Raw genomic sequence first — 288,358 nt, forward strand, 5'->3', positions numbered from 1 at the left:
CACCTACAAAACCACCTTACAATCACTAAGCACACTACAAAAAAGAGCTATTCGTACAGTAAACAATGTAGGATATCATGAACACACCAATATACTGTATTTAAAATTACACACCTTAAAGATTGAGGATCTGGTAGAATTTAAGACTGCACAAATAATTTATAAAGCAAAAAATAAACTGCTACCTGTAAACATACAAAAACTGTTCAAGGACAGAGAGGGGGGTTATAACTTTAGAGGGAAACTAAACTTGAAACAGCATTATGCTCGGACCAATTTAAAAAGTATGTGTATTTCCATTTGTGGGGTGGTTTTGTGGAATGGCCTTGACGAAACGATTAAACAAAGTATGAATTTAATGCAATTTAAAAAAATGTACAAAAGATATATCTTTGAAAAGTACAGTAATGAGGAAGGAGAATGTAAATCTCACAGATGTTAATGGTGCTTGTTCTTTTTGTTCTTTTCTTTTTTTGTTCTTTTTTTCTTAATAGCTTGATTGGAGTAGTTTTATTTGAAGTGTCTGTTTAGTTTATTTTATTGAATTTTGCATTTGTTAATGGTGAAAAATGGGGGTAGGACTTGACAAGCATAGGCTTCTTCCTATCCCTTTTCGAACGAGTCTAATGTGTATTATGTTGAAATTGGCTTTTGATTTTTTAATTTATGTATGTACATATATGGTATGTGTGTATATGTATATATGTACATGTATATGTATGTATGTGTGTATGTATTTATGTATATATGTATGTATATATATAATTTTCCTTTTATTTTTTCATTTTCATCTTTTTTTTTTTTTTAATCGTTCGAAATAAAGATATCATTCATATCATTCATATCAGTCATTCATTCATTCATTCATTCATTCATTCATTCATTCATTCAAAGATAAAGATATCATTCATATTGAATGGTCTACTCCTACACCTATTTTCTATGTTTCTATGCACCTGAATTTGGTGGCCTTGCACCCTGCTTGAAGTGGCATGAAACTGTGCTTGATTGTGGTGGCATTGCACCCTGCTTGAAGTGGTATGAAACTGCACTTGAATTTGGTGGCCTTGCACCCTGCTTGAAATGGAATTTCAAGGAATAGCCGTGAGTCAACTGCCAGCCCACCAGCCGTGAGTGAGTGAGCTGACAGCACAACAGGCTTGAGTGACTGAGCCGCCAGCCCAAAGCCGCTCCCGTGCGAACTTGGGACCCAACGGGTCCCACTTGGTCTAGTAGCAGATATTTTTTGTAGTCCTCTTTCTTTCAGAAATTTGACATGTATTTTTTGTATACAGTAAACCCATGTTATTGCAGACCACTTTATAACGGATATTGGTTATAGCAGACGGATTTACCAATGGCTGATGACACCATCCCTGGCTTGCACCACCTGCCCAGCCGCTTCAGACCCAGCTGCCCAAGCCATCCGCGGCTAGCACAGGATCTCTGGCTGCCAACAGCCTTGGCTGCCTATGCCATCCCTGGCTTGCACCACCTACCCGGTCATTTCTAAGGCCGGCTGCTGATGCCACCCCTGGCTCTCACCACCTCCCTAGCTGCTTTCAGGACCAGCTGCCCATGCCACCCCTAGCTCATACCACTTCCCCGCCACTTAAAGTCCTGGCTGCTCATGCCACCTCTGGTTAATGCTACCTCCCCAGCCACATTAGGGGCGGCACAGTGGCACAGCGGTAGAGTTGCTGCCATACAGAGCCTAACGCCAGAGACCTGGGTTCGATTCCGATTACGGGTGATGTCTGTACATTTTCCCCATGACTAGATGGGTTTTCTCCGAGATCTTTGGTTTCCTCTCACACTCCAGAGACGTACAGGATTATGGGTTAATTAGCTTGGTATAAATATAACATTGTCCTAGTGTGTGTAGGATAGTGTTAATATGCGGGGACTATTGGTCAGTGCGGACCTGTTTCCACGCTGTATCTCTAAACTAAAGTAAATTTAAAAATCTAGACCGGGCTGCTGACGGCGTCCTGTCGCTTCCAGGACAGACCTACTGCTGCCACGGCCGGCCCACACAGCTTCCTCGACCACTTCCAGTGCGTGCCCATCACCAACACTGCCAACCCTTACTTGCACTCTGCTCGCCCGCAGGCCACAACCATTGACTTTGTCGATCCTCACCTCACCCCTGGCCACCAGCAGGCCAATGCTGTCATCTTATCTGGAACTTAGCCACTTCCGGAATGAGAGCAGGATGGCTGGATGGCAAAGAGTGGCAATAAAGGGGGCTTTTTCCGGTTGGCTGCCAGTGACTAGTGGAGTTCCACAAGGGTCAGTGGTGAGGCCACTACTCTTCACGTCGTATATTAATGATTTGGACAAGGGGATTGAAGTCTTGTGGCAAAGTTTGCAGATGATACAAAAATAGATTGAGGGGCAGGTAGCCTAGAGTAAGCAGGGACTCTGCAGGAGGATGAGACAGGTTGGGAGAGTGGGCAGAGAAGTGGCAGATGGAGTATAATGTAGCAAAGTGTGGAGTCACGCATTTTGGTAGTAGGAACAAAGGCATAGACTATTTTCTAAATGGGATGATAATCCAGAAATCTGAAGTGCAAAGGGATTTGGGATTGCTGGTGCAGGATTCCCAAAATATTAATCTGCAAGTCGAATCAGTAGTAAAGAAAGTAAACTCAATGCTAGCATTTATTTCAAGAGGGCTTGTATACAAAACAGGGATGTAATGCTGAGGCTCTATAAGGTGCTGGTATTGTGCCATTTGGAATATTGTGAGCAATTTAGGGCACCATATCTGAGAAAGGATGTGCTGGCTCTGGAGAGGGTCAAGAGGGGGTTTACAAGAATGATCCCAGGAATGAATAGGTTAACCTATGATGAGCATTTGTTGACACTGGGCCTATACTCGCTTGAGTTTAGAAGAATGAGGGGGGGACCTCATTGAAACATACAGAATAGTGAAAGGCTTGGATAGAATTGATGAGGAGAGGATGTTTCCACTAGTGGGAGAGTCTAGGACTAGAGGTCATAGCCTTAGAATTAAAGGATGTTGTTTAAGGAAGGTGATTACGAGAAATGTCTTCAGTCAGAGGGTGGGAGCAGGGTGGGGAAACCTAAGAACGGCGTCCCTCAGGGCTCAGTGCTGGCACCAATGCTGTTCAACATCTACATCCATGACCTGCCTCCAATCCAGTCAAAGAAGTATGGCTATGTTGATGACTTGGCCATCCTACTCAGTAAGCCATCCTGGGAAGCAGCAGAAGAGGGCCTCTCTGAAGACATGAACATCCTGTCTTCATACCTGAGGAACTGGCGCCTCAAGCTCAGCATGGGTAAGACAACATCTTCAATGTTCCACCTCAACAACATGGAAGTGACCCGCGAGATGAACGTCATGGTGGATACCGCCTGGTTACGGTCCCAGCCCGTCCCCACGTACCTCGGTGTGAAGCTCGACAGAACGTTGTCAATCAAACAACACCTGGAAGGTGCCAAGGCAAAGACAAGCGCCCGTGCCGCACTGATACACCGCCTAGCCGGCATCACATGGGGAGCCACGACGAGGACACTACGCATGTCCACAGTGGCTCTAGTGTTCTCAGCCGCTGAGTACTGCGCCCCGGTCTGGTGCCGTAGCCCTCACACCAAGAAGCTGCCCTCAACAGCGCCCTGCGGACTGTCTCCGGATGCCTACGAGCCACCCCAGTGAACCAACTGCCCGTCCTCGCTGCAATCGCCCCAGCCAACATCAGACGAGAAGCAGCCACGCTGGCCCTCTCTCGAAAGGTGCAGACTTCCTCCATCAGATCATCACAGAGAAACCACAACGAGTGCGCCTCAAATCACGGCAACCCTTTGCCACGCAAGCCTAAGAGCTGCTCTGCACAACACCGGCTGACGCTTCCAAGGCCGCCTGGGTCAAGACGAGATGGAGAGACCAGTGGAAGTCAGAACCATCTAGGCTACACCATTACATTGATGACCCCATGGACGTCCCTGGCCAGGACCTGCCCCAAAAGCAGTGGACAATCCTCAACTGCTTGAGGACAGGTGTCAGATGCTATGGAGTAGCGATGAAGAGGTGGGGCCTCGTGGACAGTGCCTCCTGCGAGTGTGGGGACCCAACACAGACAGTGGAGCACATCATCACCTGTTGCCCCAAACACCGGCCACCGAATGGTGAATGAGGTCTGATTGACCTGGACGATGACACGTTGGCCTGGCTCGCCTCAACCGAGCTGCAGGTCCAAAAGACATACGACAGAAGAAGTCAGAGGGTGGTGAATCGTTGGAATTATTTCCACAGAAGACTGTGGAGGCCGTCAGTGAATATTTTTAAGGCAGAGATAAATAGATTCTGGATTAGTACAGTTGTCAGAGTTTATGGGAGAAGACAGGAGAATGGGCTTAGGAGGTAGATCAGCCATGATTGATTGGCGGAGTAGACTTGATGGGCCGAATGGCTTAATTCTACTATTCCTGATGACCTTGTGTCCTTATGAGAGTCTGAAGAAGGGTCTTGACCCGAAATGTCATCTATCCATGTTCTCCAGAGCTGCTGCCTGACCTTCTGAGTACTCCAGCACTTTGTGTCCTTTTGTGTATTAACTACTAACTGCAGTTGTTTGTTTCGACTAGCAATGATAATACCTTACTCAGTTATAGTGGACAATTGGCAATAATGGACACCGTTCAGTGGTTCATTGGCACTTTATTGTCATGTGTACCGAGGTGCAGTGAAATTTGATTTGCCGTACAGTCAGACAAAAAGAGCAACAAGATACCTAACTACATTAAGATTAAACACAGACTTCAACAGCTCCACAGCGGCATGTTAGAATCCCCAGGGCACACAGCATAAGCAGAGACCCACAGCCATCAGTTCAATGTCCGGTCCACACACACACACACACTCCTTCACCGTGATGTGACCAGAGTTGTACCGACCGCTGTCACTCTCTCCGCAGTTCCAGTCCGCCGGAACAGTTAGAAAGCAGTCCACGCTCGCAGTAGACTCCAGGATGTCCTCAAGGAGCGATGTCCCCACAAACACTGAGATCACTGCACTCACGGCACTCCCTCCGAGTCCTCACCAGTGTAGGCAGCACGTCCACCTTGTTTCTTCGGCGACCTCACATTCCCCACTGTGATGGAAGGCAAATAACTTATACCTTCTTTCCTCCTTTTCTCCTGCGGTCGTGGCAATCGAAACGTCCACAGTCGGGGCGATCGAAGCTCCCGAAGTCGGCGATCGAAGTTCCCCGCATCGGGGTGATCGAGGCTTCCCGCGATCGGGGCGGTCAAAGCTCCTGTGGTTGAAGCTCCTGAAGTCGAAGCCTAACAAAGGGACCGCCAGCACCACGATGTTAAGGCTACAGTGCGACTAGAGATACGATACGGAAAAAGTTGCATCTCCGTCGAGGGAAGACATTAAAAAAGTTTCCCCCACCCCCACATAATACAAAAACTAAAGATGCATTAAAACATCCAAGTAAAAACAGACTAAAAACAACAAAAGAAGAAAGGGACGAGATGGGCTGTTGGCAAGGCAGCCATGTACGGCACCACCGGTATTCTTTATTTATGGTCCGTTATAATGAGGGTTTACTGTAATTAATGTATAACTTATTTTTTTGTGTGTTTATCTGAGTTTATATGCCTGTGATGCTCCCTTTTTCATTGTACATGTACCTCACTATACCATAAACTCGACTCGAGTTGACTTGTTTTTGTGACCAGGAGATAACTGGGCAATTTCAGATATGGTTGGAAAGATGGTATTGTTGTATCCATTCTGAAACTACTTGGCTGCCTGCTGGCCCAGTTAGTCTGGGCTGCAAGCCATCAGTACTAAGAAGGAATATTGCATGTCTGCCTGTACACTATCCAGCCCTCCCAGCTATTTCTTAATATTTTCCAGCTGTTATCAGACTTTACAGACTTTATCTTGGACTAAAAGTCAACTTTATTGTCAACATAATACAAGATGTGCAGTGAAATGAAAGTGGCAATGCCTGCGGATTGTGCAAAAACAACAGAACGGAATAGAACAGAATCAGTATTTACATGTTAGAAAAAAGAAACTCTGTCTCATCCTCTCTGTTTTCACAGCATGACAGCGGAGGTGTTTGCCTGACCGTAGCAACTGGAACAGTAGGGGTCCCCCATAACGTTGCTGGCTCTGGATCTGCACCTCCTGGTCTGTGTAGTTCCCATACTGCGTTCGGCCGAACGCACTACTCAGCAGAGCCTTCCTGTCCTGGGCAGAGCTGTTCCCAAACCAGATTGTGATGTTGCCGGACAAGATGCTTTCTACAGCCCCAGAGTAGAAGCACTGAATGATCCTCAGAGAAACTCTGAATTTCCTCAGCTGCCTGAGGTGGTAAAGGTGCTGCCTTGCCTTACTCACCAGTGTGTTGTCCATGTCAGATCCTCTGTGATGTGGGCTCCCAGGTATTTAAAGCAGCTCACCCTATCCATAGTAGTCCCATTTATCTCCAGTGGCGTGTCCGTCCTCGGATGTTGTGCCCTTCTAAAGTCCACAATCAGCTCCTTAGTTTTAGTGACATTCAAGAGGAGGCTGTTTTTCTGACGCCAGAGTGCCAGGGAATTCCATAAATTCACAACTCTCTGGGTGAAAAAGTTTTTTCTCACCTCAGTCTTAAATGGCCTCCCCTTTATTCTAAGACTGTGGCCCCTGGTTCTGGACTCGCCCAACATTGGGAACATTTTGTTTGGTTGTTTTTGTTGTTTTTTGCTGCTTGTGCAACAGGCCTTGAATATTTTCTTCTCTCCTCCTGGTAATCTCTTCCCGTGACTGAGAGTATAGTAAGACTAGTTTCACTGTCCTCCTGATTAATTCTACTATTTCTATGCCTCGTTGTTACCTTCTCCTCAGCCAACAATGAACCAGTCTACATTTCCTTATCAACTTGTGCTTTGATCTATCGTTTAAAACAGTTCACCCATGCCACAGTAGTCCCATTTATCTCCAGTGGCGTGTCCGTCCTCAGATGTTGTGCCCTTCTAAAGTCCACAATCAGCTCCTTAGTTTTAGTGACATTCAAGAGGAGGCTGTTGTTCTGACGCCAGAGTGCCAGATCAGCCACCTCCTCCCAGTAGGTCTTCTCATCGTTATCGGAGATCAGGCCCACCACCACAGTGACATCAACAAACCTGATTATGGAGTTTGAGCTGAACCTTGCCACACAGTCATGTGTGTTACGGGAGTACAGTAGAGGGCTAAGGATGCAACCCTGGGGGGATCCTGTGTTCAGGGTGAGGGGTTTGGATGTCTCCCCATCTTGACCACCTGGGCCTGGCGGTGAGAAAATCCAGGACCCAGGCACACAGGGGAGTGTTCAGCCCCAGTTTCAGCAGCTTCTCAGCAAGTCTGGTGGGGACTATGGTATTGAAGGCTGAACTGAAGTCAATGAACAGCAGCCTCACATAGCTCCCCTTCTTGCTGTCAAGGTGAAAGAGAACAGTGTGCAGAACCGGGGAGACCGCCTCATCCGTGGATCTGTTCGGACGGTATGCGAACTGCAGCGGGTCCATGTTGCGAGGGAGGAAGGCACAGATGTGGTTCTTAATCAGCCTCTCGGGGTGAGGGCCACTGGTCGGTAGTCATTCAAGCAAGCTGGAGAGGCATTCTTTGGCACTACAATAGTGGATCTTTTGAAGCAGGCAGGGACCACGGACTTGGCCAGGGAGAGGTTGAATATTGTGGTGAGCACTGGAGCAAGTTGAGTAGCACCAGACCTTAGTACTCGCCCAGATATACAATCTGGGCCTACAGCTTTCCTCATGTTCACAAGCGTCAGAGCCCTCCTCACGTCGTGCCTGGATACCGAAATTGTGTGCACATCCCCAGCGGTGGACCTCCCTCCAGCCTCGCTAGCTAGCGTGATGGCGGTTGTTTTTAGACGGTGAGCTAGGGGTGATGCTGCCTGTCTCGAATCGTGCGTAGAAAGAGATCAGGTCATCAGCTAGGGAGGTGCCGGCAGTTAGTTATGGTCCGTAGCCCCTGCCATAGGTGTCTTGGGTCCTGCTGCTCCATCTGTGACTCCATCCTATCTCTGTACCTCCTTTTTGGTCCTTCACCGCCCTTCGCAGTCTGTAGGACTCTGCCTTGTAGTCAGCCATATTGCCGGATGCCAGGCCGGAGTTGTAAGTAGCGGTGTGAGCATTCAAGGCAACGTGAATGGAATTGTCCACCCAGGGTTTTTGATTAGGAAAGATGCTAACCCTTACTGTGGGGACAATGTTATCGGCTATTGTTGCAATGAAGTCCGTGATCGCTTCCATGAACTTACTGACGTCTCCGGAACTTACTTGGAACATATTCCAGTTGACATCACTCAGTGCATCTTGCAGCATGGCCTCTGAATGGTCAGACCACCGCTTTATGTCCCTCGACACTGCCGCTTCCCGTACTATCAGGGTGCAGGGCCACCAAACTCAAGTGCAGTTTCCTGTCATTTCAATGTCCATACTAACCCGTCCCTTCAGCCCACAGTACCCATACTAGTGCTCCAGAAAGCTGCCGCCCCCAACTGGCCACCAATATCGGAATTGGTGGAGAGGTGGAATATTGCGTTGGGGGACCAGCCCTCCCGTGTGAACATGGGACCCAACGGGTTCCACAGTCTAGTTTATGCTATAATTGGACAGAAATATCTTGGGACTGTTTCAGTTTATGGTCAATGCAAAATCAGTGCTTGATATTAGTTTTAAAGGCAAGAGCATTTTGTTAATATGTCGGATATAAGCATTGTCTTAACTTCTTAACTGCCTCCAAGTCCAAAACCGTCATTTTCCATTCTCCCCAGTGCATTTCTACACTTCAACAGGAAGGGGAGACATAAAAGGAACATGGCTAGGAGGTTAAAAAAACAGAAACGTTACAGCTGACATCAGGCTGGTCATTTGGTATGAAGCCAATTAAATTAATCATAGATTTACAGTGGCTAATGTTTACCTAAAGAGGGAGAGCTTTGGTTCCTATTTTTGATCTTTTCTGCATTTCCTGGATTATTTTGATTCCTGCATTTTAGAGAAAAAACCCAACTATAGTAGCGACAGATTTGTTTATAAAGTGTGTAGGAAAGAACTGCTGATTTTGGTTTAAATCAACGATAGACTCAAAATGCTGTAGTAACTCAGTGGGACAGGCAGCATCTCTGGAGGGAAGGAAAGGGTGACGTTTGGGTGAAGACCCTTCTTCAGACTGATCTCAATGTTTAGAAAGTATATTGAAATCTTATTGAAGACATTTGGCACAGCACTGGGAAAATAAGCAAGAGATCTGTCGTAATTATGTTTAGCTGCTGCACATCTTTCCCTTTGGGCTCTATTTAGGATTTAGTGCCTTAGATAAGAAACAAATGTTGGAAAACCATAGACCGACTGGCTACTGGCTGTTGGATAATCAGCATTTTGTGTGTGACTGTTATTCTTTGCAATGTGATTACATTGTGGAACATGACCAAACAGTTGAATTGAACCTAATTATATTCAGAAGAAATTAGGTGATCTATGAATTAAAGAGGTACTGTATGTTCATCGAGTGCGATAAAGAGAGAGATGGCTTGAGAGGTGCATAGGTACTGTTGTGGTCCAGGCTGTATGAATTACATGCCAATGTGCTGTAAATTTTACATACAGGCAATCCCCAGGCACATAGTTCAGTTCCTGAGAAAGCAAGTTGTGGGAGAAGATCACACAAACTACTGTGATGAGAAAAGGAAAAGTGGTCACGCCAGCCTCAGTGACTCAATGAGCAGTTGTATCCACTCAGTGCTCCCAGTACTGCACAACTTGACATAGCCCCTGACTCTTATGGGCCTTAGGAGGGAAAGCATGCTGAAGTGCTCCCATCCCACCAAGCAGAAGACGCCTCCACCTCCACAGTAGCCAGCAATCCATTCCATCCATTTTACTGGTCTCCCAAACATTCATTTGCATGTAAGCATTGTTTTGGATGTTCATAACCTGTGTAAGCATCTATGTTAATACTAGACTAAGTGGGACCCGTTGGGTCCCATGTTCACACGGGAGGGCTGGTCCCCCGACGCAATATTCCACCTCTCCACCAATTCCAATATTGGTGGCCAGTGGGGGGGCTTTCTGGAGTGCTGGTATGGGTTCTTGGGGTGGCAGCTCAGTCCCTCAAGCCTGATCTGCTGGCAGCTCACTCACGGCTGGTGAGCTGGCAGTTGACTCATGACTATTCCTTGAAATTCCTTTTCAAGCAGGGTGCAAGGCCACCAAATTCAAATCCATGTTCCTACCATTTCAAGCAGGGTGCAAGGCCACCAAATTCATGTGAAGTTTCTTACCACTTCAAGCAGGATACAATGCCGCCAAATTCAAGTGCAGTTTAATTCCACTTCAAGCACGGTGCAAGGCCACCAAATTCAAGGGCAGTTTTATTCCATTTCAAGCAAGGTGCAAGGCCACCAAATTCAAATGCAGCTTCATACCATTTCATGCTGGGTGTAACCACCATAAAACCACACAAAACACCAAACTCACAGTTCAGTAGACATTCAGTGTGTTCAGTTGATTCACAGATCAGACAGAGTCGTGACCTCTCCCTCACCCATCATGCAGAGACTGAGCCACACCCACAATTCCGGGTTTTATAACCCCTCCCCCCACCGGAAAAGGTGTGGCTTTCATGACGTGATTGACAGGAGAGAGATTCTCAACATTTTTTTAATAACTAATAACACTTCTATTTTTCATTGATGGGAAGAATTCTTTTCACCTGCTCAGCGGAGGGGGATGAGTAAGATGGCCAAAAATCACAGCCGTAAGTGGTAGCGTTTTATCTAAAATCAATATACAGTGCAAACAAGAAGATAGTGCATTTGCAGTAGTGCCTTTTAACTTCAAGCCAAAGCACCCAAGCCACCATTTGCAGTAAGTAGTGCCTTTCAACTTCAAGCCAAAGCACCCAAGCCACCATTTGCAGTAATAGTGCCTTCAACTACATGCCACCATTTGCAGTAAATAGTGCCTTTCAACCTCAAGCCACACCCAAGCCTCCATTTGCAGTAAGAATTGCCTTTCAACTTCAAGCCAAAGCACCCAAGCCACCATTTGCAGTAGGTACTGCCTTTCAACGTCAAACCAAAGCTCTCAAGCCAACATTTGCAGTAAGTAGCGGCTTTCAATTTCACGTCAAAGCTCCCAAGCTACCATTTGCAGTTAGTGCCTTTTCTACTTCAAGCCAAAGCTCCCAAGCCACCATTTGCAGTAAGTAGTGCCTTTCAACTTCAAACCAAAGCTCTCAAGCCACCATTTGCAGTAGGTAGTGGCTTTCAATTTCACGTCAAAGTCCCAAGCCACCATTTGCAGTAAGTAGTGCCTTTCAACTTCAAGCCAAAGCACCCAAGCCACCATTTGCAGTAAGTAGTGCCTTTCAACTTCAAGCCAAAGCACCCAAGCCACCATTTGCAATAAGTAGTGCCATTCAACTTCAAGCTAAAGCTCCAAAGCCACCATTTGCAGTAAGTAGTGCCTTTCAACTTCAAGCCAAAGCTCCCAAGCCACCATTTGCTGTAAGTAGTGCCTTTGAACTTCATGCCACCTTTTGCAGTAAGTAGCGCCTTTCAACGTCAAGCCAAAGCACCCAAGCCACCATTTGCAGTAATAGTGCCTTCAACTACATGCCACCATTTGCAGTAAATAGTGCCTTTCAACCTCAAGCCACACCCAAGCCTCCATTTGCAGTAAGAAGTGCCTTTCAACTTCAAGCCAAAGCACCCAAGCCACCATTTGCAGTAGGTACTGCCTTTCACGTCATGCCAAATCGCCCAAGCCACCATTTGCAGTAAGTAGGGCCTTTCAGCTTCAAGCCAAAGCACCCAAGCCACCATTTGCAGTTAGTAGTACCTTTTCTACTTCAAGCCAAAGCTCCCAAGCCACCATTTGCAGTAAGTAGTGCCTTTCAACTTCAAACCAAAGCTCTCAAGCCAACATTTGCAGAAAGTAGCGCCTTTCAACTTCAAGCCACACCCAAGCCACCATTTGGAGTAATTAGTGCCTTTCAACTTAATGCCAAAGCACCCATGCCACAATTTGCAGTAAGTAATGCCTTTTAACTTCAAGCCATTGCACCCAAGACACCATTTGCATTAAGTAGTGCCTTTCAACTTCAAGCCACACCCAAGCTATCATTTGCAGTAAGTAGTGCCTTTCAACTTCAAGGCCAAGCAACCAAGCCATCATTTGCAGTAATAGTGCCTTTCAACTTCATGCCACCATTTGCAGTAAGTAGTGCCTTTCAACTTCAAGCCACACCCAAGCTACCATTTGCAGTAAGTAGTGCCTTTTAATTTCATGCCACCATTTGCAGTAAGTAGTGCCTTTCAACTTAATGCCATAGCACCCAAGCCACAATTTGCAGTAAGTAGTGCCTTTCAACTTAAAGCCAAAGCACCCAAGCCACCATTTGCAGTAAGTATTGCCTTTCAACTTCAAACCAAAGCACCCAAGCCACCATTTGCGGTAAGTTGTGCCTTTCAACTTCAAGCCAAAGCACCCAAGCCACCATTTGCAGTAAGTAGTGCCTTTCAACTTCAAGCCAAAGCTCCCAAGCCACCATTTGCAGTAAGTAGTGCCTTTCAACTTCAAACCAAAGCACCCAATCCACCATTTGCAATAAGTAGTGCCATTCAACTTAAAGCCATTGCACCCAAGACACCATTTGCATTAAGTAGTGCCTTTCAACTTCAAGCCACACCCAAGCTATCATTTGCAGTAAGTAGTGCCTTTCAACTTCAAGGCCAAGCAACCAAGCCATCATTTGCAGTAATAGTGCCTTTCAACTTCATGCCACCATTTCAGTAAGTAGCGCCTTTCAACGTCAAGCCAACGCACCCAAGCCACCATTTGCAGTAAGTAATGCCTTTCAACTTAATGCCAAAGCACCCAAGCCACCGTTTACAGTAAGTAGTGCCTTTCAACTTCAAGCCAAAGCACCCAAGCCACCATTTGCAGTAAGTAATGCCTTTCATCCACATGCCACCATTTGCAGTAAGTAGTGCATTTCAACTTCAAGCCACACCCAAGCCACCATTTGCAGTAAGATGTGCCTTTCAACTGCAAGCCAAATCACCCAAGCCACAATTTGCATTAAGTAGTGCCTTTCAACCACAAGCCAAACACCCAAGCCACCATTTGCAGTAAGTGGTGCCTTTTCTACTTCAATCCAAAGCTCCCAAGCCACCATTTGCAGTAAGTAGTGCCTTTCAACTTCAAACCAAAGCTCTCAAGCCACCACTTGCAGTATGTAGTGCCTTTCAACTTCAAGCCAAAGCACCCAAGCCACCATTTGCTGTAAGTAGTGCCCTTCAACCTCATGCCACCATTTGCAGTAAGTAGTGCCTTTCAACTTCATGCCACCATTTGCAGTAAGTAGTGCCTTTCAACTTCAAACCAAAGCTCTCAAGCCACCATTTGCAGTAAGCAGTGCCTTTCAATTTCACGTCAAAGCTCCCAAGCCACCATTTGCAGTAAGTAGTGCCTTTCAACTTCAAGCCACCCCCAAGCCACCATTTGCCGTAATTAGTGCTTCAATTTCAAGCCAAAGCCCCCAAGCCACCATTTGCAGTAAGTATGGCCTTTCAACTTCAAGCCAAAGCTCCTAAGCCACCATTTACAGTAAGTAGTGCCTTTCAACTTCATGCCACCATTTGTAATAAGTAGCGCCTTTCAATTTCAAGCCAATGCACTCATGCCACCATTTGCTGCAAGTCATGCCTTTCAACTTCAAACCATTACACCCAAGCCACCATTTGCAGTAATAGTGTCTTTCAACTTCGTCAAAGCAATCAAACCACCATTTGCAGTAATTAGTGCCTTTCAACTTCAAGCCAAAGTTCCCAAGCCACCATTTGCAGTAAGTAGTGCCTTTCAACTTCAAAACAAAGCTCCCAAGCCACCACTTGCAATAAGTAGTGCCTTTCAACTTCATGCCACCATTTGCCACACCCAGGCCACACCCAAACCACCATTTGCAGTAATTGGTGCCTTTCAACTTCAAGTCAAAGCTCCCAAGCCACCATTTGCAGTAAGTAGCGCCTTTCAACTTCAAGCCACAGCAACCACGCCACCATTTGCAGTAAGTAGTGCCTTCAACTTCAAGCAAAGCAACCAAGCCACCATTTGCAGTAATAGTGCCTTTCAACTTCATGCCACCATTTGCAGTGTCGTGCCTTTCAACTTCAAAGCAAAGCTCCCAAGCCACCATTTGCAGTAAGTAGTGCCTTTCAACTTCAAAGCAAAGCTCCCAAGCTACCATTTGCAGTAAGTAGTGCCTTTCAACTTCAAACCAAAGCTCCCAAGCCACCATTTGCAGTAAGTAGTGCCTTCAACTTCATGCCAATGCACCCACGCCACCATTTGCAGTAAGTAAATGTCTTTCAATTTCAAGCCATAGCACCCAAGCCACCATTTGCAGTAAGTAGCGCCTTTCAACTTCAAGCCAAAGCACGCAAGCCACCATTTGCAGTAAGTAGTGCCTTTCAACTTCAAGCCAAAGCACCCAAGCCACCATTTGCAGTAAGTACTGCCTTTCAACTTCAAGCCAAAGCACCCAAGCCACCATTTACAGTAAGTAGTGCCTTTCAACTTCAAGCCAAAGCACCCAAGCCACCTTTCAACTTCAAGCCAAAGCACCCAAGCCACCATTTACAGTAAGTAGTGCCTTTCAACTTCAAGCCAAAGCACCCAAGCCACCTTTCAACTTCAAGCCAAAGCACGCAAGCCACCATTTGCAGTAAGTAGTGCCTTTCAACTTCAAGCCAAAGCACCCAAGCCACCATTTGCAGTAAGTACTGCCTTTCAACTTCAAGCCAAAGCTCCCAAGCCACCATTTGCAGTAAGTAGTGCCTTTCAACTTCAAGCCAAAGCACCCAAGCCACCATTTGCAGTAAGTAGTGCCTTTCAACTTCAAGCCAAAGCACCCAAACAACCATTTGCATGCAGTGCCTTTTTACTTCAAACAAACCATATTTTCATTTTCAAACCACATTAATGCGGCTTTTTCACGGGGCGACTTGACGCAAGATGTAACCAGAGTGAAGTGGTCGTGGTCTAGCACGATATCACACGATATAACGGGGGGTAGATAAAGAGTTCCCACGGTACTCGGCATTTCTGTTATTTGTGCGAGTGACTTGTCCGTCTCCCGAGCTTTCCTGTTAAATCTTGAATGAACATTGTGAAGTGTTGTCAAATCATCACGTGGCACAAATGATGTCACTTTTTTTTCACACACTATAAATATCCTCCCTTGGTTGAATTGGCTCATTTGGAGACATGTTTTACTGTGTATGTGGGAGACACAGATGGACTGAGCACAGTACCTCGGTCTTACTGTGTGTGGGAGAGGGGGAGAAAGAGACGTACACTCACAGAGGCAGAGTCTCTCAGCCTGTGTAAGAGGGATGGAGGGAGAGAGAGAGGCACACACAAGGTGGATGTGAAATCTCACCTGCCTGTTTCAGTGACAGACACCCGCCGCCAGTAAATGAAGAAACCCCCATCTGTCTCCCCCTCCTCTCCCTCGACTCCCCCACCTTTCCCTCCCAACTCCAGTCCCGTCCCGACCCCCTGGGAAACTGAATAGAGCAACAATCAACTGCTGCCTGTGCGCTGATATGACAATAAAGGCTACTTTACTTTACTTTACTGAGTTAAAGAGTTCCCACGGTAGACTGTAAAACTGGGACCCTGGTTCTGGACTCCCCCAACATCGGGAACATTCTTCCTGCATCTAGCCTGTCCAATCCCGTAGATACTGATTAGACCGGTATCTATTTATTTACTTTATTAATGATTTCAATTAAATATTGGGAACATCAGGCCGCAAACTTTATTTCTTGAGTGTTAGTGCTGGACTTTGACTCGACCTTCCTAGTTAGCCGGTGCCTGAGACTGAGCCAAGCAATGTCCAGACCTGACTTCAATACAAAGTGATGGAGGAACTCAAAGGGTCAGGCTCGTCCAACGCTCTGTGTTTTGCTCGTGATTCCTGCATCTGCAGTTCCTCGTGTCTACAGACCAGAGTTGCAACTTGACTCCGAGATGACCATCACAGAGCATACGGAAGATAGACACAAAATGCTGGAGTAATACAGCGGGACGGGCAGCATCTCTGGAGAGAAGGAAAGTGTGACGTTTCGGTTCGAGACCCTTCTTCAGAGTCTCGTCCCGAAACGTCACCCATTCCTTTTATCCAGATGCTGCCCGTCCAGTATTTTATGTCTGTCTCCAGTATTACTGTGTCTATCATCGGCGCAAACCAACATCTACAGTTCTTTCCGACACATTAGAGGATACCGTCTCGCCATCACTCGGATTACCCGCTTCATTTCCATAACGTTGCCACCTCTCTTTACTTTGCTTACTGAAGCCTGATCCTTGTCACACCCAGTGCTCTATCGCCCAGCCTCTCATCTTTCAATCGGGTTCGGCCAGGAAGGAACTGCAGATGCTGGATTAAAACGAAGATAGACACAACATGTAGCTCAGCGGGACAGGCAGCATATCAGAAGGGTCTCGACCCGAAATGTCACCCATTCCTTCTCCCCAGAGATGCTGCCTGTTGCGCTGAGTTCCTCCATTTTGTGGCTACCTTGGGTTTATCCAGGATCTCCCCGTTGATGTCCTAACTCGCTTAGGTTTGTTATTATTGTCTCATATCGAGAACCAGCAGATACAGGTTTAGGTTCGGGGGGAATGATTTAATGAGAGCTTAAGGGGTAACTATTTTACGCAAAGGGTGGTGGGTGTATGGAATGAGCTATCCGTTAAGGTAGTTGAGGCAGGTACTGTCGCAATGTTTAAGACACATTAGACTGAAGCATGGATAGGATAGGTTTAGATGGTTATGGGCCAAACGCGGGCAAGTGGGACTAGTGTAGATGGGACATATTGGTCGGTGTGGGCAAGTTGGGTCGAAAGGCCTGTTTCTACGCTGTATGATTCTATGCAGGGAATAAACTTTTGTTTGCGTGCTATACAATCATATCAGATAATGCTATACATGAATATAACCAAGCCACGTACAGTCTGAAGAAGGGCCTCGACCCGAAACGTCACCCGTTCCTTCTCTTTAGAGATGCTGCATGTCCCGTTGAGTTACTCCAGCATTTTGAACCGTCGAGTTACTCCAGCATTCTCTTTAAACCGGCATCTGCTGTTCCCTCCGACACATGCACAAGAACACCAGGTAGAGCGAAGAGGAAAATACCAGAGTTCCGAATATATGTTTTCAGGACAGTTCCAGGGGGAAAAAGTCCAATGTCCGCATTGAGGTAGGTTGGTAGGTCGGGTCAGTGCCCAAACGAATGGAAGGAAGAACCGTTCTGAAGCCGGATAAGAATAGGTGGTCGGCGCGGACTCGGTGGGCCGAAGGGCCTGTTTCCGCGCTGTATCTCTAAAATCTGAAGTTAGGTAATGTCTAAAGGAACTGCAGATGCTGGTTAATACGCACCAAAGGACACAAAATGTTGGTGTAACTCAGCAGGTAAGTCTGGGAATCTGGGAAGAAAAACAAAAAGCTGGAGTAAGTCAGCGGGTCAGGCAGCATCTCTGGAGAAAAAGAATAGGTGGGGATTCGAATCGGAACCCTTCTTCAGACATCCTAATCGGAATTGAGTCTGAAGATGTGTCTCGTCCCGAAACATCAGCTATTTTTCTCCAGAGATGCTGCTTGACTCGCTGAGTTACTCCAGCTTTTTGTGTCTGTCTTCGGTTTAAACCAGCATGTGCAGTTCACTCCTTACACGGGTCTCTGGAAAACATTGATTGGTAGCGTTCCAGACCCTGCTTTGGAAAGGCATCGATCGCTAGTCGGCGAGGACTCCGAGCTGTATCTCTCAAAGAAGTACATGTGAAAAATTCCTCACGGACCATAAAAATGCGGGACCTTTCAGTAAAGTCCCTTTTAAAGTCCCTTTTAAAGATTATAGTTATTTTCTTGAATCTCATTAACATAACTCATGAATAAGTTGATGTCCATATGCGGATGCAAATCTTTATTTTTTAAATTTAATCCCACAGAAGACAATTTTTACTCACCTTCTGTCTCCTCTGTCCAGCTTCTGGGTTCACCGTTCGCAGGAGTTCCCACAGTAACCGCTAGAGTTATTACGGATATCGCACGGATATCGCACTGGCCACTACGTTCATATAATGTTGCAATGCTCAACCACAAGTGTACAAGTCACTCTTGGAAAAATTCAAACTTGCTTGAATTTTCTCCCGAGTCACCAAATTACACGATTACCTGCCGTTAGCGCCACGGTGGTCCACGGTGGTCCACGAATGCCGTACTGTTATCGCACGAGGTTCCCACGATGTTAAACTCTGGTTAACTCTTGCATCAAGTCGCCCCGTGAAAAAGCCGCTTAAGGGTACTCACAGTTGTGTAGACATTTGTTTAGTGTTATTCAGAGCTCAGAGACGTGACCCTTTGCTTCATCCAGCTTGCAGAGACTGAGTGAGGCACACCACTTCCTGGTTTTATAGTCACTCCCCCTCTCTCCAGCAGGGGCAGCAGAGAGAATGGTGAATTAAAAAAAAACATTAATATCTCTCTGATTTTTCATAGATGGGAAAAATCCTCCGCTCCCTTAAGGCGGAGGGGGGCTCTGAGCGAGGTGGCCAAAAATGACGGTCGTAGGTGGCGGCGTTCTGTCGGAAATCACAGCACAGTGGGCCAAAAGCGGTCAAGATTAGAGTTTTAGTAATATAGATAGAAGATACAATCACAGTCAAACAACATTGAACTTGTGCCAACCATCAAACACCCATTTTACTCAGTCCTACACTGATCCCATTTTACTCTCTGTGTTTCTTCATCTAAGTTTCTGTCTCTCATCTACTTAATAGGGGCAATTTAAAATGACCAATTCAGTGGCTAACCCGCTATCCCTTTTGGGATCTGGGAGAGACGAGAGCATTGCAGTCACAAGGAGAATGTGCAAACTCCACACAGATTATGTGCTCTAATATTGGAGTCCCTGACCTTTGGTGAATTAATGGCCATACTGCAGCTGCAGAAGTGTAATGACACTACGAATTTCCATCTCTGCCGCCGTACATGGCAGCCGCGCCAACAGCCTGTCTTGTCTTTTTCCTCTTTTGCTGTTTTGGTCTGTGTTTACGTGTATGTTTTTAGTGTACCTTTAGTTTTGTACTATGTGGAGGTGGAGTGGGGTGGGGAGAGGGGGTTTTTGGGGAAACCTTTTTTTATCTCTTTCCTCGATGGAGATGTGGTTTTTTTCATCGTATATCCGTCTGCAGTGCGCCGTTAACATCGTGGAGTTTGCGGTCCCTTTATTAGGGATTGACTGCGGGAGCTCCAACCGCAGGAGCTTCTATCGCCCCGATGCGGGGACTTTGATCGCCGACTGCGAGAGCTTAGATCGCCCCGACTGCGGAAGTTTTGATTTCCTCGACCGCGGGGGAAAAGAAGGAAAGAAGGTATGTTATTTGCCTTCCAACACAGTGGGGAACGTGAGGTCGCTGAAAAAACAAGGTGGACGTGCTGTCTGCACTGGTGAGGACTCGGAGGGAGTGCTGTGAGTGCAGTGATCTCAGTGTTTTAGAAACATAGAAAATAGGTGCAGGAGTAGGCCATTCGGCCCTTCGAGCCTGCACCGCCATTCAATATGATCATGGATGATCATCCAACTCAGTATTCTGTACCTGCCTTCTCTCCATACCCCCTGATCCCTTTAGCCACAAGGGCCACATCTAACTCCCTCTTAAATATAGCCAATGAACTGGCCTCAACTATGTTCTGTGGCAGAGAGTTCCAGAGATTCACCACTCTCTGTGTGAAAAATGTTTTTCTCATCTCGGTCCTAAAGGATTTCCCCTCTATCCTCAAACTGTGACCCCTTGTCCTGGACTTCCCCAACATTGGGAACAATCTTCCTGCATCTAGCCTGTCCAACCCCTTAAGAATTTTGTAATTTTCTATAAGATCCCAAGGAGATGGTCACAACACAGTGAAGGGGCGTGTGTGTGGCCCGGACATTGAACTGATTTTTATTTTATTTAGCGAATGCAAAGTCCTTTAGCCAAGCAGTTGCCTCTTGATCTGCTGTATGAAGGGTGACAAGTCCTCATTTGAGTCTTTGTTGAGGGCATGCTTCAATGATGTGTTGCATTGTTTGCTGCTCTCCGCAAGCACACCGTGGGGTTGGGCTTCTGCCCCATTTGTGAAGGCTGGCCAAGCAGGGGCCATGTCCAGTCCTGAATAGCAAAGAAGATCAAAGCCATTGATGGTGTAACGGCCCGCTTCCTCTGTGCCCAACGTGAGTCTCTTGGAGACAGATGACGTCAATGGAGTGTTGGTGGGCGAGGACTTCGATGAGGCGTCGCTTGGCTGCAGAGAGGCCTTCGACATTCAGTTGTAGTATTCGGAGAGCAGGTCCAACTGCTAGGTGCTCTTGAGGCTGGTCGTTGTTGCTGCTTTCGGCTTTGGGATAATGACTAGGATTCTTTGACTTGGCTCTCAGGCGTCGTCTTGTAGAATTTAGTCTGCTGGGAGGATCATTGGCTTCCCCAGGCGAGCCTGGGTACTGACGGGGGGCGCGACGAGAACGCTGATCCATTGCCCCCCTGATCCATTGAACTGATGGCAGTGTGTCTCCGCTTATGCCCAGGGGATTCTCACACCGTTGTGGTGACTCTTTAATTTATGTTTAATTTTGATGTGGTTATGTATCGTGTTGCTTTTTTGTATGACTTGTATGTTTACATACTTGGCTAATAAATTACAATTACAATTGTAGCCTTAATATTCACTATTCTTGGAATCCTGAGGTCATGAACCCTTCTGCAGCTGGGTCCGCTCCTGCTTATTCCAGACCACCATCTAAGTCTCCAATGCAAACAATTTGTTCTAAGCGATCAGTCCAACTTTTATGCTATCAAGATGTTAATTGTACATCAAACAAAAAAATGAATTTGTTCAATACAAGAGCTGTTCATTTGCAGAAGAATACACAGTATCTCTCTGTTGCAACAGTCGCAAAATTGTTTTTACCATGAAGAGCAATTGCTTCTGAATTATATTAGTGGTATTAAAGAGCTTTAGCAATAGCTCATTGATACTCAATGGATATTTTTAAGGTGGAGATTGATAGGTTCTTGCTTAGTATGGGTATGAAGTGTTATGGGGCAAAGGCAGGAGAATAGGGTTGAGAGGGAAAGATAGATCAGCCATGATTGAATGGCGGAATAATGGTGGGCCGAATGGCCTAATTCTGCTCGTATAACTATGAGTTTATGAACCTGCAATAGCTCCTCAGCACCTGCTGACATTTTAGTTTGGGATGCATGCTAGTGCTTTGAAGTTTCATTTTTAGCTAAAAGGACATCAGAATAGTGATATGGAGAGATGTTGAACTGAATTCAGGTGATGTTGTCAACAAATCATGATGCAGATTTCACCAGGTTCGAGCAAAAGGTAGATACAAAATGTTGGAGTAACACAGCGGGACAAGCAGCATCTCTTGAGAGAAGGAATGGGTGACGTTTCGGGTCGAGACACTTCTTCAGACTCAGGTCTCGACCCAAAATGTCACCCATTCTTTCTCTCTAAGAGATGCTGCCTGTCCCGCTGAGTTACTCCAGCATTTTATTTTGTCTAAACATAGACATAGACGTAGAACATAGAAAATAGGTGCAGGAGGAGGCCATTCGGCCCTTCGAGCCAGCACCGCCATTCATTGTGATCATGGCTGATCGTCCCCAATCAATAACCCGTGCCTGCCTTCTCCCCATATCCCTTGACTCCACTAGCCCCTGGAGCTCTATCTAACTCTCTCTTAAATCCATCCAGTGATTTGGCCTCCACTGACCTCTGTGGCAGGGAATTCCACAAATTCACAACTCTCTGGGTGAAAAAGTTTTTTCTCACCTCAGTCTTAAATGGCCTCTCCTTTATTCTAAGTGTGGCCCCTGGTTCTGGACTCGCCCAACCCTCGATTTAAACCAGCATTTGCAGTTCTTTCAAACACAAATTCGAGCAAAACATTACTTCCTCAATTGATGTGGTTTAACTTATTGTGGACAATTTAGGATCTGTTTTGGCCCATGCATCAGTGTTCTTTGCACATTCAATGTAGTCTGGGGCTAACAGAAACAAATTTCCTGCCTCTTCAAATTTCCAAGAATGATCATGTTTCCAATTGTCATGTGTTGAGGTGGTCACCTGTTTCGGATGGCAAAGTGGAAGCCAGCATTAATAATTTATCCCTCTCTGTTGAGTCTAATAGAAACCATCCCTTGTCCATTTTTATTGTGCTAAAATATCCCACTGGAAAAGATGAGAGCAGGATTTTCCATTGAAGTGAAGCACCAGAAATTGCTTAAGAACTGCAGCATCAGCTTGTTTTTGGTTACATAAGGATTTCCTGCTGAAACTGATGGTAACGCCAATGTTCAAATATGCATGGGATTACAAAAGTACTACGCAAAATGCAATATTGAATGGTTAATGAAAAACAAAAGACTACAGTTACTGGAAATCTATAATTATCGAATACTTGGTAGGTAAGGGATCAGTTGTCTTTGAAGTTTTTCAAAGAGGTTGTTGTTGAACCTATGTGGGAAGGAACTGCGAATGCTGGTTTAATCCGAAGATTTGTTGTTGAAAATGGCAGTCACAATTTTCAAGATCCTTTACCTTCTTCAAACCAACCTCCCTTCTATGGACTCCATCTATACTTCACGTGTCTCGGCATGGCCTAGCATCATCAAGGACTAATCTCACCCTGCTCACAAGCTCTTCTCCCCTCTCTCTTCAGGCAAGAGGCAAGAGTTTGAAAACTCCACACCCAGGGACAGTTTCTTCCCAGTTGTAGCCAGACGGTCCTCTCTTCAGCTAGAGTGCAGTCCCGACCTTCCATCTACCTCATTAGAGACCTCTGAATTATTTTTAATTGGACTTCATCAGACTTTATCTTGCACTAAATGTTGTATCCTTTATCCTTTATATGTACACCGTGGATGGCTTGATTGAAATCATGTATAGTATTTTCTTTGACTAGATAGCATGCAAACAAAAGCTTTTTGCTGTACCTGGGTACATGCAACACAAAAAATGGAACTAAACTTAACTAAAAGCATTATTTTGTCTGAAATTTGTTAGAGTCTTAACTTGACCATAGACGCCCAATGTCCTAGACTTAAAACCACCTCCATCGTGCCGGTGCCAAAACACTCCACTGCGGCAAGCCTCAACGACTTCCGCCCAGTTGCACTTACTCCCATCATCACCAAGTGCTTCGAGAGGCTGGTCCTGGCACACCTCAAAGGCTGCCTACCCCCCACACTGGATCCCTATCAGTTTGCCTACCGCAAGAACAGGAGTACGGAGGATGCCATCTCAATGGCACTTCACTCCGTCCTCTCCCACCTCGACAACAGAGACACTTACGTAAGAATGCTGATCATTGATTACAGCTCAGCATTCAACACCATTATACCCTCTAAACTGATCACCAAACTCGGTGACCTGGGCATCGACCCCTCCTTCTGCAACTGGATACTGGACTTTCTAACCAACAGACCCCAGTCTGTTAGGTTAGACAAGCACACCTCTTCAACCCTCACCCTGAACACCGGCGTTCCACAGGGCCGTGTGCTGAGCCCCCTCCTCTACTCCCTCTTCACCTACGACTGCACACCTGTACATGGTACTAACACCAAGTATGCAGATGATACAACGGTGATTGGCCTCATCAGCAACAATGATGAGTCGGCCTATAGGGAGGAGGTCCAGCTCCTAACAGCATGGTGCGCTGACAACAACCTGGCCCTTAACTCCCCGAAGGCCAAGGAGCTCATTGTAGACTTCAGGGAGTCTAGGGGCGGCACGCACACCCCCATCCACATTAACGGGATGGAGGTGGAACGTGTTTCCAGCTTCATGTTCCTGGGGGTCAACATCTCCGATGACCTCTCTTGGACTCACAATACCTCAACTCTGGTCAAGAAGGCTCACCAGCGTGTCTTCTTCCTGAGGAGACTGAAGAAGGTCCATCTGTCTCCCCAGATTCTGGTGAACTTCTACCGCTGCACCATCGAGAGTATCCTTACCAACTGTATCACAGTATGGTATGGCAACTGCTCTGTCTCCGACCGGAAAGCACTGCAGAGGGTGGTGAAAATTGCCCAACGCATCACCGGTTCCTCACTCCCCTCCATTGAGTCTGTCCAAAGCAAGTGTCTGCGAAGGGAGCTCAGCATCGCCAAGGACTGCTCTCACCCCAACCATAGACTGTTTACCCTCCTACCATCCGGGAGGTGCTACAGGTCTCTCCGTTGCCGGACCAGCAGGTCCAGGAACAGCTTCTTCTCTGCGGCTGTCACACTACTCAACAATGTACCTCGGTGATTGCAGTTAGCATCTTCCAGGGAGATGCTAACTGCATTTCGTTGTCTCTGTATTGTACACTGACAATGACAATTCTAGTTGAATCTGAATCTGAATCTGAATCTGAATTGAATCTGATCTAGTGGCAGCACTGGATTGGAGTTTCATGGGTTGTCCTGGGCAGATGATGTTCCAATGTTCTCAACCGCTCCTGCACCACTCTGTGCAGTTGCAGGGTGTATCTGTTCCACCTGCTTGGCCATCTTGTGCTTGTTCTAGTTTAGGTGTAATCTGGAGATACAGCTTAGAAACAGGCCCTTCAGCCCACCAAGTCTGCACCTACCTGCGATCCCCATTAAACTACCACTATAGTACACACTATGGACAAGTTACGATCACGACTATAGATGTTTGTCAGTACAGAGTTTGTATGTTCTACCCGTGACTGCGTGGGTATTATCTGCGATCTTCAGTTTCCTCCCACAATCCAAAGACGTACAGGTTTGTAGGTTAATTGGCTTGGTATAAATGTAAATTGTCCCATGGCTTATAATGTCACCTCACATTGTAAAATCATTATCTGAAGAAATAGAAACATGGAAAATCGGTGCAGGAGGAGGCCATTCGGCCCTTCGAGCCAGCACCACCATTCATTGTGATCATGGCTAATCGTCCCATATCAATAACCCTTGCCTGCCTTCTCCCCATATCCCTTGACTCCACTAGCCGCTGGAGCTCTATCTAACTCTCTCTTAAATCCATCCAGTGATTTGGCCTTCACTACTCTCTGTGGCAGGGAATTCCATAAATTCACAACTCTCTGGGTGAAAAGGTTTTTTCTCACCTCAGTCTTAAATGGCCTCTCCTTTATTCTAAGTGTGGCCCCTGGTTCTGGACTCGCCCAACCCTCGATTTAAACCAGCATTTGCAGTTCTTTCCAACACAAATTCGAGCAAAACATTACTCACTCAACCTGTTCAGGACACCCTGCAACCTCCTAACATCCTCTTCACAGTTCACACTGCCACCCGGCTTTGTGTCATTGGCAAACTTGCTAGTGTTGCTCCTAATTCCCTCTTCCAAATCATTAATATATATGGTAAACAGTTGCGGCCCCAACACCGAGCCTTGCGGCACTCCACTCGACACTGCCTGCCAATCTGAAAAGGACCCGTTCACTCCTACTCTTTGCTTCCGGTCTGTCAACCAATTTTCTATCCATGTCAACACCCTACCCCCAATACCATGTGCTCTAATTTTAGTCACCAGTCTCTCATGCAGGACCTTATCAAAGGCTTTCTGAAAGTCTAGATACACTACATCCACTGGCACCCCTTCAACTATTTTACTTGTCAAATCCTCAAAAAATTCCAGAAGATTAGTCAAGCATGATTTACCTTTCATAAATCCATGTCGACTTGGACTAATCCTTTTACTGCTATCCAAATGCCCCATTATTACCTCTTTAATAATTGACTCCAGCATCTTTCCCACCACCGGTCAGGCTAACTGGTCTGTAATTCCCCGTTTTCTCTGTCGCTCCTTTCTTGAAAAGTGGGATAACACTAGCTATCCTCCAATCCACAGGAACTGATTCTGAATCTAGTGAACATTGGAAAATGATCACCAATCAGTCAGAAACAGGTGGATTGATCATGGGGAACAAGGACATGGCAGATCGATTGAATAACTACTTTGGTTCTGTCTTCACTAGGAAGACATAAATAATCTGCCGGAAATAGCAGGGGACCGGGGGTCAAATGAGATGGAGGAACTGAGTGAAATCCAGGTTAGCCGGGAAGTAGTGTTAGGTAAATTGAATGGATTAAAGGCCGATAAATCCCCAGGGCCAGATAGGCTGCATCCCAGAGTACTTAAGGAAGTAGCCCCAGAAATAGTGGATGCATTAGTGATAATTTTTCAAAACTCTTTAGATTCTGGAGTAGTTCCTGAGGATTGGAGGGTAGCTAATGTAACCCCACTTTTAAAAAAAGGAGGGAGAGAGAAAGGGAATTACAGACCAGTTAGTCTAACATCGGTAGTGGGGTAACTGCTAGAGTCAGTTATTAAAGATGGGATAGCAGCACATTTGGAAAGTGGTGAAATCATAGGGCAAAGTCAGCATGGATTTATGAAAGGTAAATCGTGTCTGACGAATCTTATAGAATTTTTCGAGGATGTAACTAGTAGAGTGGATAAGGGAGAACCAGTGGATGTGTTATATCTGGACTTTCAGAAGGCTTTCGACAAGGTCCCACATAAGAGATTAGTATACAAACTTAAAGCACACGGGATTGGGGGTTCAGTATTGATGTGGATAGAGAACTGGCTAGCAGACAGGAAGCAAAGAGTAGGAGTAAACGGGTCCTTTTCAGAATGGCAGGCAGTGACTAGTGGGGTACCGCAAGGCTCAGTGCTGGGACCCCAGCTATTTACAATATATATTAATGATTTGGACGAGGGAATTGAATGCAACATCTCCAAGTTTGCGGATGACACGAAGCTGGGGGGCAGTGTTAGCTGTGAGGAGGATGCTAGGAGGCTGCAAGGTGACTTGGATAGGCTGGGTGAGTGGGAAAATGCATGGCAGATGCAGTATAATGTGGATAAATATGAGGTTATCCACTTTGGTGGCAAAAACAGGAAAGTAGACTATTATCTGAATGTTGGCCGATTAGGAAAAGGGGATATAGATAGATAGATAGATAGATAAATACTTTATTAATCCCCTTATTCAGGGGAAATTCTGATGTCCTTGCAGCACACTAATAAAAATACAACACAGTATTCATAAAGAAATTCAACACCAAAACATCCCCCCACAGTGATTCCCACTGTGGGGGAAGGCACAAAGTCCAGTCCCCATCCTCTTGTCCACCCATAGATGGCCTATTGAGGCCTCCACAGTCGCCGCCACGGCGCCCGATGTTCTCGCCGGGTGATGGTACTCCGGCGTCGGGAGAACAACAAGACCTGTCATGGTACACCAGTCATTGAAAGTAGGCATGCAGGTGCAGCGGGCAGTGAAGAAAGTGAATGGTATGTTAGCATTCATAGCAAAAGGATTTGAGTATAGGAGCAGGGAGGTTCTACTGCAGTTGTACAGGGTCTTGGTGAGATCAAACCTGGAGTATTGCGTACAGTTTTGGTCTCCTAATCTGACAAAAGACATTCTTGGGATGTCAGGACTTTCATATGAAGAAAGACTGGACAGACTCGACTTGTACTCGCTAGAATTTAGAAGATTGAGGGGGGATCTTATAGAAATGTACATAAGACAGTCCTGACATCCCAGGAATCAGTCAGGTGAACCTTCTCTGCACTCCCTCTATGGCAATAATGTCCTTCCTCAGATTTGGAGACCAAAACTGTACGCAATACTCCAGGTGTGGTCTCACCAAGACCCTGTACAACTGCAGTAGAACCTCCCTGCTCCTATACTCAAATCCTTTTGCTATGAAAGCCAACATACCATTCGCTTTCTTCACTGCCTGCTGCACCTGCATGCCTACTTTCAATGCCTTCAATTCCATCATCCAGATCATTAATATATATTGTAAATAGCTGGGGTCCCAGCACTGAGCCTTGCGGTACCCCACTAGTCACTGCCCGCCATTGTGAAAAGGACCCGTTTACTCCTACTCTTTGCTTCCTGTTTGCCAGCCAGTTCTCTATCCACATCAATACTGAACCCCCAATGCCGTGTGCTTTAAGTTTGTATACTAATCTCTTATGTGGGACCTTGTCGATAGCCTTCTGGAAGTCCAGATACACCACATCCACTGGTTCTCCCCCATCCACGCTACTAGTTACATCCTCGAAAAATTCTATAAGATTCTTCAGACATGATTTACCTTTCGTAAATCCATGCTGACTTTGTCCAATGATTTCACCACTTTCCAAATGTGCTGCTATCCCATCTTTAATGACTGACTAGCAGTTTCCCCACTACCGATGTTAGACAAACTGGTCTGTAATTCCCCGTTTTCTCTCTCCCTCCCTTCTTAAAAAGTGGGGTTACGTTTGCTACCCGCCAATCCTCAGGAACTACTCCAGAATCTAAAGAGTTTTGAAAGATTATTACAAATGCATCCACTATTTCTGGAGCTACTTCCTTAAGTACTCTGGGATGCAGCCTATCTGGTCCTGGGGATTTATCGGCCTTTAGTCCATTCAATTTACCCAACACCACTTCCCGACTAACCTGGATTTCACTCAATTCCTCCAACTTCTTTGACCCGCGGTCCCCTGCTATTTCCGGCAGATTATTTATGTCTTCCTTAGTGAAGACGGAACCAAAGTAGTTATTCAATTTGTCCGCCATATCCTTGTTCCCCATGATCAACTCACCTGTTTCTGACTGCAAGGGACCTACATTTGTTTTAACTAATCTCTTTCTTTTCACATATCTATAAAAACTTTTGCAGTCAGTTTTTATGCTCCCTGCCAGTTTTCTTTCATAATCTATTTTTCCTTTCCTAATTAAGCCCGTTGTCCTCCTCTGCTGGTCTCTGAATTTCTCCCAGTCCTCTGGTATGCTGCTTTTTCTGGCTAATTTGTACGCATCATCCTTCGCTTTCAAGTTCAAGTTCAAGTGAGTTTATTGTCATGTGTCCCTGTATAGGACAATGAAATTCTTGCTTTGCTTAAGCACACAGAAAATAGTAGGCATTTACTACAAAACAGATAAATGTGTCCATATACCATGATATAAATATATACACACATGAATAAATAAACTGGTAAAGTGCAAATAACAGAAAGTGGTTGCTAATAATCAGAGTTTTGTCCGAGCCAGGTTTAATAGCCTGATGGCTGAGGGGAAGTAGCTATTCCTGAACCTGGTTCTTGCAGTCTTCAGGCTCCTGTACCTTCTACCTGAAGGTAGCAGGGAGATGAGTGTGTGGCCAGGATGGTGTGGGTCTTTGATGATACTGCCAGCCTTTTTGAGGCAGCGACTGTGATAAATCCCCTCGATGGAAGGAAGGTCAGAGCCGATGATGGACTGGACAGTGTTTACTACTTTTTGTAGTCTTTTCCTCTCCAGGGCGCTCAAATTGTCGAACCAAGCCACGATGCAACCGGTCAGCATGCTCTCGACTGTGCACCTGTAGCGGATGCACTACCTTCCCTGATTTATTATTTTGCCAAACTGGGATGAACAATTTTTGTAGTTCATCCATGCAGTCTTTAAATGTCTTCCATTGCATATCCACCGTCAACCCTTTTAGAATTAATTGCCAGTCAATCTTGGCCAATTCACGTCTCATACCCTCAAAGTTACCTTTCTTTAAGTTCAGAACCATTGTTTCTGAATTAACAATGTCACTCTCCATCCTAATGAAGAACTCAACCATATTATGGTCACTCTTGCCCAAGGAGGCACGTACAACAAGACTGCTAACTAACCCTTCCTCATTATTCAATACCCAGTCTAAAATAGCCTGCTCTCTCGTTGGTTCCTCTACATGTTGATTTAGATAACTATCCCGCATACATTCCAAGAAATCCTCTTCCTCAGCACCCCTGCCAATTTAATTCACCCAATCTAAATGTAGATTGAAGTCACCCATTATAACTGTTTTGCCTTTGTCGCACGCATTTCTAATTTCCTGTTTGATACCATCTCCAACTTCACTACTACTGTTAGGTGGCCTGTACACAACACCCACCAACGTTTTCTGCCCCTTAGTGTTTCGCAGCTCTACCCATACCGATTCCACATCCTCCAAACTAATGTCCTTCCTTTCCATTGCGTTAATCTCCTCTCTAACCAGCAATGCTACCCCACCTCCTTTTCCTTTCTCTCTATCCCTCCTGAATATTGAATATCCCTGGATGTTCAGCTCCCAGCCTTGGTCACCCTGGAGCCATGTCTCCGTTATCCCAACTATATCATAATCATTAATGGCTATCTGCACGTTCAACTCATCCACCTTATTACGAATACTCCTTGCATTGAGACACATAGCCTTCAGGCTTGTTTTTACAACGCTCTTACCCCTTATACAATTATGTTGAAATGTGGCCCTTTTTGATTTTTGCCCTGGTTTTGTCTGCCTGCCACTTTTACTTTTCACCTTGCTACCTATTGCTTCTACCCTCATTTTACACCCCCTGCCTCTCTGCTCTTGTACCCATCCCCCTGCCACATTAGTTTAAATCCTCCCCGACAGCACTAGCAAACACTCCCCCAAGGACATTGGTTCCATTCCAGCCCAGGTGCAGACCGTCCTGTTTGTACTGGTCCCACCTCCCCCAGAACTGGTTCCAATGCCCTTAAAATTTGAATCCCTCCCCCTTGCACCATTTTTCAAGCCACGTATTAATCTGCAATATCCTCCTATTTCTACTCTGACTGGCCCATGGTACTGGTAGTAATCCAGAGATTATTACCTTTGAGGTCCTACTTTTAAGTTTATCTCCTAGCTCCCTAAATTCTTGTAGGACCTCATCCCTTTTTTAATCTATATCGTTGGTGCTAATATGCACCACGACAACTGGCTGTTCACCCTCCCCCTCCAGAATGTTTTGCAGCCGTTCAGTGACATCCCTGACCCTTGCACCAGGGAGGCAACATACCATCCTGGAGTCTCGTTTGCGGCGGCAGAAACGCCTATCTATTCCCCTGACAATTGAATCCCCTATTGCTATTGCCCTTCCACTCTTTTCCCCCCCCCCTCGTGTGCCGCAGAGCCACCCATGGTGCCATGAACTTGGCTGCTGCTGCATTCCCCTGATGAGCCATCTCCCTCAACAGTATCCAAAATGGTATACCTGTTTAGGAGGGAGATGACCGCAGGGGACTCCTGCACTACCTGCCTACTGCTTTGCTGGCTATTGGCCACCCGTTCCCTTTCTGTCCTCTTACCTTTTACCTGCGGTGTGACCAACTCGCTGTACGTGCTATCCACGACTTTCTCAGCATCGTGGATGCTCCAGTATGAATCCAGCCGCAGTTCCAATCGTTCAATGCGGTCTGCCAGGAGCTGCAGCTGTACACACTTCCTGCAAACGTAGTCACCAGGGACACCGACCATATCCCTGATCTCCCACATGTTGCAGGCTGAGCAAACCACGGGGCCAATCTCCACTGACATATCTTACTCCCAAATTAACTATATTAAATATTAAAAAACACAAAACTTTATCCTTTAAACTTTACTAATAAATACTGTACACTTAACTCCCAGAATCCTTAACTCCCAGAATCCTTAACCTGAAGGCAGAAATGTAAAAATGTAAACCCGGTCCTCTTCCACCAATCAGAGGCTTCCACCAGACTCCTTCTCTGGAACGTTGCCGATTTTGGTGTCAGGTACTCCTCCCCTCGCACCAGCGGCTCCCTGGGCCTCTGTGAAAGCAAGCCCCGCTAAACTAATCATATTATGATCACTACCTCCAAGCAGTTCCTTTACCTCGAGTTCTCTTATCATATCTGGTTCATTGGACAACACTAAATCCAGAATTGCCTTTGCCATTACAAGCTGCTCTAAGAATCCATCTCGGAGGCATTCTACAAACTCTCTTTCTTGGAGTCCTGAACCAACCTGATCTTCCCAGTCTACCTGCATATTGAAATCCACCATCACCACAGTGGCATTACCTTTGTTACATGCCAGTTTTAACTCCTGCTGCAACTTACACCTTACATCCGGGCTACTATTTGGGGGTCTGTAGATAACACCAATTAGTGTCTTCTTGCCTTTACAATTCCTCAACTCAATCCACTGTGACTCTACCTCGTCAGTCCCTATGTCTTCCCTCTCAAGGGACTGAATTCCATCCCTCACCAGCAGAGCTACACCCCCCCCCCCTCCTCTTCCCACCTGCCTGTCCTTTCTATAGGATGTATAACCCTGAATATTAAGTTCCCAGGCCCGATCCTCCTGTAGCCACGTCTCAGTAATCCCCACAATGTCATATCTACCAACCTCTAACTGAGCCTCAAGCTCATTTACTTTACTTCTTATACTTTGTGCATTAATATACAACACTTTTAATTCCTTATGCATCTCACCTTTCACATCGATCCCTATTACACTTGGCCATACTCTCCTATCCCTTTGTGAGCTTCCTTTCCCGTTAATTCTGGGGTCATCCCTTTACTCTCTTTCCCTTTAACTCCATCCTCGACTATCCCATTTGACACCCCACCCCCGTTATTCAGTTGAAAACCACCCGTGTAGCAGTGGCAAACCTGCCTGCCAGAATGCTGGTCCCCCACCTGTTAAGATGCAATCTGTCCCTTTTGTACAGTTCCCCCTTACTCCAAAACAGATCCCAGTGGTCTAAGAATAGAAATCCCTGCCCCCTGCACCAGTTCCTCAGCCACACATTCAGGTCCCGTATCTCCCTGTTCCTGCTCTCGCCAGCACGAGGAACTGGAAGCAAACCGGAGATAACAACCCTGGAGGTCCTGCTTTTCAGCATTTATCCGAGTTATCTAAAGTCACGCTGCAGAATATTCATCCTGAATATTCAAATGTCTTCTCGCTGGCTCAAACATAATCTATGTAGAACTCACGTTTCTCTCTGCTTCATATACGTGGGAATTCCCTCAGTATGGTCACTTTTCACGCGTCCCGCCCGGTGTTAACCCTTCCCATCAATGTTTGAGCCCCCATCTTCGCTCTGTACCTTCTGCTTCATCGGCGGCTCTCTCCCATTGAAAGTATCCAAGTTAATTTCTGACCCCTATCCATCCATCCATTCATTCATTTTCCATTAAGATCTGACTAATCTTCAACATTTCACTTCTGGCACTCAGGCCAAACCCAAGGTAGACTCAAGAGTCACTACGTTAAACTCACGGGCCACTACGTTCTTACAACGAGTTTAAATGTTTCAAATTTTAACAAGAGTAAATTTGACTCGTGGAAATTGTTAAACAAGTTTACATTTTTTCAAGAGTTAACAAGTTTCCCGGGTACCTGCCGTTAGCGCCACGAGTCGCTAAGTTGCGTCCACGAGTTCCGACATTCCCGCTACGTTAATTGTACGTGATTACCACGAGTTTAATTTGTTTTAAACTCGGGGTCACTCGTGGGTCAACTCGCACCGTGAGACAGGGGTTTGAGTGGGAATGTTACACAGCATTAAATTAATCCTCATCGCTTCTTGTTTCCAAATAATGTAAATCTATTATTTTGTTTAACAATTTTTGTTACAGTGGAAGCTTTGAAAATGACTGCAACGTTGCCAAGGATTCAATATTTAATGCTGTTTTGGAAGTGGCAGGATGCTCACTTGGTGGCTGTGTGGTCCTTAAGAGCTGAGTCGTCATGCACGTGAAACAAACACATGAAAACAGTAAAGCCAGCCCTCATCCGTCCCAAGTCAATATTTGTTAACATGTACTGAGGAAGATACATAAACTCCTATGCCATGTGGCCAGAACCCCCACAGCTCACACCAGCCGTGGTGCTCACTGCCTTGTGCAGGGCGAAGAAGAGAGAGAATGCTGGGAGACTCTGCTTTTAAGCTTCGGACGAGTCACATGATGCAGCTTGGCCAATCGGGTATAGGAGCCTTTAACCCCGTGATTCCTGACTCACAGCCACGAGGCCTGCACTCGGGAGAAAACAGAGAAACAGGTGAGTACCATATAACACCAGCAGAGGGAGCGCATAACACTGGGGTACACAAAATTGCTGGGGAAACTCAGCGGGTGCAGCAGCATCTATGGAGCGAAGGAAATAGGCGACGTTTCGGGCCGAAACCCTTCTTCAGACTGATGGGGGGTGGGGGGGGGAGAAAGAAGGAAAAGGGGAGGAGGAGGAGGAGCTGGAGGGCGGGCGGATGGGAGGGTGGGAGGAGACAGCTAGAGGGTTAAGGAAGGGGAGGAGACAGCACGGGCTAGCAAAATTGGGAGAATTCAATGTTAATGCCATACGGACGCAAGGTCCCCAGACGGAATATGAGGTGCTGTTCCTCCAATTTCCGCTGTTGCTCACTCTGGCCAGGACAGAGAGGTCGGATTGGGAATGGGAGGGGGAGTTGAAGTGCTGAGCCACCGGGAGTTCAGGTAGGTTATTGCGGACTGAGCGGAGGTGTTCGGCGAAACGATCGCCCAACCTACGCTTGGTCTCCCCGATGTAAATCAGCTGACATCTAGAGCAGCGGATGCAGTAGATGAGGTTGGAGGAGATACAGGTGAACCTTTGTCGTACCTGGAACGACTGCTTGGGACCTTGAATGGAGTCGAGGGGGGAGGTGAAGGGACAGGCGTTGCATTTCTTGCGGTTGCAACGGAAAGTGCCCGGTGGTGCGGGAGGGAAGGGAAGAATTGACGAGGGAGTTGCGGAGGGAGCGGTCTTTGCGGAAGGCAGACATGGGGGGAGATGGGAAGATGTGGCGAGTGGTGGGGTCACGTTGGAGGTGGCGGAAATGGCGGAGGATTATGTGTTGTATTTGCCGGCTGGTGGGGTGAAAGGTGAGGACCAGAGGGACTCTGCCCTTGTTGCGAGTGCGGGGATGGGGAGAGAGAGCAGTGTTACGGGGTATGGATGAGACCCTGGTGTGAGCCTCATCTATGGTGGCGGAGGGGAATCCCCGTTCCCTGAAGAACGAGGACATTTCCGATGCCCTGGTATGGAATGTCTCATCCTGGGAACAGATGCGGCGTAGGCGGAGGAATTGGGAGTAGGGGATGGAGTCTTTACAGGGGGCAGGGTGGGAAGACGTGTAGTCCAGATAGCCATGTGAGTCAGTGGGTTTGTAATGTATGTCGGTCAGGAGTCTGTCCCCTGCGATGGAGATGGTGAGGTCAAGGAAATGGTAGGGAAGTGTCGGAAATCGTCCAGGTGTATTGGAGTGCCGGATGGAAGTTGGTGGTGAAGTGGATGAAGTCAGTCAGTTGTGTGTAGGTGCAGGAGGTGGCCCCAAAGCAGTCGTCAATGTAACGGAGATAGAGGTCGGGGATGGGGCCCTGGTACGTCTCGAACAAGGATTGTTCAACGTACCCGACAAAGAGGCAGGTGTAGCTGGGGCCCATGTGTGTGCCCATAGCTACGCCTTGTGTTTGGAGGAAATGGGAGGAGTCAAATGTAAAGTTGTTGAGGGTGAGGACCAACTCCGCTAAGCGGAGGAGAGTGTCAGTGGCTGGGTATAGGTTGCTCCTCTGGTCGAGGAAGAACCGGAGGGCTCCGAGGCGCATAACACTGTTGCTTTCAGAAGATCACTATTCATTCCAGTACCAAAGAAAAGCAAGATTGCATGCCAGAATGACTACTGTCCAGTGGCTCAGATATACATCATCATGAAATGCTTCAAGAGCATTAACTCCAGCCTCCCATTCAGCATTAATTCACTGACCATGCAGGTGCCGTCTTCCTACACACTCATTTCTAGAACCTATGGACAATAAGGACACCTCCTATTTATTGACTGGAACTCTGCCTTCAACACTATAATTCCAATCAAATTAATTTCCAAACGCCTAGACCTAGGATTGTTAAGGGCTTGGACACACTAGAGGCAGGAAACATGTTCCCGATGTTGGGGGAGTCCAGAACCAGGGGCCACAATTTAAGAATAAGGAGTAAGCCATTTAGAACGAAGACGAGGAAACACTTTTTCTCACAGAGAGTGGTGAGTCTGTGGAATTCTCTGCCTCAGAGGGCGGTGGAGGCAGGTTCTCGGGATACTTTCAAGAGAGAAGGTTCTAGATCAATAAGTGTGTCAAAGTTTACAGGGCAAAGACAGGAGTACGGAGTTGAGAAGGAAAAATAGATTGGCTATGATTGAATGGTGGAGTAGATCCGATGGGCTGAATGGCCTAATTCTGCTCTTATGTCTCATGGTCTCTGCAGGTATAATGCAAGGGATCATTGAAGGCAAGTGAAAAGTGGAAAAATATCAAATGTTCTATTTGATTAAGGTTAATCTACATTTAAGGGATAAATATAGGAAAGCATCTCACACCGTCGATGTTTTATGTCCAGCTGAGAGAGCAGATGAGGAATTCAGTAACATTTCTCACTTAAAATAAAGGGACCCCTGACGATGTTGTGCTCTTGACTATGTTGTAGAGTACAGCAATTTCCTGCCCCACTCCTTCCCCTCACCTCCTTCTATCAGCTATTGTCCTCTCCACTCCATCAGTCTAATGAAGGGCTCTTATCTGAAATGTCATCTCCCCTCCACAAATGCTGCCTGGCATGCTGAGTTTTCAAGATGGCGGTGGTGTCAAAGGGAAGGGGAAAGTCTCCAGCTGTGAACAGTACACAAAGTCACCCCCCGCACACTCAGAAAGTGCCCTAAAGTACTGTGATCACCTCAGGAAGCAGGACATGTCAATCTCGTCGCATGGAAGAAGTGTCTGCTGGAGATGATGGCAGTCTTGAGTTAGGTCTGGATAGAGTAAATGCGATGTTTCCACTTGTGGGAGAGTCTAGGACCGGAGGCTATGACGTCAGAATAAAAGGACGTATCTTTAGAAAGGAAATGTGGAGGAATTTCTTTAGTCAGAGGGTGGTGAATCTGTGAAATTTATTGCCACAGGTGGGTGTGGAGGCTAAAGGGCCTGTCACACGAGCATGCGACTCCATGCGGCAAGTGCTACCTAAAGGGCCGGTCCCACCAGCATGTGCCTGCATGTGGCAAGCACGACCAAACCAGAAGCAGGGCCACGCGGAGGTCGAGTGAGTGACATGAAGTTCGAGCGAAGTCCGCGAGTGATGTACGGCGTCGAGGTGGCTGCGGGCCGGCAGGCCGTTGCCGCGCAGAATTTTTGAACAAGGTCAGTTTTTCGGAGCCCCGTGCGATGTCGGGACCAGCTCCGCATAACTCCATACGGCTCCGACGATCGAAGTGGGACCGGCCCCGCGAGGCCGTACGGCTCAAGCGACCACGTTAGGTCGCGCTTTACGCATGCAGGCGCATGCTGGTGGGACCGGCCCTTTAGGTCGCGCTTGCCACATGGAGTCGCATGCTCGTGGCCATTAAGTCAATGAATGTTTTTAAGGTGGTGATAGACAGATTCTTGATTAGTAAGGGTGTTGGGGTTGTGGGGAGAAGGCCGGAGAATGGGGTTGTGAGGGAAAGACAGAGATCAGCCATAATTGAATGGTGGAGTGAACTTGATGGGCCGAATGGCCTAATTCTTCTCCTAGAACTTATGAACATGAGTTCTGATGCTGGCAGAGGTGGCCATGGGAGGACCTACATCAGCCAGGTGAGCAGGCCAATTCACACACAGCCTGCGACAACCGCATGGACTGCAACTGTGGAAGGTGCTGACGGTCTCTCGCTGGATCAAGCCTTCTCTATTTTATTTCTGCAGTTTGTTTTTTACTCAAGATTCCAGCATCTGCAACCTCATATCTCCTATGGCTGTTAGTCTGGGCTATGAGCAAACATCTAGAGTGAGAAGGAAATCTTTGTTTTATCCCAAACATCCAGTGGGATTCTACTTTGTGTTCGTGCATGTAACCCTGTGGGCAAAGTGGGGAGAGGTAAGGGAGGGTGTGAAGGAATCTACTTTCTGAAGAAGGGCCTCGACCCGAAACGTCACCTATTTCCTTCGCTCCATAGATGCTGCCTCACCCACGGAGTTTCTCCAGCATTTTTGTCTACCTTCGATTTTCCAGCATCTGCAGTTCCTTCTTAAAAAATGTATTGATTGTTCTGGAATTTTTTGAAGATGTAACTAGGAAAATGGGCAAGAGAGAGCCAGTGGATGTAGTGTACCTGGACTTTCAGAAAGCATTTGATAAGGTCCCACATAGGAGATTAGTGGGCAAAATTAGGGCACATGGTATTGGGGGTAGAGTGCTGACATGGATAGAGAAGTGGTTGGCAGACAGGAAACAAAGAGTAGGGATTAATGGGTCCCTTTCAGAATGGCAGGCAGTGACTAGTGGGGTACCGCAAGGCACGGTGCTGGGACCGCAGCTATTTACAATATACATCAATGATTTGGATGAAGGGATTCAAAGTACATTAGCAAATTTGCAGATGACACAAAGCTGGGTGTCAGTGTGAACTGTGAGGAGGATGCGATAAGAATGCTGGATGACTTGGACAGGTTGGGGGTGTGGGCAGATGCATGGCAGATGACGTTTAATGCAGATAAATGTGAGGTTATCCACTTTGAAAGCAAAAACAGGAAGGCAGATTACTATCTAAATGGTGTCAAGTTGGGAAAAGGGGAAGTACAACGGGATCTGGGGGTCCTTGTACATCAGTCTATGAAAGTAAGCATGCAGGTACAGCAGGCAATGAAGAAAACGAAGTGGCATGTTGGCCTTTATAAGAAGAGAAATCGAATATAGAAGCAAAGAGGTCCTTCTGCAGTTGTACAGAGCCCTAGTGAGACCACACCTGGAGTATTGTGTGCAGTTTTGGTCCCCTAATTTGAGGAAGGACATTCTTGCTATTGAGGGAGTGCAGCGTAGGTTTACAAGCTTAATTCCCGGGATGGCGGGACTGCCATATTCTGAGAGAATGGAGCAGCTGGGCTTGTACACTCTGGAGTTTAGAAGGATGAGAGGGCATCTCATTGAAACATATAAGATTGTTGAGGTTTGGACACGCTAGAGGCAGGAAACATGATCCCGATTTTGGTGGAGTCCAGAACCAGGGGCCACAGTTTAAGAATAAGGAGTAAGCCATTTAGAACGGAGACGAGGAAACACTTTTTCTCACAGAGAGTAGTGAGTCTGTGGAATTCTCTGCCTCAGAGGGTGTTGGAGGCAGGTTCTTTGGATACTTTCAAGAGAGAGCTAGATAGGGCTTAAAAATAGCTGAGTCGGGGGATATGGGGACAAGGCAGAAACGGGGTACTGATTGGGGATGATCAGCCATGATCACATTGAATGGAGGTGCTGGCTCGAAGGGCCGAATGGCCTACTCCTGCACCTATTGTCTATTGTCACTCTCAGTACCTCTTCAGTTATTGTATCGCTACAATTGTCATTCGGCATGAGTTTGGTGAGATCATGAGAGTGCTCTGCGAATGGCTCCGATGCTCAATATGATAGATTTAAATAATACTAGACCAAGTGCAGACCAGTTGGGTCTGTTCTCCCAACGTGCGGTTGTGGGGGGGGGGAGGCGGCATGCAGCGTCACACACACTAACTATCCCCCCCGCACTCATGCTAATTACCCCCCTTGATATTATATTAATATTATTAATTTGCTCTTTTTACCCCATAGCCACCCTATCAACTGACGCATAACCCCCAACTTGCAGTCACATCTAGAGAGGGGGGGGGGGTAGAGAGTGAGGGCAGAGAGAGAAGGGGCAGAGACAGAGAGAGAGACACAGAGAGAGGGGCAAGAGGGATAGGGGGTGGAGAGGAGGAGAAGAGGGTGGGTGAGGGGGGAAAGGTGGGGGAGGAGGGGAGGAGAGAGTGAGGGGGAGAGAGAGGGGATGCTGGGAGGGGGGTGAGGGGAAGAGGTGGGGAGCAGGGAGGGGGGGTGGAGGGAAGAGGGTGGGGGGTGTGGAGGGGAGGGGGTTTAGGGGAGGGGGTGGAGGGGAGGAGGGGAGAGTGAGAGAGGGGGGAGAGGGGGAGGAGAGAGGGGAGGGGGGAGGGGGGAGAGGAGAGGGGGGGGAGAGGAGAGGGGGTTGGGAGGAGTGGGGGGCAGGAGAGAGGAGAGGGGGAGAGGAGAGCGGGAGAGGGGAGAGGAGAGGGGGGAGAGGAGAGGGGGGGAGAGAGGAGAGGGGGGTTGGGAGAGAGGAGAGGGGGTGGGAGAGATGGAAGGGGGAGAGGAGAGGGGGTGGGAGAGATGGAAGGGGGAGAGGAGAGGGGAGAGGAGAGGGGGGGAGAGAGAGAGAGAGAGAGGAGAGATAGAGGGGGAAAGAGAGGGAGAGAGAGGGGGGGAGAGAGGGGGGAGAGAGGGAGGGAGAGAGGGAGAGTGGGGGAGAGTGGGGGAGGGGGTGAGAGGAGAGGGGGGGGCGAGGAGAGGGGGGAAAGGAGGTGGGGGAGAGAGGAGGGGAGAGTGAGAGAGAAAGGGAGAGAGACGGGGGAGAGAGAGAAAGAGAGAGGGATAGGGAGAGAGAGAGGTGGGGAAAGAGAGGAGGGGAGAGAGAGAGAGAGAGAGAGAGAGAGAGAGAGAGAGAGAGAGAGAGAGAGAGAGAGAGAGAGAGAGAGAGAGAGAGAGAGAGAGAGAGAGAGAGAGAGAGAGAGCCTTTTTACTTCAACCCAAACCCAAACAACCATTTGCAGGCAGTGATTTTTTACTTCAAACTAACCATATATTCATTTTCAAACCACATTAAGGGTTCTCACAGTGATGTAGACATTTGTTCAGTGTCATTCGGAGCTCAGAGTGACAGAGACTAATTGACAGAGCTCCATCTTGCAGAGACTAATTGAGGCACACCACTTCCTGGTTTTATAGTCCCTCCCCCTCCCTCCAGCAGGGGCAGCAGAGAGAATGGTGAATTTTCTAAAAACATTAATGTCTCTGTCATTTTTCATCAACGGGAAAAATCCTCGGCACACATGTGGCAGAGTGGGGCTCTGAGCGAGGTGGCCAAAAATGACGGCCGTAGGTGGCGGCGTTCTCTCGGAAATCGCAGCACAGACGGCCAAAAGCGGTCAAGAACAGAGATTTAGTAATATAGATAGACAAGTGATGGTTCTTTTGGTTCATATCTAAATGTGACCGCACAATTATTTCTTGGGATGTGACTGAATTGAACAGATGAAAACAAAATGCTTTCAACCACAACAGAAGCGCAGGTGCTATATTTGGGACTTATGGGCAACCTACAGTAGTTTGAGGTGTTCTTTCATTCAAGGCATTTTTGCTTACAGTGGAAATAATTTGACTGCTTTTTAATTTTATTTTTATTGAATACTTTAAAAGATTAGGGTGTTTTGAAGTTTCTGCGAGTTTTCAAAAAATGCAAGGGTGTTATTTTGTCAACAGAACTTGAGTAATTTCCCAAATGCTGGAGTAAGTCAGCGGGACAGGCAGCTTCTCTGGGAAGAAGAAATGGATGACGTTTCGTGTCGAGACCCTTCTTCAGACTGAGTAATTTGCCAATGTCCTGTCTGAGATCTTTAAGGAAGGTGTGGTTTTCATTCAGCTGTTATTTGTCATATAAAAGGGTTTCAAAGCTTGTCGCCATATCCCCGTTTCTATTAAAGGGGAATGGACTGAGAAATACCACTCGTCTCACATACTCATGCCAGCAAATCCAAAGGGAAGGTAAGAGAAGTGAAAGCTCATATGTTTATGAAATTTAATTTTTTGCAATTTACAGAAAGCTTTGTCTGAGGAAAACATTGTATGATATTTAAATAAATACATTGTAAGTACCCTAATCCCAATGTGCAATGAGACAACGAAACGTAATATATCGTCTGTGTAAATGTATAATCAAATGTTTTGAAACAATCTGATAAGGTGATTGAGATAAATCATACAAGTGAAATGTTTATCTATGCTGTTTCTTTATACACAGTGGGTGATCTGAGTAACTAAAAATCCACATTGCTATGGCCGTGATTATGAATTAAAAATTAAAGTGTTTTTATTTGCATTTCCAACTGACAACATTTGTGGTGATTGGATGGTTGAATGATAGAGCCAGACAGGTACGGAAAAGCAACACCTCTGGTTTGTAGCTTGGGATAGTTCATGCAGCCTTGCATTAGTTTACCTCTGTTTGTAAGTATTCTTGATTTTAAGGCCCTGTCCCACTGTACGAGGTAATTCAAGAGTTCTCCCGAGTTTTCCCCTGATTCAAACACGGAGAATGTACGTAGTGGGTATGTAGCGGGTACGTAGGAGCTCGTGGATGTCTCGTAGTGAATCGTAGCGCTAACAGCAGGTACTCGGGAAATGCGATAACTCGTGAAGTTTTTTCATTTACATCTGGCAGATTGTTTGTGCCTTCCTTAGTGAAGACAGATCCGAAGTACCTGTTCAACTCTTCTGCCATTTCCTTGTTTCCCATAATAATTTCACTCGTGTCTGCCTTCAAGGGACCCACATTTGACTTTGCTACTCTTTTTCCCTTAACATATCTAAAGAAGCTTTTACTGTCCTTCTTTATATTCCTGGCCAGCTTCCCTTTGTACTTCATCTTTTCAGCCCGTATTGCCCGTTTTGTTTCCTTCTGTTGTCCTATGAAAGTTTCCCAATCCTCTGGCTTCCGGCTGCTCTTTGCTGTGTTATACATCTTTTCTTTTAGTTTTATTCTATCCCTAACTTCTCTTGTCAGCCACGGTTGCCTCCTACTCCTCTTAGAATCTTTCTTCCTTTTTGGAATGAAATGATCCTGTGTCTTCCGGATTATGCCCAGAAATTCCTGCCATTGCTGTTCCACCATCATTCCTGCTAGTATCCCTTTCCAGTCTACCTTGGCCAGCTCCTCTCTCATGCCTTCATAATCCCCTTTGTTCAGCTGCATCACTGCCACGTTCGATTTAACATTCTCCTTCTCAAAAAGAATCTAAAACCAAATCTAAAACTAAATATTACAGATGAATAACTTAACAGTTTTGTTACAGGCAGAAAATATGAGTTATTTGGAATGATTGAATTTATATTAAATCTAGAAGATGAAAGATTGGGTGCTATTTCTTAAGTCTACACTGGCTGTCATTGGAACAATGTAAGGCAGGTAGGTCTCAGTGGAAGCGGGGTGTAGAATTTGTAGAAGTCGATCTGGATTCTAAGAAGCGTTGTTAGAAAGTCCCATTTTTTACAGTTAAAAGCAAAGCATTAACTAAATCCAGTATGAAGAGATACTGAAGAGATACTTGAATGTTCATGATTGTGCAGCACAGCTTTGCAAAAGGTGTGAGACCTGTCTTGTGGATAGTTTGCTGGTATTTTAATTGGGGATAAGAAGTGCTTTTGCTGTTATGGGAATGTTGAGTTTGAGTTTAGTTCATCGTCATGTGTACCGACGTACAGTGAAAAGGTCATAAATGATAGGAGCAGAAATAGGCCATTCGGCCCATCAAGTCTACTCTGCCAATCAATTATGGCTGATCTGTCTCCCTCTTAACCCATTCATCTGCCTTCTTCCCATAACCCCTGACACCATACCAATAAAGAATCTATCTATCTCTGCCTTAACAATATCCATTGACTTGGCCTCCACAGCCTCCAGTGGCAAATAATTCCACAAACTCACCATCCTCTGACTAAAGAAATTCCTTCACATCTCCTTCCTAAAGGAACATCCTATAATTCTGAGGCTATGACCTCTAGTTGTTGCGTGCTAACCAGTCAGTGGAAAGGCAATATATGATTACAATTGAGCCACCCACAGTTTACAGATACGTGATAGATAGATAGAAAATAGATGCAGGAGGAGGCCATTCAGCCCTCCGAGCCAGCACCTCCATTCATTGTGATCATAGCTGATCGTCCCCAATCAATAACCCGTGCCTGCCTTCTCCTCATATCCCTTGATTCCACTAGCCCCTAGAGCTCTATCTAACTCTCTCTTAAATCCATCCAGTGATTTGGCCTCCACTGCCCTCTGTGGCAGGGAATTCCACAAATTCACAACTCTCTGGGTGAAAAAGTTTTTTCTCACCTCAGTCTTAAATGGCCTCCCCTTTATTCTAAGACTGTGGCCCCTGGTTCTGGACTCGCCCAACAATGGGAACATTTTTCCTGCATCTAGCTTGTCCAGTCCTTTTATAATTTTATATGTTTCTATAAGATCTCCCCTCATCCTTCTAAACGCCAGTGAATACAAGCCTAGTCTTTTCAATCTTTCCTCATATGACAGTCCCGCCATCCCTGGGATCAATCTCGTGAACCTATGCTGCACTGCCTCAATCACAAGGATGCCCTTCCTCAAATTAGGAGACCAAAACTGTACACAATACTCCAGATGTGGTCTCACCAGAGCCCTGTACAACTGCAGAAGAACCTCTCTACTCCTATACTGAAATCCTCTTGTTATGAAGGCCAACATTCCATTAGCTTTCTTCACTGCCTGCTGTATCTGCACACCAACTTTCAGTGACTGGTGTACAAGGACACCCAGGTTTCGCTGCACCTAACCTAACCCCATTGAGATAATAATCTGCCCCCTTGTTTTTGCCACCAAGGGAATAACATGAGTAACTGCTCTGAAGAATGTTGTGAGACGTCATTGGGATAGATTGCTGGTGTTTTAATTGGAGATATGAAGTGCTTTTTTTGTTACTTATTGGGATGCAACTGCCTGAAGATTTGCAAAGGAGCTTTAGCTATGAGCTTTGCAAGGTATTCAGATTGTGCTCAACAAAACAAGCCCTCCTGATATTAATATCAGAGGTTTTGTTATTTAACTTATTTAGTTAAGCTAGATATAGACCATTTGGGATCGTGTTGGCCTGTGCATTAATGTGGTTAATATTTATTATAGCTTGGGGTCAACTCAAATTAATTTCCTGCTTCTCCAAATTTTCCAAGTCTAAACAAACGTCAATTCGCATGATCCAGATGGCTCCATTTATATTTAATCACTTTCATGCCATGACAGTTCCAAATCCAAACCACTATTTAATTTATTATTGCTCTAAATTCTCGGAAGCCCCATTGAAGTGATGCTAAGGCAATGGTCCAGAAAGTTATTTGACTAGTGCTAGTTCTGGTCCTTGACCACATTAGTGATTTCCTGCTGGAAGTGAAGGTTCAATGATGAGTGTAGTTTATACAATACCATGCAAATAAGATGAGTCCTGTGGGCGGCGCGACTCACGTCGCAGCGGCCTCTGCAGTCCGTCTGTCTTTTTATTATTTTCTGTCTCGTTTCAATGTAGTATTTATTTTATTTGTTTTGACGGGGTATGTGTGAGGGGGGCAGGGAAACTTTAAAATCTTTCCCCTGCACGGGAGACCGACCTTTTCTTTGTCGGGTCTCCGTTGTCGTTGGGGCTGCAACGTGGAGCGGCCTCCAGCAGGAACGACCTGGGGCTCCAGTCGCGGAGCTGCGGACTTACGTACCATCACGAAGCTGGCCGAGTCCGGAGCGGGTGGAGCGGTGGTGGCGCGCTGCTGTGACCCGACCCCCGGAGATTCGGAGGCTCCAACCGCAGGTCTGGCAGACAGGAACATCGGGAGCCCGCGGGTCCCTGCTGGGAGACCGCTTTTCAGGGCTTCCGCAACGGCGACTTCTCCCGCCCGAGTTGCTGGGTTGAAAATTACCTGGAGCGGGGCCTTACATCACCGCCCCGCGTGGCTTGGAATGGCTGTGGGATTTTGCTAGCGCCCGCCAGGGGCTCCAACAACAAGACCTGGAGTGCGGCCTTGCATCACCCGGCGTGGCTTTAATGGCCGCGGGACAATTACCATCGCCCGCCGGGGGCTTTGACTCTGACATCGGGGGAGAGGGGAGTGCAGGGGAGAGATACGTTTTTTGCCTTCCATCACAGCAAGGAGGAGATGCGCTGTGATGGATGTCTGTGTAAATTGTGTTGTGTCTTGGGTCTTTTTCTTTTTGTATGTATGACTGCAGAAACAACATTTCATTTGGACCTCAACGAGGTTCAAATGACAAATAAAATTGTATTGTATTGTATTGTATTGTATTGTATTGTATTGTAAATCACTATATGGTGTTATTAATCAAAAACTATAGACTGCAATCTGAAATAAAAGGTCATGCGACATCTGCAGGGAGAGAAGCAGAGATGTTAGAGCTGGATCCTTCATTGTTTTTTGGTTATTGTCATTTACACTTGAAAGCACTGACCAAGTGAATCGCCAATGAAGATCCAACAATCTAAAGCTGACAGGGGCAGCAAACAGAGCCCAGGAAAAGCAAGGTTGGTTTTCATGGAAAAGGGGAGGATGATGTGTAATAGAATAGAAATTTTCCACACTGTGAAGATGCTTGATATTATCAGAAGGCGATTTTGATGTTATTAAGAAGACAAAGCATTTCCTTCTCTGAGAAAGTCCATAACTAGGGGAATAAATGCAGGTAGTTCTGCTAGACCACCTGCTTCCATCACACAAATTGGATAGAAGATGAGTGAAGATTTAGGGAACACTGTTTTCATTAAGCGGGCCAAATCGGTTATAATGTAATTTTGATTGTGAATTAAGGGGCTGTCCCACTTGGGCGACCTAACTGGCGAGTTTAGAAAAGTTTGAAAAAATGACGTTGAAGACCTCCTTCGACTATGTAGAAGACCTCCTTCGACCTCCTTCGACTATGTTGAAGACCAGCTTCGACTAGCTATGACTAGCTCCGACTAACTTCGGGAAAATTGAACACAGAACAGGGCTCTCGCTTAACTTTTTTTCCATGTTGCCAGCCGGGCAACCTTGGCAGCTTTTTAGGTTGCCAAATGACAGTTTAGGTGGTCATTTAAGATGGCTTGCATGACGCTTGCTCAGACGAAGTGCATAGTTACCAGTCGGAATTATGCTCAATGAAGCATTCACATATTATTTCTGCTTCAAATAAAGTCACAAACTAACATATTCAATCAAGACATGATATATACCACAATGACATGCAGCAACATTATAATACGGTATCTCAACTCTTTTTACACATTGCAATTAATGCAATTTTTCTTATTTCTTTCCACTTCCAAACAAAAAATGTGGTTGGATTATTCAGTGTATGATCAACCTGTGTCAATAAATCCTGGATCTTGATAACATATATGCTTAACCATACACACTACAGATTGATGCAAGCATGTTTTCTGTGAAGGACCGAAAATTATCATGACATGGCCATAGCATGGGTCGTTATTGCTATTGGTACAGAAACACTCTCGCTTCCCACATAATTTATCCACAACAAAATATACAGGTTGCAAGGAATTTTCTAAAGGCATTTTATGATAATAGCTGTTAAAACTGACTATACCAATCTGACATGTTAAACATTACACTAACTAGCAAGAGATGGCCAAAGGACATAAATGCAGCAAATGTTCTTTTGGTAATATATTTAAAGGTGTCAAGACGCCACATTACCAGACATTCAGATTAGATGTATGTGGCAATGAAGATACCCAGTTTTTAAGCAACAATTTAAAAAAAATTGTTGATAAACGCTTTTCCCATCATTCCCACTTCAGAATTAATGTTAAAATTTCAACTGAAATATCTCCTGACCAAATTTGTGATGCATATGACTGACTAGAAGTAAAAACTGGATAAATCCAACATATGGTTGTGAATGTTGCTCATTAAATAACTATAGTACTGATACTCCATATACAGTGGCTTGCAAAAGTTTTCATACCCCTTGAACATTTCCACATTTTGTCACGTTACAACCACAAACGTAAATGTATTTTATTGGGATTTTATGTGATAGACCAACACAAAGTGGCGCATAATAGTGAAGTGGAAGGAAAATGATACATGGTTTTCAAATTTTTTTACAAATAAAAAAGTGAAAAGTGTGGCGTGCAAAAGTATTCAGCCCCCTTTACTCTGATACCCCTAAATAAAATCCAGTGCAACCAATTGCCTTCAGAAGTCACCTAATTAGTAAATAGAGTCCACTTGTGTGTAATCTAATCTCAGTATAAATACAGCTGTTCTGTGAAGGCCTCAGAGGTTTGTTAGAGAACATTAGTAAACAAACAGCATCATGAAGCCCAAGGAACACACCAGACAGGTCAGGGATAAAGTTGTGGAGAAGTTTAAAGCAGGGTTAGGTTATAAAAAAATATCCCAAGCTTTGAACATCTCACGGAGCACTGTTCAATCCATCATCTGAAAATGGAAAGAGTATGGCACAACTGCAAACCTACCAAGACATGGCCGTCCACCTAAACTGACAGGCCGGGCAAGGAGAGCATTGATCAGAGAAGCAGCCATGGTAACTCTGGAGGAGCTGCAGAGATCCACAGCTCAGGTGGGAGAATCTGTCCACAGGACAACTAATAGTCGTGCACGCCACAAATCGGGCCTTTATGGAAGAGTGGCAAGAAGAAAGCCATTGTTGAAAAAAAGCCATAAGAAGTCCTGTTTGCAGTTTGCCACAAGCCATGTGGGGGACACAGCAAACATGTGGAGGAAGGTGCTCTGGTCAGATGAGACCATAATTGACGTTTTTGGCCTAAATGCAAAACGCTATGTGTGGCGGAAAACTAACACTGCACATCACCCTGAACACACCATCCCCACTGTGAAACATGGTAGTGGCAGCATCATGCTGTGGGGATGCTTTTCTTCAGCAGGGACAGGGAAGCTCGTCAGAGTTCATGGGAAGATGGATGGAGACAAATCTTGGAAGAAAACCTGTTAGAGTCTGCAAAAGACTTGAGACTGGGGCGGAGGTTCACCTTCCAGCAGTACAACGACCCTAAACATACAGCCAGAGCTACAATGGAATGGTTTAGATCAAAGCATATTCATGTGTTAGAATGGCCCAGTCAAAGTCCAGACCTAAATCCAATTGAGAATCTCTGGCAAGACTTGAAAATTGCTGTTCACAGACGTTCTCCATCCAATCTACTGAGCTTGAGCTATTTTGCAAAGAAGAATGGGCAAAAATTTCAATCTCTAGATGTGCAAAGCTGGTAGAGACATGCCCCAAAAGACTTGCAGCTGTAATTGCAGCGAAAGGTGGTTCTACAAAGTATTGACTCAGGGGGGCTGAATACTTTTGCAATCCACACTTTTCAGTTTTTTATTTGTAAAAAAATTTGAAAATCATGTAACATTTTCCTTCCACTTCACAATTATGCACCACTTTGTGTTGGTCTATCACATAAAATCCCAATAAAATACATTTACGTTTGTGGTTGTAACGTGACAAAATGTGGAAAAGTTCTAGGGGTATGAATACTTTTGCAAGACACTGTATAGAGCATTGATTTGCCATTAAAATGAATTCTGTAATAACGTGTCAGTGACAATCGAACACTGCGGTTTCAATGTTTCACGTGCTCACAATTTAATTAATCCATCTTTATGGATTAAAACAAATAATAACATTGGGAATTAAAACATATTTGATTGCATTCCATTATCAAACATAGTCAATGTTAATGTTAGCTCTGAAGACATTTCCAGCACAATAGGGTCAGGAGGGGGAGGGGGGGGGGGGGGGGGTGGTGTATGAATCAGTGCAGGATGGATAGATGGTGGTGGGGGGGGGGGGGCTTGAGAAGGCAATTGGTGCGGATGGGATGGATTGAGGCAGGGGAATTAGTGCGTGTTGGTTGGAATATGTAAAATTGTGAGGGGAGAGCGCTGGGGATGTCATTGGGGTTGAATGGGGGTATCTGCAGGATGGATGGGGGGAGCAGTGCAGGATGGATGGGAAGGGGGGTCAGTACAGGATGAATTGGGGGATCAGTGTAGGATTGATGGGGAGTGGCAGGAGAATCAATGCGAGGTGGATAGGGAGATCAGTACAGGATGAATAGATGGGTGGGGCTGGGGAGTAGATGAGATGGAGAGGGGATAAGGGGAGTGGAGGGGGGTGTACAAGAGACAGAGAGAGAGAGAGAGAGAGAGGAAGGGGCAGAGGAGGTGGTAAGGAAGGCCAGCACTCCTCGGACAACACCTGTCAGGCACGGAAATCGCAATCAAAATATGGAGGGGACCGCGGACAGAATATCTTGCATGTGCACACTCGCACGAGACTTCGGAGGCGCAATCCAGCGCTAAATGGATGGGAAAGGAATGGAGGGTTATGGTCTGAGCGCAGGTATATGGGACTAGGGGAGACTATGTGTTCGGCACGGACTAGAGGGGTCGAGATGGCCTGTTTCCGTGCTGTAATTGTTATATGTTATATGTTATATATGTTATAAATGCAGCTCAACTGCCTGTCTCGCCCAAAGATACTAGAGGAGCTCCTCTATAACCTCTGGTCTCGCCGACAGCCCTGTCTCAATCCAGACAGGGACAGGCAGAGTTGAGCAGCGCTGCTTTACTGCGCTGGCTGTGGGCCTGGGGGCACTGCGCCCGTCTGACTCTCGACGCCTCTAGCCACCCCCCGGGGGGGGGCTCTCAGGTGGGGACGGGGATGGTTCAGTGGCGGTTCGGCAGCGATTGCAGCGCCGGAGAGCCGGGATCGATCCTGGCTGCGGTGCAGGGCTGCCGAGAGTGTTTTGGCACGTCTCCCTCCTCCAATCACCCCCCCCCCCACTCTACTTCCGCCTCTGACCGACACCTCCCTCCTCCAAGGGTTTGTTTTGAAAGCGCCATTCGCGGAGTGGCAGCAGCAGTTGTTATCGGGCGGGGCGGGGTGCGGGAGGAGGAGGAGATGGAGCTGCCACCGCTGCTGCTGTGTGGGGCCCGTCATTCACTCCGACCCTCCATCACGCCACACTTAGCATCTTTCCCACAGCCGTCGCCGACACAAAACGTCACGTTCCTTTTCTCCAGAGATGCTGCCGGATCCGCGGAGTTACTCCAGTTTTTTGTGTCTATGTTCGGTACAAACCAGTATCTGGTTGCCAAGCCGGGGAAAATGACTCGGTGTTTAGTTTGCCCGGCGGCACTTTGAGTGGTCAGTGGCACCCGGGCAACCGTTAATTTCGAGCCCTACCGAATAGTGGAGAGTGAAGACGACCTCCTTCGATCTCCTTCGACCTCCCTTCGACCTCCCTTCGAATATGATGAAGACTATGTATGACTACCTTTGACTATCCTCGATTACCTATGACTAACATGCCGACCTACTACGACTAAACCTACGAGTAAAAAAAGTATCGATTTTTTTCCATGTCGACCTTTTTTTACTCGTAGGCATTTTTTAACATATTGATAAAAAACGCGGCGACTTAGCTGGGGCCTCAAGTACGCGGAGACCACTCTCGAGCATGAAGGAGAACCAATTATAGCTCTGAACAAGGGTCCTGCCCAAAACATCCCCTATCCTTTCCCTCAACAGATGCTACCTGATCCACCAGCACTTTGTGTTTTGCACCAGCAGTTAAAGTTACTTTGGACATGGACAAGTGATAAAAAAACCGTCTTAGATGAAAAACAATCACGGGAAAAAAAATACCTGTGTTCATGTAACCTCGCTCCAGTAATCAGATACCATTATTTCTTAAAAGCACTGGTGCTATTTTAACTGCAAGTAGCTATTGAAGTTGATAAATGATTGCTTCTATTGACACGTGTGCAATGATACTCTGTTGAACAATCTAATATACAGTATATAGTATTTTAAGCTTTCAGTAGTGAAAATAAGCTATTGAAAAGAACTTTAGTTTTGAAAATCTTGAAGGAAAATTAATGTTGTTATTCCAAATCTGAAACTCTTTTTCCCCCCAATCCTTTTTCCCCCAAACCTTCTTTCGCCCATTTACATAATTGTTTGTATAACGTGATTTTCTGCCACACGGGATTTCTTAGGAATACAACTATCACATGAGAGCAAAAATACCTGTATGCATTACTATTAAACCCACCAAGGAAATCAGGAGAAACTTCATTTCACAGGGTGAAGTCACAAAATGAAATTTACTACAAGAAGAAGTTGAGGCAAATAATATTTAAACTTGGTGAGCTCATAGCAGGTGTCAGGGGTTATGGGGAGAAGGCAGGAGAATAGAGTTGGGAAGGAAAGACAGATCAGCCATGATTGAACAGTGGAGTAGACTTGATGGGCCGAATGGCTTAATTCTACTCCTGTTACCGATATGACCACACAAACCAAGAAGCAAAAAGATTCAGTATTGGATCTATTGTGTGGAATTGGTGTTTATGCTGTAGCTTCTATGCATTCATAGTGATTTTTATTTAAGTTGTTCATAAGGAAGGTTGGCCGCAAATTAAAGATCTTGCAACTGATTATAATGAACTTTGAATGTGACCAAGTTTCTTTCTTTTTCGAGTTGTACCTACTCAATGGGTTGCTGACCCAACTGTACATCAGTCTGATTGTATAGTCATTTCCTCTCCCTCTTTCCTCCATGCCACCTTTCCTCATGCCACATTCCTCATAATGTGGACGTCATCAATAAACTAAAACCAGCTATTGCCATTGATCCAATTTCCCATTGCCCTGTTTACTGGTAAACTGATAATCCCATTCAAATATCTGTACCAATAGTTGAGGAGCAAAGACAACAGGTATTCTGTAACACTTTGCTTTGCTAAAGAGTTTCTGGCTAGACTTTAACGTAAAGGAATCCTTTGGATGTTGGCAGTGGCCTTGCGAAGATTTCCTCTCAAGTCCTGAGAATCTTCAAATGGATTGTTGGCAATCTTCACAGAAGAAAGGGGCTGGGGTTGCTTTGTGTACACAACATGCATTGTTACGAACAGGTCATGTGTTCAATGCAAAGGGTTTAGCTAATGTCAGAAATCAATGAGCAGTGTTATATTTAATGGACTTCACTACTCAGAGCTAGATAGGGGTCTTAAAGATAGCAGAGTCATGGGGATATGGGGAGAAGGCAGGAAAGGGGTACTGATTGTGGATGATCAGCCATGATCACATTGAATGGCGCTGCTGGCTCGAAGGGTCGAATGGCCTACTCCTGCACCTATTGTCTATTGTCGATTGTCTATTCCCATTTTTTCACACAAGACCCAAGGCACTTATGAATGAATGAATGAATGAATGAATGAATACGTTTATTGTCATTGCACAATACTGTGCAACGAAATTCCATTACATCTTCTCCGGTTAAAAAGAAATACAAACACGACAACCATTAACCATTAACAGTTGACCTATTAGCTCTATATGCAAACTGATGCTGATCCAGGGTGGATGGGAGTGAGGACTTAATGTGGGCCAGGACCAGCCGTTCAAAACATTTCATCACGGTCGAAGTGAGAGCAACAGGTCTATAGTCATTCAAGCTCGTAATTAATGTTTTTTTGGGTACAGGCACGATGGTAGCAGTCTTAAAGCATTTAGGGACAGTGCACGTTGACAGAGAGAGGTTAAAGATGTTGCTAAAAACCTCCGCTAACTGGTCTGCACAGTCCCGCAATACTCTCCCTGGGATGCCATCTGGGCCAGCAGCCTTCCTGGGGTTGACCCTGCGGAGTGTTCTTCTGACGTCCTCCGTACTCACAGCGAGTGGCGGGTCGTCAGTGCTGGGTGCGGCTGCAGGTGCATGCTCCGCCTCATTCAGCTTAAACCGGGCGAAAAAATGGTTGAGCTCCTCAGCTAGCGAGTTGTTACTGCTGCAGATGATCGGCCCCTTTTTGCCCTTGTAGTTTGTGAGTTGCTGAATGCCCTGCCAGACACGCCGAGGGTCCCTCTCATTGAAATACCCCTCTAACCTTCTTCCATAGGCTGTCTTTGCCTCTTTGATGGCTCTCTTTAGTTTAGATCTGGCAGTGCTGTACAATTCATCACTGCCAGATCTAAAGGCTGAGTTGCGTTCCCTCAGCAGGTTCCTGACATCCCTGGTCATCCATGGTATGTTGTTTGGATAGCACCTGACCTCCCTGTCGACAGTGACGTTGTTGATACAGTTCTGTATATAGAACATGACTGTGGATGTATATTCTTGTATGTCCTGGTTTGCAAACAAGTCCCACTCGGTGCGCTCAAAACAGTCCTGAAGTTGGGCGGCAGCGCCCTCGGGCCAAGTCTTTATGCTTCTCACACTGGGCTTGGTTCTCATAATGAGAGGTCTGTATGCCGGGGTGAGGAAGAGTGATAGATGGTCAGACTGGCCGAGGTGAGGGAGAGAGGAGGCTTTGTATCCATCCCTAATGTTGCTGTACATGTGATCCAGTGTATTTTGACCTCTCGTCGGACACGTGACATGCTGGTGGAATTTAGGGAGGACAGTTTTTAGATTAGCCTGATTGAAATCTCCAGCCACGATGAAAATCCCATCAGGATGCGCAGTCTGTAATTTGTTGATTGATGCTAGCAGGGTGTTCAGTGCTAGCTTGATGTTGGCACGGTGGAATATAAACAGCCAGAATAACGACAGCTGTGAACTCCCGCGGCAGGTAGAAGGGTCGACATTTCAATGTAATAAACTCCATGTCTGGTGAACAATGTCTCTCGACAACGTTTACATTCGTACACCATTTGTCATAGGAGTAAATACATACCCCCCTCCTCTGCTCTTACCGGAGTCACTGCTCCTGTCGGCCCGGTGTACTGTGCGACCTACCAGACTGATGGCCTCGTCCGGGATCCCAGCGTGAAGCCAGGTCTCAGTTACCACCATAATCGAGCAGGTTTGTACAGGTTTGTTTTCTTCAGTGATCGGTGTTTTCTTCAGTGCTCCAGCTCGTCCATCTTGTTGCTGAGCGATCGGGCGTTCGTCAGAAAGATGCTTGGTAGGGCTGGTCTGTAAGGATCTTCCTTTAGCCTAGCGTGAATGCCGGCTCGACAACCGCGCTTCTGCCGCCTCCGTCTGCGCCGCCTCCCGCACCGTCCTTTCGGTAAGGTAATCCACTCGGACTCCGCTGGGCGGGTGATTTCTGGCGGGATATCATCGTTGTGGGAGCTCCTTGCGAACTCTAGTTCGCTACACAGCGTCCCAATCCTTAGAAGGTCCTGCCGGTTGTATTTTGAGTCGCAGGTCCACAGACAAACGGACAAAACAGGAGTTATATTCCTGACTCCAGCAAACCGCCAGGGTTAATTTAGTCTTTAGGCTCATCAGGCCTGGCTGGAATAAGTATGTAGCTGAGTATCATACTGAAGCCCGTGAAGCCACCAAATCATGGGCTATGGCAGGTAAACCCAGACAGGGGCCTGTGTTTGAGTACAAGAAGCTCACTAATGCAAGGTATAAGTATGCTGTTCGCTTCATCTGTAAAAATGAGCAAGCTATGAGGGCTGATTCCATGGCTAAGAAGCTGCTAAGTAACAATGCTACAGATTTTTGGAAAGAAGTGAGAGCTCTTAACAGTTGCAAAACCATCTCTACCATGCACTGTAGTTGGAATCTCCGGAACAGCTAATATCGCGGAGTTATGACGACAATATTATAGTACTTTATTTAACTGTGTCCAAGGTGACTTGTATAGGGTGGACAATATTGAGAGTAATGACTCAATGGTGATTATGTCACATGAGGTGTATCATGCCATGAACAAGCTGTCCAACAACAAAGCAAGTGGCTTGGATCATATTTCTGCTGAACATCTTAAGTATGCGAGTATGAGGATAGCTCCTCTCCTTGCTATTTGTTTTACTGGCTTTATGATTCATGGCTTGTTACCAGACTAAATGTTGTCTCTTCTGTTAGTGCCGGTCATTAAGGACAACGCTGGTAAAGTAGGCAGCCTAAATAATGACAGGCCCATAGCTTTAGCCAGCATATTATCAAAAGTTTTAGAGAGTTCTGCTGGATAGAATAAATGAGTTATATATAAAGAGTGCTGTTATGATCTGTAGAACTAAAGAGGATAAATGTCTAAAATTTCCTGATTTTAAATTATCTGACAATAATCTTAGTGTCTGTAATAAGGTAAAATATCAAGGGAATTTTATTACAGAACAAGTGGCAGATGATGAGGATATTTATAGGCAACGACACATGCTGTATGTACAGGCGAATATTCTGTTGTGTAAATTTGGTGCGTGTGCAGTTGTGGTGAAGATGTCGCTCTTTAGAGCATACTGCACACCACTGTGAGATATATGGCTTGTGCTCACAATCACTACTCAGAGACTAAATCGTGGAAACAAGAAATGCTTTATTTGCGAGTCTGCAGAATCGGGTGCCTCTCCAAGTTGAGACACACCGAGCAAAGGAAAAACGTCTATTTTTATACAATTCAGTATACAGCCTTTATTGATCGGACGCCTCCCCTTCTGACCCCTTCCAATCGGGGTACCGAGGTTCACAATCTTCCAACCCTCTCCTCCGTGCGTCATCAATCATTCCCTCTCCTCCCACATCATACATCGCATGTACATTTAAATTAGGTTCTTTGTCATGAGGGGCGTAAAGTTAATATTCATTTAACTTATTAAGCATGCGCAGTATCTGTGCCCTAACCTAATTAATTGCCTTTGACCTAAAGAATAGCTTCTGTGTTGTCAGCTACATTCCTTACCTCATCTTGTTATTCTACAATGTTATCAACATCTCTGAAGGTCTGACTGTTTGTTCGAATCACAAGGTTGGTGTTTCCAGTTACTCGGCCCATCACAAGTTCGGTGACTACAATCATTCGGCCCCTCACAATGGTGGTGGTTTAATCATCTTATCCCTCACAATCCTCCCTTTTTCTTTTGCTACGCATCCTGTATTAAACCCCATTCCTAGACTTCCTGCTGTTCCAAAGCTAATAACATTCTTTTTATCTCTCTTTCCTCTGGGTCCTCTCTCGGCCTCATTATCATTATCTTCTGGACGCCCCCTTTCTCCCCCATGGGGACTACAACTGCCTGCATTTGGCTTATACTTCTGGTTATAAGAACCCTGAGACATGGTGTACAACAGGGGATAATGATCAATGCAGCTAATGCCCATAAAATCACCAGTCCCACCACTTTCCACCAAGCTCCTCCTAAAATGTAATCCCACCATCCTGCTCCCATGATTGTGTTCCATCTCTGTACCGGGACATGTGCTATTTTTCTGATTCCTTCTGATATATCCATTACTGCTTGCCCGTTGTCATTTATGTTTAGGCAGCAATTAGAGAGGTTGAATTTTCCGCATACTCCTCCCTCTTCGGCTAGTAAGTAGTCTAAGGCCAAACGGTTTTGGTATATCGCTGTTCTCATCTGTGTCTGCTGCTTCGCCAACATCTCTAGTGCAGATGCAGTCTGGTTAGTAATTACTTCCAGCACTGCCTGTAGTCTTATGATCAGATTTAACATATACACTGGGGTCCGGTAGCCCCAGGATCCGTCCTGTGCCCAAGTGGCTGGTCCATAATATGAGATGATTCTTGCAGGTGGCCACTCATAATTTTCCCATTTTCCGATGTCCATTCCTCTCTTCGTTCGGTGTAGATCGTCAAAGATGGGTGTTCCTAGTGACCGCCCCTCCTCAGTGGTCAACAAAAAAAAACCCTGGTTGTACCAGTCCAATTAAACAAGTCCCACTCCATTTTTCTGGCAATACCGAGTATGCCTTGTGTCCGCATATCCATAGCAGTCCTTCAGGGACAGGTCCACTAGAGGTAACATTGTCCCATATGTCCTGCAACACTGGGATTCCCTGGTAAGGGTTGTTCCCGGTGCAATTCCATAATCCAGTCGATTCGCTTCCATCAGTCTTCATCCAGATAGTACAGTTTCCTTCATCCTTTACAGTGGGATACCATTGAGGTTCCTCTGGCCACCACACTCGGGATTGATTTGGCCACTGGGTGATGATGCGCTGGCAGGGGCTGCTGCCTACTAGGATGGCATCCTTTGCCCAGGGCCTGGCGATACACTCAGTTCCAACTGGGGTGTGTGTCAGGACCCATTCCTGGGGACTTCGATCTCTTCCCACCGTCAAATTCCACTTTATCAGGTCCCATACCTCAATGATAGATCCTCTCCATGGCCAGCGTGAGCTCATCAGCGGTCCTCCACAAACCCAACAGTTAGTCACATTCAGGGTTCTGGCTATCCGGAGGGCCAAGTCCACAAACAGGTTTCTCCCCACTTCGGGGATCTCAATCTGCTGCTTTATTTCATCATACATAGTCTGGTGCAGTTGAGGCTGGGAAGGTGGGGGAGGTTTGTTGACTACTGCTTCTGCTAACTTCCCTATCACTACCTCCTTAATTCTGTCTAATGTTTCCTCCCTGGCTCGGGAATGGATGCCTAACTGTCCTCTCTTGGTCATGCAGACCCATTTCTCCCCTTTTGGGCAGGTAATGTGCCCAAAACCTCCTACATGTCCCTTATTTTCTACTACATAATACCCCCTCCCTCCGTCCTGACAAACAGCTCTAGTCCTTAGGTCGTAGCAATCATCACTTACATGGGAATGATAGGTAAATTATTTGGTTGTTCGCCCTCCATATCTGATAGGATGGTAGCACTTATCACAGTTATTAACACTTCTTATAATGGTTACATACATAGTTAGTAATACTACAACTGCTCCTTTCATGCTGTTAGTTTCATACACGTATTTCTTACTGAAAGTTAATGCCAGGGGCTTATTCTCTGGTTTTACCGTCCAATGCTCGTCTTTCTCGGGAACTGACGGCGGGTCAACGGGTCCTTTAACCCGGGTCGCATGTGTCCACCCTTGTTCTTTTGTTCGTACTGCTGTCTCCGTTGTCAGCAATGCCAGGTATGGGCCAGTCCACCGGGGCTGCAGTTTCTCCTCCTTCCAACTTTTAATCAGTACCCAGTCACCAGCCTTTATAGCGTGTATTGGAAAGTCGAGTGGTGGACTTTGTGCCAACAGTCCTTTTATTTTTAATTCTGCAAGGGAACGAGACACTGCCAGTAAATAGTTCCTCAGGAACACATCGCTGCCTTCGAAGGTCGGCGTGCCCTCTACCTTTCCAAGATAGGGCAGCCCAAACAACATTTCGTAGGGAGACACCGCAATATCTTTACGGGGTGCCGTTCGTATTCTTAATAATGCAATTGGTAAACACTTAGTCCAGGGTAGTCTGGTTTCCTCCATTAACTTAGTTATCTGTTTTAAGGGTTGCATTCATCCTTTCCACTCGCCCAGAACTCTGGGGGTGCCAGGGTGTATGCAATTTCCAATTTATTCCCAAGGTACTGCAAACCAACAGGTGAACCTTCGAGGCAAAATGTGTTCCTCGGTCGGAATCTATGGATTCGATGACCCCGTATCGGGGAATGATTTGTTCTAATAATATCCGGGTTACTGCCTGAGCGGTGGCATTTATCGTGGGAAATGCTTCCACCCACCTGGTGAAATGGTCTACAACTACTAGGAGGTACTTCCACCTTTGTATTCTTGGAAGTTCTGTAAAATCTACCTGTATTCTCTGGAAGGGTCTTATAGCCAATTGTTGTCCTCCACCAAGGACAGCTCTCATTACCTTCTTGTTAACCCTCTGACATAACACACAACCGGAGACTGTCTGCTTAGCCAAAGTATAGATACCTCGGCAAACGTAGGTCCGTAGTAGTGTGTCACACAGTGCCTGCGCTCCCCAATGTGACTGGGTGTGCAGTTGTGTCATCAAATCCCGAGTTAATCCTTTGGTTAACATTTGTTTCCCATCCGGCGTCCACCACCTCCCGTCAGTGGAACGCCGAGCCCCTAACTCATTCATTTTATCCTCCTCCTCCTGTGAGAATACAGGTATCTTTCCTACTCCTTCCCTTAATGGTATTAAAGACAACATCCTCACTGTTCCTTCTGTCGCTGCCTTTTTGGCGGCTCCGTCTGCCGCTTCATTTCCCCTTGCTTCTAATGAGTTCCCCTTTTGGTGTCCCGCCACATGGACCACCGCTATCCTTTCTGGCAAATGTAATGCTTCCAGCAGCTTCTCAATTAATTGCTCATGTGCCAACTCCTTTCCTCTTGCTGTAATCATCCCCCTTTCTTTCCATATTCTCCCAAACATGTGCACTACTCCAAATGCATATTTGGAGTCGGTGTACACCGTTCCTTCCTTCCCCTCCAACAATTCTAACGCCCGTATTAAGGCATACAATTCACATGACTGAGCCGACCAACTACCTGGCAACCTGCCCGCCTCCACTCCTTCAAATCCTTCTCCTCCTATTATGGCATACCCACTATATCTTTTTCCATTTATACATCAGGAAGAACCGTCTATAAACCACCTTTCTCCCTCTACCAGAGGCTGCTCCTCCAAATCCTCCCTGCTCTTGGTCTGTAGTTCTATAACTTCGCTACAGTAGTGTTCTGGTCTCTGCCCTTCCTGCTCGTCGTCCGCCGAGTATAAAAACTGGGAAGGGTTTAAATTCTTATCGGTCAGAATGGCTTGTCGGGTGTAATTGTCTATCCATAATCTACAGTATCCAATTAACCCGAGAAACTTCCTGATTTCTTTCTTGTTCCTTGGCATCGGCAGCCCGGTGATCCCAGCTATTCTTTCGGGGTTTATTCTCCTTTTCCCTTCACTAATCAGGTGTCCTAGATATTTAACCTCCTGTTCTACAAATTGTAGTTTATTTTTGGACACTCTCAATCCCTTTTCCCCTAAAAAGTTTAAGAGGGTTATGGTTGCATCCCTTACTGGCTCTTCTTCTCCGCCTGAGAGTAACAAATCATCTGCGTACTGCAATAATTGTGTCCCATAGGTCCTGGGAACATCCTCTAATACTTGTTCTAATATTTGCCCGAACAGGTTCGGGGATTCAGTAAATCCCTGAGGGAGCACAGTCCATCGATACTGTTGCTTCCTCAGTGTGTCTGGGTTTTCCCACTGGAATGCAAAGAGGTCTCTACTTTCCTCAGCCAGGGGGCAGCTCCAAAAGGCGTCTTTCAGATGTACCACACTGAACCACCTATGGTTAGGGGGTATACGTCCCATTATGGTATAAGGATTTGGGACTACCGGGTGTCGAGCCCTAACTACCCTATTCAATTCTCTTAGGTCCTGGACCAGTCGGAACATTCCGTCAGTCTTTCTTACAGGGAGTATTGGCGTGTTGTAGGGGGACATACAACTTTCCAATACTCTATCCTTCAATAAGTTTTCTATAATTGGCTGCAGCCCTTTCCTTCCTTCCATTGAAATCGGATACTGTCTTACCTGTACTACTTCACTTCCTTCTCGCAAGGCTATCCTCAGAGGTGGTATTCTTAGCCCTCCCCTATTTCCCTCTCTTGCCCACACCTGTGAGACTATTCTTTCTTCATCTTCGGTCGTCAATTTATATAGTTGTACTATAATCTGTCCACCTACGGGAGCTGTGCCCATTCCTAATTGAACTTGTAAGTCCCTTCCCATCAGATATATTCCTGCCTGGGGCACCAGGATTAAGTCTTCCATGGCCTCTCGATTTTCATATCTTACCATTACTCCTTCTATCTCGGGAGCTGTCATTACCTTACCCCCTACTCCAGAGATTTTGACTTGCTTTTCCCCTAATTCCATTCCCTCCGGTATCTTGGTTACACTTGATCTTTCCGCCCCTGAGTCCACCATAAATACCGTGTCTTCTCCTTGGGGACCTAATTTTAAGTTTACCAAGGGTTCCCGTGTGCGTCCTACACACCCCAAGGAGGGGAACCCCTGACCCCCCTATTCCTCCATCAGTGTGTACGATTGTACTTCATGCCTTATCTTTGGACATTCTCTTTTAAAGTGTCCTTCTTTGTGACAATGATAACACCGGGATGGCCCGGTGCGCCTTCCCCCTGATCCTTGTTCTTTATTTCCCGGGGGACCCCAACCTTGGTCCCTCCATTCACCCCTTCCTCTTTCTCTTCTTTGAAAGTTTGGGGTCCCTGGTTCTCGCCCCCCCCCCTCACGGGAGGAGCAGATGCCCTGACCACGGGGGTTCTTTGGGTTGGGTTCCAACGCCACTTATTTCTCAATCCGACAACTCTTCGGATGTCTCAATAAGCCAGACGCACACCTCACCCCCCCCCCCCCCTCACCCCATCCGTGCAACATCCGCACCAATGGACTATCAGGCGGAATGTGCGGCTCTTCACCAGTTTGAGCCTTTTTCCCCCGGGCCCTTACTTTGCCCGTTCCGGTTATCCATCCCTGTCAGACCTTTTCCCGTCCAACAGAACCCAATCGCCCGAGTAATACTTAATAGTCAATATTCTTACCCGAGTCCTGTGCACAGAAATTGCTCGATTGATTGATCCCTTTCACCGGATTCCCTCTTGTTTCCAGAGTCTCTTGTCCGAATATCACTCGCTCAAACCGCTGACGGCAAGCAAGGAGATCAGAGACTGCTGAAATCAGCAGGGTGCACCTTCCCTTCCTTTCGTGCCTCCGTCAAGCGGCCGGAGTGGCGATCCCGGACGAGCCCCCAACTTGTGAGATATATGGCTTGTGCTCACAATCACTACTCAGAGACTAAATTGTGGAAACAAGAAATGCTTTATTTGCGAGTCTGCAGAATCGGGTGCCTCTCCAAGTTGAGACACACCGAGCAAAGGAAAAACGTCTATTTTTATACAATTCAGTATACAGCCTTTATTGATCGGACGCCTCCCCTTCTGACCCCTTCCAATCGGGGTACCGAGGTTCACAATCTTCCAACCCTCTCCTCCGTGCGTCATCAATCATTCCCTCTCCTCCCACATCATACATCGCATGTACATTTAAATTAGGTTCTTTGTCATGAGGGGCGTAAAGTTAATATTCATTTAACTTATTAAGCATGCGCAGTATCTGTGCCATAACCTAATTAATTGCCTTTGACCTAAAGAATAGCTTCTGTGTTGTCAGCTACATTCCTTACCTCATCTTGTTATTCTACAATGTTATCAACATCTCTGAAGGTCTGACTGTTTGTTCGAATCACAAGGTTGGTGTTTCCAGTTACTCGGCCCATCACAAGTTCGGTGACTACAACCATTCGGCCCCTCACAATGGTGGTGGTTTAATCATCTTATCCCTCACACCACTCTACACTGCGCACCTGTGGTCGAACTATGGAAAGACAAGTTTGCAGAGACTAAAGGTGGCATATAACGATGCCATGAGAACACTGCTAAGGAAACATAGATGGTGTAGTGCTAGAAACATGTTTGTGGCTGCAGGAGGCAGTACTTTACAAGCTATCCTAAGAAATCACATGTATAAATTCATTTCCAGGATGAATCACTAAAAATTTAATTATTGTGGCCTTGTCAAACATAAGGGTGAGCACTAGAACGCTACAAATCCCAGCTGTGGAGACACTGGTATCGTTGTCTTGTTGTAGGACATTGATCATTCTTTTAATCTGGATTTTTAACTCATGTATTGTGTTTATTTTAAATATAATTTATGATGCTTTTATAAGTGATATACTAAGATTTTATATGTACTTTATGATATTTTTAAAATATGCAATGCATTCTTTTTATGTAATGTTGCCCCTTGTCTGGACCTTGAGTGTAATAAAGTTTATTATTATTATAATAATAATTATTATTATTATTATTATTATTATTATTATTATTATTATTATTATTATTATTATTATTATTATTATTATTATTATTATTATTATTATTATGTGGAAAAGTGAATAAGACCAAAGATTTTATTCCTAAATCCAAGTTCACTTGCTACTGGATTAAACTTTGATGTATTGAAATAAGCAGGTCAACTGGTAGCTCTTGTCTCTTGGAACCAAACAAAATGAGACATGATTTAACCAGATCAACAAGGAGTTGGCATCAGATGAACAATGATAAATCTATTTCTATTGAAAAGTTTAATCACTTTTAAATATTAAACCTAAAGAGGGTGAATGTTGATGAGTTACAGAATGAGGAATGAAGAAATGTGTAGGAAAGAACATCAGATACTGGTTTAAGTCGAAGATAGATGCAAAAGGCTGGATTATTCAGCAGGACAGGCTGATGAACAGACAGTCTGAGGAAGGGTCTCGACCCGAAATGTCACCCATTCCTTCTCTCCAGAGATGCTGCATGTCCCGCTGAGTTACTCCTGCATTTTGTGTCTACCTTCAAGGAATGAAGAAATACTTCTCTCTTCTAGTATTTATTGTGAAGATTAATAATCATGATTAACTTTTTGACTTTTCATAGGTATTTCAGTAGATTAAAATTTTACTTTTCTTCCAAATTTTGACTACAGCCATAACTGATTTGGGATCGGCTGTAATATTTGAATATGTTTATGATTCATCGAATCTTCAGTTATTCCTAATATGCTTATTTGCATCTCTACATACTGATTGTCTGATGAGGACTCTTCTTCAAACAATGCTTTCCTGTATAATGGTTACTATCCTGCCATTTCAGATATTATCAGAGGAAATTGTTGACAAATTGACATTTCTTTTCTCTTTTGGTAATTAAGTAAGTAAATTTATTGGCCAAGTATTCACATACAAGGAATTTGCCTTGGTGCTCCGCCCACAAGTAACAACATGATATACAGTGACAGTTATGAATGACTCAGAAAACACTAAACATTAATAATAATAAAACATTAATGATAAAACACCATTGAGCAAGCATGTGAACCAACACAATACCAGATCAAAGGGAGGCTACAGATTTTTGGCTGTTGAGTAGAGCAACTACTCGTGGATAAAAACAGTTTTTATATCTGGCTGTGGCAGCTATGACAATCCGGAGTCGCCTTCCAGAGTGAAGTGATTCAAAGAGTTTGTGGCCAGGGTGAGAGAGGTCAGAGATGATTTTGCCTGGTCGCTTCCTGGCCCTTGCAGTGTACAGTTCATCAATGGAGGGAAGGTTGCAACCAATAATCTTCTCTGCTGATCGGACGATTCGCTGCAGTCTCCAGGTGTTGTGCTTGGTGGCTGAGCCAAAGCAGACCATAATGGATAAGGTGAGAACTCACTCTACGGTGGCCGTGTAGAATTGGACCATCATTGCCTGTGGCAGATTGTGCTTCCTCAGCTGCCGTAGTCGATAGAAGCCCCCCACTTAAGGTCCTTGGAGATGATGGTTCCCAGGAACTTATTGGGTGAAAATTAAATCTGATAAAAATTTGGAGATGAAATGGTGAATAGATTTAATAAAATCTAGTATGAACTGGAATAAAACACTAACTATGATCTGGAATTTTTCAATTTAGGTTGGAAAAGTTACATCCAAATGCGTGCGAGGTCTGTATTTTATCCTTGTACTCAGGATGACGAGTGTGGCTCCAATAACTGAGAAAGGAACATAGAGGCAGAAAGAAAGGACATGGTTCTTTTGCCATAAAGTGACATTTAAATGCATGTAACTCTTTCCAGGTATAATATGTGGTGTCAGGGGCAAGGGTGTGATTTTCTGTCCATCCCTAAGAACCCTTGAGAAAAGGTTAACAATGTTTTTAAACAGCAATGCTCCGTTGTGAAATGTTCTTGCAATGCTGTGGAGTAAAATATTAATTTAGTGCATAGTGTGCAATATTTCACAGTGAATCAGGTAAAGGACTGGTGGCTGAGCCAAACCAGACCATGATGGACCATGAATCCTTGTGAATCAGGTAAAGCATAAGGATTTATTTTTCATTAAATATCCCAACAATTAAGTGAATTCAGCACAAGAAGTTACAAAGACAGTAGTAAGCCCATGCACTAACATATCTTACTAACTCATAAACAAATTGGGGGTACCAATCCTGCTGTAAAATGTGAACTATTATTCAAGACTTTCTCTTGAATGCAATATTATAAATAAAAGCACAAGTTCATCAAGTTGGGATGATACATTGTGCATGTCTCAAAGACCTGATAGAGAAAACATATGTAGCAGAAACAATATATAAATGTGGTAAATAACCTTTTCTTGGTGTACATGTTTCTTACATAGCGTTTATCTTCTGAGGCTTTTGCACAATCACTATAGTATATTACAAAAGTGAATCTGTTGGCCAAATAATGTTGAGATATTTATATTAATAAGATATTATGTAACAGCTGAAAGATGCACAAACATTCTGTACATTGTGCTATTTAACAGGATGCTATATAAGATGATTATGTGCTATATAAGATGATTACTTTGAAGAGGCATGGGTGGAAATAAGGGTTTTAAAAGTTGAGTTTAAAGAAACATTTCTAATATAAGATTCTATTTTAGGAATAGACAGGTAAAACTGTCCTGAAAAATAGTAAGATTAAACGAGCTTACCAGTTTGAAGTTTGATCTGTATTTTATGAGGAGTTACGATGAGGGATTACGTGAAGAACCCGCTCAGCACGCATGCGCGGCATACTTCAAAGCAGTGGTGTGGAATCACAGATAGACACAGTTATTGAAGTAAACATAGTAAAGATAAGGAGACATCAGTTTATGAATTTGACCCATATTATTGAGGGTGGGAGCGAAGGGAACGTAATCCCTCATCGTAACTCCTCATAAAATACAGATCAAACTTCAAACTGGTAAGTTCTCGTTTAATCTTACTATTTTACTTCGGAGTCATGTGAGTGATTCCGTGAAGATTTCAAAGCTCTGTGATTTCAAACCGTGTAACAGTTATTACTACATCACTGCCGAAGTCTTTGAGGGAGGACGTGTGTTATCGTAACCAACCAATGTATCTGTTTGTAGAAAACACAATGGTATTTTTTAACAATAACAACAAAGAATTTAAATTTCTCCCCTGGGCTTAAATTAAATATTTGCAGTCTGTAAAATCTTTCCTGCAAATAAAACAGGTTTTGCCAACGGCTTATTATAACATTTCTGAACGGTCTTTCCCCCCACCATCCTGCTGTAGCCAGGATGTGGTTTATAGGCACGTCCATTCTTTTAGCCGTCGACGTGGATGCTGCCCTGGTGGAATGAAATTTGTACATGTTAGTTTTTATCCCAGCAGCTTTTAGCACCTGCTTGAGCCATCTCGAAATGGCTCGTCACCCGACCATAAGGTTTTTTATGACTGACCCACAAGGCTTTTCATCTCCCTCGAATATTTTAGTTGTGTCTATGTAGGATAATAGGGTCATGGCACATAACCGTGTTTCTGGCGGGTAAGCCCGGAATTCCACGACTGGATTAGGTGTTCCTGGTCTGCTCTGTTTGATCATCCCGTGGATAACGACAAAGATCTGGTCTGAAGCTGTGAGCATGGTGTCCAGTCGCAATAGGTGTAGTGACTGGACCCTCTGTGGAGCTACAAGTGCCATCAACATGAGTGTTTTGAGCATAGATTGTTCCAGGTTGAGGGATCTGGCTGGTGGCCATCCCCTGAGGTATGTCAGGACCACACTGACATCTCATATATGGGTGTACCGTGGTCTAGGGGGTTAGAGTTGTAAATACCCTTCATTAGTTTGACCACCAGCTGGTGGGACCCCATGGCCTGTTGTCCTGGAGCTGGTTTTAAATAGACAGGCAGGGCAATTCTAGCTGTGTTGATGGCTCTGTAGCTGAGTCCTTCATCGTGGTGAAGGTTCGCCAGGAATTCCAGTACGTTGGTAACTGTAGCGTTTGAGTAGGTGGTCCCTCTATCCAAGCAGTACTTCTCCCATTTTTTGATGCTGGACAAGTGCTGTTTTTTAGTGGATGTTCGGAGGGATGCTGACATGTTGTCGATGGTTTGTTATGATAATCCCAGTCCCAGAAGTGATTTGTGCAGAATCTGCAACCCAGGAGTTTGATTTTTTCATGGCACGGGTGGCCCGTGCCCGACACTGGGTGTTAACAACTCTGGGTCACTGGGGAATACCATCGGAGTTTCAACAACCATGTCATGGAGTATTGGGAACCATGGCTGTGTAGGCCAGTCGGGTACTATCAAAATACCTGAAGCAGAGTCCATTTGTACTGTGCGTAGTCCCCGACTGATGAGGCAGAAGGGAGGAAATGCATAGAAGAAGAATTTCCCCAATCCAGCGCGAACGCATCTACCGCTGCTGCCTCAGGGTCTGGTTCCCAAGCGACTTACATAGGTACCTGGTGATTTAGCCTTGATACAAATAAATCGATATCTGGCGTGCCATATTGGTTGATAACTTTTGTCATTAAATTTACGTGACCTGGTGTCTGCCACTGTATTAGCTTACCTGGCAGATAGCCAAATATGTCTTTGGACACACCATTGCCAAATTGTGTTGACCAACTTGTCGCATGATACCGATTTTATGCCGCCCATATGGTTAATGGAGGCCACCACCGTAGTATTATCTATTTATAACCGTACATGCAAGTGATGCATATTTATGCATATGCTTTTAAACCATAAAAGTGACCCAAACATCTCTAGATAATTGATGCCCAGTGTAAGTGGTAACGATGATTCTGGGTTAGTCCATCTACTACTTGTGCTGGATATAGAGTTAGTTGCTCCCCAGTCTTGAGCACTGACATCTGTTTGGATAACTGACGTAAGGTTAGTGATGATAATAGGCTGAAACTATGTCAAACGTTTTTTGCCCACCACTGTAGTTCTGATATTACTTCAGTGGGTAACGATCATAATGACCTGTATGTCGTTTTTGGTACAAAGGTCCGAATTATGTAACCGGAAATGCTGCTGCCATTTTCCCAATTACTCTGTTACTTCTCGAGTGGTTGGTAGTTTGTTGACCATTAAATTGTTGCATGATTGTGCCAATTCAACTATGTTGTCTCTTGGCAATGTTACAGTCACGTAGACTGAATTAATTGTGAAGCCCAAGTAGTCCATGATAGAGGATGGCTTCAACTTAGATTTATCTGGATGTAAGACAACCCCAGGGTTTCGAATAACTGTTTGGTAGCTGAACAGCTAACATAGTCAAATTCATGGTCTTGCCTACCATTTAGGATATCATCAAGATATGCCATGACAATATGTTTTTGTCTTCTGAATATTGCCAGAGCTGGTTTTAGTGTCTTGGTGACACTCTTGGGCTGATGTGAACCCATTGGGTAATGCTTTAAATTGCTATAGCTGCCCCATCCAGGTAAATTTCAGGTATCTGCGATGATCCTTGTGAATGGTACTAAATAGTAAACATCTTTAAGATGAATGCTTGCCATGAAGTATCCTTTGGAAATTAGTTGTTTGGCAGTAACAACCGGTTCCATTTTGAAATGTATATACTTAACAAACATATTTAATGAAGTTAAGTCAATGATGATGCAACATCCACCATCTTTTTTGGGTTTAGTGAATATATTTGATATGAATTGCAAGGGTTCAGGTTTTCCCATGATACCCTTTGTAATTATTCTCACCAGTTCAGCTTGTCCCTCTTGTTTCTTTAACGGAGAGGGGAAAAATACCCTCTGGGGTGAATGTTGACCTGGTGGCAATTTTCCTAGTATGAATTGTATTTGTATTCACTAATGCCATTGAGTATATACTGATCACTCGTGATAGACTCCCATGTGTTAGTATTACTCTATATACTGGTAGGAACCAGACCCACCTACCTCCATGGTTATGGGTATTCTTCTGTTTCCTGCCGGTCCAACGAGTGTTGCACGTCGTCTGACATGGCGGTAACGTTGGGGGGTGGCGCATTTTCCATGGGGTTCGCTCTGGGCCCTGGTCTAAAGAAGACTTTCGGTGATAGAATGCGGACCCCGAGCTTTCAACAGTCCGATATGGTAGACGTTGACTGATGGACGCGATGGGGTGCTGCTGCGTAGGAATTACTGTTTTTGGTTACTCATCCCGGCCCTGCCCTCATGAGCCGAAAGTTTTGTAAAACCTCTTGCATGTCCTTCATATGCTTTGTGAGGTTTTTGCCAAAGAGCAGTGGGTCTGGCTCAGTGGCTGGGGTATGCACAACCCCGCAATGTAGGATTTTATGGCAGGTCTTATGACATGTTTACGAAGGTTGTGGTCATCTCCGTATTTGTCCATGGAACGAGGAAAAAACAATGTGATGGCTGTCGTCAGGCTTTTAACGGCCTCCTGCACGTGGGGTTTCCATGTAGCTGTCCACCACACCTAGCAGCTCTTCCTGTTCCTGCACCCCTTGCATACTCCTGAGATCTTCAGCCATTGCCCCTGTTCTTGACCAGCCCAGTCCTGGTCACCAAAGCTATCCTCTGGAAAGGACGAAGCAATGGACAATGTATTATAGACCGCCAAATGGGGGGCGAGAATTGGAAGAGCAAATATGTAAGGAGATTGCAGATATTAGTAGTAAGCACAAGGTAGTGATTGTGGGAGATTTCAATTTTCCACACATAGACTGGGAAACACATTCTGTAAATGGGCTGGATGGGTTGGAGTTTGTAAAATGTGTGCAGGATAGTTTTTTGCAGCAATACATAGAAGTACCTACTAGAGAAGGGGCGGTGCTGGACCTCCTGTTAGGAAATGAGACGGGTCAGGTGGCAGAGGTATGCGTTGGGGAACAGTTCGGGACCAGTGATCACAATACCATTAGTTTCAATATAATTATGGAGAGGGTCAGAACTGGACCTAGGGTTGAGATTTTTGATTGGAGAAAGGCTAACTTTGAGGAGATGCGAAAGGATTTAAAAGGAGTAAATTGGGACAGTTTGTTTGATGGGAAAGATGTGGAAGAGAAATGGAAGACATTTAAAGTTGAAATTTTAAGAGTACAGAATCTTTATGTCCCTGTTCGGTTGAAAGGAAATAGTAAAAATTGGAAAGAGCCATGGTTTTCAAGGGAAATTGGACACTTGGTTCGGAAAAAGAGAGAGATCTACAATAATCATAGGCTGCATGGAGTAAATGAGGTGCTTTAGGAGTATAAACAATGTAAAAAGAATCTTAAGAAAGAAATTAGAAAAGCTAAAAGAAGATATGAGGTTGCTTTGGCAAGTAAGGTGAAAGTAAATCCAAAGGGTTTCTACAGCTATATTAATAGCAAAAGGATAACGAGGGATAAAATTGGTCCATTAGAGAGTCAGAGTGGACAGCTATCTGCAGAGCCAAAAGAGATGGGGGAGATATTGAACAATTTCTTTTCTTCGGTATTCACCAAGGAGAAGGATATTGAATTATGTGAGGTAAGGGAAACAAGTAGAGTAGCTATGGAAACTATGAGATTCAAAGAAGAGGAAGTACTGACACTTTTGAGAAATATAAATGTGGATAAGTCTCCAGGTCCGGACAGGATATTCCCAAGGACATTGAGGGAAGTTAGTGTAGAAATAGCAGGGGCTATGACAGAACTATTTCAAATGTCATTAGAAATGGGAATAGTGCCGGAGGATTGGTGTACTGTGCATGTTGTTCCATTGTTTAAAAAGGGGGCTAAGAGTAAACCTAGCAATTATAGACCTGTTAGTTTGACGTCAGTGGTGAGCAAATTAATGGAAAGGATACTTAGAGATAATATATATGAGCATCTGGATAAACAGGGTCTGATTAGGAACAGTCAACATGGATTTGTGCCTGGAAGGTCATGTTTGACTAATCTTGAATTTTTTGAAGAGGTTACTCGGGAAATTGATGAGGGTAAAGCAGTGGATGTTGTATATATGGACTTCAGTAAGGCCTTTGACAAGGTTCCTCACGGAAGGTTGGTTAAGAAGGTTCAATTGTTGGGTATTAATGATGGAGTAGCAAGATGGATTCAACAGTGGCTGAATGGGAGATGCCAGAGAGTAATGGTGGATGGCTGTTTGTCAGGTTGGAGGCCAGTGACTAGTGGGGTGCCACAGGGATCTGTGTTGGGTCCACTGTTGTTTGTCATGTACATCAATGATCTGGATGATGGTGTGGTAAATTGGATTAGTAAGTATGGAGATGATACTAAGATAGGTGGGGTTGTGGATAATGAAGTAGATATTCAAAGTCTAAAGAGAGATTTATGCCAGTTGGAAGAGTGGGCTGAAAGATGGCAGATGGAGTTTAATGCTGATAAGTGTGAGGTGCTACATCTTGGTAGGACAAATCAAAATAGGACGTACATGGTAAATGGTAGGGAATTGAAGAATGCAGGTGAACAGAGGGATCTGGGAATAACTGTGCACAGTTCCCTGAAAGTGGAATCTCATGTAGATAGGGTGGTAAAGAAAGCTTTTGGTGTGCTGGCCTTTATAAATCAGAGCATTGAATATAGAAGTTGGGATGTAATGTTAAAATTGTACAAGGCATTGGTGAGGCCAATTCTGGAGTATGGGGTACAATTTTGGTCGCCAAATTATAGGAAGGATGTCAACAAAATAGAGAGAGTACAGAGGAGATTTACTAGAATGTTGCCTGGGTTTCAGCAACTAAGTTACAGAGAAAGGTTGAACAAGTTAGGGCTTTATTCTTTGGAGCGCAGAAGGTTAAGGGGGGACTTGATAGAGGTCTTTAAAATGATGAGAGGGATAGACAGAGTTGACGTGGATAAGCTTTTCCCACTGAGAGTAGGGAAGATTCAAACAAGGGGACATGACTTGAGAATTAAGGGACAGAAGTTTAGAGGTAACATGAGGGGGAACTTCTTTACTCAGAGAGTGGTGGCTGTGTGGAATGAGCTTCCAGTGAAGGTGGTGGAGGCAGGTTCGTTTTTATCATTTAAAAATAAATTGGATAGTTATATGGACGGGAAAGGAATGGAGGGGTATGGTCTGAGCGCAGGTATATGGGACTAGGGGAGAATACGTGTTCGGCACGGACTAGAAGGGTCGAGATGGCCTGTTTCCATGCTGTAATTGTTATATGGTTATATGGTTATATGGACAGTGCACAAGGCACTGTGGAGGGAGTGCCTGACTCCACTCTGCGAGAGCACCCCTCCTGGGGCCCCTCCTGGTGTGCACCTCGCTGGAGCTCCTGCTCCAAGAGCCGCTCCATGCGGCTCATGCGGCTGTCTCTCCCCCGCCTGGGTGGAGAGACGTCCCCGTCTGATAAGTCGGAGCCACCGGCCGGACGCCTCTTCCTAGCTGCTCAGGCGCTAGCGGGCTGGGCTCAGCGCGGTGTCGGGGTATAGCGGACCGCCCGGTAAGCGGTCCTACCGCCTTGTTGCTGCCCCTGCGAGATGGAACGCTCCTCCGTGGAGTCGAGCGGGGGCAGGTCTTTTCAGGCGGCTGTCTTTTCCCCCCCGGGCGGGTGGAAAGACGTCCTGTCCGATAAGTCGGAGCCACTGGCCGGACGCCTCCGTGGCGTTACTTCCAGCCCGCTGCTCAGGCGCTAGCGGGGCTGGGCTCGGCACGGTGTCGGGATAGCGGAGCACCGGGTAAGCGATCCTGCCGCCTTGATGCTGCCCCCCCCCCCCAGAAGGAACGCTCCTCCCTGGAGTCGAGCGGGGGACAGGTCTGTTCTGTTGCTGCCCCCCCCAGATGGACAATCCTCCGTGGAGTCGAGCAGGGGACAGGTTTGTTGTAGAGCCTTTCTTCTCTGCCGGACAGCAGAAGGCTCCCTGTGAAAGAAAAAGCCGACGTCAGCTTACCTCCATAGCGGGAGCGCCTGACTCCCACTGTGCTGCTGTTGCTCTGCTGGACGTAATGCCATGCATGCGTGCTGAACGGGTTCTTCACGGAATCACTCACGTGACTCCGAAGAACAATTAATAAATTTCAGGATGCATGATTGGAGTACAGAGTGACCAGGGCTATGGGAGGTGCATAGAATTACGGGGCAATCAATGGGTTAATTTGCAATGCCGAGAAAGAGCTTTGTTTCGCACCTAGGGAAAAGTACCACAATTGAGTGAAAGATTGTAATTCTGTATTTTTTTTTGTTCTGCAGGGAGATAATGAGAAGTTCAGTCAAAATGGCTCATTTGGAGGCTGCACTGATCGTCCTCCTCATCGCAATGAGTTTACCTTCTACTGACTCTCAAAAGACCGGTACCAGGCTCTTGTATTCTATAACTGAATTTGTTTATTTATGCAATATTATGAGATAATTACAACATATGAACTGAGGAAAAATTCCCTCAATTGAGCTAATTGTTCAAAGAGTGGAATTTGAATTAATATTGCTTAATTTTATGATTTTCCTTTTCTTGGGTCATTTTTAGATTAAAAGGATGTGGGAATGGGATCTGATAGCAGTCATTTGGATGAGCGGGCCATAAATGTCATATTCAGGTTTTTTGTGAACTGCCTCACCGCAGTTGACACCATTTCACGCCTCCGTGGCCGTGGGCTCCACCGCCCGCTCTGCCGCCCTGGACTCTGACTTGTGAGTCCCCGACCGGGCCCTGACCCAGCTTCTACGCAGTGATCCGGGAGGCATCGAGACCGCGGCGCCTCGATAAACGCCTCCAGCCGCGTTCCCAGTCCACAGCCACGGGACCTGTGAAAGCTGTCACACCTAAAAAATCACCGATCCACATTTAGTTTAAGTTGGTGTCAAGTTTGACACAGACATTGGGAGCCAAAGAGCCTTTTCCTGTGCTGTACTGCTCTGCGTTCCATACACACAATTGTATCCCAATCACATACAGACAGTAACAATTCAATTAAGGTAGACACAAAAAGCTGGAGTAACTCAGCAGGCTAGGAGAAAAGGAATGGGTAACATTTCAGTTTGAGTCCCTTCTTCAGGCTCTGAATGTTACCCAATCCTTTTCTCCAGAGATTATTACGTTCCATGTTCAAAATCTTTTAATAATATAATTAGATTTTTTGCATTGTATTTTCAAGTTATTTATGTATTTTTGCTAGCGGTTTATCGATGACAGTTTATATATTTACTAAAAGTCCATGCTGGTGCCTCACTTTGTGCTCGGGATGCATTCTCAGGTATGAGAGCATGTACAGAGAGCATTAGAAGGAACCCTTGTATCACTACCTAAAGAAATACACAATTGATGTCAGAAAATATGGTACAAAACTCTTCCCCCCCCCACTACTGTGTGTTGTCATGCCAGGGCTGTGGAGAACCTCTGAATGATGCTGCTTGGTGCTGTGTGAGGAACCTGATGTGAAGCCTAACCCTCACCACAATTGACTTGGCACAAACCCCTACTCTGTGGGACTGCTGTGCCAGGAACATGGATGCTGGGAATCTTGAGCAAACACAGCAATGAACCAATCATCCATGGTGGTGGCTATATAGAATGAGCTGTCGGAGGAAGTTGAAGCATGTACAAAAACATTCCAAAAGCATTTGGACATGTATGTGGATAGAACAGGTTTATAATCCTAAGGGCCAAATGTGGACAGTTGGGACTAACATAGATGGGGCATCTTGGTCGGCAAGTTGAGCCCAATGGCCTGTTTCCATACTGTGACACTTGATTAGTACAGGTGTCAGAGGTTATGGGGAGAAGTTAGGGAAATGGGGTCAGGAGAGAGAGATAGATCAGCCATGATTGAATGGTGGAGCAGACTTGATAGACAGACAATTGACAATAGGTGCAGGAGTAGGCCATTCGTCCCTTCGAGCCAGCACATGCAGCAGGAGGTAATGAGGGAGACTGAGCAGTCTGTTAACACATGGAGAGGATGCTACTGGTCTCCACCAAAATCAGTACTGGGCAGGATGCAGCCCCGAGGCCCCAAATCTCAGTGCTGAGTGAGTGTACCATCCACCTTGACCTGCCCAATACCAGCCCCCACAGGCAGCCTCTCTACATTGAGCTGTGAGGAGATTCATTGCTGCAATGAATCGGTGGGTGGGGGAGGGATGAGGGCAGGGGCTCACAACACTCAGGTTATCAACAGCAGCAAGGGCGGAAAATCCAGGTTTAACACAAAGCTCACAGCATTGCAGTGCACAGCCTCAACAGGTGTCTTTACCAAAGTACAGGAGGGTATGAATCTGTATGAAATTGGGGACCAAGCGCCCTGTAATGAGTTGGTACTCTCTCGTCAACACAAAGAAATGTACCAGGGCATGGCCTCTTGAGAATGTTATCAACACAATTAAAAATTCATAGCATGGAGAATTTGAGTCTGATGAGCTATTGGAGTTAATTTTTAATTCGTAATATTCCTGCAATTAGAGCTAAATTTCACTTGTAATAACCTCTCTCAGGTAATTCTGCCTTAATTTTGCTGGATTTTATTGCCATCTGAGGATGTTATGATGACCTGACTGGAGCTTAAATGGCTGTTTATACCGCAGAAGCTCTCTTGAGAAAATGCAAATTTAACCCGATTGTAAATCCACATTATTACTGAAATTGTGGGTGTCAACTAATGTGGGAAAAGTTATTATCACGGATTATTGCTTTTTCTGTTTTAGCCTGCACAGAGTCCTCCACGGCAGACATTGTTTTCCTAGTTGACGGATCCTGGAGTATAGGAACTCAAAACTTTGCAAAGATTCAAGAGTTTCTCTATACATTGGTGGATGGATTCGATGTTGGAGAAGACAAAGTCCGGATAGGCCTCATTCAGTACAGCGAAAATCCTCACACAGAGTTTTTCTTGAATACTTTTCGTGATAAAAATGAAATCCTACAGAAGATCCAGCAGCTGCCTTACAAGGGAGGAGGCACGAGAACTGGACTGGGCCTGAAGTTCATGCTGAACATGCTTTTTGTGGCATCAGCAGGAAGCAGGGCGTTGATGGGTGTGCCGCAGGTGGCCATTGTTATTACAGATGGCCAGTCCCAAGATAATGTGGAGCTGCCTGCAAAGGCACTGAAAGAGCAGGGCATCATTGTGTATGCTATTGGTATCCGGGAAGCCAAGGAGGAGGAGCTAAAGGAAATTGCCAGCCAGCCGGCTTCAGATTACGTGTACAATGTCGCCGACTTTAATGCCTTGAGTGAAATTTCACAGGCTGTCATCCGGGTTGTATGTACTAGGGTGGAAGAGGTATCCCGTGAAGTTTCTAAGGTCACAAAGTCATCCATAGGTATTGTATCCAGGAAGCCAAGAAGGTTGGAACTCAAAGATAGACCATTCTGTTTTAGTTCGGGCTTTTGAGTTTTTACCTTTTGTTTAAATGTGTGTTATCTGGAATATCCTAATATGTTCTGCCCCTCTTGTAGATATGTTTCCTTTATCACCTTTGCTCTTAGCTGTGCTATAATCCTGCCATCATCCCTGTTCCTCCCACATCTACATTCACACATTAATGGGTGCATGGTTCTTTCCCATTATCTCTTGAATGTGGTTGTGTTTCAAAGGTTGTTTAATTTCCTTGTCTTCCATCCTGGTGTAAAATTCATGGAAGAAAGACATTTAGACTCTCAAATCATTGAGACTGAATAACAGTCCATCTTCACATGTGGCCCATCTCTGTTCAATGGCCATTGCAATCAAGGCAGAAGATACAAAAGAGGAGGATTAACATTTTTCTGTTATATAGCAACTGACCCTGGCATCAGGAAGATGCAAGTCACGCCTGATCATTACTTGTTCTGCATGCAGAAACGGCAAGGTTTCTGTGTACTTAAAGTAGCTGCCAATGAATTACATCTTCCATTCTATTGTTACAGTTTTCAGGAGTAGTGTTCATTACAGTCATTCCAAGGTAGGGGGTGCAGGACATGGAACAGTAGTAAGTGACTTCTTGTCACTTTGACAAACCTCCTCTAATAAATGTCGAATAAAGCATGACAATAGACAATAGGTGCAGGAGTAGGCCATTCGGCCCTTCGAGCCAGCACTGCCATTCACTGTGATCATGGCTGATCATCCACAATCAGTAGCCTGTTCCTGCCTTCTTCCATTATTCGTTGACTCCGCTTTCTTTAAGAGCTCTATCCAACTCTCTTGAAAGCATCCAGAGAATTGACCTACACTGCCCCGAGGCAGAGAATTCCACAGATTCACAAACCTGATGAAAAGGTTTTTCCTCATCTCCATTCTAAATGGCTTACCCCTTATTCTTAAACGCTGGCTCCTGGTTCTGGACCTCCCCAACATCGGGAACATGCTTCCTGCCTCTAGCATGTCCAAACCATTAATAATCTTACATGTTTCAATAAGATCCCGTCTCATCCTTCTAAATTCCAGAGTATACAAGCCCAGCCACTCCATTCTATCCACATATGACAGTCCCGCCATCTCGGGAATTAAACTTGTGACATGCTGAGAGGTTATAAAAATCTTCCCACCTGAATAGATGACAGACATTAACATCCCAGGTTAAATAACAGGGAATGTGCCACGGATTAAATCCAAAACCATGTGTTTAGAAGTTGGCCCAAGAGCAGTACTCACATTAATTGAACCTTGGTGTCCCATCCTTGGTGTCCATTCATTTGGTGAAATCCTGAGCAGGATGGGGGTGAATGATAATGGTTGTATAATGCAGACCAGGGAGTATTCCTAAGGCTTTTGAAACACAATGATAATGAAAGTCAAGAGGAAGAACTGCTTTGATATTGAATATCAGCCACATGATCTCAAATAGATGTTATGCTGCTCATCTGCACACTAGGAGCACCATATCATATTTAAGAAGCCTCAGAAATTCCAACTGATGTTTTCAACCATTTGGATGCAGGGCATTGGGTCCCAGATTTACTCTTCATCAGTTTCTTTTGTGCCCTTATGTGGGATCAACAAAGTCCAGTTCTACTACAGCACAATTGCTGCCACCTTAGAGAGAAATTGTGTGTTGAGCAAAGTTCTGGAGTAATTCAGTGGATCAGGCAGCATAAGTGGAGAGAATTGAGAGGGAACGCTTCAGGTCGATCCAAAACTTCCCCTAAAGCCCTTGTCCCACTTTCACAACCTAATTCACGACCTCTGCTGAGTTTGCCCTTGACTCAAACTCGTAGCATGGTCGCCACGAGGTCGTAGGAGGTTGTAGGTAGGCATCAACTAGGTCGCGCTGTTCTTTCAAGTCAAATAAAAAATGTCCACGAGTAAAAAAAAAGGTCGGCATGGAAAAAATCGAAATCTTTGTACTCGTAGGTAGGTCGTAGGTAGGTCGCAGATATTCGTAGGTAGTTGTAGGTAGTTGTAGGTGGTCGGAGGCAGAAGAAGGGTTAAAAAAGGTCAGTAGAAAAAAAAGGTAATTTAAACAGCAGAATGTCACCTCTCTCACTCCAAGGCATGTTAGAAACATAGAAACATAGAAATTAGGTGCAGCAATAGGCCATTCAGCCCTTCGAGCCTGCACCGCCATTCAATATGATCATGGCTGATCATCTAACTCAGTATCCTGTATCTGCCTTCTCTCCATACCCCCTGATCCCTTTAGCCACAAGGGCCACATGTAACTCCCTCTTAAATATAGGCAATGAACTGGCCTCAACTACCTTCTGTGGCAGAGAATTCCAGAGATTCACCACTGTCTGTGTGAAAAAGGTTTTTCTCATCTCGGTCCTAAAAGATTTCCCCCTTATCCTTAAACTGTGACCCCTTGTTCTGGACTTCCCCAACATCGGGAACTTCCTGCATCTAGCCTGTCCAACCCCTTAAGAATTTTGTACGTTTCTATAAGATCCCCCCTCATTCATCTAAATTCCAACAAGTACAAGCCGAGTCTATCCAGTCTTTCTTCATATGAAAGTCCTGACACCCCAGGAATCAGTCTGATGAACCTTCTCTGTACTCCCTCTATGGCAAGAATGTCTTTCCTCAGATTAGGAGACCAAAACTGTACGCAATACTCCTGGTGTGGTCTCACCAAGACCCTGTACAACTGCAGTAGAACCTCCCTGCTCCTATACTCAAATCCTTTTGCTATGTATGCTAACATACCATTCGCTTTCTTCACTGACTGCTGCACCTGTATGCCTACTTTCAATGACTGGTGAACCATGTCACCCAGGTCTCGTTGCATCTCCCTTTTCCTAATCGGCCACCATTCAGATAATAGTCTACTTTCCTGTTTTTGCCACCAAAGTGGATAACCTCACATTTATCCACATTATACTGCATCTGCCATGCATTTGCCCACTCACCCAGCCTATCCAAGTCACCTTGCAGACTCCTAGCATCCTCCTCACAGCTAACACTGCCCCCCCCCAGCTTTGTGTCATGTGCAAACTTGGAGATATTGCATTCAATTCCCTCGTCCAAATCATTAATATATATTGTAAATAGCTGGGGTCCCAGCACTGAGCCTTGCGGTACCCCACTAGTCACTGCCAGCCATTCTGAAAAGGATCAGTTTATTCCTACTCTTTGCTTCCTGTCTGCCAGCCAGTTCTCTACCTGCATCAATACTGAACCCCCAATACCATGTGCTTTAAGTTTGTATACTAATCTCTTCTGTGGGACCGTGTCGAAAGCCTTCTGAAAGTCCAGATCTAACACATCCACTGGTTCTCCCTTATCCACTCTACTAGTTACATCCTCGAAAAATTCTATAAGATTTGTCAGACATGATTTCATCTGCTGGACTCTGAATTTCACCCAGTCCTCTTTTAACTAATCTTTTTTACTTCACATATCTATAAAAACTTTTGCAGTCAGTTTTTATGTTCCCTGCCAGTTTTCTTTCATAATCTTTTTACCCTTTCCTAATTAAGCCCTTTGTTCTCCCCTACTGGTCTCTGAATTTCTCCCAGTCCTCTGGTAGGCTGCTTTTTCTGGCTAATTTGTACGCTTCATCTTTTGCTTTGATACTATCCCTGATTTCCCTTGTTATCCATGGATGCACTACCTTCCCTGATTTATTCTTTTGCCAAACTGGGATGAACAATTGTTGTAGTTCATCCATGCAGTCTTTAAATACCTTCCTCCCAATGCACCATCAACCCTTTAAGAATTAATTGCCAGTCAATCTTGGCCAATTCATGTCTCATACCCTCAAAGTTACCTTTCTTTAAGTTCAGAACCATTGTTTCTGAATTAACAATGTCACTCTCCATCCTAATGAAGAACGCAACCATATTATGGTCACTCTTGCCCCAAGGGGTCATGCACAACAAGACTGCTAACTAACCCTTCCTCATTACTCAATACCCAGTCTAGAATAGCCTGCTCTCTCGTTGGTTCCTCTATATGTTGGTTTAGAAAACTATCCCGCATACATTCCAAGAAATCCTCTTCCTCAGCACCCCTGCCAATTTGATTCACCCAATCTATATGTAGATTGAAGTCACCCATTATAACGGTTTTACCTTTGTTGCATGCATTTCTAATTTCCTGTTTGATGCCATCCCCAACTCCACTACTACTGTTAGGTGGCCTGTACACAACTCCCACTACCGTTTTCTGCCCCTTAATGTTTCGCAGCTCTACCTATATTGATTCCACATCCTCCAAGTTAATGTCCTTTCTTTCTATTGCGTTAATCTCCTCTCTAACCAGCAATGCTGCCCCACCTCATTTTCCTTTCTGTCTATCCATCCTGAATATTGAATATCCCTGGATGTTCAGCTCCCAGCCTTGGTCACCCTGGAGCCATGGCTCCATGATCCCAACTATATCATAGTCATTAATAGCTATCTGCACATTCAACGCATCCACCTATGTTCATTCATAGCTGGAGAGTTTTTTGGAGAGGAGACTTGTGTTTTAGAGATGACACCAAAAAGGCAGCAGCGCAGGGGATTGCACAACCCTTAAAAAAAACAGCCATGCAGGTGTTTCCCACCCAGGAGGAGGAGTGGCAGGAGGTGATGCCACAGGAGGTGATAGTGCAGGGGGAGGTAGCCCTGCATGAGAGACCCCTGGAGGAGGAGACCAGGGTGGTTGTATATGTCCCCACCACCACCCCATCCTTCACTGCCTCATTTGAAGGCAGCAAAGCAGCCCTTTCTCCTGTGTCTGACACAGCATCAGAGGCAGATGTCCCATTAGTGGTGAGGGAGGGCTGGAGGAAGGTTGTGCCCTACACCTTCAGCAGGCAGCAGGAGGGGGACCTTGAGGAAGGGTTCCAGCAGAATGCCAGCCATCCTGAATGAAAAGGAAAATGAGGGATACATGGACAGGGACAAGAATGGCATGCTTGCCATCCACTGCCCCACATGTGTGCTTAAAGCTCCATCTTTTGTCAAAGCCCAGCGCCACTCTCTTCCAGTCATCTGGTGTACTGGGACAGTCCATCACATCATCTCCATTCACCCATTGAGACCTCTTCTTGTGCTTCCTCTTCACCCTTGACTTCCACTTCTGCCTTTAAAAAAAATATATATATTTTTTTTAATTTATTAGAAGTACAGTAAGTTACAGTAGTACAAGCTCTTATATCTTATTACATTTATTGTACCCCTTCATCTTTTAAGCTTTAAGGAAAGATAGACATAAAGAAAGTTATGAAAGAGAGATAGTCGTGTTAGTGTAAAAGAGTGATCAAAAAGAAAAACCCCTTAAACAAAGAATTAGAGAAGAAAGTTAAGAAATAGGCCATAGAAAAAAAGAAAAAGAAAAAGAAACACAAGCTCTATTATAAATACCGCGCAAAAAGGGATATACCAATTTCATATTTTTCAATCCCCCTTACCAGAACCTGATACCATTTCTTTTTTAAAGTATTGTTGCACCTTATACTTGTAGTAAGTCGACAAATGCAGACCACGTCTCTTGGAAATGGTCTGATTTACCTGCAAGGAGGAGTCTCATATTTTCCAGGTGTAATGTTTCAAACATGAAATTTATCTCTTTTATCTCAATTAAGAAATGTATCTGTTTTATCTCCAATAGTTAATAACCCGTCGTTTAAACCCTGTATTATAGACAAATCATTCACACAATGGGAAAGAATAGGAATTAAAATGCTCGGAGACTTGTATGAAACTGGAAAATTATTATCATTCCAACAATTACAATTAAAATATAATTTGAGAAATAATCACTATTTTAAATATTTTGAAATATGTGATTATCTGAAAAAATATACACAAGATTATTATAATATGTCACCAGACTTACTGGAAGAAGCAATGAAGACAAAGGCCGAATCAGCAAATTTAATCTCATACTTGTATAACATCATTCTAAATATAGAAATACCATCAACCGACGGTATTAGAAGAGACTGAGAACAAGAACTAGCTATAAAAATTTCAAATTGGTAGAGGTGGGATAAACATTTACTACATGTGCATAAAGGGTCGATTAACGTAAAACACCTTCTAATCCAATTTAAAATCTTACATAAATTATACTATTCAAAAAACAAAAATAAATAAACTTTTTCCTAACGTCTCACCTATTTGTGATAAATGCCGATCTCAAGAAGCTACAATAGCGCACTCATTTGTTTTTTGTATAAAAATTCAATAATTCCTTCTGCTTTTCTTAAAAGGCTGTTGAAGCAAAAGGGCAGCTGCAAACAGCAGTAAAACATACATGATCTAAGCCAGTCTTCAACATAGTCGAAGGATGTTGAAGGAGGTATTAAACAATAGACAATAGGTGCAGGAGTAGGCTATTTGGCCCTTCGAGCCAGCACCGCCATTCAATGTGATCATGGCTGATCATCCCCAATCAGTACCCCATTCCTGCCTTCTCCCCATATTCCCTGACTCTGCTATTTTTAAGAGCCCTCTCTAGCTTTCTCTTGAAAGCTTCCAGAGAACCAGCCTCCACCGCCCTCTGAGGCAGCGAATTCCACAGACTCACCACTCTCTGTGAGAAAAAGTGTTTTCTCGTCTCTGTTCTAAATGGCTTACTCCTTATTCCTAAACTGTGGCCCCTGGTTCTGGACTTCCCCAACATCGGGAACATGTTACCTACCTCTAGTGTGTCGAAGCCCTTAACAATCATATATGTTTCATTGAGATGCCCTCTCATCCTTCTAAACTCCAGAGTGTACAAGCCTCCTTCTAAACTCCAGAGCATACAGAGTATCTTCGTCATAGTCGTGTGACGTCTTCAACATAGTCGTGGGAGGTCTTCAACATAGTCGTAGGAGGTTGTAGACATAGTCGTGAAAGGTCTTAGGAGGCCGTAGTTTACCGCGACCTTGTTTTTTTAGGTTGTTTAAGGTCATCAGAGATCGTGATTTAGGTCATGCAGGTGGGACAGGGGCTTAACTATTACTTCCACAGACATTGGCTGACCAGCTGAGTTACTCCAGAACTTTGTATTTTGCTTGAAACAAAAATACCATATCAGTGATATATTTGAAAATTTCTCTTGCCCTAATAAGTTTTTGAGATTATTCCCTTGTTCCACAACTGGAAATAATTTCTTAAAACACATTGTATTAAATACTTCAATGAAGCAAAACATTTAAAATCTACTACTCCCTTATTCCTAACACTCAGGAAAACTAGAGCTCTATTTATTCATCGTGTACTAACAGGGATAGAATCATGGTTACTTTATTGGATGAGAGCCTAGCATTTGGGAGCAGAATGAGCCCTAATATTGCCACATGATTTAAAGAAACTGAAAATCAAAACGTCCACAGATGATGGATATCTGAAACAAAAACAGAAAGTGCAGGCTAGGGAAGGAGAGAGAGAGTCAGAGAGAGGGAGATAGAGTCAGAGAGAGGGAAAGATAATATTTAAGTTAATAACCCTTATCAGAACTGGAAAAGTGAGAGAATAATAGTTTTTTTTTCATTGTAGAGAGGGGGTTAAGAGCAGAATTAGGCCATTCGGCCCATCATGTCTATTCAACCATTCAATCATGGCTGATCTATCTTTCCCCCTCAACCCCATTCTCCTGCCTTCTCCCCAAAACCGACACCCTCATTAATCAATCTCCGCCTTCAAACTATCCATTGATGGACTCCACAGCCTTCTGTGGCAATTAATTCCACAGATTCACCACCCTCTCACTAAAGAAATTCCTCCTCAAATCCTTTCTAAATGAATGTCCTTTTATTATGAGGCTATGGCCTCTGGTCCAAGACTCTCCCACTAATGGATACATCCTCTCCACATCCACTCTATCCAGGCCTTTCACTACTTGGTAAGTTTCAATGAGATCTCCCCCTGATCCTTCTATACCCCAGCAAGTACAGGCCCACTGCCTTCAAACGTTCATCATATGTTAATTGATTGTTGGAAGTGGAAGCTGTCTAATATGAGGATGTGAGATTGATACGGTGAAGTAGGGTTCTTTTGGACTGTTACAAATTTAGGAACTATGTCTTTCAATAATCCAAACATTAACCTTACACCACTTTATTCTAAGGCAGTATGATTCATACAGTGGAGCAGAATGAATAAAGGCATGTTGGTAGATCTGTTGTCCAATTACATTTGGTAAAGACCAATTTAACAGAAAATGTCATTCATGTGTTCTCAGATTGCAGGGATGCCAAAGTCGCCGATATTGTCCTTCTGGTGGATGGTTCATCGAGCATAAACAGCAAGAATTTTGAAAAAGTGAAGGACTTTCTTTACACATTTGTTAATGGCCTGCACATTGCAAGAGACGGAGTGAGGATTGGGTTAGTTCAGTACAGCAGCGGCCCAAGAACCGAGTTTTTCCTGAATCATTATTCGTCAAAGGACAGCATATTGAACTATCTAGAGAATATGTCCCAGAAGAAGGGTGGAACAAATTTGACGAATGCTCTGGAATTCCTGCAGAGTCAACATTTTGTTCCGACAGCTGGGAGTAGAGCAGAAGAAGGTGTGAAACAAATTGCCATTGTGATTACCGACGGAGGATCTGTCAGCAAGGCAAGCGAGGTAGCTGCTCAGCTGAGAAGCAAAAGTGTTACAATTTATGTTGTCGGAGTTGAAGTCAAATCACCAAGGAAACTTTATGATGTATCCAGCAGACCACCTCAGAAATACGCCCACAAAGTTGAAAGCTTTAACACGCTATCAGAATTTTCAAAAACATTATTGGAGTCAGTGTGTGGGACAGTTGTAGACCATATCAAAGGTTGGTTCAACTGAAATGTCATAGTGTTATGCAAAACATGCCTTTGGTCCACTGCCTCTGTTCCAGCTATCAAGGACCTATCTATACAATCCCATTCCTCAACACTTGCCCTGTAGCCTTTGTTTCTTTTTTCATTTTTAGCTTAGCCCTTGTCATGATTTTCCGTAATGACCACACTGAACCCACTTCATCCACACTCACCCTTCCCAGTTTATTTTACATCTTCACACCTTTAACTTTGATAAACTGACCTATACTATTTAATTATTTTTACTTCTATATCCCCAAGCCCTCATGAAGCTCATCTCAATTATTAGACCCACATATCACACCCTGGACTCAATCTCGATCTATTATTGTCCTAGAATGATCTCTCTTTGGCCAAGTACTTTTCTCATAGTTCCCTCTTTAACAAAGCTACCATTATCTAATTCGGAGGCCCATCTAAAGTCTTCAATTCTCTCTGATTCCTGCCCCATCTCAAACAAACCTTTAATATTCTAATGTAATAGTCTTTATCTTTGGTACACATTTTCCCTTTTTTTTCTCATGTGATGCAACACTCCCCAAATGAACACTTTCAAATTGATCTATAATATGGAATCTGACAGAAATATTCCTTTGGGATTCCAGTATGCTCTCCTCCTTCTTGCTATTCTCATTCAACTTCTCATCTCCTCCACCTTTCCATCATCCAAACTCCTTCACTAACCAATCACCCCGCACTTTCTTCCATTTTCCCAGCAAAGGTTTATTTCCATCATTTTGCTGTCTAATCACTTCCACCATCTCTCTATTCACTTGCTTCCACAATTCCATCATTTATTTCTCCCCTGCCATTCACTTGTACACCTTTCTTTATCCTGCTCCTACCCACATCAAAATAGCTATCATTTTTGCCATGAAGTATTGCCTTTAAAAGGGGAGCTAATGTAAGGGTTAGGATTTCAGAGCTCGCCAGATTTGATCCTTGAACTAATCCATCATATTATTTATTTTACAGCCTTTGCTATGCAATATGCCGATGTTGTTTTCCTAGTTGATGGTTCTCAGCATATGGGATTCTCTGGATTCAATCAGATCCGAAACTTCATCTTAAAAACTGTTTCTCAACTTGAGATCGGGGTGGACAAGTTCCAAGTTGGTCTCGCCCAATATGGTATGTCCACCCATTCTGACTTCGTACTGAATACCTTCCAAACAAATGCAAAAGTGAGAAACTACATAAGGAATATTCGTAGGCCTACATTTCGGGGGAGTCGTGGGCTCAGAACAGGCAATGCCATTGACTTCCTGAGGAAGACATTTTTCAATGAGTCCACTGGAAGTCGACAGGCTCAAGGATTTCCTCAGATTGCTGTAATAATTACTTCGGAATCTTCAAGGGATAATGTTATCCCGGCTGCCAGAGAGATAAGAAGCAAAGGGGTGAAGGTTATCTCCATTGGTGTGAAGAATTCTTCTCTTGATGAGCTGAAGGATATAGCCTTTCCCAGTAAGCAATTTTATTTCCAGGTTGATGCTGGTGATGCACTTGTTGGGTTATCCAATAAAATATCCAGCACCATCGTGAGGACAGCACAAGAGGAATTTCAGTTCCGAGAGTCAAGTAGCCAAACAGGTATTGTTGATTCGTCTGACACTATATATCCACATTGTGTGTTTATCCAGTTCTGGTATTAATATCTTTCCATATTACTCTAACATTAAGATGTGCATTGTAAGTGCTCCCTCACTCCAACTGCCCGATAATAACAGAATGTGCACATGAAAATGGTGCTCTGCTACTTGCCACCCATTATCATCCATTCCTCCTTCCAACACCATCTTAGTGGTGGCAATCAGGTGGCTTCTACTTACTGAACTTTTAATTTACTCCACTGCTCTTCTCCGTTACCCTCTACAATTGTAGATTTAGAAAATTGATGGTTGCCATCTCCTCGGCTCTCTCCGAGGGCTCCTTAAAGACTGAATATAGGAAATACAGTTATCAAAGAGCACAAACTCAACTCTGTGTTGTAACAACCACTATCACTTTGAATGGGTTCCAAGATACACAGCTAAAACTGTTGGTTATCTTGGAGGACGAGAATCCTATGACATAGTTATATAATGCTGCCAATTGCCTGTTCAGTGCCTCAAATAAAAATTGGCCCCATTTTGTCTAATTATTACATCATGTCAGATGTTGTATATAGAGAAGAAGAATAGTATATTGGCCTTTCATGGGTTGGTATTTACTCCCTCCTTGTTGAGTTTACCAGGTCCAGATACCTCTGTGGGAATGTAGATTGGGACCATTTGCAATCTGCGATGTGCTGCTTGGCAACTGGTCAGGTTCCCAGCTTCTGCATTTTATTTAAATATTGAGGCCCAATGCCAAAGTCGAATGATTGCTCAGGAGATGGCAAGAAACAGCTTTTAAAAGTTATGAGGCCGACACGGAGTCTCGAACCAGAAATGTTAACTCTGTTCCTTTCCACAGATGCAGCCTGATCTGTTATTTCCAAAAAAATCCTGTTTTTCTTTTTGATTTGCGGGTTTTAGGGCTCGGAATGGTTTAGAGAGATATGGGTCAATCGTGGCAAATCGGGCAAGCTTAGATGGGGTATCTTGGTCAGCATGGGCTTGGCCAAAGGGCCTGTTTCCATGCTGTACAACACTATTAGTTTTTGAAAGAGAAAGGCAAAATCGGGGAAGGTTTATGTGCCCCGTCAAAGAGTAATTCTCAACCAGAGACATCACATTGAGCTAGATTCTCAGCAGAACTTAAAGAATGGGAAGGCATCCTGTGTGTTTGTCCTTTCCAAGTAGACAGTAACATATAGCAATGTATCCCCCCCCCCCCCCCCCACCCCCTTAACTTCAACAGGGGAATTGTGAAGGAAACAGGAGGTGATTCACAATCATTAAATTGACAACGTCAGCTCTTGTATATAACCTTATTTGAGGCTGACTGTAGGATGATAATGTCTTCATAAACTTAATTAAAGACTAAATGCTTGAATATTATAGTTAGAGTGAAGTTGATACGATGCTGCTCTAATTTGCATAATGTGTTATGATGAGGAATTGGAACATTGGAATGTTAAACACAGATGCCATTCAGATAAATGAGCTCACTCTTCTATTCAGTTATATCGTGCCTGATCTACACCTTTTTTCCTTTCACACAACTTAATCTCATAGTTAACAAAAATATTATATAACACAAAGCTTTCAATCAATTATTTTATTTTCATTTTCAATTAACCTAATATTAACATCTTAGCATGGAAGGTGCATTTCAGATGTTGGAAGAAATGCTTTGAATTCACCTGTGAAAATGTTCCTTGTTGCTACACTCCAGTAGGCAAGGAAAAGGTTTCTACCAATTCAACAATTCCTTTAATCATTTTAAGTGTCCACTGGAACAATCTTCTGAAGTTGAGGGAATATTTCCATAAAGTCTGCAACCTGTCTCGTATTTTAATATTTTGTTTGAAGAAAAGAACATCAATGTGTAAAGCTCTATCTAAAGAGAGAGCTAGATATAGCTCAGGGCTAACGGAAACAAGGGATATGGGGAGCAAGCAGGAATGGGGTACTGATTTTGGATGGTCAGCCATGATTATATTGAATGACAGTGTTGGTATGAAGGGCCCAATGGCCTACTCCTCCACCTATTGTCTATGTTTCTATGTTATTCACAATGTCACGATATCTCAGAGCCAATGAAGTGTGGCAGCTCGTGTGCAAAGCATAAAACAATTTTCTCATAACAAATTTCCCACAAAAAAACAAGATGAGCTCATGGTCAGATTGTAGAAAAGTCACATTGCTTGAGAGATAAATATTGACTATGGGGCCAGACGGAATATCTCCTTCCTCTAATGTGACCCATGAGTCGCCTCTGAAAGCATGTGCAGTAACTAATTGACAACTAACTAGTTGTCTCTAAATAAATGTTGACATAGAACACAGGACAGTACAGGACAGGAATAGCTCTTTGGCCCACAATGTCTGTGTCGAACATGATGCCAAGAGCGACCATTCCATTCAAAGTCATGTGCCTTTCCAAAAGTCTCTTAAATATCGCTATCGTATTTGACTCTACCACTATCTCCAGCAGCACATTCCAGGCACACACCATCATCTGTGTAAAAAAAAACTTGCCCCACACATCTCCTTTAAACTTTGTCACTCTCCCCTTGAAGCTATATCCTTTAGCATTTGATATATCCATCCTCGGAAATAGTTTCTGTGCTATTAATTTACTTCAACTCTTGACCTGAAGAATCATTTGTTTCCTCGCAGCTCCATGCCAGTCTGATTCAATCGCTGACATTATCTTCTTGGTAGACGGATCTGATAACATTGGGCCAATCAACTTTCAATTACTCAGAATTTTCCTCCAAAATGTAATCTTTGGCCTGGACGTCAAAGCCGATAAAGTTCGCATTGGTTTGGTCCAGTACAACAAAGTACCGACAGAAGAGTTTTATTTAGGAACTTATCACCAGAAGAGTGAAATCCTGGAGCATGTCAGATCATTACCCTACTGGGGAGGAGGCAGAATGACGGGCAATGCCATCAACTTTGTATGGAGAAACTGCTTTACACCACTGTCTGGCAGTCGCGCCACAAAAGGGATCCCCCAAATGATGATTTTGATCACAAGTGGTGAATCCCAGGATCAGGTGGAGGAGCAAGCAGAATCTCTGCGCCGTAAGGGTGTTATAGTTTTTGCCTTGGGAATTGGAAATGTCAACGTAACTGAGTTGAAGAAAATCGCTTCATATCCTTCAGAGACATATGTTTCCAGAGTGAAAGACTTCATTCAGTTGTCACCTACTACAGAGATACTGCAGAAGAAGATTTGCTCTGAGATCAACAGACAAATCTCAGTGGTAGCGGGCCAAGAAGATGACCTTAAACAAGGTTTGTACAGATATTCCATAAATTTCAGCTCATAACTCAATATTGTTATTCACATTCTGCAGTGTGACTTCAGAGAACTCGCAAGAAGGCTGAAAAGCAGGACCTCCAGGGTGGTTATCTCCGGTTGGTTTCCAGTTCCTTGTGCTGGTGAGGGCAGGAACAGGGAGATAGAGGATCTGATGGTGTGGCTAAGGAACTGGTGTGGGAAGTTGGGATTTAGATTCTTAGACCACTGGGATCTGTTTTGAGGGAAGGGTGAATTGTACTAAAAGGATGGGTTGCGCCTTAACAGGAGGGGGATCAGCATTCTGGCAGGCAGGTTTGCCACTGCTACATGGGTGGGTTTAAACTGAAGGTATAGGGATGGAGTTAAAAGGAAAGATAATATTTTAAAAAGTTAATAAATACACCAGAATTAATGGGGCAGAAAGCTCTGGAAGGGATAGGAGAGTATTGCCAAGTGAAATAGGAATCGATGTGAAAGGTGAGGGAAGCAATGGATTAAAGGTATTATATATGAATGTAAGGTATAAGAAATAAAGTGGATAAGCTTGAGGCTCGGTTAGAAATTGGCAAGTATGATGTTGTGGGAATTACAGAGACATGGCTGCAAGAGGACCAGGGCTGGGAACTGAATATTCAAGGATATACATTCTATCAAAAAGACAGACAGGTGGGTGGAGGGGGTGGGGTAGCTCGGGGGATCCAGTGGATGTAGGGTCCCTGGATTTTCAGAAAACATTTGATAAGGTCCCACATAGGAGATTAATGGGCACAATTGGTATTGGTGGTAGGGTAGTGACATTAATAGAAAATTGGTTGGCAGACAGGAAACAAAGAGTAGGGATTAACGGGTCCCGTTCAGAATGGCAGGCAGTGACTAGTATGGTACCGCAAGGGTCAGTGCTGGGACTGCAGCTATTTACAATATATATTAATGATTTAGATGACGGGATTAAGACTAACATGAGTAAATCTGCAGATGACACAAAGCTGGGTGGCAGTATGAACTGTGAGGAGGATGCTATGAGGATGCAGGTTGACTTGGACAGGTTGGGTGGGTGAGTGGGCAGATGCATGGCAGATGCAGGTTAATGTGGATAAATTTGAGGTTATCCACTTTGGTTGCAAAAACAGGAAGGCAGACTTTTATCTGAATGGTGTCAAATTGGGTACAACGAGATCTGGTCCTTGTTCATCAGTCAATGAAAGTAAGCATGCAGGTACAGCAGGCAGTGAAGACAGCTAATGACATGTTGGCATTCATAACAAGAGGAGTTGAGTATTGGAGCAAAGAGGTCCTTCTGCAGTTGTACAGGGCCCTATTGAGATCACACCTGGAGTATTGTGTGCAGTTTTGGTCTACAAATTTGAGGAAGAACGTTCTTGCTATTCAGGGAGTGCAGCGTAGGTTCACAAGGTTAATTGCCGGGGTGGCGTGACTCTCATATGTGGATAGAATGGAGCGGCTAAGGTTGTATACTCTGGAATTTAGAAGGATGAGAGGGATTCTTATTGAAGCATATAAGATTATTAAGGGTTTGGACATGCTAGAGGCAGGAAACAGTCCCAATGTTGGGGGAGTCCAGAACCAGGCCAGTTCATTGGCTATATTTAAGAGGGAGTTAGATGTGGCCCTTGTGGCTAAAGGGATCAGGGGGTATGGAGAGAAGGCAGGTACAGGATACTGTGTTGGATGATCAGCCATGATCATGATCATAGATTGGCGGATGTGCGGGAGTGGGCACCGTCTGTGTATGGCAGCCTGCCCGCAGTCCGTCTCTTCACCTTTTTTTTATTTTAAGTCCTGTCCAAAATGTTAGTGGAGGTCTTTTATGTGGTGGGTGGGGGGGGGGGGGGGGGGGGGAAGGGGGAAACTTTAATTCTTAGTCCCCTACCTGGTCGGAGAGGCAGCATCCCTCTAAGCTGCTTCTTCGCCCCGTCCTCGCGGCCTACCATCGAGAATGGAGCGGCGTTTCCTGTCGGGACCGGCCGGGACTACAGCTTCGGCAGCGGCGCAGCGCAAGGACACCATCACGGAGCGGAACCACGGAGCGGGCGATGCCTTGCCGGGTCGCAGTGCGGTAAGCTCCGGAGCGCTGTGGCCGTCAACCCAAACATCGTGGAGCTGGTGCTGCGGGCGTCCGGCCGCGGGCGGCGCTGGATTTGGAGCGCCGCGGAGCCAGGGATCGAGTTCGCCGGGGTCGGAGCTCCAGCCGGCACGGCCTGAAGTCTACGAGTGCCCCGGTCTCCGGTCTCCGGGGAGGAGGCAGCCGCTCCAGTCTTTCCAAGCCGCTGAGGAATTGTTTCACCCGACGCCAGTGTTCCATCTTCACGGCAAGAGGGCCCTGAAAATCATCGGACTGGCTGCAAGGCCACAAATGGGCCCCGACCTCGGGTGTTTCAGAGGAAGAGGACTTAACTTTCTGCTGCCTTTCCCCACAGTGGACATTTTTGATTCTGTTGTGGGGGGATGATTGTGTTGAACTCTATAATGTGTTGTGCCCATTTTCTTTCTTTATTTATTTTTAACCTTTTTCTATGGTTTGTATGTAAATTTATTATTTAATTAATGTAAAGCACTTTGGTGTCAATGCAAGTTGACTTAAAATGTGCTATATAAATAAAGCAATAATAATAATAATATTGAATGGCGGTGCAGGCTCGAAGGGCCGAATGGCCTACTCCTGCACCTATTTTCTATGTTTCTATGTAACCAGGGGCCACAGTTTAAGAATAGGGAGTAGGCCATTTAGAATGGAGATGAGGAAAAACTTTTTTACCAGAGAGTTGTGAATCTGGGGAATTCTCTGCCTCAGAAGGCAGTGGAGGCCAATTCTCTGGATGCTTTCATGAGAGAGTTAGATGGAGCTCTTAAAGATAGCAGGAAGAAGGCAGGAATGGGGTACTGAATGTGGATGATCAACCATGATCACAGTGCATGGCGGTGCTGGCTCAAAGGGCTGAATGGCCTACTCCTGCTCCTATTGTCTATTGTCTATGTCCTGTATATGGGAATAACGGTAGCATAGATAAATATTCCAATAAATCTAAAATTGTGACGCAGTTTCTTGTGATGCAGCATCTAGGATTTGACTAATGTTCCAGAGGCATGAGTTCAAATCCCTGCAACCCCAACCCAGAGCCACCACCAGGACAATGGGCCTTTATCGCCAACTTGAGACTCTGACATTTTTAACAACTCTAAACATGGAGGGTACAAAAAGGTGGTGACTCTGATGTATTGCCTCAGTGTAATCTGCTATTTTACACTAGAAATTGTATTGAATCCAGCATCAAGGAGAAAAGGTGCAAATAAGATTTACAAGAATGTTACCCGATCTGGAAGGTTTGCGTTATAATGAGAGGCCGAATAGCCTGGGTGTTTATTTCATTGGAGCAGAGGAGGCTTCAGGGTGACTTTATAGAGGTACAGAAAATAATTTGGGGCTTAAATAGGTTGAACAACCATGGCCTTTTGCCTAGCATAAGTGAGTCAAAAACTAGAGAGCATCAGTTTAAAGTGAGAGGAGAAAGATTTAAAGGGACCAGAGGGGCAACTTTTTCAAGTGAGACCTATTAGAGAAGTGGTCGAGGTGGGTACAATAATGACGTTAAAGACAGACAGGCACACGGATAGGAAAGGTTTGGAGGGATATGGACCATGTGTAGCCAAGTAAGACTAGGTCAGTTAAGCAACATGTTCAACATGGACGTTGGGCAGATCGGCCTGTTTCCATGTTGTATAACACTCTATGAGAAGGGTACAATTACCAAAGGGATCTTACCTCTTAGTGCTGTGGAGTGACCAACCAAGAGATCAGATGCATCAATATTTGATGTTAAGCATGTTCTTGACTTGTGCGTTCCAGTGCATGTCATACGTCAGGAATGTGCTGACTGGTGGTTATTTCTCAAACTACCAGAACAAAGTATGTTATGTTCCCTTGATCTTCTTCAGTTTCCAGCTGGGTAAGTTGGGTTGTATTTGCCCTTTATTGGGTCAGTTAGTTCTATTTAGTTTTAGTATTTATTCATGCACCATATGATAAAGATAATGATGCAGTGCATGGTTAGAGTTTGAAACGAACAGGCCTAATAAGATGGTAAATTGAGATTCAATGGTTGCCCAAAAGGTAACCAGATAAATAGGACAAAAAAATTGCAAGGATCTGGGAAAAGTATATAGTTGTAAGACTGAGTGAAATGTCCTTTGAAAGACAAGACATGGATATGAAGGCCCAAGCTCATGTGTGAAACAAGTACCGTATTTCCCGGCAATGAAGATGCACCTGCATCGAAGACGCACCCCCATTTTGAGTTGCTACATTTTTAAAAAAAGGCTGGTGGGACAGGATCAAGGGTTTGGTTTAGTCCAGGGGTCGGCAACCTTTTTTTACATAGGGGCACGTGTTTTTCAATTAATTTTCTGCAGTTTCCAGATCGCCTGCATGCCCCGGGACTGGCTGCAGTCCATAAATCCCTTGCGTCCCCGGGACCAGCTGCAGCATCCAGGTTGCCTGCCCCGGGACCGGCTGTAGCGCCCAGGTCGCCTGCAAGCCCCAGGACTTTCTGCAGTTCCCAGGTTGCCTGCGAGCCCCGGGACTGGCTGTAGCGCCCAGGTCACCTGCGAGCCCCGGGTCTAGCTGCAGTTCCGCTGTCTGGTTCCGGCGGCCGCTCGCAGCCACCCGAGCTACTGAGTGAGTTGCTGGGATGATCCCCGACCCCCTCCTTCTCAACGCTCCTGCTCTTCCCGTAACTTTACCCCATTTGGCCCAGACCCCCACACGCTGTGGATGGAACTCTCCCCCCCCCCCCCCCCCCCCCCCGAGCGGTGCTGCCATTTTACAGCCGCTGTACTGAGGGATAGCCAAGTCTATCTTTCTTGGCTAACAATCTAACCTTTGGTTTCCAAGACGCAGGTAATGTTTGGGCATTATTTTAAGGTAAAAAATATTGTCTTCATTGCCGGGAAATATGGTATTATCTTAACATTCATCTGATGCATCTGATCTCTTGGTTGGTCACTCCACAGCACTAAGAGGTAAGATCCCTTTGGTAATTGTACCCTTCTCATAGAGTGCTATACAACATGGAAACAGGTAAGCATCCAAATCCTGCTGTGTGCCCTCATTGTTCTTCAGTACCTGATCCAATTCTTCTATTCCAGGCTGCATTCAGACTGAAGAAGCTGATATTTTTTTTCTCATTGATGGGTCAACCAGCATTGAGCTTCGACACTTCAAGGACGTTCGACGTTTCCTGATCGAGGTTGTTAATGTATTCAACATTGGTGCAGATCAAGTACGTGTTGGGGTTGTCCAGTATGCAACAAACTCAAGAATTGAATTTGGAGTCACTCAATATATCAATAAAACAAGTTTGGAGGCTGCAATTAAACAAATCTCTCAAATTGGCGGAAATACTGGAACAGGTCTTGCGTTAAGCCACATGAAAGGTCACTTCAGGGAAGCCGCGAGAAGCCGCAGAAGTACTGTGCCACGCTATCTGATCACCATCACCGATGGACAATCACATGATGATGTAAAAATTCCTGCTGGAGAGTTAATGCAACAAGGAATAACTACTTATGCTGTAGGGGTAGGTCAGGCAAATAAAACTCAACTTCAATTGATTGGTGGAACCAAAGAAAGGGTTTATTACGTCGATAACTTTGATGCATTAAAATATCTGAAGAATCGCATAGTCCAGCAAATATGCTCACTGGAAGGTAAATTTTGCAATGGATTTCAAAACGCTGCTAACTGGTTTAGAAAATGTATCTGTCATTGTTCATTGCTGGTATCTCTTTTATTTTCCCGGTGAGAAATGTGCAATATAGAGCAATTCATGGCTGTTAAATTTCATTAGGAGGGCGCAATGTAAAATGGGTTTGTAAAGATTGAGTATTTATAATTGACCGTTAGTTGTTGCAAAAAATATAAACTGAGCACTCGTCTTGAAACACATTAGTATGCATGGATCTAGATCTTCACTTTGACCAAATAATTAATAATCACATTCTATTTTTTATTTTATGCATTCGTAAAAGTAATAAAATCAGAATAAAGAGGGTTAATGTTGGCACCCTGGAAAAGTTTTGATTTTAATCAATTGTATTAAGTGGGTGGATGGAGTAAAGTGTCCCAAATAATCCACCCACCTACATAGTTCATTACATGTGCCTGGTCCCTCACTGACCTTATCAGACACCTCACAACCCACAGAATTGTAGAGAAAACAAGTCATCCCTGACACTGAGAGATTGTATAAGAAGACAATGAACAATAACAAATTGGCACTGGCATTATGTCTTTTTGTTGCTATTTCTATTGAGATCATTGGAAGGGATGTCTTACCATAGTTATTTTATTTTAACATCAATGTTTATTGAATGGTTTTTATTTTGCTGAGAAAAGTTGAGAGGTGGAAGGGTGAATTGTTGGTTTCAGGATGGAGTTTCATAGTCTTCCTTAGTTCATAAGTTCATAAATGATAGGAGAAGATTTAGGCCATTCGGCCCATCAAGTCTACTCTGCCATTCAATCATGGCTGATGCATCTTTCCCTCTCAACCCCATATTCCTGTTTTCTCCCCGTGAACCCTGACACCCATACCAATCAAGAATTTATCAAGCTCTTCCTTAAAAATATCCATTGACTTGTCTGTGGCAATCCCTTCTGTGGCAATGAATTGTATATAAACTCTAACCCTTCTCCCAACTGTCGTGAAACAGCTTATGCATGCAATAGTCTACTTTGCAACACTGCCCACTTCAAGTTCAAGGATTGTAAACTATTAAAATAAATCAAATCATAAGGTAGGATCATATGATATCTGATTTATCATATATAGGAATTGCAGAAATTAACGTAAAGAACTCGTGATTCTCAAAGGTCTGTCCAACTGGAAGTTTCTTTGTGCCCGAATCTGGTCTAGATATTTTGATTAGCAACGTTGCATTGTTGTTGTACCAGTCATGTATTAGGATGGTAGAACATGAGCATAATAAAGTCACCAAATTTTAATTGTTTCTCTCTCCCAGCCTGCAGTAAATTGGGCCACACTGACATCGTCTTCCTAATTGATGGATCGGGAAGCATAGGCGTGAATGAATTTGTAGAAATGAAAGAGTTTATGATTAACATTGTCGACAAGATGACTACTGGATCTGACCGTGTGCGCATAGGTCTAATACAATATTCCGCAGATCCTGAAGAAGAGTTTCCTCTTAATGAATATCCATCGGAAGAATTACATGAGCTGATTCATAAAATGAAACAGTTGGCCGGACGCACTGAGACTGGCAAAGCCCTGAACTTTGCAGCAGACTACTTTGATAAATTAACAGTGAGTCAGACTGGTGCCTCCCAGTTTCTCATCGTGGTCACTGATGGAGAGTCACAGGATGGAGTCCTGATACCAGCGAAAAACATCAGGGATAAACAAGTCACAGTGTTAGCTGTGGGTATTCGTGACGCCAACATTACTCAACTTCTGGAAATTGGAGGAGCTCCTGATAAGATTAACTACATTGAAAAGTTTGACCTGCTGAAAGATCTGGTAGAAAAAATATCCTGGCAGATCTGTATTGCTCCTGATGGGAAGTTTGGTAAGCTGGTTTAAATTATTCTTAGAGAAAGGCAAACAAAAAGCTAACTATAAGATTTCCTTAATCAAAGAAATATCGACAAATTCATTCATTTGTGGTCAAAATCCAATTACACGCATTCACGATAAAATGGATAGAAAGGGATGGGTAATTGGTAGAGTCTTCAATTCACACTGTTGTTGGAAATGTGTTTGGAGCAATATTCTTGAGTGGATGATTTGGGAGTGTGGGCAAAATCCCAGCCTTGTATTCTCATCATTCCCTGCTGTCAGAGGGCAAGTGTTTCTAACATTGCCTCATGGTGCTGACCACGTAGTTCAAACCATTGCAAAGAGCCTAGCAACTTTTCAGTTTCAAAATGTGGATATTCTTTATGATGTGAAGGTTGAACAACTGTTCCGTTACTGTTCTTTCTCCCCTCCAGTCTGCCTGAAAACGGATGCAATGGATATTGTTTTTGTGATTGACGGATCAAGTGACACACAACCAGATGCGTTTGAGCGTATGAAAAGTTTCATGATGACAATGGTGAACATTTCAGTTGTCGTCTCCAACCATGTGCAGTTTGCTGCCATACTGTTCAATGAGAAAGCTAATGTCAAATTCCTACTGAACCAATTCCGGAACAAAATGGAGATCCACAAAGCCATAAACCAAATGCAGCCATTAGGAGGAACCGCAGCCATTACACATGCTCTTAATCAGGCAAAACAGGTTTTAGCCACAGACAAAGGGGGCCGACAAGCACAAGGTGCCTCACAGTTCATTATAGTGATGACTAATGTAGAAGCGAGAGATTTAATCCAACAACAATTGGTGGATGACTTTAGAAAGAGTGAAATTACTGTTATCACCGCGAGAACGCCCAGCTTTCAACGTTCTGATGCCATGAGTCAAATAATGAACAGCATTCTGCAGCAGATTTGTGAAAAAACAAAGCCAGGTAAAGGGATATTTGTGTCTCTGGGTTGAACCACAACTAACAGTATGAGTTAATTATAACATAGTTATTGACCTGAGAAAACTTTGCATTTTATATTGAGTTTGGTGCAATGGGGCTGGAGAGGTGAGGGTTAGAAATTGGGTAGTAATGTTAGCCAAACACAATCTTGGTTATCGCCTTGGCCAACACTGAGTTGGAGGTGATCTTGAAAAACTTAAGGGCCTGTCCCTCTTGCCGATTTTTTCGGCGACTACCGGAGTCATATCAGGCTCGCCAAAAGATTTTGAACATTTCAAAATCCAGCGGCGACAATAAAAATGTTGCGTCACTTGAAAAAACACCGCGCGTCAATACGTTATCACGCCGTGTCACGGGCCTTAAAGGGCCTGTCCCACTTACACGACTTTTTTGGAGACTACCAGCAACGGTCATAGGTCGCCGAAAATTTTCAACATGTTGAAAATTCAGCGGCGATCAGAAAGATGCTATGACTAGGAGACTACTCGCGACCATACAGGCGACATCCTGGCGACATGTCGCGGGGTGAAGCCTGTATGGTCGTGAGTAGTCGCCCAAAGAGTTGTATCTTGTTCGAGTCGCTGCTGGATTTTCAACATGTTGAAAATTTTTGCCGACCTGTAACGACCTATGATGGGTGCCGGCAGTCGCAGGGACAGGCCCCTGAGTGGTCCTTGATTGCATGGGCTTCTTGCAAACATGGGCAGAGTAATAGCCTTGCCAAGCTGTGATGCAGTCCAAGGTGCAAATTGAGAAAGGAACGCAACTGGATGCTGGAAATTTAAGATAAAAGATTGGAAGGCTGACATTGTTGAGTCACCTTGCAGCCTCCGAGCATCCTCCTCACAGCTAACACTGCCTCCCAGCCTCGTGTCATCCGCAAACTTGGAGATGTTGCATTCAATTCCCTCATCCAGATCATTAATATATATTGTAAATAGCTGGGGTCCCAGCATTGAGCCTTGTGGTACCCCACTAGTCACTGCCTGCCATTGTGAAAAGGACCCGTTTACTCCTACTCTTTGTTTCCTGTCTACCAGCTAATTCTCTATCCACGTCAATAATGAACCCCCAATACCATGTGCTTTAAGTTTGCATACTAATCTCTTATGTGGGACCTTGTCGAAAGCCTTCTGAAAGTCCAGATATAACACATCCACTGGTTCTCCCTTATCCACTCTACTAGTTACATCCTCGAAAAATTCTATAAGATTCGTCAGACATGATTTACCTTTCATAAATCCATGCTGACTTTATCCAATGATTTCACCACTTTCCAAATGTGCTGCTATCCCATCTTTAATAACTGACTCTAGCAGTTTCCCCACTACCGATGTTAGGCTAACTGGTCTGTAATTCCCTGTTTTCTCTCTCTCTCCCTTTTTTAAAAGTGGGGTTACATTAGCTACCCTCCAATCCTCAGGAACAACTCCAGAATCTAAAGAGTATTGAAAAATTATCACTAATGCATCCACTATTTCTGGGGCTACTTCCTTAAGTACTCTGGGATGCAGCCTATCTGGCCCTGGGGATTTATCGGCCTTTAATCCATTCAATTTACCTAACACCACTTCCCAGCTAACCTGGATTTCACCCAGTTCCTCCATCTCATTTGACCCCCGGTCCCCTGCTATTTCCGGCAGATTATTTATAGAAACATAGAAAATAGGTGCAGGAGTAAGCCATTCGGCCCTTCGAGACTGCACCGCCATTCAATATGATCATGGCTGATCATCCAACTCAGTATCCTGTATTTCCTTAGTGAAGACAGAACGAAAGTAGTTATTCAATTGGTCTGACATGTCCTTGTTCCCCATGATCAATTCACCTGTTTCTGACTGCAAGGAACCTACATTTGTTTTAACTAATCTTCACATATCTATAAAAACTTTTGCAGTCAGTTTTTATGTTCCCTGCCAGTTTTCATTCATAATCTATTTTCCCTTTCCTAATTAAGCCCTTTGTCCTCCTCTGCTGGACTCTGAATTTCTCCCAGTCCTCTGGTAGGCTGCTTTTTCTGGCTAATTTGTATGCTTTGCAAAACAAAAGATGTTTTGTTTTGATACTATCCCTGATTTCCCTTGTTATCCATGGATGCACAGCTTCCCTGATTTATTCTTTTGCCAAACTAGAATGAACATTTTTTGTAGTTCATCCATGCAGTCTTTAAATGCCTTCCATTGCATATCCACCATCAACCCTTTAAGAATCAATTGCCAGTCAATCTTGGCGATTCACATCTCATACCCTCAAAGTTACCTTTCTTTAAGTTCAGAACCCTTGTTTCTGAATTAACAATGTCACTCTCCATCCTAATGAAGAACTCAACCATATTATGGTCACTCTTGCCCAAGGGGCCACGCACAACAAGACTGCTAACTACCCCTTCCTCATTACTCAATACCCAGTCTAGATTAGCCTGTTCTCTCATTGGTTCCTCTACATGTTGGTTTAAAAAACTATCCCGCATACATTCCCAGTTTTGGTCTCCAAATCTGAGGAAGGACATTATTGCCATAGAGGGAGTGCAGAGAAGGTTCACCAGACTGATTCCTGGGATGTCAGGACTGTCTTATGAAGAAAGACTGGATAGACTTGGTTTATACTCTCTAGAATTTAGGAGATTGAGAGGGGATCTTATAGAAACTTACAAAATTCTTAAGGGGTTGGACAGGCTAGATGCAGGAAGATTGTTCCCAATGTTGGGGAAGTCCAGGACAAGTGGTCACAGCTTAAGGATAAGGGGGAAATCCTTTAAAACCGAGATGAGAAAAACTTTTTTCACACAGAGAGTGGTGAATCTCTGGAACTCTCTGCCACAGAGGGTAGTTGAGGCCAGTTCATTGGCTATATTTAAGAGGGAGTTAGATGTGGCCCTTGTGGCTAAGGGGATCAGGGGGTATGGAGAGAAGGCAGGTACGGGATACTGAGTTGGATGATCAGCCATGATCATATTGAATGGCGGTGCAGGCTCGAAGGGCCGAATGGCCTACTCCTGCACCTAATTTCTATGTTTCTATGTTTCTAAATCCTCTTCCTCAGCACCCCTGCCAATTTGATTCACCCAATCTATATGTAGATTGAAGTCACCCATTATAACTGTTTTACCTTTGTTGCACGCATTTCTAATTTCCTGTTTGATGCCATCCCCAACTCCAATACTACTACTGTTAGGTGGCCTGTACACAACTCCCACTAGTGTTTTCTGCCCCTTAGTGTTTCGCAGCTCTACCCATATCGACTCCACATCCTCCAAGCTAATGTCCTTCCTTTCTATTCTGCTAATCTCCTCTCTAACCAGCAACGCTACCCCACCTCCTTTTCCTTTCTGTCTATCCCTCCTGAATATTGAATATCCCTGGATGTTCAGCTCCCAGCCTTGGTCACCCTGGAGCCATGTCTCTGTGATCCCAACTATATCATATCCATTAATAACTATCTGCACATTCAACTCATCCACCTTAATACGAATGCTCCTTGCATTGAGACACAAAGGCTTCATGCTTGTTTTTACAACATTCTTACCCCTTATACAATTATGTTGAAAAGTCGCCCTTTTTGATTTTTGCCCTGGATTTGTCTGCCTGCCACTTTTACTTTTCACCTTGCTACCTATTGCTTCCACCCTCATTTTACACCCATCTGTCTCTCTGCTCACACATTTAAGAAAGCCACCACCTCTTATTCTCTGTTTATTATCTTTTTCTTCTTTCCCCCCTACATGTTGGGTCTGAGTGCTTCCCTTCTCTGCCTCCTGCCTTACACACTGTCTACTAGCTTTATCTATTTGAGTCCCTCCCCCCAACCATTCTAGTTTAAAGTCTCCCCAGTAGCTTTTGCAAATCTCCCCGCCAGGATATTGGTCCCCCTCGGGTTCAAGTGCAACCCGTCCTTATTGTACAGGTCACACCTTCCCCAAAAGAGGTCACAATGATCCAGAAACTTGAATCCCTGCCCTCTGCACCAGTCCTTCAGCCACGCATTTATCCTTCACCTCGCGCCATTCCTACTCTCACTGTCGCGTGGCACAGGCAGTAATCCTGAGATTGTTACCTTTGCGGTCCTTCTCCTTAACTCTCCTCCTAACTCCCTAAATTCTCCTTTCAGGACCTCTTCTACCTATATCATTGGTACCTATATGTACCACGACCTCAGGCTCCTCTCCCTCCCATTTCAGGATATCTTGGACATGTTCAGACACATCCCAGACCCTAGCACCAGGGAGGCAAACTATCATCCGGCTCTCTTGACTGCGTCCACAAAATTGCCTATCTGACCCCCTAACTATAGAGACCCCTATTACTATTGCCCTCCTCTTCTTTTCCCTACCCTTCTGAGCAACAGGGCCGGTCTCTGTACCGGAGGCCTGGCTGCTGTTGCTAACCCCAGGGAGGCTGTCCCCCCCAACAGTACTCAAACCGGAGTACTTATTGCCAAGGTGTACAGCCACCGGGGTACTCTCTAGTCCCTGCCCTCTGCCCCTTTCCCCTCCTAACCGTGACCCACTTGTCTGCCTCCCGTGGTCTTGGAGTGACCATCTCTCTATAACTCCTCTCTATGACCTCCTCACTCTCCCTGACCAGACAGAGGTCCTCGAGCTGCTGCTCCATGTTCCAAATACGGTCCCTTAGGAGCCCCATCTCGACGCAACTGACGCAGATGTGGACGTCTGGAAGGCTATGAGACTCCATGACTTCTCATGCAGAAGTTTGATTCTGCCCATGCAGAAATCACTGTATTTGTCAGTAACAAATGCTATGCGCTAGATTACTTTGTTTGTGAAGAGTGTTTAGGGTGGGATGGGTCACAACTTCATTCGTCACATTCATTCTCTCCTCTCCGTTTGACCAGAAGGAACAAATATTTGAAAATACATACCACCAGCTTGAAGCACAGTTTTTTCTCTGCTGTTATCACCCTCTTGAACAGACCTCTCATATGTCAGGGATGTATTCATTTTTTCTTCATCTATCTTAGAAACATAGAAACATAGAAAATAGGTGCAGGAGTAGGCCATTCGGCCCTTCGAGTCTGCACCGCCATTCAATATGATCATGGCTGATCATCCAACTCAGTATCCCGTATCTGCGTTCTCTCCATACCCCCTGATCCCTTTAGCCACAAGGACCACATCTAACTCCCTCTTAAATATAGCCAATGAACTGGCCTCAACTACCTTCTGTGGCAGAGAATTCCAGAGATTCACCACTCTCTGTGTGAAAAATGTTTTCCTCATCTCGGTCCTAAAAGATTTCCCCCTTATCCTTAAACTGTGACCCCTTGTTCTGGACTTCCCCAACATCAGGAACAATCTTCCTGCATCTAGCCTCTCCAACCCCTTAAGTTTCTATAAGTTCCCCCCTCAATCTTCTAAATTCTAGCAAGTACAAGCTGGGTCTATCCAGTCTTTCATCATATGAAAGTCCTGACATCCCAGGAATCAGTCTGGTGAACCTTCTCTGTACTCTCTCTATGGCAAGAATGTCTTTCCTCAGATTAGGAGACCAAAACTGTACGCAATACTCCAGGTGTGGTCTCACCAAGACCCTGTACAACTGCAGCAGAACCTCCCTGCTCCTATGCTCAAATTCTTTTGCTATGAATGCTAACATACCATTTGCTTTCTTCACTGCCTGCTGCACCTGAGTGCCTACTTTTAATGACTGGTGTACTATGACACCCAGGACTCGTTGCATCTCCCCTTTTCCTAAACGCCCACCATTCAGATGGTCTACTTTCCTGTTTTTGCCACCAAAGTGGATAACCTCACATGTATCCACATTATACTGCATCTGCCATGCATTTGCCCACTCACCCAGCCTATCCAAGTCACCTTGCAGCCTCCTAGCATCCTCCTCACAGCTAACACTGCCCCCGAGCTTCGTGTCATCCACAAACTTGGAGATGTTGCATTCAATTCCCTCGTCCAAATCATTAATATATATTGTAAATAGCTGGGATCCTAGCACTGAGCCTTGCGGTACCCCACTAGTCACTGCCATAGTCACGGCCTGCCATTGTGAAAAGGACCCGTTTACTCCTACTCTTTGCTTCCTGTCTGCCAGCCAGTTCTCTATCCACATCAATACTGAACCCCCAATACCGTGTGCTTTAAGTTTGCATACTAATCTCTTATGTGGGACCTTGTCGAAAGCCTTCCGAAAGTCCAGATATAACACATCCACTGGTTCTCGCTTATCCGCTCTACTAGATACATCCTCGAAAAATTCTATGAGATTCGTCAGACATGATTTACCTTTCATAAATCCATGCTGACTTTGCCCAATGATTTCACCACTTTCTAAATGTGCTGCTATCCCATCTTTAATAACTGATTCTAGCAGTTTCCCCTATCTTGTTGTAGCCCTTGCACTTGTTTCTAACAGTTTCCCCAATCTTGTAGCCCTTGCACTTTAAAAAAACTGTGATTTATTTGTAGCTGTAACACTTTACTCTTCATTTTATTTCCTTTCACTTTTTTTGTACTGCAACATGTACATTTCTGCTATATTGCAGTTGCCATGAGAAGCTATCAACCTGAAGCATTATTTCTATTTCTCTCTTCATAAATGCTGCCTGACCTGCTAATTAAAAGTGGGATGAGGACATTGGCAGAGTAGGAAATGGGAGATAAAGGTTGAAAATTCTGCATTCAGAATGTTTTCTTGATTTCACCATGCATTGTGCAAAGCGGGCAGATTGTATTGAAACTGGCTGCAGTGATTGATAGAGACTATTTTCCAAAGGGTGGGAGAAACCATGAAATAATTTGTGGAACACGTCAGAAACTTGCATGAGGGTTGTAGTCGGGGAAGGGTGGAAGTGTATTGCAGTCTGCCATAAATCTAAAAATAGTTTTTCTTTTCTTTGATAGATTGTAAACTTCAGGAAGCAGATATTGTTTTTCTCGTAGATGGATCAACGAGTATTTATCCTAAAGACTTTGGATTGATGAAATTCTTTCTGAAAAGCTTGACTAATGTTTTTCCTGTCGACCCGAATAAATTCCAGTTTGGTCTGGCGCAGTTCAGTACAAATTACCAAAAGGTCGTTGAATTAAATGATTTTGCAACGAAAATTCCTTTGCTGAGGAAAATTGAAGAAATGGACCAACTGACAGGAGACACATATATTGGAATGGCTCTAAGAAAGACGGCTGACTTGTTCACAAAGAAAGCAGGTAGTCGTAAATCATCTGGAGTTCCCCAATACCTGTTAGTGGTCACGGATGGGGAGTCAACAGATCCTGTGGTTGCCTCAGCTGAACAAATTAGACAAGATAATATAAACATATTTGCTGTTGGCATAAAGAACGCAAGTAAGCCCCAACTTTTACAAATCTCAGGGTTGAGAGAAAACATATTTTTTGTTGAAGAATTTGAAGATCTGGACACGATTAAAAGAAGGGTCATCCGCAGGGTGTGTACATCAAAAGCAGGTGAGTGAAGGGTTCTTTTTCTTCCTTTTAATTTAGTTGGTTAAGATTTATCACAGACTGTATATCAATTGTCAGAATTACTTAAATATCATTTCTTTAGTTTTTCAACACTATGTTTTCTAAATTGAAACCTACGATGTAATTATAGTTGTAAACCAGAAGTTGGGCAGGCTAGGACTTTATTCCTTGGAGTGCAGGAGATGGAGGGGTGATCGTTTAGAGATATATAAAATCATGAGGGGAGTAGGAGCTGGGGTGAATGCACAGAATCTTTTTCCCAGGTTAGGGGAATCAAGAACTAGAGGATGTAGGTTTAAGGTGAGAGTGGAAGGATTTAATCGGATCCTGAAGGGCAACGTTTTCACACAAAGGATGGTGGAGCTGCCAGAGGAAGTCGTTGAGGCAGGTACAATTACAACATCTAGACGTGGGCAACTAGATGGATAGAAAAGGTTTAGAGCGATATTGTAGCAATGTTACAAAATTTTGAGATTTTAAAAATCAAGTCTGCAATTTATCCCATCAGATAAAGCATAAAAAGAAGTTTAATTTGACACCTAATTAACTTTCATTTCTTCAGTATTAAAAAAGGTATGGCCATTTTCATGCTCAGAAATTAGCATCTTGTTCCCTATTGCTTTTCCATTGACTTAACACAAAAGCTGTGATCGAGGACAGTCAAAAGCCCATAACATTCTTAAAAATTAAGAGAACTGAATGAAATTTTCAGTTATTATAGATTGAAGCATTTTGAAAAATATAAAACATCTTACTTGGATGATCTGAAATTAAAGCATATAATTAGTTAACCTAATTGTAGCTAATTACAAAATTGACCGTTGTGACGGAAATAGTAATAAACACCCAGACTGCCTTGAAAATTAAAAAATGTGATATTCTCAAGATCAGAACTTTAATATTATTGTATTATATGCTGTAATTCCATAACAGATAGGTAAATAAATTACAATTTCTAGCAATAGACCAAGTGGAGAAGATCAGTTGCTAGCTGGTACATTGGCATATCATATTCAGTAGCATCATCATACTCTGTACACCCGCTGAGTTTCCCCAGCAATTTTGTGTACCTATCATACTCTGTACACCTTGTTTTTCTTCTTTTCAAATTTGGCATTGTAAACTACAGGTTTTTGCTCTTCATACCACGCATGACATGCCTTTCTGCCCACTACTTTCCCATTAAGAATGTCCTGTAGATTCCATTTCTTAAGAAAAGGATAACTTTTTTAAATAGCCTAAGTATCCAAATAACAAACTAATCCCATTCACACAGGAATTCACAATATAACAAGATTTTTAAATCTCACTGTCATGAATTTATATGCCAGATGGAAAGAATTTAATGTTTAATTCCCATAAAAATTAATCCAGAAACATCCACTCAAAATGTAATCAAAATTATTGTTTTTTGCATAATACATATGACTCAAACTGTTGTGAATATTCAGTTTAAAAATAATAATCATGGAGAGAGAATAACACAAAATATAGACAATTTGGATGGTTTATGACATGATTGTGCAAAAAAAAAAGAGGATTTAAATCATCTAGCTTCTGGAACGTTGCATTTGTGGTGAGTTTGAACTCCATATCGGCAGGAAAAACACTGCCGGTTCGTATTGGGCCCAAATAACATTTTCGCAACGTAAAATTAGATTAAAGCCATCCCAAGAAGCAAGATTATATGTAAAATGAACGATGTACCCTTTGTTTTGTTCCGTTCTTGCGATCCGCCACGTTGTAGGCATTGAGGGCATTTTTTAAATTTTAGTTGCTTTTTATTTTAATCCAAATATTAAATTGTCCAGCGAATTTTTTAAAAAAAATACCGCGAACGGAAGTCCGATCGATATTTCATCAGCAGCTAGCAGCCCGAGGAAGTCCACCTCCGACAGGTAGTACAAAATGGCATTTTAATCCCGGCCCCTCCCCAAATACGCCAAAGTCGAGCACACGGCCGGTGGCAGAACTGTGGCGGCGCCGCTGAAGGTAAGTATTGTAATTGGCCAAAAGTGGAGAAATTGGCTTATTTGGGGCATCTTGTTCGGCATGGACAAGTTGGGCTGAAGGGCCTGTTTCTATGCTGTATAATAAATACCCAGCAACTTCCAGAAGTGATGAATAAATAGGTATTTGAAACAGTGAATAACTTACGCAGAAAGAGCAGGAACGACAAGCCCGTCAAAGACATTATGAAGTTGGTTCTGCCTCTCAACCTTTAATGGATATTTCATCCACGAGGCTTCATATTAATTTGTGTCAGTCTAAAGAGTTTAATAACTTAGTTGGGTGTCTGATCTCCCTGCTTTTTCAAAATGATTGAGAGATGGATATATTTTCAAGTAAAACCTGGAGTAAAATAAAACAATATTGCAAATAAATTGCTTAAATCCTCAAATCATAATATACTCTTTTGATATTAGACACATTTGGGACTATTGCAAGAGTAAAAACAATGCCGACTGTGCTGGTACATGTGTGTGAGCAGTTTCTTCTTTCTTCCAGATTGCATCATTGATGTTGCCATTGGAATAGATGTCAGTAGTCTGAAACAATTGCAGACGACACCTGGCAGTCAGCTGAAAATGCAGATGCATCTGAATAGCATCATTGACAGAATGTTGGATCTTCACAACATCAGCTGCAAGGGAGGTCACAGTCTCAACATGAGGGTTGACTTTCACAAGTCCAAAATGGAAACAACCGACTTTACAAGCATTGATTCCAGAAGTGAATTACCATTGCAGGGAGCTAATTTGACTGCTGATTATCTGCTTTCATTTTTAAACAAATTTAAGATTCACTTGGAAAAGCATTGGAAGGTAACATTTGTTAAGTCTGGAGATATGACTGTGCCATAATTTATGAGGATTACTCTTTTAAAAAAAGTTGTTCAGAATCCATAGTCTTACAGCGTGGAAACAAACCCTTCAGCCCAACTTGCCCACACCAGCCAACATGTCCCGTCTATACTAGTCCTGTCTACCTGCGTTTGGCCCATATCTCTCTAAACCTGTCCTATCGATATACCTGTCTAAACGTTTCTTAAACGTTGCAAGAGTACCTGCCTCAACTACTTCCTCTGGCATCTTACACCATACACCTACCAAACTTTACCTGAAAAAATTGCCCCTCAAATTCTTATTAAATCTTTCTCCCCTCACTTTAAACCTATGTCCTCTGGTTCTTGATTCCCCTACACTGGGCAAGAGATTCTGTGTGTCTACCTGATCTATTCCTCTCATGATTTTATACACCTCTATAAGATCACCCCTCATCGTCTTGTGCAGCAAGGAATAGAGTCCCAGCCTACTCAACCTCCCCCTGTAGCTCAGTCCCTCAAGTCCTGGCAAGATCCTCGTAAATCTTCTCGGCACTCTTTCCAGCATGATAACATCTTTCTTCTAACATGGTGCCCACAACTGAACCCAATCCTCTCAATGTGGTCTCACCAATGCCTTATAAACTGGAACATGACCTCCCAACTTCGATACTCAATGCTCAGACTGATGAATGTCAATGTGCCAAAAGCCTTTTTGACCACCCTATCTACCTGTGATGCCACCTTCAATGAACTATGCTCCTGTACTCCGAGATGCCTCTGCTCTACAACACTCCCAGAGGCCTACCATTCACTGTGTGGGTTCTGCCCATTTAATGCTCCCAAAATGCAACATCTCACATTTCTCTGCATTAAATTCCATCAACCATTCCTCAGCCCACCTGCCTAACCGATCAAGATCCCGCTGCAATTTTTGACAAACACCTTCACTATCTACAATACCACCCACTTTAGTGTCATCTGCAATCTTGCTAACCATGCCATGCACGGTCTTATCCAAATCATTTATATTGATGACAAACAGCAATGGGCTTGGCGCCAAACCCTGAGGCACAGATCATGTCAAAGGCCTCAAGTCCAAAAAGCAGCCGTCCACCTTCACCTCCTGCTTCCTTCGATGAAACCAATTTTCTATCCATTCAGCTATCGCTTTTTGAATCTCGTGGGATCTAACCTTCCAGAGCAGCCTACCATGCAGAACCTTGTCAAATGCCTTGTCAAACTAAAATCCATATATACAACGTCAACAACTCTGGCTTTGTCGATCTTTTTGGTCACATCAACAAAAAACTCAATCAGGTTTGTGAGACATGGCCTCCCATGTACAAAACCTTGTTGACTATCCCTAATCAGCCCTTGTCCATCTAAGTGCACGGATATTCCATCCCTCAGAATACTCTCCAATAACTTTCCGATCACAGATGTTAAGCTCATTGGCCTATAGTTCCCAACCTTTTCCCAATAGGCCTTCCTGAATAGAGGCACAATACTTGCCTCCCTCCAGTCTTCTGGCACATTGCCTGTATTTAATGACGATGCATAAATCTCAGCAAGAGCTCCTGCAATTTCCTCTCGAGCTTCCCATAGTATCCTCGGATATATCTGATCAAGCCCGGGAGATTTGTCTATCTTCATACACATCAGGACCTTCAGCATTTCTGTGACTGTAATACTGATTGCTCTCAGGACACTTCCAGTGACTACCCCAAGATACCCCATCCTCCAGTCTTTCTCCATGGTAAAAACAGGGGAGAAATATTCATTGAGGACCTTGCCCATTTCATGTGACTCCACACAGAGTTGACTGCTTTGATTCCTGAGGGGTCCCACTCTCTCTCTTGTTATCCTTTTTCCATTTAAGTGTTTATAGAATTGCTTGGGATTACCCTTAATGCTATCTGCCAGAGCTGTCTACTGTCCCCTTTTTACCATTCAGAATTCCTTTTTTAGCTTACTCCTTAGTTCCGGAAACCACTCCAGTAAAACACTTGATCCCTGTTGCGTACAGCTGTCCCATTCTCCCTCTTACTCTTGATCAAAGCCTCAATTTCCCTCCTCATCCAGGCTTCCTTACACTGGCCTGCCTTGCCCTTCACTCTAATATGGATGTGCTTGTCCTTATCTCTTGTCAGCACACATTTGAAAATCCCACTTTCTTGATGATCCTTTTCCATCAAAATACCTAATCCAATCTACTTTAGTGTTTTCCTGTTTCATACCATCAAAGTTGGCCCTGCCCCAATTTAGCATTTTATCTCGTGGGCCTGATCTGCCCTTATCCATAATTATCTTACCAACCACCAAAGTCAGGCTAACCGGTCTATAGAAACATAGAAACATAGAAATTAGGTGCAGGAGTAGGCCATTCGGCCCTTCGAGCCTGCACCGCCATTCAATATGATCATGGCTGATCATCCAACTCAGTATCCCGTACCTGCCTTCTCTCCATACCCTCTGATCCCTTTAGCCACAAGGGCCACATCTAACTCCCTCTTAAATATAGCCAATGAACTGGCCTCGACTACCCTCTGTGTCAGAGAATTCCAGAGATTCACCACTCTCTGTGTGAAAAAAGTTCTTCTCATCTCGGTTTTAAAGGATTTCCCCCTTATCCTTAAGCTGTGACCCCTTGTCCTGGACTTCCCCAACATCGGGAGCAATCTTCCTGCATCTAGCCTGTCCAACCCCTTAAGAATTTTATAAGTTTCTATAAGATCCCCTCTCAATCTCCTAAATTCTAGAGAGTATAAACCAAGTCTATCCAGTCTTTCTTCATAAGACAGTCCTGACATCCCAGGAATCATTCTGGTGAACCTTCTCTGCACTCCCTCTATGGCAATAATGTCCTTCCTCAGATTTGGAGACCAAAACTGTACGCAATACTCCAGGTGTGGTCTCACCAAGACCCTGTACAACTGCAGTAGAACCTCCCTGCTCCTATACTCAAATCCTTTTGCTATGAAAGCTAACATACCATTCGCTTTCTTCACTGCCTGCAGCACCTGCATGCCTACTTTCAATGACTGGTGTACCATGACACCCAGGTCTCGCTGCATCTCCCCTTTTCCTAGTCGGCCACCATTTAGATAATAGTCTGCTTTCCTGTTTTTGCCACCAAAATGGATAACCTCACATTTATCCACATTATACTGCATCTGCCAAACATTTGCCCACTCACCCAGCCTATCCAAGTCACCTTGTAGTCTCCTAGCATCCTCCTCACAGCTAACACTGCCCCCCAGCTTAGTGTCATCCGCAAACTTGGAGATATTGCCTTCAATTCCCTCATCCAGATCATTAATATATATTGTAAATAGCTGGGGTCCCAGCACTGAGCCTTGCGGTACCCCACTAGTCACTGCCTGCCATTGTGAAAAGGACCCGTTTACTCCTACTCTTTGCTTCCTGTTTGCCAGCCAGTTCTCTATCCACATCAATACTGAACCCCCAATGCCGTGTGCTTTAAGTTTGTATACTAATCTCTTATGTGGGACCTTGTCGAAAGCCTTCTGGAAGTCCAGATACACCACATCCACTGGTTCTCCCCTATCCACGCTACTAGTTACATCCTCGAAAAATTCTATAAGATTCGTCAGACTATAGTTTCCACTCTTCTGCTTTGGTCCCTTCTTGTACAGCACGGTGATATTTGCATTTTTCCAATCTTTAGGAACAACTCCTAACTCTAGTGATTCTTGAAATATCACAACTAATGCCTCCACAATCTCTGAGGCCACCTCCTTCACCCAGGGGTGCAGTCCATCCGATCCAGGTGATTTATCCACCATCGGGCCTTTCAGTTTTCCTAGCATCTTCTCCTTAATAGCTAGGGGCCACAGTTTTAGAATAAGGAGTAAGCCATTTAGAACGGAGACCAGGAAACACTTTTTCTCACAGAGAGTGGTGAGTCTGCGGAATTCCCGGCCTCAGAGGGCGGCGGAGGCAGGTTCTCTGGATACTTTCAAGAGAGAACTAGATAGGGCTCTTAAAAAAAGCCGAATGGCCGACTCCTGCATCTATTCTCTATTGTCTATTAACAATCACCATTCCACCTACTTCCACCCCCTGACTCTGCTGGTTTCTTCCACTGTGAAGGCTGATGCAAAAAAGTTATTCCATTCCTCTGCCATTTCTTGATTTCCCGCTATCACGTCTCCTGCAACATTCTCCAGTGGCCCAAGGTCCACTCTTGCCTCTTTTTTACTCTTTATATATCCATAGAATATTGCTATCTTCTTTTATATTATTGCCAAGCTTACATTCGTACTTTATCTTTTCTCTCCACATTGTCCTTTGAGTTACCTTTTGTTGTTCTTTAAAAACTTCCAAGTCCTCTGACTTCCCACTAATCTTTGCAATGTTATATGCCCTCTCTTTTGCTTTTATGTTGTCCTTGACTGCCATAGTCATCTTCCCCCCCCCCCCCCCCCCCCCCCCGGAATCTTCCTCTTTGGAATGAAATGATCCTGCACCTTGTGAAAGACTATCAATCTTTGATCAAAATCATTATTTTTTGCACAATACATCTGACTAAAACTGTACTCTGTATATTTAGTGTGAAAATATTGATCATGGATAACACAAAATATAGATGATTTTGATGCTCTTATGACATGATTGTCCAAAAAAAAAAATGAATTGAATTATCTTGAGAGTGGGTGTTTCTGGAATGTGATCGATTGGAATGTTGCCGTTAATTTAAGTCCATATCTGTAGGCAAGACATGGCCGATTCGTATGTGGGCTGAAATAACATTTTTCGCATCATAAGATTAAAATAAAGGCACACCATAAAGCAAAATAATACGTTAAATAAACGACATACCTTTTGTTTTGTCTTGATATTGCGATCCATGATGTTGAAGGCGTTTTTAGTCACGAGATGGCCTGTTTCCATGCTGTAATTGTTATATGTTAATTCACTTCATATATTTTTGTGTGGGTAAAAAAAATATTGGAATTGGGCAGTGTAGGCCCAAAATAATAAATTAATTGTCTATCTGCTCATTGCTAATTCAATATAAAACCAGTCCAGTACTTCACAACACTAGTTACTGCCCAGAGAGTTAACTCGAATTCCTCAATATGGTTTCGAAAACTGCTATATTGGTAAAATTTGCTTTATTCAAATATAGCTGGAATCTCTACTATCTATATGTCACTGCAACTCTCCCGATCTACACATCATTTTGATCTCTACCATCTGAAATCTCCACAATATAATCTGCAATCCATTGTGTCCCAATGATACACATGGATGCATTTGTATATGATCTTTCTTATCTGTGATTTCCTTTATCTGTGCCTCTTTTTCTCTCCCCCCCCCCCCCCCACCCCCCTCCCCCCCTTTTACCTAGAGTTAGTATATCCCCCTACTCTAGGTAAAATATATTGTAATTGGGCAGTTTGGGCTCAAAATAATACATTCATTATCTATCTGCTCATTTCAGTAAAATAGTGCATTTACCCCATCTATTCCTCTCATGATCTTATACTGTACATCTCGAAATATTTATACCTACAAGAAGGTACAGGAGCCTGAAAACTATGATGTTCAAGTTCAGGAACAGCTTCTCCCCTGCAGCCATCAGGCTACTAAATGCTCCAACCTCCAAATAAACTCCCAACTAAGATTTAGGAGCATTGTTTTTGTCTTTATTTATTTTATATATATTTTTCCTATTCAGGATAAAAGACAATAACACACTCTTGACTCTTAGCTCCCTTGACTCATGAAGATCACCTCTCATCTACCTGCACTCCACAGATTAAAGTCATAGACTGCTCAATCTCTCCATAGCTCAGGCTCTCAAGTCCTGGCAACAGACTCATATATCTTCTTTGCATCCTTTCCAGCTTAACAACATCTTTCCTACAACTGGGTGACCAAAACTGAACAAAATAATGTAAATGTGGCCTCATCAATGTCTTCTGTAACATGACCTTACAACTTCTATACTCAATGAACTCTATGACTGATGAAGGCCAATGTGCCGAAAGCCTTCTTGACCACCCTATCTGCCCGTCCCGCAACTTTCAAGGAACTACAGTATGTACATGCACTCCTAAATACTTCTGCTTTACGACACTCCCCAGAGCTCTGTCATTCACTGTGTTGGCCCTGCCCTGGTTAGACTTCTCAAAATGCAATACCTCACCCTTCTCCATATTAAACTCTATCAACAATTCCTGAGCATATGTGCCCAACAGATCAAGACCCTGCTGCAATTTTGTATCGCCATCTTCTCTATCTATAATATCACCCACTTTAGTGTCACCTGCAAAATCTATTAATTGAAATAAATGAAAAACGGCAATGGGCCCAGCACCGAATCCTGAGGCACACCACTAGTCGCAGGCCTTCAGTCCAAAAAACCACCTTCCACCATCACTCGCTGATTCCTTCCATGAAGTCAATTTTCTATTCATTCAGCCAGCCTTGGATCCCATGCAATCTAACCTTCCAGAGCAGTCTACCATGCAGAACCTTATCAATTGCTTTGCTGAAATCCATGTATACAATGTCTTCAGCTCTGCCCTCATCAACCTTTTTGGTCACATCCTCAATAAACACAATCAATTTTGTGAGACATGATCTCTTATGTACAAAACCGTAGATAGACACAAAATGCTGGATTAACTCAGCGGATCATCTTTGAAGAAAAGGAATAGGAGATGTGGAAGAGGTGATAATTAAGGGATACAAACAGGGAAATTAGCAAGACTAGGGTGGGAGAGGGATGGAGAGAGAGTGAATGCAAGGGTCACTTGAAATTAGAGAAATCAATATTCATACCACTGGGTTACAAGCTACCCAAGCGAAATATGAGGTGCTGTTCCTCCAATCTGCGTGTGACTCACTCTGACAGTGGAGGAAGAAACAGGACAGACGGTCAGGATAGGAATGGGAAGAGGAGTTGAATTGTTTGGTAACTTGGAGATGACATAGGCAAGGTGGACTGTACGTAGGTGTTCAGCGAAACAATCGTAGAGTCTGTGTTTGGTCTCGCCGATATATAGGAGGGGTAGGCCATTTAGGACTAAGATGAAGAAAAATAAAAACGCCCAGTTGTGATTCTGTGGAATTCCCTGCCACATAAGGCAGTGGAGACCAATTCACTGGATGTTTTCAAGAGAGAGTTAGATTTAGTTCTTGGGGAAAAATGAATCAAGGGATAAAGGGAAAAAGCAGGGACGGGGTGATCAGCTGGGAATGGCAGTGCTGGCTCAAAGGGCCAAATGGCCTACTCCTGCATCTATTTTTCTATGTTCTATGAGTCCATGCTGACTATCTCTATTCAGTTCCTGTGTGGTTAAATATATGTACTGCATATCTTATTCCTCAGAGTACTCTCTAGTAATTTTCCAACCACAGATGTTGGATTCACTGGCCTGTAGTTCCCAGGCTTTTCCCTGCAGCCCCTCTTAAATAGAGGCACAACTTTTGTCACCCTTCAGTCTTCCGGCACTTCACCCTTATTTAATGATGACTCATCAATCTCAGCCAGTGCACCTGCAGTTTCTGCTTCCCACAGTGTCCTTAGATATGTCTGATCAGTCCCGGAAAATTGTCTACCTTCATATGCATTAGGACCTTTGGTCTAAAATAATTGTAAGGGGAATTGCAGAGGATAGAATTGGCTCTTAAATGAGGTGAATGGTTGGAGCATGTATTGCAATTATTTCCTTGAGTTGAGCTGCATATTCTGATTGTACTTTTTAAACTCTCTCTTCACAGATAATAGTAATATTTACAGATGGAATAGATGACCATATGGAAAGCCTAAAGGAAGCATCACATACACTCCGCCATGATGGTAACTTACGAACAATGCAGTTTTTAAAATATTATTAGCACTAAATGTGGGCAAAGAGTGGTGGTATTTAATGAAACATTCAGACATTTCAAAATTATTTTGTCTGATTTTGATTGTTCTGTTTATTTTAGATATGGAGATCTTATCTGTTCTTAATCATTAGAATATTTTCAGATATTAGGAAGAAGGGGATTCCACTGTAGAAATAGAAACAGAAGAAAATATAAACCATCTGCATTTCTGCTTGAGTCTTGAGTCTATGATAGTACTTTTTCTGGATTGACTATATCCCTTTCATCTATATCCCAATCATCTGCATTTCTGCATCTGCATGTGATTTGCAAAACAAATAGTAAATGTGCCCCTTGGTGCATGTAATGATGTTTCAGACTGCAGGGGATAAGTACATGAAGTGAAGGAAAACGAAAGAGAGAGAGGGGGGTTGCCTGATCATCAGTGCAATTAGCTGAAACAATGGAAAGTATTACCCATGTAATTTCTGTAAATGACCAAAATGAAAAAGGATAACCTGTGAGCAATATGCAATGCAGTAAGGTATAAATGTTGCAGAGAAACACTCCGATAAATGACAGAAATCATGAAAGTTAAAAAATGTATATAATAGAAACATAGAAACGTAGAAAATAGGTGCAGGAGTAAGCCATTCGGCCCTTTGAGCCTGGCTGATCATCCAACTCAGTATCCCATTCCCGCCTTCTCTCCATACCCCCTGATCCCTTTAGCCACAAGGGCCACCTCTAACTCCCTCTTAAATATAGCCAATGAACTGGCCTCAATTAACATCTGTGGCAGAGAATTCAACAGATTCACCACTCCCTGTGTAAAAAATGATTTTCTCATCTCGGTTCTAAAAGACTTCCCTCTTATCCTTAAACTGTGACCCCTAGTTCTGGACTTCCCCAACATCGGGAATAATCTTCCTGCATCTAGTCTGTCCAACCCCTTAAGAATTTTGTAAGTTTCTATAAGATCCCCCTCAACCTTCTGAATTCTAGCATGTACAAGCCGAGTCTATCCAGTCTTTCTTCATATGAAAGTCCTGCCATCCCAGGAATCAGTCTGGTGAACCTTCTCTGTACTCCCTCTATGGCAAGAATGTCTTTCCTCAGATTAGGAGACCAAAAATACGCAATACTCCAGGTGTGGTCTCACCAAGACCCTGTACAACTGCAGTAGAACCTCCCTGCTCTTATACTCAAATACTTTTGCTATGAATGCTAACATACCATTTGCTTTCTTCACTGCCTGCTGCACCTGCATTCCTACTTTCAATGACTGGTGTACCATGACACCCAGGTCTCGTTGCATCTCCCCTTTTCCTAATCGGCCACCATTCAGATAATAGTCTACTTTCCTGTTTTTGCCACCAAAGTGGATAACCTCACATTTATCCACATTATACTGCATCTGCCATACATATGCCCACTCACCCAACCTATCCAAATCACCTTGAAGCCTCCTAGCATCCTTCTCACAGCTAACACTGCCCCCCCAGCTTTGTGTCATCCGCAAACTTGGAGATGTTGCATTCAATTCCCTCATCCAGATCATTAATATATATTGTAAATAGCTGGGGTCCCAGCACTGAGCCTTGCGGTACCCCACTAGTCACTGCCTGCCATTCTGAAAAGGACCCGTTTACTCCTACTCTTTGCTTCCTGTCTGCTAGCCAGTTCTCTATCCACATCAATACTGAACCCCCAATACCGTGTGCTTTAAGTTTGTATACTAATCTCTTATGTGGGACCTTGTCGAAAGCCTTCTGAAAGTCCAGATATAACACATCCACTGGTTCTCCCTTATCCACTCTACTAGTTATATCCTCGAACAATTCTATGAGATTCGTCAGACATGATTTACCTTTCATAAATCCATGCTGACTTTGTCCAATGAATTCACCACTTTCAAAATGTGTTGCTATCCCATCTGTAATAACTGACTCCAGAATTTTCCCTACAACCGATGTTAGACTAACTGGTCTGTAATTCCCCGTTTTCTTTCTCCCTCCCTTTTTAAAAAGTGGGGTTACATTAGCTACCCTCCAGTCCTCAGGAACTACTCCAGAAATTAAAGAGTTTTGAAAAATTATCAGTAATGCATCCACTATTTCTGCGGCTACTTCCTTAAGTACTCTGGGGTGCAACTTATCTGGCCCTGGGGATTTATCGGCCTTTAATCCATTCAATTTACCTAACACCACTTCCCAGCTAACCTGGATTTCACTCAGTTCCTCCATCTCATTTAACACCCGGTCCCTTGCTATTTCCGGCAGATTATTTATGTCTTCCTTAGTGAAGACAGAACCAAAGTAGTTATTCAATTGGTCTGCCATGTCCTTGTTCCCCATGATCAATTCGCCGGTTACTGACTGCAAGGGACCTACATTTGTTTTAACTAATCTTTTCCTCTTCACATATTTATAAAAACTTTTGCAGTCAGTTTTTATGTTCCCTGACAGTTTTCTTTCATAATCTATTTTCCCTTTCCTAATTAAGCCTTTTGTCCTCCTCTGCTGGACTCTGAATTTCTCCCAGTCCTCTGGTAGGCTGCTTGTTCTGGCTAATTTGTACGATAATAGTGGACAATCATTTTATTTTCGAAACAGGTGTGAATGCATTGATTGTGGTTCCTCTGGAAACAAAAAGTACTGACAACTTTGCTGAACTAGAGTTTGGACGAGGGTTTGGTTACAGAAACAAACTGAGGATCGATATGCCCGATATTGGAAATGCTTTGATGTCAGAAATTGTAAGTTATTTTGTAAGATAAGTTAGCAGAAGTATTGGAAAATAGCTGTAATAAATAATTTTTATTTTGACAAAACTTACTCTGGGCCCATTATGTAAATGACATGCATCCGCAGACAAAGATGTGTAGTGGTGTACTGTAAAGTACATGCCATGCATGTTTTGACACCACATGAGCCTAATTCAGTTTTGCATCTGAAATTTGCAAATGTCATGGGACACTAGTACCAAAGAAGAACTGAAAACAGCTTTGGATTTGTTCAAGAACATTCTGTATGGTGGAGAGCCTCCCAGCATCAATGTTTAGTTGTACTCTTGAGTACTCTGCACTCATTTAAGTCTCGACTCTTTACCATCGCTCACTAATTTGCGAACAGTTGTCCTGAATTCCCACTTTACACTTCTTACTTCACCATCCATATAACCATATAACCATATAACAATTACAGCACGGAAACAGGCCATCTCGGCCCTACAAGTCCGTGCCGAACAACTTTTTCCCTTAGTCCCACCTGCCTGCACTCATACCATAACCCTCCATTCCCTTCTCATCCATATGCCTATCCAATTTATTTTTAAATGATACCAACGAACCTACCGCTACCACTTCCACTGGAAGCTCATTCCACACCGCTACCACTCTCTGAGTAAAGAAGTTCCCCCTCATGTTACCCCTAAACTTCTGTCCCTTAATTCTGAAGTCATGTCCTCTTGTTTGAATCTTCCCTATTCTCAAAGGGAAAAGCTTGATCACATCAACTCTGTCTAACCCTCTCATCATTTTAAAGACCTCTATCAAGTCCCCCCTTAACCTTCTGTGCTCCAGAGAATAAAGACCTAACTTATTCAACCTATCTCTGTAACTTAGTTGTTGAAACCCAGGCAACATTCTAGTAAATCTCCTCTGCACTCTCTCTATTTTGTTGACATCCTTCCTATAATTGGGCGACCAAAATTGTACACCATGCTCCAGATTTGGTCTCACCAATGCCTTGTACAATTTTAACATTACATCCCAGCTTCTATACTCAATGCTCTGATTTATAAAGGCTAGCATACCAAAAGCTTTCTTTACCACCCTACCTATATGAGATTCCACCTTCAAGGAACTATGCACGGTTATTCCCAGATCCCTCTGTTCAACTGTATTCTTCAATTCCCTACCATTTATCATGTACGTCCTATTTTGATTTGTCCTGCCAAGGTGTAACACCTCACATTTATCAGCATTAAACTCCATCTGCCATCTTTCAGCCCATTTTTCCAAATGGCCTAAATCACTCTGTAGACTTTGGAAATCCTCTTCATTATCCACAACACCCCCTATCTTGGTATCATCTGCATACTTACTAATCCAATTTACCACCCCTTCATCCAGATCATTGATGTACATGACAAACAACAAAGGACCCAACACAGATCCCTGAGGCACCCCACTAGTCACCTGCCTCCAACCCGACAAACAGCCATCCACCATTACACTCTGGCTTCTCCCATTCAGCCACTGCTGAATCCATCTTGCTATTCCTGCATTTATACCCAACAGTTTAACCTTCTTAACCAACCTTCCATGAGGAACCTTGTCAAAGGCCTTACTAAAGTCCATCTTTAACCAATCAGTTATCGATGCATTATGAGTGATAATTATGCTTGGTCTTTTATTTTGTTCAGTTGGCTCCCATCTAAAGAAAAACAACTGGAATTTGACTACAACTTGTTTTTATGTTTATTGTTAAATCTCTTTAATGTTATGTCTAATCTTTATCTGTGTGCTGCATGGCAAGACAAATTTCACTACACCATTTGGTGTATGTGACAATAAATGTCATTTCTCCTTTGTCAACCTCTTCACTGCTATACTTATGGAGTTTAATTGTTCCTCACCGACTACTATTTAAAGCAAAATAGAAAACAAATAAACTTAACAATGCCGGTAACAAATGGTTAATCTTTCTTAACATTTTATTATGTTTCAGGAAACAGTTGCAGAGAGACAATGCTGTCAAGTGTGTTGCAAGTGCTCAGGGCAGCTTGGAGCAAGAGGACCTCAAGGAAAAAAAGGACCTCGTGTAAGCCAAATTTTAGATTTCACTGAATGACACATGATTTCTAAATTTCTAAAAAAACTGGTGATTATGTTGTTGGACCAGAATTCTGGAGCCGAAATCTCATTATTTGAAAGTAGGTTTTATGGAGAAGTACATAAAAATGAATAAAAAATAACCATGACTGTTTAGAGTTTTGCCATGTCTTTAATACATTTGTAAGAAGGGAACTTGGTGGCAGCTTAGGTCTATATGTGACTCCAGACCCATAACAATGTGTTGTTCAATGATAATGGGAATATAACAATAAATGCTGTCATAGTCAATGAATAGATTTTCAAAGCAAATGGCAAAGAGATACTTTCATTAAAAGGCATGGTGTACACTTTTATGTTCCAATATTTGGAGCACATATTAGGGAAATAAATACTTGCAGTGAATTTCTGCAGTTGTATGTTTTGTGAATTTGTATAAGTTATGTATTAAAACAAGTTGAGCAGTAATGTCCGTTATTTTTCTGCTGTAACCCATCAGAATCAGATAGAAGTGCTTGCTACTGGCAGAAAATGGTCTGTGGTTTCTATTTAATATGGGGAAAATTGCTGTGATAGATAGATTCCCTCTGTTTTTTTTGTGGAATCATTTAAATGAACTCTCAACAATATATCTGGCAGGAATATTTTGACGAATACTTGAAGACTGTACTTCAAGTCTTGAATACTTGAAGAGTGGGAAGTGGGAAGAATTTTCAGCTGTTACCTTTTGTTGCCTTTTGTGAAAATCTGAGCTTTCTCTTTGGGTCTGCTGGGAATTTTCTGATTTACACTTACCATAGTTCTGCTGATAAAATGAAAATAGACACATTGTAAAAAGACAAATCTTCTGGAGTAACTCAGCGGGTCAGGTAGCATCTCTGGAAAACAGAGATTGAAGGATGCCATTGAAGGATTGAATGAAAGATACAACATGGATTAGCCTTTGTCCACCCATCTGCCAATCAACCCCCCCTCGCCTATTATCCATCTATCATTTGCCAAGCTTTGTCCTACCCCACCCCTTTTCCTGCATTCTTCCCCCTCTTCACATCACCCCCCACCAACTACAATTAGTCTGAAGAAAGGACCCGACCCAGAACATTGTCTATCCATGTTCTCCAGAGATGCTACCTGACCAACTGAGTTATTCCAGCACTTTTTTGGTGGGTTTTTAGTAAACCAGCATCTGCAGTTCCTCTTGTCTCCAGGGTGCCAGCATCTCCAATTCCTCACGACTCCATGTGAGAATGTTCTGATCGGCTACGCTAGGATTCATCTATTGCAGTTATTCAACCTAACAATAAGCCCAGTTCCAAAGATTCCAGGTCTGAGCTTACGATGATTTTGCTGCAGATTTTGTAGTATGTACAGCCTCATAACCAAGGACCTTCAGCAGTGATCACGGTCTCAGCCTGGGTCTTCCTCTGCTTTTGGACTAAAATGTATGGATGATTGTTGGGCGAAGATCTGAAGTTTCACCTAATATCATGGAATGACCATCTGAATATAAAACAATATCAGATCCTTTGCACAATGGAAATTGTAATGGGGGAATGCCATCGAATTCCATCTATGTCAAAGTCCAAAATCTCATTTAATAGTATATTCCATTTTCCATCTAAATGAAGGATCCTCCTCTCTGATCAAAATAACTTGATTAGAGTCAACACCAGAAGCATCTTCGGGTGCTAAATCTGGACGGGATCTCAATTTATTATTTCCAAAATAATTTGGAAATCTTTCCATGACAATCTTGAGACTCTTACAAATGAGTATTCATGTCAGAATTTTGAGCCACATTCTGGGACAACCAAACCAGTGGTATATCACTAAGAGAGACAAAATGCAGGTCGCCTGTCTCAGTAGCAATTCTACTGTGAAAGATAATGCTTCTTTTCTTTAATTTGACAATGTAGAAGTCTCTGACCAATTGTGAAGGTTCCATCGGTTAACGTGCTAGGAAAAGGTGGTTCAGATCAGGATTTGAACTTGGGATTTTCCTGATCTTTGGGCTCAGAACCATGCCAGCTAATTCACAGCCTTATTGAAATATTATTGGAGCTAATGCTGAAATCTCCAATGTCCAAATTGAACATGTTTGATAACTGTGAATGCAACTATATTATTTCAGGGGAACGCAGGTCAAGAGGGAAGTAGAGGATATGCAGGAGAAGACGGAACTATGGTAAGTTTGTTACGGTGAAACATTTTTTTTTCAAAACGATTTTTAAATGTTTAAGGTAAGATGGAAATATTGTTGATTGGAAAACTATTGAAATTATGTAAAATGTATAGAAACAGGCAGGTAGGCAGGTCCTGCATTGCCAAGGGATATGTTGGAAAGGAGTGTGGAAACTGAAGAGAGAATCTGAAATATAAGGGAGATTTCAGAAAGGGACAAACAGAGTATTTTAAGTGGCAATCAAGTTAAGGTGTTTAGGGTGATTAACTTCAGTTTAGTTTATTGTCCCATGTGCTGAGGTCCAGTGAAAAGCTTTTGTCGTGTGCTATCCTGTCAGCAGAAAGACAATACATGATTACTATTGAGCCATACAGTGTATTTCCAGTGTATTCAAAATGTACTACAATACATTTACAGCACAAGGGAATAACGTTTCGTGACAAAATGTTCCTGTAGAAATAGAGATTTAAGAGTGTGGCGCGATTGTAATATGTGTTTGTGGATCTGCTTCTGTGGCTAGCATGCAAATGGTCGCAAATTGGTTGGGTGCCATCTTGGAAACAAAAGAACAGTGGGAGATAACCTCTGATTTAGGGGTGAAAGATGCATAAAATGCATGGTAGGTTGTTCAGCACTGATCATGGAATCACAGAACTGTTGCAGATGATGCGAGGAATCATTCGTGAGGCAAAGGGAAGTGGAAAGTAGAAAGATGTGGACTATTTTCTAAATGAGGAAAGAATTCATAAAATGGAGATGCAAAGGGACTTGGGAGTGCTGGTGCGGGATTCCCAAAAAGTCCATTTGCAAGTCGAATCGGTAGTAAGGAGGGCAAATGCAATGCTAGCATGGGCTGGAACACAATAAAACAGGGATGTAAGGCTGCGGCTTTATAAGACAGTGGTCAGACTGCATTAGGAAGATTTTGAGCAGTTTTGGACCCCATATCTGAGGAAGGTTGTGTTGGCTTTGGAGAGGGTCCATAGGAATGATTGGGTTTACATATGATGCGCATTGAAAGGCACTGGGCCTGTACTCACTGGAGTTTAGAAGGATGAGGGGAGCCTCATTGAAATGTACAGAATAGTGAAAGGCCTGGATAGAGTGAATGTGTAGAGGATGTTTCCACTAGTGGGAGTCTAGGACCAGAGGCCATAGCCTCAGAATATAGGGCATACCTTATGAAAGGAGATGAGGAGGAATTTTTTTTAGTCAGGTGGTGAATCTGTGGAAATTTATGCCACAGGCGGCTGTGGAGGCTAAGTCAATGGATGCTTTTAAGGTGGCGATTGACAGATTCTTGATTAATAATGGTGTCGTGGGTTATATGGAGAAGGCAGGAGAATGGGGTTGAGAGGGAAATATAGATCAGCCATGATTGAATGGCAGAGTAAACTTGATAGGATGAATGGCCTAATTCTGCTCCTATAACTGATGAACATTTGAATCAGAAACTACATCCAACAATACAGACCTGAAGTTTGATGCTGTGGATAATCCAACATTGAAATTAAAGATTTTTTTTTGGCAAGTGTGGCAAGGGTTGAGAAATCAATGTGGAGACAGAATGGCCCAATCTCAGCAAGAGGGGGGACAGGCTCAGGAGGCTGAATAAATGCCTTACGTTACTTTATCTCCAGGAGCTATGACACTTTTGAGACCATTTTCTCTTTATCTATTATGGGGTGAACATCAAGTGTAGTGTAACAAGAGAGAGGCCATATTACTGGTCAGGGGGTGAACATTTCCTTTAATCTTTGCCCCTCTCATCATAAACCTATGCCGTTTAGTATATGAATTATCCATCCTGAGAAAAAGGTTCTGACAATCTATTCAATCTATGCCTCTCATAATTTTATATACATCTATCAGATCACCAGGCAACCTCCAGCATCCCGGAGAAAACAATCCCGGTCTATCCAACCTCTCTATGTAGCTAATACCCCTGATCCAGGCATCATTCTGGTACACCACCTCTGCAACCTTTCCAAAGCCTCCACATCCTTCCTGTACTGGGGTGACCAGAACTATGCACAATACTCCAAATGTAGTGTAGCCAAAGTCCTATAAAGCAGCATCATGACTTCCACTCTCTTTTCCTCAATGCCATGACCAATGAAGGTAAGTATATCATCTATTTTCTTTACCATTTTATCCACATGCTGCCACTTTCAGGGAGTTATGGACTTGGGCTCCAAGATTCCTCTCAACATCAATGCTGTTAAGGATCATGCAATTAATTATATATATTTCCCCTTTACATTTGTCCTTTCAAAGTGCAACACCTCTAACTTACTCGGATCAAACTTCATCTGCCATTTCTTTTCCCATTTCAATAGCTGATCTATATCTCATTATATACTTTTGATAATTGCTCGTTTCTGAGCTTCCCCCCAGTATATTAGATAGATTTGAAAAGGTCAGCCGAATACGAGCCGACCAGTCTGTCTAGTTTCAGTAAAAACACTGAATCAAGTTTATTCTACCAAAATTATAAGCGCGTCACAGATTATACACTGTACCTACTATCCCCACCGTGGATTTGATCCCTGCTTCTTCCAGTCAAGCACTCTAGGCCTTGCGCAGACAGAGACATTCCTGAAGTTCTCCTGAGGATCAACCACGAACCTCGTGATCACCGTCTTTTATATGCCCGCGAACACGAGGGCCGAACCACACAGGGGATTGTCTTACAATTACTCAATAACAGATATCGATTAACCCCATACATAACAGACATTTCCCTAACGCAACAATACATCAGCTCAATACATTGTATTTCCAACCAACTCCAGGTTTTAGTCAACTATTGAAACATGTACCCCGATTTACAGAGTTTCCAGACAAGGCTTTAAGGCCCTGTCCCACGATGCGAGTTTACCCAAGAGCTCTTCCGCGTTTAAAAAAATATCTAACTGGTGGTAAGTACGTAGCGGGTACGTCGGAGCTCGTGGATGTCTCGTAGCGGCTCGTAATGCTATCGGCAGCTACTCGGGAAATGCGGTAAACTCGTGAGGTTTTTCCACAGTGTGAATAATTTCCAAACGTCTAAAAATAATCGTGATGAAGTACTACGAGTTTGATTTTTTAAAACTCGGGAGAGCTCTTGTGTGAACTCGCATCGTGGCACAGGGGCTCAACACTTCATCCAATAAACAACCAGCAGAGTTAGATTCTGCAATATTATATACAACTTATTTACAAATGTATATCGAGTTTGCAATCACACAATCCATCCTATGCATTTGGTATCAGATTGACAAGGCTTGCAGGTTCCCAACACTTTTGCATATGAATTGTATCTAAACTCCAGACTATCTGACACCTCTCGCAGCCGGTCCCAGCTCTGCAGAGATCATTCCCAATCTGACCAAATCTCCTAACAAGCCCTGTAATTTAGCCCCATTTTAGAAATCCTGACTGGTCCAATGGAGACAGGATTAGCACATTGAGACCTTTTCCCACTGTCCCTGTCCCCAGCAATCTTGGTGTCATCTGCTAATTTACTAACAAACCCGTCTACGTTTACATCTAAGTCATCTATTTGTCCCAGCACAGATTTCTGCATAACTGGTCACGGACCACCAGCCTGAATATTGTCCTTCCACCATAACTCTCTGTCATCTAAAAGTAAAGCCAGTTCTGAATCCATACAACCAAATCACTGTTAATCCGGGGATCATGACAGAAGCCTCTCCATGGAAACGACAACACGATGCACTCTGTGATGTGTCGGGCGACCAATTCTGTCAACATGTTGGACGATGACGGAAGCAAACAGCGAGCTGTGCGTCGTCAGACAACGAGCGAACGAACTGTTAATCCCCAAATTTTCCTTGTGTTTTCACGCAGGAGCGGCAAATGTAAATGGTTGAGTTAAAATACAAGAAAGAAACGTCAAGGTTTGAAAACTGAATGTGTCAGGGAGAACTATGATGTTTATGTCACACAATTATGTATTTCGCTGTCACCAAGAAATCATGTTCTGTCATTCTTAGGGCAGCAGGGGACCTGTAGGTGTTACTGGAGCACAAGGAGCAGATGGATGCCAAGGTCCCAGAGGCCTCAAGGTCTGTGTTTCAACTTTGTGAACTTACATTCCAGCTCAGTTTAAATTTCCAGTATTAACTCAATACAACCCAAAAACCATTGTTTTTCAGGGATCAAGAGGGTATCGAGGAGCGAAGGTGAATATACTTTCAAGCTTAACTAATTCTCCATCAATTTTTTTTTGCTTTTACTATGGAGAATGCCTTGTAACTGCTGATCATTTGGTCAACGGTTCACCAATGGTCTAATGTTCTCTTGATAGGGTGACAGTGGTCTCAATGGTGTGGATGGAATAAATGGAAAAGAGGTAAGTCAGGAGTCATGCTCAGTTTGTAACTTGTGCTCCCAACATCTCTTCACTGCTGAGTTAGATGCATCACATGTGCTTGTAGAGTTGGTGTTTCCCTGTGAATATAAAGACTAAATTGAAACAGGACTGCCTATCCTGTCTACATATTTTTAGACCTTGCAGATATCGGAACATTTTAACATAATTATATCAAATAGCACATTTTGCATTTTAGGCTTAACGCATGTGATTTATTATTTTCATTTGACTCGGTGCAAAGACCATTTTGGGCAATTTTTCTGCTTGTCCCACACTGAAGGGATAGAAACATAGAAACATAGAAATTAGGTGCAGGAGTAGGCCATTCGGCCCTTCGAGCCTGCACCGCCATTCAATATGATCATGGCTGATCATCCAACTCAGTATCCCGTACCTGCCTTCTCTCCATACCCTCTGATCCCCTTAGCCACAAGGGCCACATCTAACTCCCTCTTAAATATAGCCAATGAACTGGCCTCGACTACCCTCTGTGGCAGGGAGTTCCAGAGATTCACCACTCTCTGTGTGAAAAAAGTTCTTCTCATCTCGGTTTTAAAGGATTTCCCCCTTATCCTTAAGCTGTGACCCCTTGTCCTGGACTTCCCCAACATCGGGAGCAATCTTCCTGCATCTAGCCTGTCCAACCCCTTAAGAATTTTGTAAGTTTCTATAAGATCCCCTCTCAATCTCCTAAATTCGAGAGAGTATAAACCAAGTCTATCCAGTCTTTCTTCATAAGACAGTCCTGACATCCCAGGAATCAGTCTGGTGAACCTTCTCTGCACTCCCTCTATGGCAATAATGTCCTTCCTCAGATTTGGAGACCAAAACTGTACGCAATACTCCAGGTGTGGTCTCACCAAGACCCTGTACAACTGCAGTAGAACCTCCCTGCTCCTATACTCAAATCCTTTTGCTATGAAAGCTAACATACCATTCGCTTTCTTCACTGCCTGCTGCACCTGCATGCCCACTTTCAATGACTGGTGTACCATGACACCCAGGTCTCGCTGCATCTCCCCTTTTCCTAATCGGCCACCATTTAGATAATAGTCTGCTTTCCTGTTTTTGCCACCAAAGTGGATAACCTCACATTTATCCACATTATACTGCATCTGCCAAACATTTGCCCACTCACCCAGCCTATCCAAGTCACCTTGCAGTCTCCTAGCATCCTCCTCACAGCTAACACTGCCCCCCAGCTTAGTGTCATCCGCAAACTTGGAGATATTGCCTTCAATTCCCTCATCCAGATCATTAATATATATTGTAAATAGCTGGGGTCCCAGCACTGAGCCTTGCGGTACCCCACTAGTCACTGCCTGCCATTGTGAAAAGGACCCGTTTACTCCTACTCTTTGGATCTAGGCAAAAAACTTGATTTCAATTGTCCTCTGGGTTCTTACTTCAAATGAGTGTTCGAAGACTAGACTTAAGTAGGAAATGATGGAATCTAGTGCTCCTGCAGAGGGACTTTAGAGGATATGTCAATGTTTTCTTCATACAGGGTTTTTACACACACACACACGCGCACACACACACGCACACACACGCGCGCACACACGCGCGCACGCACAAACAGACAGACAGACACTACATTTTCTGGTTCTTTTTCACCTCTTCTTATGTATTAAATGTATTCGATGACTGAATCATAAATATTATCTTGCAGGGAGATCCTGGAACTCCTGGACTCGGTGGAGAAAAAGGGGCTGATGGAAACACTGTAAAAAAAAATTTGTTTTATCTCATATTTTTAGAATTTACAATATATAGACAAAAAAAAAACAGTCCATAATGAAACAATTTAAAGTAATTAATTTAATTATTATTTTATCCTCTATCATTATAAACATATAAAGCAATCAAAATCCCTTTGATTTTCAGTTTTCTATTCTGTTATTCCTAATTCAAAGTTATGCCTATTTTGGAATTATCATTCCTATTTCTTGAAACATAGAAACATAGAAAATAGGTGCAGGAGTAGGCCATTCGGCCCTTCGAGCCTGCACCGCCATTCAATATGATCATGGCTGATCATCCAACTCAGTATCCTGTACCTGCCTTCTCTCCATACCCCCTGATTCCTTTAGCCACAAGGACCACATCTAACTCCCTCTTAAATATAGTCAATGAACTGGCCTCAACTACCTTCTGCGGGAGAGAATTCCAGAGATTCACCACTCTCTGTGTGAAAAATGTTTTCCTCATCTCGGTCTTAAAAGATTTCCCCCTTATCCTTAAACTGTGACCCCTTGTTCTGGACTTTCCCAACATCGGGAACAATCTTCCTTTGTGATGTTGAGATGATGATAACAGTGCAGAATAATAAGATGAACGATCCCTTCATGAATCATAGTATCAAACAGCTGGGAATGAGGATCTGCTGTTCATTATGTCTGTGGTGAATCTTTGGGAGAACTACTTAGTGTTTCTCTGCATGCTCAGCGTAGTCTGTTTTTTTTTAATATCCAGTTTATTTATGAGGCAGTGCATTCCAAATCATAACAGCTAGAGGCATAAAGCATACTTTGAATCTGACCCTCTTTTATTTGTCTCTTCAGTTATCTAAAAATCTGTGTTCTTTGGACCATGCCCTCATAATTTGAGTGCATTTAAAAAGCTGATGATTCCCCTGTTTGTAACAACCTTATCAGCTGTTCTGTACCCTACAAATGTATTTGCAACATTCTAATCTCTGTCTCTGCTGTATTGATAATTGATATAATTGATATAATTTAATTGCCACACAACCAAGGTCGGTGGTATTTGGGTTGCCAGCAGCGGTACAATAATAAAGAACACAACCACAATAAAATTTTTACACAAACATCCACCACAGCATTCATCACTGTGGTGGAAGGCACAGAGCTTGGCCAGTCCTCCTCCATTTTCCCCCGTGGCCGGGACCACCACCCTCCACAGCCGTTGCTGCGGGCGTCCAGATGGTAAGGGACAAAGTCAAATTCAAGGTGAGTCCAGGATCGGCTCTTCCCAACCAGAGACCGCGGCTTCAGGCTGGTGAAGGCCGCAGGCCGGCGGTCAAAGTTTTAAAGTACCTGCCGTGCCGCAGCCGGAAACACCGCAGTCTGCAGGGCCGGCGGTCGAAGCTCCCCTCCTGGGGTAATGTTAAGTCCATGCCGCACCCGCGGTAGAAGACGGCCGCGGGCCGGCGGTGGAAGCTTCTTCTTCCCCGGGTCCTCCACGAGGGATCCCGGGCTGTAGACGCTGCACCAGCTGGAGTTCTGCAGACTGCGGCTTCAGGCTGCCGGCTGCCGCGAGCCAGCGTAAGGGAGCGCTCCCCTCCAGCGAGGTCTCACCCGCTCCACAAGTCCGCGTCGATCCTTGCTGTTAGGCCACGGGGGAGGCGACCTGAAAAAGTCGACTCTCCATGGAGGAGGCGGCCAAAACGGTTTCCCCCTTACCCCCCCACACCACCCCCCACACATAACACACAAAGAAACATTAAAAACAGACTTTTAAACATACTAAAAAAATAAAAAAATGTTGGAAAAAAACGGACACGCTGCCGACAGGCTGCTGCCAGTGCAGCGCCCCCTTTCTGTATCAGTCAAGTTATATATTTATGTTCAATAATTAAAAATAATATTAACAGTACATTCAGAAACCCATGGAAAGATCTGCAGCCAGTAACTTTCAGAAAATATCATCTGATATTTGGCAATTTACCTGTCACATTAACTTTTCAGGGAAGTAAAGGTGTTCAAGGATTCAAGGGTGAACGAGGAGATCCTGGTCTACCAGGGGACACTGTAAGTAGACAAAGCAATATGTTACATTACACTGAACATGATTTTAAACTAATATCGCTATAGTTTTATATATATATACTAGACTAAGTGGGACCCGTTGGGTCCCATGTTCACACGGGAGGGCTGGTCCCCTGACGCAATATTCCACCTCTTCACCAATTCCAATATTGGTGCCCAGTGGGGGGGGGGGGGGGGCTTTCTGGAGAGCTGGTATGGATGTTGTTGGCTGCAAGGACTACTGGTCTCCAGAGGGCTAGTATGGACATTGTGGGCCAAATGGATTCTTGGGGTGGCAGCTCAGTCCCTCAAGCTTGATGTGCTGGCAGCTCACTCACGGCTGGTGGGCTGGCAGTTGACTCACGGCTATTCCTTGAAATTCCATTTCAAGCAGAGTGCAAGGCCACTAAATTCAAATCCATTTTCCTACCATTTCAAGCAGGGTGCAAGGCCACCAAATTCAAATGCAGTTTCCAACCACTTCAAGCAGGGTGCAAGACTACAAATTCAAGTGCAGTTTCATACCACTTCAAGCAGGGTGCAAGGCAGCCAGATTCAAGTGCAGTTTCATACCATTCAAGGAGGGTGCAAGGCCACCATATTCAAATGTAGTTTCATACCATTTCAAGCAAGGTGAAACCACCATAAAACCACTATATGTTCAGTAGACATTCAGTGTGTTCAGTTGATTCACAGCTCAGACAGAGTTGTGAACTCTCCCTCTCCCATCATACAGAGACTGAGTCACACCCACATTTCCGGGTTTTATAATCCCTCCCCCTTCCACCAGAAAAGGTGTGGCCTTCATGGTGTGATTGACAGGTGAGAGATTCTCAACATTTTGTAAACACTAACAACCATTAGCAGTGCATTTTTACTTCAACCCAAACAATCATTAGCAGTGCATTTTTACTTCATTAGCAGTGCATTTTTACTTCAACCCAAACACCCATTTGCAGGGCATTTTGACTTCAAACCAACCATATTTTCATTTTCAAACCACATGAAGGGTACTCACAGGTGAGTAGACATGTGTTCAATGTTATTCAGAGCTCAGATAGACGTGGCCCTCTGGCTTCCTTCATCTTGCAGAGACTGAGTGAGGCACACCACTTACAGGTTTTATAGTCCCTCCTCCTCCCACCAGCAGAGAGAATGGCAATTTTCAAAAAAACATTAATTTCTCTCTGATTTTTCATTGATGGGAAAAATCCTCTGGTCCCGGAATGCGGAGGGGGGAGGCTCTGAGCGACGTGGCCAAAAATGACGGCCGTAGGTGGCGGCGTTTTCTCGGAAATCACGCCACAGCAAGTCAAAAACGGTCAAGATAAGACTTTCAGTAATATAGATGATCATATCAAAAAATCATTTTGGAGCCCTATTTTAATCAGGACTTGGTATACCTAGTGAATTTTGTATTGAGGTGCAAATTGAATATTCAGTTTGACTTGACCAATGACTGCTTCTTCACATCAGATCATGACCCAAGCATCATGGTCACATTTAGTTGCTATTTCCCATGACCCACTTAAATGTGTTTCTGTGATGGATTAATTTGATCTTTCTCTTAATAATTTTTTTAATTGCAAGCAGAAATGCACGTTCCCAATGTGATGTCTTATTCCATCAGTATCTCAATATTGCCTGATCAACAGTGAGATACACTGCGACCATAAGCTCTTTCTTCCCAGCCTGACAAAAGGAAACTGTAAATCAAAGTAACTCTAAGTGTTATAACTCGAGTAACCAGAGTGCAATCCTGAGCTTGAATGCTAACTTTAGGGATTTTGCACATTCTTTGTGCGGTGCAAGGATTTTCCCTGTGTGTACAGCTGACAAGAGCCCAGGACCTGCATATTCCTGATAGAGTGAAGGGCAAAGCAGATGGGAGTGATGAAGCTTGAAAGACGAGTGAAATTGATGCCCTGATCAAGAATAAGAAGAAGGCATAGGGCAGGCTTAGGCAGCTGGGATCAAGCGTATCCCTGGAGCAGTTTCAGTAACGGACGGTCAAACTGATAAAGGAAATCAGGAGGACAAAAAAGGGGACAGGAGATAGCTCTGGCAAATAATATTACGGATAATCCTAAGAGATTTTATAAATACATTAAAGGAAAAAGGGCAACCAGAGAGAGAACGAGACCCCTCAGGAATCAAAGAGGTAAACTCTGTGGAGTCACAGGCAATGAGCAAGCTCCTTAATGAGTATTTCTTCTCTGTTTTTACCATGGAGAAATACATATGGATGGGGAACGTGGGGCAGGCAATGGAAGTGTCTTGAGGGTAGTCAGTATTATGGTCGAGGTGGTGCTGAAGTTCCTGACGCATATGAAGGTAGATATATCTCCCGAGCCTGGTCAGATATATCCGAGGACACAGTGGGAAGCACGAGAAGATATTGCAGGTGCCATGGCTGTGATTTATGAATCATCATTAAACACGGGTGAGGTGGCATAAGACTGGAGGGTAACAAATGTTGTATCCCTAATTAAGAAAGGTTGTAGGGAAAATCCAGAGAACTACAGGCTAATGAGATTAATATCTGTGGTAGGAATACTAAAGAGTATTCTGAGGGATAATACAATATATACATGGATTTAGATGGGCTGATGGTTTTGTATGTGAAATATCATGCCTCACAAATCACACAAAGGGCCAGCTGGTGCAGCCACACATTAAACTTGCTGGTGAAACATTGTGGATTCTTTGAAACATGAAATAACTTAAACATGAGCAAAACCAAATATGATAAATCATAAATGGCTGTGCTATCAAACTTGAGGTGGGGGCATTATATGAGGGAATTGCTTGGGTTTAACACAGCTATGGCTAGAACAAGAGAAATTGGATAACTCTATCTGTTTTGCACTGGTTGATTAAGTTTTCTATTGATTGAATTATAGAAAGCACGGACCTTCACTGTTTTATGTACTTCCTGAATTTTTTAACTTATTTTTGTGTTATTAGCTAAAAATAATCAAAAAGTTTCCCAGACAATAGATGCTGTGTTCTGATATACACAAGTAACAGATACATGGATTCAGATATAAATTAAAATACATGAGAAAAGGTATCCTGGTTTGGGGTCAATATTTTCTTCAGTCCAGTTTTCACACTTTCATTGACACTTGAAGCTTCCAATCACTCTGGGAGGACACCTGTATGTAAACTGATGTCATCATAATGGGCACAATTCTGGTTGTGTCCAGAAAACAAAACTCAATTACACTTGTGAAAGAAAGAACTGCAAATGCTGGTTTAAATCGAAGGTAGACACAAAATGCTGGAGTAACCCAGCGGGACAGGCAGCATCTCTGGAGGGAGGGAATGGGTGACAATTTGGGAGGGTCTCGAGCCAAAACGTCACCCATTGCTTCTCTCCAGAGATGCTGCCAGTCCCGCTGAGTTACTCCAGCATTTTGTGTCTACACTCAATTATACTTTCCATTGGAAGAGGAGAGCAATGAACGATGAGGATGTTGGTGGGCAAATCAACTGTAAAAAACCTGAGCATCGTCCCAGAGCCGAGGGTTATTGCCAGACATTGAATTAACAAATTTCAGCTCAAGTCCAAGGCACTACTAGGATGCACAATGTAAGATCCATAAAGGGAAAGGTGTGAAGCAGATACTTATCTTCTTAAATATGAGTCTGTTGAATGGGCAACAGAATGGATGGGGAGTTCAGGTTTAAGTTTATTCTGTCATGTGTACCAAGGTGACAATAGATACATCAGACAGAAGAAAGTTCAAGACATAAAGTACGGAATATAGTTCTCAACATTGTTCCACATCAGTTCCATAGACAAAGACCAATGTCTGCAATGAGGTCAAGGTGAATTGGATAGTATCCCATCCTATGAAGCCTGAAAACAGAGAGGATGAAACTATTCCTGAGTCTGGTTGTGTGTGTTTTCAATCTTCTGTGTCTTCTGCAGGTTAGAAACAGGTTAAAGAAGGAATGACTGGGTGGGTCTTGTCTTTCTTTATGTTGGCTGTCTTTCCGAGGCAGCAAAAAGTATAGATGGAGTCAAAGGTAGAGAGTCTAGTCTCTGTGAAGGACTGGGCTACATCCACAACTCTCTCAAATTTCTTGTGGTCTTGGGCAGAGCTGTTCCCAAACCAAGATGTGACTCAACCTGACCGCATGGTGCATCTGCAGAATGATTGTATGAGTCATTGGTTGCTTTTTATTGGTATGACTGTATGGCAAATGAAATTCCTCGTATGTTACAAAACATACTTGGCTAATAAAATATGATTATGATTATGATAACTGAAGAATAAAACAGAAAATAATGGAAGCAGTCAGCAGACCACGCAGCATCTGTGAAAAGAGAAAAAAATTAGGTTGGAGACTTTCTCTGAACTGGACATGTCTTCAATAGATTTTTAATACGTTTCAACCATGTAATGGATGGAGACAAGAGCAAAACAAGCTTCTCCACGGAAGGAGCATGGTGAAGGCGTGGCTTCTGACTCCAGTACCTGAGAAGCAATATCGAAAATGAACGGAGAAATGAACACAAGATTCTGTGGTTTGGAAGAAATTATGAAAGGAATTTCGAGCAAATTGAAGGAAGTTCAAGACAAGCTGATTATGTTACAAGATGAATCTTGTGAACAGAAGGAACAAATTGATAACTTGCGAATCTTGGGTCATAAAGAGATTTGCAGATTGAAACACTGGAACGGAAAATAACCGAAAATACTTGGGCACTCGAGCAATACAAGACTAATAGCATGGATCTGGAAAACAGAAGCCGTTTGCAGATGAAGGAGCATATCCTTCAAGCAGCAAAACAGTTGGGCATGGTTGAATTTGAAGGATGCAAGTTTTGGTTTGTTCCTGATTACAGCCGTAAGCTTATGGGACTGAGATGCCTTTCCATAATGTAATGTCTGATTTGTTTAAGAAACAGTTACACCCTGCATTGCTCTACCCAGCTAGACTGTGTATACAACTCCCTAATGGTAACAGCCGATTTTTTAGCAACCCGCTTCCAGCTTTCTGGAGGGTTATCGGGGTGGATACTTTAGCCGCCACGGGGAGTTACTGATAACCGACTGAGTTTAAATCAGAGATTTATTGTTCCTATTTTGACAATATAATGCTCTGTAAATGATTAAGAATCTAATCAGATGAGTTATTTTCTAATTACTTTTTAGAATTTTAGTATGATGGTATCAAACCATAACTTTTAAGTTCTCTAAGATACTGTTAATTTAATGTAATGGTATTATACATTAACTTTTAAAATCTTCTTTGTTAGCTCTTCCACTTTTAAAATGTCCTCCGAAGGATTTTTCCTTGTTTTTAGACAAACAATGTGAAGCAGTTCTTGTTTTTCACTGTTTGCACTTACTTTTTAAATATAATATTAATTTGTTTTGGCTATTGAGTGGTAAATATCCCTTTTTTTAAAACGTTTGCAGCTGTCATTAGAAGAGACGGGGGTAGGGAAGGGGTTAGGTAGCGTACTGACTGCCTACTGGTCAGTTTCGGGCTTTGCATGGGTGGGGAGGGGGGACTTTTGATTTTAGTTTCGTTTTTTCTATCTGGGCAAAATTTGAACTACAAAAATGTCTTAAATGTCCTCATTTCCGGCTCCGCCTTAGATTTTTCTCCTTCCAGTATCATGAACTGCTACGGTCTACGAAATTAACCCTTTACATTCCACATGATTTGTACAAACAATATGGATAAAGTTATTAACTACCTCTCATGGAATGTTAATGGTCTGAATTAAAAAAAAAAAGTTCTTCGTAGACTAAATGCTCAGATTATCTTTGTTCAGGAAACTCATGTAAGGAAAGATGACAATCATTGATTATTTAAGTTTTGGAGAGGACAGCAGTTTCATTCAAATTCACAGGCGAAAGTGAAAGGAGTCTCTATTTTTATTGACCCCTCAATCTCGTTTGTTCATTATGAAACATTTTCTGATCCATATGGTAGATTTTTGATGATCACTGGTGTTCTTCATAATCAAAAAGTTGTTATGGTGAATGTTTATGCACCTAATATTGATCACCCTGAGTTTTTTAAACAGTTAATCACATCCTTTCCTAATTTAAATGAACATCTTTTGATAATGGGTGGAGATTTTAACTGTTGTTTAAACCCCTCGATGGACAGATCTGCATATGATCATGCGCTTCCAAATAAATCCGCTATCTTTATCAATTCTTTTTTACTTGACTCTGGAATGTTAGAAGTCTGGAGATTCCTGCACCCAAATGACAAATAATTTTCTTTTTTCTCTCATGTATATCATAGTTACTCTAGGATTGACTACTTTATAATAGATTCTCGGCTAGTTTGATCGGTCACTGCGTGTGAGTATGATGCAATTGCTATTTCTGATCATGCACCCTTGAAACTATCAATCAAACTGCCTGATTCCAAGTTTAGTGTTAAACAATGGTGATTTAATACCACTTTTCAAGATCTAAATTTTGTTAATTTTATTAAAGATCAGATTGTCTTCTTCTTACCAAACTCTATTGAAGAAATATCCAATGGCGTAGTCTGGGATGCTTTTAAGGCATATTTTCGTGGACAAATTATTTCATGCTCCGCGGGATTAAAAAAACAAACTAAAAATGAATTACGTTTATTGGCTGATGAGATTAAAGAAATTGATAAAAAATATTCAAAAGCTCCTTGTTTAGAGCTCTATAAGAATAGAGTTGAACTTCAAATGTGACATGATTTGTTATTAGCAAAGATCTTACAGCGAAGCAAGATGGGTTACTCTCACGCAAAAGTGTAGTACGCTCATGGGCGGATTCATGGGCGATTATATGACTCATTTTAGCAACCAGCCCCCGCCATCTTGTTCCGCCATCTTGCTCCGCCATCTTGCTTCCGGCCAAAGATTGGATCCGCAGCGGGGAGAAGGAGTGTGGGGTCCGGGGCAGCGGGGAGAGGGAGTGTGGGGTCCGGGGCAGCGAGGAGAGGGAGTGTGGGGCCCGGGGCAGCGAGGAGAGGGAGTGTGGGGCCCGGGGCAGCGGGGAGAGGGAGTGTGGGGCCCGGGGCAGCGAGGAGAGGGAGTGTGGGGCCCGGGGCAGCGAGGAGAGGGGCATAGGAGGGGGGGGGGGGAGACATTGTAGTGAGGGGGCAGGCGAGGGAGTGCCGGGGGGGGGGGGATAATGCCTAGTGTGTGTGAAGTTGCGGTGAGTTTTACAATGTTTCTTATTTAAAATGTTTCTTATTTAATGTCCCTTGTCTAGTCTGAAATAAAGTTCATTATTACATTAGAAGAAATATAATTGTGTGTGTTATATGATTATATACACTTATATAATTTTCATGTATGTGTGTTTATAAACATTTTATTCTTTAACAAGAATTAACAGAATTATGAACTAACAGAATTATGAATCTAACCCTATATCACGCACAAAAAGTTCCCCCGCAATGTCAATTACCCTGCGAGTCGGGTCGGTTCCGGTTACTACAAAATCAACTCAAACACTGCTTGTGAGCCATTTAAAAATAAATGATTTAAAAAACATTAAAAAAGACAATTACCAGAATCAAATTATTTTCTTGACAAGAAGTATGAACTGACAGATTTATGAATCTAACCCACACAAACTGTTGCCCCGCAACATTGATTACACTGCGAGTCGGGTCGGGTCAGGTAGGCTCAGGTTACTAAAATGGGCGTGGAAAAATGCCCAGGATCCCCTCCATAGCGTACTACACGTCAGCCCATTGCATTTCGCAGGAGTAGCCTATCTTGCTCCGCTATAAGATCTTTGGTTATTAGTATCACCGATTGAGAATCATTTACTTAAAACCAAAAGTCAATTTTATATACATGGTGATAAATCTGGCAAATTATGTGCCAATCAGTTGAAAGCTATGTCAGCCAAACGTCAGATTATTAAAGTGAATAAATGGGATGGTACATTGACAGTAGATCAGGATGAAATTTATAAATAATTTCAGGAATTTTATACCTCCCTATACCAATCAGAATTTCCTACTGAGTTTTTAAAGAAATTGAACTTGCCAAATTTACCACATGAAGAGTCTCTGTTGTTAGATGAACCATCACGGAGGAAGAAATACAGAAAGCAATTATTTCGATGAATTCTGGTAAAGCTCCCAGTTTGAATGGGTTGACAGTGGAATTTTAAAGTGTTTTTCAGGTTTACTGTCCCCCTGGCTGTGCAAGGTTTTTAAGGAAGCCTTTTTAATGAATATATTATCACAATCCTTTTATGAAGCATCTATTTCTTTAATTCTTAAAAAAGATAAAGACCCTACTGAAGTGACATCATATAGACCTATATCACTGTTAAATGTAAATTCCAAAATTCTTTCAAAAATATTAGCTATGAGATTGGAAAATATTTTACAGCAAATTATTTCTGAAGATCAGACAGGTTTTTATTAAAAATCGTTACTCATACTTTAACGTTAGGAGATTAATGAATATTGTATATACAGCATCAAATAAAACTCCAGAATGTGTCATTTCATTTGATGCTGAGAAGGCATTTGATGGAGTAATATGGGAATACTTATTCAATAGACTTGAAAAATTTAAGGTTCGTCTAAAATTTATCCTACCTAAATTTTTGTATTTATTTCAGACGATACCAATTTTTATTGCTAAATCTTTCTTTGATATTATAGACTCAAATATTTCTTCATATATATATGGCAGAATAAAGATCCCAGACTAAGTAAAAAATACTTACAGAAATCAAAAAAAGACGGTGGTTTGGCATTGCCGAACCTTAGATTTTACTATTGGGCAGTTAATACTCGCTATTTAATGTTTTGGACAAAAGATTTTGAAGATACCCAATGCCCAGGATGGATAAATCTTGAACGTGATTCTAAGCAAAGGTTATCATTGGCTTGTATCCTAGGGGCCTCGTTACCTTTCACAATTACGAGATTGAATAAATAAATTAACCCAATAATAAGTCATACATTCCGATTATGGTTTCAATTTCATAAGTTTTTTGGATTAAATGATTTTATCTTATCGAGTCCTATCATATCTATTTTTTTTCTTCCAACCTTCTGGTACTGAGCAAGCCTTCTGTTATGGAAGAGGAAGGGATTAGCAGCTTTTCGCGATTTGTTTTTGGATGGTTGTTTTATGTCTTTTAAACAACTCTCCAATAAATATATAAACATTTCTTTAGATATTTACAGATTAGACATTTTTTGAAGGCTACTCTACCCTCTTTTCCGTTACCACATCAAACCGAAATATTGAAAATTTTGAACCCTTATCAGAAAGGTTTAATAACGAGCTCATATGTCAAAAGATAAGTTAGCTCATTTTTATGGTCATATAAATCCTACCTGTGACAGATGTAATTCTGAAGTGGCCTCACTGACTCATATGTTTTGGCCTTGCCCATTTTTGGAAAAATATTGGAAAGACATTTTTGATACAATTTCTGTAGTTTTAGGTATTGATTTACAATCTCATCCTATTACTGCAATTTTTGGGCTACCAATGTTAGATTCTACTCATCTGTCCCGTTCCGCTCTCTTTTTCTCTCTTTTTCTTTTCTTTTTCTTTTTATCTTTTTGTTTTTATATAGAAGTTCTCTTTTAAACACTTAACTATATTTACATGGAGACCAGGAGGTTTATACTCAATGTGTATTTTGATGCTTGTTATTAATGTAATCCTGATCCATCATGTATCAATGTCACTGTTATGTTTATCAATATTTTTTTAAATTTTTGTTTATAGCTTTTGAAAACATTAATAAAAATATTTTAAAAGAAAGAATTTTTGTGTAACTTGCATGTACTTTTTATTGCAGGGTACACGTGGTTCAGATAATCTCTTTCGAGGAAGGAAGGGTGATAAAGGACAACGTGGTATACAGGTGGAGTCTTTATTCTTTACTTGGGTGGGACTCTCTGGTTCTGTGCTGGACTGGTTCAAATCTTACTTGAAAGATCGGGATTATTTTGTTTCCCTTGGTAATTTTGAATCAGAACGTACAAAACTCACATGCGGGGTTCCTCAGGGCTCCATTCTTGGACCCATTTTGTTCAACATTTATATGCTCCCCCTAGCTCAGATCATAGAGCATTTTAACATATCCTACCACACTTATGCCGATGACACACAACTATATATCGCAGTGTCACCACATGACCATAGTCCCCTACACTCACTGAGCCAGTGTGTCAAACATATCAATGAGTGGATGAACCAGAACTTCCTCCAGCTCAATGCTAATAAGACAGAAATTATTGTCTTTGGTCCCAAAAAAACAAGGCTAGAGGTGAGTGCTCAACTCGACTCAATTGCACTGAAAACCACAGACAAAGCCAGAAACCTTGGTGTAGTTATGGACTCGGATTTGAATTTTAACAGCCATATAAAGATCATTACCAGATCTGCCTATTACCATCTAAAAAATATTGCAAGAATCAAGGGATTTCTGTCCAAAGAAGACACTGAAAAACTTGTTCATGCATATATTTTTAGTAGGTTAGATTATTGTAATGGCATCTTTACAGGTCTCAATAAAAAATCAATTAAACAACTGCAGCTTATCCAAAATGCCGCTGCCAGACTTTAAATCTTTGCACTGGCTCCCTGTGTGTAAGAGGATAGATTTTAAAATTCTGTTACTGACCTACAAGGCACTGAATGGTCTAGGTCCAAAATACATCTCTGACCTACTTGTTGTATATGAGGCGCCTAGACTCCTCAGGTCTTCAGGGACAGGTTTACTCTGTGTTCCCAGGGTCAGAACTAAAAAGGCTGAAGCAGCATTCGGTTTTTATGCTCCACACCTGTGGAACAAGCTCCCTGAACACCTGAGGTGTGCACAGACTGTAAGCGCATTTAAATCAGGCCTAATAACACTGTTGTTTACTATAGCTTTCCCATAACCCGACATGCAGGTAATCTTAACCGTCTAATTTTAACCCTTTTATGTGCTTTTTAAAATCGTTTTATTGTTTCATTGACGTTGTTTTATTATTCATACATTTGTCGTATTGCTTATTTTGCAATTTATAATTATTGACTATTTTATTTTTTCTTTCCTGTAAAGCACCTTGAATTGCTGTTTGCACGAATGGTGCTATACAAATACATTTGCCTTGCCTTGCCTTGCCTTTACTTAATCAGAATGGATTTCAGAGCGAGTGTACAATGCACCACCGTTAATATGCAGTGTGTTCAGCACAGTTGACAGAGGATGAATGGAAATTCAGAGCTCTTATTAATCCATTCATTTATTGAGGCTGAAGCTTTTTGGAACATGGTGATAGTAGCAGACTCAAGCTTGCTCGACCAATCATTTGGCTAATGGCTGATCAATGTCTAAACTCCATTTCCCTGCAATATCCCTGTTTTCTTTAACACCCTCACCCAACAGAAGTATAATGATCTCAGTTTCAAACTTTTCAACTGAGCTAGCTGAAGATCAAGAGAATGTTATTGCATTAAGTCCCAGACAGAACAATGAAATTCTTATTTGCCGCTGCACAACAGAATATGTCAGCATAGTACTCTGCAAACAATATTAGAAACGAGAAAAAAAGTTATATATATAGATGTGTGTGTGTGTGTGTGTGTGTGTGTGTGTGTGTGTGTCGGTAGACACAAAATGCTAGAGTAACTCAGCGGGACAGGCAGCAGCTCGGGAGAGAAGGATTGGGTGACGTTTTGGGTTGATACCCTTCTTATATATGTGTTATTCTGTGTAGTGTGTCTCTTAACACGACAAACAAACAATAATAGTGCAAAATGACAAAACCAATGCCCCCATATCCATGTAGTACAGAGCTTATTTGGAGCGGCTTTTTTTCAAGTTGAAGTTGTGGATTTTCTCTGCCTTGATGAGATGCAGTGCTTCTTTATATCATTGTGAGCAGCCTCACTCAAATTTCAAGACTTGTTCTAATCTCCTTGAACAAAGGAAATAATTTATTTCTGTGTATCCTTCATCTTCATTACTCACAGGATTGCAAGATCAATCTAAATATTACCATTCAGCTTCAAACTGCTAATAAAAGCAGCTAACGTGTTTGTTTATCTTTCCCAGCTGCAAGGGTAAACTTCAAACTAGAAGGAGTTGGTAAGAAGAAAATTATTGATAATATAATTTAAGGAAAGTCCCAGACTCATCAACAGAGAAAATTTCATCTTACAAATATTGGGAGTTTAAAAAAAAATGTACTCCGCTGAAAGCATGAGCTTTCTTATTATACTCATTCCATGTGTGGAACAGTTGAGAATTACAGATGGAATTACATTGATGTTTGTTTCTCTCATTGTGATTTGTAGGGTGAAGTTGGATTAGACGGTGCACCAGGCCAGGCTGGCAATGAAGGAAATCGCGTAAGATATATCCTGATCCCAATTAGCTACACAGACCATGCATGATTACTTCATATTATTTACACTGATCTATTGGCAAATCCATCTTGTCGGTCTCCCAAATGCTCATTCACATGTACAGGCTGTGCCAAAGTTGAGAGTTTACAATCTGGGAGAACCAATACTTAGTAGAAACAAGATACTGCAGATGCTGGTGTTACCAAAATATAGACACCAACGTATGAAGATACCAAGGGTACCGAAGTCTGAAGAAGGGTCCCAACTTGAAATATCATCCATCCTTTTTCTCCAAAGGTTGTATCCAGTATATCTGTGCACTAGAGGCAGTGACCAGTGGGGTGCCACGAGGCTTGGTGCTGGTACCCCAGTTACTTACAATATATACTAGACTAAGTGGGACCCGTTGGTCCCAGCATCACACGGGAGGGCTGGTCTCCCGGCGCAATATTCCACCTCTTCACCAATTCCAATATTGGTGGCCAGTGGGGGGGGGGGGGGGGGGGGGGACATTCTGGAGCGCTGGTATGAGTGTTGTGGGCTGAAGGGACTGATTTCCAGAGGGCTAGTGTGGACATTGTGGGCCGAATGGATTCTTGCTCTGGTGGCTCAGTCACTCAAGCCCGTTGTGCTGGCAGCTCACTCACTCATGGCTGGCAGTTGACTCACGGCAATTCCTTGAAATTCCATTTCAAGCAGGGTGCAAGGCCAGTTTCATACCATTTCAAGCAGGGTGCAAGGCCACTAAAGACAGCGAGTCGTAACGTCTCCCTCCTCCATCTTGCAGAGACTGAGCCATGCCCACACTTCTGTGTTTTATAGTCCCTCCCCCCTCCCACCAGAAGGGGCGTGACCTTCATGGCGTGATTGACAGGAGAGAGAATCTCAACATTTTTTAAACACTAATAACTTTTATTTTCCATCAATGGAAAAAAATCCTTGGTACCTGATGAGCGGAGGGGGACTGAGGAAGATGGCCAAAAATCACAGCCGTACGTGGTAGCCTTTTAAAAAAAAATAAATGTGGAGGTCTATGCGTGTCTTTATCTTTCTTGAGCACTCCATTTTCTCTCACCACCCTATGGCCTCCCTATGATTGCTAAACTTGTGAGAATAAGAATGCAAACTGCAAATGACAGATATATGGTTTTAAGATGTGCTGGCCACAAATTATGTAACTGATCCCTTTGGCCCTTGTGGCTAAAGGGATCAGGCGGTATGGAGAGAAAGCAGGTACAGGATACTGAGTTGGATGATCAGCCATGATCACATTGCAGGCTCAAAGGGCCGAATGGCCTACTCCTGCACCTATTTTCTATGTTTCTATGAATTGAACTGAACAGTCTGTTTCTAATTATCCACCTAAGCACTCAGGCAGCCAAATTACTAAATCTATATCAGGAGTAGAAACATAGAAAAATATGTGCAGGAGTAGGCCATTCAGCCCTTTGAGCCATTCAATATGATCATCTAAAGTCAGTATCCCGTTCCTGCTATTCCCCCATATCCCTTGTTTTTTTAGCCCTAAGAACTAAATCGAACTCTCTCTTGAAGACCTCCCCATTCCCATAATGTACTTATGCTTGAATACGTATCACTATCCATAAGCACTTAGTCAGGCAACATCTGTGGAGGACTTGGGTTGGCAGTATATCGGGTAAGTATTTGATTGCCAACAAATAATTAGATGTGTTGTGTAGATGAATTATTATTCTTCCTTAACATCAACTTTAATGTTGTTAACCTTACATTGTCTTTACGATTGATATAATGTAAACCATTGGACTTTAATCACCAGCCTAAAACAAATTTAATTTTCCATCTTTAAAGGGGCGACCTGGTCGGAGAGGAGTTGTAGGTAGTAAGGTGAGTATTGATTTGTGTCAAAATGTTATTTTAGTACCAATAAAAATAATCGAAGTATTTTATCTGGGTCCAGATCTTTAAATCACTAGCATTAGTTTTTATCTATTTCAAACCAGTTGAACATCATTGTGCCTGATATGGGTCCACAATAGTGCAGGTAGAATAACTTGGATCACTGCTCACTTGGAAAGACCTCTGTACTTTTATTTGTTCTAATTGCAAAAAGTTTGGGAAAGAAAGTACCTCTTGGCCCTGTTTATAATATAACAGATAATAATATTAATCAGTTAACAAAAGCCCAGGCAATGGGCAGAAGTGCATGTCAGATCCTCACCTTGATCCGAATATAATAATCACACTCATCAACATGGTGTACATGTTGATAGTATCCACCTCTCTGCCCTCTTCTTCCTCCAATTCTGTGTGTGTTTATTATATTTGGATCAAGGTAGGGATCTGACTGTGCATATTCTCTGCCAGTACATTGACCAAAAATGGAGAAATATATTCCAACACTATTATATTATAAATGTTATCTCTTATTAGGATATGCTAGTACCTTTGTAGCTAGATATAGACTGGAGACAGTATCTGTGAAGTCAAGTTAAAAAGGTGGCATGCAGCAGGCTAATTATTTTTTTCATTTGTGGTGTTCTGCTGCAGAATAATGTAATAGTGGGGCCACACAAAATCATACAATACAGAACTGGCTTTATCTTCTTTAAAAGCCTTTCTGCTGTGAGGTTTACCACTGTGTGTAAAATGAGCCCTTGATCTGATCAGTTGAATTAGTCCACTCATCCCCAAGTGAGTGGTGTGTCGCAAAGAATGGATTAGGACAGTAACATTTAGTTACAACTACTTTCAAGAGGAACCTGTAATGCCATGACTGAGGTGCATCTTTGTGCTGGAACTTTTCACAAAGATGCTGTAATTTTGCAGTTAAGGCTAACAGGACATAACTGGGTACCTAGGGGGCAGTTATAGCACTTAATTTTCATTCAGAACATGCCAATGGGACAAAACAACTAAAGAACAACAAATTCAGATGCTGGTAATCATATATAAATACTAGACTAAGTGGGACCCTTTGGGTCCCATGTTCACACGGGAGGGCTGGTCCCCCGACGCAATATTCCACCTCACCACCAATTCCAATATTAGTGGCCAGTGGGGGGACTTTCGGGAGTGCTGGTATGGGTTCTTGGGGTGGCAGCTCAGTCCCTCAAGCCTGATCTGCTGGCAGCTCACTCACGGTTGGTGGGCTGGCAGTTGACTCATGACTATTCCTTGAAATTCCATTTCAAGCAGGGTGCAAGGCCAACAAATTCAAATCCATGTTCCTACCATTTCAAGCAGGGTGCAAGACCATCAAATTCAAGTGCAGTTTCTTACCACTATGAGCAGGGTGCAAGGCCACCGAATTCAAGTGCAGTTTCCAACCACTTCAAGCAGGGTGCAAGGCCACCGAATTCAAGTGCAGTTTCATACCACTTCAAGCTGGATCCAAGGCCACCAAATTCAAGTGCAGTTTCATACCACTTTCAGCAAGCTGCAAGGCCACCATATTCAGTGCAGTTTCATACCACTTCAAGCAGGATGCAAGGCCACCAAATTCAAATGCAGCTTCATAACATTTCATGCAGGGTGAAACCACCATAAAACCACACAAAACACCAAACTCAGTTCAGTAGACATTCAGTGTGTTCAGTTGATTCACAGCTCAGACAGAGTCATGACCTCTCCCTCCCCCATCATGCAGAGACTGAGCCACACCCAACTTCTGGGTTTTATAACCCCTCCTCCTCCCACCGGAAAAGGTGTGGCTTTCAGGGCGTGATTGACAGGAGAGAGATTCTCAACATTTTTAAAACACTAATAACACTTTTATTTTTCATTGATGGGAAGAATTCTCTGCACCTGCTCAGGGGAGGGGGACTGAGTAAGATGGCCAAAAATCACACCCGTAAGTGGTAGCGTTTTATCTAAAATCAATAGAGAGTGCAAACAGGAAGTAAGTGCATTTGCAGTAGTGCCTTTCAACTTCAAGCCAAAGCACCCAAGCCACCATTTGCAGTAAGTAGTGCCTTTCAACTTCAAACCAAAGCTCCCAAGCAACCATTTGCAGTACGTAGTGCCTTTCAACTTCAAGCCAAAGCACCCAGGCCACCATTTGCAGTAAGTAGTGCCTTTCAACTTCAAGCCAAAGCACCCAAGCCACCAGCTGCAGTAAGTAGTGCCTTTCAACTTCAAGCCAAAACACCCAAGCCACCATTTGCCGTAAGTAATGCCTTTCAACTTCAAGCCAAAGCACCCAAGCCACCAATTGCAGTAAGTAATGCCTTTCAACTTCAAGCCAAAGAACCCAAGCCATCATTTGCAATAAGTAGTGCCTTTCAACTTCAAGCCTAAGCACCCAAGCCACCATTTGCAGTAAGTAGTGCCTTTCAACTTCATTGCACCATTTGCAGTAAGTAGTGCCTTTCAACTTAAAGCCAAAGCATCCCAGCCACCATTTGCAGTAAATAGTGCATTTCAACTTCAAGCCAAAGCACCCAAGCAACCCTTTGCAGTAGGTAGTGCCTTTCAATTACATGCCACCATTTGCAGTAAGAAGTGCCTTTCAACTTCAAGCAAAGCACCCAAGCCACCATTTACAGTAAGTAGTGCCTTTCAACTTCAAGCAAAGCACCCAAGTCACCATTTGCAGTAGGTAGTGCACTTCAACTTCAAGCCAAAGCATCCAAGCCACCATGTGCAGTAAGTAGTGCCTTTCAAATTTAAACCAAATCTCCCAAGCCAGAATTTGCAGTAAGTAGTGCCTTTCAACTTCAAGTCAAAGCTCCCAAGCCACCATTTGCAGTAAGTAGTGCCTTTCAACTTTAAACCAAAGCTCCCAGACCACCATTTGCAGTAAGTAGTGCCTTTGAACTTCAAGCCAAAGCACCCAAACAACCGTTTGTAGGCAGTGCCTTTTTACTTCAAACAAACCATATTTTCATTTTCAAACCACATTAAGGGTACTCACAGTTGTGTCGACATTTGTTCAGTGTTATTCAGAGCTCAGAGAGACGTGACCCTTTGCTTCATCCATCTTGGAGAGACTGTGAGGCACACCACTTCCTGGTTTTATAGTCTCTACCCCTCCCTCCAACTTCGAGCCAAAGCTCCCAAGCCACCATTTGCAGTAAGTAGTGCCTTTCAACTTCATGCACCATTTGCAGTAAGTAGTGCCTTTCAACTTAAAGCCAAAGCACCCAATCCACCATTTGCAGTAAGAAGTGCCTTTCAACTTCAAGCAAAGCACTCGCCACCATTTACAGTAAGTAATGACTTTTAACTTCAAGCCAAAGCTCACGCCATGATTTGCAGTAAGTAGTGCCTTTCAACTTCAAGCCAAAGCACCCAAGCCACCATTTGCAGTAAGTAGTGTCTTTCAACTTCCAGCCAAAGCACCCAAGCTATCATTTGCAGTAGGTAGTGCCTTTCAACTTCAAGCAAAGCACCCGCCACCATTTACAGTGTAGTGACTTTCAACTTCAAGTGAAAGCACCCAAGCCACCATTTGCAGTAAGTAGTGCCTTTTAACTTCAAGCCAAAGCAACCAAGCCACCATTTGCAGTAGGTAGTGCATTTCAACTACAAGCCAAAGCATCCAAGCCACCATGTGCAGTAAGTATTGCCTTTCAACTTCATGCAACCGTTTGCAGTAAGTAGTTTCTTTCAACTTAAAGCCAAAGCACCCAAGCCACCATTTGCAGTAAGAAGTGCCTTTCAACTTCAAGCAAACACCCGCCACAATTTACAGTAAGTAGTGCCTTTCAACTTCAAGCCAAAGCTCCCAAGCCACCATTTGCAGTAAGTAGTGCCTTTCAACTTTAAACCAAAGCTCCCAAGCCAACATTTGCAGTAAGTAGTGCCTTTCAACTTCAAGCAAAGCACCCAAGCCACCATTTGCAGTAGGTAGTGCCTTTCAACTTCAAGCCAAAGCACCCAAGCCACCATTTGCAGTAAGTAGTGCCTTTAAACTTCAAGCCAAAGCACCCGAGTCACCATTTGCAGTAGGTAGTGCATTTCAACTTCAAGCCAAAGCATCCAAGCCACCATGTGCAGTAAGTAGTGCCTTTCAACTTCAAGCAAAACACCCAAGCCACCATTTGCAGTAAGTAGTGCCTTTCAACTTCAAGCCAAAGCTCTCAAGCCACCATTTGCAGTTATTAGTGCCTTTCAACTTCAAGCCAAAACACCCAAGCCACCATTTGCAGTAAGTAGTGCCTTTCAACTTCAAGCCAAAGCTCCCAAGCCACCATTTGCAGTAAGTAGTGCCTTTCAACTTTAAACCAAAGCTCCCAAGCCACCATTTGCAGTAAGTAGTGCCTTTCAACTTCAAGTCAAAGCACCCAAGCCACCATTTGCAGTAAGTAGTGCCTTTCAACTTCAAGTCAAAGCACCCAAACAACCATTTGCAGGCAGTACCTTTTTACTTCAAACAAACCATGTTATCATTTTCAAACCACATTAAGGGTACTCACGGGTTTGTCGACATTTGTTCAGTGTTATTCAGAGCTCAGAGAGGCGTGACCCTTGGCTTCATCCATCTTGCAGAGACTGAGTGAGGCGCACCACTTCCTGGTTATATAGTCACTCCACCTCCCTCCAGCAAGGGCAGCAGAGAGAATGGTGAATTAAAAAAAAACATTAATATCTCGCTGATTTGTCATCGATGGGAAAAATCCTCCGCACCCATAAGGTGGAGAGGGGCTCTGAGCGAGGTGGCCAAAATGACGGCCGTAGGTGGCGGCGTTCTGTCAGAAATTGCAGCACAGTGGGCCAAAAGCGGTCAAGATCAGAGATTTAGTAATATAGATTGAAATGCTGGACACACTAAACAGATCAGGTTAAAGAATCGTCATTATAAATTTTCCATTCCGGTTCCTTGTTGGGAGATGATACAAAATATCCAGGCTAGAAGGAGCATGGATTTAACTATCTTGTGGCAATTGCATGTTAAATTCAAACTTCAGAAGTCGCCCAAATCAAGCAATAATATATAGAAGCAAAATCTTGTGCTGTAATGTTTTGCAATTTTTTGGATAATTTTCTTCAATCCTCTCAATAACATACAAACTTTCCTCCTACAGAATCGCCAGGGACGATTTGGGGTCACTGGACCAATGGGCCCCCCTGGATATGAAGGCACGCAGGTGAATCCAAATATTTTATGTCATTTCATCTGAAAACTCAGTATTTATTTTTTGAACAGATTGAGTAAATGCCCTACAATTATAAATCTATTTAAGGGACATAGTTAGCTATGTAAATTAACTATCGATCTCCCTACTATAATGCTATTTGCTAATAAATGAAGCCCCTAAAAGGGACATAGCTGTGGAACGTTTAAATTAAAATATTTAAACAATTTTAAGTTTCTGTTATTATTGAAATTGACATTTGTCCCATTAACTTGATTAATTTTCTTGAAGAGGTGACAAAGGAGATTGATGAAGGTAGGGTGGTGGTTGTTGTATACATGATTTTTAGTAAGGCTTTTGATAAGGTCCCTCATGGTAGGCTGATCACGAAGATTCACGATGTTGGTTATATGGATTCAGAACTGGCTTATTCATGGAGGACAGAGGGTTGTGGTAGAAGGTAGATATTCTGGCTGGAGGACTTTGACCAATTCCGGAAGTGGCGGCGCTGTGATACAGCTGCGGCTCGCCTGCAGTCTGTCTGTTTTTACTTTTTATGTCGGTTTTTTTTGTCTAGTTTAGTAATTTTTTTGGTTATTAGGTGGTGTTATGTGTGTGGGGGGAGGGTGAAACAGAGCTTTCTGTCTCTCCCTTCGGGGGAATGCGACTTTTTGTCGTATTCCCCTTCTCTTCCCCCGTCTGCGCTGAGGCCTAATGGCGGAGCTGGCGGCCTCCAACCTGCGACCGACCTCGAGGGTCCGGAGGTAGAGCCAGCCAGGACTCACCAACGCGAGGCTGGCCGTCTTCGAGCTGTGGCGACGTCCGGGTGGCGGCACGACTCGGCGCTCCGGTGAGGGCGAACGGTGCGGGGCTGAGACACTCCTGTGCGGCCGGCGCGGCTACTGGCTGGAAGGCGCTCCCGAGCGAGCAGCCTGGTGCGGAGCTGAGACACTGCTGTGCGGCCGGCACGGCTACCGGCTGGAAGGTGCTTCCGTGGGGGCAGCCTGGTGCGGGGCTGAGACGCTGCCTTGTGGGCGGCCCGGTGCGGAGCGGAGACGGTGCTACGGCGGCTGAGGCGGCGGCGACCTTGATCCTGGGCTCGGCCGCGGGCCGGTGGAGGACAATGTCGGGAGCTCGCAGGTCACTGGCTGGTGCCTGTTTTCCGGAGCACCCGTTGCAACAGCTGCGGGCAGCTGCGACCACCCGGCCCATCGCCCGGTGGGGTATCGCCTCGGCGCAGAGGGAGAAGAGGAGGGAAGAGACAGCAACTCTAAGACTTTTGCCTCCATCACAGTGAGGAGGTGTTTGGTGAACTCACTGTGGTGGATGTTAATTTGTGTTTATTGTGTTTTGTTATTATTACATGTATGGCTGCAGGCAACAGCATTTCGTTCAGACCGAAAGGTCTGAATGACAAACAAATAAAGGTATTCAGTTCTGCAAGGGATCTGTGCTGATATCTCTGCTGTTTGTGATATATATTGATGACCTAGACATAAATGTAATTGGGTTGGTGAGTAGGTTTGCTAACAACACCAAAATTGAAGGAGTTGTCGACAGTGAGGAATGCTGTCAGAAGATACAGCGGGATATACATCAGCTGCAGAAATGGGCAGAGAATTGGCAGATGGAGTTTAACCTGAGCAAGTGTAAGGCACAGCACTTTGGGTTTGAATGTAAGGAAAGTATACAGTTAATTGTTGTTTGGAGTAAGTAGAGATGGGAACAAATTAAATACACACCAAAACTCATTCTTCAATTATGGGTTAATAATAGCAAAAAAACTCATACTTAAATTTTGGAAAAATGCTAATATACCAACATTTAAAATGTGGATCAGTAATATGCTGGACACAGCACATTTGGAAGCAATGAGTCTCCTCCTAGTAGGCAAACAAGACCAATTCTTAATGAGTAGGTCCCCATTTATTGCTATCTTGGATTCATGTGGTGCCACCGTATCGTGAAAATTAAAAGTTTCAGGTATGGGTGAAAGACGATCTAGAATATAAAAAATTAATCTCCTTGTGGCGATTGAATAAACTCCCTCCTGCTTTCCCTCTTCACTTATTTCTTTTCTTCACTATTTTCTTTATCTGCCTTTCACCCATGCTCACTAGCCTATCCTTCACTTTCTACAACCTCTTTTCCCTTTTTCTCTTCTTATAAAAAAAATTTTTTTAAATAAATAAATTAAAAAATTAAAACATTTCAGGACCCTTAACAGCATTGATGTGCAGAGGGATCCTGGTGTCTGAGTTCATGGCTCACTGAATGTAGCAGCACAAACAAATTGGGTGGATAGGAAGTTTATGGTATGTTTGTCTTCATTGCTAGGGGCAATGAATATCAGAGCCAGGAAGTCAAGATGCAGCTGTATAGGATGTGGTTAAGCTGCATTTGTAGTATTGTGGTCGCTTGTGCAGAGGAGGTTTATCAGAATGCTGTCTGGAGTAGATGGTTTCAGCAATAGGAAGAGATTGGATAGACTTGGATTGCTTTCTCAGGAATGTCAGAGGTTCAGAGGAGACTTGATAGATGTATATAAAGCTACTAGACTAAGTGGGACCCGTTGGGTCCCATGTTCACACGGGAGGGCTGGTCCCCCGACGCAATATTCCACCTCTCCACCAATTCCAATATTGGTGGCTAGTGGGGGGCCTTTCTATAGTGCTGGTATGGGTTCTTGGGGTGGCAGATCAGTCCCTCAAGCCTGATCTGCTGGCAGCTCACTCATGGCTGGTGGGCGGGCGGTTGACTCATGACTATTCCTTGAAATTCCATTTCAAGCAGGGTGCAAGGCCACCAAATTCAAATCCATGTTCCTACCATTTCAAGCAGGGTGCAAGGTCACCAAATTCAAGTGCAGTTTCTTACCACTATGAGCAGGGTGCAAGGCCACCAAATTCAAGTGCAGTTTGATACCACTTCAAGCTGGATCCAAGGCCACCAAATTCAGTGCAGTTTCATACCACTTCAAGCAGGATGCAAGGCCACCAAATTCAAATGCAGCTTCATACCATTTCATGCAGGGTGAAACCACCATAAAACCACACAAAACATCAAACTCACAGTTCAATAGACATTCAGTGTGTTCAGTTGACTCACAGCTCAGACAGAGTCATGACCTCTCCCCCCCCCATCATGCAGAGACTGAGCCACACCCACATTTCTGGGTTTTATAACTCCTCCCCCTCCCACCAGAAAAGGTGTGGCTTTCAGGACGTGATAGACAGGAGAGAGATTCTCAACATTTTTTAAACACTAATAACACTTTTATTTTTCTTGGATGGGAAGAATTCTCTGCACCTGCTCAGGGGAGGGGGGATTGAGTAAGATGGCCAAAAATCACAGCCATAAGAGGCAGCATTTTATCTAAAATCAATATACAGTGGAAACAGGAAGTAAGTACATTTGCGGTAGTGCCTTTTAACTTCAAGCCAAAGCACCCAAGCCGCCATTTGCAGCAAGTAGTGCCTTTCAACTTCAAGCCAAAGCACCCAAACAACCATTTGCAGGCGGTAGTGCCTTTCAACCAAGCCAAAGCTCCCAAGCCACCATTTGCAGTAAGTAGTGCCTTTCAACTTCAAGCAAAACACCCAAGCCACCATTTGCAGTAAGTAGTGCCTTTCAACTTCAAGCCAAAGCACCCAAACAACAATTTGCAGGCAGTGCCTTTTTACTTCAAACAAACCTTATTTTCATTTTCAAACCACATTAAGGGTACTCACAGTTGTGTAGACATTTGTTCAGTGTTATTCAGGGCTCAGAGAGACGTGAACTTTGGCTTCATTCATCTTGCAGAGACTGATTGAGGCACACCACTTCCTGGTTTTATAGTCCCTCCCCCTCTCGCCAGCAGGGGCAGCAGAGAGAATGGTGATTTTTTTAAAACTTCAAGCCAAAGCTCCCAAGCCACAATTTGCAGTAATTAGTGCCTTTCAACTTTAAACCAAAGCTCCCAAGCCACCATTTGCAGTAAATAGTGCATTTCAATTTCAAGCCAAAGCACCCAAGCCACCATTTGCAGTAAGTAGTGCCTTTCAACTTCATGCCACCATTTGCAGTAAGTAGTGCCTTTCAACTTCAAGCCAAAGCACCCAAGCCACCATTTGCAGTAAGTAGTGCCTTTCAACTTTAAGCCAAAGCACCCAAGCCACCATGTGCAGTAAGTAGTGCCTTTCAACTTCAAGCAAAACCCCCAAGCCACCATTTGCAGTAAGTAGTGCTTTTCAACTTCAAGCCAAAGCATCCGAGTCACCATTTGCAGTAAGTATGCATTTCAACTTCAAGCCAAAGCTCCCAAGCCACCATTTGCAGTAAGTAGTGCCTTTCAACTTCAAGCCAAAGCTCCCTAGCCACCATTTGCAGTAAGTAGTGCCTTTCAACTTCAAGCCAAAGCTCCCAAGCCACCATTTGCAGTAAGTATGCATTTCAACTTCAAGCCAAAGCTCCCAAGCCACCATTTGCAGTAAGTAGAGCCTTTCAACTTCAAGCCAAAGCACTCAAGCCACCATTTGCAGTAAGTAGTGCCTTTCAACTTCAAGCCAAAGCACCCAAACAACCATTTGCATGTAGTGCCTTTTTACTTCAAACAAACCATATTTTCATTTTCAAACCACATTAAGGGTAATCACAGTTGTGTGGACATTTGTTAAGTGTAATTCACAGCTCAGAGAGACGTGACCCTTGGCTTCATCCATCTTGCGGAGACTGAGTGAGGCACTCCACTTCCTGGTTTTATAGTCCCTCCCCCTCCCTCCAGCAGGGGCAGCAGAGAGAATGGTGATTTTTTTTAAACTTCAAGCCAAAGCTCCCAAGCCACCATTTGCAATAAGTAGTTCCTTTCAACTTTAAACCAAAGCACCCAAGCCACCATTTGCAGTAAGTAGTGCCTTTCAACGCCATGCCACCATTTGCAGTAAGTAGTGCCTTTCAACTTCAAGCCAAAGCACCCAAGCCACCATGTGCAGTAAGTAGTGCCTTTCAACTTCAAGCAACACACCCAAGCCACCATTTGCAGTAAGTAGTGCCTTTGAACTTCAAGCCAAAGCTCCCAAGCCACCATTTGCAGTAAGTAGTGCCTTTCAACTTCAAGCCAAAACAGCTAAGCCACCATTTGCAGTAAGTAGTGCCTTTCAACTTCAAGCCAAAGCTCCCAAGCCACCATTTGAAGTAAGTAGTGCCTTTCAACTTCAAGCCAAAGCACCCAAACAACCTTTTGCAGGCAGTGCCTTTTTACTTCAAACAAACAATATTTTCATTTTCACACCACATTAAGGGTACTCACAGTTGTGTAGACATTTGTTCAGTGTTATTCAGAGCTCAGAGAGACGTGACTCTTGGCTTCATCCATCTTGCAGAGACTGAGTGAGGCACACCACTTCCTGGTTGTATAGTCCCTCCACCTCCCTCCAGCAGAGGCGGCAGAGAGAATGGTGATTTTAATATTGGTGACATTAATATCTCTCTGATTTGTCATCGATGGGAAAAATCCTCCGCATCTGTAAGGCGGACGGGGGCTCTGAGCGAGGTGGCCAAAAATGACAGCCGTAGGTGGCGGCGTTCTGTCGGAGATCGCAGCACAGTGGGCCAAAAGCGGTCAAGATCAGAGATTTAGTAATATAGATGAAAGGCTTAGACAATCATAATATTTTTCCCAGGGTGAAAACATCCAATACTAGAGGGCATAACTAAAAGGTAAAGTTTAATAGAATTATGTGGGACAAGTTTTTTTACGGAGAATGTTGGAGGTCTGGAATGCACTCCGTGCGGTATTGGTGGAGGCAGGTACGATAGTGGCATTTAAGAGACTTTTGGATAATTGCATGGTAGTGCAAGGATAGAGGAATATAGATCATCTACAAGCAGATGAGATCAATTTAACTGTATCATGTTCAGCACAAACATTGTGGGCCGAAGGGCCCGTTTCCTCTGCTGTATTATTCTACATTCTATGAAATGGTTCCAAGTTCAATTCTTGCCCTGCATTTTCTGATTGAATACAGCAAATTAGTACTTACATAAAAAATGCTAATGAAAAACTGATATGAATGTTGATCACTTTATATCCATATTGTTTGGGGTCAGGATAAAATTGTTCTTGCTCCTTAAGATGAATTCCTGCTCATCTTTTGGTGTTTGAGTAAACAGAAAATCACACCTTTACAAAAATGTAAGCAGTCAGACATTAATTTTACTACTATTTTGCCATATCTTTCTTCAAAAGCCCTCATAATTGTAAGCACCTCCATAACTTCCATGAATCCTCAATATTTAAACTGAGTAACATCAATTTCTCTAGTCTTTGCATCTAATAGAGACTCTTAAATCTTGTGTGTACACCAAAAAGCTGGAGAAACTCAGCGGGTGTAGTAGCATCTATGGAGCGAAGGAAATAGGCAATGTTTCGGGCCAAAACCCTTCTTCAGACTGATGGGGGGTGGGGGGGCGGGCAGAAGAAAGGAAAAAGGAGGAGCCCGAAGGCTGGGGGATGGGAGGAGACAGGAGGAGGGCTGAGTAAGGGGAGGAGACAGCAAGGACTAACAAAATTGGGAGAATTCAATGTTCATGCCCCCAGGATGCAGACTCCCCAAGCGGAATATGAGGTGCTGTTCCTCTAATTTCCGGTGTTGCTCGCTCTGGCCATGGAGGAGACCCAGGACAGAGAGGGCGGATACGGATTGGGAGGAGGAGTTGAAGTGCAGAGCCACCGGGAGGTCAGCTTGGTTATTGTGGACCAAGCGGAGGTGTTCGGCGAAACGATCGCCCAACCTCCGTTTGGTCTCACCAATATAGATCTGCTCACATCTAGAGCAGCTGATGCAATAGATGAGGTTGGAGGAGATGCAGGTAAACCTCTGTCGCACCTGGAATGACTGCTTGGGTCCTTGAATGGAGTCGAGGGGGGAGGTAAAGAGACAAGTGTTGCATCTCTTGTGGTTGCAAGGGAAAGTGCCCAGGGAGGGGGTGGTACGGGAGGGAAGGGAAGAATTGACAAGGGAGTTATGGAGGGAGCGGTCTTTGCGGAAGGCAGACATGGGGGGAGATGGGAAGATGTGGCGAGTGGTGGGGTCACGTTGGAGGTGGCGAAACTGACGGAGGATTACTTGTTATATGTGACAGCTGGTGGGGTGAAAGGTGAGGACAAGGGGAACTCTGCCCTTGTTGCGAGTGGGCGGCGTAGAAGGAGGAATTGGGAGTAGGGGATGGAGTCCTTACAGGAAGCAGGGTGGGAAGAAGTACCTTCGATTTTCCAGCATCTGCAGTTCCTTCTTAAATCTTGTGTACTCTCTCTCATGCCTTGACATGTTTACAAAAGTAACTCGAAGAGGACACAATAGTTTACTGAGCCCAAAGCACTAATTTCTAAAGGTTTAGCATAATTTCCATGCTTTTTTATCTTTATATTTCACTTATAAGTTCATAGATCCTGCATTTATATTTTTTAACAATGTCATAAGCCTGTCTGTCATGTTCAAATATCCCAGTTCCTATTTCTTCATCCCTATTAGGAATTGCAGAGTTTTGTTTAAAATTCTTTAATTTAAATTGTGATTAATTTTCTTGACATTATCTGTAAACTGAAGACCTGAGGAGTCAAAATAACGATTGTGCATGTTAATTCTATGTAGGAATGTTTGCTGGACAAGATTGGATACCAGCAAAATCAGGAAAGGTGTACGACCCATTTTCTGATTACAATATTTTAAATTGTCCCACCCGAACCACAACATGTGTATTATTTTGCAGGGATCTAATGGAGCTTTTGGTTCTCCTGGAATAAGAGGAGAGAAAGGATTAACAGGGGTTCAGGTGAGTCAGTTGCATCAATAACTTACTGAACCAAGTAAAAAATATGGACTTCCAAAAGTCCTTTGCAAAGAAGTTGACTCTTCAAGTTGTGGAGAGCAAGTGGAAGTGCAGCTGAGAATCAAGTGACAGGTAAGTTACTAAGCTTGCTTGACTTTGAAAGTCAGAGCTAAATTTCATGAACTTTTAATGTTGGATATTTTTCCGGTTTTCTTTTCCATTTCCCAAAGGGATGACATCAGTTAGAATATGAATTCACAACTGCATTCTATTGAGTAGGGTAGACTAGACTGACAAAATCATTCTCATCAGACCGATCTAGATAGGAAGGGACAGATGGCAGGGGCAGGTTGGCATTTGTAGCAACTCTTTCACAATCCCAGAACATCCTAAAACATGTTGTTGCCCATAAGCTACAAGAAATGTAGATTTGGTATTAAGTTTGCAGACTGCAAGGTTCTATAAATGAAAATGGAATGAATAGTCTCAACCTGCCCCACTCCTCAGGTACCTTCAGTTTAGTGTATTGTGATGTGTACAGTGAAAAGCCTTACCTTGCAACTGCAGGAGATGTAACACCTGTTCCTACACCTCCTATCTCACTTCCATTGGCAAGACCAAGCATAGACTCGGCAACCATTTCACCAAATATGTACACTCTGCCTGCCAAAGCTTGCTGGATCTCCAGGTTGCTAATCATTTAAATTCCCCTTCCCACCCCTTACTGTCCTTTCTGTCCTTGGCCTCCTCCATTGCCAGAGTGAGGCCACATACATACTGGAGGAATAGCAGTTCATATTCTGGGTAGATGGTATGAAGATTGAATTCTCCAACTTCAAGTAACAAACCCCCCTACCACATATTTCCTTCACCGCCACTTTAGTACACTCTCATTTCTCCCACCATTACCCAAACTGCCTATCCCTCCATCACCCTGCACCTTTCCCATCCTTTGTATCCACCCCAAAAGTTCAGCATTTCCCTTTTATCCTTTCTTTATCCTCTCATAGTCATAGAGAGTCATAGAGTGATACAGCGTGGAAACAGGCCTTTCAGCTTGCCCACGCCGGCTAACATGACCCAGCTACACTGGTCCCACCTGCCTGCACTTGGTCCATATCCCTCCAAACATGTCCTATCCATTTACCCGTCTAACTGTTTCTTAAATGCTGGGATAGACCCAGCCTCAACTACCTCCTCTGGAAGCTTGTTCCATACACCCACCACCCTTTGTGTGAAAAAGATCCCCCTCAGATTCCTATTAAATCTTTTCCCCTTCACCTTGAACCTGTCATCTGGTCGTCGATTCCCCTACTCTGGGCAAGACAAGCTTGACAATAGCTTTCCTATAAAATGGTGCCCAGAACTGAGCACAATACACTAAATGTGGTCTCACCAACGTGTTATACAACTGCAACATGACCTCCCAACTTCTACACTCAATACTCTGACTCCAATGTGCCAAAAGCCTTTTTGACCACCTTGCGACTCGACCTTCAAGGAACCATGCACCTGCACTCCTAATCCCTCTGCTCTACAACACTCCCCACAGGCTACCATTCACTGTGAAGGTACTGCCCTTGTTAGACGTCCTAAAATGCAACACCTCACACTTCTCCGTATTAAATTCCATCAACCATTTCTCAGCCCGCCTGGCCAATCGATCAAGATCCTGCTGCAATCTTTCACAACCGTCTTTGCTATCTGCAAAACCACCAACTTTTGTATCATCAGCAAACTTGCTAATCTTGCCCTGTATGTTCTCATGCAAATCATTATGTAGATGACAAACAGTAACAGGCCCAGCACAGAACCCTGAGGCCTCAAGTCCGAGAATCAACCTTCCACCATCACCCTCTGCTTCCTTCCATGGAGCCAATTTGCTATCCATTCAGTTATCTCTCCTTGGATCCCATGCGATCTAACCTTCTAGAGCAGCCTACCATGCGGAACCTTGTCGAATGCATTACTGAAATCCATGTAGACAACATCTACAGCTCTACCCTATTATCTTCCTCCCACATTCCTCCCTGCTGCTTTACATTTCACGCTGAAGAAGGGTTTCGGCCCGAAACGTTGCCTGTTTCCTTCGCTCCATAGATGCTGCTGCACCCGCTGAGTTTCACTAGCATTTTTGTCTACCTTACATTTCACTCGTTCTCTCCTCTTCTTATCTGACATCCTATCATCTCCTTTTCACCTCTAACCTTTGTTACCTACTCCACCCATCTTTCAAATACCCCTCCCCCCCCACCTGTATTCACCCAACACTTGCCATGCTTTGCCCTGTCCTTACCTCTCTCTTTCCCAGCTACTCCCCCTTCCTGAAGAACAGTACCGACTCGAAACAGCACATGTCCATTCCATGCCTGCCCAGATGCTGTCTGACCTAATAATTTCCTCCAGCACTTTGTGTTTCGCATCAAATGCCAGTATCTGCAGTTTCTTCAGTCTCCAAGACACCTCTGAATGTTCAAACACCTTTGCTGGAATAAAGTTATGCACATGGATGGTCTAAAAACTTGAAGAAGTGCTCAGTTTCACCTTGAAGGGCTGCTGGGGGTCTGTGGATGGACGTAAGAGAGGTGTAAGGACACCTATTAGATCTTCTGCAGTTGCAGGGGAAAGTATTGGGGAGGGTCTATCTCAAAAGCTCTGTCCTTAATAGGACAAAGACCCCCGACACCTAAAATTCGTGATGTGAAAGCTGACTCTCCATATCACAATGGATCAAAATAACTTGTCCCGAACATCTCCTTCAAATTTTGATCCTCAACCATAAAGCATAGTCTTTAATAATACCACTGCGGGAGAAAGGTTCTGACAGTCTAACCTATCAATGCTTCTCATAATTTTATATCCCTCTATCATGTCTCCCCTCAGCATCTTCCGTTCCAGAGAAAACAATCCACATTTGTCCATGTTTTCCTTGTAACTAATACCTACTAATCCAGGCAGCATTTTGTAAGTCACTTCTACCCCCTCTCCAAAGCCTCCATATCCTTCTTCCAAAGGGGCAACCAGAGCTGCACCCAATATTCCAAATGAAGTCTACCCAAAGACCCATAAATCATCATCATGGCTTCCTAATTCCTATTCTCAATGCCCCAGCCAATACAGGCAAGTATACCATATACACCTTCTTTACCCCTCTATCTACTGGTGCTGCCACATTCAGGGACCTAGATCCCAAGATCCCTCTGCACATCACTGCTGTTCAGGGTTTTGCTATCAAATATTTCCTTATATTTGGGACTTCCGGTGGCGCTATGGAGGCTTGAGTCCAGCGCCAACTAGCTCCGTGCCGAAGAAATTTAAAACGGGAGAAAATCGGGTCTTACCTGCAGCGATCGCGATCTGAACGGCTGCCTGCGTGACGTCATCAGGCGCGCGACTTTAAGATATGTCGTCGGTACAACATACCCCCCCCCGTGGGACAAAAAAAGCCGGTAAAGGGAGACCGCAGAAGGAAGAGGAAGGCCTTACAGAGGCCTCGACCTCAGTTACAACAACGGCCCAGGAAGACCCTTCGAAGAAAGCGAAACCGAAAAAGTCTGAAATGGAGGAGCTTAAAATTTTTCTCTCTGCAGAAATGAAAACTTTTGGAGAGAAGTTTGGAGAGAAGTTTAAAGAGGAACTTGACTCTTTTAAGGTAGATTTTAAAGCAGAAATGCTTTCTACCGTTAAACAAATGCTGGAAATCTGGAAGAAGACGAGGGAGGAAGAGATCAAGGATCAGATGGAAGTGCTGGAAACCAGGCTTGTTTCGGTGGAAACGAAGGTGGACCCCATTTATCACATACTTGATCAGCATAGAACAGTGATAACCGAACTTGAGAATTCGGTGACGACAAGTGTGGAAACAGTAAGTCGACTCCTTATTGAAAATCAACGCCTCTCCGATATGGTGATCAAATTAAATGATAAGTGTATTGATTTGGAGGGGCGTCAAAGACGTAAGAATCTAAGAATTGTAGGGGTGAAAGAAGGAAGTGAGAAGGAAATGGGTACGCGGGATTTTGTGGCAGACCTACTACAAAAAGCCTTAAAATTGGATCACAAACCTTCACTCGGTCGAGCTCATAGAGCGCAGGGACGTCGTATACAAGATGATGGCCGTCCAAGACAAATTATCGTAAAGGTACAATTGGATCATGAATTTGATGATTTAATGAAGAAAATTGTTCGAGGTGGACAGCTCCTTTTTGAAGGTGCGAGATTCAGTATTTATCGAGATTATCCGGCAGAAGTCTTCAAGAAAAGAGCGCTGTTCACTGAGACAAAGAGAATACTGAAGGAGGTACCTGATCTGAAATACAGTTTGTTTTACCCCGCAAGACTAAGAATCTTCTACAAGTCCAAGGAGCACTTTTTTACAGACCATGAAAAAGCACTGGAATATGCCAAAAAAGTCAATAACACGACCATAGACGGAAGAATTTACATTACCCCTTAGGAGTCAAGCCAGATCTAAAAGGACCTTTAAAGTTCTTTTAAGAGCTTTAAGGACATTCGGAAACCGAAATGGACGGAGGACATTGGATAAAACCGTGATCTTTGTATTTTTGTTTATTAATCAATATTATTATCTGTATATTCATGCCTAACTATATATGTAACAACTAATACTTATTAAATATCTATATTACCACTAAAATTATTAACATTAACATTTCTCATAAAAATTTAATACTGTATATGATTGATAACAATGATTAATAATTAATAGTCTTTGATTAACGTAGAAATGAATTACATACTTATATTATATAGGAAGATATGCAAGAGGTAAATTAGATTACGTCATTAAAAAAGTTTAACGGTTTTTCTCTTTATTTTTCGATTTAAAATTAAAATTATAGATTTAGCGAAAAAATTAATATGATATGTGAGAATAATAACGTTGGGAATTTTTGCTATTTTTGAACTTTTCTGCAGGGTCACGTGTTTGTGTATGTATGCATATGGGTATATATGTATATATATGTATATGTATATATATATATATATGTGTGCATATTGTGTGTGTGTGTATATGGATATGTAAATAAGTTTGTAACTCCCAAAGAAGTTATTTGAATGTTAGAAATAATCTTTTTTTTCTTCGGGCACGGAGCTGGAAATTTTTTTTTTACAAAGGCTACGGAAGTCTTTAGAATTCTAGCCACGTTAGTGTGGCTATCACTAACTACACTAATTGTAGATGTAGTTCTTTCTCTTTCACCCTATACTAACCAACTCTATCACTTTTTTCACTTTAAATATTTTTATAATTTAATGTTAGAATGGAAAAATAAGACTAATACAAGGAGATGTGTTCGGAAGAGCGATGTATATGATTTCAAATTCATCTATTTGAGGTTCGGGAGCAGGGTCAGGTTCTATGTGTTGTACCTTCTGCTCGGTTATAGACCACCTTAGAAACAATATGCAAGATGTTAATATGATAAGAGGGGGTCAGGGAATAACATTTTGTAGTTGGAATGTCAAGGGAATTAATGAACCAATTAAGAGAGGTAAAGTTTTGGCGCATCTAAATTTAATCAAAACAGATATAATATTTCTACAAGAAACACACCTTAAAAAGGAATCCCAACATAGACTTAAAGCTAAGTGGATCGCTGAATCATATCATTCCTCCTTTTCCCATAAGTCCAGAGGAGTTGCAATACTAATTCGTAAAGGAATACCTTTTAAGAACTCTTCAACAATAGTGGATATTGATGGTAGATATATTATATTAGTTGGAGAGTTAAATGGAGAAAAAGTGATTCTTCTTAATGTTTATGGGCCTAATTTTGATAACCCCAAGTTTTTTAATAAAACATTTAATAAAATTCCTGAATTTACACAATATAAATTAATAATTGGAGGAGACTTCAATTGTACACTAGATCCATACTTAGACAGATCATCAAGGCAAAAAAAAGTAAAATCTCAATCAAGTGTATTTCTAAATTCATTTATTAATACCACTAATATTAAGGATATCTGGAGAATAGAAAACCCAACGGGACGGGAATATTCATTTTACTCACCAGTACACAAAACATACTCAAGAATAGATTATTTTTTAGTTGACTCTACGTTTATCCCATTTATTTATAATTCAAAATACCATAACATTATAATCTCAGATCACGCACCTGTAACATTCATGATTAAATTAAATGGAATGTCCGAGAAACAAGCATATTGGAGATTTAACCCACAAATTTTGAACGAAAGATCATGCCAGGAATATATTATTAAACAGATTCAAATATTTTTTGAGGTAAATGACAACCCTGAAACACCTACTTCTCTTATGTGGGAAACGTTTAAAGCGTATGTTCGAGGTACATTAATTTCTGCTCAAGCATTTTATAATAAAGAGAACAGGATTAAGCAACAAACATTAGAAATTGAAATCAAGCAACTAGATATAGAAAATGCGAGAATGCCATCTACTTTAAAACATAATAAAATTGCTGTATTGAAATATAAATTAAATAAAATGTATTCAGAACAAGTAATAAAACTTTATCAAAAAACCAAACAACTACATTTTGAATTTGGAGACAAACCACAAAAATTATTAGCACGTCAGTTACGAAAAATGGAAGGGGAAAAAACAATTCATAAAATTAGAACAGAGACAGGAGAATTATTAAAAATGCCCAAGGATATAAATGATAGATTTCTCCAATACTATCATAACCTTTATTCAACTAAAACCGTAGCACAATCAGAAGGAATAGCAGATTTTTTAATAAAATGTAATTTAAAAGGTTTAGATTCAAACGATAGAGAATTATTAGAAAGGGAGATTACGATAAAGGATATTGAGGAGTCTATTGGCTCTTTAAAAAATGGTAAAGCAGTAGGACCAGATGGTTTAGGTTCCGAATTTTATAAAAAATTTTATGGTTTGCTTAGCCCACGTTTACAAAGACTGTATGAGGATATCTATACTCAACAGAAACTTCCAGACACGTTAAATGAATCAATAATAACACTTATTCCTAAAGCTGATAAAGATCTGGAAGACCCGGGATCATACAGAGCAATTGCACTTTTAAATACAGATCAGAAAATTTTAACTAAAATACTAGCGCATAGATTAGGTACAGTGATGAATAAATTAATACACCCTGACCAAACAGGCTTTATTCAGAAACGATACTCATATTATAATCTAAGAAGATTATTTAATATTATATATTCTAAGAGAATTATTAATGAAGATCTAGCAATAATTTCACTTGACGCTGAAAAAGCATTTGATCAGGTCGAATGGCCTTATTTATTTTCGGTGATGGAAAATATGCAGCTAGGGGAGAAATTCTGTACATGGATAAAACTGTTATATACAAATCCCACGGCTAGAATATTTACAAACCAAAGGTTGTCACCTAAATTTAGCCTATCTAGAGGTTGTAGACAAGGATGCCCATTATCTCCATTATTATTTGCGCTTGCTATTGAGCCACTGGCAGAAAGAGTTAGGGGGCATCCGGAAATACATGGGTATAACACAAAGGACACAGTGAATAAAATTTCTCTATACGCAGATGATGTATTAATTTACATTACAAAACCAGAAATTAGTATTCCAAACTTATTAAAGCTAATAACCCAATTTGGTTCACTTTCAGGATACAGAATAAATTGGAATAAAAGTGAAATTATGCCAATAAGGGAACATAACAAACAGACAATACAACAATTTCCATTTAAAATAGTAAATGAAAAATTTAAATATCTAGGTATTTATGTAACTAAGATATATACATCATTATTTAAAGCAAATTTCCCCCCATTACTGAACAAACTACATAAGAATATTCAATACTGGAAAACACTTCCTATCTCAATGGTAGGCAAAATCAATGCCATAAAAATGATTTTTTTACCGCAAATACTATATCTTTTTCAGACAATTCCGATATATCTGGCAAAAAACTTTTTAAAAAAATTGGACTCTATTGTTAATGATTTTATCTGGGATTATAAGAATCATAGGATAAACAAAAGACACTTGTGTAAATCAAAAATAAATGGAGGCTTGGTTTTACCCAATTTTTTGTTTTATTTCTGGGCAGTTAACATTAAAAATATGAATTTCTGGTTGGAAGAAATAGATCATCAACCAGACTGGTTAAAAATGGAAAAGGAAGATTGTTTACCTTTTGATATCGGTTCGATATTATTTGCTACGTCTAAATTAAACAAAAAAATTTATAGGGAAAACCCTATAATATTTAGTGCTATACGAATCTGGAAACAATTAAAAAAGACATTAAAATTAGATAATTTATCACTTTTTCTTCCAATTGTGAATAATCCTTTGTTTAAGCCTTCATGGTTGGACGGGGGTTTTACACAATGGAAGAATTATGGAATTAAAAATATGGGACAACTTTACAAGGAAGGTACTTTTCTGACATTTCAGGAATTGCAACAGACTTATGGACTTCGAGGAAATGATTATTTCAGATATCTTCAACTTAGAGATTATGTAAAATCGAACTCCCAAAATTTTCGAATTAGAAATTCAGAAATTCTTGATGAATGTTGGAACAAACATCCTAATACAGAAAAATTAATATCTTATATATACAATATTTTATTAGACAGTGACATTCCCTCGACGGACTTACACAGACAAACATGGGAAAAATAATTAAATCAAGTAATAACGAAAGATACTTGGGAAGAAAGTTTGCAACACATACATCAGTGTTCATTAAACGTCAGACATTCTCTAATACAATTTAAAGTAATACATAGGTTACATTATTCAAAAACAAAACTACATAAAATTTTTCAACATATCTCACCTATATGTGATAAATGTCAACATTTAGAAGCTACATTATCTCATATGTTTGCAAACTGTATAAAAATAAAAAAATTCTGGGTAAATATTTTTAGTATAATATCTAAAGTAACCAGCATACAATTGGACCCAGATCCAAAATTAATAATACTCGGAATATTAGAATTAAATCAAACACTTAGAACAACACAAAGAAACTTTATTGATTATAGTTTAATAACAGGAAAAAAATTAATTCTAAAATTTTGGAAAGGCCCTACGGCCCCCACAATCAAAATGTGGATTATAGAAATGACGGAGACCTTAAACGTGGAAAGAATCAGATTTTCCCTGTTGGATAAACAGGAATCATTCGTTGGAACATGGTCTCCTTTTATTGATTACTTAAAGGGTCAGAATGGTTCAGCACAGGAACCTGACTAGCACGCGGGCTAAAGAATGGATGAAATATTATACTCTGAAATGTACGAATATATCTCGAATGAAGTCTTTTTTATTTTAACAAATTTTTCCATTCTTCTTTAACTACCTTTTTTTTTTTTTTTTTGTTTTTTTTTTTGTTTGTTGTTTTTGTTTTTTGTTTTTCTTCTCTTTCTTTTCTTTCTTTACTTCAACTATCTCTTTAGTTCTATCTAGTTTAAAAAAAAAAAAGGTAAAAAGTATTGGAGACAATGTAATAATAATTGACATGTAATGATGTATTTTGGTTATGTACCTATCTCCAATAAAAAATATTTTCAAAAAAAAAAAAATATTTCCTTATATTTGACCTCCCATAGTGAAACACCTCACACTTGCTTGGATTAAACTCTATCTGCTATTTCTCCGTCCATTTATGTAGAAACATAGAAAATAGGTGCAGGAGTAGGCCATTCGGCCCTTCGAGCCTGCACCGCCATTCAATATGATCATGGCTAATCATCCAACTCAGTATCCTGTACCTGCCTTCTCTCCATATCCCCTGATCCCTTTAGCCACAAGGGCCACAACATTCCCCACAGGCTACCATTCACTGTGAAGGTACTGCCCTTGTTAGACGTCCTAAAATGCAACACCTCACACTTCTCTGTATTAAATTCCATCAACCATTCCTCAGCCTTTTTTAACTCCCTCTTAAATATAGCCAATGAACTGGCCTCAACTACCTTCTGTGGCAGAGAATTCCAGAGATTCACCACTCTCTGTGTGAAAAATGTTTTTCTCATCTCGGTCCTAAAAGATTTCCCCCTTATCCTTAAACTGTGACCCCTTGTTCTGGACTTCCCCAACATCGGGAACAATCTTCCTGCATCTAGCCTGTCCAACACCTTAAGAATTTTGTAAGTTTCCATAAGATCCCCCCTCAATCTTCTAAATTCTAGCGAGTACAAGCCGAGTCTATCCAGTCTTTCTTCATATGAAAGTCCTGTCATCCCAGTAATCAGTCTGGTGAACCTTCTCTGTACTCTCTCTATGGCAAGAATGTCTTTCCTCAGATTAGGAGACCAAAACTGTACGCAATACTCCAGGTGTGGTCTCACCAAGACCCTGTACAACTGCAGTAGAACCTCCCTGCTTCTATACTCAAATCCTTTTGCTATGAACGCTAACATACCACTCGCTTTCTTCACTGCCTGCTGCACCTGCATGCCTACTTTCAATGACTGGTGTAGCTGATCTATATGCCGTTCTGTATTCTGACAACTTTCCTCACTGTCTGCAACCCCAACAATATTGGTGTCATTTGCAAACTTACTAACTAACATATCTAAGTCCAAGTTGTGTATACATACAGTATACACAAACAACAGAGGTCCCAGCACAGATCTCTGTGGAACTCCTCTGGTCACAGAATTCCAAACAGATTGAATACCCTTCCACCACAAACCTCTGTATTCCATCAGCAATCCAGTTGTGAATCCTTACGACCAACCCATCATGAATCCCATGTATGTTAATCTTTTGGATCAGCCTACCATGGGGTTTTGAATTAATGCCAATAATTCTACAGCAATTCCTGTAATCTCCACACCTGCAACCTTGGCCTCTTCGTCAATCGCACATTTAATTGCTGCAGGGAGGTGAATCTGTGGAATTCTTTGCCACTGAAAGCTGTGGAGGCCATCAATGGATATTTTTAAAGGCAGAGATAGATAGATTCATGATTAGTCAGGATGTCAGGGGTTATGGGGAGAAAGTAGGAGAATGGGGTTAGGAGGGAGAAATAGATCAGCCATGATTGAATGGTGGAGTAGACTTGATGGGCTGAATGGCCTAATTCTGCTCCTATCACTTATGATTTTAGGACCTTATGAGAATTTACCATTGTGCCTTCTGTTGTTAATCCCCATAAACAGTATTTCCTACTTGACCCCTCTGCAATCGTCTTTCTCCTTCCTTCTTTCAGACTCATCAGGAAGTCTGCTGTTGGACTGAGTTTTTTGGCTATCTGCTCTAAAATCTCCTGAAATGGCTAGGTCTCAAATGGTCATTTGATAATGTTTTTGTAAAGTATGGCTGTTTGCCACGTCAATATCAAAGTTGTCTACTTTAGTTGTAGATTTGTAATTTTTCGTAGAACCTAACATTATCTGAAAAGGTTTCAAATGATGTGTTTCTGTTTCCTAACTGAGTGAAGTCCACATAAAGTCACAGCACAAATGAATAATTTCCAGTTCTATCCCCGGTTAATCCCAATCTTCGGAATAGTTATCCTTAATTAGCCATGAGAAGTACGCTGGAGACAGAAAAGATTGCAGTTGCTTGAGCAAAAAATAACTATTTTATTTTATATTTTTGAGGGGAAAAAAACCCAAGTAAATAAATAAATAATTACAAATAAAAATCTTGAGCAAAAAATATATTTTTAAAATTTAATTTTTAAATTTAAATTAAAAATGTATTATTTTATTTTGTTTTTTAACCCCGCAGCATCTGTGGAGAGAAACGTACAGGCGATGTTTGAGTTGGGACCATGCTTCAGACTGGTGGAGTAGAGGGGGGGAAACCTGGTAAAGAGAGATGAGGGGTAGAGGTGGCTAAAATTGGTAGGTGACAGGTGAATTCAGATGAGGAGGTGGTGATAGGAAGGAACTGCAGATGCCGGTTTAGACTGAAGATAGGAACAAAATGCTGGACTAACAGCGGGACAGGCAGCATCTCAGGAGAGAAGGAATGGATGAAGTTTTGGGTCGAGACTCTTCTTCAGGAGGGGTTATAGGCAGATGGGTGGTGATATTAACAAAGGATGGAGGTGAGATGGAGACAGAAGTGTGCAGAGAAGCTGATTGGCGTGACCATCTAACCTGCAATGATAGCCCGTACTTGAAGTATTTTTAACATCAATTCTTTGTGTTTCAGGGCCCAATGGGAAGAGAAGGTGACATCGGTGCCAAAGGGAATGAAGGATTCAATGGGCGAAAGGTTGTGAACAATATCTTATTATGTGTTTCATCTCTTAATAGTTGCTCAATAAAATAGAACTTGCTAAAATGGAAAATGAAAATCTGAGGACAGGCAATTGCCCACTTTTGCTTTGTTCGCATCACTGTTCTCTGATCGAGATGGTGGTAGATTCACAAATGAGTACATTTTCAGTGCAAGTCCACAGAGGGCAAGAAGTGAAATTCATATCCAATACCATTATTTGATGAAGAGCAAGCTTTTCTATTGACATTCCTTTCTCAAGGGATGATATCAGCTACATCTTGTTCCTATTTCTGGAATTGTACATAATATGTGCAGACATTATTAGGTAAAATAATATATAGGCATTTTAAAATCTTGCAGAGATTGTATATTTTGGCCAGTCGTGGATCTTCCCAAGATCCTTGACACCCACTTACTACTTTATCTCCCCTTATCCCAGGATAATATTATTATTATCACTAGACTAAGTGGGACCCGTTAGGTCCCATGTTCACACGGGAGGCTGGTCCCCCGATGCAATATTACACCTCTCCACCAATTCCAATATTGGTGGCCAGTGGGAGGGGGGGTGTGGGGGGGAGCTTTCTGGAGAGCTGGTATGGGTGTTGTTGGCTGCAGGGACTACTGGTCTCTAGAGGGCTAGTATGGAACTTGTGGGCCAAATGGAATCTTGGGGAGGCAGCTCAGACCCTCAAGCCTGATGTGCTGGCAACTCACTCACGGCTGGTGGGCTGGTAGTTGACTCACGGCTATTCCTTGTAATTCCATTTCAACCAGAGTGCAAGCCCACCAAATTCAAGTGCAGTTTCCAACCACTTCAAACAGGGTGCAAGGCCACCAAATTCAAGTGCAGTTTCATACCATTCAAGGAGTGTGCAAGGCCACCAAATTCAAATGCAGTTTCATACCATTCAAGGAGGGTGCAAGGCCACCAAATTCAAATGCAGTTTCATACCATTTCATGCAGGGTGCAACAACACCATATTCAAATGCAGTTTCATACCATTTCAAGCAAGGTAAAACCACCATAAAACCACACAAAACACCACACACAGTTCAGTAGACATTCAGTGTGTTCAGTTGATTCACAGCTCAGACAGAGTTGTGACCTCTCCCTCCCCCATCATAGAGAGACTGAGCCACACCTACACTTCCGGGTTTGATAATCCCTCCGCCTTCCACCAGAAAAGGTGTGGATTTCATGGTGTGACTGACAGGAGAGAGATTCTCAACATTTTTTAAACACTAACAACCAATAGCAGTGCATTTTTACTTCAACCCAAACAACAATTAGCAGTGCATTATTAATTTAACCCAAACAACCATTTGCAGTGCATTTTTACTTCAACCCAAACAACCATTTGCAGTGCATTTTTACTTCAACCCAAACAACCATTAGCAGTGCATTTTTACTTAATTAGCAGTGCATTTTTACTTCATTAGCAGTGCATTTTTACTTCATTAGCAGTGCATTTTACTTCATTAGCAGTGCATTTTAACTACATTAGCAGTGCATTTTTACTTCATTAGCAATGCATTTTTACTTCAATAGCAGTGCATTTTTACTTCATTAGCAGTGCATTTTTACTTCATTAGCAGTGCATTTTTACTTCAACCCAAACAAGCATTAGCAGTGAATTTTTACTTAATTGGCAGTGCATTTTTACTTCATTAGCAGTGCATTTTTACTTCATTAGCAGTGCATTTTTACTTCATTAGCAGTGCATTTTTACTTCATTAGCAGTGCATTTTTACTTCAACCCAAAGAAGCATTAGCAGTGAATTTTTACTTAATTGGCAGTGCATTTTTATTTCATTAGCAGTGCATTTTTACTTCATTAGCAGTGCATTTTTACTTCATTAGCAGTACATTTTTACTTCATTAGCAGTGCATGTTTACTTCAGTGGCAGTGCATTTTTACTCCATTGGCAGTGCATTTTTCATTGGCAGTGCATTTTTAGTTCATTGGTAGTGCATTTTTACTCCATTGGCAGTGCATTTTTACTTCATTAGCAGTGCATATTTACTTCAATCTAAACAACCATTAGCAGTGCATTTTTACTTCATTAGCAGTGTATTTTAATTCATTAGCAGTGTATTTTAATTCATTAGCAGTGCATTTTTACTTCATTAGCAGTGCATTTTTACTTCATTAGCAGTGTATTTTAATTCATTAGCAGTTCATTTTTACTTCATTAGCAGTGCATTTTTACTTCAACCCAAATATCCATTAGCAGTGCATTTTTACTTCATTAGCAGTGAATTTTTACTTCATTAGCAGTGCATTTTTACTTCATTAGCAGTGCATTTTTACTTCAAACCAACCATATTTTCATTTTCAAACCACATTAAGGGCACTCACAGTTGAGTAGACATGTGTTCAGTGTTATTTAGAGCTCAGAGAGACGTGACCCTCTGGCTTCCTCCATCTTGCAGAGACTGAGTGAGGCACACCTCTTCGGGGTTTTAGAGTTCCTACCCATTCCCACCAGCAGGGGCAGCAGAGAGAATGGCAATTAAAAAAAGAACATTAATATCTCTCTGATTTTTCATCGCTGGGAAAAATCCCCCAGTCCCGGAAGGCGGAGGGGGACTCCGAGCGAGGTGGCCAAAAATGACCATAGGTGACGGCGTTTTACCTGGAAAACACGCTACAGCGAGCCAAAAGCGGTCAAGATCAGACTTTTAGTAATATATAGGTATCATTTCAAGCTAAATTCATGGAGTTTGAAATGATCTATCCCATGAATCAAAGAGGGCTGCAAAGGATAATAAGGTGCAGTTATGGAAGAGGGCAAACACAGTTCAGTTCATGATGGCTTTTGTTTGTCATCTTCAACAACTGAGTTGTAAAATTGACTGAAGAGAATTTGAACACTAACAATTGCTAGTTCTTGCCCTCAAACAGAAAAGGCTTCATTAATTTAGTGACCATGAATTTTATAGCTAAGTGGTACAAACTAGATCGTAATAATGTGTAGAATGAAATCATGATAAATATAATCATATATAGAAATTGTGTTTAGGGTGAAGCTGGATCCCTGGGTCCTAAAGGAGAATCTGGAAGAGCTGGACCTCGTGGGCTGCAGGTTAGTTTGGTATTACTTTGCTAATGTTACATTGGGTGGTTCTGAGATATTGTTTTGTTTTCAATAAAAAGGAGAATTGATGCATGGAAAAAGGATAAAGTTACAGCCAGAGGATGGTCTGCACATCTTAGGTCTGATAGTGTTCCAAAGAAGTTAACTAGCCTCTCGCTGACATGAGAGTAGAAAAGTGCTTCCCTGCAGCCCTAATTTGTGGCACTTAGAGTCAGAGTGTCACAGAGTCATACAGCGTGGAAACAGGTCCTTCGGCCCAACTTGCCCACACCGATCAACATGTCTCATCTACATGAGTCCCACCTGCCTGCATTTGGCCCATAGCCCTCTAAACCTGTCCTATCCATGTCTAAATGTTCTTAAACATTGCAATAGAACCTTCCTCAGCTACCTCCACTCTTTGCGTGAAGATGTTACCTCTCAGGTTCTGATTAAATCTTTCCGCTCTCACCTTAAACGTATGTCCTCTAGTTTTTGATTCCCCTACTCTGGGCAAGAGTCTCTGTGCGTCTATCTTATCAATCCATCTCATGATTTTGTACACCTCTATAAGATCACCCCTCATTCTCCTGCGGTCCAAGAAGTAAAGTCCTAGCCTGCTCAACATCTTCCTTTTTTTAAAATAATGTTTATTGTTAAATTCTTTAATGTTGTGTCTTATCATTATTCGTGTGCTGCATTGGCAAGTCAAATTTCACTACACCATTTGGTGTATGTGATAATAAATGTCCTTTGTATCCTTGTATCCTTGTATCCTTGAGCTTAGGGCCTCAAGTCCTGGCAACAGAAGGCTTAGGAAGTTGGGCATGTCCCCTGCAACTCTCACCAACTTCTACAGAGGCACCCATTTGCAAACTTGCTAACCATGCCATGTACGTTCTCATCCAAATCATTGATTCTTGATGACAAACAGCAATAGGCCCTCCACTGAATCCTGAGCCACACCACTAGTCACAAGCTGAAAATGTATTTTCGGTAAAACGTAGATACAAAAGAACTGCAGACTCTGATTTACCAAAAAAAGACAGAGTGCTGTAGTCTGTGTAACCGATGGTAAGTAGTGCTAGACTGCAAAGACTTAGTACGCAGATCAGTCTTATGATAATTTTCCATCCCGTAGTCTGAATGCTGAGAGTTGCTGTTGCTTCCTGTACTGTGTTAGTTTTCTGCAATGCACATGACCAAAAATATATTTTTCATTTTGTTCAGATTCTGATGAAACAGTGTACTCAGGAGTTTAGAGATGACTCACTTGTATTCTCTTTGGTAATACACAGGGCATGGATGGATCTGATGAAATTGGAACCCCTGGACCTAAAGGGCGAGAGGTGAGGAGATGCAGAGTAACCCAACTGTTTGTTTTTGCCTTCTGTGCACAGTGCATAGACTGAAGCAAAACTCAGTGATATGTGCACAGTGCATAGACTGAAGCAAAACTCAGTGATATGTGCACAGTGCATACCCATCTATCTTCCCAAAATGTTATTCTTGCACCATATGTTTGGTCTTCACTCTTGGTGTTGTGTATGCCCGTTCCTATAAAGAACTTTGGGTTATTTAAGTACACTATATGGGTTGTATGAATGCAAGTTGTTGCTAATAATCTATCCAATTCATTTTAGTGAGCAGCGAATCATTCATTTGCCCTATATTATTCACTCTGACTATCCCTCAATTTTGTTTAAGGGCCGTAATACTTTGTGCAAGTATATTCTGAAGAAGAGTCAGTCTGCCTGAAGATGGGTGTCAACCCAAAACATCACCTATTCCTTCTCTCCATAGATGCTGCCTCACCTGCCGAATTTCTCCAGCATTTTTGTCTACCTTAGTATATTTTAGATGTCAGTCAAAATAAACCATTGATCTGCAATGTGTTTGAAGATCAGATGTGGACCTGTTGTAATGGTGGTTGAATTGCAGTGGGTCAAGGTTGCTTGGTCAACTCGATTTAATATGTTCCATAACCAGCCTCTCAAACCACTTCATGATGGTGGATGTGTATGAAAGAACTGCAGACGCTGGTTTAAATCGAAGGTAGACACAAAATGCTGGAGTAACTCAATGGGTGAGGCAGCATCTCTGGAGAAAAGGAATGGGCGACATTTCGGGTCGACACCCTTCTTCAGACTGATGTCAGGGGAGGGGGCGGGACAAAGACAGAGACAGTAAGATTAGTGGGAGATCTGGGAAGCGGAAGGGGATGACTATGACCCTTGCTTTCTCTCTCCATCCCCTTCCTCTTCCCCTTCCCAGTTCTCCTAGTGGTCTTACTGTCTCCGCCTATCTTCTGTCTTTGTACCGTCCCCTCCTCATGATGGTGGATGTCAAGGCCACAAACAGTTGAACAGTGCAACCTAATTTCATCTCTTTTCTTATCGTTTAAGGGACCACGAGGATACCCTGGTTTTCCTGGTCAGCTGGTACGAATTGAAAACATTTATGTTTGTAAAAGGATATACAATTTTTTTTTTAATAGGATGTGAGCCAGTTATTCATGTATGTTGCATTCTGAATTTTCAGGGACCAAATGGTATCACTGGAACCTCTGGTGTTGGGGGACGTAATGGTTCAAGAGGGCGCAGGGTATGTTATTTAATCTGTTCAAATCATGTTTTAACCCTTGTAATTTTCTCTCTCAAATGGACACATTTAAGAGAGCTGGCCAATCAGGCAAAATAAATATTTTTGGAAACTCCTTGAAATGTTAGACAGTGCATGAAATTACCATTATCAATAGCAATTCCTAACATCGCAATCTCTCTTTAAGCAAACTTTGTCCACATGACCATCTGATTCTCCGTTAACTGTTGTCCACCAATGTACAACATGATATACCTTCCATCCATACTTTTCAAATCCAACAAACCATGCTCATGTAGAGATAGCTGAGCCGTTGACGTATCTTGTAAAACATCATCCTCGTTGGTGTACATTGAGGCAAAATATGTATAATTTACCATTGACATTCCAGCTGCTTTGCATCAATGTGTTGTGCTTTATGAGAAAAGCAAAATTAATATTTGAATTGATACAGATTTGAAATAGGTAAATATTACAATTCATTCTGACTGACACCAGCCACTGCCAATATGATTACTTGGAGTAGGCAGTCCTATGAGTTTAAATGCTATGAAAGTCATCCAAACACCAAATTAATATGTGAAATGTTGAGTATTGTTCTGAGAAGAACAACAATTCAATGTAAGGTACACAAAAATGCGGGAGAAACTCAGCGGGTGCAGCAGCATCTATGGAGCGAAGGAAATAGGTAACGTTTCGGGCCGAAACCCTTCTTCAGACTGATAGGGGGTGGCGGGGAGAAGGAAGGAAAAAGGAGGAGGAGGAGCCCGAGGGCTGGGAAATGGGAGGAGACAGCCCGAGGGCTGAGCAAGGGGAGGAGACAGCAAGGGCTAACAAAATTGGGAGAATTCAACGATTCAATGTATCTCATTTGGAATCTGGTCAAACCGGAGATAGTTTATTACAGGTAGGAGTCCTTTTTTTTGGTTTTAACTGAATAAAATGTTCTCTTTCTATTTGAGGGGGACTCGGGCCAACCTGGTGTGCTGGGAAGTCCAGGTGAAGTGGGATATCCAGGAACAAGGGTGAGGTGCACGCTTATTTGGGAGCAAACTGAAAGCTTTGTTGTTAAATTATATCCTGTGATTCCTTGTGCCAAGTTTCCACATATTTTACTTGGCTGCCTAATAATACTTGGAGTAAAAGAATGACAAAACTCTAAAGCCATATCAGATATCCACAAAATCCTGTTTCATAATGTAAAGACAAGATGTTCCAAGAAATTCATTTTGGCAGTACAGTACAGTATTATTTGTTATCCCTTATTTTAAGGGTAATGAAAGTGCTTTGAATTGTAGTGTGCAAACTCATGTAAATTAATAATAATAATAATAATAATATTAAACATTATTATACTCGAGGTCCAGACAAGGGGCAACATTACATAAAAATGCATTGCATATTAAAAAATATATCATAAAGTACATATAAAATCTTAGTATATCACTTATAAAAGCATCATAAATTATATTAAAAAAAACACAATACATGAGTTAAAAATCCAGATTAAAAGAATGATCAATGTCCTGCAACGACACAACGATACCAGTGTCTCCACAGCTGGGATTTGTAGCGTGTAGTGCTAACCCTTATGTTTGACAAGGCCACAATAATTACATCTTTAGAGTCATTTATCCTGCAAATGAATTTATACATGTGATTTCTTAGGATAGCTTCTAAAGTACTGACTCCTGCAGCCACAAACATATTACTGGCACTACACCATCTGGGTTTCCTTAGCAGTGTTCTCATGGCATCATTATATGCCACCTTTAGTCTCTGCATACTTGTCTTTAAATAGTTCGACCACAGGTGTGCAGTGTAGAGTGGTGTGCAGTATGCTCTAAATAGCGACATCTTCACCATATCTGCACACGCACCAAATTTACGCAGGAGAATATTCGCCTATAAATACAGCATGCGTCGTTGCCTATAAATATCCTCATCATCTGTCATTTGTTCTGTAATAAAATGCCCTAAATATTTTACCTTATTACTGACACTAAGATTATCGTCAGACAATTTAAAATCAGGAATTTTTTGCCATTTATCCTCTGTGGTTCTACAGATCATAACAGCACTCTTACTAGCATTTTGAATCGGTGGGCGGCGCGACTTTCGTCAGCAGCGGCCTCTGCAGTCCGTCTGCGTTTTTATTATTTTATGTCTATGTTTTTATGTAGTTTTTGTAATTTTTTGTTGGGGTATGTGTGTGGGGGGGTGGGGGTGGTGTGGGGCGGAGGGGGTAACTTTTAAATCTCTCCCTGCACGGGAGACCCGACCTTTTCTTTGTCGGGTCTCCGTTGTCGTTGGGGCTGCAACGAGGAGCGGCCTCCAACAGGAAGACCGGGGGCTGTGGTGCCGACTACTCACCTCACCGTCGCGGAGCTGGCTGAGTCCAGAGCGGGTGGAGCGGTGGTGGACGCTGCTGCGGCCCGACCTCCGGAGTTTCGGAGGCTGCAACTGCGGGTTTGGCGGACAGTGACACCGGGAGCCCGCGGGTCCCTGGAGGGAGACCGCTTTTCGGGGCTTCCGCAACGGCGACTTCTCCCGCCCGAGTTGCGGGGTTGAAGAGCTCCTGGAGCGGGGCCTTACATCATCGCCCCACGCGGCTTGGAATGGCCGCGGGATTGCGAGCGCACGCCGGGGGCTCTAACACCAAGACCCGGTGTGCGACCTTGCATCACCCGGCGTGGCTTTAATGGCCACGGGACAATCGCCATCGCCCGCCGGGGGCTTTGACTTTGACTCTGACATCGGGGGGGGGGGGGGGGGGGCGGTGGAGAGATAAGTTTTTTTGGCCTTCCATCACAGCAATGTGATGGATGTTTATGTAAATTATGTTGTGTCTTGGGTCTATTTGTTTGTAATGTATGGCTGCAGAAACGACATTTCGTTTGGACCTCAAGGGGTCCAAATGACAATAAATTGAATTGTATTGTACCAGTAGGTCAGAATTCTCACAATGTATTTAGGTACCCCTCTTTGACTCATTTTACCAAACAGCTTTCTGTGATTAACACAGTCAAAGGCTTTGGAAGCATCAATAAAGCACATAAGGATTGAAGAGTTTTTGCCTCTATATTTGTTTACAAACTCCTTTAGGGCATATATGCATAAGTCAGTGCCATGTTTAGCTTTAAAGCCAAACTGGTTATCTGTGGAGTTAACAAACTCATTTATTCTATCCAGCAAAACTCTTTCTAAGACTTTTGACAATATGCTGGCTAAAGCTATGGGCCTGTCATTATTTAGGCTGCCTACTTTACCAGCTTTGTCCTTAATGACCAGCACTAACAGGACAGACAACATTGAGTCTGGTAACAAGCCATGAATCATAAAGCCAGTAAAACAAATAGCAAGGAGAGGAGCGATCCTCATACTCGCATACTTAAGATGTTCAGCAGAAATATGATCCAAGCCACTTGCTTTGTTGTTGGACAGCTTGTTCATGGCATGATACACCTCATGTGACATAATCACCATCGAGTCATTACTCTCAATATTGTCCACCCTATACGTCACCTTGGACACAGTTAAATAAAGTACTATAATGTTGTCGTCATAACTCATTAGCTGTTCCGGAGTTCCATCTACATTGCGTGGTAGAGATTTTTTTGCAACTGTTAAGAGCTCTCACTTCCTTCCAAAAATCTGTAGCATTGTTACTTAGCAGCTTCCTAGCCATGGAATCAGCCCTCATAGCTTGCTCATTTTTACAGATGAAGCGAACAGCATACTTATACCTTGCATTAGTGAGCTTCTTGTGCTCAAACACAGGCCCCTGTCTGGGTCTACCTGCCATAGCCCATGATTTGGTGGCTTCAATGGAACCACATTTCTGAAGTGGTCCGATGTATATTTGTTACTATTTTTACATAATTTAGGGTTACAAAATAAAGATTTTTCTTTCTACTTTCAAAACTTGAAGACTGTGGGAGAGCAGCCATCTTGCTGAAAGCAAGAATCAACTTTAAAGGCTTTGAAATATCGGCAGGAAAAGGTGAAGAGTGTTTTTTCAGTGTTGCTGATTTGTGGGGATTGGACATTAGATTGAGGCAGGTGTTGATTGGCTCGGCTAGAGTGAGAGTAGCAAATGAAAAGAAGGTTAATGGCCACCCTCTTACGCAATCTTTTCGGAGACTGCCGGCACCCGTCATAGGTCGCCGAAAATTTTCAACATGTTGAAAATTCAGCGGCGACCAGAAAGACGCTACGACTCTTTGGGTGACTAGGAGACCTTTCACGACCATACAGGCGACCCCCGGCAACCTCTCACGACCATACAGGCGACCCCTGGAGCCATGTCGTGGGTTGTCACCAGGGCCTTGTGATAATCTTAAATGGACTAGATTGAAGATGAAGCCGAGTAAGTCACTGAATATTTATTTGGCTAGAGAGAAGGAAATGGAGAAAAGGTTCTATGTAGATGAGGATGAAATCCCATCTATAATGGAGAAGCCTATTGAAAGCTCAGGCATGTGGTATAACAGGAAGTTGGATGACACTGAACAGGTACAGTAACTTAGAAGAGATGTTATTGATTGATTAGAAAGGATAGAGGTCAGGGCTTCGAAGGAAGTTGAAGTTGTGGTGTTTACAGTTTAGGTTATTCTCTAGGTTGATATGACCATTAGAAAGCAAAGAGTGGCAATAAAGGGGACTTTTTCTGGTTGGTGCCAGTGACTAGTAGTGTTCCGCAGGGGTCAGTGCTGGGGTCGCTACTCATCACGTCGTATATCAATGATTTGGATGAGGGAATTGTAGGCTTTGTGGTCCAGTTTGCAGATGATACGAAGATAGATGTAGGGGCAGGGAGTGTAGAGAAAGCAGGAACTCTGCAGAAGGACTTTGACAGGTTGGGAAAGTGGACAGAGAAGTGGTAGATGGAATGCAGTATAGCAAAGCGTGGTCATGCATTATGGTAGTAGGAATAAAGGCATAGACTCTTTTCTTAATGGGGAGATAATTCAGAAATCAGAGGGACGTGGGAGTGCTGGTGCAGAATTCCCCAAAAAGAGTTCATTTGCAAGTCGAATCGGTAGTAAGGAAGGCGAATGCAAAGCTAGCACTTATTTCAAGAGTAGACAAAAATGCTGGAGAAACTCAGCGGGTGAGACAGCATCTATGGAGCGAAGTAAATAGGCAATGTTTCGGGCCGAAACCCTTCTTCTGTTTGCCTATTTCCTTCGCTCCATAGATGCTGCCTCACCCGCTGAGTTTCTCCAGCATTTTTGTCTACCTTCGATTTTCCAGCATCTGCAGTTCCATCTTAAACATTTATTTCAAGCGGGCTAGACTACAAATACAGGGATGTAATGCTGAGGTTTTAAGGCACTGGTCAGACCACATTTGGAGTATTGTGAGCAGTTTTGGGCACAATATCTGAGGAAGGATATGCTGGTGTTGGAAGTGTCCAGAAGAGGTTTACGAGAATGATCCAGGGAATGATTGGATTAACATATGATGAGTGTTTGACAGCACTGGGCCTGTAGTCGCTGGAGTTTAGAAGGATGCAGAGGGACCTCGATGAAACCTACCAAATAGTGAAACACCTGGATAGAATGAATATGGAAAGGATGTTTCCACTGGTGGGAGGGGTGGGAGATTGCAACCTTCACGTGGTTTGACGAATGCAATCAACCTAGTGTGCACAATCAAATAAGATCAAACAGAACAAGTTGTCCTACAACTTTAGGCTGTGCACGCCATACGCAAGAAGAAGAAGAAGACTAGTGGGTGAATCTAGGACCAGAGGTCATAGCCTTAGAATAAAAGTATCGAAGACGCACCCCCAATTTAAGTTGCTAAATTTTGAAAAAAGGATGGCGGGACGGGATCAAGGGTTTGGTTTAGTCCAGGGGTCGGCAACATCGCCTGCTGCAGTTCCCAGATCCCTCACGTCCCCGGGATTAGCTGCAGTTCCCAGGTTGCCTGCGAGTCCCAGGTCTAGCTGCAGTTCCCAGGTTGTCTGCTCCGGGACTAGTGGAGAGAGAGAGAGAGAGAAAGAGAGAGAGAGAGAGAGAGAGAGAGAGAGAGAGAGAGAGCGCGGGAGAGCGAGCCCGGGACGGAGCAGCCAGCCAGCCGCCCAGTAGCTACCCGCCAACCACCATCTCCACCGGTAGCGACTGTGCCAAAGGACACCATGACTGGCTGGTGGGCAGAAGGTGCTGGCAGCCCAGCCAATTTGTGCAGCCCAGGCCGTGCTGACCCGGGCCAGACTACCCACACGCTGTGAAAGGAACTTTCCCCCCCAGAGGCGCTGTCCTTTTACAGCCACTTCCCACTTTACAGCCGCTTCCCATCAGCTGCCAGCAATGAGGGATAGACTTGGCTATCCCTCAATACAGCAACAACATTCTTGAGTACGATGTTGCTGTACTGAGGGAAAGCCAAGTCTATCTTTCTTGGCTAACAACCTAACCTTTGACCTCCAAGATGCAGGCACATTTGCGTGCCTTATTTTTGGGTAAATAATTGTGTCTTCATTGCAGGAAAATATGGTATGTACCTTGAGAAAGGTGACGAGGAGTAATTTATTTAGTCAGAAGGTGGTGAATCTGTGGACTTCGTTGCCAAAGAAGATTGTGGAGGCCAAATCAATGGATATTTTCAAGGCGGGAATTGACAGATTATTGATTAGTATGGATGTCAGAGGATATGGGTAGAAGGCAGGAGATTAGGGTTGAGAGGGCGATAGATCAGCCATAATTGAATGGCAGAGTCGACTTGATGGGCCAAAATGGCTTAATTTTGCTCCTTTCACATGAAAGGTGGACAAAGTCCAAACCCAGTATCTGTGCTTTATTAAGTTGGTTTAAACATGTGTTTGGATAACTTTATATACTGTAGTTATTCTTTCAATAATCTTATTTTACTGAACCCTTAAGCCAAGGGAAAATCTACTGGACCAAGAAATATGTTGTATTTAGAAATTATTTGTTAAAATCTTTGCTGGTTATGCCTGTTTTACAGTGTGGTACAATCAGCCACATCAGAATAGCAGACACTGTAGATGAGCAAAATTTTCTTAAATAAGAACAGTAAAACATTCGCTTGTCAGTTCTTCCCTACGATGGTTGGTTCAGAATTTAGCTCAATTTGCCTGACGTTACTGAAATATCCTTGCCTGGCAAAAATCTTATACATATCACATGAAACCTTCCTATAGGAAATGCAATGGGAGACCTGGAGCTCAATGCTCATAAGACAGTGGAATTGATTGTAGACCTTAGGAGAGCTCCCCCTCCCCTCATGCCACTCACCATCAACAACACCACAGTCACATCTGTGGAGTCTTTTTAAGTTCCTGAAAACCATCATCTCCAAGGACTTTGAATGGGGGGCCACCATCGACTCCACAGTCAAAAAGGCACAACAGAAGATGTACTTCCTGCGGCAGCTGAGGAAGCACAATCTGCCACAGGCAATGATGGTCCAATTCTATACGGTCATCATAGAGTCTGTCCTCACCTTCTCCATCATGGTCTGGTTTGGCTCAGCCACCAAGCACGACACCCGGAGGCTGCAGTGAATTGTCTGATCAGCTGAGAAGGTTATTGGCTGTAACCTTCCCTCCATTGATGAACTGTACACTGCAAGGCCGAGGAAGCGAGTGGGTAAGATCATCTCTGACCCCTCTCACCCTGGCCACAAACTCTTTGAATCACTTCCCTCTGGAAGGCGACTCCAGACTGTCAAAGCAGCCACAGCCAGACTTAAAAACAGCTTTTTTCCATGAGTAGTGGCTCGACTCAATAACCAAAAATCTGTAGCCTCCTTTTGCTCTGGTATTTTATTTAATCCACATGTTTAAACTACAATAGAAAGATTAAACGAGAACTTACCGTTTGAAGTTTGATCTTTATTTTATGAGAAGTTGAAGACTTCTACTTGAAGAGCCGCCAGCCCGCGTGTGCGTCAAACTTCAGAGCAACTGTATGAAACCACAGACCACTTGCATAAACTTAAACTATAGAAAGACTAATAACCCTCGACTTACCGAATGATCTTTATGAGATTCAGGGTTGGGAATGGAGGGCACATAGTCCCTCACTTCAACCTCATAAAATAAAGATCAAACTTCAAACGGTAAGTTCTCGTTTAATCTTTCTATTTTATATCGAAGTCATGTGAGTGACTACGTGAAGCCTTCGAAGCTCTATAACCATATAACATATAACAATTACAGCACAGAAACAGGCCATCTCGACCCTTCTAGTCCGTGCCGAACACGTATTCTCCCCTAGTCCCATATACCTGCGCTCAGACCATAACCCTCCATTCCTTTCCCATCCATATAACTATCCAATTTATTTTTAAATGATAAAAACGAACCAGCCTCCACCACCTTCACTGGAAGCTCATTCCACCCAGCCACCACTCTCTGAGTAAAGAAGTTCCCCCTCATGTTACCCCTAAACTTCTGTCCCTTAATTCTCAAGTCATGTCCCCTTATTTGAATCTTCCCTACTCTCAGTGGGAAAAGCTTATCCACGTCAACTCTGTCTATCCCTCTCATCATTTTAAAGACCTCTATCAAGTCCCCCCTTAACCTTCTGCGCTCCAAAGAATAAAGCCCTAACTTGTTCAACCTTTCTCTGTAACTTAGTTGCTGAAACCCAGGCAACATTCTAGTAAAACTCTATGGTTTCATGCAGTAAACAAATCTGTGTGTGAAACACTTAAACAGATAAACCATAAATGGTAGAAAAGACATGGGTTATTATCAACATGATGCTATCTTACATACATGTCCCTTGCCCTTAATCGGACCACAGTCCCAATTGGCTTTGAATTAGACAATAAATCATGCAACACTGTTCAGAATTCTATCTGCAGTCATCCAGATATATTCAACCAAATTTTATAACTTCTGAAAGTGCACTATGTAAGCCTCCTGCTGTTGCAAGAAGATTATCAAATGGGAATATCCATTCTATTGGCTGCTAATGAGCCAGCCCCCTTGGAAGAGTGAGACTTTAAATTATTTGAATTCACACCCGCTATTAGCTGTTTACACTCTATTCATGTTGAGATAGCCTGCACCAGAAATCTCAATGAAGAAACTATCCTTCATCTCATAGGTACTAGTAAGCTCAGTGTACCTGTATATACAATAACACCCCCAATCTCTTGGTTCTTGATTCTTGGTTTCTTGGTCCTCCAAAATATTCCAAATGGAATTTAAACTCTGATCTGGTGGGTATGCTGTCAACTCCAAATTGTACCCAACCGTGCCCGTTTTGCTTCATGAGATCATTCCCATAACAAGCTACCCTCATGTTAGTTATGACCCAGAGACCGAGCTGGAAATTGAGTAAATACTGTGTTCTTTGTGCTGAAATCAGTTGTTAAAAGCCTAATTAACTTAAAAGATACTGCTCCCATTAGGAATACAGTAGATGAATATCTGTATAATAATTTTTACTGATACACATTCAACACTACTATGAGTCTAGGCTTTAGAGTGTTCATATAAAAAACATCTTGTATAACGTTAGGCAACAGTGGGTGAATAACCAATCATTTATTGTCCCATTTATGGTATTTGAGAGGACAAAGCAGCACGAGCAGTGTCAATTGTGCTATAACATAATCGCTTCTCTAAGCCCAAACTGAAAGAACCACAAACCTCTGCTACTTCTGTTTAAAAGTGGCTCACATGTGTCTTCTTCACAAACTTTGACAAAACTCTGATTATTAGCAACCACTTTCTGTTATTTGCACTACCAGTTTATTTATTCATGTGTGTATATATTTATATCATGGTATATGGACACATTTATCTGTTTTAATAATAATGTCTTTATTTATATAGCACATTTTTAGTCAACTTGCATTGACCCCAAAGTGCTTCACACAATTACTTCCATACAGACAGGCAAAGGTGGGTGAAGTGTCTTGCCCAAGGACACACACAGGCAAAGGTGGGTGAAGTGTCTTGCCCAAGGACACAACGACAGTATGCACTCCAAGCATACTGTCTACTATTTTCTGTGTGCTTAAGCAAAGCAAGAATTTCATTGTCCTATACAGGGACACATGACAATAAACTCACTTGAACTTGAACTTGCCATACAACCGTGCAGAGCTAGCTACACGAGAAATAGGCTGAACTAGCCATCACTCATAACTTTGAGTAAGTCGGAGCTTCTTTCAGCCACGTTTTACAATGGACACCCTGAATGAGTAGGCCAAATTGGCACTATTAAAATTCATGTCGCCTCGTCATTAATATCGTAAGAGGCATCTACTGATAAAACCCCTGAGTCTTATCAGCAACAAAAGCATGTTGTCTATAAACTGAATGACACAATGCCCTTTTGATCTGAGTAGGGCAGAATTAGCTTTGGAATCTTTGTAAATAGCCTAGGCCCGAAGACAACCCCGAGGTAGAGCCTAAAATTTCCACCACCGGCTTGTTATCAAAAACATCAGATATATCTGTGCCTCTCGTGTATAGATATGGAAAAGTATGCATCTTCAAGATCGATTGAGGCCCTAAATCCTCTGAATCAGCTAAATTGCTGAAAGACTTAAATCCATCTTAAACTGGTTAACCAAACACATGATCAGACTAGACAAATCCTAACCTGATTTGGCATGCACCACTTTTTTTCAACCCTGAAATAATATTAGAACTATACCCCTCTTGTTCTTGGGCAGACGACTCATCCTTTGTGAGATGTCTCTGTTTCCACTTGGATAACCATAGTTTCCTTTATTGACCATAAGGACGGAAATGTTTGGCTTCTCTTGCCATGGAGGAATAACCAACCAGAAAATGAACCTTTTAATCGGTTGTGATTTGTAAACTGGAAACATTCCAGAGGTTATCTGTCCCCACCTGTTGGTCGAACCCCGACTTGAATATCGACAGCAGCCCTCATGTGACTAATGGAATAACATTCCCATACTCAAACCACCTCCAGCTCAATGTTGCTTTGCTATCCATGAGAAGATAGACGATGACTGAAGATGAGATCAAGACAGTTTCTGAGAGAGCACTTGCTATAACATCCACCAAGAAGATTCTTGGCCTCAGACAGAAGACTAACAGTCAGCTGATCCTAGACTTTGCTCTGTCCTTTTGCACATACATCATGATCCGCTGGGGACAGTACTGAGTATGAAGAAAGCACAGCAACCATGGTGAGCGTTGAACCTGCGGATAAAAATCCTCTGGCTTTGATAGAAGAGTAATCCTGATGCTCCAACCAGCCTCTGTGTATCCTCTTACTCTTGAAAAATGTTAGCATAAATTGGATAGGCCTCAGGCCTATAGTATCCTAGCCGAATTGAGTTTATACTGCGTATAACACAGAAGACCCTCTACTGACCTTGTACAAGGTGAATCCTTCCCTGAGAAGTTTCAAAACTTTCTGAGGTAAAGCCTTTCGACTTAGATTTTGCCTTAACTGATGGCATTATCCTACAATCTCCAGTGTCTGACTGAATCAGAACATACATCAGATCCTTATGCGACTAGAATTGAAGCGTAGCATCCGCTTGTGTGGGAATACGAGTTCCCTGTCAACTCCTCACAGTCAGAGTCACCCTCAGAGTGGAAAATATGCAAACCTGAACCAGGAGTTGCTGCCGCAGTCCTCTGCCTGGAACAACCTATCTCAGTCGCCAGAGAGCACAACACATTCTCTTAACCAAGGTGAGCCCGATGGCCCTGGGCCTAACAAAGGCCTCTGGCTAGGTCTGAATTGAGTAGGCCTGGTGTTCCAACCAGCCTCAGAGCAGTGCTTCCAGCCATTAATTTATAGAAACATAGACATAGAAAATAGGTGCAGGAGGAGGCCATTCAGCCCTTCGAGCCAGCACCGCCATTCATTGTGATCATGGCTGATCGTCCCCTATCAATAACCCGTGCCTGCTTTCTCCCCATATCCCTTGACTCCACTAGCCCCTAGAGCTCTATCTAACTCTCTCTTAAATCCATCCAGTGATTTGGCCTCCACTGCCCTCTGTGGCAGGGAATTCCATAAATTCACAACTCTCTGGGTGAAAAAGTTTTTTCTCACAGTCTAAAATGACCTCCCCTTTAATCTAAGACTGTGGCCCCTGGTTCTGGACTCACCCAACATTGGGAACATATTTCCTGCATCTAGCTTGTCCAGTCCTTTAATAATTTTATATGTTTCTATAAGTACCCCCTCATCCTTCTAAACTCCAGTGAATACAAGCCTAGTCGTTTCAATCTTTCCTCATACGACAGTCCCGCCATCCCAGGGATCAATCTCGTGAACCTACGCTGCACTGCCTCAATCACAAGGATGTCCTTCCTCAAATTAGGAGACCAAAACTGTACACAATACGCCAGATGTGTTCTCACCAGAGCCCTATACAACTACAGAAGAACCTCTTTACTCCTATACTGAAATCCTCTTGTTATGAAGGCCAACATTCCATTAGCTTTCTTCACTGCCTGCTGTACCTGCTTATACATGGAGGTGATATGCCAAGATACTGGAGCCCTACCCACATAGGATGGTTCTACCACCCCGCAGCCGCATAAAATTCTCCCTGCAAGTCTTAACCTTGCTAACATCAGTCCGCTCCAAAGAGATACATTGCAGGCTGCATGTTACTGGCACTGCATAAACGAGCAACTTTTTTGGGAATTACCTCAGGCCTTGTAGCATTTTGTGAAGGCAATTTAGCTCCAACTGTGTATTACATAGAAGTGCTAAGCCACCTTCTGCACTATCAAGAGCTGAACCCATCTACTGCCCTTGGGTTAATAGTCTTTGAATACGCTGACATTTTAATTCTTGCCCACCTATCACCACTGAGATATCCCAAATGGTGAGATTGACTTTTGGAACATCCAAAGTCCGACAGTTCATGTGGACTGGTATATTTCCCAGCCGTATCCAACACATACCTCCTTAGCTGATGAGGAGTTAAATCACTGATGCTAGATCTCCTCCTGTGGATCTCCAAACCCCAGAAGGGATGGCAAATTATGTGACAAGAGCCGGAACTCCTTCATATGATTAAACTGCAGCAAATTCCCCATAAGTTCAAGGGATTCGAATTCCTTGACGACATCCCCATAGTCAGAGTTACATATGTAATAATCTCCAGTACTCACCTCTACTAAGTGTCTCCTGAGCCAGGAGCACAATTCTATTATATACGCACTGGGCAGATCATGCCTGCTAATTACTCTGAGTCCGGGCTTGCTCCCTTCTGGAGCCTCAACGGAGTCTAGAGGGGAGGAATATAACACAACCCTGAGCCAGGTGTTGCTTCCTACAGGCATCTGGCTGGCTCCCTTTTTGAGCCTCAACCAGTCGCCTGCTCCCTTGGAGCCCCAAAACTGCTCCCACTCGGAGCCTCAATGACGGTGGCCACCGGCCGTGCCATCAGACTATTGAATCCCGCCGCCTGCTCCCTCTGGGAGCCTTAATGGCGATAGCTGCATTGGCCGAGCCGTCAGCCTATTAAATGAGGCTGCCTGCTCTTTTATCAGAGCCTCCACGGCGGTAGCTGTCCAGGATGCGCCGTCAGCCGCTGAATTTCAGCCGCCAGCTCCTTACGGAGCCTCCACGGGGGCAGCTGCACCGGCCGAGCCTTCAGCCGCTAAATTATTAGCCGCCAGCTTCTTACGGAGCCTCCATGGCGGCAGCTGCACAGGCTGTACCAGCTTCTCTGGGCCCGTTGCCCCTATTTTTGGAGCAGTGGCCCGTTCCTGAAACAAAAACTCCTTACCTGCCGGAGCAGTTTCAAACTGCCCCGATTCTCGAGAGATGCGTCGATGTATTGACACGCATGCGGGCTGGCGGGATCTTCATGTAGTCACTCACGTGACTTTGATATAAAATGTTTTATTATTAATGTTTAATGTTTTATGTGTCATTCCTGTCACTGTATGTCATGTTGTCACTTGCGGGCAGAGCACCAAGGCAAATTCCTTGTATGTGAATACTTGGCCAATAAACTAATTTATTCAAATTACTGGATAGTTGTAGAAACATATCTTATTCCAGAACCAGGGGTCACAGTTTAAGAATAAGGGGTAGGCCATTTAGGACTGAGATGAATAAAACCCATTTTCAACCAGAGAGTTGTGAATCTGTGGAATTCTCTGCCACCGAAGGCAATGGAGGCCAATTCACTGGATGTTTTCAAAAGAGTTGGATATAGCACTTAGGGTTAATGGAATCAGGAGATATGGGGAAAAAGCAGGAATGGGGTACTGATTTTGGATGATCAAAGGTGGTCATATTGAATGGCGGTGCTGGCTCGAAGGGCCGAAATAGCCTACCTCTGCACCTATCTTCTATATTGACTCATGTATTTGAAGGCAGTCTGACCTACATGTGACTCCAGATCTATTGCAATATAGCTGATGTCTAATTTCTCTGAGTTCAGGGATAAATCTTAGAGATAAATTACTCAAACAATAATATTATTAAGTAGGCCAGAGCCGTATTCTGCTCTCTTGAGGAACAAATTTCCCATTGGATTTTAAAATAATAATCCTTCATCTCCACAATGTTAACACCTTCGTACATTACATGAAACCTCTAAAGGTTGTTTTTGTTTTCTTGCTGTTTCAGGGCCTCAAAGGGCCAAAGGGGCCGGCATCCTTGCAAGTAAGTCACTTTTGTACACACTGTGGACTGCAAGTTCTTCCCAAAATTTGATGCTGTCCTTCTGATCTTGAACTTTCCATTTTTCTATTGCAGCCATGTGAACTCCTGTCATACATTCGTAATCATTGCCGTAAGTAGCCTAGTTCTTCACTACATCACAATGTTTTTAAAGCAGCTGTTTATTTTAATTAATTCTCATGCGAAGACTTTAAAAAGGTAAGATTTGATATTTACTGGGGATAACTTCATTATGTTTGTAAAGTTTTAAAGACATTGTGGGAAACAACTCATCATCCTCTCAGGTCACCACTCTCCCACATTTACGTCTTGTTTCAGTGGATTTTGAACGCGGAACCAAATGCAATCTGAAACAACAGAAGAAAGATCCTCTAGACCAATGATTCCCAACCTGGGGCCACATGGCAAATTTCAGTGGGGGCCACAGAAATGTTTTGGGATTTAGGGGGCCACAGGTTCAATGAAGGGGGCCACAGAGCTACCACAGAGCTGTTGCCCCCTAAATTTCAGTTCTAATAAATTTAAATCTATGTCGTTGAAATATTTTTGATGTTTGTGGAATAGAATAAAGGAGAATATATGTGCAATTAATAGACACTGATATTTTTATGGAAGGTATTATAATATTGAAGTACATTTTTTCCGCTAATAATGTCAGGGGGGGGGGGGGGGGGCACAGAAAAATTAAAAGATCCCAAGGGGGCCATGAGCTAAAAAAGTTTGGGAACCACTGCTCTAGACCGTTTCATAACATCAGGCACACAGAAGATATATTAGCTTGTAGGTTCATTCACTCTGACCCACCAATCTAATGCACATTTTTTTCTTGTGAGATGTACTGCATAGTGTGTTATGGACCAGTAACTAAAACAATCCTCTGACGAAAGCTAAGAATTTGAGAGATCTTTGTTGCTAATGTTCACCACTCTTGGGATGCATCATCTCTAAACGGTGAGGTTTAATTTCAAAGGAAGTAATTGTGGACTTTTCCTCTTTTTCTCCTTCCAGCTTGCTGTTCATCAAGTAAGTGCTCTTGCTTTATTTTCAATTGGTGCATCTTAAGGCGTTTTATGGTTGATAAATCTTCAGGGTCTGATCAAGCATTTCCTAAGAAATTGTGAGAAGCAGGGGAACAAATTGCAGGGAGATTGGCAGAGTTATTTGTGTCATCTTTAACAACTGGAAATGTACCAGAAGACTGGAGTATTGCTGTTGTTATTTCCCCACATTTTCCCCTGGATAGGGGAGTCCAAAACTTATTGACATTGATTTACGATAAGTGGGGAAAGATTGAAAAGGATCTGAGGGGCAAACATTTTCATACAGAGGGTTGTGGATATATGGTACGAGCTGCCAGAGGAAGCTGTGGAGGCAGGTACAATGTTTTAAAACTCAGATAGACATATTGGGTGCAATGGATGAGTTGAGCCCAAGGGCATTTTTCTGTGCAGTATAATTCTATAGCTAAGCAATGGCCTAGTGCATCTGTGTCCAAAGGCATTCTAGTATAATATTGCCCATTTAATCGCATAATCCAGCAAAATCAGCACTGAGGACGTGCACCATTGGAGACACAAAACACTTAGTAATAGAACACTTGGTACTAGAATCTGATTCTAGTTATTATGCTTTAGGAAGAGTAGGGCAACCCCAGAGAGAGTGTATCAGAGATTTCTAACATTGTTCCAGGGAGGTGAGATCTCAGATACAAGGCAATGCTGGAAAATGTGGATTCTTCTTGGTGAAGGAAGTTTACACGATCAAATTTAAGAAAGAACTGCAGATGCTAGTTTACACCGAAGATAGACACAAAATTCTTCAGTAACTCAGCAGGTCGGGCAGCATCTCGGGAGAAAAGAAATAGGTGATGTTTCGGGTCGAGACCATTCACCAAACTGGATGAAGGATCTCAACACGAAACATTGTGTATTCTTTTTCTCAAGAGATGCTGCCTGACCCGCTGAGTTACTCCAGCATTTTATATCTATCTTTTTTACAAGATCAATACGGGTTTATAGAGCACAAGCCACTTTCCATTATTGGATGTTTCAAGGATAAGTTTGCACAGATTTAAAGGGTGAAAGATCAGAGAGATGAGGAGGAAAAATACTTTCATGCACAGTGGTTATTGCAAGCGTGATGGAATCTGAAGCAACTGCGGGCTTTAGCAGTGTAGCCGTTTGATGGAAAGCATGTATACAGATGATAGGAAGAAATATGTGAATGGAACTAAAAAGATTACTCGCTGTGGAGACAGCAAGGACGTATATTGGGCTGCATAGCCACCTACTCATTGTAACATGATTTTACAATGCTGTGAAACTATTTCAAAGAGATAAATAATTTCCTTGGTATCTCGGCCAATATATTCTCCTTCTGTTTATCTGGATAAATCAACATTGCTATTTGTGGGATAAAAACAGAAAATACTGGAAACATTCAGCAGGTTAGCACCATTTTCAAAAGAGAAACAAAGTTAATATTTCAGGTCAATGACTTTGGTTCTGGACGCAGGGGCTTCAATGTGAAACATTCATTCTAGTTTTTTCCTGCCACAGATCTTGACTGCTGAGTGTTTCCATCATTTTCTGTTTTTTTGTTAATGTCAGATTTCCAGCATCTAAAGTTGTTTTTATTCTAACTTGCCGTTTTTGGGAACTTGCTTGCAAATTGCTTGTCGCATTTCTTTCAATAGAGTGGTGACTACTCGTTAGACATATTAAACTAGTTCTAAATCAGTCCTAAGGCAATTTAATATGCGACATAAATGTGAGATTTTCCATTGTTGTACCTTAATACTAATGAATGGTCTCTCATTTCAGAAAGTTTAGAGTGCCCTGTTTACCCTATGGACTTAGTGTTTGCATTGGACATGTCCCAGGAGGTGACGCCATCCATATTTAACAGAATGCGGAAGATAGTAAATGACTTTGTGCAGGATCTTAAAGTCACTGAAGGTGCCTGCCCAGAGGGAGCACGTGTGGCAGTTCTTTCCTACAGCTCCACACCAAAAATGCATATACGATTCACAGAATTTAGGAAGAAACAGGCTTTTCTGAAAGCGCTGGCGAAGCTAAATTATGAGCAGTCAGCCGACGACCGAAATATCGGACTAGCAATGAGGTTCGTTGCAAGAAATATCTTCAAGCGTGCACGTGGTGGCTTTCTTGTCAGAAAAGTAGCAGTATTTATTACCAATGGCCCATCTCAAGAGACAACATCAATCATGTCAGCAGCCCTGGAGTTCAAAGCCTTGGACATTACGCCGGTTGTCATTTCTTTCTCTAGGGTCCCTGAAATACAGCTTCCTTTCCAGGTAGGATATCTATGATATTTTACAAACAATGCATTTATTTATACACCTCGTCAAGTTACCATGCTTGCATTTGTAATACAAATTCCTCATGTTATTATTGAGCCCACCTGCCAGTGGAGACACTACATCACCATGTGGTGGAGGGGGATCTAATTGCAGGGTGACATTTACATGGGCAGTTTTCATTATGGATCTGGCTTTATACATTGTTTATTGCAAAAATAAGGTTACTTCCCCTTTCTTCAGCTAAAGTCCTCATATTCAGGGCAGTCACAGTGGCACAGTGGTAGAGTTGCTGCCTTACAGCAAATGGAAAGCCAGAGACCCGGGTTCCATCCCGACTACAGGTGCTGTCTGTATGGAGTTTGTCCGTTCTCCCTATGACTTGCGTGGGTTTTCTCCGAGATCTTTGGTTTCCTCCCACACCTCAAAGACGTACAGGTTTGTAGGTTAATTGGCTTGTTTAATTTGTTTGATAAAAATGTTCAAAATTCCAAGTTGCCGATATGCAGACTACTGCCCTGCTGACTACAAAATTCAGCAGGTTCAAAAGGTTATTCTCAACTTCCTGCATATGGTGCCGTATGGAATTGACTGGTATCTTGATATCTTGGATAGGTGACGTTTTGGGTCATGACCAAACTTGCTGTAGTAAGGGGAAAAGCTGGAAAAGAGGTGGAAGCTAGACAAATTCTGGCAAGTGATAGGTGGAAACAGGTGGCGGTGGGGGGCAGGGGGGGGGGGGGGGGGGGTGGGGGGCGGGTTGATTGTCAGATGGGTTGGACAAAGGCCGGAGATGAAAAGACAAAAAGTGAGATAAGGAAATAACGATAGAAGAGGCGTGAAATGTGAAGCCAGAAGAAAGAATACAGGAGAAAGGGAAAGGGAGCAATTGGTTTACATCCGGATGAGATACAGGGAAGAGAGTTGGAGAAGGTAATATAATGATTATCTGATCATTCTGATCGCTAACATGGAAAGGGTGCAAAGAAGATTTAAGGTGGAAAGGGTGCAAAGAAGATTTAAGGTGGAAAGGGTATAGAGAAAATTTACAAGGAGGTTGCCATCATTTGGGGGCTTGAGCTATAAGAAGTTAGACTGGCTATGATTTCTTGGGCCGTAAGAGGCTGAGAGCTGATCTTATAGAGGTGTACGAGATCATGAGATAGATCGATAGGGTGAATTGGAACCTGCCCAGAAGGAACATGTGTGGCAGTTCTTTCCTACAGCTCCGCACCAAAAATGCATAATGAACTGGATTTGATAAGAGAACTCAAGGTAAAGGAACCACTAGGAGGTAGCGACCACAACAAAGATATAGTGTGGAGACAGGCATTTCAGCCCAGTGAGTCCACACCGACCGAAGCCAATTATCCTACAAACCTGTACATCTTGGGAATGTGGCCGGAAACCGGAGCACCCAGAGAAAACCCACATGGTCACAGGGAGAACGTACAAACTCCGTACAGAGGGCTCCCGTAGTCAGGATTGAACAGGGGTCTCTGGCATTGTAAGACAGCAGCTCCACCTCTACACCACTGTGCCACCCTTCATATGTCTTCAGTAAATGTCCACATTTTGTCTTGGATATGAGATTTCTACAAGATTATTTGACCTATGGCAATGGCTCTAATCTAACTGGTTGAGCTTCAAGGGTGTAATCTCCTTTTTATATATTTGACGTGTTTAAAAATGTTTGTAATTTAAATTTGAATGTCCAGTCTTTTCTCCCATAAAAGGTCGATGATACAAAAACATTTCAAGTACTTTCTTTGTCAAGAGATCGGCAAGAAGCTAAGGAACAATTGCAGAGCATCCGATTATGTACTTTCTGTTTTGGTATGTTTTTAATTGTATTCAGTTTAATCATAATAGTAAATCAAAAGCTAACCTGCATGAATTTAAGTGTACCTGATCTGCAAGGATCCTTTGATTAGTTCATATCAAGATCTAAACATTAGACTTTCCTCTTCCCTCGCAGATATGTGTCGACCAAATGCCCAATGTGGACACGTCATCTCCCCACCTCCTATTTCAGTCGACATGGACATGGCTTTTGTCGTCGATGGGTCACGCAACATGAAAATGATGGACTTTGCAAGAATAAAGGGTTTCCTCAGCTCAATGCTGGACATGCTTATGATTTCAAGAAGTCCACGTACCCGTGATAATCGTGCCAGGGTAGCATTGGTACAATACTCACCAGCAGGTTATTTCCCTAGGGGTCGTCAGAATCCAGCCAATTTGGAGTTTGGGTTCATCAAATATAACAGCAAGAACCTGATGAAGAGATACATTGAGAATTCCTTTAATAAGTTAGATGGCCCTCCTGGGATTGGTCATGCTATTGAATGGACCATAAATAATGTTTTCATGAGCGATGCAGCAGCACGTCGTCATAAAGTGATCTTTGTTATACTTGCGGGAGAAACAAGTTCCTTTGATATGGAAAAGCTAAGAGCTGTGTCCCGACAAGCTAGGTGTGATGGTTTTGTGATCTTTGCATTCTCCCTTGCGAAGGAAACAATCAGAAACAACTTGGATGATCTTGTTAGTTTTCCTATTGACCAACACGCTATTCGCTTTGTCCAGCTGCTTGATTCTGAAATGACTTATGCCAAAGGGTTTGCCAGGGCCTTCCTGAATAGCCTCTCACGTAAGTTATGCTTGATTAAAACCTAAAAACGATATTAAGTTCTTAATGCATATGTATTCTTTACAGAGAGAAATTGTTGCTTCGACAGTAGCCAGGTACTTAATCGTGTATTTTTAATTATTTTTCCATATAATGGTGTTGCGGACTTCAGACCTTCTTTCCTTTAATACCACGATAGGCATCAATTGATAAAGGGGTTGAAGGGACCCATCGTTGCACTGACTTCCAGCTGCACCCTACCCCAGTTGACTGCTGCAAAGCACCGCAGATGCAGGATATTCAAAGCATAAAATGTTCATAGTCAAGAGACCAGACACGTTGGGTCACGGTCCTTCATCAAGACAAAAATGAATCTGCTAACATGCATAAAAGATAGAACAAGTTTTTGTTTCTCTCCAGTTGTGTTGCTTGACATGCTTAATGCTTCCACCATTTTCTGTTCAATCACATCATGAGTTCAAAGCCACCTCTAGATTCTTGTCCACATGCTCCAGGTTGACAATATGTTGCAGTACTGAGAAGTGCTCCACTCCCAGGGTGTTTTCTGTTTCATTAAACCACCCTTAGTCAGATGTAAACAATTTCCAACCTCGACCAACTCTAATCCATATCCCTCCATTTCCTGCATATTACTTCGCCTACCCAAAAATCTCTTAATTGCCATTGGCATATCAGTCCCAAACATCTCCCCTGACAGTGCATTCCAGGCCCTCCGAACCCACTAGGTAAGAAAAAACTTGCCCAGTACATCTCCTTTAAATGTTTCCTCTCTCACAAAGCTATGCCCCTGGTATTTGATGTTTTCATCCTGCGCAAAAGGTTCTGAGCAGAACTGCATGCAGTACTCTGGAGCGCAGAAGGTTAAGGGGGGACTTGATAGAGGTCTTTAAAATGATGAGAGGGATAGACAGAGTTGACATGGATAAGCTTTTCCCATTGAGAGTAGGGAAGATTCAAACAAGAGGACATGACTTCATAATTAAGGGACAGAAGTTTAGGGGTAACATGAGGGGGAACTTCTTTACTCAGAGAGTGGTAGCTGTGTGGAATGAGCTTCCAGTGGAAGTGGTGGAGGCAGGTTCGATTTTATCATTTAAAAATAAATTGGATAGGTATATGGATGGGAAGGGAATGGAGGGTTATGGTCTGAGTGCGGGTAGATGGGACTAGGGGAAAATAATTGTTCGGCACGGACTTGTAGGGCTGAGATGGCCTGTTTCCGTGCTGTAATTGTTATATGGTTATATGGTTATATGGTTATACTCCAAATGCGGCCCAAACAAAGTCATGACTTCCTGACTCTAATACTCAATAACCTATGAAAGCAAGCATACCAGGTACCCTCTTTATTTCTATCTACATACTAGACTAAGTGGGACTCGTTGGGTCCCAGCATGACACGGGAGGGCTGGTCACCCAACGCAATATTCCACCTCTCCACAAATTCCAATATTGCTGGCCAGTGGCGGGAGAAGGGGGGCTTTCTGTTGCGCTAGTATGGCTGTTGTGGGCCGAAGGTACTAGTTTCCAGAGGACTAGTATGGAGATTGTGGGCCGAATGAATTCTTGGGCTGGTAGCTCAGTCACTGAGGCCAGGCAGCTCAGTCACTGAGGCCTGACAGTACTGTCACTCGGACCGGGCAGGCTGGCAGCTGAGAAACTGCCAGAATTTCTGCCCAAAACAGGTGACAGACTGTGAGAGAGAAGGGGGAGAGGCTGGACTGAATGGATTATTGGGCTGGCAGTTCAGTCACTTACGGCTGGTGGGTTGGCAGTTCACTTACTCAAGGCTCGTGGGCTGGCAGTGCAGTCACTCACACCTGGTACGCTGCCAGTTCACTCAGTCACCCCTGCTCCCTTCATCTCCCCACTCTGCTCCTTGCCATTCCCCTCCCACCCACGCATTCAGTGCATCTCCCACAACCTCCCCCCATGCACTCTTAGTGGCTCTCCCACAGAGCAGCCATTCCTGCCTATTAGGTTCCCATTGTGATGAAGAACACACAGGCATCAAAAGTGCAAAAAGGATTTATTAAAGTTTAAAATGTGAATGACTTAAAATATAAGAACAATTTAAATGTTAAAGATGATAATTATTGAGTTTGTTCTTGTTGTGTCTCTTGTTGTGTTCTGCTGCTCACTGCCTCTTGATGACTATTTCCTGTTGATAAAAAGAGACAATTTTAATATAGAGAAATTCAGCGGTCAAATTTTAAGAAAGAAAATATGAGAATTTATCTCAGAAGTCATCATTCAACGAAGCATGCTTTTAATGACAACATTCTTGGTCGATGTTCCATCCGTCAGGAAAACTTTGACATTTCCCTTCATCTTTCCTCGGCTAAGTCAGATATAGTTGTCCATTCTGAAATACCAGTTTCGTCGAGGTAGATCAACATCTTCTGTATTGTTTGGCCTTGTGCTTTATGGATCGTCATAGCAAAACTTGATTTTTTTTTAAAGCCAATTAGGGCAAAAACACTTAGCAAGCCAACAAAAGACATTCGTTTTGCTGAAAGCGCTTAAAAAAAGCCAATTAGGGCAAAAACACTTAGCAAGTAAACAAAAGACATTAGTTTTGCTGAAAGCACTTTTTTTTTAAAGCCAATTAAGGCAAAAACACTTAGCAAGCCAACAAAAGACATTCGTTTTGCTGAAAGCACTTTAGAAAAAAGCCAATTAGGGCAAAAACATTTAGCAAGCCAACAAAACACATTCATTTTGCTGAAAGCACTTTAAAAAAAGCCAATTAGGGCAAAAACACTTAACAAGCCAACAAAAGACATTCGTTTTACTGAAAGCACTTTAAAAAAAGTCAATTAGGGCAAAAACACTTAGCAAGCCAACAAAAGACATTTATTTTGCTGAAAGCACTTTTTTTTAAAAACCAATGAGGGGAAAAAAACACTTAACAAGCCAACAAAAGACATTCGTTTTGCTGAAAGCACTTTAAAAAAGGCAATTAGGGCCAAAACACTTAGCAAGCCAACAAAAGACATTCGTTTTTTCTAAAAGCACTTTTAAAAAGCCAATTAGGGCAAAAACACTTAGCAAGCCAACAAAAGACATTTGCTGAAAACCACATCCTGGACTCACCGTGGAGTAGACAAGCGTTCAGTGTTATTCGCAGCTCAGAGAGCCGTGACCCCCTTGCTTCCTGGGTCTGGCAGAGACTGAGAGAGGCATGACACTTCAGGGTTTTATAGTTCCTCCCCCCTGTCGCAGCAGAGAGAACGGCGATTTAAAAAAAAACATTAATATCTCTCTAATTTTTCATCGATGGGAAAACTCCTCCGGTCCAGGCAGGCGGAGGGGGGCTCTGAGCGAGGTGGCCAAAAATGACGGCCGTAGGTGGTGGTGTTCTCTTGGAAATCGCAGCACAGCGAGCCACAAACGGTCAAGATCTTACTTTTAGTAATATAGAGATATTGCCACTTTCATGAAGTTATGGACTTGGACCCCTAGATCCTTCTATACATCAATGCCATTAAGGATCATGCCATCAATTGTACATTTCCCCCTTGCATTTAACCTCCCAAAGTGTAACACCTCACACATGCTCGCATTAAATTCCATTTTCATTTCTCCACCCACTTCTGCAGCTGATCTATATCTTGCAGTGTACTTGTAAGTAAGTAACTAATTTTTATTTATATAGCACTTTTAAATCAAATCACGTTGAAGCCAAAGTGCTTTACAGAGAAGAAATCAGATTACCATACATCCATATAAAATAAAATAAATTAAAAAGACACAACACATGATAGAATTTAACATGAAAGTCCCCCCACAGCAGAATCAATATTTTCCACTGTGATTGAATGCACTAAAAAGTCCAGTCCTCCTCCTCTTAGCTGGTTTATACCAAAGATAGACATAAATTGCTTGAGTAACTCAGTGTTCAAAAGGGAACTGCAGATGCTGGAATATCGAAGGTACACAAAATTGCTGGAGGAACTCAGCGGGTGCAGCAGCATCTATGGAGCGAAGGAAATAGGCGACGTTTCGGGCCGAAACCCTTCTTCAGACTGATGGGGGGTGGGGAAAGAAAGAAGGAAAAAGGGAGGAGGAGGCGCCCGAGGGCGGGCGGATGGGAGGGTGGGAGGAGACAGCTAGAGGGTGAAGGAAGGGGAGGGGACAGCACAGGCTAGCCAAATTGGGGGAATTCAATGTTGATGCCATAAGGGCGCAAGGACCCCAGACGGAATATGAGGTGCTGTTCCTCCAATTTCCGCTGTTGCTCACTCTGGCAATGGAGGAGACCCAGGACAGAGAGGTCAGATTGGGAATGGGAGGGGGAGTTGAAGTGCTGAGCCACCGGGAGGTCATGTAGGGCACAAGGGCAGAGTCCCTCTGGTCCTCACCTTTCACCCCACCAGCCGGCAAATACAACACATAATCCTCCGCCATTTCCGCCACCTCCAACGTGACCCCACCACTCGCCACATCTTCCCATCTCCCCCCATGTCTGCCTTCCGCAAAGACCGCTCCCTCCGCAACTCCCTCGTCAATTCTTCCCTTCCCTCCCGCACCACCCCCTCCCCGGGCACTTTCCGTTGCAACCGCAAGAAATGCAACACCTGTCCCTTCACCTCCCCCCTCGACTCCATTCAAGGTCCCAAGCAGTCGTTCCAGGTGCGACAAAGGTTCACCTGTATCTCCTCCAACCTCATCTACTGCATCCGCTGCTCTAGATGTCAGCTAATTTACATCGGTGAGACCAAGCGTAGGTTGGGCGACCGTTTCGCCGAACACCTCCGCTCAGTCCGCCTTAACCTACATGACCTCCCGGTGGCTCAGCACTTCAACTCCCCCTCCCATTCCCAATCCGACCTCTCTGTCCTGGGTCTCCTCCATTGCCAGAGTGAGCAACAGCGGAAATTGGAGGAACAGCACCTCATATTCCGTCTGGGGTCCTTGCGCCCTTATGGCATCAACATTGAATTCCCCCAATTTGGCTAGCCTGTGCTGTCCCCTCCCCTTCCTTCACCCTCTAGCTGTCTCCTCCCACCCTCCCATCCGCCCGGCCTCGGGCGCCTCCTCCTCCCTTTTTCCTTCTTTCTTTCCCCACCCCCCATCAGTCTGAAGAAGGGTTTCGGCCCGAAACGTCGCCTATTTCCTTCGCTCCATAGATGCTGCTGCACCCGCTGAGTTCCTCCAGCAATTTTGTGTACCTTTGAGTAACTCAGTGGTCAGGTTGCATCTCTGGAGAAAATGGATAGGTGGCATTTAGGGTTTGAGTCTGAAGAAACGTCCCGACCCGAACCGTCTCCTATCCATTTACCCCAACAATGCTGAGTTATTCCAGCATATTGTGTCTGTCTTGCATATTGGTATTCTCCACACTGATCTCCCTGTCCTCCATATACTTCTCCTTGGTGAAATCAGATGCATAGTACTAATTCTACCTCGCCTACAGCCCCAGACTCCAAGCACAAATTCCCTCCTTTATCCTTGAGCAGTCTCACCTTCTCCCTGATTATCTTTTTGTTTGTAATGTAGGTATCGAATCTGACTTGCCAAAGTCATTTTGTGGCCCGTTTCACCCTTCTAATCACCTGTTAGATCATGTCAGATTATTTCTCGGTTTATTAGCACCCTTTGGAAAATTCTCCTGGGTATTTCAGTGTACTATTTCAGTCATTCATGCACTAAATGACATTGCTCCACCTCCTCCTCTACCAGCAACATTTGGAGTAACCGGGTTAAGACTTCCAAATCCCCACGTGCAAAGTCCAGGACTGAGACAACAATTAGAGGGGGTGTATTCTTACACTGATATCCTCCGAACAGCATCTGCCAGCCTTGCTTATCAATGGCCAGAGTATTGTCAGATATTTCCATGGAACTCCCTCACTTGTCACAGTTCTGTTTTAAGGCTTTTGTAAGTGGTCTGCAGCACCTAATAGCTGCTCTGTCAGCCCACAGTGACTTGGATCATTCATGGTGCAAGAACTGTTCAAGTACCCAGGAAAATTGGAAAGTTCCATTCCCCCGCCCCAATGTTTCACTCGCTCCCCAATATTACTCAGTTGTGCACTAGCCACCGCTCAGAATGGTCCTTCGAGTGTGTAGGAAGGAACAACGGATGCCGGTTTACACCAAAGACAGACACAAAATCCTGAAGTAACTCAGTGGGTTCGGCAACATTTCTGGAGAAAAGGAACAGGTGACATTTTGGGTCGAGGCCCTTATTCAGACTGAGAGTCAGGGGAGAGGGAAATGCGAGATATGAAGAGATACAAAGGACAAATGAACAAAAGGTGTGCAAAACGTCAAATCAAAGCCAGCACCAATGTTCAAGGAATGGTGGAGCCCACAATAGTTCATTGTTGGCTATGGAGAAGGTGATAACAAGCAAATACAAACAGTGAAACTAAGCAGGATGGCAGGGAAACTAGTAGGCAGACGAGGGTGGGCCTCCTCCACTGTCAAACTGAGGCCAAATGCAAATTGGAGGAACAGCACCTCATATTTTGCTTGGGCAGCTTGCAACCCAGCGGTATGAATATTGATTTCTCTAACTTTAACGGTTGCATTCTCCCTCTCTCTGTCCCACTCCCACCCTAGTTGTCCTCCTTGTTTCTCTGTCTTCCTGCTTAATTTCACTGTTTGTGTCTACTTGGTATCACCTTCTCCATCACCAACAATGAACCATTGTGGGCACCACCTTTCCTTGATCATTGTTGCTGGCTTTTCATTCGTTTGTTCTTTATACCTTTTCATATCTCTAGTTCCCCTCTTCCCAGACTCTCAGTCTGAAGAAGGGTCTGGACCTGAAACGTCCTCTCTTCATTTTCTCCAGAGATGGTCTTTCAAGTGTTGGCTCACTTCCCGTCCCCACAATAAGTTGGCCAATGATGCTGCAGCTTGGAGTTGTGCATGCATCTCCCCACTGACAATGCACAGGTCCGATTTTGAAGGCTGAATACGAGCATTAATTGCCATATGAATACTTTTCACAATTTTTAGCCAATTCTGGAATTTATTTTTAAGGAAATTGGAGTTGGTGTTAGCACAGTGCACCGTAAGTGTTTAAAGTAACAAAAGTACAGAATGCCCTCTTTCCAGACACAAATAAATGAGTGTAATTATGGTAATTATGGTAAATATAAAGCAAATTCCAGACATGTGTAGAAGGTGTGGACTGGCCACATCCTGAGCTGCTCTGTTCAAATTGTAAGATTAAGATCTCTTGTTTTGGATTTTGTGACCCTTTATATCTATTGCCTCTTACTGAAATCAGTGGTCAGTGTGTGATTAATGGTTGACATGGACTTGGTGGGCCGCAGGGTCTGTTTCCATGATGTATTTCTAAATTATACCACATCTTTAATCACCTTAAAACGTTGCAACTAAATCCATGATGAATCTATGGTCAATTAATTCATGTTTCTATTGATACATACTGTATTACACTGCATCAGTGTCAAATGTGTCAATAATCTAATGATTTGGAATAAATCACCTTGGTTCACCTATAGATAACACACAATGCTGGAACGACTCTGCAGGACAGGCAGCATCAGACTGAAGAAAGGTCTGAACCCAAAACGTCACCTATTCCTTCTCTTCAGAGATGCTGCCTATCCCGCTGAGTTTCTCAAGCATTTTGTGTTGATCTTCGGTGTAAACCACCATTGCAATTCCTTCCTACACATTGGTTGAACTATGTTTCCGTGTAGTAATTTTCAGAGGCCCCATTCGAGGGGTGAGAAAAAAACATTGTTTTATGATATGGGATTTTACATTTTCATATTTTTATAATTACTTTTTCATAGTATGAAGAAAATAGATCATTGGAAGGCCATTCCCACTATTTGCCCCTTACCATGGTAGTTTATTCACCTGCCTGTCACTGCTTCAGTTATCGGTCTATTTCTACAATCTTTAACTGCAAATGGGCTGACACCTGAAAGAAAGTACAGTGAGTTGGGATTGGGGCCAAATCTGATAGTTTCATAAATAATCTCAAGAACAAGTCAATTAATTTTAATCAGCTCATGAAATCATTACTGGTTACTTCAGTTTTTATTGACTCAAAATTAAATATTGGGAATTTTGATATGCTTACTATTTCTTTCTGCTTTTAATTAAATTTGCCTTTTGCAGTGAAAATCAACGAATATCCACATCCAGACTTACAGGAGGAATGTGAAAGTGAAATGGACTTGTATGAAAGCGAGTATGTTTTCAAAAGCATTGCATTTTTAGATTAATGCTTATGTTTTTAATATATATTCATTGCCTTTTTATTGATTTTATACTGGTTTAATTTATTCTTTACAGAACTGAAGTGGAAGAAACAGAAGAAACTTATGAGGAAGAATTTGAAAACTATGAACTGATATCAGAAGGTGAAAGAGAAGCAAAAGCACGTTATGGTAGGTGAAATGGGACCCTCTGTAGTCACTTTTCCCCCCAAGTCTATATGACACAATATATGCACAGTTTATAGAAACACTAATAGAGTTGAAAGCAAAATATTGGTAGAGCAAATGTTACATTTACAGCAAAGTGTGTTGCTGTCTGCCCATGGAAACATGTCCCATCTACATTAGTCACACCTGCCTGTGTTTCGCCCATGTTCTTCAAACCTCTCCTATTCACATCCCTGGCCAGATGGTTTTTTAAACGTCGTAATAGCATTGGCCTCAACTTGAAAAATGTCATCACAAAAGAACAAACTGCTGGAGGAAGTTGGCGAGATGAACAGCATCGGTGGGGGATAGGAATTGTGAACACACTGGGCCAACACCCTGTAACAGGACTGAAAGTAGTGAGGGTAGATAGCCAATGTGAGGGGAAAGGGGGAGGTGGTGAAACAAGAGCCAGTGGGTGATGGGTGAGCCCAAAGGGCCTGTCCCACGAGCATGCGACCTACATGCGGGAAGCGCGATCAAACCGGAAGCGGGGGCCGCGCTGAGGTCGAGTGATCCCCGTTACAGGACCGGTCCCACCAGCATGCGCCTGTATGCGGCGAGCGCGACCAAACCGGTAGCGGAGGTCGAATGAGTGACGTGAAGTTCAAGCGAATCCGCGGGAAGTTCGCGCGTGACGTATGGCGTCAAGGCGCCGTGTACTGCATCAAGACGCTGCGTTTGCCCGTTGAGGCGGTGAGTGCGGCGTCGAGGCGGCTGCGGGCCGGCAGGCCGTTGCCGCACGGAGTTTTTGAACACGGTCAGTTTTTCGGAGCCCTGCACGATGTCGGGACCAGCTCCGCACAACTCCATACGGCTCCGGCGATCGAAGTGGGACCGGCCCCGCCAGGTCGTACGGCTCAAGCGACCACGTTAGGTCGCGCTTGCCGCATGGAGTTGCATGCTCGTGGGACAGGCCCTTTAGAGTGGTGAAGTATGACAGGCAAGCGGAGCCAGGTGGGGGAGTGCCCTCCATAATGTTTGGGACAAAGACCCATCATTTATTTATTTGCCTCTGTATTCCACAATTTGAGATTTGTAATAGAAAAAATCACATGTGGTTAAAGTGCACTTGTCAGATGTTATTGAAGAGTATTTTTATATATTTTGATTTCACCATGTAGAAATTACAGTTGTGTTTGTTTATACATAGTCCCCCCATTTCAGGGCACCACAATGTTTGGGACACATGGCTTCACAGGCATTTGTAATTGCTCAGGTGTGTTTAAATGCCTCCTTAATGCAGGTATAAGAGAGCTCTCAGCACCTAGTTTTTCCTCCGGTCTTTTCATCACCTTTGGAAACTTTTATTACTGTTTATCAACATGAGGACCAAAGTTGGGCCAATGAAAGTCAAAGAAGCCATTATGAGACTGAGAAACAAGAATAAAACTGTTAGAGACATCAGCCAAGCCTTAGGCTTACCAAAATCAACTGTTTGGAACATCATTATGAAGAAAGAGAGCACTGTGTGCTTACTGATCACAAAGGGACTGGCAGGCCAAGGAAAACCTCCACAGCAGATAGAAACATAGAAACATAGAACATAGGTGCAGGAGGAGGCTATTCAGCCCTTCGAGCCAGCACCGCCATTCATTGTGATCATGGCTGATCGGCCCCAATCAATAACCCGTGCCTGCCTTCTCCCCATGTCCCTTGATTCCACTAGCCCCTAGAGCTCTATCTAACTCTCTCTTAAATCCATCCAGTGATTTGGCCTCCACTGCCCTCTGTGGCAGGGAATTCTACAAATTCACAACTCTCTGGGTGAAAAATATTTTTTCTCACCTCAGTCTTAAATGGCCTCCCCCTTATTCTAAGACTGTGGCCCCTGGTTCTGGACTCGCCCAACATTCGGAATATTTTCCTGCATCTAGCTTGTCCAGTTCTTTTATCTATATTACTAAAAGTCTGATCTTGACCGCGTTTTGCCCACTGTGGTGTGATTTCCGAGAGAACGCCACCATCTACGGTCATCATTTTTGGCCACCTCGCTCAGAGCCCACGTCCGCCTTCCGGGATCAGAGGATGTTTCCCATCGATGAAAAAACAGAGAGATATTAATGTTTTAAAATAATTTGCCATTGCTGGAGGGACTATAAAACCAGGAAGTGGTGTGCCTCACTCAGTCACTGAATGATGGAGGAGGCCAGAGGGTCACGTCTCTCTGAGCTCTGAATAACACTGAACACATGTCTACTCAACTGTGAGTCCCCTTAATGTGGTTTGAAAATGAAAATATTGTTAGTTTGAAGTAAAAAGGCACTGCCTGAAAATGGTGGTTTGGGTGCTTTGGCTTGAAGTTGAAAGGCATTACTTACTGCAAATAGTGGTTTGGGTGCTTTGGCTTGAAGTTGAAAGGCACTACACTGCAAATGGTGGTTTGGGTGCTTTGGCTTGAAGTTGAAAGGCACTACTGCAAATGCACTTACTTCCTGTTTGCACTGTATATTGATTTTAGATGAAACACTACCACTTACGGTTGTGATTTTTGGCCATCTTACCCTGTCCCCCTCTGCTCAGCAAGTGCAGAGAATTCTTCCCATCAATGAAAAATAAAAGTGTTTAAAAAATGTTGAGAATTTCTCTCCTGTCAATCACGCCATGAAGGCCACACCTTTTTCGGTGGGAGGGGGAGGGGTTATAAAACCCAGAAGTGTGGGTGTGGCTCAGTCTCTGCATGAGGGAGAGGTCACGACTCTGTCTGAGCTGTGAATCAACTGAACAGACTGACTGTCTACTGAACTGTGAGTTTGCTGTTTTGTGGTTTTATGGTGGTTTCACCCTGCATGAAATGGTATGAAGCTGCATTTGAATTTGGTGGTCTTGCAGCCTGCTGAAATGGAATGAAACTGCACTTGAATTTGGTGGCCTTGCACCGTGCTTGAAATGGAATGAAATTGCACTTGAATTTGGCGGCCTTGCACCCTGCTGAAAGTGGTATGAAACTGCACTGAATTTGGTGGCCTTGCACCCTGCTTGAAGTGGTATGAAACTGCACTGAATTTGGTGGCCTTGCACCCTGCTGAAAGTGGTATGAAACTGCACTTGAATTTGGTGGCCTTGGATCCAGCTTGAAGTGGTATGAAACCGCACTTGAATTTGGTGGCCTTGCACCCTGCTTGAAATGGTATGAAACTGCACTTGAATTCGGTGACCTTGCACCCTGCTTGAAGTGGTTGGAAACGGCACTTGATTTCGGTGGCCTTGCACCCTGCTCGACGTGGTAAGAAACTGCAATTGAATTTGGTGGCCTTGCACCCTGCTTGGAATAGAAATTCAAGGAATAGACGAGCCAACTGCCAGCCCACCAGCGGTGAGTGAGCAGCCAGCAGATCAGGCTTGAGGGACGGAGCTGCCACCCCAAGAACCCATACCTGCGCTCCAGAAAGCCCTCCCACTGGCCACCAATATTGGAATTTGTGGAGAGGTGGAATATTGCATCGGGGGACCAGCCCTCCTGTGTAAACATGGGACCCAACAGGTCCCACTTAGTCTAGTAATTTTATATGTTTCTAAAAGATCTCCCCTCATCCTTCTAAACTCCAATTGACAAGCCTAGTCTTATCAATCTTTCCTCATGACAGTCCCGCCATCCCAGGGATCAATCTCGTGAACCTACTCTGCACTGCCTCAATCATAAGGATGTCCTTCCTCAAATTAGGAGACCAAAACTGTAGACAGTACTCCAGATGTGGTCTTTCCAGAGCCCTTTACAACTGCAGAAGAACCTCTTTACTCCTACACTGAAATCCTCGTTATGAAGGCCAACATTCCATTAGCTTTCTTCACTGCCTGCTGTACCTGCACGCCAACCTTCAGTGACTGGTGTACAAGGACAGAAGAATTCTCCCTATAATAAAGAAAAATCCCCAAACACCTGTCCGACAGATCAGAAACACTCTTCACGAGTCAGGTGTGGATTTGTCAATGACCACTGTCCGCAGAAGACTTCATGAACAGACTACACTGCAAGATGCAAACCACTGGTTAGCCGCAAAAATCGGATGGCCAGATTACAGTTTGCCAAGAAATACTTAAAAGAGCGACCACTGTTATGGAAAAAGGTCTTGTGGACAGATGAGACAAAGATGAACTTGTATCATAGTGATGGCAAGAGCAAAGTATGGAGGAGAGAAGGAACTGCCCAATATCCAAAGCATACCACCTCATCTGAGGCCTAGCTGGTGGAGTTTGGTGGTGAGCTTGGTGGGGATGACTGTATTGAATGCAGAGCTATAGTCAATGAAGAGCATCCTCACGTAAAAACCAAACTGCTGTAGAAACACAGGTGAACAGGCAATATTTGTGGAAGGAAATGGGCAATACTGCAAATTTCAGCATTTGCAGTCTCTTGTAGAAACATAGAAACATAGATTCAAATTGACAGGAAACTGAAAGTTCAGTGTTCTTGTAGACCAAGTAAAAGGTTCAGCAAGTTATAGCAACATAGTAAATAGGTGCAGGAGTAGGCCATTCGGCCCTTCGAGCCTGCACCGCCATTCAATATGATCATGGCTGATCATCCAACTTAGTATCCTGTACCTGCCTTCTCTCCATACCCCCGATCCCTTTAGCCACAAGGGGCACATCTAACTCCCTCTTAAATATAGCCAATGAACTGGCCTCAACTACATTCTGTGGCAGAGAATTCCACAGATGCACCACTCTCTGTGTGAAAAATGTTTTTCTCACATCGGTCCCAAAAGATTTCCCCTTTATCCTTAAGCTGTGACCCCTTGTTCTGGACTTCCCCAACATCGGGAACAATCTTCCTGCATCTAGCCTGTCCAACCCCTTAAGAATTTTGTAAGTTTCTATAAGATCCCCCCTCAATCTTCGATTTTCTAGTGAGTACAAGCCGAGTCTATCCAGTCTTTATTCATATGAATGTTCTGACATCCCAGGAATCAGTCTGGTGAACCTTCTCTGTACTCCCTCTTTGGCAAGAATGTCCTTCCTCAGATTAGGAGACCAAAACTGTATGCAATACTCAAGGTGTGGTCTCACCACTAACCTGTACAACTGCAGTAGAACCTCCCTGCTCCTATACTCAAATCCTTTTGCTATGAATGCTAACATAACATTCGCATTCTTCACTGCCTGCTGCACCTGAATGCCTACTTTCAATGACTGGTGTACCATGACATCCAGGTCTCGTTGCATCTCCCCTTTTCCTAATCGGCCACCATTCAGGTAATAGTCTACTATCCTGTTTTTGCCACCAAAGTGGATAACCTCACATTTATCCACATTATACTGCATCTGCCATGCATTTGCCCACTCACCCAGCCTATCCAAGTCACCTTGCAGCCTCCTAGCATCCTCCTCACAGCTAACACTGCCCCCCAGCTTAGTGTCATCCGTAAACTTGGAGATGTTGCATTCAATTCCCTCGTCCAAATCATTAATATATATTGTAAATAGCTGGGGTCCCAGCACTGAGCGTTGCGGTACCCCACTAGACACTGCCTGCCATTCTGAAAAGGACCCGTTAACTCCTACACTTTGCTTCCTGTCTACCAACCAGTTCTCTATCCACATCAATACTGAACCCCCAATACCGTGTGCTTTAAGTTTGTATACTAATCTCTTATGTGGGACCTTGTCGAAAGCCTTCTGAAAGTCCAGATATAACACATCCACTGGTTCTCCCTTATCCACTCTACTAGTTACATCCTCAAAAAATTCTATAAGATTCGTCAGACATGATTTACCTTTCATAAATCCATGCTGACTTTGTCCAATGATTTCACCACTTTCCAAATGTGCTGCTATCCCATCTTTAATAACTGACTCTAGCAGTTTCCCCACTACCGATGTTAGACTAACTGGTCTGTAATTCCCCGTTTTCTATCTCCCTCCCTTTTGAAAAAGTGGGGTTACATTAGCTACCCTCCAATCCTCAGGAACTACTGCAGAATTTAAAGAGTTTTGAAAAATTATCACTAATGCATCCACTATTTCTGGGGCTACTTCCTTATGTACTCTGGGATGCAGCCTATTGGGCCCTGGGGATTTATCGGCCTTTAATCCATTCAATTTACCTAACACCATTTGCCGGCTAACCTGGATTTCACTCAGTTCCTCCATTTGACCCCTGGTCCCCTGCTATTTCTGGCAGATTAATTAAGTCTTCCTTTGTGAAGACAGAACCAAAGTAGTTATTCAATTGGTCTGCAATGTCCTTGTTCCCCATGATCAATTCACCTGTTTTTCTGACTGCAAGGGACCTACATTTGTTTTAACTAATCTTTTTCTCTTCACATATCTATAAAAACTTTTGCAGTCAGTTTTTATGTTCCCTGCCAATTTTCTTTCATAATCTATTTTCCCTTTACTAATTAAGCCCTTTGTCCTCCTCTGCTGGACTCTGAATTTCTCCCAGTCCTCTGATAGGCTGCTTTTTCTGGCTAATTTGTATGCTTCATCTTTTGTTTTGATACTATCCTTGATTTCCCTTGTTATCCACGGATGCACTACCTTCCCTGATTTATTCTTTTACCAAACTGGGATGAACAATTGTTGTAGTTCATCCATGCAGCCTTTAAATTCCTTCCATTGCATATCCACCGTCAACCCTTTAAGAATCAATTGCCACTCTATCTTGGCCAATTCACATCTTATACCCTTGTTGGTTTAGAAAATATCCTGCATACATTCCATGAAATCCTCTTCCTCAGCACCCCTGCCAATTTGATTCACCCAATCTATATGTAGATTGAAGTCATCCATTATAACTGTTTTACCTTTGTTGCACGCATTTCTAATTTCCTGTTTGATGCCATCCCCAACTCCACTACTACTGTTAGGTGGCCTGTAGACAACTCCCACTAGCGTTTTCTGCCCCTTGGTGTTTCTCAGCTCTACCCATATCGATTCCACATCCTCCAAGCTAATATCCTTCCTTTCTATTGCGTTAATCACCTCTCTAACCAGCAACGCTACCCCACCTCCTTTTCCTTTCTGTCTATCCCTCCTGAATATTGAATATCCCTGGACGTTCAGCTCCCAGCCTTGGTCACCCTGGAACCATGTCTCCATGATCCCAACTATATCATAGTCATCAATAGCTATCTGCACATTCAACCTATCCACCTTATTACGAATACTCCTTGCATTGAGACACAAAGCCTTCAGGCTTATACAATAATGTTGAAAAATGGCCCTGGATTTGTCTGTTTCCTTTTTTCCACAGATGCTGCTGACCCACTGAGTTCCTCAGGCAGTTTGTTTATGCTCCATTTGCTTTCCCAGTTCCTGCAGTTGATTGACTATTCAAGTACATTATCAAGGGACTTGTCATTAGAACAGGTGGAATGCTTGCCAAAGTAACCAATTTCTATGTTTCTATGTTTCTATGTTTAACCAGTCAATGTTAGATAGACATGGTACATTCCAAATCTATCGATCTTCTCGTGGTACAATGGTTAACTTATTACTCTCCACTAACCTCTCTGATAATAAAACATTTTTTATTTGCAATCCACTTGAAGATGAGGAAGAATTTGAAGAATACGCAGGAAAAAAAGAAGCTGAGGAACAAATACACACACATCACGGTAAGCCCAATGATATGTTTATGGGCACTTTTTTTAAACGTAAGCTATTTGAAAACTCTCACTTCTTCATATTTTAACTGCTTTGGTTAAAAAAAGATTTTTACTCTTCTTTCTGTCTTTATTCTCTCTTAATCCCATTTTTTTAAATGTCCCTTCTTCATTTTACTTAGTGTGCATGATTTAGCATTGACTTAAATATTCCAATGTACACTTGGTCCACGCTAAGAAATGTTTGATCACATTCACACACGTGCAGGCTGGTGTAATTTCTAATTGCCCTGTGTTCCAATGGAAATAGTCCACAAAGAACCATTAAGTAAGAGCAGGTATAATGAACAGTTGACACAATTTAGTGCATTACTCAACCAATTCGGAAATATACGCATTTAGCCTGGCACAACAAATTCTGTTATTTCTTTGTTCATTCCAGATATTTGCTTCCTCGAATGGGATATGGGAGACTGTGAGGATTATGCCTTAAAGTGGCACTTTGATGAAGATGTTCAGGCTTGCAATCAGTTCTGGTATGGTGGATGTGGAGGAAATGCGAATCGATTCAATACCCGTGAAGAGTGTGAAGACTACTGTGTCAAATCACAGTAGAAAATGTTTAATCAGTTATGGGCAACAAAATGACTGCTTTAAAATCTGTAAACTCCAGAGCACAATGGTCTTACCCTGTGAATTAGTCAGAAGATATCAAATTTGGTTTAGTTTAATGATACAGTGCAGAAACAGGTCCTTCGGCCCAGCGAGTCCATGCCGACCATCGATCACCAATACATTGATTCTATGTTATCCCACTTTCAAATCCTACACACCAGGGGCAATTTACAGAAGCCAATTCACCTGCACGTCATTGGAATGTGGGAGGAATCCGGTGTACCCAAAGAAAACCCACGCGGTCACAGGGAGAATGTAAAGACAGCATTCGAGGTCAGGATCGATCCTGGGTCTCTGGCTTGTAACAGCACATGGAGGATCACCATGAGTAACTAGGATGGCTTTATTTAGTTAACAAATGTCATAAAACATGGTCCAGTACGGCTCTGCAATGGGCATTTCGGCCGACAATGTTTGTGCTGAACATGATGCTAAGTTAAACTGATTTCATCTGCCTGTACATTGAATGAATTGAATGAATACGTTTATTGTCATTGCACAATACTGTGCAACAAAATTCCATTTCATCTCCTCCGGTTAAAAAAATACAAACACGACAACCATTAACACATATGTACACTTATTAGTAAAAAATAAATAGGTATTTTAAAAGAATTTAAAAGAATTTAAAAGAATTTGGCGGCATTTCTTGGAATTACATTTTGTTTCCCCAGCATTCTCTGTTGGAATTTAGCTCTTTTATCGCACATGGGTAGAAACTATTTTTTAGTCTACCGGTGCGAGCCTTCAGAGTCCTGAATCGCCTTCCAGAGGGTAGCAGGGTGGGATGTGTCCTGCTTGATATTTGTGGCCCGGCGCAAGCATCGGGCCCTATATATGTCATCCAAGGAGGGCAGTTGGGCGTTTGTAATGTTCTGCGCAGTTTTTATAATTCCCTGCAATGCCCTCCTCTCAGCCACAGTACAGCTAGCAAACCACACCAGGATTCCATAGGAGAGGATACTCTCCACGGCGCATCGGTAGAAGGACAACAGCAGCGGCTGTGAGACGTTTGCTCTCCGCAGAGACCTCAGGAAATACAGCCGCTGATGTGACTTCTTCACGAGAATGACGGTGTTCATTTGCCATTTGAGGTCCTGGGAGATGTTTATCCCCAGGAACTTAAAGCCAGTGACTCTCTCCACCATGTCTCCTTTGATGTATAAGGGAGCAGGTTCCTCTCTCCTCTTCCTCCTGAAGTCAACGACCAGCTCTTTTGTCTTTGATGGATTGAGTACCAGGTTGTTTTTTGTACACCAGACAGTCAGTTTTTGGACTTCATATCTAGGCAGACTCGTCGTTGTTGTTTATCAGTCCCACCACAATCGTGTCGTCCGCAAACTTAATGATCCTGTTTGTACTGTGTGTTGGTATACAGTCATAAGTGTATATTGTATACAAGATGGGACTCGGCACACAACCTTGTGGCGCTCCTGTGCTGAGCGTCAGGACTGGGGAGTAATTGGACCCCATCCTGACAGTCTGTGGGCGATCTGTTAGAAAGTCCTTAATCCATCCGCATGTATTTGCATTAACACCCAGATCAGACAGTTTGTCCACCATTCTGCTGGGGATGATTGGATTAAATGCAGAACTAAAATCTACAAATAACATCCTCACATATGAGCCAGGACGCTCCAGATGTGTCAGTGCAGAATGTAGAGCTGTGTTGATGGCATCTTCCGTTGACCTATTGGCTCTATACGCAAATTGATGCTGATCCAGGGTACATGATCCACATCCCTCTATTCCTTGCACTTTCATGTGCCAATCTAAAAACCTCTTACACACTACTCATGTATCTGCCTCCACCATCACCCCAGGCAATGAATCTCAGGTCTCCACCACTCTCTGCATAAGAAAATCCTGCCCCAGACATCTCCATTAAACTTTCCCCCTCTCACCTTACAGCAATGCTGCTAAGTGTCAATGCCACAAAATGGTTAATGACAACAGCAACACACTCCCCAATGCAAAGGCCATCCTTGATCATCCACGGTTCCTTTACCTTGCCATCCTTATCCCTCTTCCTTACTGGAACATGCTGATCTTGGACTTTGGTCAGCTGGCCTTTAAATAACATCCATATGTCAGCTGTGGACTTACCCAATAACAACTGCTCCCAACCTTCCCTCCCTAGCTCCTGCCTAATGACATTATAATTTGCTTTTCCCAATTCAGTACCCATCCAGATTTATTCCTATTCAAAACAATCTTAAAATGTATGCTGTGATCAGAATCTCCAAAATGTTCTTGCACCATAACACCGATCATCTGGCTAGACTTGCTTCCCAATGTAAGGTTCAGTACGGTCCCTCTTTGAGTCGGACTGTACCCATACTGTTTAAGAAAACCTTCTTGGATACATCTGACACATTCTGCCCCGTCTAGTCCCTTTGCACTGCGTAAGTCCAAGTCAATATTGCGGAAGTTAAAGTCACCCACTACAACAACCCTGTGGTTCTTGCATGCTTCCATAATCTGTTCTGTAAACTGTAATATGTTGATGTAGTATCATTTAGCGTATTATTGTCTTTCTGTATTCACAGCCATTGTCTTAGAGTTTGTTCATGTATATGTTTCATCAGCAAAAATATTACTATTTGATTTGAATAAAAACAAAGTAACCTGCAATTATATTTCTATCACTGGTTTATCTTCTGTCCATTCACCAACATTGCTACATGTTTTGTAAGAAAAGTTGCATGTGAGCATAATCAGTCCATCAGCATTGTGTGTTAATGCACCACATTACTCAGATAATACAATACATGAATGGGTTCAAGTTCAAGTTCAAGTTCAAGTTCAAGTGAGTTTATTGTCATGTGTCCCTGTATAGGACAATGACATTTTTGCTTTGCTTCAGCACACAGAACATAGTAGGCATTTACTACAAAAGAGACAAGTGTGTCCATATACCATAATATAAATATATACACACATAGATAAATAAACTGATAAAGTGCAAATAACAGAAAATGGGTTACTATTAATCAGAGTTTTGTCCGAGCCAGATTTAATAGCCTGATGGCTGTGGGGAAGTAGCTATTCCTGAACCTGGTTGTTGCAGTCTTCAGGCTCCTGTACCTTCTACCTGAAGGTAGCAGGGAGATGAGTGTGTGGCCAGGATGGTGTGGGTCTTTGATGATACTGCCAGCCTTTTTGAGGCAGCGACTGCGATAAATCCCCAAGATGGAAGGAAGGTCAGAGCCGATGATGGACTGGGCAGTGTTTACTACTTTTTGTAGTCTTTTCCTCTCCAGGGCGCTCAAATTGCCGAACCAAGCCACGATGCAACCGGTCAGCATGCTCTCTACTGTGCACCTGTAGAAGTTAGAGAGAGTCTTCCTTGGCAAACCGACTCTCCGTAAGCTTCTCAGGAAGTAGAGGCGCTGATGAGCTCTCTTGATAATTGCATTAGTGTTCTCGGACCAGGAAAGATCTTCAGAGATGTGCACGCACAGGAATTTGAAGCTCTTGACCCTTTCAACCATCGACCCATTGATATAAATGGGGCTGTAGGTCCCCCTCCTACTCCTTCCAAAGTCCACAATCAGTTCTTTCAGGTTGAGCAAGATTGCTATAAAAAGGGGACTCTAGTTGTGAATGTCCTATAGTCAACGGGCATTGGAGGAACAAATATGCTTGGAGCTTGCAGGTAGCTGTAAGGTTAATAGGATTTTCAATAGACAATAGTTGCAGGAGTAGGCCATTCGGCCCTTCAAGCCAGCACCGACATTCAATGTGATCATGGCTGATCATCCCCAATCAGTACCCCGTTCCTGCCTTCTCCCCATATCCCAAGATTCCACTATCTTTAAGACCCCTATCTAGCTCTCTCTTGAAAACATCCAGGGAACCAGACTCCACTGCCCTCTGAGGCAGAGAATTCCACAGACTCACAACTCTCTGTGGGAAAAAGTGTTTACTTGTCTCCGTTCTAAATGGCTTACTCCTTATTCTTAAACTGTGGCCCCTTGTTCTGGACTCCTCCAACATCGGGAAGATGTTTCCTGCCTCCAGCATATCCAAGCCCTTAATAATCTTGTATGTTTCAATAAGTTCCGGTCTCATCCTTCTAAACTCCAGAGTATACAAGCCCAGCCGCTCCATTCTCTCAGCATATGACAGTCCCGCCATCCCGGGAATTAACCTTGTAAACCTACGCCTCACTCCCTCAATAGCAAGAATGTCCTTCCTCAAATTAGGGGACCAAAACTGCACACAATACTCCGGGTGTGGTCTCACTAGGGCCCTATACAACTGCAGAAGGACCTCTTTGCTCCTATACCCAACTCCTCTTGTTATAAAGGCCAACATACCATTCGCTTTCTTCACTGCCTGCTGTACCTGCATGCTTACTTTCATTGACTGATGAACAAGGACCCCCAGATCCTGTTGTACCTTCCCTTTTCCCAACTTGACACCATTTAGATCGTAATCTACCTTCCTGTTTTTGCTACCAAAGTGGATAGCATCACATTTATCCACATTAAACTGCATCTCCCCTGTAAGGCCCACTCACCCAACCTGTCTAAGTCACCCTACATTCTCATAGCATCCTCCTCACAGTTCACACTGCCACCCAGCTTTGTGTCATCTGCAAATTTGCTAATGTACTTTGAATACCATCATCTAAATCATTGATGTATATTGTAAATAGCTGCGGTCCCCGCACCAAGCCTTGTGGTACCCCACTAGTCACTGCCTGCCATTCTGAAATGGACCCGTTAATCCCTACTCTTTGTTTTGTGTCTTCCATCCAATTTTCTATCCATGTCAGCACTCTCCCCCCAATACCCTGTGCCCTAATTTTGCCCACTAATCTCCTATGTCGGACCTTATCAAATGCTTTCTGAAAGTCCAGGTACACTACATCCACTAGCTCTCCCTTGTCCATTTTCCTAGTTACATCCTCAAAAAATTCCAGAAGATTAGTCGAGCATGATTTCCCCTTCGTAAATCCATGCTGGCTCGGACCGATCCTGTTACTGCTATCCAGATGTACCGCTATTTCATCTTTTATAATTGACTCCAGCATCTTCCCCACCACCGATCATAGTAGGGAATTTTAACTTTCCCATTATACCTGGGACTGCCACATTGTCCAAGAGTGTAGATGGAGTGGAATTTGTCAAGCCTGCTCAGGAAAGTTTCCTCAGACAATATGCAGAGGGCCTTACAAGGGAGATGACAAAAGCCTCAACACCTCTTAGGGAATTGAGAAGGGTAGGTGATTACGTATCAATGGGTGAGCATTTTGGGACCAGCAGCCACAGTTCTATTAACTTCGAAATAGTTATATAAGGACAGGGCGGGTCCTCAAGTCAAAGTTCTAAATTGGGGCAAGGCCAACTTTGATGGTACTAAACATGATCTATTAGCTTTAAAATATGCTTTAATGGGCAAAGTCCGGTGCCTGTGGAAAAGTCCGGCACCCGGGCCAAAACTCCTCAGCTGGCACAAGGGCTGGGCTTTTTTTAAATTAATTATTAACAATAATATTTACAGTACAAAATAAAACCCACGATCACAATACAAGCCAAATAAATATACTAAATAAACTACTATATATTACAATCCCCATCGAGGATAAATTCCACCCCACATGGTGCCCAACGGTCCCGGAAATCCCCCAGGGCGTTGAGGGCGCCCTTGGACCACACGTAGTCCCTCTCCAGTGCAAACGGGGCACGGACGTAACCCCTGAGTAGAGGCAGGGTGCTGGGCCATGTGTGCAGTCTAGCACCCGGGTCAACTCATCATTCACCCAGCCACGGCTGAGTCGGTTAATGGATTGTCCTGGACGGACTGAGTGCACAGAACATCTGGTACTGGGGTGTTTCGTGACTTGGTTGATGTCCTGTCATTTTCCGTGCATGAGTTGCACGCCTGGTTCATACACTCTACTGTGTTAGCCCATGAGTAGCACGCTTGGTTCACCGTTTCGCCACTTGGTTCATGATTTCTTTCGATTTGGTTCGTGATGTACACACGTACGGGAGTAAATTTAAAAGTACTGCTGTTTGAGGTGCACACTTTTGCGGGAGAAATTGTGAGTGTTGGTCAGTGTGTCGGTAACGATAAGCTGAGCAATGGGGATGGATTTGCCGTCGCCTGCCAGGCGGCTGCGCGCAGGGCCGAATTTAGATAAAGAGAGGCCCAAGGCTATTCCACTTGTGAGGCCCCTCCCAATCCCCCACCCTCATGACCAGAGGAAGATGGAAGAGTCCACCAGATCGACACCGATGTGCAGCCGAGCGTGGCCAATGAGATGAGAGGCTGAAAGCTGCGCTTTTTATTTATTTCCAGCGCTAGTGTCGAGTTATCGGCTTAAAACACTATTATTCTGAAATGGAGGGCAAGGAAAATTACTGAAGTGTTGTTTAGAGACTACAGTGAGTTGTGACAGCATATGTAAGAAAGGCCTATGACAGTGTCAAATATATTATACACCAGGCTCGTACGAAGCTTTTCAAAAAGAGGGGTGGCATGGCAGGATTACAAAAAAATGTATGTGAAATAAGTGCACACACCTGCCAAACCCACTCTTACTTCATGCTTTCATTTTTCCCAAATGTTGGTCTCATCGTCACAACTTTGGTGGGCACCAGTCCATAGGTCAGACTGTGTCTTTCCACCAGTGACCTTTCTGCACTGCAGCTGTCAGCAGCTTATTACGATACGATACGATACAATTTATTTGTCATTTGGACCCCTTGAGGTCCAAACGAAATGACGTTTCTGCAGCCATACATTACAAACAAATAGACCCAAGACACAACATAATTTACATAAACATCCATCACATTGCTGTGATGGAAGGCCAAAAAAACTTATCTCTCCACTGCACTCTCCGCCCCGATGTCAGAATCAAAGTCAAAGCCCCTGGCGGGCGATGGCGAATTGTCCCGCGGCCATTAAAGCCACGCCGGGTGATGCAAGGTCGCACACCGGGTTCTTGATGTTAGAGCCCCCGGCGTGCGCTCGCAGAGTCCCGCGGCCATTCCAAGCCGCGCGGGGCGATGATGTAAGGCCCCGCTCCAGGAGCTCTTCAACCCCGCAATTCGGGCGGGAGAAGTCGCCGTTGCGGGAGCCCTGAAAAGCGGTCACCCTCCAGGGACCCGCGGGCTCCCGGTGCCGCCGTCCGCCAGATCCGCAGTTGCAGCCTCTGAATCTCCGGTGGTCGAGCCGCAGCAGCGCTCCACCACCGCTCCACCCGCTCTGGACTCGGCCAGCTCCGCGACGGTGAGGGGAGTAGTCGGCACCAGAGCCCCCGGTCTTCCTGTTGGAGGCCGCTCCTCGTTGCAGCCCCAACGACAACGGAGACCCGACAATGAAAAGGTCGGGTCTCCCGTGCAGGGAGAGATTTAAAAGTTACCCCCTCCCTCCCCCCCCACCCCCACCCCCCCCCCCCCCCCCCCACACACATACCCCAACAAAAAATAACAAAAACTACATAAAAACATAGACATAAAATAATAAAAACGCAGATGGACTGCAGAGGCCGCTGCTGACGAGAGTCGCGCTGCCCACCGATCATGATCATTATGATCAGCTGCAAGATAAGAATCAGAGTTCATTAAAAATGATTGAGATCCTGCCAATTTAAATGGGAGATTTCTCTCTGTGTTTCCATCACATCCAAGGCCCTCAATAAACATTTATCTTTCCTGAATTTTGTATAAATATTGGCACCAACGAGTCAGTGGGCATTTGTGGCTAAAAGATACATTGAGATTTGGTGGCCTGATATTCATTGAGCTGTGTTCAATCAATGTGTCATATCCACTGAATGTGGAAATTGGGAATTAAGGTAGAAAATTATGTGAGCACACTTTTGAATTCCTGATAAAAGCTCTCGATTGGAAGATGGTTTTGTAAATCTGTCAGTAGACACATAATGTGTAAGAAGGAACTGCAGATGCTGATTTAAACTGAATATAGACACAAAAAGCTGGTGTAACTCAGCAGGATAGGCAGCATCTCTGGAGAGAAAGAATGGGTGATGTTTCGGGTCGAGACCCTTCTTCAGAGTGGTTAGAGATGAGGGAAACAAGAGATATAGACGATGAGTAGAGAGATAAAGGACAAATGTAGGTCCCTTGCAGTCAGAAACGGGTGAGTTGATCATGGGGAACAAGGATATGGCGGACCAATTGAATAACTACTTTGGTTCCGTCTTCACTAAGGAAGACATAAATAATCTGCCGGAAATAGCAGGGGACCGCGGGTCAAAGGAGTTGGAGGAATTGAGTGAAATCCAGGTTAGCCGGGAAGTGGTGTTGGGTAAATTAAATGGATTAAAGGCCGATAAATCCCCAGGGCCAGATAGGCTGCATCCCAGAGTACTTAAGGAAGTAGCTCCAGAAATAGTGGATGCATTAGTAATAATCTTTCAAAACTCTTTAGATTCTGGAGTAGTTCCTGAGGATTGGCGGGTAGCAAACGTAACCCCACTTTTTAAGAAGGGAGGGAGAGAGAAAACGGGGAATTACAGACCAGTTAGTCTAACATCGGTAGTGGGGAAACTGCTAGAGTCAGTTATTAAAGATGGGATAGCAGCACATTTGGAAAGTGGTGAAATCATTGGACAAAGTCAGCATGGATTTACAAAAGGTAAATCATGTCTGACGAATCTTATAGAATTTTTCGAGGATGTAACTAGTAGCGTGGATAGGGGAGAACCAGTGGATGTGGTGTATCTGGACTTCCAGAAGGCTTTCGACAAGGTCCCACATAAGAGATTAGTTTACAAACTTAAAGCACACGGCATTGGGGGTTCAGTATTGATGTGGATAGAGAACTGGCTGGCAAACAGGAAGCAAAGAGTAGGAGTAAACGGGTCCTTTTCACAATGGCAGGCAGTGACTAGTGGGGTACCGCAAGGCTCAGTGCTGGGACCCCAGCTATTTACAATATATATTAATGATCTGGATGAGGGAATTGAAGGCAATATCTCCAAGTTTGCGGATGACACTAAGCTTGGGGGCAGTGTTAGCTGTGAGGAGGATGCTAGGAGACTGCAAGATGACTTGGATAGGCTGGGTGAGTGGGCAAATGTTTGGCAGATGCAGTATAATGTGGATAAATGTGAGGTTATCCATTTTGGTGGCAAAAACAGGAAAACAGACTATTATGTAAATGGTGGCCGACTAGGAAAAGGGGAGATGCAGCGAGACCTGGGTGTCATGGTACACCAGTCATTGAAAGTGGGCATGCAGGTGCAGCAGGCAGTGAAGAAAGCGAATGGTATGTTAGCTTTCATAGCAAAAGGATTTGAGTATAGGAGCAGGGAGGTTCTACTGCAGTTGTACAGGGTCTTGGTGAGACCACACCTGGAGTATTGCGTACAGTTTTGGTCTCCAAATCTGAGGAAGGACATTATTGCCATAGAGGGAGTGCAGAGAAGGTTCACCAGACTGATTCCTGGGATGTCAGGACTGTCTTATGAAGAAAGACTGGATAGACTTGGTTTATACTCTCTAGAATTTAGGAGATTGAGAGGGGATTTTATAGAAACTTACAAAATTCTTAAGGGGTTGGACAGGCTAGATGCAGGAAGATTGCTCCCGATGTTGGGGAAGTCCAGGACAAGGGGTCACAGCTTAAGGATAAGGGGGAAATCCTTTAAAACCGAGATGAGAAGAACATTTTTCACACAGAGAGTGGTGAATCTCTGGAACTCCCTGCCACAGAGGGTAGTCGAGGCCAGTTCATTGGCTATATTTAAGAGGGAGTTAGATGTGGCCCTTGTGGCTAAGGGGATCAGAGGGTATGGAGAGAAGGCAGGTACGGGATACTGAGTTGGATGATCAGCCATGATCATATTGAATGGCGGTGCAGGCTCGAAGGGCCGAATGGCCTACTCCTGCACCTAATTTCTATGTTTCTATGTTTCTAATTAATAAAATAAATGCAAAAAAGTAACTATGATAAAGGAAACAGGATGGGTTGCACGAACCCGAGGGGGACCAATATCCTGGCGGGGAGATTTGCAAAGGCTACTGGGGAGACTTTAAACTAGAACGGTTGGGGGGAGGGACTCAAATAGAGAAAGCTAGTAGACAGTGTGTGAGGCAGGAGGCAGAGAAGGGAAGCACTCAGACCCAACATGTAGGGGAGAAAGAAGAAAAAGAGAATAAACAGAGAATAAGAGGTGGTGGGTTTCTTAAATGTGTATATTTTAATGCTAGGAGCATTGTAAGAAAGGTGGATGAGCTTAGAGCCTGGATTGACACCTGGAAGTATGATGTTGTGGCAATTAGTGAAACATGGTTGCAGGATGCCTGTGATTGGAAAGTAAATATTCCAGGATTTTATTGCTTCAGGTGTGATAGAATTGGAGGGGCAAGAGGTGGAGGTGTTGCATTGCTTGTCAGGGAAGATATTACAGCAGTGCTTTGGCAGGATAGATTACAGAGCTCGTCTAGGGAGGATATTTTGGTGGAACTGAGAAATGGGAAAGGTGTAGCAACACGTATAGGGGTGTATTATAGACCGCCTAATGGGGAGCAAGAATTGGAAGAGCAAATATGTAAGGAGATAGCAGATATTAGGAGGAAGAACAAGGCAGTGATTGTGGGAGATTTCAATTTTCCACACATAGACTGGGAAACGGGCTGGATGGTTTGGAGTTTGTAAAATGTGTGCAGGATAGTTTTTTGCAGCAATACATAGAAGTACCTACCAGAGAAGGGGCAGTGCTGGACATCCTGTTAGGAAATGAGACAGGTCAGGTGGCAGAGGTATGTGTTGGGGAACAGTTTGGGTCCAGTGATCACAATACCATTAGTTTCAATATAATTATGGAGAAGGTCAGAACTGGACCAAGAGTTGAGATTTTTGATTTGAGAAAGGCTAACTTTGAGGAGATACGAAAGGATTTAAAAGGAGTGAACTGGGACATTTTGTTTTATGGGAAGGATGTAGTAGAGAAATGGAAGACATTTAAAGGTGACATTTTAAGTGTACAGAATCTTTATGTCCCTGTTCGGTTGAAAGGAAAGAGTAATAATTGGAAAGAGCCATGGTTTTCAAGGGAAATTGGACACTTGGTTCGGAAAAAGAGAGAGATCTACAATAATTATAAGCAGCATGGAGTGAATGAAGAACTTGAGGAGTATAAAGAATGTAAAAAGAATCTTAAGAAAGAAATTAGAAAAACTAAAATAAGACATGAGGTTGCTTTGGCAAGTAAGGTGAAAGTAAATCCAAAGGGTTTCTACAGCTATATTAATAGCAAAAGGATAACGAGGGATAAAATAGGTCCATTACGGCCAGGAACGGCCAGGAACATCGGGCCTCCGTAGAGGCAACTGTGGAGGCCTCAATGGGCCCGACTATGGGTGAACTGGGGTTGGGGACTGGACATTATGCCTTCCCTCATGGTGGGAGCCATTGTGGGGGGATGTTTTTTATGTTTAAAACTCTTATTAATGTTATGTCTGTATTCCTTCTTTATGTGCTGCATTGGCAAGAAGCATTTCACTACACCTAGGTGTATGTGACTAATAAATAACCTTTGAACCTTTGAACCTTTGAACCTTTTTATTAGAGAGTCAGAGTGGACAGCTATCTGCAGAGCCAAAAGAGATGGGGGAGATATTGAACAATTTATTTTCTTCGGTATTCACCAAGGAGAAGGATATTGAATTATGTGAGGTAAGGGAAACAAGCAGAGTAGCTATGGATACTATGAGATTCAAAGAAAAAGAAGTACTGACACTTTTGAAAATTATAAAAGTGGATAAGTTTCCAGGTCCTGACAGGATATTTCCTTGGACATTGAGGGAAGTTAGTGTAGAAATAGCAGGGACTATGACAGAAATATTTCAAATGTCATTAGAAACGGGAATAGTGCCGGAGGATTGACGTACTGCTCATGTTGTTCCATTGTTTAAAAAGGGTTCTAAGAGTAAACCTAGCAATTATAGACCTATTAGTTTGACGTCAGTGGTGGGCAAATTAATGGAAAGGATGCTTAGAGATAATATATATAATCATCTGGATAAACAGGGTCTAATTAGGAACAGTCAACATGGATTTGTGCCTGGAAGGTCATGTTTGACTAATCTTCTTGAATTTTTTGAAGAGGTTACTGGGGAAATTGATGAGGGTAAAGCAGTGGATGTTGTCTATATGGACTTCAGTAAGGCCTTTGACAAGGTTCCTCATGGAAGGTTGGTTAAGCAGGTTCTATTGTTGGGTATTAATAGTGGAGTAGCAAGATGGATTCAACAGTGGCTGAATGGGAGATACCAGAGAGAAATGGTGAATAATAGTTTGTCAGGTTGGAGGCCGGTGACTAGTGGGGTGCCTCAGGGATCTGTGTTTGTTCCATTGTTGTTTGTCATATACATCAATGATCTGGACGATGGTGTGGTAAATTGGATTAGTAAGTATGCAGGTGATACTAAGATAGGCGGTGTTGTGGATAATGAAGTCAAATTTCAAAGTCTACAGAGAGATTTAGGCCATTTGGAAGAGTGGGCTGAAAGATGGCAGATGGAGTTTAATGCTGATAAGTGTGAGGTGCTACATCTTGGCAGGACAAATCAAAATAGGACGTAAATGGTAAATGGTAGGGAATTGAGGAATGCAGTTGAACAGAGGAATCTAGGAATAACTGTGCATAGTTCCCTGAAGGTGGTATCTCATGTAGATAGGGTGGTAAAGAAAGCTTTTGATGTGCTGGCCTTTATAAATCAGAGCATTGAGTATAGAAATTGCTTTCTCTACACTACTTGCCCCTCCACCTATCTTTGTATCATCTACAGATTTGGCCCCAAAGCCTTCGATTCCCTCGTCCAAATCATGTACAATTGTACAAGGCATTGGTGAGGCCAATTCTGGAGTATGGGGTACAATTTTGGTCGCCAAATTATAGGAAAGATGTCAACAAAACAGAGAGAGTACAGAGAAGATTTACTAGAATGTTACCTGGGTTGTCTACTATTTTTTGAATTGTAGCCCTTTCAAATAAATGCTGGCATTGCATTTGCCTTCCTTACTACCAATTCAACTTGCAAATGAACTTTTTGGGAATCCTGCACCAGCACTCCCAAGTCCCTTTGCACCTCCAATTTCTGAATTCACTCCCCATTTAGAAAATAGTCTATGCCTGTATTCCAGCTGCTACTTCTCTGCCCACTCTCCCAACCCGTCTGAGTCCTTCTGCAGAGTCCCTGCTTTCTCTACACTACTTGCCCCTCCACCTATCTTTGTATCATCTACAGATTTGGCCCCAAAGCCTTCGATTCCCTCGTCCAAATCATGTACATACACCCTGAACAGTGGAGGCCCCAGCACTGACCCCAGCGGAACACCACTAGTCACTGGCAGCCAGCCAGAAAAAGCCTCCTTTATTGCCACTCTCTGCCTCTGTCATCCACCTAACCTGCTATCCATGCTAGTATCTGCCCTCTGATACCGTGGGCTCTCACCTTTAGCAGCCTCATATGCGGCACCTTACCAAAGGCCTGAAAATCATAGTGAACCACATTCACTGGCTCTCCTTTCTGTATCCTGCTATTTCCTCAAAGAATTCCAACAGGTTCATTAGGCAAGATCTCCCTTTCACAAAACCATATTGACTTCGGCTTATTTTATTGTGTACTTCTAAATACTCAGAAACCTTGTCTTTTATAATGGACTCTTAAATATTACCAACCATTGAAGTCGGGCTATAGTTTCCACTCTTTTGCCTTGCTCCCCTTTTGAACAGTGAAGTAATATTTGCTATTTTCCAATCATCTGGAACCACTCATGTGATTCTTGAAAGATCACAACTAATGCTTCCACAATCTCTAAAGCCACCTCTTTCAGAACCCTAGAGTGAAGTCCATCTGGTCCAGGTGACTTATCCACCTTCAGACCTTTCAGCTTCCCAAGCACCTTCTCTCTAGTGATAGTCACTCCACTAACATAAAAAACAATTTTTATCCACGAGTAGTTGCTCTACTCAACAGCCAAAAATCTGTAGCCTCCCTTTGATCTGGTATTTTGTTGGTTCACATGCTTGATCAATTGTGTTTTATCATTAATGTTTTATTATTATTACTGTTTAGTGTTTTCTGAGTCATTCGGAACTGTCACTGTACGTCATGTTGTTACTTGTGGGCGGAGCACCAAGGCAAATTCCTTGTATGTGAATACCTGGCCAATAAGCGTACTTACTTACTTACATACTTACATCCACCCCCTGACTCTCTTGAATTTCCGGCACATTGCAGGTGTCTTCCTTTGTGAAGATTGATACAAAAAATGTATTCAACTCCTCTGCCATTTCTTTATTCCCCATTATCACTTCTCGAGCATCATTTTCCAGTGGTCCAATGTCCACTCTTGCTCCTTTCTTACTCTTTATATATACCTGAAAATCTTTTGTTATCTGCTTTTATATTAATGGCTAGCTTACTTTCGTATTTCATCTTTTCTCCCCGCATTGCCTTTTTAGTTACCTTCTGTTGTTTTTATATTCTCTCTCGATGAGTTTGTGCGAAAATCCAGCCATGGTATTTAGTTTCTCTTCTGCTTCTATTCATGTCATAGAGTCCAAAAATCAGAGAGTAGCTGAGAAATATAACTTGTAAACAGGTCCTTTGGCCCACAGATATTTGTAATCTTTCTGCATTAACTACTATGTTCTAGATGTGAGAAGCATCTTCCTAACTCCAAGCTGGACAGCTTAATATTCCTTCCAAAGGTTCTCCATTGGAAGTTGCTATGATAGGTATGTTCTAATGATCTTGCATTGAAGATCAGAAATGTAACATATTACAGCAATGTGCCTTGGGCACATGTAATCAAGCAATTGATCAAGCATTTATTGACAACGTTATGAGTCATTAATGTGATTGATTTCTCTAGTCTGATGGTATGCAAGAGCTTTATTGCTGACATTCATTTGCTCTTCACCACAAATATATTACTCTTCACACCCTGATACCACGAGCTGGTGAGCAATATTTGGAAAAGTTTTCCCAACCAGAACTTGCTACATCAGAAGGAGGTGCTACTTGTAATTATTCACACTTTAAATTATGCTAAATACACAGGAAACAAAAAAATCCACAGAAATAGATGGATAGCTAAACAAGGAGTAAATTAAGAGAGGTTTTGATTCAGGTGAATGAGGAGAATGAATGCCGACAGGTGAGTGAGTCAGGACAGAGATTGGCAAAAGCACAGGCAAGTGTCTATGGTGCAATATGGGGACAGCTGATTAATCTGAATGCATATTTCATATGGATGATTTGATTGATTGAATGGTACAGCATGGAAACAGGCCCATCGGCCCACGAGTCCACAACGACCATCGATCATCCCTGGGATTGGCAGGACTTTCATATGAAGAAAGACTGGATAGACTTGTCTTGTACTCGCTAGAATTTAGAAGATTGAGAGGGGGTGGGGGGGGGGGGGGTGTGAGTGGAGTGAGGTTATCCACTTTGGTGGCAAAAACAGGAAAGCAGACTATTATCTGAATGGTGGCCGATTAGGAAAAGGGGAGATGCAACGAGACCTGGGTGTCATGGTAAACCAGTCATTGAAAGTAGGCATGCAGGTGCAGCAGGCAGTGAAGAAAGCAAATGGTATGTTAGCATTCATAGCAAAAGGATTTGATTATAAGAGCAGGGAGGTTCTACTGCAGTTGTACAGAGTCTTGGTGAGGGTCTTGGACCACACCTGGAGTATTGCGTACAGTTTTGGTCTCCCACTCTGAGGAAAGACATTCTTGCCATAGAGGGAGTACAGAGAAGGTTCACCAGACTGATTCCAGGGATGGCAGGACTTTCATATGAAGAAAGACTGGATAGACTCGGCTTGTACACGCTAGAATTCAGAAGATTGAGGGGGGATCTTATAGAAACTTACAAAATTCTTAAGGGGTTGGACAGGCTAGATGCAGGAAGATTGTTCCCGATGTTGGGGAAGTCCAGAACAAGGGGTCACAGTTTAAGGATAAGGGGGAAGTCTTTTAGGACCGAGATGAGAAAATCTTTTTCACACACAGTGGTGAATCTGTGGAATTCTCTGCCACAGAAGGTAGTTGAGGCCAGTTCATTGTCTATATTTAAGAGGGAGTTAGTTACATGTGGCCCTTGTGGCTAAAGGGATCAGGGGGTATGGAAAGAAGGCAGGTACAGAATACTGAGTTGGATGATCAGCCATGATCATATTGAATAGCGGTGCAGGCTCGAAGGGCCGAATGGCCTACTCCTGCACCTATTTTCTATGTTTCTATGTTTCTAAAATAGGTGCAGGAGGAGGCCATTCGGCCCTTCGAGCCAGCACTGCCATTCATTGTGATCATGGCTGATCGTCCCCTATCAATAACCCGTGCCTGCCTTCTCCCCATATCCCTTGACTCCACTAGCCCCTAAAGCTCTATCTGACTCTCTCTTAAATCCATCCAGTGATTTGGCCTCCACTGCCCTCTGTGGCAGGGAATTCCATAAATTCACAACTCTCTGGGTGAAAAAGTTTTTTCTCACCTCAGTCTTAAATGGCCTCCCCTTTATTCTAAGACTGTGGCCCCTGGTTCTGGACTCGCCCAACATTGGTTTTCCTTCGCTCCATAGATGCTGCTGCACCCGCTGAGTTTCCCCAGCAATTTTGTGTACCTTGGGAACATTTTGTTTGGTTGTTTTTGTTGTTTTCTGCTGCTTGTGCAACAGGCCTTGAATATTTTCTTCTCTCCTCCTGGTAATCTCTTCCCGTGACTGAGAGTATAGTAAGACTAGTTTTACTGTCCTCCTGATTAATTCTACTATTTCTATGCCTCGTTGTTACCTTCTCCTCAGCCAACAATGAACCAGTCTACATTTCCTTATCAACTTGTGCTTTGATCTATCGTTTAAAACAGTTCACCCTTGCCACAGTAGTCCCATTTATCTCCAGTGGCGTGTCCGTCCTCAGATGTTGTGCCCTTCTAAAGTCCACAATCAGCTCCTTAGTTTTAGTGACATTCAAGAGGAGGCTGTTGTTCTGACGCCAGAGTGCCAGATCAGCCACCTCCTCCCAGTAGGTCTTCTCATCGTTATCGGAGATCAGGCCCACCACCACAGTGACATCAACAAACCTGATTATGGAGTTTGAGCTGAACCTTGCCACACAGTTATGTGTGTACCGGGAGTACAGTAGAGGGCTAAGGATGCAACCCTGGGGGGATCCTGTGTTCAGGGTGAGGGGTTTGGATGTCTCCCCATCTTGACCACCTGGGGCCTGGCGGTGAGAAAATCCAGGACCCAGGCACACAGGGGAGTGTTCAGCCCCAGTTTCAGCAGCTTCTCAGCAAGTCTGGTGGGGACTATGGTATTGAAGGCTGAACTGAAGTCAATGAACAGCAGCCTCACATAGCTCCCCTTCTTGCTGTCAAGGTGAAAGAGAACAGTGTGCAGAACCGGGGAGACCGCCTCATCCGTGGATCTGTTCGGACGGTATGCGAACTGCAGCGGGTCCATGTTGCGAGGGAGGAAGGCACAGATGTGGTTCTTAATCAGCCTCTCGGGGTGAGGGCCACCGGTCGGTAGTCATTCAAGCAAGCTGGAGAGGCATTCTTTGGCACTACAATAGTGGATCTTTTGAAGCAGGCAGGGACCACGGACTTGGCCAGGGAGAGGTTGAATATTGTGGTGAGCACTGGAGCAAGTTAAGTAGCACCAGACCTTAGTACTCGCCCAGATATACAATCTGGGCCTACAGCTTTCCTCATGTTCACATGCGTCAGAGCCCTCCTCACGTCGTGCCTGGATACCGAAATTGTGTGCACATCCCCAGCGGTGGACCTCCCTCCAGCCTCGCTAGCTAGCGCGATGGCGGTTGTTTTTAGACGGTGAGCTAGGGGTGATGCTGCCTGTCTCGAATCGTGCGTAGAAAGAGATCAGGTCATCAGCTAGGGAGGTGCCGGCAGTTAGTTATGGTCCGTAGCCCCTGCCATAGGTGTCTTGGGTCCTGCTGCTCCATCTGTGACTCCATCCTATCTCTGTACCTCCTTTTTGGTCCTTCACCGCCCTTCGCAGTCAGTAGGACTCTGCCTTGTAGTCAACCATATTGCCGGATGCCAGGCCGGAGTTGTAAGTAGCGGTGTGAGCATTCAAGGCAACGTGAATGGAATTGTCCACCCAGGGTTTTTAATTAGGAAAGATGCTAACCCTTACTGTGGGGACAATGTTATCGGCTATTGTTGCAATGAAGTCCGTGATCGCTTCCATGAACTTACTGACGTCTCCGGAACTTACTTGGAACATATTCCAGTTGACATCACTCAGTGCATCTTGCAGCATGGCCTCTGAATGGTCAGACCACCGCTTTATGTCCCTCGACACTGCCGCTTCCCGTACTATCAGGGTGCAGGGCCACCAAACTCAAGTGCAGTTTCCTGTCATTTCAATGTCCATACTAACCCATCCCTTCAGCCCACAGTACCCATACTAGTGCTCCAGAAAGCTGCCGCCCCCCACTGGCCACCAATATCCGAATTGGTGGCGAGGTGGAATATTGCGTTGGGGGACCAGCCCTCCCGTGTGAACATGGGACCCAACGGGTTCCACAGTCTAGTTTATGCTATAATTGGACAGAAATATCTTGGGACTGTTTCAGTTTATGGTCAATGCAAAATCAGTGCTTGATATTAGTTTTAAAGGCAAGAGCATTTTGTTAATATGTCGGATATAAGCATTGTCTTGGAGGGAGAGCTTTGAGGGAGAGCTTTGGTTCCTATTTTTGATCTTTTCTGCATTTCCTGGCCACCAAATTCTGCATTTCCTGGATTATTTTGATTCCTGCATTTTAGAGAAAAAACCCAACTCTATAGTAGCGACAAATTTGTTTATAAAGTGTGTAGGAAAGAACTGCAGATGCTGGTTTAAATCAACGATAGACTCAAAATGCTGTAGTAACTCAGTGGGACAGGTAGCATCTCTGGAGGGAAGGAAAGGGTGACGTTTGGGTGAAGACCCTTCTTCAGACTGATCTCAATGTTTAGAAAGTATATTGAAATCTTAATGAAGACATTTGGCACAGCACTGGGAAAATAAACAAGAAATCTGTCGTAATTATGTTTAGCTGCTGCACATCTTTCCCTTTGGGCTCTATTTAGGATTTAGTGCCTTAGATGAGAAACAAATGTTGGAAAACCATAGACCGACTGGCCACTGGCAGTTGGATAATCGGCATTTTGTGTGTGACTGTTATTCTTTGCAATGTGATTAAATTGTGGAACATGACCAAACAGTTGAATTGAACCTAATTATATTCAGAAGAAATTAGGTGATCTATGAATTAAAGAGGTACTGTATGTTCATCGAGTGCGATAAAGAGAGAGATGGCTTGAGAGGTGCATAGGTACTGTTGTGGTCCAGGCTGTATGAGTTACATGCCAATATGCTGTAAATTTTACATACAGGCAATCCCCAGGCACATAGTTCAGTTCCTGAGAAAGCAAGTTGTGTGAGAAGATCACACATACTACTGTGATGAGAAAAGGAAAAGTGACCACTAGCTAGCCTCAGTGACTCAATGAGCAGATGTTTCCACTCAGTGCTCCCAGTACTGCACAACTTGACATAGCCCCTGACTCTTATGGGCCTTAGGAGGGAAAGCATGCTGAAGTGCTCCCATCCCACCAAGCAGAAGACGCCTCCACCTCCACAGTAGCCAGCAATCCATTCCATCCATTTTACTGGTCTCCCAAACATTCATTTGCATGTAAGCATTGTTTTGGATGTTCATAACCCGTGTAAGCATCTATGTTAATACTAGACTAAGTGGGACCCGTTGGGTCCCATGTTCACACGGGAGGGCTGGTCCTCCGATACAATATTCCACCTCTCCACCAATTCCAATATTGGTGGCCAGTGGGGGGGCTTTCTGGAGTGCTGGTATGGGTTCTTGGGGTGGCAGCTCAGTCCCTCAAGCCTGATCTGCTGGCAGCTCACTCACGGCTGGTGAACTGGCAGTTGACTCATGACTATTCCTTGAAATTCCTTTTCAGGCAGGGTGCAAGGCCACCAAATTCAAATCCATGTTCCTACCATTTCAAGCAGGGTGCAAGGCCACCAAATTCAAGTGCAGTTTCTTACCACTTCAAGCAGGATGCAATGCCGCCAAATTCAAGTGCAGGTTCATTCCACTTCAAGCACGGTGCAAGGCCACCAAATTCAAGGGCAGTTTTATTCCATTTCAAGCAAGGTGCAAGGCCACCAAATTCAAATGCAGCTTCATACCATTTCATGCTGGGTGAAACCACCATAAAACCACACAAAACACCAAACTCACAGTTCAGTAGACATTCAGTGTGTTCAGTTGATTCACAGCTCAGACAGAGTCGTGACCTCTCCCTCACCCATCATGCAGAGACTGAGCCACACCCACACTTCCGGGTTTTATAACCCCTCCCCCCCACCGGAAAAGGTGTGGCTTTCATGGCGTGATTGACAGGAGAGAGATTCTCAACATTTTTTTACTAACTAATAACACTTCTATTTTTCATTGATGGGAAGAATTCTCTGTACCTGCTCAGCGGAGGGGGATGAGTAAGATGGCCAAAAATCACAGCCGTAAGTGGTAGCGTTTTATCTAAAATCAATATACAGTGCAAACAGGAAGTAAGTGCATTTGCAGTAGTGCCTTTTAACTTCAAGCCAAAGCACCCAAGCCTCCATTTGCAGTAAGTAGTGCCTTTTCTACTTCAAGCCAAAGCTCCCAAGCCACCATTTGCAGTAAGTAGTGCCTTTCAACTTCTAACCAAAGCTCTCAAGCCACCATTTGCAGTAAGTAGTGGCTTTCAATTTCACGTCAAAGGTCCCAAGCCACCATTTGCAGTAAGTAGTGCCTTTCAACTTCAAGCCAAAGCACCCAAGCCACCATTTGCAGTAAGTAGGGCCTTTCAACTTAATGCCACAATTTGCAGTAAGTAGTGCCTTTCAACTTCAAGCCAAAGCACCCAAGCCACCATTTGCAATAAGTAGTGCCATTCAACTTCAAGCTAAAGCTCCAAAGCCACCATTTGCAGTAAGTAGTGCCTTTCAACTTCAAGCCAAAGCACCCAAGCCAACATTTGCTGTAAGTAGTGGCTTTCAACTTCATGTCACCTTTTGCAGTAAGTAGCGCCATTCAACTTCAAGCTAAAGCTCCAAAGCCACCTTTTGCAGTAAGTAGCGCCTTTCAACGTCAAGCCAAAGCACCCAAGCCACCATTTGCAGTAAGTAGTGCCTTTCAACTTCAAGTCAAAGCTCCCAAGCCACCATTTGCAGTAAGTAGTGCCTTTCAACTTCAAGCCAAAGCACCCAAGCCACCATTTGCAGTAATAGTGCCTTCAACTACATGCCACCATTTGCAGTATAAAGTGCCTTTCAACCAAGCCAAAGCACCCAAGCCACCATTTGCAGTAGGTACTGCCTTTCAACGTCATGCAAAATCGCCCAAGCCACCATTTGCAGTAAGTAGTACCTTTTCTACTTCAAGCCAAAGCTCCCAAGCCACCATTTGCAGTAAATAGTGCCTTTAAACTTCAAACCAAAGCTCTCAAGCCACCATTTGCCGCAAGTAGTGCCTTTTCTACTTCAAGCAAAAGCTCCCAAGCCACCATTTGCAGTAATTAGTGCCTTTCAACTTCAAGCCAAAGCACCCAAGCCACCATTTGCAGTAAGTAGGGCCTTTCAACCTCATGCCAAAATTTGCAGTAAGTAGTGCCTTTCAACTTCAAGCCAAAGCACCCAAGCCACCATTTGCAATAAGTACTGCCATTCAACTTCAAGCTAAAGCTCCAAATCCACCATTTGCAGTAAGTAGTGCCTTTCAACTTCAAGCCAAAGCTCCCAAGCCACCATTTGCTGTAAGTAGTGCCTTTCAACTTCATGCCACCATTTGCAGTAAGTAGTGCCTTTCAACTTCAAACCAAAGCTCTCAAGCCACCATTTGCAGTAAGTAGTGCCTTTCAACTTCAAGCCACACCCAAGCCACCATTTGCAGTAATTAGTGCCTTTCAACTTAATGCCAAAGCACCCACGCCACAATTTGCAGTAAGTAATGCCTTTTAACTTCAAGCCATTGCACCCAAGACACCATTTGCATTAAGTAGTGCCTTTTAACTTCAAGCCACACCCAAGCTATCATTTGCAGTAAGTAGTGCCTTTCAACTTCAAGCCAAAGCAACCAAGCCATCGTTTGCAGTAATAGTGCCTGTCAACCTCATGCCACCATTTGCAGTAAGTAGTGCCTTTTAATTTCATGCCACCATTTGCAGTAAGTAGTGCCTTTCAACTTAATGCCATAGCACCCAAGCCACAATTTGCAGTAAGTAGTGCCTTTCACCTTAAAGCCAAAGCACCCAAGCCAACATTTGCAGTAAGTATTGCCTTTCAACTTCATGCCACCATTTCAGTAAGTAGCGCCTTTCAACTTCAAGCCAAAGCAACCAAGCCACCATTTGCTGTAAGTAGTGCCTTTCAACTTCAAGCCAAAGCTCCCAAGCCTCCATTTGCAGTAAGTAGTGCCTTTCAACTTCAAACCAAAGCACCCAAGCCACCATTTGCAATAAGTAGTGCCATTCAACTTAAAGCCAAAGCACCCAAGCCACCATTTGCAGCAAGTATGGCCTTTCAACTTCATGCCACCATTTCAGTAAGTAGCGCCTTTCAACATCAAGCCAAAGTACCCAAGCCACCATTTGCAGTAAGTAGTGCCTTTCAACTTAATGCCAAAGCACCCAAGCCACCGTTTACAGTAAGTAGTGCCTTTCAACGTCAAGCCAAAGCACCCAAGCCACCATTTGCAGTAAGTAGTGCCTTTCAACCTCAAGCCAAAGCACCCAAGCCACCATTTGCAGTAAGTAGTGCCTTTCAACTTCAAGCCAAAGCTCCCAAGCCTCCATTTGCAATAAGTAGTGCCTTTCAACCTCATGTCACCATTTGCAGTAAGTAGTGCCTTTTCTACTTCAAGCCAAAGCTCCCAAGCCACCATTTGCAGTAAGTGGTGCCTTTCAACTTCAAACCAAAGCTCTCAAGCCACCACTTGCAGTATGTAGTCCCTTTCAACTTCAAGCCAAAGCACCAAGCCACCATTTGCTGTAAGTAGTGCCTTTCAACCTCATGCCACCATTTGCAGTAAGTAGTGCCTTTCAACTTCATGCCACCATTTGCAGTAAGTAGTGCCTTTCAACTTCAAACCAAAGCTCTCAAGCCACCATTTGCAGTAAGTAGTGCCTTTCAACCTCAAGCCAAAGCTCCCAAGCCACCATTTGCAGTAAGTAGTGCCTTTCAACTTCAAGCCAAAGCTCCCAAGCCTCCATTTGCAGTAAGTAGTGCATTTCAACTTCAAACCAAAGCACCCAAGCCACCATTTGCAATAAGTAGTGCCATTCAACTTCAAGCCAACGCTCCCAAGCCACCATTTTCAGTAAGTAGTGCCTTACACCTTAAAGCCAAAGCACCCAAGCCACCATTTGCAGTAAGTATGGCCTTTCAACTTCATGCCACCATTTCAGTAAGTAGCGCCTTTCAACGTCAAGCCAAAGTACCCAAGCCAACATTTGCAGTAAGTAGTGCCTTTGAACTTAATGCCAAAGCACCCAAGCCACCGTTTACAGTAAGTAGTGCCTTTCAACTTCAAGCCAAAGCACCCAAGCCACCATTTGCAGTAAGTAGTGCCTTTCAACCTCATGCCACCATTTGCAGTAAGTAGTGCATTTCAACTTCAAGCCACACCCAAGCCACCATTTGCAGTAAGATGTGCCTTTCAACTGCAAGCCAAATCACCCAAGCAACCATTTGCTGTAAGTAGTGCCTTTCAACTTCAAGCCAAAGCACCCAAGCCACCATTTACAGTAAGTAGTGGCTTTGAACTTCAAGCCAAAGCTCCCAAGCCGCCATTTGCAGTAATTGGTGCCTTTCAACTTCAAGTCAAAGCTCCAAAGCCACCATTTGCAGTAAGTAGTGCCTTTCAACTTAATGCCAAAGCACCCAAGCCACAATTTGCAGTAAGTAATGCCTTTTAACTTCAAGCCTTTGCACCCAAGCCACCATTTGCAGTAAGTAGTGCCTTTCAAATCACGCCACACCCAAGCCATCATTTGCAGTAAGTAGTGCCTTTCAACTTCAAGCCAAAGCAACCAAGCCACCATTTGCAGTAATAGTGCCTTTCAACTTCATGCCACCATTTGCAGTAAGTAGTGCCTTTCAACTTCAAGCCACACCCAAGCCACCATTTGCAGTAAGTAGTGCCTTTGAACTTCATGCCACCATTTGCAGTAAGTAGTGCCGTTCAACTTCAAGCCAAAGCACCATAGCCACCATTTGCTGTAAGTAGTGCCTTTCTACTTCGAGCCAAAGCTCCCAAGCCACCATTTGCAGTAAGTAGCGCCTTTCAACTTCAAGCCAAAGCACCCAAGCCACCATTTGCAGTAAGTACTGCTTTCAACTTCAAGCCAAAGCACCCAAGCCACCATTTACAGTAAGTAGTGGCTTTGAACTTCAAGCCAAAGCTCCCAAGCCGCCATTTGCAGTAAGTAGTGCCTTTCAACTTCAAGCCAAAGCACCCAAGCCACCATTTGCAGTAAGTAGTGCCTTTCAACTTCAAGCCAAAGCACCCAAACAGCCATTTGCATGCAGTGCCTTTTTACTTCAAACAAACCATATTTTCATTTTCAAACCACATTAAGGGTACTCACAGTTGTGTAGACATTTGTTCAGTGTTATTCAGAGCTCAGAGACGTGACCCTTTGCTTCATCCAGCTTGCAGAGACTGAGTGAGGCACACCACTTCCTGGTTTTATAGTCACTCCCCCTCCCTCCAGCAGGGGCAGCAGAGAGAATGGTGAATTTTTAAAAAACATTAATATTTCTCTGATTTTTCATCGATGGGAAAAATCCTCCGCTCCCTTAAGGCGGAGGGGGGCTCTGAGCGAGGTGGCCAAAAATGACGGTCGTAGGTGGCGGCGTTCTGTCGGAAATCACAGCACAGTGGGCCAAAAGCAGTCAAGATTAGAGTTTTAGTAATATAGATAGAAGATACAATCACAGTTAAACAACATTGAATTTGTGCCCACCATCAATCACCCATTTTACTCAGTCCTACACTGATCCCATTTTATTCTCTGTGTTTCTTCATCTCAGTTTCTGTTTCTCATCTAGTTAATAGGGGCAATTTAAAATGACCAATTCAGTGGCTAACCCGCTATCCCTTTTGGGATCTGGGAGAGACGAGAGCATTGCAGTCACAAGGAGAATGTGCAAACTCCACACAGATTATGTGCTCTAATATTGGAGTCCCTGACCTTTGGTGAATTAATGGCCATACTGCAGCTGCAGAAGTGTAATGACACTACGAATTTCCATCTCTGCCGCCGTACATGGCAGCCGCGCCAACAGCCTGTCTTGTCTTTTTCCTCTTTTGCTGTTTTGGTCTGTGTTTACGTGTATGTTTTTAGTGTACCTTTAGTTTTGTACTATGTGGAGGTGGAGTGGGGTGGGGGTGTTTGGGGAAACCTTTTTTTATCTCTTTCCTCGATGGAGATGTGGTTTGTTTCATCGTATATCCGTCTGCAGTGCGCCGTTAACATCGTGGAGTTTGCGGTCCCTTTATTAGGGATTGACTGCGGGAGCTCCAACCGCAGGTTCTTCTATTGCCCCGATGCGGGGACTTCGATCGCCGACTGCGGGAGCTTAGATCGCCCCAACTGCGGAAGTTTTGATTTCCACGACCGCGGGGGAAAAGAAGGAAAGAAGGTATGTTATTTGCCTTCCATCACAGTGGGGAACCTGAGGTCGCTGAAAAAACAAGGTGGGCGTGCTGTCTGCACTGGTGAGGACTCGGAGGGAGTGCTGTGAGTGCAGTGATCTCAGTGTTTTAGAAACATAGAAACATAGAAAATAGGTGCAGGAGTAGGCCATTCGGCCCTTCGAGCCTGCACCGCCATTCAATATGATCATGGCTGATCATCCAACTCAGTATCCCGTACCTGCCTTCTCTCCATACCCCCTGATCCATTTAGCCACAAGGGCCACATCTAACCCCCTCTTAAATATAGCCAATGAACTGGCCTCAACTACCTTCTGTGGCAGAGAGTTCCAGAGTTTCACCACTCTCTGTGTGAAAAATGTTTTTCTCATCTCGGTCCTAAACTGTGCAGCAGAACTGGCCCCTGTATTCACCAACATCTTCAACTCATCCCTCTGCCAATGTACAATGCCCCAGTGCTTCAAACAATCTACCATAATCCCTATGCCCAAGTCTAATACATCATCCTGCCTCAATGACTATAGACCGATTGCCCTTACATCTGTGGCCATGAAGTCATTCGAGCGCATTATTCTTGCTCACCTCAAAACCAGCACTTCCTCCAACTTGGACCCACATCAATTCGCATACAGAGCCAACAGGTCAGTAGAAGACACAGTCAATCTGGCCATTCATCACACTCTGCAACACCTGGAAACCGCCAACACGTACACCCGCATCCTGTTCATGGACTTCAGTTCGGCATTTAACTCCATCAACCCGGTTAAACTCTTCCATAAATTAACGGACATGAACATTGACCCCTGCATCTGTCAATGGATCTACAGCTTCCTTTGGAACAGACAACATAGGGTGAAGATACATAACACCATATCTCACCCCCTGCACCTCAGCACAGGAGCCCCTCAGGGCTGCGTCTTGTCACCCTGGTTATTCTCACTCTACACAAACCAATTCACATCCCAGTATAGTTCAGTTAAAATATATAAATACGCAGATGACAAAACCATCATAGGTCTCATCTCGAACAATAATGAAACAGAATACCGCACTCAAACACACAATGCAGTCACTTGGTGCACAGATAATAACCTCTTACTCAACACATCAAAAACACACAAACTCATCATTGATCTCAGACGTAAGGCACAACCCAAGACCCCCCTACTCATCTCAGGCGAACCCATATCCACCACTGACTCATTCAAATTTCTTGGCACTCACATAAGCAATAACCTCAAATGGAAAATCAATTCTGTAAGTTCAAATTCTGCAACATTGTATGATGTTGTGTTTTATGTTATGTTTGACGGGAATCAGCCTACCTTGTAACATCCTGTACTGAACCTGAATTCCACCAGCTTGACTGTGTGGTCATTAAATAATCTAATCTAATCTAAAGGATTTCCCCTCTATCCTCAAACTGTGACCCCTTGTCCTGGACTTCCCCAACATCGGGAACAATCTTCCTGCATCTAGCCTGTCCAACCCCTTAAGAATTTTGTAAGTTTCTATAAGATCCTTCCTCAATCTCCTAAATTCTAGCGAGTACAAGCCGAGTCTATCCAGTCTTTCTTCATATGAAAGTCCTGACATCCCAGGAATCAGTCTGGTGAACCTTCTCTGTACTCCATCTATGGCAAGAATGTCTTTCCTCAGATTTGGGGACCAAAACTGTACGCAATACTCCAGGTGTGATCTCACCAAGACCCTGTACAATTGCAGTAGAATCTCCCTGCTCCTATACTCAAATCCTTTTGCTATGATTGCTAACATACCATTCGCTTTCTTCACTGCCTGCTGCACCTGCATGCCTACTTTCAATGATTGGTGTACCATGACACCCAGGTCTCGTTGCATCTCCCCTTTTCCTAATCGGCCACCATTTAGATAATAGTCTACTTTCCTGTTTTTGCCACCAAAGTGAATAACCTCACATTTATCCACATTATACTGCATCTGCCATGCATTTGCCCACTCACCCAGCCTATCCAGGTCACCTTGCAGCCTCCTAGCATCCTCCTCACAGCTAACACTGCCCCCCAGCTTCGTGTCATCTGCAAACTTGGAGATGTTGCATTCAATTCCCTCGTCCAAATCATTAATATATATTGTAAATAGCTGGGGTCCCAGCACTGAGCCTTGCGGTACCCCACTAGTCACTGCCTGCCATTCTGAAAAGGACCCGTTTACTCCTACTCTTTGCTTCATGTTTGCCAGCCAGTTCTCTATCCAGTTCAATACTGAACCCCCATTACCGTGTGCTTTAAGTTTGTATACTAATCTCTTATGTGGGACCTTGTCGAAAGCCTTCTGAAAGTCCAGATATATCACATCCACTGGTTCTCCCTTATCCACTCTACTAGTTACATCCTCGAAAAATTCTATAAGATTCGTCAGACATGATTTACCTTTCATAAATCCATGCTGACTTTGTCCAATGATTTCACCACTTTCCAAATGTGCTGCTATCCCATCTTTAATAACTGACTCTAGCAGTTTCCCCACTACCGATGTTAGACTAACTGGTCTGTAATTTTTGTGGGGACATCGCTCCATGAGGACATCCTGGAGTCTGGTGCGAGGGTGGACGGCTTTCTGACTGTTCGGGCGGACAGCGACTGCAGCGGTCGGTACAACTCTGGTCACAACACAGTGAAGGGGCGTGTGTGTGGCCCTGACATTCAACTGATGGCAGTGTGTCTCCGCTTATGCCCAGGGGATTCTCACACCGTTGTGGTGACTGTTTAATTTATGTTTAATTTTGATGTGGTTATGTATCGTGTTGCTTTTTTGTATGACTTGTATGCTTACATACTTGGCTAATAAATTACAATTACAATTGTAGCCTTAATATTCACTATTCTTGGAATCCTGAGGTCATAAACCCTTCTGCAGCTGGGTCCGCTTCTGCTTATTCCAGACCATCATCTAAGTCTCCAATGCAAACATTTTGTTCTAAGCGATCAGTCCAACTTTTATGCTATCAAGATGTTAATCGTACATCAAACAAAAAAATGAATTTGTTCAATACAAGAGCTGTTCATTTGCAGAAGAATACACAGTATCTCTCTGTTGCAACAGTCGCAAAATTGTTTTTACCATGAAAGGCAATTGCTTCTGAATTATATTAGTGGTATTAAAGAGCTTTAGCAATAGCTCATTGATACTCAATGCATATTTTTAAGGTGGAGATTGATAGGTTCTTGCTTAGTATGGGTATGAAGTGTTATGGGGCAAAGGCAGGAGAATGGCGTTAAGAGGGAAAGATAGATCAGCCATGATTAAATGGCGGAATAATGGTGGGCCGAATGGCCTAATTCGGCTCGTATAACTATGAGTTTATGAACCTGCAATAGCTCCTCAGCACCTGCTGACATTTTATTTTGGGATGCATGCTAGTGCTTTGAAGTTTCATTTTTAGCTAAAAGGACAGAATAGTGATATGGAGAGTTGTTGAACTGAATTCAGGTGATGTTGTCAACAAATCATGATGCATATTTCACCAGGTTCGAGCAAAAGGTAGATACAAAATGTTGGAATAACACAGTGGGACAAGCAGCATCTCTTGAGAGAAGGAATGGGTGACGTTTCGGGTCGAGACACTTCTTCAGACTCAGGTCTCGACCCAAAATGTCACCCATTCCTTCTCTCTAAGAGATGCTGCCTGTCCCGCTGAGTTACTCCAGCATTTTCTTTTGTCTAAATATAGACATAGACGTAGAACATAGAAAATAGGTGCAGGAGGAGGCCATTCGGCCCTTCGAGCCAGCACCGCCATTCATTGTGATCATGGCTGATCGTCCCCAATCAATAACCCATGCCTGCCTTCTCCCCATATCCCTTGATTCCACTAGCCCCTGGAGCTCTATCTAACTCTCTCTTAAATCCATCCAGTGATTTGGCCTCCACTGACCTCTGTGGCAGGGAATTCCACAAATTCACAACTCTCTGGGTGAAAAAGTTTTTTCTCACCTCAGTCTTAAATGGCCTCTCATTTATTCTAAGTGTGGCCCCTGGTTCTGGACTCGCCCAACCCTCGATTTAAACCAGCATTTGCAGTTCTTTCCGACACAAATTCGAGCAAAACATTACTTCCTCAATTGATGTGGTTTAACTTATTGTGGACAATTTAGGATCTGTTTTGGCCCATGCATCAGTGATATTAATGATCTGGATGAGGGAATTGAAGGCAATATCTCCAAGTTTGCGGATGACACTAAGCTGGGGGGCAGTGTTAGCTGTGAGGAGGATGCTAGGAGACTGCAAGGTGACTTGGATAGGCTGGGTGAGTGGGCAAATGTTTGGCAGATGCAGTATAATGTGGATAAATGTGAGGTTCTCCATTTTGGTGGCAAAAACAGGAAAGCAGACTATTATCTAAATGGTGGCCGACTAGGAAAAGGGGAGATGCAGCGAGACCTGGGTGTCATGGTACACCAGTCATTGAAAGTGGGCATGCAGGTGCAGCAGGCAGTGAAGAAAGCGAATGGTATGTTAGCTTTCATAGCAAAAGGATTTGAGTATAGGAGCAGGGAGGTTCTACTGCAGTTGTACAGGGTCTTGGTGAGACCACACCTGGAGTATTGCGTACAGTTTTGGTCTCCAAATCTGAGGAAGGACATTATTGCCATAGAGGGAGTGCAGAGAAGGTTCACCAGACTGATTCCTGGGATGTCAGGACTGTCTTATGAAGAAAGACTGGATAGACTTGGTTTATACTCTCTAGAATTTAGGAGATTGAGAGGGGATCTTATAGAAACTTACAAAATTCTTAAGGGGTTGGACAGGCTAGATGCAGGAAGATTGCTCCTGATGTTGGGGAAGTCCAGGACAAGGGGTCACAGCTTAAGAATAAGGGGGAAATCCTTTAAAACCGAGATGAGAAGAACTTTTTTCACACAGAGAGTGGTGAATCTCTGGAACTCCCTGCCACAGAGGGTAGTCGAGGCCAGTTCATTGGCTATATTTAAGAGGGAGTTAGATGTGGCCCTTGTGGCTAAGGGGATCAGAGGGTATGGAGAGAAGGCAGGTACGGGATACTGAGTTGGATGATCAGCCATGATCATATTGAATGGTGGTGCAGGCTCGAAGGGCCGAATGGCCTACTCCTGCACCTAATTTCTATGTTTCTATGTTTCTTTGCACATTCAATGTAGTCTGGGGCTAACAGAAACAAATTTCCTGCCTCTTCAAATTTCCAAGAATGATCATGTTTCCAATTGTCATGTGTTGAGGTGGTCACCTGTTTCGGATGGCAAAGTGGAAGCCAGCATTAATAATTTATCCCTCTCTGTTGAGTCTAATAGAAACCACTGGAAAAGATGAGAGCAGGATTTTCCATTGAAGTGAAGCACCAGAAATTGCTTAAGAACTGCAGCATCAGGTCCTTGCTTGTTTTTGGTTACATAAGGATTTCCTGCTGAAACTGATGGTAACGCCAATGTTCAAATATGCATGGGATTACAAAAGTACTACTCAAAATGCAATATTGAATGGTTAATGAAAAACAAAAGACTACAGTTACTGGAAATCTATAATTATCGAATACTTGGTAGGTAAGGGATCAGTTGTCTTTGAAGTTTTTCAAAGAGGTTATTGTTGAACCTATGTGGGAAGGAACTGCGAATGCTGGTTTAATCCGAAGATTTGTTGTTGAAAATGGCAGTCACAATTTTCAAGATCCTTTACCTTCTTCAAACCAATCTCCCTTCTATGGACTCCATCTATACTTCACGTGTCTCGGCATGGCCTAGCATCATCAAGGACTAATCTCACCCTGCTCACAAGCTCTTCTCCCCTCTCTCTTCAGGCAAGAGGCAAGAGTTTGAAAACTCCACACCCTGGGACAGTTTCTTCCCAGTTGTAGCCAGACGGTCCTCTCTTCAGACTAGAGTAACTGCATTTCGATGTCCCTGTACTGTACACTGCACAATGACAATAAAGTTTAAATCTGAATCTGAATCTGAATTGGCAGCAAAATGAACTGTTCCAAGGAATTATCCTTGCAACTTCCACTCCTTTCCAGGAATGGTTTCCCTTGTGTTTTAAATATTTTCCGTTTCTAATTCTAAAAGTGGAAATGCTGATCTTACTGATTGCAACTTTTCAAGAAGTTTAATATCGGTTTAGGTTCATAATTGTTACGTGTACCGAGGTACAGTGAAAGGCTTTGTTTTGCATGATGTCCTGTCAGGTCAGATCAAAGGGGAAGATACAGAGCGCAGAACATAGTTGTCAGTATTGTAGCGCACCAGTTCCATAGACAAAGTCCAATGTTCGCAATTGGATACAGATAGCCCCTGCCATAGGTGTCTTGGGTCCTGCTGCTCCATCTGTGACTCCATCCTGTCTCTGTACCTCCTTTTTGGTCCTTCACCGCCCTTCGCAGTCTGTAGGACTCTGCCTTGTAGTCAGCCATATTGCCGGATGCCAGGCCGGAGTTGTAAGTAGCGGTGTGAGCATTCAAGACAACGTGAATGGAATTGTCCACCCAGGGTTTTTGATTAGGAAAGATGCTAACCCTTACTGTGGGGACAATGTTATCGGCTATTGTTGCAATGAAGTCCGTGATCGCTTCCGCGAACTCACTGACGTCTCCGGAACTTACTTGGAACATATTCCAGTTGACATCACTCAGTGCATCTTGCAGCATGGCCTCTGAATGGTCAGACCACCGCTTTATGTCCCTCGACACTGCCGCTTCCCGTACTATCAGGGTGCAGGGCCACCAAACTCAAGTGCAGTTTCCTGTCATTTCAATGTCCATACTAACCCGTCCCTTCAGCCCACAGTACCCATACTAGTGCTCCAGAAAGCCGCCGCCCCCCACTGGCCACCAATATCGGAATTGGTGGAGAGGTGGAATATTGCGATGGGGGACCAGCCCTCCCGTGTGAACATGGGACCCAACGGGTTCCACAGTCTAGTTTATGCTATAATTAGACAGAAATATCTTGGGACTGTTTCAGTTTATGGTCAATGCAAAATCAGTGCTTGATATTAGTTTTAAAGGCAAGAGCATTTTGTTAATATGTCGGATATAAGCATTGTCTTGGAGGGAGAGCTTTGAGGGAGAGCTTTGGTTCCTATTTTTGATCTTTTCTGCATTTCCTGGCCACCAAATTCTGCATTTCCTGGATTATTTTGATTCCTGCATTTTAGAGAAAAAACCCAACTCTATAGTAGCGACAGATTTGTTTATAAAGTGTGTAGGAAAGAACTGCAGATGCTGGTTTAAATCAACGATAGACTCAAAATGCTGTAGTAACTCAGTGGGACAGGTAGCATCTCTGGAGGGAAGGAAAGGGTGACGTTTGGGTGAAGACCCTTCTTCAGACTGATCTCAATGTTTAGAAAGTATATTGAAATCTTAATGAAGACATTTGGCACAGCACTGGGAAAATAAACAAGAAATCTGTCGTAATTATGTTTAGCTGCTGCACATCTTTCCCTTTGGGCTCTATTTAGGATTTAGTGCCTTAGATGAGAAACAAATGTTGGAAAACCATAGACCGACTGGCTACTGGCTGTTGGATAATCGGCATTTTGTGTGTGACTGTTATTCTTTGCAATGTGATTAAATTGTGGAACATGACCAAACAGTTGAATTGAACCTAATTATATTCAGAAGAAATTAGGTGATCTATGAATTAAAGAGGTACTGTATGTTCATCGAGTGCGATAAAGAGAGAGATGGCTTGAGAGGTGGATAGGTACTGTTGTGGTCCAGGCTGTATGAATTACATGCCAATGTGCTGTAAATTTTACATACAGGCAATCCCCAGGCACATAGTTCAGTTCCTGAGAAAGCAAGTTGTGGGAGAAGATCACACAAACTACTGTGATGAGAAAAGGAAAAGTGGGCACTAGCCAGCCTCAGTGACTCAATGAGCAGATGTTTCCACTCAGTGCTCCCAGTACTGCACAACTTGACATAGCCCCTGACTCTTATGGGCCTTAGGAGGGAAAGCATGCTGAAGTGCTCCCATCCCACCAAGCAGAAGACGCCTCCACCTCCACAGTAGCCAGCAATCCATTCCATCCATTTTACTGGTCTCCCAAACATTCATTTGCATGTAAGCATTGTTTTGGATGTTCATAACCCGTGTAAGCATCTATGTTAATACTAGACTAAGTGGGACCCGTTGGGTCCCATGTTCACACGGGAGGGCTGGTCCTCCGATACAATATTCCACCTCTCCACCAATTCCAATATTGGTGGCCAGTGGGGGGGCTTTCTGGAGTGCTGGTATGGGTTCTTGGGGTGGCAGCTCAGTCCCTCAAGCCTGATCTGCTGGCAGCTCACTCACGGCTGGTGAACTGGCAGTTGACTCATGACTATTCCTTGAAATTCCTTTTCAGGCAGGGTGCAAGGCCACCAAATTCAAATCCATGTTCCTACCATTTCAAGCAGGGTGCAAGGCCACCAAATTCAAGTGCAGTTTCTTACCACTTCAAGCAGGATGCAATGCCGCCAAATTCAAGTGCAGTTTCATTCCACTTCAAGCACGGTGCAAGGCCACCAAATTCAAGGGCAGTTTTATTCCATTTCAAGCAAGGTGCAAGGCCACCAAATTCAAATGCAGCTTCATACCATTTCATGCTGGGTGAAACCACCATAAAACCACACAAAACACCAAACTCACAGTTCAGTAGACATTCAGTGTGTTTAGTTGATTCACAGCTCAGACAGTCGTGACCTCTCCCTCACCCATCATGCAGAGACTGAGCCACACCCACACTTCCGGGTTTTATAACCCCTCCCCCCCACCGGAAAAGGTGTGGCTTTCATGGCGTGATTGACAGGAGAGAGATTCTCAACATTTTTTTACTAACTAATAACACTTCTATTTTTCATTGATGGGAAGAATTCTCTGTACCTGCTCAGCGGAGGGGGATGAGTAAGATGGCCAAAAATCACAGCCGTAAGTGGTAGCGTTTTATCTAAAATCAATATACAGTGCAAACAGGACGTAAGTGCATTTGCAGTAGTGCCTTTTAACTTCAAGCCAAAGCACCCAAGCCACCATTTGCAGTAAGTAGTGCCTTTTCTACTTCAAGCCAAAGCTCCCAAGCCACCATTTGCAGTAAGTAGTGCCTTTCAACTTCAAACCAAAGCTCTCAAGCCACCATTTGCAGTAAGTAGTGCCTTTCAACTTCAAGCCAAAGCACCCAACCCAACATTTGCTGTAAGAAGTGGCTTTCAACTTCATGTCACCTTTTGCAGTAAGTAGCGCCATTCAACTTCAAGCTAAAGCTCCAAAGCCACCTTTTGCAGTAAGTAGCGCCTTTCAACGTCAAACCAAAGCACTCAAGCCACCATTTGCAGTAAGTAGTGCCTTTCAACTTCAAGTCAAAGCTCCCAAGCCACCATTTGCAGTAAGTAGTGCCTTTCAACTTCAAGCCAAAGCACCCAAGCCACCATTTGCAGTAATAGTGCCTTCAACTACATGCCACCATTTGCAGTATATAGTGCCTTTCAACCTCAAGCCACACCCAAGCCTCCATTTGCAGTACGAAGTGCCTTTCAACCAAGCCAAAGCACCCAAGCCACCATTTGCAGTAGGTACTGCCTTTCAACGTCATGCAAAATCGCCCAAGCCACCATTTGCAGTAAGTAGTACCTTTTCTACTTCAAGCCAAAGCTCCCAAGCCACCATTTGCAGTAAATAGTGCCTTTCAACTCAAAGCAGAGCTCTCAAGCCACCATTTGCCGCAAGTAGTGCCTTTTCTACTTCAAGCAAAAGCTCCCAAGCCACCATTTGCAGTAATTAGTGCCTTTCAACTTCAAGCCAAAGCACCCAAGCCACCATTTGCAGTAAGTAGGGCCTTTCAACTTCATGCCAAAATTTGCAGTAAGTAGTGCCTTTCAACTTCAAGCCAAAGCACCCAAGCCACCATTTGCAATAAGTAGTGCCATTCAACTTCAAGCTAAAGCTCCAAATCCACCATTTGCAGTAAGTAGTGCCTTTCAACTTCAAGCCAAAGCTCCCAAGCCACCATTTGCTGTAAGTAGTGCCTTTCAACTTCATGCCACCATTTGCAGTAAGTAGTGCCTTTCAACTTCAAACCAAAGCTCTCAAGCCACCATTTGCATAAGTAGTGCCTTTCAACTTCAAGCCACACCCAAGCCACCATTTGCAGTAATTAGTGCTTTTCAACTTAATGCCAAAGCACCCACGCCACAATTTGCAGTAAGTAATGCCTTTTAACTTCAAGCCATTGCACCCAAGACACCATTTGCATTAAGTAGTGCCTTTTAACTTCAAGCCACACCCAAGCTATCATTTGCAGTAAGTAGTGCCTTTCAACTTCAAGCCAAAGCAACCAAGCCATCATTTGCAGTAATAGTGCCTGTCAACCTCATGCCACCATTTGCAGTAAGTAGTGCATTTTAATTTCATGCCACCATTTGCAGTAAGTAGTGCCTTTCAACTTAATGCCATAGCACCCAAGCCACAATTTGCAGTAAGTAGTGCCTTTCAACTTAAAGCCAAAGCACCCAAGCCAACATTTGCAGTAAGTATTGCCTTTCAACTTCATGCCACCATTTCAGTAAGTAGCGCCTTTCAACTTCAAGCCAAAGCAACCAAGCCACCATTTGCTGTAAGTAGTGCCTTTCAACTTCAAGCCAAAGCTCCCAAGCCTCCATTTGCAGTAAGTAGTGCCTTTCAACTTCAAACCAAAGCACCCAAGCCACCATTTGCAATAAGTAGTGCCATTCAACTTAAAGCCAAAGCACCCAAGCCACCATTTGCAGTAAGTATGGCCTTTCAACTTCATGCCACCATTTCAGTAAGTAGCGCCTTTCAACGTCAAGCCAAAGTACCCAAGCCACCATTTGCAGTAAGTAGTGCCTTTCAACTTAATGCCAAAGCACCCAAGCCACCGTTTACAGTAAGTAGTGCCTTTCAACGTCAAGCCAAAGCACCCAAGCCACCATTTGCAGTAAGTAGTGCCTTTCAACCTCAAGCCAAAGCACCCAAGCCACCATTTGCAGTAAGTAGTGCCTTTCAACTTCAAGCCAAAGCTCCCAAGCCTCCATTTGCAGTAAGTAGTGCCTTTCAACCTCATGTCACCATTTGCAGTAAGTAGTGCCTTTTCTACTTCAAGCCAAAGCTCCCAAGCCACCATTTGCAGTGTGGTCCCTTTCAACTTCAAACCAAAGCTCTCAAGCCACCACTTGCAGTATGTAGTCCCTTTCAACTTCAAGCCAAAGCACCAAGCCACCATTTGCTGTAAGTAGTGCCTTTCAACCTCATGCCACCATTTGCAGTAAGTAGTGCCTTTCAACTTCATGCCACCATTTGCAGTAAGTAGTGCCTTTCAACTTCAAACCAAAGCTCTCAAGCCACCATTTGCAGTATGTAGTGCCTTTCAACCTCAAGCCAAAGCTCCCAAGCCACCATTTGCAGTAAGTAGTGCCTTTCAACTTCAAGCCAAAGCTCCCAAGCCTCCATTTGCAGTAAGTAGTGCATTACAACTTCAAACCAAAGCACCCAAGCCACCATTTGCAATAAGTAGTGCCATTCAACTTCAAGCCAACGTTCCCAAGCCACCATTTTCAGTAAGTAGTGCCTTACACCTTAAAGCCAAAGCACCCAAGCCACCATTTGCAGTAAGTAGTGCCTTTCAACCTCATGCCACCATTTGCAGTAAGTAGTGCATTTCAACTTCAAGCCACACCCAAGCCACCATTTGCAGTAAGATGTGCCTTTCAACTGCAAGCCAAATCACCCGAGCAACCATTTGCTGTAAGTAGTGCCTTTCAACTTCAAGCCAAAGCACCCAAGCCAACATTTACAGTAAGTAGTGGCTTTGAACTTCAAGCCAAAGCTCCCAAGCAGCCATTTGCAGTAATTGGTGCCTTTCAACTTCAAGTCAAATCTCCAAAGCCACCATTTGCAGTAAGTAGTGCCTTTCAACTTAATGCCAAAGCACCCAAGCCACAATTTGCAGTAAGTAATGCCTTTTAACTTCAAGCCTTTGCACCCAAGCCACCATTTGCAGTAAGTAGTGCCTTTCAAATTCACGCCACACCCAAGCCATCATTTGCAGTAAGTAGTGCCTTTCAACTTCAAGCCAAAGCAACCAAGCCACCATTTGCAGTAATAGTGCCTTTCAACTTCATGCCACCATTTGCAGTAAGTAGTGCCTTTCAACTTCAAGCCACACCCAAGCCACCATTTGCAGTAAGTAGTGCCTTTGAACTTCATGCCACCATTTGCAGTAAGTAGTGCCTTTCAACCTCATGCCACCATTTGCAGTAAGTAGTGCCTTTCAACTTCATGCCACCATTTGCAGTAAGTAGTGCCTTTCAACTTCAAACCAAAGCTCTCAAGCCACCATTTGCAGTAAGTAGTGCCTTTCAACCTCAAGCCAAAGCTCCCAAGCCACCATTTGCAGTAAGTAGTGCCTTTCAACTTCAAGCCAAAGCTCCCAAGCCAACATTTGCAGTAAGTATTGCCTTTCAACTTCATGCCACCATTTCAGTAAGTAGCGCCTTTCAACTTCAAGCCAAAGCAACCAAGCCACCATTTGCAATAAGTAGTGCCATTCAACTTAAAGCCAAAGCACCCAAGCCACCATTTGCAGTAAGTATGGCCTTTCAACTTCATGCCACCATTTCAGTAAGTAGCGCCTTTCAACGTCAAGCCAAAGTACCCAAGCCACCATTTGCAGTAAGTAGTGCCTTTCAACTTAATGCCAAAGCACCCAAGCCACCGTTTACAGTAAGTAGTGCCTTTCAACGTCAAGCCAAAGCACCCAAGCCACCATTTGCAGTAAGTAGTGCCTTTCAACCTCAAGCCAAAGCACCCAAGCCACCATTTGCAGTAAGTAGTGCCTTTCAACTTCAAGCCAAAGCTCCCAAGCCTCCATTTGCAGTAAGTAGTGCCTTTCAACCTCATGTCACCATTTGCAGTAAGTAGTGCCTTTGCTACTTCAAGCCAAAGCTCCCAAGCCACCATTTGCAGTAAGTGGTGCCTTTCAACTTCAAACCAAAGCTCTCAAGCCACCACTTGCAGTATGTAGTCCCTTTCAACTTCAAGCCAAAGCACCAAGCCACCATTTGCTGTAAGTAGTGCCTTTCAACCTCATGCCACCATTTGCAGTAAGTAGTGCCTTTCAACTTCATGCCACCATTTGCAGTAAGTAGTGCCTTTCAACTTCAAACCAAAGCTCTCAAGCCACCATTTGCAGTAAGTAGTGCCTTTCAACCTCAAGCCAAAGCTCCCAAGCCACCATTTGCAGTAAGTAGTGCCTTTCAACTTCAAGCCAAAGCTCCCAAGCCTCCATTTGCAGTAAGTAGTGCATTACAACTTCAAACCAAAGCACCCAAGCCACCATTTGCAATAAGTAGTGCCATTCAACTTCAAGCCAACGCTCCCAAGCCACCATTTTCAGTAAGTAGTGCCTTACACCTTAAAGCCAAAGCACCCAAGCCACCATTTGCAGTAAGTATGGCCTTTCAACTTCATGCCACCATTTCAGTAAGTAGCGCCTTTCAACGTCAAGCCAAAGTACCCAAGCCAACATTTGCAGTAAGTAGTGCCTTTGAACTTAATGCCAAAGCACCCAAGCCACCGTTTACAGTAAGTAGTGCCTTTCAACTTCAAGCCAAAGCACCCAAGCCACCATTTGCAGTAAGTAGTGCCTTTCAACCTCATGCCACCATTTGCAGTAAGTAGTGCATTTCAACTTCAAGCCACACCCAAGCCACCATTTGCAGTAAGATGTGCCTTTCAACTGCAAGCCAAATCACCCAAGCAACCATTTGCTGTAAGTAGTGCCTTTCAACTTCAAGCCAAAGCACCCAAGCCACCATTTATAGTAAGTAGTGGCTTTGAACTTCAAGCCAAAGCTCCCAAGCCGCCATTTGCAGTAATTGGTGCCTTTCAACTTCAAGTCAAAGCTCCAAAGCCACCATTTGCAGTAAGTAGTGCCTTTCAACTTAATGCCAAAGCACCCAAGCCACAATTTGCAGTAAGTAATGCCTTTTAACTTCAAGCCTTTGCACCCAAGCCACCATTTGCAGTAAGTAGTGCCTTTCAAATTCACGCCACACCCAAGCCATCATTTGCAGTAAGTAGTGCCTTTCAACTTCAAGCCAAAGCAACCAAGCCACCATTTGCAGTAATAGTGCCTTTCAACTTCATGCCACCATTTGCAGTAAGTAGTGCCTTTCAACTTCAAGCCACACCCAAGCCACCATTTGCAGTAAGTAGTGCCTTTGAACTTCATGCCACCATTTGCAGTAAGTAGTGCCGTTCAACTTCAAGCCAAAGCACCATAGCCACCATTTGCTGTAAGTAGTGCCTTTCTACTACGAGCCAAAGCTCCCAAGCCACCATTTGCAGTAAGTAGCGCCTTTCAACTTCAAGCCAAAGCACCCAAGCCACCATTTGCAGTAAGTACTGCTTTCAACTTCAAGCCAAAGCACCCAAGCCACCATTTACAGTAAGTAGTGGCTTTGAACTTCAAGCCAAAGCTCCCAAGCTGCCATTTGCAGTAAGTAGTGCCTTTCAACTTCAAGCCAAAGCACCCAAGCCACCATTTGCAGTAAGTAGTGCCTTTCAACTTCAAGCCAAAGCACCCAAACAGCCATTTGCATGCAGTGCCTTTTTACTTCAAACAAACCATATTTTCATTTTCAAACCACATTAAGGGTACTCACAGTTGTGTAGACATTTGTTCAGTGTTATTCAGAGCTCAGAGACGTGACCCTTTGCTTCATCCAGCTCGCAGAGACTGAGTGAGGCACACCACTTCCTGGTTTTATAGTCACTCCCCCTCCCTCCAGCAGGGGCAGCAGAGAGAATGGTGAATTTTTTAAAAACATTAATATTTCTCTGATTTTTCATCGATGGGAAAAATCCTCCGCTCCCTTAAGGCGGAGGGGGGCTCTGAGCGAGGTGGCCAAAAATAGATAGAAGATACAATCACAGTCAAACAACATTGAATTTGTGCCCACCATCAATCACCCATTTTACTCAGTCCTACACTGATCCCATTTTATTCTCTGTGTTTCTTCATCTCAGTTTCTGTTTCTCATCTAGTTAATAGGGGCAATTTAAAATGACCAATTCAGTGGCTAACCCGCTATCCCTTTTGGGATCTGGGAGAGACGAGAGCATTGCAGTCACAAGGAGAATGTGCAAACTCCACACAGATTATGTGCTCTAATATTGGAGTCCCTGACCTTTGGTGAATTAATGGCCATACTGCAGCTGCAGAAGTGTAATGACACTTCGAATTTCCATCTCTGCCGCCGTACATGGCAGCCGCGCCAACAGCCTGTCTTGTCTTTTTCCTCTTTTGCTGTTTTGGTCTGTGTTTACGTGTATGTTTTTAGTGTACCTTTAGTTTTGTACTATGTGGAGGTGGAGTGGGGTGGGGAGGGGGGGTGTTTGGGGAAACCTTTTTTTATCTCTTTCCTCGATGGAGATGTGGTTTTTTTCATCGTATATCCGTCTGCAGTGCGCCGTTAACATCGTGGAGTTTGCGGTCCCTTTATTAGGGATTGACTGCGGGAGCTCCAACCGCAGGTTCTTCTATTGCCCCGATGCGGGGACTTCGATCTTCGACTGCGGGAGCTTAGATCGCCCCAACTGCGGAAGTTTTGATTTCCACGACCGCGGGGGAAAAGAAGGAAAGAAGGTATGTTATTTGCCTTCCATCACAGTGGGGAACGTGAGGTCGCTGAAAAAACAAGGTGGGCGTGCTGTCTGCACTGGTGAGGACTCGGAGGGAGTGCTGTGAGTGCAGTGATCTCAGTGTTTTAGAAACATAGAAACATAGAAATTAGGTGCAGGAGTAGGCCATTCGGCCCTTCGAGCCTGCACCGCCATTCAATATGATCATGGCTGATCATCCAACTCAGTATCCCGTACCTGCCTTCTCTCCATACCCCCTGATCCATTTAGCCACAAGGGCCACATCTAACCCCCTCTTAAATATAGCCAATGAACTGGCCTCAACTACCTTCTGTGGCAGAGAGTTCCAGAGATTCACCACTCTCTGTGTGAAAAATGTTTTTCTCATCTCGGTCCTAAACTGTGCAGCAGAACTGGCCCCTGTATTCACCAACATCTTCAACTCATCCCTCTGCCAATGTACAATGCCCCAGTGCTTCAAACAATCTACCATCATCCCTATGCCCAAGTCTAATACATCATCCTGCCTCAATGACTATAGACCGATTGCCCTTACATCTGTGGCCATGAAGTCATTCGAGCGCATTATTCTTGCTCACCTCAAAACCAGCACTTCCTCCAACTTGGACCCACATCAATTCGCATACAGAGCCAACAGGTCAGTAGAAGACACAGTCAATCTGGCCATTCATCACACTCTGCAACACCTGGAAACCGCCAACACGTACACCCGCATCCTGTTCATGGACTTCAGTTCGGCATTTAACTCCATCAACCCGGTTAAACTCTTCCATAAATTAACGGACATGAACATTGACCCCTGCATCTGTCAATGGATCTACAGCTTCCTTTGGAACAGACAACATAGGGTGAAGATACATAACACCATATCTCACCCCCTGCACCTCAGCACAGGAGCCCCTCAGGGCTGCGTCTTGTCACCCTGGTTATTCTCACTCTACACAAACCAATTCACATCCCAGTATAGTTCAGTTAAAATATATAAATACGCAGATGACAAAACCATCATAGGTCTCATCTCGAACAATAATGAAACAGAATACCGCACTCAAACACACAATGCAGTCACTTGGTGCACAGATAATAACCTCTTACTCAACACATCAAAAACACACAAACTCATCATTGATCTCAGACGTAAGGCACAACCCAAGACCCCCCTACTCATCTCAGGCGAACCCATATCCACCACTGACTCATTCAAATTTCTTGGCACTCACATAAGCAATAACCTCAAATGGAAAATCAATTCAAATCACATCTACAAAAAAGCCAACCTAAGACTCTTCTTCCTCCGCCAGCTCAAGAAGTTTAGAGTGAGGAAACACCTCCTAATCTGAATCTACACAGCCATCATCCAAAGCATGCTCACTTCATCAATTACAGTCTGGTTCAGCAGTTTAGACACTCACTCCCGTAATAAATTACAGCGCATAGTTAACAAAGCATCCAAAATCATCAGCACTCCCCTTCCATCAATAGAATCACTCCATCACAAACGGTCCGTGTCAAGGGTGAAGAAAATCATCTCTGATCCCTCCCACCCAGCTCACCACATCTTCCACCTGCTACCATCAGGAAGGCGCTACAGCTCACTGCCCGCCAAGACATCTCGATTTAAAAACAGTTTTTACCCACACGCAATCCGAATTCTGAACACACTATGACAACAGCACATATCCTCCGCATGCATGTACTGTATATTGTATGATGTTGTGTTTTATGTTATGTTTGACGGGAATCAGCCTACCTTGTAACATCCTGTACTGAACCTGAATTCCACCAGCTTGACTGTGTGGTCATTAAATAATCTAATCTAATCTAAAGGATTTCCCCTCTATCCTCAAACTGTGACCCCTTGTCCTGGACTTCCCCAACATCGGGAACAATCTTCCTGCATCTAGCCTGTCCAACCCCTTAAGAATTTTGTAAGTTTCTATAAGATCCTTCCCCAATCTCCTAAATTCTAGCGAGTACAAGCCGAGTCTATCCAGTCTTTCTTCATATGAAAGTCCTGACATCCCAGGAATCAGTCTGGTGAACCTTCTCTGTACTCCCTCTATGGCAAGAATGTCTTTCCTCAGATTTGGAGACCAAAACAGTACGCAATACTCCAGATGTGGTCTCACCAAGACCCTGTACAATTGCAGTAGAACCTCCCTGCTCCTATACTCAAATCCTTTTGCTATGAATGCTAACATACCATTTGCTTTCTTCACTGCCTGCTGCACCTGCATGCCTACTTTCAATGATTGGTGTACCATGACACCCAGGTCTCGTTGCATCTCCCCTTTTCCTAATCGGCCACCATTTAGATAATAGTCTACTTTCCTGTTTTTGCCACCAAAGTGAATAACCTCACATTTATCCACATTATACTGCATCTGCCATGCATTTGCCCACTCACCCAGCCTATCCAGGTCACCTTGCAGCCTCCTAGCATCCTCCTCACAGCTAACACTGCCCCCCAGCTTCGTGTCATCTGCAAACTTGGAGATGTTGCATTCAATTCCCTCGTCCAAATCATTAATATATATTGTAAATAGCTGGGGTCCCAGCACTGAGCCTTGCGGTATCCCACTAGTCACTGCCTGCCATTCTGAAAAGGACCCGTTTACTCCTACTCTTTGCTTCATGTTTGCCAGCCAGTTCTCTATCCAGTTCAATACTGAACCCCCATTACCGTGTGCTTTAAGTTTGTATACTAATCTCTTATGTGGGACCTTGTCGAAAGCCTTCTGAAAGTCCAGATATATCACATCCACTGGTTCTCCCTTATCCACTCTACTAGTTACATCCTCGAAAAATTCTATAAGATTCGTCAGACATGATTTACCTTTCATAAATCCATGCTGACTTTGTCCAATGATTTCACCACTTTCCAAATGTGCTGCTATCCCATCTTTAATAACTGACTCTAGCAGTTTCCCCACTACCGATGTTAGACTAACTGGTCTGTAATTTTTGTGGGGACATCGGTCCATGAGGACATCCTGGAGTCTGGTGCGAGTGTGGACGGCTTTCTGACTGTTCGGGCGGACAGCGACTGCAGCGGTCGGTACAACTCTGGTCACAACACAGTGAAGGGGCGTGTGTGTGGCCCTGACATTCAACTGATGGCAGTGTGTCTCCGCTTATGCCCAGGGGATTCTCACACCGTTGTGGTGACTGTTTAATTTATGTTTAATTTTGATGTGGTTATGTATCGTGTTGCTTTTTTGTATGACTTGTATGCTTACATACTTGGCTAATAAATTACAATTACAATTGTAGCCTTAATATTCACTATTCTTGGAATCCTGAGGTCATAAACCCTTCTGCAGCTGGGTCCGCTTCTGTTTATTCCAGACCATCATCTAAGTCTCCAATGCAAACATTTTGTTCTAAGCGTTCAGTCCAACTTTTATGCTATCAAGATGTTAATCGTACATCAAACAAAAAAATGAATTTGTTCAATACAAGAGCTGTTCATTTTCAGAAGAATACACAGTATCTCTCTGTTGCAACAGTCGCAAAATTGTTTTTACCATGAAAGGCAATTGCTTCTGAATTATATTAGTGGTATTAAAGAGCTTTAGCAATAGCTCATTGATACTCAATGCATATTTTTAAGGTGGAGATTGATAGGTTCTTGCTTAGTATGGGTATGAAGTGTTATGGGGCAAAGGCAGCAGAATAGCGTTAAGAGGGAAAGATAGATCAGCCATGATTAAATGGCGGAATAATGGTGGGCCGAATGGCCTAATTCGGCTCGTATAACTATGAGTTTATGAACCTGCAATAGCTCCTCAGCACCTGCTGACATTTTATTTTGGGATGCATGCTAGTGCTTTGAAGTTTCATTTTTAGCTAAAAGGACAGAATAGTGATATGGAGAGTTGTTGAACTGAATTCAGGTGATGTTGTCAACAAATCATGATGCAGATTTCACCAGGTTCGAGCAAAAGGTAGATACAAAATGTTGGAGTAACACAGCGGGACAAGCAGCATCTCTTGAGAGAAGGAATGGGTGACGTTTCGGGTCGAGACACTTCTTCAGACTCAGGTCTCGACCCAAAATGTCACCCATTCCTTCTCTCTAAGAGATGCTGCCTGTCCCGCTGAGTTACTCCAGCATTTTCTTTTGTCTAAATATAGACATAGACGTAGAACATAGAAAATAGGTGCAGGAGGAGGCCATTCGGCCCTTCGAGTCAGCACCGCCATTCATTGTGATCATGGCTGATCGTCCCCAATCAATAACCCATGCCTGCCTTCTCCCCATATCCCTTGATTCCACTAGCCCCTGGAGCTCTATCTAACTCTCTCTTAAATCCATCCAGTGATTTGGCCTCCACTGACCTCTGTGGCAGGGAATTCCACAAATTCACAACTCTCTGGGTGAAAAAGTTTTTTCTCACCTCAGTCTTAAATGGCCTCTCATTTATTCTAAGTGTGGCCCCTGGTTCTGGACTCGCCCAACCCTCGATTTAAACCAGCATTTGCAGTTCTTTCCGACACAAATTCGAGCAAAACATTACTTCCTCAATTGATGTGGTTTAACTTATTGTGGACAATTTAGGATCTGTTTTGGCCCATGCATCAGTGATATTAATGATCTGGATGAGGGAATTGAAGGCAATATCTCCAAGTTTGCGGATGACACTAAGCTGGGGGGCAGTGTTAGCTGTGAGGAGGATGCTAGGAGACTGCAAGGTGACTTGGATAGGCTGGGTGAGTGGGCAAATGTTTGGCAGATGCAGTATAATGTGGATAAATGTGAGGTTCTCCATTTTGGTGGCAAAAACAGGAAAGCAGACTATTATCTAAATGGTGGCCGACTAGGAAAAGGGGAGATGCAGCGAGACCTGGGTGTCATGGTACACCAGTCATTGAAAGTGGGCATGCAGGTGCAGCAGGCAGTGAAGAAAGCGAATGGTATGTTAGCTTTCATAGCAAAAGGATTTGAGTATAGGAGCAGGGAGGTTCTACTGCAGTTGTACAGGGTCTTGGTGAGACCACACCTGGAGTATTGCGTACAGTTTTGGTCTCCAAATCTGAGGAAGGACATTATTGCCATAGAGGGAGTGCAGAGAAGGTTCACCAGACTGATTCCTGGGATGTCAGGACTGTCTTATGAAGAAAGACTGGATAGACTTGGTTTATACTCTCTAGAATTTAGGAGATTGAGAGGGGATCTTATAGAAACTTACAAAATTCTTAAGGGGTTGGACAGGCTAGATGCAGGAAGATTGCTCCCGATGTTGGGGAAGTCCAGGACAAGGGGTCACAGCTTAAGAATAAGGGGGAAATCCTTTAAAACCGAGATGAGAAGAACTTTTTTCACACAGAGAGTGGTGAATCTCTGGAACTCCCTGCCACAGAGGGTAGTCGAGGCCAGTTCATTGGCTATATTTAAGAGGGAGTTAGATGTGGCCCTTGTGGCTAAGGGGATCAGAGGGTATGGAGAGAAGGCAGGTACGGGATACTGAGTTGGATGATCAGCCATGATCATATTGAATGGCGGTGCAGGCTCGAAGGGCCGAATGGCCTACTCCTGCACCTAATTTCTATGTTTCTATGTTTCTTTGCACATTCAATGTAGTCTGGGGCTAACAGAAACAAATTTCCTGCCTCTTCAAATTTCCAAGAATGATCATGTTTCCAATTGTCATGTGTTGAGGTGGTCACCTGTTTCGGATGGCAAAGTGGAAGCCAGCATTAATAATTTATCCCTCTCTGTTGAGTCTAATAGAAACCACTGGAAAAGATGAGAGCAGGATTTTCCATTGAAGTGAAGCACCAGAAATTGCTTAAGAACTGCAGCATCAGGTCCTTGCTTGTTTTTGGTTACATAAGGATTTCCTGCTGAAACTGATGGTAACGCCAATGTTCAAATATGCATGGGATTACAAAAGTACTACTCAAAATGCAATATTGAATGGTTAATGAAAAACAAAAGACTACAGTTACTGGAAATCTATAATTATTGAATACTTGGTAGGTAAGGGATCAGTTGTCTTTGAAGTTTTTCAAAGAGGTTGTTGTTGAACCTATGTGGGAAGGAACTGCGAATGCTGGTTTAATCCGAAGATTTGTTGTTGAAAATGGCAGTCACAATTTTCAAGATCCTTTACCTTCTTCAAATCAACCTCCCTTCTATGGACTCCATCTATACTTCACGTGTCTCGGCATGGCCTAGCATCATCAAGGACTAATCTCACCCTGCTCACAAGCTCTTCTCCCCTCTCTCTTCAGGCAAGAGGCAAGAGTTTGAAAACTCCACACCCAGGGACAGTTTCTTCCCAGTTGTAGCCAGACGGTCCTCTCTTCAGCTAGAGTGCAGTCCCGACCTTCCATCTACCTCATTAGAGACCTCTGAATTATTTTTAATTGGACTTCATCAGACTTTATCTTGCACTAAATGTTGTATCCTTTATCCTTTATATGTACACCGTGGATGGCTTGATTGAAATCATGTATAGTATTTTCTTTGACTAGATAGCATGCAAACAAAAGCTTTTCGCTGTACCTGGGCACATGCAACACAGAAAAACTGAACTAAACTTAACTAAAAGCATTATTTTGTCTGAAATTTGTTAGAGTCTTAACTTGACCATAGACGCCCAATGTCCTAGCCTTAAAACCACCTCCATCGTGCCGGTGCCAAAACACTCCACTGCGGCAAGCCTCAACGACTTCCGCCCAGTTGCACTTACTCCCATCATCACCAAGTGCTTCGAGAGGCTGGTCCTGGCACACCTCAAAGGCTGCCTACCCCCCACACTGGATCCCTATCAGTTTGCCTACCGCAAGAACAGGAGTACGGAGGATGCCATCTCAATGGCACTTCACTCCACCCTCTCCCACCTCGACAACAGAGACACTTATGTAAGAATGCTGATCATCGATTACAGCTCAGCATTCAACACCATTATACCCTCTAAACTGATCACCAAACTCGGTGACCTGGGCATCGACCCATCCCTCTGCAACTGGATACTGGACTTTCTAACCAACAGACCCCAGTCTGTTAGGTTAGACAAGCACACCTCTTCAACTCTCACCCTGAACACCGGCGTTCCACAGGGCTGTGTGCTGAGCCCCCTCCTCTACTCCCTCTTTACCTACGACTGCACACCTGTACATGGTACTAACACCATCATCAAGTATGCAGATGATACAACGGTGATTGGCCTCATCAGCAACAACGATGAGTCGGCCTATAGGGAGGAGGTCCAGCTCCTAACAGCATGGTGCGCTGACAACAACCTGGCCCTTAACTCCCCGAAGGCCAAGGAGCTCATTGTAGACTTCAGGAAGTCTAGGGGCGGCACGCACACCCCCATCCACATCAACGGGACGGAGGTGGAACGTGTTTCCAGCTTCAGGTTCCTGGGGGTCAACATCTCCGATGACCTCTCTTGGACTCACAATACCTCAACTCTGGTCAAGAAGGCTCACCAGCATCTCTTCTTCCTGAGGAGACTGAAGAAGGTCCATCTGTCTCCCCAGATTCTGGTGAACTTCTACCGCTGCACCATCGAGAGCATCCTTACCAACTGTATCACAGTATGGTATGGCAACTGCTCTGTCTCCGACCGGAAAGCACTGCAGAGGGTGGTGAAAATTGCCCAACGCATCACCGGTTCCTCACTCCCCTCCATTGAGTCTGTCCAAAGCAAGCGTTGTCTGCGAAGGGAGCTCAGCATCGCCAAGGACTGCTCTCACCCCAACCATAGACTGTTTACCCTCCTACCATCCGGGAGGCGCTACAGGTCTCTCCGTTGCCGGACCAGCAGGTCCAGGAACAGCTTCTTCCCTGCGGCTGTTACACTACTCAACAATGTACCTCGGTGATTGCCAATCACCCCCCCCCCCCCCCCCCCCCCCGGACACTCCCACCAGGAAAACACTATGACTGTATGCATGTAAATAGATGTATTTATTGCTCATATTCTATGTCGCTCTTCCAGGGAGATGCTAACTGCATTTCGTTGTCTGTACTGTACACTGACAATGACAATTCTAGTTGAATCTGAATCTGAATCTGAATCTGAATTGAATCTGATCTAGTGGCAGCACTGGATTGGAGTTTCATGGGTTGTCCTGGGCAGATGATGTTCCGATGTTCTCAACCGCTCCTGCACCACTCTGTGCAGTTGCAGGGTGTATCTATTCCACCTGCTTGGCCATCTTGTGCTTGTTCTAGTTTAGGTGTAATCTGGAGATACAGCTTAGAAACAGGCCCTTCAGCCCACCAAGTCTGCACCTACCTGCGATCCCCATTAAACTACCACTATAGTACACACTATGGACAAGTTACGATCACGACTATAGATGTTTGTCTGTACAGAGTTTGTATGTTCTACCCGTGACTGCGTGGGTATTATCTGTGATCTTCAGTTTCCTCCCACAATCCAAAGACGTACAGGTTTGTAGGTTAATTGGCTTGGTATAAATGTAAATTGTCCCTAGTGCGTGTAGGATACCATTAATGTGCGGGGATCGCTGGTTCCGCACTGTATCTCTAAACTAAACTAAACATATTCAAATGTTCTGTTTCCACTAACCTTTCAGAAAGACAGTTCCACACATCCAAACCCACAAAGAGCAAAATGTTATTTAATCTTGTATTTAAATATGTGACCCTTATTTTAAAATGATATTCCCCAAGACTAGATTCTTTACAAGGGAAAACAATATCGCTACCGTGTGCGGACGTGGCGCCAACGGATGAGAGGCCGAAGCAAAGAAGTCGAAGCCAAAGAACGGAATGGAAACAAGGCCGAAACGCTAATAAACCGAAAGAGTCCGAAGACGAAACGCCTACTAACCGAAAGGATGGGGCGCCTAAATGAAAACTAACCGAAAGGGCGGGACGCCTAAAATCTAAGGAACCGAAAAGCACCAAGTTGAAAGCGGCCAAAGGTTTGCATCACTCGGGACAGCCCCCACTCTCACACGGCCACCTTCCACGGGCTGCGGGTTGGGTGGAGCGGAAGTTTGGGATAATGTTCATGCCTTCACAGTGATGTGATGGACGAGGTGGTCTGGACCAATCGCTGACAAGTCCCGCCCCCCAGCAACGTCAAGTCCGTTATTGGACTTTTCCGTTGAGCGGCAGTCGGTCCTTTGGCCTGTAGGTGCCGCCGCCTTTCAGGTAGGTGGTGTTTCGACAGAGCGGCCATTCAGTAAATTTGCTTTTAGGCGACGCAGCTTTTCGGTTCCTTGGGATTTAGGCGTCCCACCCTTTCGGTTAGTTTGCATTTAGGCGTCCCATCCTTGTGGTTAGTAGGCGTTTTGTCTTCGGACTCTTTTGGTTTATTGGCGTTTCTGCCTCGTTTTCATTCCGTTCTTTGGCTTCGACTTCTTTGCTTCGGCTCCTTGTCTGTCGACGCCACGACCGGGTACCCTCGCTACATCTTCCCTCTTAAAACCCCTTCACATTTCTTAGAAATTCCTGCCCACTGTTCTAAACGTAACTGAATATAAGCCTAGCCTGTGCAACATTCCCTGTTTATTCCATGAGTTGATCTAACAATACTTTACTGAACTGTTTCCTTAGATTATACGAGACAGTGGAACCGATGCTAACTGCATTTCGATGTCCCTGTACTGTACACTGCACAATGACAATAAAGTTTAAATCTGAATCTGAATCTGAATTGGCAGCAAAATGAACTGTTCCAAGGAATTATCCTTGCAACTTCCACTCCTTTCCAGTGAATTGTTTTCCCTTGTGTTTTAAATATTTTCCGTTTCTAATTCTAAAAGTGGAAATGCTGATCTTACTGATTGCAACTTTTCAAGAAGTTTAATATCGGTTTAGGTTCATAATTGTTACGTGTACCGAGGTACAGTGAAAGGCTTTGTTTTGCATGATGTCCTGTCAGGTCAGATCAAAGGGGAAGATACAGAGCGCAGAACATAGTTGTCAGTATTGTAGCGCACCAGTTCCATAGACAAAGTCCAATGTTCGCAATTGGATACAGGTGCATTACACAATGCCATACCTTATGGAAGGATGATTCAGAAACCTTATAACAAAGGAGAATTTTTATGGTAATTTGGAAGAGGCAAGGTGCTAAACATTTAGCTGTATGGTGTTGAAGATTGAATCATACTGCAATGTACTTGTGTTGTCATAATCTGGAGACATTATACAATGCACTTAAAGTCATAGAGTCTTACTGAATTGAAAACTGGCCCTTCAGCCCAACTTGCCATGCCGACCAAAATGCTCCATTTAAAGTAGTCTCATTTGGCCCACATCCCTCTCAACCTTTCCTATCCATGTACTTGTTCAAGTGTCTTTTAAATGTTGTTATAGTATCTGCCTCAACTGCCTCTGCACCTTGTTCCATATACCCGTAACCATCACCCTATGAGTGAAAAAGATGCCCCTCAGGTTTGTATTCAATGTTGTCTCTTTCACCATAAACATATATCCTCTGGTTCTTGATTCCCCCACTGTGGGTAAAAGATTATTCACCCTATCTATTCCCTTAATGAATTCATACACCTCCATAAGATCACTCCTCAGACTCCCACTACTCCCGGGATAAAGTTCTAGCCTGCCCAACTTCTTCCGACAGCACTGCCCCTCAAGTCCTTGCAACATCTTCATTAAGCTTTGAACTCAATGACTGCAACGTTGCCAAAGATTCAATATTTAATGCTGTTTTGGAAGTGGAAGGATGCTCACTTGGTGGCTGTGTGGCCCTTAAGAGCTGAGTCGTCATGCACGGCATATATATGAACAGTAAATTTGGAAATGTAATTGTTGATACAGATTATGAATTGCCTGGCCCAAAAACTTGCTGGTAATAAATCATTTTCTAGTTTATATATAATGGACAGAATTCATCTGTGTCAGCCAGTGTATAGATAAATAATTCTTGAACATAAACTGGGTTAAAAAGATGTTATGAAATGTCTTATAATGTTAATGATTAAATATTAATGATTTGGACCAGGGAATTGAATGCAACATCTCCAAGTTTGCGGATGACACTAAGCTGGGGGGCAGTGTTAACTGTGAGGAGGATGCTAGGAGGCTGCAAGATGACTTGGATAGGCTGGGTGAGTGGGCAAATGCATGGCAGATGCAGTATAATGTGGATAAATGGGAGGTTATCCCCTTTGGTGGCAAAAACAGGAAAGTAGACTATTACCTGAATGGTGGCCGATTAGGAAAAAGGGAGATGCAACGAGACCTGGGTGTCATGGTACACCAGTCATTGAAAGTAGGCATGCAGGTGCAGCAGGCAGTGAAGAAAGTGAATGGTATGTTAGCATTCATAGCAAAAGGATTTGAGTATAGGAGCAGGGAGGCTCTACTGCAGTTGTACAGAGCCTTGGTGAGACCACACCTGCTCTCTAATCTGAGGAAGGACATTCTTGCCATAGTACAGAGAAGGGTCACCAGACTGATTCCTGGGATGTCAGGACTTTCATATGAAGAAAGACTGGATAGACTCAGCTTGTACTCGCTTTGACGGGGGATCTTATAGAATCTTACAAAATTCTTAAGGGTTTGGATAGGCTAGATGCAGGAAGATTGTTCCCAATGCTGGGGAAGTCCAGAACAAGGGGTCACAGTTTAAGGATAAAGGGGAAATCTTTTAGGACTGAGATGAGAAAAACATTTTTACACAGAGAGTGGTGAATCTCTGGAATTCTCTGCCACAGAAGGTAGTTGAGGCCAGTTCATTGGCTATATTTAAGAGGGAGTTAGATGTGGCAGAAAGGAGGGAATGCATAGAAAAAACTATTTCCCCCAATGCAGCGAAAAAGCATCTATCGCTGATGCCCCAGGGTCTGGTTCCCAAGTAAAATAGTTTGGTAACTGGTGATTGGGTCTAAATGCAAATAGATCGATATCTGGTGTTCCATACCGTGCTACAATATCAGCAAATACTTTTATATCCAACATCCATTCGATGTTTTCATTCAATTTACGTGACCTGGTGTCTGCCACTGAATTTAGGTTACCTGGTAGGTAAGTAGCTGATATCCAAATATTTCTCTGGATACACTATTGCCAAATTGTATTAGCCGGATTGTCACATGATGTCGATTTGATTCCACCCATATGGTTAATATATGCCACCACGGTGGTATTGTCAATCTGTAGTCTAACATGCTGGTGATATATTCCAGAACAGTATGACTTTAGGCCATAGAACCCACCCAACATTTCAAGGTAGTTTATGCCAAGTGTCTGTAGTAATGATGCCTCCTGTGCATTCCATCTACCTCCACAGCTGGAGATGGAATTGGTAGCACCCCAACCAAGTGCACTGGCATCAGTTTGTAGCACCACTGAGGCATTGCTGATAATGCCAAATGTTATCCCTCCACCATTTTAATTCCATAATTGCTTTGATTGGTAGCTTCATTGGTCTGTCGAAATGACCAGCATTAATTTTGAGTGCTTGTATTTTTGCCCTTTGTAAATTTCGATAATACAAAGGTCCAAATTGTGTGGCTGGAAAAGCAGCCACTTCTTTGCCAATCACCCTTGCTACCAATCTGATAGATGGTTCACTGATGTCAATGAGGTTGTTGCAGGCCTTAGTTAAGACTGTAGCCTTGTCCTTTGGTAAAGTCACTGACATGTGAACTGAATCAATAGTGAACCCCAAATAATCCATTATTGTGGAAGGCGTTAGTTTAGATTTAACTGGATGGATGATAAACCCCTGTTTCTCAAACAATTGTTTGGTGGCTGATACAGCTAGTTTGGCTAATTCGAAAGTTTAGCCCACAATCAATATGTCATCTAGATAGGCCATGATCATATGTTTTTGTTTCCGAAAAAATGCTAGGGCTGGCTTCAAAATTTTGTAAACAGCCTGGGGCTGATGTTAAACCATTTGGTAGCGCTCTATACTGCCAGTGCTGCCCCATCCAGTTGAATTTTAAATAACGTCTGTTATCAGTCCGTATAGGCACTGAATAGTAAGCATCTTTTAGGTCGATGCTGGCCATGAAGTAGCCTGTGGAAATCAATTGTTTGGCAGTAACAAAGGTTTCCATTTTGAAATGAATATACTGCACAAATGTATTCAATTTGGTCAAATCTATGATGATGCGACAACCACCATCTTTTTTCAATAACCCCGTTAGCGTGGAGTCTCACCAGTTCAGCATGTGCTTCCAATTTTTATTTTCGTGAAAGTACGAACGTTCGGTTCGGTACATGCTGAACTGGGGCTATTTTTGTGCACAAATTCAATGGTATATCCCTGGATACTGTTTAGGATATAAGTGTCTGTTGTTAATGCACTCCATGCCTCCCAAAAGAAGTGTAATCTCCACCGATATGTGTATTAGCCACACTTCCTATGATTTGTAAGGCACCAGACCCACCTACCTCCATGGTTACCAGTGGAAAGTTTACTACTTCCTGTTTAGTTTTCGAGGAGGTTGAGGCGCCGGTGTCTGGGTTTGGGTTTGGGGTTTGCGCATTTTCCACGAAGACCGGTCTGGGCCATGGCCTAAAAAAGACCGCTGTCCTGTATGTCCGGCCTTTGAGCTTTCACCAGCTTCTGATTGTCTTGCTCTGCTGGTGGGTGCATGAGGGTGCTCTTTTTGAGTGTTGGAGGTCCTCTCATCAAGCTCCTTCTTTCTCCTTCCTGCACCCCTGCACACTTATTGTTTGTTCAGCAAATCCCTCTTCAGGGTCAGCCCAGAATTGACCCCCAGTACTCCCCTCTGACGAGGGAGATGCACTGTGCAGCCCTCTATAAGGTGCTGCTGTGGGTGTTTTGTATAACCCATGGTGACTAGACTCCATCTCCCGGAGTCTGTCACATTGGAGCATCTGCTCCATAAGCCGCTCCATTCGGCCCCAGCAAAGCTGGTCCCCGCGGCATTTCTTGCAGTCCGACTTGTCAGAGTCAACGGCTCTGTTCCGTATAGCGTTCCCGCCTGGCCGTGGTGTTGATCTGGCCAGCGCGGGTGCCAAGTCGGGCACAGCTGATCCCACTCACGGTGATCTGGTGCCGTCAGCCGCTGCTAGCGGCCCGCAACTCCGCGGTTCTTTCCAGCCAGTGCAGCCCTTGTGGACTCTTGTCCATAGTTTCCCCTGTAAGAAACAGACACGGGAAACAAAACACGACCGCAGTAATTCCCTTACCTCTCGGTCTCGGTTTAAACTTGCCGCTGCGGAGGAACGCTCCCTCCGCATAGCCTTCCTGCCTGGCTGTGGTGTTGATCTGGCCGGTGCGGGTGCCAAGTCGGGCACAGCTGATCCCACACACGGTGATGCTGGTGCCTTTGGCTGCTGCTGGCTGCCCGCAACTCCGCGGTTTTTCCCGAGCCAGTGCAGCCCTTGTCCATAGTTTCCCCCTGTAAGAAACAGACACGGGAAACAAAACATGACCGCAGTAATTCCCTTACCTGTCGGTCTAGGTTTTTTTTAAACTTGCCGCTGCAGGGGAATGCTCCCCCCCCCCCGCTTGCCGTTTCGACTTGTCAGCGGCTCTGATCTGTGTAGCCTTCCCGCCCGGCCGTGGTGTTGATCTGGCCGGCGCGGGTGCCAAGTCAGGCACAGCTGATCCCACTCACGGGGATTATTATGCCTTCAGCTGCTGCTGGCTGCCCGCAACTCCGCGGTCCTCCCCAGCCAGCTTTAGACGCAGCCCTTGTGGACTCTATTTTTGTCCAGTTTCCCCCTGTAAAAAACAGCACGGGAAACAAAAAACGACCGCAGAGTAATTCACTTACCTGCGGTCTCGGTTTCAAAATTACCGCTGCGGGGGAACGCTCCACCCCGCCTGTCATTTCGCAATGTGTGAAGCGATATGGCACGCATGCGTCCTGGTGGGGTTCTTCACGTAGTCACTCACGTGACTCCGAAGTAAAATCTTTGTTTTATCCCAAACATCCAGTGGGATTCTACTTTGTGTTCGTGCATGTAACCCTGTGGGCAAAGTGGGGAGAGGTAAGGGAGGGTGTGAAGGAATCTACCTGAAGAAGGGTCTCGACCCGAAACGTCACCTATTTCTTTCGCTCCATAGATGCTGCCTCACGCACGGAGTTCCTCCAGCATTTTTGTCTACCTTCGATTTTCCAGCATCTGCAGTTCCTTCTTAAAAATGTTATTGATTGTTCTGGAATTTTTTGAAGATGTAACTAGGAAAATGGGCAAGAGAGAGCCAGTGGATGTAAGTACCTGGACTTTCAGAAAGCATTTGATAAGGTCCCACATAGGAGATTAGTGGGCAAAATTAGGGCACATGGTATTGGGGGTAGAGTGCTGACATGGATAGAGAAGTGGTTGGCAGACAGGAAACAAAGAGTAGGGATTAACGGGTCCCTTTCAGAATAGCAGGCAGTGACTATTGGGGTACCGCAAGGCACGGTGCTGGGACCGCAGCTATTTACAATATACATCAATGATTTGGATGAAGGGATTCAAAGTACATTAGCAGATTTGCAGATGGCAAAGCTGTGTGGCAGTGTGAACTGTGAGGAGGATGCTATGAGAATGCAGGGTGACTTGGACAGGTTGGGGGTGTGGGCAGATGCATGGCAGATGAAGTTTAATGCAGATAAATGTGAGGTTATCCACTTTGGTAGCAAAAACAGGATGGCAAATTACTATCTAAATGGTGTCAAGTTGTGAAAAGGGGAAGTACAACGGGATCTGGGGGTCCTTGTACATCAGTCTATGAAAGTAAGCATGCAGGTACAGCAGGCAGTGAAGAAAGCGAATGGCATGTTGGCCTTTATAACAAGAGGAATCGAATATAGGAGCAAAGAGGTCCTTCTGCAGTTGTACAGGGCCCTAGTGAGACCACACCTGGAGTATTGTGTGCAGTTTTGGTCCCCTAATTTGAGGAAGGACATTCTTGCTATTGAGGGAGTGCAGTGTAGGTTTACAAGGTTAATTCCCGGGATGGCGGGAATGTCATATTCTGAGAGAATGGAGCAGCTGGGCTTGTACACTCTGGAGTTTAGAAGGATGAGAGGAGATCTCATTGAAACATATAAGATTGTTAAGGGTTTGGACACGCTAGAGGCAGGAAACATGTTCCCGATTTTGGTGGAGTCCAGAACCAGGGGCCACAGTTTAAGAATAAGGAGTAAGCCATTTAGAACGGAGGCGAAGAAACACTTTTTCTCAAAGAGAGTAGTGAGTCTGTTGAATTCTCTGCCTCAGAGGGTGTTGGAAGCAGGTTCTCTGGATACTTTCAAGAGAGAGCTAGATAGGGCTCTTAAAAATAGCGGAGTCGGGGGATATGGGGAAAAGGCAGAAACGGGGTACTGATTGGGGATGATAAGCCATGATCACATTGAATGGAGGTGCTGGCTCGAAGGGCCGAATGGCCTACTCCTGCACCTATTGTCTATTGTCACTCTCAGTACCTCTTCAGTTATTGTATCGCTACAATTGTCATTCGGCATGAGTTCGGTGAGATCATGAGAGTGCTCTGCGAATGGCTCCGATGCTTAATATGATTTAAATAATACAAGTGGTGGTTCTTTTGGTTCATTTCTAAATGTGACTGCACAATTATTTCTTGGGATGTGACTGAATTGACCAGATTAAAACAAAATGCTTTCAATCACAACAGAAGCGCTGGTGCTATATTTGGGACTTATGGGCAACCTACAGTAGTTTGAGGTGTTCTTTCATTCAAGGCATTTTTGCTTACAGTGGAATAATTTGACTGCTTTTAATTTTATTTTCATCGAATACTTTAAAAGATTAGGGTGTTTTGAAGTTTCAACGAGTTTTCAAAAAATGCAAGGGTGTTATTTTGTCAACAGAACTTGAGTAATTTGTCAAATGTAAGTCAGCGGGACAGGCAGCTTCTCTGGGGAGAAGAAATGGATGACGTTTCGGGTCGAGACTTTTCTTCAGACTGAGTAATTTGCCAATGTCCTGTGGGATCTTTAAGGAAGGTATGGATTTCATTCAGCTGTTATTTGTCATATAAAAGGGTTTCAAAGCTTGTCGCCATATCCCCGTTTCTATTAAAGGGGAATGGACTGAGAATTATCACTCGTCTCACATACTCATGCCAGCAAATCCAATGGGAAGGTAAGAGAAATTAAAGCTTAATCTAGGCTTCATATGTTTATGAAATTTAATTTTTTGCAATTTACACAAAGATTTGTCTGAGGAAAACATTGTATGATATTTAAATAAATACATTGTAAGTACCCTAATCCCAATGTGCAATGAGACAACGAAACGTAATATATCGTCTGTGTAAATGTATAATCAAATGTTTTGAAACAATCTGATAAGGTGATTGAGATAAATCATACAAGTGAAATGTTTATCTATGCTGTTTCTTTATACACAGTGGGTGATCTGAGTAACTAAAAATCAACATTGCTATGGCCGTGATTATGAATTAAATTTAAAGTGTTTTTATTTGCATTTCCAACTGACAACATTTGTGGTGATTGGATGGTTGAAAGATAGAGCCAGACAGGTACAGAAAAGCAACACCTCTGGTTTGTAGCTTGGGATAGTTCATGCAGCCTTGCATTAGTTTACCTCTGTTTGTAAGTATTCTTGATTTTAAGGCCCTGTCCCACTGTACGAGGTAATTCAAGAGTTCTCCCGAGTTTTCCCCTGATTCAAACTCGGAGAATGTACGTAGTGGGTAAGTAGCGGGTACGTAGGAGCTCGTGGATGTCTCATAGTGAATCGTAACGCTAACAGCAGGTACTCGGGAAATGCGATAACTCGTGAAGTTTTTTCATTTACATCTGGCAGATTGTTTGTGCCTTCCTTAGTGAAGACAGATCCGAAGTACCTGTTCAACTCTTCTGCCATTTCCTTGTTTCCCATAATAATTTCACTCGTGTCTGCCTTCAAGGGACCCACATTTGACTTTGCTACTCTTTTTTCCTTAACATATCGAAATAAGCTTTTACTGTCCTTCTTTATATTCCTGGCCAGCTTCCCCTCTTACTTCATCTTTTCAGACCGTATTGCCCGTTTTGTTTCCTTCTGTTGTCCTATGAACGTTTCCCAATCCTCTGGCTTCCGGCTACTCTTTGCTGTGTTATACATCTTTTCTTTTAGTTTTATTCTATCCCTAACTTCTCTTGTCAGCCACGGTTGCCTCCTACTCCCCTTAGAATCTTTCTTTCTTTTTGGAATGAAATGATCCTGCGTCTTCCGGATTATGCCCAGAAATTCCTGCCATTGCTGTTCCACCGTCATTCCGTTCTTTGGCTTCGACTTCTTTACTTCGGCTCCTTGTCTGTCGACGCCACGACCGGGTACCCTCGCTACATCTTCCCTCTTAAAACCCCTTCACATTTCTTAGAAATTCCTGCCCACTGTTCTAAACGTAACTGAATATAAGCCTAGCCTGTGCAACATTCCCTGTTTATTCCATGAGTTGATCTAACAATACTTTACTGAACTGTTTCCTTAGATTATACGAGACAGTGGAACCGATGCTAACTGCATTTCGATGTCCCTGTACTGTACACTGCACAATGACAATAAAGTTTAAATCTGAATCTGAATCTGAATTGGCAGCAAAATGAACTGTTCCAAGGAATTATCCTTGCAACTTCCACTCCTTTCCAGTGAATTGTTTTCCCTTGTGTTTTAAATATTTTCCGTTTCTAATTCTAAGTGAAATGCTGATCTTACTGATTGCAACTTTTCAAGAAGTTTAATATCGGTTTAGGTTCATAATTGTTACGTGTACCGAGGTACAGTGAAAGGCTTTGTTTTGCATGATGTCCTGTCAGGTCAGATCAAAGGGGAAGATACAGAGCGCAGAACATAGTTGTCAGTATTGTAGCGCACCAGTTCCATAGACAAAGTCCAATGTTCGCAATCATACTGCAATGTACTTGTGTTGTCATAATCTGGAGACATTATACAATGCACTTAAAGTCATAGAGTCTTACTGAATTGAAAACTGGCCCTTCAGCCCAACTTGCCATGCCGACCAAAATGCTCCATTTAAAGTAGTCTCATTTGGCCCACATCCCTCTCAACCTTTCCTATCCATGTACTTGTTCAAGTGTCTTTTAAATGTTGTTATAGTATCTGCCTCAACTGCCTCTGCACCTTGTTCCATATACCCGTAACCATCACCCTATGAGTGAAAAAGATGCCCCTCAGGTTTGTATTCAATGTTGTCTCTTTCACCATAAACATATATCCTCTGGTTCTTGATTCCCCCACTCTGGGTAAAAGATTATTCACCCTATCTATTCCCTTAATGAATTCATACACCTCCATAAGATCACTCCTCAGACTCCCACTACTCCCGGGATAAAGTCCTAGCCTGCCCAACTTCTTCCGACAGCTCTGCCCCTCAAGTCCTTGCAGCCCGTATTGCCCGTTTTGTTTCCTTCCGTTGTCCTATGGATGTTTCCCAATCCTCTGGCTTCCGGCTACTCTTTGCTGTATTATACATCTTTTCTTTTAGTTTTATTCTATCCCTAACTTCTCTTGTCAACCACGGTTGCCTCCTACTCCCCTTAGAACCTTTTTGGAATGAAATGATCCTGTGTCTTCCAGATTATGAATATTGCTGTTCCACCGTCATTCCTGCTAGTATCCCTTTCCAGTCTACCTTGGCCAGCTCCTCTCTCATGCCTTCATAATCCCCTTTGTTCAGCTGCATCACTGCCACGTTCGATTTAACATTCTCCTTCTCAAAAAGAATCTAAAACCAAATCTAAAACTAAATATTACAGATGAATAACTTAACAGTTTTGTTACAGGCAGAAAATATGAGTTTGGGTGAAAGATTGGGTGCTATTTCTTAAGTCTACACTGGCTGTCATTGGAACAATGTAAGGCAGGTAGGTCTCAGTGGAAGCGGGGTGTAGAATTTGTAGAAGTCGATCTGGATGCTAAGAAGCGTTGCTAGAAAGTCCCATTTTTTACAGTTAAAAGCAAAGCATTAACTAAATCCAGTATGAAGAGATACTGAAGAGATATTTGAATGTTCATGATTGTGCAGCACAGCTTTGCAAAAGGTGTGAGACCTGTCTTGTGGATAGTTTGCTGGTATTTTAATTGGGGATAAGAAGTGCTTTTGCTGTTATGGGAATGTTGAGTTTGAGTTTAGTTCATCGTCATGTATACCGACGTACAGTGAAAAGGTCATAAATGATAGGAGCAGAAATAGGCCATTCGGCCCATCAAGTCTACTCTGCCAATCAATTATGGCTGATCTGTCTCCCTCTTAACCCATTCATCTGCCTTCTTCCCATAACCCCTGACACCATACCAATAAAGAATCTATCTATCTCTGCCTTAACAATATCCATTGACTTGGCCTCCACAGCCTCCAGTGGCAAATAATTCCACAAACTCACCATCCTCTGACTAAAGAAATTCCTTCACATCTCCTTCCTAAAGGAACATCCTATAATTCTGAGGTTATGACCTCTAGTTGTTGCGTGCTAACCAGTCAGTGGAAAGGCAATATATGATTACAATTGAGCCACCCACAGTTTACAGATACGTGATAGATAGATAGAAAATAGATGCAGGAGGAGGCCATTCAGCCCTTCGAGCCAGCACCTCCATTCATTGTGATCATAGCTGATCGTCCCCAATCAATAACCCGTGCCTGCCTTCTCCCCATATCCCTTGATTCCACTAGCCCCTAGAGCTCTATCTAACTCTCTCTTAAACCCATCCAGTGATTTGGCCTCCACTGCCCTCTGTGGCAGGGAATTCCACAAATTCACAACTCTCTGGGTGAAAACGTTTTTTCTCACCTCAGTCTTAAATGGCCTCCCCTTTATTCTAAGACTGTGGCCCCTGGTTCTGGACTCGCCCAACAATGGGAACATTTTTCCTGCATCTAGCTTGTCCAGTCCTTTTATAATTTTATATGTTTCTATAAGATCCCCCTCATCCTTCTAAACGCCAGTGAATACAAGCCTAGTCTTTTCAATCTTTCCTCATATGACAGTCCCGCCATCCCTGGGATCAATCTCGTGAACCTACGCTGCACTGCCTCAATCACAAGGATGTCCTTCCTCAAATTAGGAGACCAAAACTGTACACAATACTCCAGATGTGGTCTCACCAGAGCCCTGTACAACTGCAGAAGAACCTCTCTGAAACTGAAATCCTCTTGTTATGAAGGCCAACATTCCATTAGCTTTCTTCACTGCCTGCTGTATCTGCACACCAACTTTCAGTGACTGGTGTACAAGGACACCCAGGTTTCGCTGCACCTAACCTAACCCCATTGAGATAATAATCTGCCCCCTTGTTTTTGCCACCAAGGGAATAACATGAGTAACTGCTCTGAAGAATGTTGTGGAGACGTCATTGGGATAGATTGCTGGTGTTTTAATTGGAGATATGAAGTGCTTTTGTTGTTACTTATTGGGATGCAACTGCCTGAAGATTTGCAAAGGAGCTTTAGCTATGAGCTTTGTAAGGTATTCAGATTGTGCTCAACAAAACATGCCCTCCTGATATTAATATCAGAGGTTTTGTTATTTAACTTATTTAGTTAAGCTAGATATAGACCATTTGGGATCGTGTTGGCCTGTGCATTAATGTGGTTAATATTTATTATAGCTTGGGGTCAACTCAAATTAATTTGCTGCTTCTCCAAATTTTCCAAGTCTAAACAAACGTCAATTCGCATGATCCAGATGGCTCCATTTATATTTAATCACTTTCATGCCATGACAGTTCCAAATCCAAACCACTATTTAATTTATTATTGCTCTAAATTCTCGGAAGCCCCATTGAAGTGATGCTAAGGCAATGGTCCAGAAAGTTATTTGACTAGTGCTAGTTCTGGTCCTTGACCACATTAGTGATTTCCTGCTGGAAGTGAAGGTTCAATGATGAGTGTAGTTTATACAATACCATGCAAATAAGATGAGTCCTGTGGGCGGCGCGACTCACGTCGCAGCGGCCTCTGCAGTCCGTCTGTCTTTTTATTATTTTCTGTCTCGTTTCAATGTAGTTTTTATTTTATTTGTTTTGACGGGGTATGTGTGAGGGGGGCGGGGGTGGGGAAACTTTAAAATCTTTCCCCTGCACGGGAGACCCGACCTTTTCTTTGTCGGGTCTCCGTTGTCGTTGGGGCTGCAACGTGGAGCGGCCTCCAGCAGGAACGACCTGGGGCTCCAGTCGCGGAGCTGCGGACTTACGTACCATCACGAAGCTGGCCGAGTCCGGAGCGGGTGGAGCGGTGGTGGCGCGCTGCTGTGACCCGACCCCCGGAGATTCGGAGGCTCCAACCGCAGGTCTGGCAGACAGGAACATCGGGAGCCCGCGGGTCCCTGCTGGGAGACCGCTTTTCGGGGCTTCCGCAACGGCGACTTCTCCCGCCCGAGTTGCTGGGTTGAAGATTACCTGGAGCGGGGCCTTACATCACCGCCCCGCGCGGCTTGGAATGGCTGCGGGACTTTGCTAGCGCCCGCCAGGGGCTCCAACAACAAGACCTGGAGTGCGGCCTTGCATCACCCGGTGTGGCTTTAATGGCCGTGGGACAATTACCATCGCCCGCCGGGGGCTTTGACTCTGACATCGGGGGAAGAGGGGAGTGCAGGGGAGATATACGTTTTTTGCCTTCCATCACAGCAAGGAGGAGATGCGCTGTGATGGATGTCTGTGTAAATTGTGTTGTGTCTTGGGTCTTTTTCTTTTTGTATGTATGACTGCAGAAACAACATTTCATTTGGACCTCAACGAGGTTCAAATGACAAATAAAATTGTATTGAATTGTATTGTATTGTAAATCACTATATGGTGTTATTAATCAAAAACTATAGACTGCAATCTGAAATAAAAGGTCATGCGACATCTGCAGGGAGAGAAGCAGAGATGTTAGAGCTGGATCCTTCATTGTTTTTTGGTTATTGTCATTTACACTTGAAAGCACTGACCAAGTGAATCGCCAATGAAGACCCAACAATCTAAAGCTGACAGGGGCAGCAAACAGAGCCCAGGAAAAGCAAGGTTGGTTTTCATGGAAAAGGGGAGGATGATGTGTGATAGAATAGAAATTTTCCACACTGTGAAGATGCTTGATATTATCAGAAGGCGATTTTGATGTTATTAAGAAGACAAAGCCTTTCCTTCTCTGAGAAAGTCCATAACTAGGGGAATAAATGCAGGTAGTTCTGCTAGACCACCTGCTTCCATCACACAAATTGGATAGAAGATGAGTGAAGATTTAGGGAACACTGTTTTCATTAAGCGGGCCAAATCAGTTATAATGTAATTTTGATTGTGAATTAAGGGGCTGTCCCACTTGGGCGACCTAACTGGCGAGTTTAGAAAAGTTTGAAAAAATGACGTTGAAGACCTCCTTCGACTATGTAGAAGACCTCCTTCGACCTCCTTCGACTATGTTGAAGACCAGCTTAGACTAGCTATGACTAGCTCCGACTAACTTCGGGAAAATTGAACACTGAACAGGGCTCTCGCTTAACTTTTTTTCCATGTTGCCAGCCGGGCAACCTTGGCAGCTTTTTAGGTTGCCAAATGACAGTTTAGGTGGTCATTTAAGATGGCTTGCATGACGCTTGCTCAGACGAAGTGCATAGTTACCAGTCGGAATTATGCTCAATGAAGCATTCACATATTATTTCTGCTTCAAATAAAGTCACAAACTAACATATTCAATCAAGACATGATATATACCACAATGACATGCAGCAAAATTATAATACGGTATCTCAACTCTTTTTACACATTGCAATTAATGCAATTTTTATTATTTCTTTCCACTTCCAAACAAAAAATGTGGTTGGATTATTCAGCGTATGATCAACCTGTGTCAATAAATCCTGGATCTTGATAACATATATGCTTAACCATACACACTACAGATTGATGCAAGCATGTTTTCTGTGAAGGACCGAAAATTATCATGACATGGCCATAGCATGGGTCGTTATTGCTATTGGTACAGAAACACTCTCGCTTCCCACATAATTTATCCACAACAAAATATACAGGTTGCAAGGAATTTTCTAAAGGCATTTTATGATAATAGCTGTTAAAACTGACTATACCAATCTGACATGTTAAACATTACACTAACTAGCAAGAGATGGACAAAGGACATAAATGCAGCAAATGTTCTTTTGGTAATATATTTAAAGGTGTCAAGACGCCACATTACCAGACATTCAGATTAGATGTATGTGGCAATGAAGATACCCAGTTTTTAAGCAACAATTTAAAAAAACATTGTTGATAAACGCTTTTCCCATCATTCCCACTTCAGAATTAATGTTAAAATTTCAACTGAAATATCTCCTTACCAAATTTGTGATGCATATGACTGACTAGAAGTAAAAACTGGATAAATCCAACATATAGTTGTGAATGTTGCTCATTAAATAACTACAGTACTGATACTCCATATACAGTATAGAGCATTGATTTGCCATTAAAATGAATTCTGTAATAACGTGTCAGTGACAATCGAACACTGCGGTTTCAATGTTTCACGTGCTCACAATTTAATTAATCCATCTTTATGGATTAAAACAAATAATAACATTGGGAATTAAAACATATTTGATTGCATTCCATTATCAAACATAGTCAATGTTAGCTCTGAAGACATTTCCAGCACAATAGGGTCAGGAGGGGAAGGGGGGGGGGGTGGGTGTATAAATCAGTGCAGGATGGATAGATGGTGGTGGGGGAGGGGGGGGGGGGGCTTGAGAAGGCAATTGGTGCGGATGGGATGGATTGAGGCAGGGGAATTAGTGCGTGTTGGTTGGAATATGTAAAATTGTGAGGGGGGAGCGCTGGGGATGTCAGTGGGGTTGAATGGGGGTATCTGCAGGATGGATGGGGGGAGCAGTGCAGGATGGATGGGAAGGGGGGTCAGTACAGGATGAATTGGGGGATCAGTGTAGGATTGATGGGGAGTGGCAGGAGAATCAATGCGAGGTGGATAGGGAGATCAGTACAGGATGAATAGATGGGTGGGGCTGGGGAGTAGATGAGATGGAGAGGGGATAAGGGGAGTGGAGGGGGGTGTACAAGAGACAGAGAGAGAGAGAGAGAGGAAGGGGCAGAGGAGGTGGGAAGGAAGGCCAGCACTCCTCGGACAACACCTGTCAGGCACGGAAATCGCAATCAAAATATGGAGGGGACCGCGGACAGAATATCTTGCATGTGCACACTCGCACGAGACTTCGGAGGCGCAATCCAGCACTAAATGCAGCTCAACTGCCTGTCTCGCCCAAAGATACTAGAGGAGCTCCTCTATAACCTCTGGTCTCGCCGACAGCCCTGTCTCAATCCAGACAGGGACAGGCAGAGTTGAGCAGCGCTGCTTTACTGCGCTGGCTGTGGGCCTGGGGGCACTGCGCCCGTCTGACTCTCGACGCCTCTAGCCACCCCCGGGGGGGGGCTCTCGGGTGGGGACGGGGATGGTTCAGTGGCGGTTCGGCAGCGATTGCAGCGCCGGAGAGCCGGGATCGATCCTGGCTGCGGTGCAGGACTGCCGAGAGTGTTTTGGCACGTCTCCCTCCTCCAATCACCCCCACTCTACTTCCGCCTTTGACCGACACCTCCCTCCTCCAAGGGTTTGTTTTGAAAGCGCCATTCGCGGTGTGGCAGCAGCAGTTGTTATCAGGCCGGGCGGGGCGGGGTGCGGGAGGAGGAGGAGATGGAGCTGCCACCGCTGCTGCTGTGTGGGGCCCGTCATTCACTCCGACCCTCCGTCACGCCACACTTAGCATCTTTCCCACAGCCGTCGCCGACACAAAACGTCACGTTCCTTTTCTCCAGAGATGCTGCCGGATCCGCGGAGTTACTCCAGTTTTTTGTGTCTATGTTCGGTACAAACCAGTATCTGGTTGCCAAGCCGGGGAAAATGACTCGGTGTTTAGTTTGCCCGGCGGCACTTTGAGTGGTCAGTGGCACCCGGGCAACCGTTAATTTCGAGCCCTACCGAATAGTGGAGAGTGACGACGACCTCCTTCGATCTCCTTCGACCTCCCTTCGACCTCCCTTCGAATATGATGAAGCCTATGTATGACTACCTTTGACTATCCTCGATTACCTATGACTAACATGCCGACCTACTACGACCTACTACGACTAAACCTACGAGTACAAAAAGTATCGATTTTTTTCCATGTCGACCTCTTTTTACTCGCAGGCATTTTTTAACATATTGATAAAAAACGCCGCGACTTAGCTGAGGCCTCAAGTACGCGGAGACCACTCTCGAGCATGAAAGAGAACCAATTATAGCTCTGAACAAGGGTCCTGCCCAAAACATCCCCTATCCTTTCCCTCAACAGATGCTACCTGATCCATCAACACTTTGTGTTTTGCACCAGCAGTTAAAGTTACTTTGGACATGGACAAGCGATAAAAAAACCGTCTTAGATGAAAAACAATCACGGGAAAAAAAATACCTGTGTTCATGTAACCTCGCTCCAGTAATCAGATACCATTATTTCTTAAAAGCACTGGTGCTATTTTAACTGCAAGTAGCTATTGAAGTTGATAAATGATTGCTTCTATTGACACGTGTGCAATGATACTCTGTTGAACAATCTAATATACAGTATATAGTATTTTAAGCTTTCAGTAGTGAAAATAAGCTATTGAAAAGAACTTTAGTTTTGAAAATCTTGAAGGAAAATTAATGTTGTTATTCCAAATCTGAAACTCTTTTTTCCCCCAATCCTTTTTCCCCCAAACCTTCTTTCCCCCATTTACATAATTGTTTGTATAACGTGATTTTCTGCCACACGGGATTTCTTAGGAATACAACTATCACATGAGAGCAAAAATACCTGTATGCATTACTATTAAACCCACCAAGGAAATCAGGAGAAACTTCATTTCATAGGGTGAAGTCACAAAATGAAATTTACTACAAGTAGAAGTTGAGGCAAATAATATTTAAACTTGGTGAGCTCATAGCAGGTGTCAGGGGTTATGGGGAGAAGGCAGGAGAATAGAGTTGGGAAGGAAAGACAGATCAGCCATGATTGAACAGTGGAGTAGACTTGATGGGCCGAATGGCTTAATTCTACTCCTGTTACCGATATGACCACACAAACCAAGAAGCAAAAAGATTCAGTATTGGATCTATTGTGTGGAATTGGTGTTTATGCTGTAGCTTCTATGCATTCATAGTGATTTTTATTTTAATTGTTCATAAGGAAGTTTGGCCGCAAATTAAAGATCTTGCAACTGATTATAATGAACAATGAATGTGACCAAGTTTCTTTCTTTTTCGAGTTGTACCTACTCAATGGGTTGCTGACCCAACTGTACATCAGTCTGATTGTATAGTCATTTCCTCTCCCTCTTTCCTCCATGCCACCTTTCCTCATGCCACATTCCTCATAATGTGGACGTCATCAATAAACTAAAACCAGCTATTGCCATTGATCCAATTTCCCATTGCCCTGTTTACTGGTAAACTGATAATCCCATTCAAATATCTGTACCAATAGTTGAGGAGCAAAGACAACAGGTATTCTGTAACACTTTGCTTTGCTAAAGAGTTTCTGGCTAGACTTTAACGTAAAGGAATCCTTTGGATGTTGGCAGTGGCCTTGCGAAGATTTCCTCTCAAGTCCTGAGAATCTTCAAATGGATTGTTGGCAATCTTCACAGAAGAAAGGGGCTGGGGTTGCTTTGTGTACACAACATGCATTGTTACGAACAGGTCATGTGTTCAATGCAAAGGGTTTAGCTAATGTCAGAAATCAATGAGCAGTGTTATATTTACTGGACTTCACAACTCAGAGCTAGATAGGGGTCTTAAAGATAGCAGAGTCAGGGGATATGGGGAGAAGGCAGGAACGAGGTACTGATTGTGGATGATCAGCCATGATCACATTGAATGGCGCTGCTGACTCTAAGGGTCGAATGGCCTACTCCTGTACCTATTGTCTATTGTCTATTCCCATTTTTTCACACAAGACCCAAGGCACTTATATTCCTGACTCCAGCAAACCGCCAGGGTTAATTTAGTCTTTAGGCTCATCAGGCCTGGCTGGAATAAGTATGTAGCTGAGTATCATACTGAAGCCCGTGAAGCCACCAAATCATGGGCTATGGCAGGTAAACCCAGACAGGGGCCTGTGTTTGAGTACAAGAAGCTCACTAATGCAAGGTATAAGTATGCTGTTCGCTTCATCTGTAAAAATGAGCAAGCTATGAGGGCTGATTCCATGGCTAAGAAGTTGCTAAGTAACAATGCTACAGATTTTTGGAAAGAAGTGAGAGCTCTTAACAGTTGCAAAACCATCTCTACCATGCACTGTAGTTGGAATCACCGGAACAGCTAATATTGCGGAGTTATGACGACAACATTATAGTACTTTATTTAACTGTGTCCAAGGTGACTTGTATAGGGTGGACAATATTGAGAGTAATGACTCAATGGTGATTATGTCACATGAGGTGTATCATGCCATGAACAAGCTGTCCAACAACAAAGCAAGTGGCTTGGATCATATTTCTGCTGAACATCTTAAGTATGCGAGTATGAGGATAGCTCCTCTCCTTGCTATTTGTTTTACTGGCTTTATGATTCATGGCTTGTTACCAGACTAAATGTTGTCTCTTCTGTTAGTGCCGGTCATTAAGGACAAAGCTGGTAAAGTAGGCAGCCTAAATAATGACAGGCCCATAGCTTTAGCCAGCATATTATCAAAAGTTTTAGAGAGTTCTGCTGGATAGAATAAATGAGTTACATATAAAGAGTGCTGTTATGATCTGTAGAACTAAAGAGGATAAATGTCTAAAATTTCCTGATTTTAAATTGTCTGACAATAATCTTAGTGTCTGTAATAAGGTAAAATATCAAGGGAATTTTATTACAGAACAAGTGGCAGATGATGAGGATATTTATAGGCAACGACGCATGCTGTATGTACAGGCGAATATTCTGTTGCGTAAATTTGGTGCGTGTGCAGATGTGGTGAAGATGTCGCTCTTTAGAGCATACTGCACACCACTCTACACTGCGCACCTGTGGTCGAACTATGGAAAGACAAGTTTGCAGAGACTAAAGGTGGCATATAACGATGCCATGAGAACACTGCTAAGGAAACCTAGATGGTGTAGTGCTAGAAACATGTTTGTGGCTGCAGGAGGCAGTACTTTACAAGCTATCCTAAGGAATCACATGTATACATTCATTTCCAGGATAAATGACTAAAAATGTAATTATTGTGGCCTTGTCAAACATAAGGGTGAGCACTAGAACGCTACAAATCCCAGCTGTGGAGACACTGGTATCGTTGTCTTGTTGCAGGACATTGATCATTCTTTTAATCTGGATTTTTAACTCATGTATTGTGTTTTTTTTTAAATATAATTTATGATGCTTTTATAAGTGATATACTAAGATTTTATATGTACTTTATGATTTTTTTTAAATGTGCAATGCATTTTTTATGTAATGTTGCCCCTTGTCTGGACCTCGAGTGTAATAATGTTTATTATTATTATTATTATTATTATTATTATTATTATTATTATTATTATTATTATTATTATTATTATTATTATTATTTTTTTTATTATTTTTTTTTTTATTTTTATTTTTTTTTTTGTTATTTTTATTATTATTTTTATTATTATTATAATAATAATAATAATAATTATTATTATTATTATTATTATTATTATTATTATTATTATTATTATTATTATTATTATTATTATTATTATTATTATTAAGTGGAAAAGTGAATAAGACCAAAGATTTCATTCCTAAATCCAAGTTCACTTGCTACTGGATTAAACTTTGATGTATTGAAATAAGCAGGTCAACTGGTAGCTCTCGTCTCTTGGAACCAAACAAAATGAGACATGATTTAACCAGATCAAAAAGGAGTTGGCATCAGATGAACAATGATAAATCTATTTCTATTGAAAAGTTTAATAGGTTTTAAATATTAAACCTAAAGAGGGTGAATGTTGATGAGTTACAGAATGAGGAATGAAGAAATGTGTAGGAAAGAACATCAGATACTGGTTTAAGTCGAAGATAGATGCAAAAGGCTGGATTATTCAGCAGGACAGGCTGATGAACAGACAGTCTGAGGAAGGGTCTCGACCCGAAATGTCACCCATTCCTTCTCTCCAGAGATGCTGCCTGTCCCGCTGAGTTACTCCTGCATTTTGTGTCTACCTTCAAGAAATGAAGAAATACTTCTCTCTTCTAGTTTTTATTGTGAAGATCAATAATCATGATTAACTTTTTGACTTTTCATAGGTATTTCAGTAGATTAAAATCTTACTTTTCTTCCAAATTTTGACTACAGCCATACCTGATTTGGGATCGGCTGTAATATTTGAATATGTTTATGATTCATCGAATCTTCAGTTATTCCTAATATGCTTATTTGCATCTCTACATACTGATTGTCTGATGAGGACTCTTCTTCCAACAATGCTTTCCTGTATAATGGTTACTATCCTGCCATTTCAGATATTATCAGAGGAAATTGTTGGCAAATTGACATTTCTTTTCTCTTTTGGTAATTAAGTAAGTAAATTTATTGGCCAAGTATTCACATACAAGGAATTTGCCTTGGTGCTCCGCCCACAAGTAACAACATGATATACAGTGACAGTTATGAATGACTCAGAAAACACTAAACATTAATAATAATAAAACATTAATGATAAAACACCATTGATCAAGCATGTGAACCAACACTATACCAGATCAAAGGGAGGCTACAGATTTTTGGCTGTTGAGTAGAGCAACTACTCGTGGATAAAAACAGTTTTATATCTGGCTGTGGCAGCTATGACAATCCGGAGTCGCCTTCCAGAGGGAAGTGATTCAAAGAGTTTGTGGCCAGGGTGAGAGAGGTCAGAGATGATTTTGCCTGGTCGCTTCCTGGCCCTTGCAGTGTACAGTTCATCAATGGAGGGAAGGTTGCAGCCAATAATCTTCTCTGCTGATCGGACGATTCGCTGCAGTCTCCAGGTGTTGTGCTTGGTGGCTGAGCCAAACCAGACCATAATGGATAAGGTGAGAACTCACTCTACGGTGGCCGTGTAGAATTGGACCATCATTGCCTGTGGCAGATTGTGCTTCCTCAGCTGCCGCAGTCGATGGAAGTCCCCCACTTAAGGTCCTTGGAGATGATGGTTCCCAGGAACTTATTGGGTGAAAATTAAATCTGATAAAAATTTGGAGATGAAATGGTGAATTGATTTAATAAAATCTTGAGTATGAACTGGAATAAAACACTAACTATGATCTGGAATTTTTCAATTTAGGTTGGAAAAGTTACATCCAAATGCGTGCGAGGTCTGTATTTTATCCTTGTACTCAGGATGACGAGTGTGGCTCCAATAACTGAGAAAGGAACATAGAGGCAGAAAGAAAGGACATGGTTCTTTAGCCATAAAGTGACATATAAATGCATGTAACTCTTTCCAGGTATAATATGTGGTGTCAGGGGCAAGGGTGTGATTTTCTGTCCATCCCTAAGAACCCTTGAGAAAAGGTTAACACTGTTTTTAAACAGCAATGCTCCATTGTGAAACGTTCTTGCAATGCTGTGGAGTAAAATATTAATTTAGTGCATAGTGTGCAATATTTCACAGTGAATCAGGTAAAGGACTGGTGGCTGAGCCAAACCAGACCATGATGGACCATGAATCCTTGTGAATCAGGTAAAGCATAAGGATTTATTTTTCATTAAAAATCCCAACAATTAAGTGAATTCAGTACAAGGAGTTACAAAGACAGTAGTAAGCCCATGCACTAACATATCTTACTAACTCATAAACAAATTGGGGGTACCAATCCTGCTGCAAAATGTGAACTATTATTCAAGACTTTCTCTTGAATGCAATATTATAAATAAACCACAAGTTCACCAAGTTGGGATGATACATTGTGCATGTCTCAAAGACCTGATAGAGAAAACATATGTAGCAGAAACAATATATAAATGTGATAAATAACCTTTTCTTGGTGTACATGTTTCTTACATAGCGTTTGTCTTCTGAGGCTTTTGCACAATCACTATAGTATATTACAAAAGTGAATATGTTGGCCAAATAATGTTGAGATATTTATATTAATAAGATATTATGTAACAGCTGAAAGATGCACAAACATTCTGTACATTGTGCTATATAACAGGATGCTATATAAGATGATTATGTGCTATATAAGATGATTACTTTGAAGAGGCATGGGTGGAAATAAGGGTTTTAAAAGTTGAGTTTAAAGAAACATTTTTAATGTAAGATTCTATTTTAGGAATAGACAGGTAAAACTGTACTACTGAAAAATTAATACATTTCAGGATGCATGCCTACTTGACTGTAGTACAGAGTGACCAGGGCTATGGGAGGTGCATAGAATTACGAGGCGATCAATGGGTTAATTTGCAATGCCGAGAAAGAGCTTTGTTTTGCACCTAGGGAAAAGTACCACCATTGAGTGAAAGATTGTAATTCTGTATTTTTTTTTGTTCTGCAGGGAGAATATGAGAAGTTCAGTCAAAATGGCTCAT

At 43.5% G+C, this 288,358-nt stretch overlaps 1 protein-coding gene and 3 long non-coding RNA genes across 4 annotated transcripts; all 4 read left to right on the forward strand.

The window, feature by feature from the left end:
• The first annotated feature begins 3,304 nt into the window (after positions 1 to 3,304).
• LOC116985519 (collagen alpha-6(VI) chain-like) lies at positions 3,305 to 214,576 on the forward strand. Its single transcript, XM_033040294.1, has 41 exons — positions 3,305 to 3,585; positions 73,399 to 73,499; positions 75,847 to 76,464; positions 84,723 to 85,310; positions 86,314 to 86,931; positions 89,607 to 90,230; positions 94,103 to 94,162; positions 95,401 to 95,961; positions 97,276 to 97,842; positions 98,267 to 98,785; positions 105,678 to 106,241; positions 108,768 to 109,084; positions 116,842 to 116,920; positions 119,547 to 119,689; positions 121,665 to 121,757; positions 123,900 to 123,953; positions 127,949 to 128,020; positions 128,111 to 128,137; positions 128,263 to 128,307; positions 130,001 to 130,054; positions 132,039 to 132,101; positions 136,775 to 136,938; positions 141,908 to 141,965; positions 144,397 to 144,450; positions 159,258 to 159,320; positions 171,478 to 171,540; positions 174,574 to 174,636; positions 175,926 to 175,976; positions 177,033 to 177,068; positions 177,169 to 177,231; positions 191,808 to 191,843; positions 191,937 to 191,973; positions 192,870 to 192,884; positions 194,684 to 195,177; positions 196,917 to 197,016; positions 197,159 to 197,833; positions 205,946 to 206,018; positions 206,123 to 206,217; positions 209,529 to 209,569; positions 213,626 to 213,815; positions 214,246 to 214,576. Exons 1-41 carry the CDS (start codon positions 3,305 to 3,307, stop codon positions 214,416 to 214,418), a joined length of 8,592 nt encoding a protein of 2,863 aa, XP_032896185.1. The 3' UTR covers positions 214,419 to 214,576.
• On the forward strand, positions 132,039 to 144,448 carry LOC116970205. The gene is made up of 3 exons (XR_004411062.1): positions 132,039 to 132,101; positions 141,908 to 141,973; positions 144,397 to 144,448. It is a non-coding gene; the product is annotated as an uncharacterized LOC116970205 (long non-coding RNA).
• LOC116970189 lies at positions 146,220 to 174,637 on the forward strand. Its single transcript, XR_004411051.1, has 5 exons — positions 146,220 to 146,313; positions 151,455 to 151,517; positions 159,258 to 159,320; positions 171,478 to 171,540; positions 174,574 to 174,637. It is a non-coding gene; the product is annotated as an uncharacterized LOC116970189 (long non-coding RNA).
• On the forward strand, positions 178,196 to 191,976 carry LOC116970196. Its single transcript, XR_004411055.1, has 3 exons — positions 178,196 to 178,253; positions 191,808 to 191,843; positions 191,937 to 191,976. It is a non-coding gene; the product is annotated as an uncharacterized LOC116970196 (long non-coding RNA).
• Positions 214,577 to 288,358: the final 73,782 nt, after the last annotated feature.

The sequence above is a fragment of the Amblyraja radiata genome, chromosome 2, assembly GCF_010909765.2.
Source record: "Amblyraja radiata isolate CabotCenter1 chromosome 2, sAmbRad1.1.pri, whole genome shotgun sequence".
NCBI classification, from domain to species: Eukaryota; Metazoa; Chordata; class Chondrichthyes; order Rajiformes; family Rajidae; genus Amblyraja; species Amblyraja radiata.

What these genes read in the sequence shown, in the direction of transcription:
- LOC116985519 (XM_033040294.1), top strand. Translation starts at nt 3,305, where the DNA reads ATGGGTAAGACAACATCTTCAATGTTCCACCTCAACAACATGGAAGTG. An exon ending in TTGTGAAAAAACAAAGCCAG is followed by an intron (nt 98,786 to 105,677) that starts GTAAAGGGATAT and finishes TTTCTTTGATAG; the next exon opens with ATTGTAAACTTCAGGAAGCA. An exon ending in CTGGACCTCGTGGGCTGCAG is followed by an intron (nt 174,637 to 175,925) that starts GTTAGTTTGGTA and finishes GGTAATACACAG; the next exon opens with GGCATGGATGGATCTGATGA.